This window comes from Prionailurus viverrinus, unplaced genomic scaffold (genome assembly GCF_022837055.1).
Source record: "Prionailurus viverrinus isolate Anna unplaced genomic scaffold, UM_Priviv_1.0 scaffold_42, whole genome shotgun sequence".
Lineage (NCBI taxonomy): Eukaryota > Metazoa > Chordata > Mammalia > Carnivora > Felidae > Prionailurus > Prionailurus viverrinus.
Window position 1 is genome coordinate 1,879,349 of NW_025927609.1, and position 202,452 is coordinate 2,081,800.

Below are 202,452 nucleotides of genomic sequence, written 5' to 3' on the forward strand. Positions count from 1 at the left end.
CCCTCAGCTCGGAGAGGGAGTCCCGTGGCGGTCGCCCGCAGCGCCCCGTGCGACCCAGCCAGCCTCGTCTCCTGGACCCCAGGTGGGTGCCGGGCCCTCACCTCCACCTCCTCCCGCCCGCCAGCCCCCGCTGCCTCTGGCGAAGCTACTCGGAGTTTCTGCGGCCCCTCTCCCTCTGGCTCCTGCTTTTCCTGCTTCCGGGGGGGGGGGCCCGGGAGCCCTCACTGACCTGCCCCCCCCCCCCCCCCCCGGGCCTCCTCGCCTGAACCAGGAGATACTGATGTCTGGGGCTGGCGTGGGGGGCGGGGTCAACACCGGGACTCCGCGGAAGCGTGTGCATGTGGCAGGTGGCCGTGCTGGACGTGGGACACGTGTGGCAAGGCTCTTGTGCCCTCACCTTCCCTTTCGCCTGGACTGTGTCATCTCACACTGGGACACTGTAAGCGAAAGGAACCGGTGTTTAAACCACGAAGGGCGCGAAACGCACAGATTCCCAGTGGAGTCGGGTCTCCTGGCACGGTGAGGGGGGCTGGGCCTGGGGACCCTCGTGGGCAGCAGCCCCGCGTGCCCCCCCCCCCCCCCGCCCAGTGGATGCACAGGTCATGGAACCCCTGCCTTAGCCGCACACGAGGGGGCCTCTGTAGTTCTGGCTTCTCCCCTGGAGTCCCAGGGCATTGGGTCCTGCTCAGAAGGGGCTCAGTGCTTGGGGCTGGGAGAGGCCGGGCCACGGCCTGGCGAGGGCGGGGGTCTCAGTTGGTGGGAGATGGCGGGACCGTGCTGTCTCTCTTGAGGCGGCTGCTGCTGCCGTAGCCGCCGACCTGCGTGCTGGCCACGGGAGGTGCTGAGCCCCTGTGTCGCGCCGGCCCCGCCGTGGGCAGGCAGTTCGAGCAGCTGTGGGGCCGCCTGCCTTGTTAAGGCCGGGAGCCGGGCCAGCGGGTCTCAGAGGGGCTGGGCCCTGCCGGCTGGGGGTCGTGGCCCTGAAAGCTGCCAGGGTGACGGCGCAGGCTCGCCCGCGCGGGGCAGAGGGGAACGGTCTCCCACGCTCCAGCGGCGGGTGCTCGGGGCCTGCCCCTCCGGCCCCCGTGGTGAGCTGTGTGTGCCCGCCGTGGTCCCCGGACTCCTGCTTGCCGCAGGCAGGCAGTGCTGACAGGTTCCTTCCGTGGCGTGCGTGTGCACGGGTTCACCTTTCTGGCAGCGGACCTGCTGTTGGAACCCATTGCGTTGGAAACCAGAGACCGAGGGCCCGTCCCCTGCTGACGGCTCTTGAAACCCTGGGTAATGCGCGAACGGACTGGAGCACAGCCCACTCGGGGACTCTCCCGGGTTTCTCCCTTGGACCAGTTCCCGCCCGCTGGGCCCTGGGCACCTCCTCCCCGAGCGTGCCCCTGTCTCCATCAAGACCTCCATCAAGACTCGTTCCTGCACACGTGCTCTCCCACCGCTCCTGCACGGCAAGCAGCCCCTGGAGCTGTGGGGGCTGGTTCCCAGCCATTTCCCAGGAAGCACGGTCCCCGGAGGGATGGCAGAGGCCGCGCCTGCCCGGGGGGTCCCGCCGGGGGTCCGCGCATCTGGGACCCCAGAGCAGCAGAACCCAGCGCCCGATGCCGGCCCGTGGTGCTGTCCTGTTTCCTGCCGCGGCGGCAGCTGGGACGCAGCTGTGGCAAGAACACCACCCCTGTGACCGGCGGGGCTGGGTCATGACGACTCGTGCCCTTAGTCTTTCCTCATCGCGAGCCTGCCTGCAGAGGCCTGGGGAGCTGTGTTCCTGGCTCCAGCAAGGGGGCAGGGGTGGTCATGTCTCTGCGTTGGGCCGGCCCCCCCACCTGTGGCACGGGTCCTGACCGTCTGTCGGCACCCGGCAGGCTCAGCAGAACCACTAGAGGTGGGCTCTGTCCGGGTCGACGTGCCGCGCCCTGGGAGCAGGACGGGGCGTCACAGCCAGCGGCCTCCCGGCCAGAGACCCTGCAGTCAGCCCACCTTCCCGGGGCTTCTGGCGAGAGACTGGCAGGCACAACCCCCATTCGGTGTGATCGGGGAGCCTGGCCCCCGGCACCCGCTGGACACGGCCCGCGGACGTGGCTGGCTGTCACAACGGGCAGGTGTGTGTGCCGCGGATTCCAGCGGCAGAGGTAGGGGTGCGGCTCAACCGCCTCAGGCACGGCCCCTCCCTCCCCCTGCTGTGGAACAGATGAGGGAGGGGCAGTGGGCCATGAGGGGGGCGGGGCGGGCAGAGACAGGGCTGTGCTTGACAGGTGGGCCCCGGGCCCAGGGGGCTTCGCATGCACACATGCACCGAGCACACACACGCACACCCCCTCACACGTGCACACTCACAGCTGCACGCTCACACACGTGCAGACCTGGTTGTGTAGCTACGTGCATCTGGCGTTGGGTCACAGCAGACACGCAGCAGGACCCTGTCCCAGTGCTGCAGGGAGCGTGGCCACCGCGTTCTTTACGCTGCTGCCCCTCAGGGAGTGGCCGGGGCTGCCCGGGGCTGAGGGGACACGTGCAGAGGGGGCTGTAGGCAATCTAAGTGGCCCCATAAAGCACAAGCCTCCCTGCCTCACCCCACCCTCCCAGGAGCCACAGGGAGCCGCCTCGCTCACCCCCGGGCGAGTCCCGGGTACCCCCGCTCCTGGTCGTTCCTGGGGTGCGGCTGAGACGTGGCTCTGTGACGCGTGCCGTCCTGCCAGCCTCCCCCGCCTGCGTCCCGCAGCCCCTCGTCCTCCCGGTTAACTTAACCTACCAGTGGGTTGGCTACACCTGCGGGTGTTCTGTGTGCAAGCCGTCCTCCTGTTTCTGGGGCCGTCCAGCTTGCTTGGGGTGCGTCCTCCCTGGAGCACGCGGCCCACGTGGGCCGGCTCGTGTCCTGTCGCGTGGCTGTGTCTGTCCGCGCCGGTGAGTGGGGACTCGGCTCTTCCCGGCTTGTCGTGTCTTAGTTTTGGCATCGGAGTGGCACGGGCCTCGGGGAGGGACCGTTCATTCTTTGCTCCTGCAGGACAACCCGTTCCTGGAGAGTTTATAGGATTCAGGTGTGAACCCTCTCGGCTCTGCTCTCTTTGGGGAAAACTCCTTAACATTTAAAGCATCTATAGCCTTATAGTTGAAGTGGATTTCTTATAGATAGCGTAAATTTGGGTCTTTTAAACTCTTTTGTTTTGGGACACCTGGGGGGCTCGGTTGAGCGTCCGACTTCAGCTCAGGTCATGATCTCATGGTTCGTGGGTTCAAGCCCTGCGTCGGGCTCTGTGCTGACAGCTCAGAGCTTGGAGCCTGCTTCCGATTCTGTGTCTCCCTCTCTCTCTGACCCTCCCCTGCTCACGCTCTGTCTCTTCCTCTCTCTCTCTCGAAAATAAACATTAAAAAGTACTAAAAATCTTTCATTTTTTTCTTTGAATTTTTAAGACGTATTTTTTAAGTAAAATCCATACTCAACGTGGGTCTCGAACTCACAGCCCTGAGATCAGGAGTCACAGGCTCCACCGACTGAGCCAGCGGGGCACCAGTTTTCATTATTTTTTTGCAATCTGACAATCTCCATCTTGTAACTAGTGTAATTATGTTTAACGTAATTATTGAGATGTTTGGGTTTGGTCTACTGTTTCATTCTTTGCTTTCTGTTTGTTACTTTGTTCTGGCTTTCTTATTCTCTTTTGGATTACTTGAATAATTGTTAGTATTCCATTTAGCTTATTTGTTTTTTAAATGTAACTTATTTGTGTTAGTAAATAGTGTTTTATTGGGTGTTGTATTAATCTTGTAGTGGTTGCTGGAGGGATTAGAGAAATTTTTCACAGTCCACATAGAGTCTCTATTTTACCAGTTTAAGTAGAACCTAGAACCCTTCCAGCCACACAGGACCCGTTCCTGCCTTTGGATTTGTCACATCTGCGCCCACCGGGCCACCCCAGAGGATGCGCTGGCTTTCCCTTTCTGTGATTATTTTAAAGAATCTGAGGGAGGAAGGAGCATATTACACCCACTGAGATATTTGTGATTTGTTTTCTTCATGTGTGTCCGAAGGCCAACACTCCAGCGGTGCTGGAGTCACCGTGCCGGGGTCCCTGTCCTGGGATCCCTGTGTTGGGGTCACTGTGCCGGGGTCCCTGTGCTGGGATCTCTATGCTGGGGTCTCTGTGCCAAGGTCCCTGTGCTGGGATCCTTGTGCTGGGGTCATCGTGCCGGGGTCCCTGTGCCGGGGTCGCTGTGCTGGGCCCCCCGCGCTGGGCCTGCCGAGCGCCTTCAGCATGGGAGCAAGCTGCCAGCGCAGATTCTCTGTGCTTCGTCGACTGGGACGGGGCTCGTTTGCCTTTCTTCCTGAAGGTGTCTCCCTCCGGGACTGGGGCTGCCCGCCTTCATACCGCGGTGCTGCAGCCCGCTGCCCGCACTCAGCTGGTTTCGGATGAGAGATGCCCGCGGACTCCGGCGGCTGCCCCCTCGGTGTAATCACCCTGCCCGCCGACCGCTTGCAGGCCGCCTTCCTTGCTTTGGTTTTCAGGAGTTGGATGAGGTTTCTGGTCGTGGCTTTCGGTGACTTTGTCCTCTTGAGGTTCCGCTGGGCTGTGTCAGTACATAGGCTTCTGTGTTTGCCAAGTCTGGGGAGTGTTCAGCCATGGTTTCTTCAACGGTTGTTTCCGCACAGATCTTTTCTGTCCGCCTGGGGCCCCTGTGCGTGGACGCCAGGCCTGTCGCCTGGAAGCCTCTTCTCCTCTTTCAGGACGGATGCTTCATCCCGACGGTCTTGAGTCCGCCGACGCTCCTCTGTGCGGTCTCCACTCAGCCGTCGAGTCCTCAGGGTAAAATCTTTGTTTCACGTGTTGTGTTCTCTTTTGCTCTAGCATTAGGGGTGTGTGTGTGTGTGTGTGTGTGTGTGTGTGTGTGTGTGTGTGGCGAGAACGTCTCTCTCGGCCCCGCTCAGCGTGTCCCCTTGAGTGGCCGGAACGTGGAGCATTACGTGTCCTGCTGGCGGGCAGGTTTCAGTCGTATGAGGATGTTCTGAGCGTCGTGTTTGCTGACTCTGGTTCGGTCAGGGTGTCTGGGGATCTGCTGCTCCAAGGTGGGGAGTCGGCCCCGCAGGTGCGCCCTGGTCCCCCCTGCCTCTGGGCACTGGCTCCGGGGCCAGCCCGGGTCCCACGGCCTTGGTCGTGTCGGGGGCAGAAGGGGCCTGGGGGGGGCTGGCATCCCACGTTAGGGCTCGCAAGATTTTCTGTGCTTCAGGCCCGCTCTGTGCGTGGCGTCGGGGTGAGGGGGCAGGGCCTGGTTCAGCAGACCCCCTGCTCCGGCGCCCTCTCTGCCGTCCCCACACCCTCCACGGGCCCCCCCACGCCCTTCTGGCACAATCCGAAGTTCCGGGCGGCCAGCTTGCTGGAGCGGCCGTCAGGCCAGGGAGTGGAGGGGGCGAGGGAAACAGCAGCTCCCTCACAAGCGTGGGCAGCCGCAGCCCTTTCTCCTAGTCCCCGTGGCCAGAGATGTGGGTGTTCTCCTGGGTTCTGGGCTGCGGGGGTGGGGCGCCCCGGGGCAGGGTGGGGTGGGACGAGGAGGGAGAGGAGAGGAGAGGGTTCCCCTCGTTCCTTGGCCCGTGGCCGACTTTGCCTGGACCTCTGCCTGGAAAGAGGGTCTGTCCTGGGGGATTTGCTGACCTGCCCACCCCGCCCCGCAGTCCTGCTGGGCCGTACCTGGGGCCGGGGGAGCGGGAGGGAGCCGGGCCCGTGAGTGAGTGGGTCCCGGCTGAGCCTGACTCTGTCCTGGTCCGCCCACCCTGCTGTGCTTCGTGGGTCCAGGGCCGCTTCTCCCGTTCTGTCTGTGTGAGGTTGGGGTCGTCATCGGGGGAGAGGCCGTGGCGGCTCCGTGCGGGCGCCTCCCGTGTGCACCCTCCCGGCCTGCGGCTTCTGAGCGGCGCCCTCGCTCCACCAGTCAGCCTTGCTGCGGGACCCGCGCTGTGCCCGCCAGTTGTCAGCACCTCCTCAGGGTCTCCCCGTGCCCCCCTCTCTCCTGGTGCCTTCATTAAGTTCTCCATCAAACTGGGGAGGTTTTGTTCACGATCTCAGTATTTCTCTGTCCCGTTCGTATTCCCTTCTCCTTCGGGCACACCGGCCACACGAGGGATGGGACGTTCGGGATCGTCTGGGTCCCCAGGCTGCTTACTTGTCACCGGCCTGGTTTCCTCTTCTTCTGTTGGCTCATTTGTGTTCACCTGGGTGCTGGTCAGGCCCACCCCGTGAGTTCTTCATTTCAGGTGTTCCGGACCTGAGAAGTGGAATTTACGATGATTTAGCTTCTCCTTCTCTGCCGAGATTGCTCGCCTTTGTATTCATGCTTCTCCTTTCCGTTCGTTATCTGGCCATCCTCAACACCTGCTTCCGGTCTTCCTGCACCTGTGCCGTCTGGGGGTGCTTCTCGCCCACCCCTCCGTCGCCGGGACGCTCCCTCCACACGCGTGCCCTGAACTTGCTGCTGAGACGGTGCCGGCCCGGGGATCTCCTCCCCTGACGGGCGCTGACGCTCCGTCACGCGTGTCCCGTTGGCCGGAACTCGTCCTCAGCCGAGGACCTGGGGCCCCGTCGCCCTGCAGCTCGTTCTCCAGTGCCCTCCGCACTCACTCTGCCCTGACCCCTGCCTGCCGCGCTCAGCCTGGAGTCCAGCTCCCTGGGAAGGGACCCGGGCACCCGCAGCCTCACGCTCCCGTCTCTGGGGCTCACGGCCTCCAGCCCTCGTCCGCTGTGCCCGGGGCCCCCGTGCCCGGTGCCCGCCCCGTGTGCCGGCGGTTTGGGGCACAGGCACTGGCCCGGGACCGGTCGCCGTCACAACCGTGGTGGGAACCCCGGGGACGGTCGTCTTGGCTTGTCGTGGCTGATGCGTGTTGTCTTCATAGTTGGACAGACACGAAGATCCAGGCCTTGGTGGAGCTGGTGCGTCTCTGCCCGGGTTCCAGGCTGCTGGGCCGGCTCACACGCCTCCTCGCAGACTGGGTCTGGGAAGGGGGTACCGAAGTAAATGCAGCTTTGTTTTCTTACTTGTTTTTAAATTTAAAATCTTTATTTTGAGAGAGAGGGCATGTGAGTGGGGGAGAGGGGCAGAGGACGAGAGAGAGAGCGAGAACCCCAACAGGCTCTTCACTCTGTGTGGAGCCCGAACAGGGGTTGATCCCATGACCCTGGGGTTATGACCTGAGCCGAAATCAAGAGGCAGATGCTCAGCTGTCTGAGCACCCCCCCACCTCCCCAGCGCCTTAAATACGGTTTTGATTCCAGTTTTTCACCCTTTAGAGATCACTTTTTTTGTTAAATATTTATTTTTGAGAGAGAGACAGAGACAGAGCACAAGCGGGGGAGGGGCAGAGAGAGAGGGAGACACAGAATCCGAAGCGGGCTCCAGGCCCCGAGCTGTCAGCACAGAGCCCGACACGGGGCTCGAACCCACAGACGGAGAGGTCATGACCTGAGCCAAAGTCGGATGCTCAACTGACTGAGCCACCCAGGTGCCCCTGAGATCAGTTTTGAAGTATATTTCACACAAATTTTTGGCTTAGACTGTCGTCTCTATGAACTCACACTGTTCTGGGGCCTCACACAGACGTATTCAAAGAGGCAAAGAGGACCCGAGCCCCAACATGGCAAGGCCACTGAGCACCTGTGCCTGGCCCGCTGGACCATGGGGGCGTGGTTAGTGGACCGCACAAAGGGGTTGTCCACCATCTGGGCCAGGCCCCCCAGGAGGTGCGGTCCCTGGGGAGCGGCACGGGGTTTCCAGCCACTCTGCGGGCATGGCTGGGGGAGGGGATAGATTGGATCGCAGAGGGCGTGCAGGCCCTGGCTGTGTGTGCCCCTCAGAGCTGCTCTGCAGGGAGCTGGGCTGAGCCAGTGTGGGGTGGGGGTGGGGGAGCAGGGGGAGGGGTGGTGCTGAAGCCTCCTCACAGGGGCCAGGTGAGGGGCTGGGGTGCAGAAGGGGTTGGGAGACTGCGCTGGCCGTGCAGGGTCGGTGTGCCCTGTCCCAGCGTTCCCAGATCCACCTTCTGGAAAGTTCCCTCGTGCTGCTGAGTGGAAGGGTGGGTGGGAGGAGGAGACCGGAGAGAGGGAGCTGGGAGAGCACCCGGGCAGGGGCGAGGGGGCCCAGGGGCCAGCTGGTGCCATGGGAGAGGCCATCCCAGGTGTCCGTGTCCGGGCTGAACAAGCAGGCAAGCTCCCCGTGCACGGATTCACGTCTGAGCGTCCGAAAGGCCCTCGCGGAGGCCGCCACTTTGCACGCTGGACAAGAGACGCACGATGGAGGCTGCCTCCAGCCGGCCGGCCAGCCGCGCCCTGTCCCCGCCACCACCGCGCCCGGCTTGGTGTCCAGTCCCCCAGATAGGGCCTGACCGCCTTCAGGTGTTTCCACGTACCCTTGAGAGAATGATTACAAAGTAATTAACCTAAATTTAGCCTGCTCGTCGTAATAAATCAGCCACATGAATCATGTGCAGCATGCCAGCCTGCACACGCTCGGCTTCCAGGGGAATGTCACCGCAGGGGAGGGGCCCTGCCGCCTCCATCGGGGGAGGCGGACCCCTGCGCACACCTGCCTGCATCTCGGCAGTCCGCGGGCGGCACAGGGGTCACACCCGAGGCTCCTGCTCGGAGCTCCCACACAACAGGGGGTCTGCCTTGGGCACGGGCCGGCCCCCCGCCCGGCCAGTGTGGCCCAAGGAGCCTGCATTCCAGGAAGGGGATCCTCTGGTGTAGAACCCGGTGGGGGGGTGAGGGTGTCTCAGGGCCCAGCCTCGGTGGCCACTCGTCCTGCCGTTGGGTGTCCCCAGACTGCGTGTGACTCGGTGGGGCGTCCACAGCGGGAGCTGCTTCTGTCAGCCAGGGTGGCCTGGTGCTGTGCGGAGGCACCCCCAAACCTCAGGGCTTTGTGCTGGTGCAGGGGTCCCACAGGACCACGTGGACCGGCCGGTGGAGCCCCTTGCTCCACGTGGCCCTCCAGGGAGACAGCAGAGGGCTCAGAGGCAGCGCACAAGGGGGCTACCGCAGGGGCACGTGGGGAGACCAAAACGCTGGGCTAACAAACTATGAAATAAGTTCCCGTCCCCCATCTTTTTTTTTTTAATTTTTTTTAATGTTTATTTATTTTTGAGACAGAGAGAGAGTATGAGCAGGGAAGGGGCAGAGAGAGAGGGAGACCCAGAATCAGAAGCAGGCTCCAGGCTCTGAGCTGTCAGCACAGAGCCCGACGCGGGGCTCAAACTCACGGACCGTGAGCTCATGACCTGAGCCGAAGTCAGAGGCTTAACCAACTGAGCCACCCAGGCGCCCCCCCATCCCCCATCTTGACGGAGATACTCCCGGGCCTGACAGCAAAAACACACGGAGTTTAACTGTTACCGTGCGGGTCTGGTTTTCTGCGTATAGACAAACGTTATTTATGTGTTATATATTTATCCCATAAAATTTATATTCCTTACCCTTATTTCAACACAATCATTAATTATATTATTTAAGAATTTCATTAAATATCTATTAACAGTGTTGGTCTAAAATATCTTGGGGCTCCTGGGCGGCTCAGTCGGATGAGCGTCCCCCTTTGGCTCAGGTCACGATCTCGCAGTTTGTGAGTTCGAGCACCGCGTCGGGCTCTGTGCTGACAGCGTGGAGCCTGCTTCAGGTCCTCTGTCCCCTTCTCTTTGCTCCTCCCCACCTTTGTTCTCTCTCTTTCTCTCTCTCTCTCTCAAAACAAATAAAAAATTAAAATATGTTTAAAAACTATAATTATGCCCAAAGTATACCAAATGTGAATACGTTTCCATGTACTATGTAAATTAAAGTTAGATATAAAAATTAAAAAGTATTTTCCAGTGTTTTCAAAGTTATTTTCTGCTAACGCATTTAAATGTATATCCTGAGATTAAAAATGCAAATTACAATTTTTAAAACACAGATTACATGAATGAATATAAAACATAAATAAAAATTATTAAATGTAACCTTTTGATACTCTTAAGTTTTTGAAAATGACTTGGAGGTGCTTTAAAGAGACCACATGTGATCTGAATGTTCTGCGTGAGGGTGTCACCGGCTGTCGTGCAAGCCCATCTCGGGGGTTTCAGGATGTGAGTGCCCCCAGGGTGACCTGAGGTCCGCCCCTGAGGACCCTCGAGGCCACGGGCTAGAATGCTAAGTGGAGCCCAGATACGGTGGCCCCCCACTGATTCGTCACCTACACACAACTCCGCAGGACCCTCCATCAAGCGGCTCCGACGTGGCCTGTGGCCCCGGGACCTGGGCGGTAGCCGTGTAGAGAATGCCGCACGGGCCTCGGGGCGGGTGCGGCAGCCGGTCCCCGTGATGGGTCCCCGTCCTGCCCTGCAGTAGGCGTGTTGTTTGTGACCTGCAGTGTGATGTGTGGGCTTCTGGGATGGGGGTCACTTTGAGCACGGCCTGCGGCCAGGAGCAGTCGCACTGGAGCTTGGTGCCAGGGCGTAGCCTCCCTGGGCCTGGAAGGCTTGGGGACCAGTGGTGCCCACACGGGTCTTAGACCGGGGCTCACCTCTCGGGGCCCCCCTCGCCTGGCTGTGACACCCCTACTCGCGGGGTGCGGGCGCATCTGCAATCGGGGTGTCTTCCGGCTCGGAGTCCGCCAGCCAGGATTTTGCTCAGCTGTACTTAAAAACCAAACGGGGGCGCCTGGGGGGCTCAGTCGGTTGGGCGTCCGACTTTGGCTCAGGTCATGATCTCACGGTCCGTGGGTTCGAGCCCCGCGTCGGGCTCTGGGCTGACAGCTCAGAGCCTAGAGCCTGTTTTGGATTCTGTGTCTCCCTCTCTCTCTGCCCCTCCCCCGTTCATGCTCTGCCACTCTTTCTCTGAAAAATAAAATAAACATTTAGGGGCGCCTGGGTGGCTCAGTCGGTTAAGCGTCCGACTTCAGCTCAGGTCACCATCTCGCGGTCCAGGAGTTCGAGCCCCGCGTCGGGCTCTGGGCTGATGGCTCAGAGCCTGGAGCCTGCTTCCGAATCTGTGTCTCCCTCTCTCTCTGCCCCTCCCCCGTTCATGCTCTGTCTCTCTCTGTCTCAAAAATAAATAAACGTTAAAAAAATAAAAAAAAAACCAACCCTATCGTTGCCTTTTAAATTTTGCAAACGCACGTGAGAAACGTGGCTCTTCGGACCACTCCCATGTCCCCTCCCCCTGCCCAGGAGGTCAGAGGTGCATGTGGAAGAGGCCTGGGCCGCCCTCCCTGGGGGCCGTCAGGAAGTGAAGAGTGGTTTCCCACCCACTTTTCGAACACAGCAAGCCTGGCGGGTTACAGGGTGAGTCCGGCGGTTCTGTGTCCCAGGTCTACGCCGGTCGGCCTCTGCCCCGACGGCCGTCGTCTCTGCGGGTCCTGGTACGTGGTGTCCCGAGTGCTCCCCGGAGGCCTGTCCCTCCAGCCCGTGCTCGCCTTCGCTTCTGTGGGTGCGGGCACACCACTGGCTCTGTTCCGCCTCAGACGAGCCTCGGTGCCCCTGCTGGCCCGTTTTGGCTTGGACAGGTTTGGTTCTGATCACCCAGAGGATGCGTGTGTGGCACACCCGCTCTGCTGGCTGCTCCCCCAGGCTTCCCTGGCTCTGCTCAGCTCAGGGGCCGCTTTCCCAGGCGCCCCCCCGGCAGTCGGGGCTGTGGCCATGAAGAGGCGTCGCCCTTGGGGCATCCCAGCTCGCCGGGCGTGGGATCTAGGGGACATCCCGTCGCGGGGGCCCTGGGACCCGCCTTCTGTCTGGTGGGCTCGGCCAGGCCCGGAGCCCAGAAACCCTCAGGAGCCAGCGGGGTTTCGCCTCCTCTCCCTGACGGCCTGGGGCTCCCGCCCAGGGGTCGGCCTCAGACGCACAGAGGAGGCCGATTGGTTTTGCAGCCGCCCTGCCCTCCTGGACATCGGGCCTTCTCAGACTCCCCCCCCCCCCCACCGCCGCCCCGGGTCCAGCCTGGCTCCCGTGGCCACCTGCTCCCCGGGCACCTGCCCTCCAGCTGCCCTCCTCCAGCTCTTCTGCCCCAAGCCTGCGAGCCAGGAGCAGCCCCTGCCGCCTTGGAGCCTGCCACCTCTCACACGCGCCCTGTGCACTCAGACCACTCCACTCCCTCCCTACCTCGCCCTCCCTCTGCTGGACCGTGACCGTGGCCTCTAGAAAAAAAAAAAAGTGAAAAAAGTTTAAAATGCTTAATGCAAAATCAGTTTGTGTTCATTTTGGAAACCCAGTTTGAGCGACTGGGAAAGGTGAAGGTTAGCACAGAGCGGGAGCTGCAGTAGACCCACCCCCCGTCCAGGCTCTCGCCTCCTGGCCTGCCCTGCGCTGGTCCCTGCACTCACACTTCGGTTCAGGCAAGAGCACGGTCCCCCTCCAGGGGAGCCCCGTCTGCAGCAAGTGGGGGCACTGCCCTCAGGGCGCTGCACCCGCGCCCTTCCAAGAGCGCCCTCCCGCCCCAGAGACACCACCGCCGCTCGGCCAGGCCTCCCTGTGGAGCCCGGCCTCTGCTCCCACAAAATCCGGGGGGAAATGGCACCTTTGTTCGCAGTTCTGATCATACCTAGGGTGAATGGGCCATGCCGCGGGCAGCTCGGAGGCCGAGGCCCCTGAGACCTCGTCTAGACGCCCTGGTGGGAAACGGGTCTTGAGGCCCTGGGGAGACGATCGTGGGTGCCTGGGCCTTGGCTGGCATCCAGGACCTCCCAACTCGTCCAGGGGCTTGCATACTCCGGCCATTGGCCATCTGGAACTTTCCCACACTTCTGAGCTGCAGTAGGAATGCCCACCCCTCTTCTCGGTCACTCCAGTCCTGCTCATTTAAACGTGAAGTTTGAGGGGCGCCTGGGGGGCTGTTGGTTAAAGCGCCTGACTCTTGGTTTCGGCTCAGGTCACGATCTCACGGTTCATGAGTTCAAGCCCTGCGTCAGGCTCTGCACTGGCAGCATGGAGCCTGCTTGGGATTCTCTCTCTCTCCACTCCCCCCCCCCGCCCGCGCCCCCCCGCCCCGCTCTCTGCCCCTCCCCCACTCATGTGCACATGTGCATGCTCGCTCTCTCTCTCTCTCTCACAAAAAGCTTTGAAAAAACAGTAAAGTTTAAAAATTAAAAAAGTAACTTGTATTTTGGTTGGGGAATCTCAAAGAAACGACGGGAAAGTCAACATGGTAGTTCTAATCCATTGCAAAATACTGAAAACCATCCTGCCTCTTCCTCGGGAGCCTGGCTGATTTTCAGGACGCAGCGCACCCCAGGGCCTTTGCTCTTTCCCCGCTGAGCCTGTCTTCTCTGCACACCCAGTGGTCGCTCCCTCGCCTCCTTCCCTCCAGTGTCGTTGCGGCTGTCTGACCTCACCACCCCTAGATCGGACCCTCCCCAGCGGCCCCCATTTGTCTTGTTTGTCTGACTCAGCTACGTGAACAGGGGGCACGTGTCTTAGCTCAGGCTACGTACGGAGCTCACAGACCGGCGGCAGCAAGGCCGAGATCAGGACGCGGCACGGTTGGCTTCTGGTGAGGCCTCCGTCCCGGGCTCGCCGGCGGCCGCCTGCTCTCTGTGTCCTCACGCGGCACGGAGAGAAGCAGACCCAGAATCTCTTCCTTCCTGTAAGGACACTAGTCCCATCACGGGGCCCCCTCCTTCATGACTGCATCTAAACCCACGTGCCGGGTGTGGGGCTTCGGGGGACACGAGCATTCGGGCCCCACGGCGCCTCACCCGCCTTGACACAGGTGCCCGGCTTGGAGCCGCTGCTGTGTGCGGGTTCGTGGAGGGAGTGGTGCCCTCGGGTGACGGCATCTCGGGGTCCCCGCTTTCTGAGCCAGCTGCCTCACGAGGGAGGAAGTCGTCCAGGGCACCAGCGGCGTGCGGGCGGGAGCTCAGCCCCCGGGACCCGTGCTCCCAGCTGTGCGTTTCTGGGGCTTGTGGATGAGTGCGCCTCTCCCTTTTTCCTCCTGGACTCTACAGAAGCCGCCGCACGGCGCCCTCTGTCTCTTTCTGCCTGGTGCCTTCCGTCCCTTCTTCGTCCGCACGTCTTTCTGGATGTTTTTCTTCTCATCTATTTCCTACTCTGCTACTTGTCTTTTCAGCTGTGATTTAAACTCGCTGTCAGACCCATCCGTCAAGTCCTTGTCCTGTGACCGAGTGAGGGGGAAACTGAGGCGGTCAGGGCAACGGCTCCGAAAGATGTCCACGCCCCAGCCGAGCCCTGTTGAACGTGCCGCCTCCCCCATCTTCACGTCTCACACGGGTGCCATTCACTTAGGGGTCTCAAGCTGGGAGGTGACCCTGGATTATCCAGGTGGGTCCCATGCATCACCGGGTCCTCATAAGAGCAGGCGGAGGGTCCGCGTCAGAGGAGACGTGACGGGGGCCGGGGAGCTGCTACGAGGGATGTGGCGCCTCTAGAAGCCTCTAGAAGGAGACGGAAGTCTCCTGGGGCTCCTTGGCTTTAGCCCCGGCATCTCCTCCAGAGCCCAGAGCTCGAGTCCTGTGACGGCTCGTGTGCTTCTGTGGGAAGCTAAGAGAGTCCCTGTGTTTTGGGTCGTGTGGCTCCCACGTGGCTCCCGTGTGGGGGTTTCGAACATGCACATTTCACGTTCCACGGTTTCTGCTTTCTGGCAGGACCTCCGAGCCGGTCCCGGCCTTCACGTCTACCCACTGCTCCCACGGCGGCGTCTCTGAGGGCCCGTCTCCGCTTTTTGTTGATTTGGCCGGTTTTGTTCACGTGGCGGTGTGGCCTTGCGTGTCTGTTCCCTTCGTCTGTTGGGCACTTTGTTTTAAGATGTGTTTGGAATGAGAGTTTGAGGCCCGGGACGTTACCCTGCGGGCAGGGTTTTGGACGGCCGTGCTGGGCCCCTGCGGACAGTAGCTCTGGGGGTGCTGAGCTCTGGGCCGAGGCCAGATGGGGGGGTGCTCCCCTGGGGCCCCTTGTGGGGCGGGCCTGCCTGCCGTCGTCAGAGCCGGGGCTCCCAGCCGCCCCCCCCACCCCCGCAGAGCACAGCAGCTCTGAGCCCCGGCCTCTCTCTCTCTCGTTTGGTGGCCCCCACGGGTCTCGGCCTCGTGCTGCCCTGTACTTGTTGGCTCTGCGGTCGCGTCAGCGAGGCGTTCGTCCCGTTTTCCTAGCCGTGAGCCACCCCCGGCGTGCGGAGAGAGCAGGCCACCTGGCTGTGGTGCGGAGGCGGACGCGTCCCCTCCCTGCAGCCCCGCGTCTGGTCCCCGGCCCGCCGCGTCCCGCCTCGCCTCCCTCACACCCTTGGCAGCCTTGGGCTTGCGTCCTGTGTCGAGGTCGCCCCGAGGAGCCGGCCTGTCGGGGGCGCCGGGTGACCAGAGAAGACTTGATGGAGGCTCACCCGACGGCCGTCATTCCGAGGTCAGACCACGGCGTTCGCGGGGCGGCCCGGGGCCGGTCAGGAACTTGGCCGGGGGACCGGCGGACCTGGGTCTGGTTCTGGCCCCACCGCCAAAAGGCTGCGTGCGCGACAGATGGAACTCGTTATTGCTGTTTCTCTTGTCTGCCACGCTGCCCCCGCGGCGCCCAGAGCGGGACCCCCTGAGTCCTCGAGGGCCCGGTGCGTGGACAGTCGACTTCCCACTAAGCTGCTCCCTCGTGCTGCCCACCCCGCCGCGGGAGCAGCCCGCCGCCGGGGACGCCGGGACGGGCCCGGGCCTCCGAGTGGCGCTGGGGTGACGTGTGAGCCCCGGGGCTCCTCTCTCCTCCTGTGGGGGAGACGCGAGCCCGGACCAGTCGTGAGCTGCCTCATTAGCGACGGCACACGGCGGTGTCGCTCCCGGTGCTTTACCCTCGGAGCCAGAGCCGCACTCGGAACGTGTCCAGCCTCCTCCCATTCAGCCACCTGGAGATGCGATCATCCACCGTCTGCCTAGATCCTATCTTCCTGCCCCCAGCTTGCGTTCCCTGCGGCAGGAGGTGACTCAGACGCAGCCTCGGAATCTAGCGGGGCCGCTGTCCCTGCTGGCTAGACGGCCACGCACACGCACATGCACGCACACACACACACTCGCACACACGCATGGGCGCGGGCATGCGCCCCCATGCGCACACACATCACATACACACAGCCGTGAGCGGCGGCTTCCCTGGGCGCGGCTGGGCGGGGACAGGCCACCCCATCGCATTGGCTGTCACTCTGTAGGCAGTGGGCCCACGGGAGGTTTAGGGGTGGGGTGGGGCGGGGCGGGGGGTCAGCTGGGAGCTGTGGGGGTGGAGGCGGTGGGCGCATCCGAGAGGCTTTGAGGGCAGAAGCGACAGGGTTTGCCCAGGGGTCAGGAGCAGAAGACAGGGCAGGGGCCCGCTGTCTGAAGCCGTGGTCGGTGCTGGGGCCGTGCGGTCCGCAAGGGGCCTTGCTTCCCCAGGGCCTCCCCCAGTTCCCTCGTGGAGTTGCCTGTCTCCACAGCGTGCGGTCGGGCAGGACACCGGAGTGTGGTGTGCGAGCCTGGAGCCGAGGGTCCCGGGGACAGTCTGCCCCGAGCACGTTCCCGTCTTGGGATGGACGTCCCCGAGGCTCTGTGACCCTGAGCCTTCCACACACCTCGGTCTCCCCACAGGAGACCCCAGAGCGCCCACCCCACGCGGTTGTAAACGCACATGTCCCGAGTTCAAAGGACAGCGGGTGAGAGGCGCAGGTCCCCTTCAGCGAAACTGCCCGGAAAGTGTTCAGAGTTGCTGCTGGAGGGGCCTGGGCTCTGCCTGGACGTTCCTCGTTCAGTGCTTACCCCAGTCGGCCCTGCGGAGTTCTGGCGAACTCCATGGGAACGCTGCCTGCCACGCGCTGCTCCCTCGGGGACGTTCCCTGCCCCACGCGTCCGGCCCTGGGAAGAACGTCACCGGCACGGGCAGGTGGACTCCAGGGAACAGTGGCCAGGCCATCCGTCATACGCGGTGCCCTCGCCGCAGCTCGGCTTGCCCGGCGTTTGCTTCTGGACGCGGCTCCGTCCAGCCAGGCCGAGGGGTGACGCTGCTCCGGAGCTCAGCCGCTCTGGTGAGGCCAGATGAAATGCATGTGACAGTAACCGTTTTACTGGGCGCCTGGCTCAGTCGCTAAGCATCTGACCTCAGCTCGGGTTGTGATCTCACGGATCGGATCGCGACTTTGAGTCCTGCTCCGGGTGACCCCGCTTCTCCCTCCGCTTCCCCTCCCCCTCCTTCCCCCTCCCCCGCCCAGGAGTCTCTCTGCCACTTGCTCACTTGCGCCCTTTCTCTCGCTCAAAAAAATTAACCGTCTTATTGTGAACGGCTCAGCAGCATTCAGTACATTCACACTTTTGTGCAGCCGTGGCTTCTATCAGTTCCAGAACATTTCCGTCACCCAGAGGAAGCCCCGAGCCCGCTAGCGGTCCCCGCATCCCCTCCCCAACCCTGGCACCCCCCAGTCCACCTTCCCCCCGCCCCCCCCCCCACGGCTTCGCCTGTCCTGGGTGTTTCATGGGAGCCAAGCCCCGCGCTCTCTGCTCTTTGGGGTCTGGCTTCTCTCGCTGCTGTGGCTTTGACCCCGGGACGGCCTGGTTGTCCCGAGCGTGGGTTTGTGAACAACTAAGCGTTTTGTGGGAAATGTGGGTGCAGTGTGGCCCCCGGGCAGGGGCTGCATGTTGGGGAAATGGTTCTTGACCTTATTTTGTGACGTCTGCTCCCTGACGTCATGTGGAGCACGGCGTTGTCCTGTCCGTGCACTGCGGGCCTGTGGGTCTGGGGGCTCTGACTTTGTGTGGAAGTTTCCACATCCTCCTTCCCCTCTGCATCACCCCGGCTCCCGGGACCCTCCTCACCACGGGCTCCCCTTCCTAAGCCCCCCTCACCGCTGAGTTTCCTTTCAACCCTCCGCGGTTCCCAGCCCTCACCCAGCACCAGAACCACCCAGAGGGCCTCCAGGGTCTGGCGGGGACTGAGAATTTGCCTTCTAAGGAGCTCCCAGCCGATGCCCATGTGGCGCAAGGAGGACCACATGCTGGCAGGAGCCGCGGGGACCGGCCCCAGTGATCTGACGTGGTCCCACCAGGGCGGGGACTTCCCGTGGCCCCGCAGAGAGCAGCCTTGTCTAATGTGAGAGACCCAGAGACGAGCAGACGCCGGGGGGCTGGTGTCCCAAAGACGTGCTCGTGTGTGTTTACTCCTGCACAGACGGGAGGCTGTGGGGAGGGGCAGCGGGGGTGGGGATGGGAGGCCTCTCGCTGCCTGGAACAGGGATGACGCCAGGTGCACTTCGCACGCATGGGTCTCCTAGCTCTGAGATGGACGGGTGGCCAGTGGTTGGGCGAGGGGCGGGCACAGCGACCCCCGTGGCCACACCTTGGGGTTCTTCTTGGCATTGTCCTCACTCACACAGGACCGTCCCTGAGCCATACAGCCTCCCCCTGCAGCCCCAGCGCCCCCGTTCTCACACTATACTCTCGCTTGATGGTTCCCAGGGATGAGTCTGTCCCTTGAAGCTCCAGGACACTTGAGGACGTTGCTCCAAGGCTTCATCTCTTGTCCAGCTGTGCTGTCCCCATCTCCTCTGCTGCTCTCTCCCTGGGGTCACTGCTGCCTTCTCTGCAGGACTGTGTATGGCCTTGGCCCCTCACCTGTGCCCTGCTAGCTGCTGCCTGCTGGCCTCGGGCCCCACGCCAACTAGGGGGGTCAGGTCCAGCCTCCTGGCCCCAGGACAGGAGAAATCTCAGCTGCAGGATGGGTCCTCCTTCTTTCTTGTGGGCCGAGTGGGTCTTCCAGATGACAGGCTGGCCTTTGTGGAGGGACATTGGGCAGCTGCACTCAGGGGTCTCTGCAGGAGGGCCACTGGTGCCTCACCTGGTGCCTGTTAGGCTCAAGGCAGTACATGCACACGGCCTGAAGTTGCACAACACTGAGTTGTCCCTACCAGCGTCTGCCAGCTGCCCGCTTTGTGCATTCACCGGGTGGCTGGTTGGGACGTCCACTGCCCCTGTTCCTGTTGAGGACCTGTCTGGGCTCCTGTGCCATGGACAACTTGCAGATGTACCTCTCTTCTCTTAGCATCTGTAGTGTGTCCCTCACATGGACGTCCCAACCTTTCTCAAGACCCTTGATTGACAGTCACCTTGTTTCTATCTTCTGCTCTCGGACACAACACCACCATCACAGCCTTGTTCGTGCATCGCTGTGCAGATGTGAGAGTAAATATGTGACCGTGTCCTAAACGGGATTTGCTGGGTCAGAAGGGATTGCTGCTGTAAATACTGAGAGACTAGCCGTGGGCCTCGCTCCCGCCAGATAAAAGAGCACCAGCGCCCCCTGGTGGAAACAACAGTATCGCTTGGGACCGCCCCCCCCCCCCCCCCCGCTTCCCCACAGTTGGTGGTGAGCTCTTAAGGCCTCTACTGGACTTTCTGGTGAGAGGCGGTTTTTTGGTGAGCATGTCTGGATGGGACACTCCTGCATGTTCTCCACCTAGACTTTCTGTCCCCTCCTCTCTCCACCCGCACACACCTTCTCATCCTTCGAGGCCTGGCTCATGTGCCTTCTCTTCCAGAAAGCCTCCAACCTTGTGCACAGACTCTGTTCCAGCGTGCCATTCGGCAGAAGGGGGCTGCCTCTGCTTCTCAGGTCGGGGAGCCATGCAGGACTGGGGGTCATTTATTTCCCACATCCTTCTAGAAACATCTTCCTTTATTGTTCAAAATGCTTTATCTGGAATATGACCCCTTTTAAACTTATTTCTCCCCAGATCACTCTTTTTTTTTTTTTTTCAATATATGAAGTTTATTGTCAAATTGGTTTCCATACAACACCCAGTGCTCATCCCAGAAGGTGCCCTCCTCACTACCCATCACCCACCCTCCCCTCCCTCCCACCCCCCCATCAACCCTCAATTTGTTCTCAGTTTTTAAGAGTCTCTTATGCTTTGGCTCTCTCCCACTCTAACCTCTTTTTTTTTTTTTTCCTTCCCCTCCTCCATGGGTTTCTGTTAAGTTTATCAGGATCCACATAAGAGTGAAAACATATGGTATCTGTCTTTCTCTGTATGGCTTATTTCACTTAGCATAACACTCTCCAGTTCCATCCACGTTGCTACAAAGGGCCATATTTCATTCTTTCTCATTGCCACGTAGTACTTCATTGTGTATATAAACCATGATTTTTTTATCCATTCATCAGTTGATGGACACTTAGGCTCTTTCCATAGTTTGGCTATTGTTGAGAGTGCTGCTATAAACATTGGGGTACAAGTGCCCCTATGCATCAGTACTCCTGTATCCCTTGGGTAAATTCCTAGCAGTGCTATTGCTGGGTCATAGGGTAGGTCTATTTTTCATTTCCCCAGATCACTCTTGACACAGTTTTTGACCAAAGTGAGAAAGATACAGAGGCCATGTGGTGTCACCGTGTTGTCCGCAGTCGGGCTGAGCAGAGGTGTGCAGGGGAGGGCCCTCTCTTGGTTGCCTCCCACACCCCTGCATTCTGCCTGCTTGGCCTTCAGAGGGTGTCTGTCTTATGTGGCCTCTGCTTCTGTCATCCCAAATCCTCCTCACGGGCTTCTGTCCCTGCCCCCAAGTCTCAGATCGTGCCCCGAGCTCTGCTCAAAGCCCCCCTGGCTCCCTGTTGCCCTGGACTGAGACCTCACCCCTTTCCCTGGCCCACAAGGATGAAGGCCCTGCAGACTCCTGCCCCCCTGCCCCTCCCCCCCTCCCCCAGCCCCTCCCCCTCTGCCACTCCTCTGCCCCCGCCCCTCACCTCCTTCTCTTATTTTGCCCCTGCCCCTCCCCCTCTGCCCCTCTCCCAGCCCCTCCTCCTTTCATCCTGCCCTTCTTCCTCTCCCTGGCCCCTCCCCTCCCCCTTCCCCCACCACCGGCCCCTCCCCGTTTCTCCCCCTTTCCAGCTGTTTTCTGGAAACTCGAGCCTTGTTCCTCTTGTTTCACGGACGACTCTGTCAAGTCACTTCTCTAACCCAGCCCATCCATCACTCTCTGCTCCCCAAGTGCAGCCCTCCCCTCCCCTTCCCTCTGGGACACTGGTTTCCATCACCCAGCGGGACAGGGACCCTGTCCTGGGGCTGTGCAGGTGGGGCAGCCCAGAGAAGGCTTGCAGGCAGAGGGGTGACATACACCCAGGTGCGGGTTCCTGCAGGCCACCTGTGCATGCAGTGGCCCTGACCTTGCCGGCTCCTCCCCCTGGGCCTCCAGAGGTACGGCCTCCTGCGTGTTCCTCATGTTTGCTCCTTGTGCAGGCACTTGGTGGGTGGTGAGGCGAGGGGTTTGCTCTTCACGGAGGGCCAGCGTCTCTGGGCTGGTACCCAGGGGCAGCCCTGCAGGGAGGGCCATGTGCCCAGGGCCTCACGGTGGCTCCAGAGGATAGAGTTGGGATGTTGGTGGGCCCAGGGACCCAGGGGCGTGGAAACGGGGTGACACACAGCTTCAAGGTGACGCTTTCCTAGAGAGCCTAGGAGACTCAGGGATGAGGCCCCCGCTCCCTTGGAGAAGCCCCTGGCTCTCTGCCTAAGCTGCCTAGGCTGGACCTCATGACCTCTCAGGTCAGCCTGTAAAAGCACCCATGGTTCTTGGTGGTCACCTACTGCGGTCGGATGGTGTCCCCCAAAGAGATGCGTCGGAGTCCTGAGCTCTGTACCTGTGACTGTGACCTTAGCTAGAACCTGGGTCACTGCAGGTGTGATTAGTTAAGAAGATTTCACACTGGGGCGGGGTGGGCCCTAATCCAATGGCTCGGGTGGAGGCCGAGTGATGACCCAGAAACAGGGAGAAGCCACGCGATGATGGAGGCAGAGCAGGGTGACGTGACACAAGCCAGGGGGCCCTGGGGCCACCAGAGCTAGACGAGGCAGGACGGATCCTCCCGGAGCCTTCAGAAGGGGCCCCGCCCCTGCAATGCCTTGATCCCTGGACTTCCTGACTCCGGAATGTGAGAAAATAAATCCATGTTGTTCTAAACTGCCCCATTGTGTGCATGTAGTGGCCCCACGAAGGAAGTTATACACCTGTCATCCCGAGCCACCCAGGCCCACCTGGCCATCACGTGGACAGAGCTGGCACCTCTCTCCCCTGGGGTGCCTGCCTGTGGTATGCCCGATGACCCGTGGGGGACAGAGACCCTGAGAATTCCGAGGGCACGTGACACGCCCAACAGAGAGAGCCTGTCACCCTTCCCCTCTCGGCAGGCGAGCTGCAAGTTTGGAGCTCAGCCAACGGCAGCAGTGGGGGTGTCTCAAGAGAGTCCCCGCTGTCTGCTGTGGGCCGGAGCCAGAGAACGCAACGTCTTTTTCTTGCCTCTCGATGTTAAGTTGCCGTCAGAAGGCAGGGCCTCTGTTGGGTAAAGGTGTCCAGGGAGCACGGGGTGGGGGGCGCCCAGAGTGGGTGCTGGCTGGGCAGGCTGGCCGGGTGGGCTGCAGGCGGCTGGACAAGGGAGCCCTGGCACCCCTGGCAGTCCCCAGAAGCAGGCCCCGGCCCGTCACTCGTTCTCCGGCTCAGAGCGCCTAGTGCCTCTTCACCTGCCGCGTGTGCTTACAGCTCCGGCCCCACAGCTCCCGGGCCGCCCGTCCCAGCGCTGCTGGGTCTGAGGGCAGCAGAGGGAGGTCCCGTGAGCGGCAACGTCCTGGCTTCCGTTAGAGTGAGGGGCTCGGAGAGGGTCAGCACTGCCCGGCCCCACGGAGCAGGAGTGGGCCGGGCACCCCGGGGGCAGCTCCCCTCCTGTTACTGAGCTGTATTGACGAGGCTGGCCGCCTGAGAAGGCAGACTCTTGTCCCAAAGCCGTCTCCGAGCTTTGCGCCTGGCCCAGGGGTCAGGCCGGCCCAGAGGGCGCCACGGCTGTGATTCCTCATCACCCGCAGACTCCATGGTGCCGGCCCTGGAGTTATCTCAGTGCTCGGGGGTGTGCGGGGTTCCCGTTCTCATGTCGTGAGGCGCAGAAAGGCTCTGTTCTCGCTACAAAGGGGAACCAGGTCCTCAGATGTGCAAAGAGAGGTCCGTAGAGCCATCTGTGTGCCCTGAAAAAGAAGACGTTTTGCTAGAAGATTGCCAGGCTCATCAGAAAGCTGAAGCCTGGCACAGGAATGGACAGGCACCTCAGTGGACGGAACAGAGGACGCAGAGATGGGCCCACACACGTATGGGCAGCTAATCTTAGAACAGGAAAGAGTATCTGATGGAATAAAGATAGTCTCTTCAGCAAGTGGTGCTGGGAAAACTGGACAGCGACACGCAGAAGAATGAACCTGGACCACTTTCTTCCACCAGACACAAAAAGAAACTCAAAATGGATGAAAGACCTCAATGTAAGACAGGAAGCCATCACAATCCTTGAGGAGAAAGCAGGCAAAAACCTCTTTGATCTTGGCCACAGCAACTTCTTACTCAACACGTTTCTCCAGGAACAAAAGCAACAATGAACTATTGGGACCTCATCAAAATAAAAATCTTCTGCACAGTGAAGGAAACAATCAGCAAAACTAAAAGGCAACCGATAGAATGGGAGAAGATACTTGCAAACGACATATCAGATAAAGGGTTAGTATCCAAAATCTATAAAGAACTTATCAAACTCAACACTCAAAAAACAAATAATCCAGTGAAGACATGGGCAAAAGACATGAAGAGACACTTCTCCAAAGAAGACATCCAGATGGCCAACTGACACATGAAAAAATGCTCAACATCACTCATCATCCGGGAAATACAAATCAAAACCACAATGAGATACCACCTCCCAGCTGTCAGAATGACCAACATTAACAACTCAAACAACAGACATTGGCGAGGATGTGGAGAAAGAGGGTCTCTTTTGCATTGTTGGTGGGAATGCAAGCTGGTGCAGCCGCTCTGGGAAACAAAACGGAGGTGCCTCAAAAAACTAAAAACAGAACTACCCTACGACCCAGCAATTGCACTACTAGGCATTTACCCAAGCGATATAGGTGTGCTGTTTCAAAGGGACACATGCACCCCCATGTTTATAGCAGCACTATCAACAATAGCCAAAGTATGGAAAGAGCCCAAATGTCCATCGATCGATGGATGAATGGATAAAGAAGATGTGTTGTGTGTGTGTGTGTGTATATATATATATATATACACACACACACGCACACAATGAAGTGGATGGAACTGGAGGGTATTATGCTAAGTGAAATTAGTCAGAGAAAGACAAAAATCATATGACTTCACCCATATGAGGACTTTAAGATCCAAAAGAAATGAACATAAGGGAAGGGAAGCAAAAATAAGATAAAAACAGGGAGGGGGACAAAACAGAAGAGACTCTTAAACATGGAGAACAAACAGAGGGTTCCTGGAGGGGTTGTGGGAGGGGGGATGGGCTAGATGGGGAAGGGCCATTAGGGAATCTACTCCTGAAATCGCTGTTGCACTAGATGCTAACTAACTTGGAGGTAAATTAAAAAAAGAAAAAAGCCAAGCAGCTTCAGCAGGCGTGGTGGCCTCTGTGGCCTGGGAACGTTCCTCGGGGCCGTGGTCAGCAGATGTCAAAGAGAGTAAGTTCTGTGACAGGTCAGGGGCCTCAGGTCAGCGAGGCGTGTGTCAGTGTGAAGCAAGTTCACCCTAACGACAGGCCGGAGCACTAACACGCTCCATGTCCCCTCGGGGAAGGGGCACGGCGGCGCCTCCTTCGGTGAGGGTGGGCCAGGGCGGCTGTGCCGGCAGAGGGGCCCATACGGTCAGCTGCAGCACCAGCTCCGAAGAGAGGGCGGAAGAGACGTGTGTGTGTCCACGTGTAGCTGCCTCGTATGTTGTGTGTGTGTGTGTGCGAGAGCATGTGTGGTGTGGGGGGGTATGTGGTGCATGTGTGTGCATTTGTGTGTGGGTGTGGTGTGTGTGTGCGTATGCATGCGTGTGCAGGTGTGTGTGCACATGCATGAATGCACGTGTGCGTGGTGTGCACGTTTGTGCGTGTGTGAATGTGCATTGCATGTGCAGGTGTGTGCACATGCATGAGTGCACGCGTGTGTGGTGTGTGCGTGTGCGCGCGCGCATGAATGTGCATGTGCAGGTGTGTGTGCACATGCATGAGTGCACGCGTGCGTGGTGTGCACGTGTGTGCGTGTGTGTGAATGTGCAGTGCGTGTGCAGGTGTGTGCACATGCATGAGTGCACGCGTGTGTGGTGTGTGCGCGTGTGTGAATGTGCGTGTGCAGGTGTGTGTGCACATGCGTGAGTGCACGCGTGTGTGGTGTGTGCGCGTGTGTGAATGTGCGTGTGCAGGTGTGTGTGCACATGCATGAATGCACGCGTGCGTGGTGTGCACGTGTGTGCGTGTGTGTGAATGTGCAGTGCGTGTGCAGGTGTGTGCACATGCATGAGTGCACGCGTGCGTGGTGTGCACGTGTGTGCGCGTGTGAATGTGCAGTGCGTGTGCAGGTGTGTGCACATGCATGAGTGCACGCGTGCGTGGTGTGCACGTGTGTGCGCGTGTGTGAATGTGCAGTGCGTGTGCAGGTGTGTGCACATGCATGAGTGCACGCGTGCGTGGTGTGCACGTGTGTGCGCGTGTGTGAATGTGCATTGCGTGTGCAGGTGTGTGCACATGCATGAATGCACGCGTGCGTGGTGTGCACATGTGCGCGCGCGTGTGTGAATGTGCATTGCGTGTGCAGGTGTGTGCACATGCATGAGTGCACGTGTGTGTGGTGTGTGCGCGTGTGTGAATGTGCGTGTGCAGGTGTGTGTGCACATGCATGAATGCACGCGTGTGTGGTGTGCACGTGTGTGCGTGTGTGAATGTGCTACGTTCCTGCTGCAGCATATACCAAGGTGCCAGGTGATTCTCCCTGACCGTAGGGTTATGGATACTTTTTATTTCCTCCTTTTTGTCACCACGTGATACGAAGTTTCAACAATGACCCCATTTTTCCTTGTGTAACAAAACTACAGTCATTTTTAAAAGCAAATATGTGTCTAAGTGATGTAACTTGTTTGCTGGGGATAATGGCCCGTCAGGTCTGTCCGCGGAGAATAATGCTGAAGCGTGCGGTGGCCCTTCTGTCACTGTTGTTTTCACAGAGCACACAACACACGAGCCCGTTCCCGTCAGCACGAGGGGCGTTGTCTGGCGAGGTCGGGCCCGGGCCGCGGACGTGCGGATTCCCGAATTCTGCCTGAAGAAATGCAGGTGTGCGAGTCCCGTGCGACCAGTGCCGCGACGCGCTCGGACGCCAGCCAGCGCCCCGCCAGGTGTGAGGCCGAGGCCGGCGCGGGGCCGGCGCGCCCACTCGCCCAGCCCGCGTGCCAGCCCGGTCCCCACGCGGAGGGGCGCGCCGGCCCCGCGTGTGCTTCCTGGGTCTACTTGGATTTTCAGTAAATGGCACCTTGTGTCTCGTAGGAGGGGCTGTGTCCCCCGGAGTCTTACGTTGGGGTCCTGACCCCCAGGACCCAGGGGGTGTTTGGAGTCGCGGCCTCGGAGAGGCGACTGAGGCCCAGGGGAGGCGCGGCTGGGCCTGACCCCCAGGGCTGGCATCCTCCTAGGAGAGGAGGTGAGGACCCAGACTCGGGGAGAAGCCGTTTTCCTCGTGGCTCACACCCCTGCACCGTTCGCCCATGGCCTCCCGCCCCCTTCCTGGGCCCGGCCCCGCTCCTCCTCCTGTCCTCAAGCGTGTGCCCCCCAGACGGCGGGCTGCCCGCGAGCCTGTCCCGGCATCAGCGCATCCCCACCTGGGGGCGGGTGGGCGCTCACACACTGCGGGGTGTGCCCATCACCGCGCCTCTTGCGGGCCCCACCCCCACCCCCCGGCCCTCCCTCAGCCCCCAGCTCGGTGCCACCTGCCCGCGGTGGCTGCGGCCCAGCCCCTCGCCTGGCACCATGCAGACCCTCCATCGAGATGTACAGAGCGCGTGACGGACGCCAGTTTCAGGCTATTGGCAACCTTGCTGGAAAGCCTGGTACCTGAGGGGCCCCCGGGTCTTGGGACAGGCGCGCCTGGTCCCAGAGGACCGCAGTCAGGCCTCACCGCACAGCCTGGCAGGCGTGTCCACACACTCGGCACCTCCTTGGGACAGCGAGGGGCTCCCAGTCCTGAGACACAGCAGGAGGAGAGGAGGGGCGTGGAGGGGGCACAGGCACAGGGCTCGGGCAGGAGAGGTGCCAGCTGGAGGCAGAGGAGAGGGCTGAGCTGGAGCAGCTCCCCCAGCGGGGTCAGGACACTGGTGGCGTTTCTGGGCCGCAGACGGACAGCAGGGTTGCCCCGGAGAAGTCCCTGAGCGCAGGGAAGAGGTGGCCGGCTGGGGAGGCGGGCGGACCACGCCTGGGTGGCTGTGTTGAGCACGGCCTGGGCAGGGGGCGCAGCCTCGTCCACAGGACCAGGGGGCCGTGCAGGATGGCAGGTGTGTGGCCGTGTGGGGGAGGCAGCAGACGCCCACCTCCTGTCGGACGGGGGACCAGAGGGGACAGTTCTGCGAGCCGCCTAGGAGAGCACAGGGGCCTCTGCTCACTGGGCCTCACAGGCCAGCAGCAGGCGGGGGTCCGGGAGAGGCAGGCGCCTGGCATGGTGTTGGTGACTGCACGAGGCTCCGGTCCCGGCAGCAGAGAGACTCGCCTGGGGCCACAGGCAAGGAGGGGGACGTTGCCGTAGAAAATCTGGGCTCAGGACTAAGAAAATTCCCCAATGCCCCCAACTCTCTTTCTATTGGAGCTAACAAATTATGCCCGAACTAATTATAGAGCCCCGCCGCCACCGCCGGCCACAAAACAGTTTTCCATTGGACGCCTGGGTGCCTCAGTGACAGCATTCACACACCCTGAGTCCTTGCAAACGTGGTTTTACAGATGTCTTAAGATAACAAGGACAGGACCCCAACACGGAGGCCAAAGTGGCCATTGGGAATCCCACACTTCCTTCTCTCTGGGGGTGGGTCCTTCTGGGGGCTTCCCTCCCCAGCAACCAAGGTCCCCTGCTCTGCAGGCACCCACGGGCATACCCAGCCCCGGACGGGTGCTGTGCAGACTGGGCCCCGTCCACGAGGGTCCCCTGGTCCCACACGTGTGGGCGCTCGGGCCGCGCGCGTCTCGCTCCTGCCCGGGGCGCTCAGGGCGGGGACGCACGCGGGCCGTGGGTCTCCGCAAAGCCGGGCCTCCGGGTTGCGTCCCTGCGTCTGCAAAGGGAGGGCGGCCCGCGGGGTCTCCGGTGCAGGGTGAGGCCCTCGCCTCTCTCTGCCCGACTCCGGGTGATTCACATCAAACAGTGGGCGCCTTTGTTCCCGCCGGCTCTGCGTGCGCGGGGCTCCCGGTGCTAATTATAGCCCTGCCCGCGCCCGCCCGCGCGCCTTTGAAGCGGCCGCCGCTGCCCGTCGGCCTCGCACCCCGGTAATTGCAGCTTCCCTCCGGGCCGAGGCTGGTTGCTAAGTTTCCCTGGGTCTTTTCAGCAGGTTGTTGGGGAAATTACAATGCAGCTCTGAGGAGAAGGTAAAACCTATGCTTTTATCGGGGTTAGATTAACGTAGGTTAATCTGCAAAGAATTTTAAGAACATGCTTTGCCCGGAGGTGGCACCTGGTGCCGTGGGCAAGCTGGAGATGACAGGCTCGGTGAGGGGAGGAGGCCGGGGCTGTGCGGTGGCCCCGGAGCAAACGTGCCCCCTGCCTCCTGCCCCTGGAGAGCGGAGCCCGAGGCGGAGCCTCGCCGGCCGGCCCCTTTTGCGTCCCCTCTCCTTATAACCAGTTAATAAAACTAACTTGAGTGATGACAACGGATACGAGTGCTTTTGGTATTTGAAACAAGCCCAAAGCAACTTGGTGGGGAGGGAGGGAAACGTTTCCTCCTCCTTCTTTTTTTTTAAAATGCTTCTTTCTGAGACAGAGAGAGACAGAGCATGAGCGGGGGAGGGGCAGAGAGAGAGAGGGAGACAAAATCGGAAGCAGGCTCCGGGCTGTCGGCACAGAGCCCGACGCGGGGCTCGAACTCACAAACCGCGAGATGGTGACCTGAGCCAAAGTCGGACGCTCAACCGACCGAGCCACCCAGGCGCCCCGGGAAACGTTTCCTTCTTGCCCCCCTCTGTTCGCTTCTCCGTAGGAAACAAAGCAGGTGGGGCCCCTTGGAGCGGGCCATGCCAGCAGTAAATGTGCCCCTGGACGTCCTCACAGGGTTTGGTGTTCACGAGGTCAGAAAGCCGACGTGCCCCGGGACGGCCCGCGTTTGCTCTCCAAACAGCGCGTCGAGACCCACAGTGAGCAAACCTGGCCGAGCCCAGCGCCTTCGGAGGGAAACTCCAGGGCCCTCCTGGCACCACAAATACGGCAGTTTCCTGAGCCCGTGGACACCCAGCTTCGTCTGGGTGGGGTCCAGGCCGAGAGTCTCATGGGACGTTATTACAGGGCAGGATTGTGTAGAAAACAGTAAATAAATGCCTAAGGCATGTCGCAACCTACTCGGGGAGCGGAGGGGCCCAAGGAGACAGATCCTCCCTGAATCCACAGAAAGGGAGCACGGCCAAAGTCCCGGGAGCGGTGCTGGCACTTCGAGTTTAATTGAAGAGAACCTTTCCCGCTAAAGCGAAGTTCCGTGGAACCCTGGGTTACAAGAATAATAAAAGCAGAACTCCTGTTTGCAGAGATCAGCATCCAGAGCCTCGCTTCCCCAGCACAACTTCCCGCTCTCCTTCCTCCCCCCTCCCCAACTTCCTGCCCCCTCCTCCCCCCCTCCCTCCTCCAGCTGGGTTTCCTGCCCCTCCCCTTCCTCCTCTTCCTCCCCCCCCCCCAGCTTCCTGTCCCCGTCCTCCTCCTCCAGTTCCATTTCCTGCTCCCTTCCTCTTCTTCTTCCTCCTCCAGCTCCACTGCCTGCCCCCCTTCTTCCTCCTTCCCTTCCAGCTCTACTTCCTGCCCTCCCCCTCCTCCCCCCTCTCAACTTCCTGCCCCCTCCTCCTCCTCTTCCTCCTCCAGCTGTACTCCCTGTCTGCCTTCTTCCTCCTCCTCCTCCAGCTCCGTTTCCTGCCCCTCCTTCTCCTACTCCCCTTCCTGTCCTCCTCCCCAGTTCCTGAACCCCCCCCCCTTCCTCCTCCCACTCCCCTCTGCACTTCCTGCCTCTCCCCACCCTGGTGTGCCTGGAAGGTAATTTCAGAGGCACCGTCCTCACTTTAGAAGGGAGTTGTCCGGAGGAGGCACATACACACTCACAGAGACAGACAGAGGCTCAGGCGTCGGCTCACGTGATTGTGGGGCCCGCAGGTCCCCAGCATCTGAGATCTGCAGATCCCGCAGGCAGGCGGACCCCCCGGGGGGAGCTGGTGTCGCAGATGGAGTCTGAAGACAAAGTTCTGGCAGAATTCCTTCCTTGAAGGAACCTCGGTCTTTCCCGTAAGGCCTTTCACAGATGGGGCGAGGCCCTCGCGTGTTTCGGCGAATAGTAGATGGTAATCTCACAGAAGAGCAGGCCTCCAGCAGCACCCGGATTCTCCTGACTGCGGTCCCGACAAGTTGACGCACAGAATTAACCGTCACGCTGGCAGATTTCAGAGCATTGTTCATTTCCCGGATGAAGGCACTCTCTCCAGGGGTGCTTCCGGTGGGCTCTCCGAGCAGGGAGGCCTGAGCCCCGGCCGACGGGCACCCCGCGGACTCGGTTGGGGTCGCGGTGAGGCTTTGCAGGACTGCCCCCACCGTCTCCTTTCTGTGACTCTCTCGCCACCTCCCCGAGGGGAGGGCCCTCCGGCCGGCTGTCCCGGTACTTTCCTGGCCAGGCGGCAACCCGTGTGGCCGTGGCCATCAAGCACCCACCCGGGTGTTGGTGTGGAGCGAGGGAGGGCCCCTGCTGAGAGGGCCCCCGAGGAGCTTTGAGGGACACCCTGGGCTTCGCCCGTCCCTACCGTCCCTCCCGACTGGATGGCTCCACAGGCCAGAGCAGAGACAGGAGGGAGAGCTGCCTGGAGGAGGAGGCAGGGGAGTTTGTTGTGGATAGGGTCCTGGGGCCCGCGTGTGCTCCCTACCAGCCTCGTTTGGCTCACGCCAGAGTGAAATCACTCAGTACCTAAAGAGCTTTGTGTCTGGGGGCCTGAAGGGCAGCGCTTTGGCCCCAGTTGCAAACTCATGGGTCCTCCTGCCACAGTTTTGTGGGTTCTGACACGAGACTCCCGGGTCAGGGGCAAAGGACTGTCCCTCCAGGGTCTCAAGCCCCATTTCTACAGGGGACAAGAAGAGGGCCGGTGATGCGGCTACCCAAGTAGCAAAACCCGCTCAACAGACTTCTAGAAATGTAAGCACTTGTGGTGGAGAGGACCGTTAAATACCAACCGGGGAGAGGCATGCTGAGAGCACACAGTGGCCACAGACACGGACGTGCCGACGAGCTCAGGTGTGTGTCGGGGGGACAGGTGGAGTCACGGGGACCGATGGGGCAGAGCTCACGAGCCAGCACACACACCACAGGAGAACCAGCTTCTTTACACGTCATGTTGGTAAAACCGTCTGCCAAATAGCGGGGAGAAGCGTTCTCATATGCTTGAAAATGTATAAATGAATTAAAGCCCCAAACTGGAAGGAAGTCTTATAAATCTAATAAAACGTCAGGTCCGTGAAAAAAAAGAAAGAAAGAGAAAACGAAAGGCCTGGTGAAACAGTGTTAATGAGATTCTGTTGTACGTGCAGAATAAAGTTTGGGTGTTCAAAAGACCAGCGAGTTGCATGACTTTGTGGCAAACCTTCAGAGAGAGGTACAGAGTGCCGAAATACACAACGTGGAGACGAGAAAGAAATACACTTGCAGCTACAGAAGAGATTGATTTTAAGAGAATATTATGTTAATTCTTTGCCAGTAAATACGAAAACTTGGAGGAAGTGGGTGATTTCCCAGTAAGATGTAAGTCATCAGGGCACCCAGCAGTCTCAGTCGGAAGAGCATGTGACTCGTGATCTCAGGGTCGTGAGTTTGAGCCCCACCCACGTTGGGTGTAGAGATTACCTGAAAGAAAAAATAGAAGCCATCAATATTAAGCTACGAAGGAGAAGGAAAACAGAACAAAGAGAAGAAATGGAAGTCTGTTTGAAACATTTACCATCAAAAGAGGCTCGTCTGGAGCTTAAATACTTATTGGAGTTAACTATCCTTATTGGATTAACGGTGTTTTTCTTGGATGCGGTGATCTTCTTGTGGAAGTGTGGGAACGTGTCTTTATTTTAGGAAACACACGCAGAGATGGCTGGAGTGAAGGTCATGTTAACAATTTATGTCCAAACGGCTCAGCAGAAGAAACGTTTGCACAGGCGCCTACAGATGTCTCACAGAAGCCCATGGGATAAGCTGTCACCAGCAGGTGCATTAAGGCAAAACAAATGTTTGGTTAAATTTTCTGTAGAGTTGAAAAGGTTTTTTAAAATTTTTTAAAAAGATGTTCATTTATTTTTGAGAGAGAGACAGAGTGCAAGCAGGGGAGGAGAAGAGACAGAGGGGGACACGGAATCCGAAGCAGGCTCCAGGCTCTGAGCTGTCAGCACAGAGCCTCATGTGGGGCTCGAACCCACGAGCTGCGAGATCATGACCTGAGCTGAAGTCGGACCCTTAACCGACTGAACCGCGCAGGAACCCCGAAAAGTTTTTTTTTAATGTTTTTTTTTTCAATGTTGCGAGAAGGCTCGGATGTTCTTATAAGCGGAGCCCAGTGTGTCTGCAGAAAACAAATTGTTAGGATAGTTGAAGTGTTCTTGAGCCTGGGAACGAATGGAAAGGACTTGAGCTCATTTCATAAAGCCAGCATCACCTTGACATCACCCCACACTCAGGGGAGTGAGCTCACTAATAGATTACACGTTACTGAATGCCAGGATACGAGGCTGAGCCCAGACGGGCATAGTCTGGGCGCCCGGAGTTTCCACCCTGGGAAGGAAGACAGATGTCATTCAAAGGATCACCTGAACTGCGATCTAACGGGCCCTGAAGGAGACGCGGAGGAGGTGTGCTGAGAGGCCCTAACAAGGAGGCTTTCCCCAGAGGAGTTAATTAGGAGAGAGGAGGGTGCTGGGGAGAGGGCCCGGCCTGGGAGCAGCCCCGGTGGAAGGAGGGACCTGCTGGATGTGGGCCCGAGAGAGGCGTGCTGGAGCCTGGAGGGAGGGTGTGTGTGCGCGTGGGGGGGTGACACTGCAGCTGGGTGTGGGGCAGGGTCGAACCCAATGCCTTCTTGGCCACAAGGCCAACGTTGTCTTTATTCCAGGAGAAACTGGGAGCGGCTGAAGGGGGGCCGGTCTGGCCAGGTTTGGGTTCTGCAGAGACCGCTCCAATCAGGAGGAGGCCCAGAGGGGTGCAGGAGACAGTCGGGCAGTGACAGTGCAGAAGGCAGGCGGCCGGGGCCAGGAAGGCGGTAGGGTGCAGGTGGCAGGGATGATTGGGGGTAAACTCAAAGGGACTTCCGAGGGAGGTGCCAAGGACGAGCTCTGGGTTTCTGGCCTGTCGCCCTGGGTGGGGCCTTTTCTGAGTGGGGGGGTGGGGTGGATAATGCGTTTGCAGCACCCAGGAGCGTGTCGGGTGGGTGGCCTGGTGCTCAGCGCCCTCGGCGGGGGCCACGACACACACTTTTCAGCCTTCTACATCCAGGGGAAGACGGGCCTGAGGGGCTGCCTGGAGGGAGAGTGAGACGATCGTGAGCAGGAGAGCAGCCTCCTGGACGAAATGTTGGTCTGAGTCCCACCGCGCAGTACCAGGAAAATGCACATGACCCCCGTGCTCTACAGCAGGGGAGTAAGGATGGCTCAGCACCGGGAACAGAGCACCGTAGTGAATTCCACCGACAAGGTGAACATCCCATCAACCGACGTGCACAAGCCTTTGAGAAGAGACAGTGGTCATTCCTACTCTAAGTAAAAGCGAAGACAAGCTTTTCAGGGTGGTGATGCTCCCAGCTGTTCCCACGGAAATCAGGGGTGAGAAGCCCACTCTCCTCACTGTTGCCAACATTGCTCTGAAGGCTCCAGTCCCTTCTACGAGGACACAAATTGGTACACACACTAAGACAGAAGAGCCAGAAGTATTCTTTTTTAAAGTTTATTTCTTTTTGAGAGAGAGACCAAGCATGAACTGGGGAGGGGCAGAGAGAGACACACATACACAGAATCCGAAGTGGGCTCCAGGCTCCGAGCTGTCAGCACGGGGCCCGACACGGGGCTCGAACCCATGAACTGTGAGATCATGACCTGAGCCAAAGTCGGACGCTTAACTGACGGAGCCACCCAGGCGCCCCAAGCCAAAAGTATTCTTTTTTTTTTTTTCAACGTTTATTTATTTTTTGGGGACAGAGAGAGACAGAGCATGAACGGGGGAGGGGCAGAGAGAGAGGGAGACACAGAATCAGAAACAGGCTCCAGGCTCTGAGCCGTCAGCCCAGAGCCCGACGCGGGGCTCGAACTCACGGACCGCGAGATCGTGACCTGGCTGAAGTCGGACGCTTAACCGACTGAGCCACCCAGGCGCCCCAAGCCAAAAGTATTCTTTTTTTTTTTTTTTTTTTTTTTATTTTTTATTTATTTATTTATTTATTTTTTTTTTTTTTTTTATGAAATTTATTGACAAATTGGTTTCCATACAACACCCAGTGCTCATCCCAAAAGTATTCTTATTGGCAATGTTTGTTTATCTAGAAAAACGGGAGATTCCAAAATCACTTAGTGAATCTGAGGTTGAGAGATACAAGATAGTTTTCTTTCTTATACCACCAATAACTAATTCAAGTTACTACCAATAACTAATAACCTGTGGAAATAGGGGGGTTGTGTTCATAAAGGCATCAGTAAGTGTATGGACGTTTACGGGGATAATTTTACCGAACACGTGTTGGGCCTCGGCAGTCACACTTTTTTGATGAACTTAATTCAAGGTTGAAATAAACAGAGGGACATCCATGTTTCTGAGTGGGGAGGACTTCATATCATAGAAATGTCCATTATTCTGAAATTAATCAATAAACTCGTTGCCATTCCAATAGGTATCCCTATAACATTTTTGCTCGTTTGATTTTGGTTTTGGAGATGGAAATGAGAACCGATAATTTTTGAAGTTCACATGAAAGAGAAAATATGAAAGAGAAAAAAAAGAACAATTAATATGTTTTTGAAGTGAGAAAACTAGTGAGTTTGCCCTTGATCTGTAGGTATGAACACTTACTCCAAACATTCACCCAAATGACGTGCTGGTAAAGGAAACAGACAAAGAGATTAGTAGAACAGAGACTGATGGAATAGTTCAAGTATGCGTGAGGCCTAATCCATTATAAATGTGACATTTTAAGGTGGGGGGGGAGAGGTGAGGTATTTAATAAATGGTGCGTGCATAACAGCTTTCTGGAAACACAGCAACTCGCTGCATTCCAGATATCCAAGATCACACCCCAGATGGCATGGAGAGCCAAATATAAACAGACGATATAACAGCAGAGAAATTTAAGAGTTGTATTTGAAGACGCATAAGGAAAATGCTGCTGACTAGATAATAAATTTAAATGCCTGGCAGAAGACAAAAACATCACAAAATTATTTAAACTAAGGATCAAAAAAGAGGCGATCGGGGGAGAAATACTTGCGGACAAAGAATGAATTAAAAGCGCTGCTGTCCAAAGGGGTCATCACACGACGAGGCAAACTCTCATTCTCTCATTCAATAACAGGCCCTCTCCTATGAGATCACTCTCGGAACGGAATTCTAGCCTGCGTTTCTGGAGACGGTGGGCCAGTGGCCGACAGGCGAGCGCTGGGTGCTGGGCGGGGGCCAGCTTGCCAGGTGCTCCCGAGTCTGTCTGGACTGCGGTGAGCCAGGCGCTCTCTTCAAACATCCTTAGAACCGTGTTCATTACGAGTCAAATTGTGGCATACGTTCTGGAGGAATTTTCGAGTCTGTATTGAAAGCCCCTGTGGTTCAATAGTCCTCCCCCCCCCCAGGTGACAGGCTGGTCTCCCCCACAGGTGACAGGTTAGGTGGCAGGTTAAGTGACAGGCTAGTCTCCCCCACGGTGACAGGCTAGTCTCCCCCGTGGTGACAGGCTAGTCTCCCCCACAGGTGACAGGTTAGTCTCCCCCATGGTGACAGGCTAGTCTCCCCCACAGGTGACAGGTTAGGTGACAGGCTAGTCTCCCCCACGGGTGACAGGCTAGTCTCCCCCATAGGTGACAGGTTAGTCTCCCCCGCAGGTGACAGGTTAGGTGACAGGCTAGTCTCCCCCACGGTGACAGGCTAGTCTCCCCCGTGGTGACAGGCTAGTCTCCCCCACAGGTGACAGGTTAGTCTCCCCCATGGTGACAGGCTGGTCTCCCCCACAGGTGACAGGTTAGGTGGCAGGTTAGGTGACAAGCTAGTCTCCCCCACAAGTGACAGGTTAGTCTCCCCCATAGGTGACAGACTAGTCTCCCCCGCAGGTGACAGGTTAGGTGACAGGCTAGTCTCCCCCACGGGTGACAGGCTAGTCTCCCCCATAGGTGACAGGTTAGTCTCCCCCGCAGGTGACAGGTTAGGTGACAGGCTAGTCTCCCCCACGGTGACAGGCTAGTCTCCCCCGTGGTGACAGGCTAGTCTCCCCCACAGGTGACAGGTTAGTCTCCCCCATGGTGACAGGCTGGTCTCCCCCACAGGTGACAGGTTAGGTGGCAGGTTAGGTGACAAGCTAGTCTCCCCCACAAGTGACAGGTTAGTCTCCCCCATAGGTGACAGACTAGTCTCCCCCGCAGGTGACAGGTTAGGTGACAGGCTAGTCTCCCCCACGGGTGACAGGCTAGTCTCCCCCATAGGTGACAGGTTAGTCTCCCCCGCAGGTGACAGGTTAGGTGACAGGCTAGTCTCCCCCATAGGTGACAGGTTAGGTGACAGGCTAATCTCCCCCATAGGTGACAGGCTAGTCTCCCCCACAGGTGACAGGTTAGTCTCCCCCACGGTGACAGGCTAGTCTCCCCCACGGTGACAGGCTAGTCTCCCCCACAGGTGACAGGCTAGTCTCCCCCACGGGTGACAGGTTAGTCTCCCCCATGGGTGACAGGCTAGTCTCCCCCACAGGTGACAGGTTAGGTGACAAGCTAGTCTCCCCCACAGGTGACAGGCTAGTCTCCCCCATGGGTGACAGGTTAGGTGACAGGCTAGTCTCCCCCACAGGTGACAGGTTAGTCTCCCCCATAGGTGACAGACTAGTCTCCCCCACAGGTGACAGGTTAGGTGACAGGCTAATCTCCCCCATAGGTGACAGGCTAGTCCCCCATGGGTGACAGGTTAGTCTCCCCCACGGGTGACAGGCTGGTCTCCCCCATGGGTGACAGGCTGGTCTCCCCCGCAGGTGACAGGCTAGTCTAATAGAACCAGCTGGGTGATCGGCTGATATCGATGTTTTACTTCTCTAACCTGGAGTTTTTGTTTCACGTTGCTCCCACTGTGACTCCTCGTCTTCCTGGAGAAAGCCCAGTTCCCTACTGGGACATGTGGCCCAGCCCCTGGAGAGAGGCAGACACGCTGCGGCCACGCTGGGATGCTCCAGGGCTATTGCTGCCGCTTGAGGAGGCCCGTGTCCCCAGCCGAGCGAATGAGGCCCTCCTCTGTCACCACAGTGGACAAGGGGCATGAGGGTGTGCCCAGAGTTAAGGAGATGTCCCGGGGACCTCCCGAGGCAGTCAGCAGACCGGTAGGTAGAGCGGCCTTCCGGCTAGTTCCAGGCTGGCGGGGCCCGCGTCTCCATAGAGATCAGGGACCTACCTGGCCTCCCCCAGGTGAAAACCCGACTCTGGGAGGCTCGGACACGTCCCCAGCAATCGCGGAGCGGCCCTGGTCTGTGATGTGGTGGCGGGGACCTCTCTCTCACACACGGGTTGTACGTCAGCGTGGCTTCTGGGCCGGTGGTGAGGCGTTTCTGAGGCCAGGGAGCCCTTTCTGGCCCTGGCGGGCTTGGGGTCCGAGGGAGGGGAGGGAGGGACGTGGGCCCCGGGGCCTGTGCGTCTCCTGCTTGCTGAGCGTCTCAGAGCCCGTGTGCAGCTGCGGCCTGACGTAAACGACACCCGGCACCTGATGTCTAGGCTCCCACCATGAGGGTCTCACCGAGCGCGTTTAGGCGGCTTGTCCGGGGTGACCTGGGAACCGGTCCGGAGGAGGAAGTTCTGAGCTTTGTTTTCTGCGTTCAGGCACGTGTTTTTGCAGTTGTAAATGTGAACAGGATTTCCACTAACGAGCCCTTGTGTGTCGAGGGAGTGTTGCTAGTGTTAGTGGGTCAAAGGTAATAGAAAGAGACTTCCCCGGAAGCCTCAAGGTAGCAGCGTATCGATTCTTCAGATCTGCTTGTTAAAGAATGATACATACATGATCATTTACCAACCAGCCAGAGACTCGGGGTCAGAGGTCGGTGTCAGGTGGGAGGGGTCAGCAGGAGTCACAGTGATGCTGCCTGGGTCTGTGTCCCCTGTCCTCCTGACCCGTGACCACCCAGGGCCACCGAGACCCACAAAGTTCTCATCAACTGGGAAAGAAGAGAGGGCGACTGTTGGGTTCAAACCGCTGTCCTTCCTCCCACGGTGAGTTCCTCTCTCGCTTCTGGGGGGGCGCCTGCACCGGTGGGGTCAGGAAGGCTGCGTCCCTGCGCTGTGTGCCGCGGGCCTGGGCTGGCGGGGGACCCGGAGCAGGGGTGCGGGAGGCCACCCCGGGGCCCACTGAGGCTGCTGTACGTAGTCATGTGCCTAACGAGCTTTTCCAGGCTTTCCTCCTGTGACCTCAGTCACAGGGTGGCGGCCGTCTGTTAACATCTGTTGGAGATGTCTGTCTAGAGACAGAGACAGAGGGGCAGATGTCTGTCTAGAGACAGAGGCGGGGGAGATGTCTGTCTGTCTCTGACTGTCTAGAGCCAGAGACGGTGGGGGAACAAAATCTCTCCAGTCACATGGTTAGTTTCATGCAGAGAGGCTTCAACATCCTCTTTCCCTCCCATCCTCTGTCTCTCTCTCTCTGTCTCTCTCCCCTCCCCCCTGCCGGCCCCCCTCCCCCCAGCAAGCCCTACCCCAGGGGCTGGGCCCCGTGGTCGCAAGCACCTGTGTCCCCCGCAGCCTCTGCCCAGACCCGGGGGCGGGGCTTCCCTGGAGGGAGTGTGGTGTTTGCAGCCACGGCAGAGTCATTCTGCGGCGAGGAAAAAGGTCACCGGCGGCCTACGAAAGGGTCCTGTGGATCCCGGGAAAGGGCCCAGGACGCAGTGTGTCCGCACACAGGCCATCGCCCCCCGCCGGCCCTGGGTGCTCTGGAGAGGGGCGGGCCGGGCAGGGCGTCATAAACAACAATAATCGCGCTTAGGAGCTGTCCTGCCTGGAGCAGCCTTTCCCGTCTGCTACCCTGCCCGCTGCGGTTTGGAGAGGTCAGACCCAAGTGACCCTCGGCCTCGGTGAAGGACAGCTCCTGCCGCCGTGAGCTGGGCCTCGGCGCTCCCCGCCCCCGGGCCGTCTTCCCGTGTCTTCTCATTAGCTGTTCCCGCGGACTGGCTTCCCTCCGGAGGGGAATTCCTGAAACCCACACACCCTCGGGAGGGCTGGGCACCAGATAAAAGCCGTCCTCAAAGCCCGGCCCCTCCTGGGACCCGGTGGCTGTGCTCGCCGCGAAGCTTGTCCTCCTAAGGCAGGGGTCTGCACCCACGGAAAACAGGTTCTTGGAGTTTTTCTGGTCTGCTCCCAGCTCTCCACCGGCACATCTATTTCTGTCTTTCCTTCGGGAGAAATGTGCTTTGCCAATGACTAACCGCAGTTGTGCTGAGATGCTATCACCTGTCACCTGCACGGCAGGACCCGAGCCCATGCGGAAATGAGATAGGCCCGCGCCACCTGCCTCCTCCCCTGGCAGAGCCCTGAGAAGGTCTGTACCACCCGGGGCCGCCTCTGTCCTGTCTCAGGACTCGGGCATGGGGCCATCACAGTGACTGCCCCAGGGCCCCCTGCTGCCATCCTGAAAGGGCCCACCCGGGTGTCTGACGAGCAGCTCCCTCCCTGCGGGCCGAGGGCGGAGCCCCTGGATGGAGCTTGGGACCTATACTCCTCATGTCTGTCCTGCTGATGCTGTGTGTCCCGCTCCTGGCCCTGGCGACCCCGGGCCGAGGCACCCGGCGATGGGAACCCTGCACAGGTAAGGGGGGTATTGAGCTGGGGGCCGGGAGGGGGGCAGCTGCGTGGATCAGGGCCACTTCCCATCCCCCGGTCAAGGTCACTGCGAGCCGGGTTGGCTTCGGGGGCACCGGCAGGTAGAGGGGGACGGGCAGAAGCAGAGATGAAAGGGGTGGGGGGGGGCCGGCACAGTAGAAAGCTGCTGACAGGGTGGGGACTCGGTTCAAAGCCTTAACCAGCCTCCATCCAAGGGCTTCACAAGTATTTTCCTGTGCATCCTGGGGAAAGGCCTTGCACCTGCTTCAGGAATGAGCCAGCCCCCCCCTCCGCCCGCCCCCCTCAGGCCGCAAGCTCAGAGAGCCCCAGGTCTGCGCTTAGTAAAGCACAGCCCCAGACACCCACGCCAGCGCTGGGGAGAGTGCCACCGGCTGGCTCCTGGCGGGGGCGCGGTTCTGCTCCCCCTCGTTCGGAAAGGTTGACTAGCTAACGGCCATGACATCACTCTGTCTTTCTGGAGTCGCTACCAAGAGATTTTACTTATCAGAGCTAACATTAAACACAAAGTAGCCGGAGGAGGAGGCCTAGCAGCTGGAGACCCGCCGCAGGTGGGTGAGTGGGGTCCGCGGCGCGGGGCTGGGCGGGGGGCAGGTGCCAGGGGATTGGCAGGGCGCTTCCAGCTTCATGTGCAAATTACTCAGCCGGGGTCCCTTCCATGTGAGGGCTCTTTGCTCTGATGGCCCCTGGTTCCAGTGACAGGACCGGCAGATGACTGATGCTGACCCAAGTTTGGAATGCTGACCCACAGGGTGGACGGGTGCCCCGTGAAGGGGAGCAGCCAAAGCCCTGGGGCGGGGGCAGGACTGAAGCCCCCCTTCCCCCCCGCCCCGCACTCTGGGCTCCTGTCCCCAGCGACTGCCTTGGGACTTGTGGTTTGCGAGCAGTGCAGGATTTGAAGGTCACCTGTTGCAGGCAAAACCCCCTGCACGGAAGCCACCGCGCGGTCCCGGGGGGCCCCAGAAGGACCCCCAGGCAGCACTGCTGTAGCCGCTGTCCTGAGTGCGGCAGTCTCCCCGGTGGGGAATGAATCACTGACGTGTACCTTCACGTTCCCTTCAGCCCTGGGAACAGAGTCAGCCTGCATAGTAATAATAAAGGTTATTTATAAAGCCCGCCCCCTGTGCCCTAAAGGCTTGTTGCAGATAGTTAAAAGGTGACCCAGTTATAAACACCGGGACTCAGGAGGAAAGATAAAAGTCGGGTGCGTTTGGAGTGCTCCCAAGGCACTCGTGCTCGGCGGTTCGGGACTTCAAATGGTTAAAACAATCACTTTGATTCCTCTCTGTTTTGGAAGGCACCTGAGTTTACACCGCAGGGTTGTGTGAGTGTGCGGGGGGGGGGGGGGGGAGTGCATTTCGCCCGCCTGGGGGCCTTGTTCCTGGTCTGTGCCACTGTGTGCACGCCAGGTGCCAGGAGCCTTGGCCGCCGCAGCCCTGGGCTGTCATGTCCTGCCCCGAGTCTGGGAGCACAGATGATACCAGCCTGGGGTGGTGACTGTGGGTGCCGTGCTGTCTGCGAGGGCCTTAGTGCCCCTGGGCGTCCCATCCCACTCTGTGGAGGGTGCCGTGCTGGGGAGATGGGGCGGCTTTGGCTCCCAGTGCTGCCGTCGTCTGCCTCTGCTGCGAGGCTGTTGGGGGACTATGGGCTGGATTTGGGGGTACCCTCACCCCAGCGGGGCAGTAAAGGTACCCTTACACCTGCACTTTGGGAAGAGGTAACTCAGTGCTGGCGATGGCAGGGCGGCCAGAGGGGCCCAGGAGTCGGCAGAACTGGGAAGTGGAGTCTGGAGGACTCTGAGTTCGCCGTTGGGGAGGTGTGGGCAGGACGGTCCAGGAGGCTGGGGGCGTGGGGGGAGGGCCTCGTCTGGACGGTAAGCGGGCCACTTCTGTGCGGCTTTTGTGGGAACGAGATGGCAGGGCCGTGTGCCGGACTGCCAGGGCGGGCACGGGGTCCGGGCGGGAAAGCTGGCAGGGTCGCGTGGGTGCTCACGTTGGTGAGCAGCTCACTAGTGCTCTTTGGAGGGGGGGGCTCACCACTCCCAGACACCTTACGGATAGGTGTTTTAGTGGTAGGGCAGTTAGGTCACGTGTCTGCCCAGGAGACCACCTGCCGAGGGGCGGGGCCTGGGGCCTGGCCTTTCTGCACAGGTGTGGGTGCAGGTGCGTCTGAGGTTGGGGCAAGTCTCAGAAAGCCTTGGCCAAGCGGGACAGAGGGGCCGGTGGGCAGGCCGCATGCACGAGGCCACCAGGGGGCAGGTGGGAGGTGCAGGCTGGGGAAACCTGTGTGGTGGCCCTCGGACAGGTTTCAGGGCTCAGGGGCGCAGGGTGTGCACGTGGTGTTGGCGTGGCCTCCCGGGGGGTGAGTGTGGCCAGCAGGATTCCGGGGCGACATGCCTCTTATAAGCCGTTGGCCTCCCTGGCTCCAGGAGCCAGCCCGCGTCTCCTGACCCCTGACCCCCCGGCCGCTCCGCCAAGCGGGGCCAGCTGCTTTGGGACCAAAAGGTTGAGGTTCGGGTCCCTAAGGTCCTTCCTGGGTCCTGTAGGACATCCGTGGTTCTGGGCTGCGTGGCGTGCATGGTGCCGGGAAAGTGGCTGGGGCCGTCCTGGGGTAGACGCCTTGATGGGCTGTGCTGTGGACAGTGGGGTGGGGGGGACACTGGGGAGAAGTCCCTGGCATCCGTCACACCCAGCTCACGTCCACGGGGACGGGAGGCCGAGGTGGAGGGACGCAGCTGGACCCTCCCGGGCTGGCCCGCTGGGGGGCTCCAAGGGGCTGGGTACGGAGAAGGGGTGGGGGGCACGATTGTCAGCTGCTGCCGGACGTCAGGGTCACGGTGTCTCCCCTTCCATTTCTTCCCCTCCTGCTGCCCCCAGAGCATCCGGGGGTGGGCTCCTCGCCAGGGCTCAGCCTTGGCGTCACTCGGAACGTAGTCTGAGTGAATCCCTTCACTCACCCCTTCTTACCCCTCCTTCCCTCCTTCATTCACTCCATACCCAGGCAAGGGCGGTGCTGTGCCCACCCCTGGGGACGCTAGAATCACAGAGCCACCAGCAGCTGTGGCATCCTCCAGAGTGGGAGGGGCCCGGGGAGGGGGGCTCAAGAAGGAAACTTGAGGGTGGCAGTGGGGGACCCAGGGTGCCAGGGACCCCAGGCTGCCAGTTGCAGGAGCAGGTGGGGTGGTCAGACCTGGGCTCTGGGTGCCTGCGGGGGCCCTTCATCCCTAGAGCTAGAGAAAGTACTCACGAAATGACAGAACAGATCCGCATTTTATTTTATTTTTTTATTTTATTATTTTATTTTATTTTATTTTATTTTTTTTTTTTTAATTTTTTTCTTAACGTTTATTTTTGAGACAGAGAGACAGAGCATGAACGGGGGAGGGTCAGAGAGAGAGGGAGACACAGAATGGGAAGCAGGCTCCAGGCTCTGAGCTGTCAGCACAGAGCCCGATGTGGGGCCCGAACTCACGGACCGCGAGATCATGACCTGAGCCGAAGTCGGCCGCTTAACCGACTGAGCCACCCAGGCGCCCCTTATTTTATTTTTTTAAAACGTTTGTTTATTTTGAGACAGAGACAGAGAGAGAGTGCGAGCATGAGCAGGGGAGGGGCAGAGGGAGGGCGAGAGTCCCAAGTGGTTTCCCCGTTGTCAGCGCAGGGCCTGCCTCCAGTCTGGAACTCACAAACCCGTGAGATCGTGACCTGAGCCGAGCTCGAAAGTTGGGTGCTTACCCGACAGCCCCCAGACCTGCATTTTAAAAGCTACCTGGCAGTAAGGAGGCCGGGGAGCTGGCCCAGCGGGCAGCATCTGGCCTCTTGCGCGTTTGGGGGGCAGGAGGCCTGGATGGCTCTCTCGGCCACCAACTTTGTCCTCGCACTTGTTCAGCCAGAAGCTTGCAGGAGAGTGGTGCTTTCCAGCTTGAGTTCTGGGGAATCCTGGCCCCTGGGAGAGGCCCTCAAATCGGTTCCTGGAGACCCTGTGTGGGCACGACGCCCCCTCCTGGCGGCTCACGGAGCATCCTCCCGCAGGAAGAAGAGGCTTCTGTACCGTCTTTGTCCAGGGGGGGCTTCCCACTGGGGCTGGGGGCCTCCCGGTGGAGCGCAAGCAGCCAGAGCCCCAGGTCTCATCTGAGTGCCACGCCCCCAGGAGACCCCTCCACACCCCTCACCTTTGTCTCCCCAAAATCACACCTCAGAGAGAACCACCCCACTCACTCCCCAGTGCAGAGGAGGTGAGATGCCAGCCAGGGCCCCGCACTGCCACCAGGGGAGGCTGACTCTGTCACCCTGACGTCGTCCTCTTTAAAAATTCTCACCCATTAGGCCAGGGCACTTTTTGTTTGCACGAAAGTTAGGAAGCAAAGAATATTAATTAAAAAAAATTTTTTTTAGTGTTTATTTTTGAGAGAGAGAGAGAGAGAGAGAGAGAGAGAGAAAGAGACAGCACGAGCAGGGGAGGGGCAGAGAGAGAGGGAGACACAGAATCCCAAGCAGGCTCCAGGCTCCGAGCTGTCAGCACAGAGCCCGACGCGGGGCTCGCACTCACGGACCTTGAGGAAGTGACCCTGTCTGGAACTGAGGCCTGCTATGGGGAGCCCTGGGAAACATGGGGGCCCCGTCCAGACAGCCTCGAGGGAAGTGCCCTGGAAGGCAGCACCCCTGGGCCTCAGATGTCAGGGTGTTGGAACTCAAAGTGGCTTAGCCTCTGGGGTCTTCCTCTTGACCTCTGTCACACCGGGCAGGGTCTGCAGCCGGGGACGGCATGGCACATTGGCATGTGCAGGCAGAGGCGGGGGGATGTTTGAATAAAACACTGAAGTTCAAGGGCAGATGGAGAGAGAGAGACTCAGAAGGCAATGCCCCCTTTAGCTGTCTCCCTGGAAGGCCCGGCCCCGCCTGCCTCCCGGCCCAGAAACCACCTTGGGCCCTGCATCCTGGTGCTGGACTGACCGGGGAGAGCGAGGCCTGGGGCAATGGGGCCTTCTTGCCAAGGGGCCCGCTGTCCGGGTGGCTGTGGCCACCCGAGGCCCGAACATTCTGTCCAGCCACCCGGAGCCGCCTGGAGGTGCAGTTGGTCACCACCAGGGTGGGCCTCAGAACTCACTGCCATTGGAAGTGTTCCCAAGATGTGGCTCGTCAGCAGGATTGCTAAAGCCAGGGTTCCATTAGCCCGGAGGCTGGGAGAGAGGGCCAGTGGAGGCCAGGACTGCAGGTTTATTCGCTCAGCTCCAGATGTGTGCTTGGGAGGAGGCAGACAGCTTCTAGGGCCAGGAGCCCCAGTAAGACTACAGAGCTGGGGGCCGTGGCTGCCAGAAACAGCTTGGGGGCCTTTCAGTAACGGGAGGGCTGGCTCTGGTTCATCTGGTCATGATGTGAGGCTGCGCACCGGCTCGGCCCTGGTTATTAGGGTCCAAAGATGGTGAACATTCACGCTGACCTGTGTGCCCAAGATTGCGCTGGGTTAGATCGTGAAAGAGGCAGGGAAGAGCCGGGGGTCCCCAGAGTGCTCAGCTGGCCCTGGGGGGACGTGCTCATCAGAATGGTGGCCTCAGCAGGCAGGGCGGGGGCACACGGGGCGGCAGAGCAGGGACACGCTGGAGGCCGGGCGGCAGCAGGAGGAGGCAGGGGCGCAGCAGGCGGGGCGGGGGCACACGGGGCGGCAGAGCAGGGACACGCAGGAGGAGGGTCTGCAGCAGGGGCTGGGCTGGCAGCAGGAGGAGGCTGAGCAGGGGGAGTCCTCGCAGCAGACAGGGGTGCAGCAGATGGGCTTGCAGCACACAGGGGTGCAGCAGACGGGCTTGCAGCACACAGGGGTGCAGCAGTCTTCCTGGCAGGGGGAGGAGGTGCAGCAGGAAGGCTGGCAGCATGAAGAGGTTGTGCAGGGGGAGTCCTCACAGCAGACAGGGGTGCAGCAGACGGGCTTGCAGCACACAGAAGTGCAGCACACGGGCTTGCACACGGGGCGGCAGAGCAGGGACACGCAGGAGGAGGGTCTGCAGCAGGGGCTGGGTTGGCAGCAGGACGGGGCTGAGCAGGGGGAGTCCTCGCAGCAGACAGGGGTGCAGCAGATGGGTTTGCAGCAGACAGGGGTGCAGCAGACAGGCTTGCAGCAGACAGGGGTGCAGCACACAGGCTTGCAGCACACAGGGGTGCAGCAGTCTCCCTGGCAGGGGGAGGAGGTGCAGCAGGACGGCTGGCAGTATGAAGAAGTTGTGCAGGGGGAGTCCTGGCAGCAGACAGGGGTGCAGCAGGCGGGCCTGCACACGGGGCGGCAGAGCAGGGACACGCAGGAGGAGGGTCTGCAGCAGGGGCTGGGCTGGCAGCAGGAGGGGGCTGAGCAGGGGGAGTCCTCGCAGCAGACAGGGGTGCAGCAGACGGGCTTGCAGCACACAGGGGTGCAGCACACGGGCTTGCAGCACGCAGGGGTGCAGCAGTCTCCCTGGCAGGGGGAGGAGGGGCCACACAGGAGGGTCAGGCAGGGGGCCGGGGCGCAGCACGGGGGCTCGCAGCAGCTCTCTGGGCAGTCGTCCACCTGCCAGGAGGAGTCGGGACAGGAGTCCGAGGATCCGGGCAGGCAGACGCGGCTGCCATAGCTCAGGTCGCTGGAGCAGACGGACAGGGTGGACGCGGCCATGGCGGGGCGGTGAGGCTGGAGGAGGGAGTGGGTGTGGGTGTGGGTGTGTGAGTGTGTGTGTGAGTGCGGGTGTGCGCGCCAGCTGTTCGGGCTCACTTTTATAGCCCTCTGTGTTGTGTGTTTCGCCAGCAGAGGCTCAGGACATTTCCCCTTCCTTGTTGGTGTTTAGAGCTAGTTTTCAGGGACCCCTCATTACGGCTTGTTTATTTTCCCGGAAGATGCCACCCAGCTCGTAAAAGTCCCCCTGTGTGTTGGGTCCTGAGCGAGTCTGCTGAGTGGGCGTGGGGCCATCCGGCCAGGCTGGAGCTGAGTCAGGTGGATGTGGTGTGTGGGGGGGATGGGCTCTCAGCCAGTGGACAGTCGTCTTAGGGACGTGGTAACAGGGGAGGTGACTCGGATTCTGGCCTCAGGAATAGCTCCTGATGTGGGTGCCCGTCTCTGGGGCACGTGGTCCCCATTCTCTTGCATTTGTCACCAAGTGCAAAGAGATGAAGGGAGGATAGAAATGCCTGAGAGGGCTCTGGCCGTGGTGCGGGCTGTCTCTGCCTGACCACTGCCTGGGTGGAAGGCTGTGGCCTGGGGACGAACGGGCTGTGTGCTGTGGGGTCAAGTTCGTGGGCAGGGGGAGGGGTGGGCCTGTGCCTGGCCAGGCAGCCGCCATAATTCTCCGGGCCTGTCTCCTTTCCAACCTCTGGGCTCCCAGGGCCCCTGTGGCTCTGGCCACAAGGTGGGCGTGGTGGGGCAGGGCATGTGGCGCCCCTCGCCTCCCCCCGCTGGGCTGTGGACCGGTTTCGCACCCCCCCCCCCCCCCCCCCCCCCCGCTTGCTTGCCGAGCAGCTGGTTGCATTTCCTTCTGCCTCTTCTTCCCCCTCCCTCCCCGTGCCATTGTATCTTTCCTGGGGCTGAGCCTGGAGTCCCCTCTGTGGGCCCCCGGGACGCCCCTGCGGGATATTCAGGGTCCCGGAAACAGTCACCGAAAGCTCTTGTGCCAGGCACAGCCAGGGGCCGGGGCAGCAGGGGGTGTGGGCGTGGGGGGTGGGGGTGGGCGAGCAGATGTAGATCAGCCCTGGGCCAGGGCCTCTGCCGGAGGAGGGGGAGGGGAGACACAGGCAGGTGGGTAACCGGAGGCAGGGTGCCTGTGGGGGCTCAGGGAGCCAGCGAGGCCGGCACGCGGAGGTTCTGTGATATCTCAGTCACTGTGCAGGGGTGTGGTGGCCCTGCGAGGGGTCTGGGGTGGTGGGAGGGCAGCCGGCTCTCAGAGGCCATGCACACGCGACTGGGTTAGCGTATCTGCCAGGTTTGGGGGTGGCTGGACCAGACTCCTTAGAAGGCTGAGGGTTTATTTTATTTTTTAAATTATTACTGCTGTTTTACATTGTCTCGGCGACATTTCAAACCAGAATCCTTAGAAACGATGAAAGCTACGTTCATCACACAAACTTGACCGTGCGCGTGTGTATTTGCTTCCTGGGATTGGGTGTAACAAACCACCACACTCCCGATGCTTTAAAACAACAGAAATTTATTCTCTCAGTTCTGGGGACCAGAGTTCTGAAAGCAGGTCTCTCAAGCGGAGATTGGGGTGTGGGCAGGGCTCCTGCCCCTCGGGAGGCTCTGGAGGAGGGTCTCTCCTGCCCTTTCCAGCTTGGTGACTCCCCCTGGCTTGTGGCCACAGCGTCCCGAGCTCTGCCTCCCATCACATCGCCTCCTCCTTGTCTGCCTCTCTGGTGTAAGGACCCCAGACGGCCCCTGGATGTCTAGGGCCCACGTGGCTGGCCCGGGTCACCTGCCCACCGTGGGATTCTGCATTTAGTCAGCCATCCACAGGTACCCTTCGAAGTCCTTTTTTCCATGCAAGGGCACAGGTGCCGTTTGGGGTTCTGGTGAAGCTGTCTTTGGGTGCGTTATGTGACCTATCGCCGTGTCCCTGCAAACATACCTGCACTGCCACTGCCCACCACTGCTGGGGCTTGAACCACATCAGCTGGGCCCTCTGGGGGCCTCTGTCCCCTCTGTGGCAAGATGGGCTCATAGGGTTATCTGAGGATGGTGTGATTTAGACACGGCAGGTGCCTGGAGCTTACTAAATGCTTCACACAAGTCGGCCGCTCTCACTGGGGTTTTATCAGCCATGTGGCGGCATCATGCTTAACAATGCGACCTGAGTATCCTCTAAGCTTAGAAAAGTCATGATGCAATCAGCTAGAAGGTTCTCAGCGGCTGTCAGGCACGTGAGTATGCCCGGAAGGTGCACAGCAGGGCCCGAGGTTTCAGGTCCCGGAGGGCGGTCACCGTCTGGCCCTGTGGTAAGGTTCAAAGCGCGGATTTCTGGGACATAGGTCCTGGCGAACTGACGGCCTTGTCCTGCACCCGCTGGGGCTTCCCTTTACAGGAGACCACGTGCAGGCCCTCACTCCCTAGATGCTTTGGATCGAAAGGGGGGCTCCAGGAGGTCCGTGCTGGCTCTTCGCGCTCAAACTTAGCAGTTCCGCAGGCACAGAGCTGCAGGGCGAGGACAGGACCACACGGGGACGGGCGAACGCTCTGCCGTGTGACCTCAGTGCCGGCGCTCCCCGGCCTGCCCTGGCCATCGGCGTGAGGGCGCGGGGCCCCGGAAGGCGGGCTCCTCTCGCAGTCGTTGAGTTCCCATCATCTTTCTGCAAGGGCGGCATCTCCTACCGGACCTTCTGTACAGGGATGTGCACGAGCCGCGGGGGGCCTCCAAGCAGCGGGCCTGTCATCTTCTGGCCTGGCCCCGTTGCAGCTCTCGGTCCCCGTCTTATCTGCCCGGCGTTGTTTAGCAAACGAGGGACCCCTGTTGCCAGAACCAGGGAAATGGAGGCAGGCACAGACCCTGAAGGCCTCTCCCTGGAAGAACCACCAGCCGGGCAGGGGGTGGGGGTGGGGATGGGAGGGCCACGGCAGGAGCCCCATTCCCCTGGAGGGGGGGCCAGTTCAGCTCAGATGAGCCTAAGCTCAACTTCTGCAGGTCCTGGGGGGTGCACATGTGGCCTGGAGCCCAGGAGAAGCCGGACGTGTCCGGGGAGAGAGCCAAGGTGCAGGGGGAGGGAGGTCAGGGTGGGGCCCTGAAAAAGTCAAGAGCTGTGTCCTAGAGGCCGGAGCCAGCTCTGCAGGGACAGATGCATAGGAGAGGGAGCAGGAGTGACACTAACGGGAGCACGGGGGCCTTTGGGGGCTGTGCCAGGCTGGGTCAGGGGCTGGGGTGTGGGAGGGTGGGGGGAAGGGTGTCTCGGTGGAGGGTGTGCAGAAGGAGGTCACTGAGAGCCGAGGCTCTGCTCTGAAGGGGACAGACACAGGCTGCTCTGGGCCGGGAGCGGGTGGGCGCTGTGCTCTAATCATCACTACAGAGGGAAAGGCGTTCGGCCCTGTGTGTGTGGTCTGAGGACGCAGCTCCGGAGACAGGAGGGTGTTAGGTGCTGGAGAAGGAAGGAGGGGCAGGAGGGCTCTGGCGGCCAAGGGGGTGCTTGCTGGACCCCTGCACCCCCCCTTCGTCCCCAGGGTATGCCAAACCCTGCGTCCTGCCGGGCTCCCTGCAGAGGGGAGAGATGCCAGGGTTGCTGTGCCCGGGATGGCTGCCACTGAGTCCCTGAGGGTCTGCCCGCCAGGGCCACGGCCACGGCCACCACGCCTGTGACTGGCCCAGATCTTGCGGGACGGGAGCCCCGTGCCAGGCCAGTGAGAGGCGGGGCCCTGAGGAAGGGCCGGTGTGGCCGAGGACCACAGGGCAGCCAGTCCTCACTTCTGCGGGGACCGGCTGGGTGTTCAACTAGGATTGGCCCCAAGAGAACCAGGTGACATGGGGTTAATGCAAGCACGTTTATTAGGTTTTCCCAAGCAGCTTCCGAGGAGGGGACACCATTGTGGCCTGTGCTTAGGACGTGGTCGCAAGTCATGACCATTGGGACCCCGGGAGGAGTGTGGCAGGGGGGTGGGAAGAGTCATCCTGAGTTGGGTGGGAACCCCCTCCCACCCAGGCCTGAGAGGAGGGGGTGCTGTCTATACTTGGCAGGGGCCTAAGAGACAGACCCCAAAGCAGCTGGGAGGCTGGTAGGTGGGAGCGCTGGGGGTCCCCACAGTGACGGCTGGCCACGTCACTGGCAGCAGGACTTCTGGGCCGAGGCAGGGCAGGAGTAGGCAGGGCGGGGGCACACGGGGCGGCAGAGCAGGGATACACTGGAGGAGGGTCTGCAGCAGGGGCTGGGCTGGCAGCAGGAGGGGGCTGAGCAGGGGGAGTCCTCGCAGCAGACAGGGGTGCAGCACACGGGCTTGCAGCAGACAGGGGTGCAGCAGACAGGCTTGCAGCACACAGGGGTGCAGCACACGGGCTTGCAGCAGACAGGGGTGCAGCAGGTGGGCCTGCACACGGGACGGCAGAGCAGGGACACGCAGGAGGAGGGTCTGCAGCAGGGGCTGGGCTGGCAGCAGGAGGAGGCTGAGCAGGGGGAGTCCTCGCAGCAGACAGGGGTGCAGCACACGGGCTTGCAGCAGACAGGGGTGCAGCAGACAGGCTTGCAGCAGACAGGGGTGCAGCAGACGGGCTTGCAGCATGCAGGGGTGCAGCAGTCTCCCTGGCAGGGGGAGGAGGTGCAGCAGGACGGCTGGCAGCATGAAGAGGTTGTGCAGGGGGAGTCCTCACAGCAGACAGGGGTGCAGCAGACGGGCTTGCAGCACACAGGCTTGCAGCAGACAGGGGTGCAGCACACGGGCTTGCAGCACGCAGGGGTGCAGCAGTCTCCCTGGCAGGGGTAGGAGGGGCCGCACAGGAGGGTCAGGCAGGGGGCCGGGGCGCAGCACGGGGGCTCGCAGCAGCTCTCTGGGCAGTCGTCCACCTGCCAGGAGGAGTCGGGGCAGGAGTCCGAGGCCCCGGGCAGGCAGACGCGGCTGCCATAGCTCAGGTCGCTGGAGCAGACGGACAGGGTGGACGCGGCCATGGCGGGGGCGGTGGGGCTGGAGGAGGGAGTGGGTGTGGGTGTGGGTGTGGTGGGTGCTCGGGGTGTTTGGGGCTTATATACACCTTGGGGCTGTGTGCTGTTCATCACGAGGCCTGAAAAGCCTGTCCGCTTGTTGCTGGAGCACGTCCCTGAGGAAGCTGGTCACGGGCCCGCGGCGGTTAGCTTAGCCCATTAATGACGCGGGAGGGTCAGTCACCCCTGATACCCGCCCTCCGCTCCCAGCATCCCTCTGCGGCTCCTTACTGTCACTTCCCGTGCCTCTCAGCACTCAGAGAAATCATGGGCCTATTTTTTCATGTTGTCTTTATTTGGGGAAATAATTCTGTTCCGAGTCCATCAACCAACGGATAGCTTGGGAGCTGTTTTTATTTTTGGTGTATGTGCAAACACGCGTGTGTAATAGCTCTTCTGTGCCCGCAGCTATTCGGAACAAGTTTGTGTACATTTTTTTAAAGGTTTATATTTGAGAGGGACAGAGCACAATTGGGGGAGGGGCAGAGAGAGAGAGGGAGACCCAGAATCCGAAGCAGGCTCCAGGCTCGGAGCTGTCAGCACAGAGCCCGACACGGGGCTCGAGCTCACAGACCGTGAGATCGCGACCCGAGCGGAAGTCGGCCGCTCCACCGACGGAGCCACGCAGGCGCCCTGGAAGCCTGTGCATGTTAACTCCGTGACCCTGAACCTTGTGAAGTAGGAACTGTTGCTCCCCATTTTGCAGATGGGGAAACCGAGGCACGAGTGAACACCAACACCCATACAAAGTGAGCAGAAGGGCCCGGATCAGAAGCGGGGGGCCCGTGTTCTCAGGCCAAGACTCCTGCTGCCCCAGAGGGCAGAGAGCAGGCTGGCTTCTGGGAGACGCGAGGGCACAGGATGAAGGCACATTTAGAAATGGCAGCGAGAGGTGTCCGGGAAGGTGTGCGGTGGGTGCGGCCGGCGGGCAGCACCTGGTAAGGCGGTGCTTCTGGAACCTGGGAGAACGTGTGCTCAGTGGCCTCAGGATCGCGTGCACGGACTGTGGGGCGAGGTTGCGGGAGGCAGGTGGTCGGTAAGAGCGGGACCTTGCCCGGCTGAGAGCAGGGAGCGTGGGACAGGGCGAGTGTCCCACGCGGGCTGAGGCACTGGCCTGCAGGAGCCCGGCAGGTGGCGCTGGTGAGCCATCACCTGGCGCAGGCGGGGATGGGGACTGGGGGACGGAGCCATCGCAGGTGACCCTGAGGGAGTCCGAACCTAGTTGGGGCGCGGCCAGGGGAGGCCCTGCGCACGGCCTGACTGGGACTGCCAGCTTGGTGATCGCCCCCCGACTGTCCACACTCGCAGCGGGAGGGACCACTGCCCTCTGTGCGGGGAGGCCGGCCTGCAGTGGCCGCTTGGGCTCTGAGCGGGAGCCTGGTGTCATCAGGAGAGCAGGGATGCAAGGGTGGGGGGGTGGGGTAGAGCCCCTGAGCTCCCAGAAGCCTCAGGAGTGGAGGGAGAGCAGGTGGGTCCCCAGGGTTTGGGGGGCCCCTTCTGGAGGTGATGCGGGGCATTTCTGGGGAGCGTGGGGGCTCCGGGGAAGCAGGCTAGAGGGCTGTGGTGGGTGTGGCTGGTGCCGGCCAGACGGGCCGCCCTTCCTGAGCCGAGGCAGGTGCAGGCGCCGAGGTCTCTGCTCCCTCGGGCACGGACGGGCCACACGCGGCCAGACGCCAGTGCCCCGCAGGGAAGACAGACTTGATTGAGGATGACGCGGCGGGGCCGAACTTGGGCATGGAGCTGAACGGGGTGCCCCGCGCAGGCAGCAGGGTGGTTGGCCAGAGGGGAGCAAACGCTGACGTGCAGAGGGTCTTGGCTGGGGCGGGGGGCATCCGGGTTTGGGACTGGCAGTGTGGGGTGGGGCCCCTGCCTCCCAAAGAGACGGGCAGGCCCACCTTTCCTGATGACGCTTCAAAGGGATGGCGCCCTGCTTTCCGCGAAGCTGCGCTTGTGCCAGGCGCGCCTCCGGGGGCTGGGGTCTGTAGCTGCTTTGCGGGGACGCCTCTCAAGCGGGGGGCTGGGGCTGGGGCTGGGGTCGGGGGCGGCCAGGCTTTCCGGGCACGTGCTTCTCCAAATGCTCGTGCGCTGAGAGTGAAGGCAGTGCCCGCCTCGCTCACGGCCGCCCACCCCTCTGACGCCTGCCCGGACGCACACTCGGTCCCCTGGGACGCTGGCGCCGCTCACGTTCGTGGCCGCCCAACAGGCCAGTGCTCTGTGGGCCAGCGGGGAGCCGTCCCCCCCTTGTGGCGGGAGCAGATGCCACAAGGTTATCTCGAGTCTCCCCGACCCGGTGCTGCGCCCACTGGCGGGGGCTCTGCCCATGTTCCCTCCGCTCACCGCCTCCCTGAGACGGCCACCCGCGGCCTCCTGTGCGCGGGTGCAATTATGAGCACGCAGGGGACCACTGGGTGGCTCAGTCGGGTGGGTGTTTGACTCTGGATTTTGGCTCAGGTCGTGACCTAACTGTTCGCGAGTTCGAGCCCTGTGTCAGGCTCTGTGCCGACGGCAAGGAACCTGCTTGGGGTTTTCTCTCTCTCTCTCTGACCCTCCCCCACGTGTGCTCTCTCTCTACATAAATTAAAAAAGACTAAAATTATGAGCATGCAGTGGTTGTTATGTGTTATTATTGCAGCTACCGTTACAAGTATGACAAAGCCATATTCTTCTGTTTGACTTTCTTTAAAAAAGCTTTTTAATTGCAGTAAAACAAATAACAGAAAATCTGCCATTTTCAAATGTACAGTGTCGGGGCACTAAGTGCATTCGCGATTGTGCAGCCGTCTCCACCGTCCAGCTTCAGGACTTTTGCCATCATCCCGAACTGAAACTCTGTCCCCATGGGACACTGCCTCCCGTCCCGCAGTCCCCCCAGCACCCCCCTCCCCCCCATCCTACTGTTTCTGAGACTGGCTGCTCTGGTACGTCATACGAGCGGGGTCAGACCATCGCTGTCCTTTTGTGGCTGGCTGACTTCACACAGCATCATGTCCCCAAGGCTCATTCATGTCGCAGCGGGTGTCAGAACGTCTTTCATGTCGTGAATGAAGAGTATTCCACTCTGTGGACGGACCACATTTTGCTTAGCCATCCGTCAGTGGACCCCTGGGTCGTTTTTACCTTCTTGCTGTTGTGAACCATGCTGCAAAGAACATCTGACTGCCTTCTTTACTTTTTGGGGGTATATTCTTAGGAGTGGAGTTTCTGGGGGCGTGTGGTAAGTGCCAGAATGTTTCCAGGCTGGTGCACGACTTGATAGTCCCAGTGATGATGTTTGAGGGCTCCAATTTCTCCACATCCTTACCAACACTGGTTCTTTCTTTCTTTTCTTTCTTTCTTTCTTTTTTTCTTCCTTCCTTCCTCCCTCCCTATCTCCCTTTCTTTCTTTCTTTCCTCCCTCCCTCCCTTCCTTCCTTCCTTCCTCCCTTCCTCCCTCCCTCCCTATCTTCCTCCTTCCCTTTCTTTCTTTCCTTCATCCCTTTCTTTCTTTCTTTCTTTCTTTCTTTCTTTCTTTCTTTCCTTCATCCCTCCCTCCCCCTCTTTCTTCTTTCTTTCTTTCTTCTTTTCTTTCTTTCTTTCTTTCTTTCTCTCTCTCTTTCTTCTTTCTTTCTTTCTTTCTTTCTTTCTTCTTTCTTCTTTCTTTCAATTTTAGCCATCCTAGCGCATATGAAGTAGTGTTTCATTGTGGTTGTGATTTGCATTTCCCTGATGACCAATAATGTGGGGCATCTTTTTGTGTGCATGTTGGCCCTCTGTACAGCTTTGTTGGAGAAATGTCCGTTCAAGTTCTTTTCCCATTAAAAAAAAAGTGTATTTATTTTGAGAGAGGCAGAGAGAGTGTGAGTGGGAAAGGGGCAGGGAGAGGGAAAGAGAATCCCAAGTAGACTCTGCGTGCCATCAGCGTGGAGCCTGACACGGGGCTCGAACCCATGAGCTGTGAAACCAGGACCTGAGCCGAAATCAATTTGGACGCTTAACTGATTGAGCTACCCAGGTGCCCCTCACTGCCCATTTTTAAATTGGGTTACTTATCTTTTTGTTGCTGAGTTGTATGGGTTCTTTGTGTTTTCTGGTTATAAACTCTTATCAGACATACGATTTGCAAATATTTTCTCCCATTCTGTAGATTGTCCTGTCACTTTCTTGATGGTGTCTTTTGAATCACTAGAGTTTTTAATTTTGATGATGTCCAATTAATTTTTTTCTTTTGATCTTCATGCTTTTGGTGTCATAGCTAAGAACCTGTTGTGAAATCCAAGGTCACGAAGTGATTCCCCTAAGTTTTCCTCTAATACAGTTTGGTTTTAGCTCTTACATTTAGGATGTTTATGACTTTTTTTTTTTTTTAATTTTTTTTCAACGTTTATTTATTTTTGGGACAGAGAGAGACAGAGCATGAACGGGGGAGGGGCAGAGAGAGGGAGACACAGAATCGGAAACAGGCTCCAGGCTCCGAGCCATCAGCCCAGAGCCCGACGCAGGGCTCGAACTCCCGGACCGCGAGATCGTGGCCTGGCTGAAGTCGGACGCTTAACCGACTGCACCACCCAGGCGCCCCTGTTTATGACTTTTAGTTAATTTTTGTATATGGGGTGAGGTAGGGGTCCAACTACATTATTTTGCATGTAGAAATCTGGCTTTTCTGGCACCATTTGTTGAAAAGATGATTTCTTTCTCCACTGAACAGTCTTGAAATCCTTGTCAAAAATCAGTTGGCCATAAATATATGGGTTTATCTCTGGACTCTCAGCTTTACTCCGTCAGTGTGTATGTCTGTCCTATATGCCAGATACCACACTGACTCAATCACTGTACCCTCGTAGTAAGTTTTGAAATCAGGAATTGTGAATCCTTCAACGTTCTTCATCGTTTTCAAGTTTATTCTATTCTAGACTCTTACCAGTTCCATATGATTTTGAAGCTCAGCCTTTTCATTTCTAGAGAAAGAGGCTTTAGGATTTTGATAAGGATCACACTGGGGAGTACTGTCACTTTCACGTTAAGCGTTCCCATCCATGAACATGGGATGTCCTTGCTCTTATCCTTGTCTCCTTCAGTTCTTCCAGCAGTGTTTTAGAGCGATCGGTGTACAGGTCTTTCACCCCCTTGGCTAAATTTATTGCTAGGTGTTTTATTCTTTTGGATATGATTTTCACTGCCTGAAAAAGTGTTGAAAAGCAGATGACCACGTACACACAAAATACAGCCACTTAGTTTTAGAAAAACACTCCTGCTTATTTAATACATCTATTGCCAAAAATGTGTTGTCGTGTTTATTACTCACTTAAGCATCGTTTACGTAGTTTTCTACTCATCTGTTTACTTATAGCACACCCATGTTTGGAAGCACAGGTTGGATTGTCGCCAGGACTTTGTGAGCACTGCTCCTGAAGTTTGCTAAAGCGTGCGGTGCTGTTGATGGCAAGTCTGATGCCAGTCTGATTTTTACTTTTCCGCAGGTGACTTTTTTTGGCTTGTTTTGTTCTCCGGAGATGCTGTGTCTGGGTTTTCCCCGTTCCTTTTCTTGGTGTTGCCTAGTCCTTTAACCTGGGGACTGTGTTTTCCACTGTGGGAAGTGCTCCTCCCCGGGGATGCATTTCCTTATCCTCCCTGTGTCCTGACTGCCTCTCCTCCCGGAATCCCACACACCAGAGGCTGCAGCCCCCAGATGGGTCCCCAGGCTGGTTTCTTTCCTTTCATACTTCCTACCTCTTTGATGTTTTGTTCTAAGTCCGAGAGACTTCTCAGCCTCACCTGCAAGGCCCTTTGTTTAATTTCAAATACCAACAATAGACCTTTTTTGGGTACGTTTTCTAACCTTTTCGTTTTCTACAATAGACCTTTTTTGGGTACGTTTTCTAACATTCCTTTTCAAAGCCTCTCCCCCCTTGCTCTATGGCTGTGACATCTTCTTGAATGTCTTTGAGTGTATTTAAGATTTGTTAAAAGGTGATTTCTGCTTCATGAGCTGTCTGCCTGCTCTGGGGTGTGTTTTCTGTTTGCTACCCCAGGCTGGCCTTCTCACACCACTGGCTTTGCTCATACGCTGGGGTGAGTGTGGGAGTGGTCATGGCGGCCGGGCTCCCTTTCCGCTGCGTGTCTGTGCTGAGTTAGAGAAACCTCACCCGTGTAGGGAAGTTGACATGGTGCTCCGGGATCGGGGGTGGGGCCCTGCCAGGTGGCGGGCTTACCTGGGAATAAGAAAGTTGGGAGCCCAGAAGCCAGGATGAGACTTATGTACATGGGGTGTCAACAGCCCCCCAGGAGCCTTAGCCTTTCCCGGGTGAGGTGTTAAATTGTCCTAGAGATACACATTGGTGGCGTTCTGGGGAGGTGCAGAGCCTCTGGGCACTCTGGAGGTGCAGAGCCTCTGGGCACTCTGCCTCCGATGGCCCCGGGTGCCCCCTCCCCTGTGGACACACCTTCCTCCACCGGGCCTGCCCATGGGGACCAGATGCTGTCGTGCTCCAGGGCCCAGGGCTTCCCACCTGCTCCACCCTGCCTGGAGGTCGGCACATCTCTGCTTCCCGTTGGCTTTGTTGCGTCCCTCACCCGTTGTAGGCTGACTTCTCCCCATGGCGGGTCTTGGGAGGGTTGAGATGGGGACAGTAGGCCCAGCCCGCCATCTTGAATGGAAGCATCAGCTCTCTTGGAGTGCTGGCTTTCCCACAGCCCCCTGGCGCTCTGGTTTGGCTGACCCACAGTTCTCCTTATTTCATTTGAATGCTGGGTCCCCAAATTCTCTTTGCACCCCAGTTCACGTGGAATATTAGGCTGCCACGGCATGAAAGCTCTTGGTTAAATTTCCCATCCAAAGCAGGAATCCCATTTGTGCCTTCTGTTTTCTTTTTCTTTTTTTTATTTTTTTAAATTTTATTTAAAAAAAATTTTTTTTTCAACGTTTATTTATTTTTGGGACAGAGAGAGACAGAGCATGAACGGGAGAGGGGCAGAGAGAGAGGGAGACACAGAATCCGAAGCAGGCTCCAGGCTCCGAGCTGTCAGCACAGAGCCCGACGCGGGGCTCGAACCCATGATCCGTGAGGTCGTGACCTGAGCTGAAGTCGGAGGTTCAACAGACTGAGCCCCAGCCCCCGCCCCCAGGCGCCCCTGGTGTCTTTTTTTAAAACCAGGTTTTGGAAGCTTGTCCATCGTGTGTTCAGCGCATTGTTGTGCTTCGATTTCATCCCTCCTCCCCAGGGTGACCTTACCTGTGTGTTAGACTGTCAGATACCGGCTCACAGGCTCTTCTCATTCTTTCCTCACTCTCGCTTCTCCTGCAGGTTAGATAATTTCCCTCGACGTGGATTCACTTTCACACGCTGTTACTTCCGTCGCCGTCGGGGCCTCCCAGCGGATATTTCATTTCCAAGTGCTGTGCTTCTTGGTTCGAATTCCTGGTTTTTAAAGCAGTTTCCATTTACCTGCTAACATTCCGTGTCCATTCACTCACAAAAGTAATATTTTCCTTTTATTCTTCGAACATCTGTTCCTTGGATTCTTGAAACATCTACAGTCGCTGCTCCACAGTCATTGCCCAGCCACTGTCCGGGCCATCTCGGGTTTCACGACTATTGATTGATTTTGTTTCCTTAACTGGTGGATTGCATTTTCTCTGCCTCTTGTGGCCAGTGGTTTTGTTGTTGTATATTGCAATTAATTATGGTGAAACATTTAGAAGGCCTGCATTCTCTTTTCCTGCCTATTCACTTTGGTTCTGGGTGATCGCCAGTTATTAATTGATCATGTTGAACTTGAGCGGGTTTTACGCCTGCTCAGGGTGGATCTGCGGGAAGCCCAGGGGGATTACTAAGCTCCTTGTCTTGGTGGGGGTCGAATTCCAACCGTCTTCTCTGGAAATGTTGCCACCGGTTGGCTTTGTTGGGGCAGGCCCAGAGTAGGGCTTCCCGTGGGGTCTGGTCGCTGCTCCGGACGCCTGACTGTGTGGGGTCCTAGCAGCATGTGGGGGCTCCCCCTCCGTCCTGCTGTACACGCTCAATGTTAAGCCTCCGGTGGTGTTGCCCCGAGCACAGACAGCCCTGCCACCTTGGACACATTTACAGCAGCGTCTCACGCAGACTCACGCACGTTCCCTCCCTCCTGATGCCCCACTCCTGGGATTCTAGCTGCTTCTGCTGCCCGAGCGCGGGGGGCCTTCCTCCTCGGCAAGCGGGCCGTCGTGTTCTGCAAAAACCCCAGCCCACTGAACGGCCTTCGGGATGCTGGCCTGGGCAGAGCCGGGCGAAGGCCGAGCGTCTCTCGTGTGCACTCTTCCTCTCAGCAGCCGGTCTGTGCCGGTCGGACCGGCCGAGGCCCGAAGACGGAAGGCTCGTGGCTGTTCTTGGGTCGTGTCGTTGAGGGAGCGCTAGACTACCAGCGCTCCGCGGGTTTCCCCGGTATCGTTCCGTTCTCCAGACTCAACACTTGTCTGTTCTGGGAGGTTCCTGGTCCACACAGCAAAGGCTGTGGCTTGAGGAGCCCTGCAGGTGTCATTCCTGTCTGCCTCGGTGTGGGCCCCACGGAGACAGGCAGCTACCAGGCTCTCTTACCCACCTATCGCTGCTAGAATGGTTGGAGGACGTGGCTAGGTGTGTGGCTGCTGAGACAGAACCAGGCAGACTCCTGTCAGGGACAGCCTGTCCTGGAAAACCGTAGATGACACCCCCCGCCCAAAAGAGGTCACGGTTTTACGCTGAGATTGCCCCGTCCAGGCAGACCCCTGCCGGTGCTCTCTGCAGGCGGGCGGGCCCCAGAGTCTGCAAGCAGAAAGGAGTGGGGGGGTGGGGGGGGTGGGGGGAGGGGGGGTGGGGAGCGGGGGGGGTGGGGGGAGGGGGGGTGGGAACACTGACGGACGTCTGTCCTCACGGAGGAGACCTCGGAGTGGGGAGCGGTGTCTCCCTAACAAACAGGGAGGCCCACGAGTGTTTGTCTGGGCCCGGATGTGTGTGCCTCTGTGGGGGTGCCTGCACCTCCCTGAGCTGCGTGTCCATCTTTGGGGCCGTGCGCCAGAAAATTCTCGTAAACCGGTCCTGAGTCTTGTGATGCAGCAGCCTCCTGCAGAAGCGTTTTCAGAAACGCCATCAAGTTCTCGGGGTGTTCTCACTGTCGGCGGGGCGGGGGGCATGCAGGTGGCAGGAGAGACCTCGGATTCTTTGTAGGAAAGGCATGGAGGTCATCCAAAGGCGCTCTCTGGAGTTCACAGGCCAGAGCCCCGAGGAGGGTGGGGAGTGCTCCTCCAGGCCGGCTTTCAGGCCCGAGATGTCAGGCGAGAGCCCCAGGGAGGAGAGGAAGACCCACTGCTGACTCAGCCCATCACCCGGGTCCCAAGTGACCCTGTGTGTCCATCCACGGCCCCCCGGCCCTCACGCGCTTCCCGGGGACGCCCCGGCTTCCTGTAGGGCCGCACCCCTGTGCAGCAGATGCCCTGGCTTTGTGCAGCCTGCTTCTCTAATGATGAGGTTTTTCTCACGACGAGGATCAGAGGTCACTGCCCTCCAGGAGTTCTCCGTGACCCGTGCCCTCAGTCCACACCCGTGCTGTGGGCCAGTAGTCACCGTGTCCTTCCCGCGTACCGGCCGCCGTGTGACCTCCAGCTTCTGGGACACTCGGACGTGAGCCCGACACTCTCGATCTCCCCGTGTCTGCCCCGGAGCCTTCCTGACGGGCAGAGGCTGTTCGGGGACGTCATCGCGCACAGAGGGAGGTCGGGAGGTCTGCGTTTTCAGATTCACGCAAACGTAGCTCGTGTGAAATGGTGAGGAACGAGGCGCCAGTAACACACTCGGGCAGGTTTCCAAGTGCAACACGAGCGTGGGGAGGGGCAGTTAGTCACGCGGGCGAGCGCCAAACAAACAAAACACGTGCAATAGAAAACTAAGTTCTGGGAGACGGCCTGGAAGCAGCACAAACCAGGAAGACAACTGTTGTGTCCCGTGTTGCCAGGACGCCCACGGCCCGGTATAAAGGCGGCCCAGGCAAGGAGCCTCCAGACATCCCCGCCCTCCTCCCTCCCGGACACCGGCCGAGCCCCACGCCAACATGTGCCACACCAGCTGCTCCGTGGGCTGCCAGGCTTCCTGCGGCTCCTCCGGCCCCTGCCAGGCGTCCTGCTGTGTGCCCTTGAGCTGCAAGCCCGTGTGCGTGCCCGTGAGCTGCAGACTCGCCGTGTGCGTGCCCGTGAGCTGCAGGCCCGCGTGTGTGCCCTCCTGCCAGTCCTCCGTGTGTGTGCCCGTGAGCTGCAGACCCGAGTGTGTGCCCTCCTGCCGGCCCTCCTGCCCCACCCTGGTCTTCAGACCCGTGTGCTGTAGCTCCCCGTGCTGCTTCTGACCAGGGGTCTCCTAACACCTGCTCCGGGGGCAGAGGGGGCCCCACCCGTGCCCCTCCGGTGAGGACCAAGTCTTCGCCGGGCCTCCGGTTCTGCGTGTGGCAGGTCAAACATTCCCGATGAATCGTCTGAACCCTGGGGCGAGGACGGAGCAGGACGAGCCGGATCCCCCTGTGACCCTGCGTGTCTCCGCCAGGGTCCTTCTCTGTCTCCGGCAGGGAACCCAGCCCGTGTGAGCCCAATAAATCGTGCCTTCCTGAGGCAGCTTTCTACTCCTGTCTCTCTGTTTCTACGTTTCCTGCCCACTGAGTCGGCGCTACGGAGCAGGGAGGGCTAATCCCCTCCTCAAGGCGGCTCGTCCGCGCTGGGGGCTGGAGGGAGTGGCCGCCGGCCTCAGGCCCCCGTGATCCATGGCCCAGTGCGTGTGGCCGCGGCCAGCGACTCGCCCTTTTCCAAGGCTGCTCTTGCTTCCCCTGGCTGTCAGTTCCGGCCCTCAGTTCATGATTCACTTGTGTCGCTGGTCCACGTGCGGCCCAGTGTTAATTGATCGATGATCAGTTATTATTATAATAAACCCCATGAACCCGCTACCCAACGTGGAAGCTAGAGCACCGTCGGTAATTCACCCCGGGCTTCTCAGGGAAACCGCTGTTAGAATCGTGTGCTACCTTCTAAAAAAGAGAGCGGAGTCACCTCTGCGTGGCCCTGAAGCGCGCGTTTTCTCATGCAGGGCCCTGAGGGGCGTCGGAAGGTATTGTCCTGCACTTCTGGCCTCGGACTCGCTTTCTTCACTCCGAGCACTGTTGCTAGGATTTCTCTCGGGTCCCGCGTCGTGTCGTGTGTCCTCTTGACCCTTCCCGCCTGCTCCATGCTGGGGCTGTTTCGGCTGAAACCTGCTCCCGTAGATGGGCAGGTGTGGGTGCCGAGGGAACGGGGGACCAGAGGGCCTGGCCGTGGACTGTCCACGCTCTCCTTTGGCACCTGTGACCTTTCAGTTTGGGGCAGCCGACCGCCCGTCCCCTGGCAAGGCTCGCTGTCTGTCTGGCAGTGTCTCAGGCTGGTGGGCAGGTGCATGGGAGCCTGCTCCACCCCCCCGGGAACACGCACCTGCCGCAAGCCCCGGGTGACGGTGGAGAGGCAGGGACACCGGCTTCTCACCCACCTTGTCTCCAAAGCCACTACACCTCCATGCCTGGTTTCTGGGGGTTGTTTTGTAATGAATTTTCTGAGTCGGAGAAGTGGGTGCGTTTGAGACCCATCGGCAGTGTAGTCTGCCGCCACCTCCCCCCACCCCCGTCACCCCCCGGCGTTGCTCCCAGCTGAGGTCGAGAGGCCTGCACTGCGGACAGGAGCCTGGCTGCCCTCCCACCCCAGGGATGGCCTCCGGAGCCTCAGTCCTTCCTCCTCACCCAGCTCTGCGGTGACTAGATGTCACAGTACCTGGATCCTGCCCGACCCCACCCCCAGGCCCCGTTGTCCCTGAGCTCCCGAGGAGGCCAGTGGGGGCCGGGAGGCAGGTCAGCTCTCTGGATGTGGCTTTTTTTTTTTTAATTTAAATTTTAGTTAACATGCAGTGCAATATTGGTTTCAGGAGTAGAATTCTTTGATTCATCCCTTACATACAACACCCAATGCTCATCACAAGTGTCCTCCTCAGTGCCCATCACCCACTTAGCTCCTCCCCCACCCACCTCCCTCCATTCCCCCCCAGCTCATTCTCTGTCATTGAGAGTCTCTTGTGGGGGTGCCTGGGGGGCTCAGTTGGTTGTCTGACTTCAGTTTAGGTCACGATCTCCTGGTTCATGGGTTTGAGCCCCTTGTCGGGCTCTGTGTTGACAGCTCAGAGCCTGGAGCCTGCTTCGGATCCTGTGTCTCCCTCTCTCTCTCTCTGCCCCTCCCCTGCTCATGTTCTGTCTCTCTCTGTCTCTCAAAAATGAATAAATGGTAAAAAAAATTTTTTAAAGAGTCTCTGTGGTTTGTTTCCCTCTCTTCTCTTCACCCCCTTCATATGTGTTCATCTGTTTTGTTTCTACATATGAGTGAAATCATACAGTATGTGTCTTTCTCTGACTGACTTATTTCACTTTGCAAAATACACTTTAGCTCCATCCATGTAGTTGCAAATGGCAAGATTTCATTCTTCTTCATTGCTGAGTAGTATTATATATATATATATATATATATATATATATATATAATGGAATACTATATCCATGTGAGATATATATATATATATATATATATATATATATATATCTCACATCTTCTTTATCCATTCGTCACTGGATGGACATTTGGACTCTTTCCATAATTTGGCTGTTGTCAATAGTGCTGGTATAAATATCGGGATGTGTGTGCTCCTTTGAATCAGCATTTTTTGTATCCTTCGGGTAAATACTCAGTAGTGTGATTACTGGGTCGTAGGGTAGGTCTATTTTCAACTTTTTGAGGAACCTCCATACTGTTTCCAGAGTGGCTGCACAAGTTTGCGTTCCCACCAGCAGTGCAAGAGGGTTCCCCTTTCTCCACATCCTCGCCAACACCTGTTGTTTCCTGAGTGGTTAATGTTGGTCGTTCTGACAGGTGCGAGGTGGTATCTCACTGTGGTTTTGATTTCTATTTCCCTGATGATGAGTGATGTGGAGCATTTTTTCATGTATCTGTTGGCCATCTGGATGTCTTCTTTGGAGAAGTGTCTGTTCATGTCTTTTGCCCATGTCTTCACTGGATTATTTGTTTTTTGAGTGTTGAGTTTGATAAGTTCTTTATAGATTTTGGATACTAATCCTTTATCTGACATGTCGTTTGCAAATATCTTCTCCCATTTTGTCGGTTGCCTTTTAGTTTTGCTGATTGTTTCCTTCACTGTGCAGAAGCTTTTTATCTTGATGAGGTCCTGATAGTTCATTTCTGCTTTTGTTTCCCTTGTCTCTGGAGACATGTCAAGTAAGAAATTGCTGAGGCCGGGGTCAAAGAGGTTGCTGCCTATTTTCTCCTCTAGCATTTTGATGGTTTCCTGTCTCATATTTAAGTCTTTCATCCATTTTGAGTTTATGTTTGTATATTTTTATTTTTGTGTAAGAAAGCGGTCCAGGTTCATTCTTCTGCATGTCGCTGTCCAGTTTTCCCAGCACCACTTGCTGAAGAGACTGTCTTTATTCCATTGGATATTTGTTCCTGCTTTGTCAAAGATTAGTTGGCCATACGTTTGTGGGTCCATGTCTGGGTTCTCTATTCTGTTCCATCGGTCGGAGTGTCTGTTTTGGTGCCAGTACCGTACTGTCTTGATGATGACAGCTTTGTAATACAGCTTGAAGTCTGGGATTGTGATGCCTCCAGCTTTGGTTTTCTTTGTTAGGATTCCTTTGTCTATTTGGGGTCTTTTCTGGTTCTGTGGATGTGGCTTTTGCGTCCTGGAGGCACCAGTACTTCCAAGGGCAGTCTCACTACTGGCCGTCTGAGATTTCCAGCCCCTTTAGTCTTCCTTAGGGACAGGTGATAAACTTAGAGCTGCAGAACTGCTTTTATGACCTTTTAGCTGCACGGACTGGAACCTATTACATTGTTTGAATTTGGGGGACTTTGGTAAACTGAGCCAGTTGACTCGGATGTATGTAGACATGCACCCACGTACTTGCATATGATGTATGTATGCACACACACACACAGTATATATGTATGCACCGTGCACACACCAGTGTATATCCCTCCTACACACACGCACACACATGCACGAGGCATCTGGTTTCCCCAGCCAGCAGTGGGAGGTGAAACCCACAGAGTAGAGATGGGGTGCAGACAGTGACATAATAGCACCCCCTGAAGCTCCTCCCCAGAGGCCCCACTCAGCCTGCTCAGAGCCTATGGGACCCTCAGGCCACTCGGAGCCTCTGTTCTCTGGTGCTGCTTTTCCACATCGGGCATGTTTTAGGAATGAGGTTTTAGAACATGAGAAACCAAAGAGGAGAATGGAAACCTGACAAATGTATGAATTAGGAAAAGGTCCTCCAGGAAAGTGCGATTTTCTTCAAAGCCACGATAAAGGGAAGAAAATGAGCAAGTCCGAAACGGGGCCTGTGGGCTGTGTTTCCACCCGCCCCGGGAAGGAGGTCTGTGGAGAGGGGAGGCTGGTGTGGGTTGGGACGGGACAGATCTCGCTGGGCTCCTTGATGTGACCGGAGTGGTTCCTCCAGGACTTGGAGGCCGGGAACGGATGTCCTGCAGCAGGTGGGGGCACCAAAGGGGACAGGCGTGCAGGCGAGGGCAGGGCAGGAGGACTGTCATACACAGGGCCACCCGCACCTCACAGGGCACGCACGTGTGTGTACACATGTGCACACACACCCAGCTGCACACAAGGGCACACACACATACGCGTGTGGGCACACACAGGGCACACATGTACGCACAGGTGCACACAAGGGCACACACACGCATGCACATGCACACACACACACACACGGCACTCACACACTGTGCTGTGCTTATTGGGTCCCTTGTCACACTGGCTGATGGGAATTCCTGTGAAGCTCACAGTGTAGGCGGGACACAGGACACAGGATGCCGGTTTGGGAACCTTTGGCTACTTTGCCGTGTGAGAGGCACATGGTGAGAAAAGGCTGCTGGCAGAGTCCAGAGAAGGGAAAAGAGTTTTACTGGGTTAGAAAGGCCTCCCTAGCGCCCCCCACAGGAACCCTACTTGAGGCTGGGGTGGTCACCGCAGGGTGTTTCTTCACCCATGTTCTGGGACAATGTGTTATATTCCTTAGTGTTTTTTAACATTTACAAGGCATCATAAACTGTGCACACTTTTAAACATTAAAAAAATTTTTAATGTTTATTTATATTTGAGAGAGAGACAGAATGTGAGCGGGGGAGGAGCAGAGAGAGGGAGACACAGACTCCGAAGCAGGCTCCAGGCTCTGAGCTGTCAGCACAGAGCCCAACGTGGGGCTCAAACTCACAAATCACGAGATCATGACCTGAGCTGAAGTTGGACACTTAGCTGACTGAGCCACCCAGGCGCCCCCTGAGTCAATTTCTTTAATGGTTCAAAGTTATTCAAGTTTTAAATGGCTAATTTGGGAAAGTTACATATTTTTAGAGATTTTATTGGGATTAAGTTGTTCATAATAGTCATTATTAAAAAAAATCTCCATTATATCTGTAGTCCTGTTGCATTTTTTATCCCTAATTTCCTAGTAGTCTTTATTTGTGCTTTCTTGTTTATTCCACTGGCCAGTCTTGTCACATAGTTGTTTTTTCATAGAATCATCCTTGGCTTTGTTGATCTGTGTGGTGTGATTATTTTCTATTCCATTAATTTCTGCCCATGATTTTGCTATTTCTATACCGAGTAACTTTAACAACGTTTCCGTGACACTCTCCATAGAAAATCTTCGGAAAACCGAGTACAGATGCTTTCAGTATGTCGTAGAGTGGAAGGAAGCCAACAGGGAAATCCCGGTGCCTTGTTTTACAGCGACGATAAATTCATATTTCTGACCTGCTGTGGCTGAGCCTCATTCATTGTGGCAGAAACCAGTGTTTTTTCAGTCTCATTGAAATTCTTTGTTGACAGGTATAAAGGAGTCAGTGTATATACACCATGAGCTCAGATTTTTAGGCCACAATGAAATACATGAATATAATGTTTAACCTGAAAATAAAATACACGCTATCTTACCGTGTACTGGGAGGTTTTTGAGACAAAATACTGTGTCTCATCTATAGCTAAAGAAGAGTATTTGCCACTTGTCGAATTCTGAATATGTTGACCATCGATGTCCTTTTTCTGCTTGCCCCTGTCATGTTTGAGGACAGTGTGTCACAGTCTCCCTGTGACAGGAGCTGTCACTCCTCCTTGGAATGCACCAGACATTGATATTTGAGGCTATACTTTGTGGTACATAGAAGGTCAGGATCATTCTGTCTTTCTGGGGAGTTGGATTTTATCATCACCAATGAGACATTCTCTTCATCAGTAACGGTGCTTTCTACCCTCAAGTACGTGTTGTCTATTAAAATAGTTGTACTAGATGTTTTGGGTTAGTGTTTGCTAGGTGTCCCTTTTTCTCTGTTCACTTTCAACCTTTCTGTCTGCGTGCTCTGGACCAGGGGTTGGTCTGTCTGCGTGCTCTGGACCAGGGGTTGGCACCCTTTTTAGGTAAAGGACCAGGCAGCAGCTGTCTGCAGCCTGCGGGCCTCCCGGTTGCTGCTGCAACCACGAAGCCCTGCTGTTGCAGCACAAGTTGCCATAGACGGGGCGCAAGCAAGGAGCGTGGCCATGTCCAGTGAGCCTCTTGGACACCTGGGCAGAGGCCCAGTGCTGCCCCGAGGGAGGGGTCCAGCCTGTACCCTGACTCAGACCACAATAGCACAGAGCTGAATTTCGTTTCTAAAAGATTCGGTCTCTGTTTTTTAACTGGAGAGTTTAGTCTATTTATATTTATTATGATCACTAATATATTTGAATATATTTCTATCATCTTATTTTGTGATCGTCTTTGCCCCCCACCTTTCCGTGCTGCTTCTCAAAGTCCCTTTCTACCTGCCGTCACGTTGACATTTTACAAGTTTCCTTTTGTTTTCTGTCTTCTCTGGTTCTGAAGTTCCTATGCTTTCAGTTCTTTGATTGGCGGTCCTTAGGATTTCCGTGAGCATCCCTCATGTGGTCTGGCATCAGTCATGGCCCTTCTCACCTGTACATAAAGCAGATTCCCTCCAGCTTACCGGCATCGTCTGTCCAGGGCTCTGGTTTGCCTTTAAATTTTTTCTAACCCCACTAATTAGCATTGCTGCTATTCTCCTCAGTTAATATTTGTTTATCCACATATCTACCAGCTTCTTAAGTCACTGCCCCGCTCCGCCTCCCTGATGGTTCCCCCTGGGTCTGGTCCTCCTCCCTGGGGGCGTCCTGCGGGTGCTCCTGTGTGTGCACTGCTGATGAGTGAGCTTGCCCGGGAACGTGCATGGAGGTGGAGGGAGGCACGCGGACCTTTCTGTCTGCCTCACTGCCTCCTCGTGTGCAGCTATGGAGCCCACTGCAGCCGCGCCCCGTGGGCAAGCTGGGCCGTTCTCTGGCTGCTTCCAGCACATTCTGTCCTGAGAACTCCCGGTGCTCGTCATGTGGGGGGGACTTGGGTCTCTCGCACTTGCCTGTGCTGCTCTTTGGGACCTGAGGCTGTCCTTCGTCATCCCTAGAAGACAGCTTCTGCCCCTAGTTCTCTCTGGTCTCTTCCTCTGGAAGAGCAATTCATCGACTACCGGGCCTTCTCCGTCTATCTTCCAAGTCTCCGGGCCACGCTTTGTCCTCACGGGGTCCCTGCAGCTCAGCGCTGTGGCTCGTGGCAGCCCGTGACAGTGCACCCGCCCCGCCGTCTCTCCACGCAGAGGGCTTTCACTTCAGTGGTTTTACCCATTTTAGCTTTAGAGGTTACATTTGGTTCTCCCGAGTGCACGGATCTTAAAAAAAAATGGAACCTTCTTCCTCTTTCGTGTTTCTTGTTTCATCTCTTAGTTTCACCCGTTTGAAGCTCACGTATTCAACGTCTGTGGTGGGATTTCTACGGCATGAGGTTCTCGGGCGGCTGCTGTCTCTGTGGCACTTTGCCCGCACGGACGTGTGCGCTCACACGTTTCGCGTCTGCGTCGCGAGGTCACGCTTCTGCTTCTGTAGTTGTGCCGACTCTGAAAAGCCCGGACTGCAGGTGTGTGCCTCTGGAGAGGTGCGCCAGGACTGGCGTTGAGCTCACGGCGCACGGCGTCTTGCTGAGCACCCACGACGGCGGCCTCCGGAGCCGGGCACTGGCAAGCACCCCCGTCACAGATGGGGACGCAGAGGCTGCAGAGGGGCTGTCCCAGGTGACAGTCTGTAGATGGCAGGGCTGCCGCTCAAACCCAGCTCCGGCCACCCGTGCAGCGGGGCTCTTGAAGCCACCGCGCCTCATGGATGGGGGCGCTGGGCCGCCCTGCGAGTGAGGGGAAGGGGAAGGAGGCCCGGCCCGCCGGGAGAAGCTGAGAACAGGGAGCGGCCGTGAGTGCACAGCACACGTCCCTGCTCCTGGCACACGTCCCTCCATGGCCTCCTGTGTTCTGTCTGCAGCGGCACCTTCACCCGGCCTGATGGCACACAGCCGTCCACCCCGGGCCCCGGGGCGGATGTGGTGTCAGGGCCAGGGAAGGGCCCCATGGCGTGTCCTGCTCCTCTCCGTCCCCAAGGGAAACGCGCCAGGAGCACCACAGCCCCGAGGTGCTGATGGCCACAGGCGCTGCTCAGGACACTGGCCAAGGAGCCTGTGGGCGCCGCGCTCAGACGAGAAGGCCGCGCTGCTCTCGGCCAAGGGCAGATCGGTGGCAGAAAGCGCCGGCCTGGGGAGCCGAGGGGAACGGCCCAGCCAGGCTCTGCCGTACCCCGTGCCAGCTTGGTGCTGGTCTCCCCGCTGTGGCGCTGACCCAGGAGTGCTCCCTCATGGCTCTGGCCCAACATCCCGGGTGCAGCAGTGAGGGCAGCGCGGCAGCCAGCCCCGTGTGCTCGGCCTCGCAGGCTGCAAACAGTCTCATTTGTCAGTGCAGAGCCCAACGTGGGGCTCGAACTCACGAACCGTGAGATCATGACCTGAGCTGAAGTCAGATGCTTAACTGACTGAGCCACCCAGGCGCCCCTGAAAAGTATTCTCTATACAAAAAAGTCCAACTAACTAACAAGCAATGCCTCCACGTACAGAAGCACATAAGAGGTAGTAATGTTCTGCTCACATGAATGCAGTGTTCCTACTGGTCTTCCTAATTGGGTTTTATTTACATATTTTGTTTATTTTTATTCATTTTTAAATTTATATCCAAATTAGTTAGCATCTAGTGCAACAATGATTTCAGAAGTAGATTCCAGTGATTCCTCCCCTATGTATAACACCCAGTGCTCATCCCAACAAGTGTCTTCCTTAATGCCCTTTACCCATTTAGCCATCCCCCCCTACAGCCCCTCCAGCAACCCTCTCTGTTCTCTATATTTAAGAGTCTCTTATGTTTTGTCCCCCTCCCTGTTTTTATATTATTTTTGCTTCCCTTTCCTTATGTTCATCTGTTTAGTATCTTAAATTTCTCATATGGGTGAAGTCATATGATATTTGCCTTTCTCTAATTTCACTTAGCATAATACACTCTAGTTCCATCCACGTTGTGGCAAATGGAAGGATTTCATTTTTTTTTTTTTTGATTGCCGAGTATATCTCATTGTGGTTTTGATTTCTATTTCCCTGATGATGAGTGATGTGGAGCATTTTTTCATGTGTCTATTGGCCATCTGGATGTCTTCTTTGGAAAAGTGTCTGTTCATGTCTTTTGCCCATTTCTTCACTGGATCATTTGTTTTTTGGGTGTTGAGTTTGATAAGTTCTTTATAGATTTTTGGATACTAATCTGTTTTCTGATATGTTGTTTGCAAATATCTTCTCTCATTCTGTCGGTTGCCTTTTAGTTTTGCTGATTGTTTCCTTCACTGTGCAAAAGCTTTTTATTTTGATGAGGTCCCAATAATTCTATTTTGCCTTTGTTTCCCTTGCCTCCAGAGATGTAAGAAGTTGCTACGGCTGAGGTCAAAGAGGTTGCTGCCTGTTTTCTCCTCTAGGATTTAAAAAAAATTTTTTTTTAACATTTATTTATTTTTGAGACAGAGAGACAGAGCATGAATGGGGGAGGGTCAGAGAGAGAGGGAGACACAGAACCAGAAGCAGGCTCCAGGCTCTGAGCGGTCAGCACAGAGCCCGACGCGGGGCTCGAACTCACGGACCGCGAGATCATGACCTGAGCCAAAGTCGGACGCTTAACCGACTGAGCCACCCAGGTGCCCCTCTCCTCTAGGATTTTGATGGCTTCCTGTCTTATGTTTAGGTCTTTCATCCATTTTGAGTTTGTTTTTATGTATGGTGTAAGAAAGTATCCAGGTTCATTCTTCTGCATGAAGAGACTGTCTTTATTCCATTGGATATTCTTTCCGGCTTTGTCAAAGAATAGTTGGCCATACGTTTGTGGGTCCATTTCTGGGTTCTCTAGTCTGTTCCATTGATCTGAGTGTCTGTTTTTGTGCCAGTACCATACTGTCTTAATGATTACAGATTTGTGATACAGCTTGAAGTCCGGGATTGTGTTGCCTCCTGCTTTGGTTTTCTTTTTCAAGATTGCTTTGGCTATTCGGGGTCTTTTCTGGTTCCATACAAATTTTAGGATTGTTTGTTCTAGCTCTATGAAGAATGCTGGTGTTATTTTGATAAGGATTGCATTGCATGTGTAGATTGCTTTGGGTAGTATTGACATTTTAACAATATTTGTTAATCCATCAACATGGAATATTTTTCCATTTTTTTGTGTCTTCAATTTCTTTCATAAGCTTTCTATAGTTTTCAGTGTATAGATTTCTCACCTCTTTGGTTAGGTTTATTCCTAGTATTTTATGGTTTTTGGTGTAATTGTAAATGGGATTGATTCCTTAATTTCTCTTTTTGTTGCTACATTATTGGTGTGTAGGAATGCAACCAATTTCTGGGCATTGATTTTATATACTGCAACTTTGCTGAATTCATGGATCAGTTCTAGGAGTGTTTTGGTGGAATCTTTTGGGTTTTCCATCTGATCTTTTTTATATTGTGATATGGTGAGCGTGGAGGGCATGGAAGCTCCACGTGCTCTCCTCACGCCTTACCCTCCACATCCTTCCGTGAGCTGCCCTAAACAAATCAGTTGAACCCAAGGACCTCTGATCTGGAGCTGGTTGGTCAGAAACACGGGTGACAAGCTCAGCTTGCTGCAGCCATCTGAAGTGGTGCGGGGGTCAGTCTCTAGGACTGAGCCATTAACCTGTGGGATCTGATGCTGTCTCCAAGTAGGTAGTGTCAGAACTGAGTTGAATTCCAAGACACCCTGGGAGGGTGTCCCAGAGCACTGTTTGTTGGAGGTGTGGGGAAGCCTTCTCACACCTATATGAAAATTGGGTCCAAGAACCCAATTTATGTATTATTCACAGTTAGTTAATTAATTAGAAGCCTTCTTTGCACCACACAATTCAGTGCTTCACTCCACCCCACAGGTAATTATCATCCTAAATTTAATATTCGTCATTCTCATGCTTTTATTTATGGATTTACCACACGTGTCCTCCATAAATATTTGCATCTCTTAACATCTCTTACCTATTTGCCACTTTGACTCTCTTTTGCTGCATGCTGGATGCTTTCTTTGGACCTGCCTTCTGATTTTTCTAATTCTCTCTTTAACTGTGTCTAATATTCTGTTTTAAGTTGTCCACGGAGTTTTTAATTTCCATCACTTGACTTTTTTGATTTCTCGAAGTTCTCTTTGTTTCCATCAAGTCTATTTCTTCTAGTTTAATACATTTACTCTGTTTTCATATTTACATTTCTCTCCCTAATTTCTTTAAATATAAACACTTTTTTTATAGTCACCATGCTATACATTACATCCTGAAGACTTTTTAATTTTGCAACTTGAAATTTGTATCTTTTGACCCCATACCCATTTCACCCCCCACCCCTGGAAAACATCAGTATCTTCTCTGTATTTATCACCTCGTTTTGTTTTGTTTTCTTTCCTTTGGTTTGTGTTTTAGAATTCACATATAAGTGAGATCATACAGTATTTGTCTTTCTCCAACTCATTTTGCTCAACATCATTATTTTAATGTTTCTGTCTGATAGCTCCAACATCTGTGTCATTTTTGAGTCTAGTTTTGTTGATTGCTTTGTTCTTAGAAAATGGATTGAGTTTTTTCCTTGCTTTTTAAAAATATGTCTTCTAATGTTTGATTGAATATCAGATATCTTGTATTAATTGAAAGGGACATACCCAGTGTTTCTTCCTGGAAACGGGTCAGTCTCTTCTGTCAGGTCACCAAGGTGGTGGGGGGTAAGTTTCGATCAGCCTGCTCAGATGTTGACCTTGGCTTGGGCGTTGCTGTTCTTGCGATGACCTTCAAGGTACCTAAGACTTCGGATTCCTTCGTGCTGGGCTTCCAGTGCCGTGTGCCCAGGGCGAGGGCTGGAGGCGCAGAATTCTTGCTCTGCCCTAAGTTTCCAGCAGCCCCTGTGTGCCCTGCCCACGGAGGGGACCCTCCACGTGCCTGCCTCCCCCCAGTGACCGCTGCTGCTCCTGCGGCCGTGCCGGCCAGGCCGAGTCAGGGCAAGAGGGCTCTGTTGTCCTGGCCCTGGGTCAGTCCTGAGCAGGCCCGTGGGCCTGGGTCTTGGAGGGCGAGTCTTCCTCACTTCCGGCTGCTCCTCCCCGGGATGGCCAGACTCCGCTTCGTAGTGGGGGTGGGTTTGTGCGAGCTTCCCCGCCCTCCCTGTTGTAGCGATCCTCGAAGGCACCACGTCAGGCCCGGCGCCCGGCCTGATTCCCGGCCCCTGTTCAGCGGGGCGGGTTACCCCTACACTTCCCCTCCTGCAGTGTGAGTCTCCGTGGTGGGTGTGTGGATGGCACCGCGCCCCTGCGGCCTCCGAGGAGCCCCCACCTCCAGCTGAGCTGTTGGAAAGGGGGCTCTTTGAGGAGGGGCGGCCACGCTTATGGTTTGTATATGCCGTCGAGGAAAGAACTTCAAAGTCTGTGAAAATAAGACAGGGGCAAGCTGCCTCAGGAAGGCACGATTTATTGGGCTCACACGGGCTGGGTTCCCTGCCGGAGACAGAGAAGGACCCTGGCGGAGACACGCAGGGTCACAGGGGGATCCGGCTCGTCCTGCTCCGTCCTCGCCCCAGGGTTCAGACGATTCATCGGGAATGTTTGACCCGCCACGCGCAGAACCGGAGGCCGGGCGAAGACTTGGTCCTCACCGGAGGGGCACAGGTGGGGCCCCCTCTGCCGCCAGAGCAGGTGTTAGGAGACCCCTGGTCAGAAGCAGCATGGGGAGCTACAGCACACGGGTCTGCAGACCAGGGTGGGGCAAGAGGGCCGGCAGGAGGGCACACACGCGGGCTTGCAGCTCACGGGCACGCACACGGTGGGTGTGCAGCTCACGGGCACGCACACGGAGGACTGGCAGGAGGGCACACACTCGGGCTTGCAGCTCACGGGCACGCACACGGAGGACTGGCAGGAGGGCACACACGCGGGCCTGCAGCTCACGGGCACGCACACAGTGGGTGTGCAGCTCACGGGCACGCACACGGAGGACTGGCAGGAGGGCACACACTCGGGCTTGCAGCTCACGGGCACGCACACGGAGGACTGGCAGGAGGGCACACACGCGGGCCTGCAGCTCACGGGCACGCACACGGCGAGTCTGCAGCTCACGGGCACGCACACGGGCTTGCAGCTCACGGGCACACAGCAGGACGCCTGGCAGGGGCCGGAGGAGCCGCAGGAAGCCTGGCAGCCCGTGGAGCAGCTGGTGTGGCACATGTTGGCGTGGGGCTCGGCCGGTGTCCGGGAGGGAGGAGGGCGGGGACGTCTGGAGGCTCCTTGCCTGGGCCGCCTTTATACCGGGCCGTGGGCGTCCTGGCCACCCAGAGGCACAGCTGTGGACTTCCTCATGGCTGTTTCCGCCACGTTTCCCCAACACCCTCTTGTCCTGAGACGCCCTCCCCCGTGTGATGCTCCGCTGTAAATTAAATTTAGCTTAGAGGCAGTTTCTTCTTCTGTAAACAGGACGTCCTGGTTCGACTTTACTTGGGGTCCGTGTCACTTCTCCAGGCCGATACTGTGCCCGGAGCGCCACCGGTTCGACTCAGCGCCGAGCCTTTATTCCTTTTTGCCGTCAGTGGAGGCTGTGGGGCAATAATGTGTTTTGAGCTTTTATTTTGCAGGGGAAAACATTAAAGTAGGGATCTGCAAACTGGGGAGCAGAGAAGTCTGTGGGACAAAGGTGGCCTGCCGCCTGTTTGGCAAATAAAGTTTTATTGGAAACGGCCATGCTCGTTTGCTTACGTGCCATCTAGGGCTCGCGCTGTAATGTGAAGTGGTTACGAGACCGACCACGTCACTGCAGAGGCTGAAACATTTACTGTCTTCCATTTATAGAAAGGTGACCGACTTCTGCCTTATAGCCATCTATGTAATCATCGATTTGTTCGTGCAACAGACATATACTTTGTGCTGGCTATAGAGATGTCCTAGCCTCACGGGCCTTCTGGGGCAATGGATACATGAGTGCGTACAAATCAACGCCTGAAATAATTACAGAGAGGGCCGAGTCCCAGAAAGGAAAGCAGGCTCAGCAGGTAGAGAGTAATGGGGTGTTGGTGGGTGGTTGGGGGCCTCTGTGTGGAGGCGATGCTGAGCTGGCTCCTGGGAGATGCAGAGGGGTCGGGAGGCGGTGTTCCAAGCAGAGGCAGCCGTGGGAGTGTTAACGACACTGCTGCAGGATGGGCATGATCCAGGAGCAGTGGGAAGCGTGGATGAGTGCAGCGTGGATGCTCGTCTTTAGGTGTGGGCGGACGGGTTCAGACCGTGCAGCTGGGGGTCCAGGCATCCCAGTCCTGGGCCGACAGAAGAAGAAAGACAATGTCAACTTGAAGACACGTCGGGAGGAATCATCCAATCCGAAGAGAGAACAGAATTACGAAAAACGAAGAGGGTCCCTGGGACAATATCAGGAAGTCGAACAACAAGCAAGTTCAACACAAGAAGGAGAAGAGAATGATACTGAAGCACAAGAATGTTTTGAATAATGGACAAAGCACCCAAATTTGATCTATTAAAAAAAATTCTACCTAACAGCTCCAAGAATCTCAGAAACCCCCCCAAAGCCCCAGCATAATTTGGCCCAATGGTGAGGACCACGGACTCCAGAGTGAAACCCAGCAGCTTCCAATTCCTGCTGCTTGGCTGCCCCGGTGAGAACGTGCACACAGCACGGAATTCTTCCGAACCTAATTGCACATCCGTGTAAGTGGGGCACACTTGCCCCTCGAATGGTGGCAGGAACCGATAACTAATCAGTTATGAGACGATCCACGTGAGATGCTTAGCACAACACCCGGCACAAAGCTGGGACTCCCTCATTGTTATTCTTGCAATAATATGGTGGCCACAGCTCTCCCCGATGAGGAGCCCAGCCGCTTGGCCCTGGCCAGGGGGGAAGGCCTTGTAGATCACTGAGTTTCCAAATCAAAACGGGGGGACCGCCCCCGCCCCCCCACCCCGGGTCTGGTGACTAGGATGGTACTTGTGTGGACAGGGGGCAGGGTGTATAAACTTGGGGAGGACCTTGAACGTCCTGATGTGGAGTCCCCTGTCCCTGCTGGTGGTCCTTGGCCATCCAACCTGGGGTCTGAATCCAGAAATCGCAGGGCCGCTGGGTCACAGGGAGCCTGGGGGCTGAGACAGAGTTTCCTGAACTGAGTCACTTCCCGCAGAACCTCCAGGAAGAGACGCACACAGGAGGAAGAGGAAGAAAACAAGCAGGCAACCAGGAGGAGGGCACCTATGTGGCTTGTTGCCAGGACGCCACAGCCTGGGTATAAAAGCCACCTGGGGAAGGAGGCTCCAGACCAGCCCCGTTTTCCACCCTGACTCCACTCCAGCCCTACATCGCCATGTGCCACACCAGCGGCTCCACTGGCTGCCAGCCGGCCTGCTGTGTGCCCAGCTCCTGCCAGGCATCCTGCCACGTGCCCAGCTCCTGCCAGACAGCCTGCTATGTGCCCAGCTCCTGCCAGGAGTCCTGCTATGTGCCCAGCTCCTGCCAGGCGTCCTGCTATGTGCCCAGCTCCTGCCAGACGTCCTGCCGCGTGCCCGTGAGCTGCAAGCCTGTTGTGTACCTGCCTGTGAGCTGCAAGCCCATTGTGTGTGTGACCTCCTCCTGCCAGTCCTCCGGGTGCTGCCGGCCCTCCTGCCCCACCCTGGTCCTCAGGCCTGTTCCCTGCGGCACCCCTAACTGCGGCTAGCCTGTGGCCTCCTAGGACCCCTCCTCCGTGGGGCCAGAAGTAGCTGCTGTCTGAACTCTTGGCAGGAAGACCTCGTCCACCTGAGACCTTCTGACCTGACTAGACCATCTTACAGCAAAGCCGCCTGATCCCCACTAACCAAGCGGACAGAGTCACCCCCGGCGTCCCCCGACCCCAGCCCGGGTCGTCCACACGGCACCCACCCTGGCTGGTGCAAGTGCCCAGGCTCTGCAGCCGCCAGCACTGAGCTCTAATAAATCCCAGAGCGTATGTGAAGCCCACCCGAGCGTGTGCTGTCTCTCTTTAGTGCTTTCCCCAAACTGCTTCCTCCAGGGCTCGCTCCCAGGCTTCTGGAAAGCTCCTTCTGCAGAGAAGCCACAGGGGACCAGATGGCTGTGCCCGGGGGACTGACCACTCAGAGGCAGCCCCTTGGGCGTGTGGGCAGTCCTAGCTCAGCCCGACGGGCCCCCAGGGCTTCCTGTGTCCCTTGAACGTGAGGTCAGTTCTCACTCAGCTCTGGGCGGGACCCAGGGTGACCCTCTGACTTTGTGAGGTTAAAAGTCCCCTGCTCGGCAATTACTACGCGAGCCCACCCCGGTCTAACCATTAAAACTGTCCGCTCCATACAGAGTACAGGTCCTCCTGCAAACGTCAGGGTGCACAGGGCTTTGTGGGTAACTTCCGTGCGCCCCGGAGATGTCCGTGTCCCCATGCCCGGAATCAGCGGCTGCAGCCCTACAGGCGAGGCGGCTTCCCAGACGGGGTGCACGGAGGGTCTCGCAACGGGAGATGCCCTGGAGTAGCCGGGCGGGCCCGTGTCATCCCAGGGACAGGCGGGAGATGCGCAGAGAGGGCGTGGTCGTCGGCACAAGGAAGCCGAGGCACACCGGGGTGCCGGGGGGGGGAAGCTGTTTGGGAACCGAGAAATAGTGTAAGAGGAACACCATCAGGGGGGGGTCCTTCCTGCAACGGACACATATCTGGAAACTTCCCTTATCGTGAGGTCACGGGATAATAGAGGATGTGAAATTCAGGAGCGGCTCTCAGAGCACTGGCCGTTCGCAGCCCTTCCTCGTCCTTGGTCCCGTTTGGACCCCACCGCCAGCCACTGTCTCACCGTCATAGGTGCTCAGTCGTTGCGTCAGGCCCTCGTCTTGCACACACCCTCCCTCCAGGACCCCGGGGCCACGGGCCCACCCACCAGGCAGCGGGGAGGCCCTCCCAGTCTCCTCAGTGACGTCTCAGAGGGGGTGACCGTCCTAGTCTCAGGCCCGACGGGTGACGGGGTGTCTGGGTCGGGAGTTGCCCACAGACGGGCTCCCCCGAGATCTGGAGGGTCCCAGAACATGCTGCACCGTGAACAGCGTTCAAGAAGCTTCCAACGGTAACGACAATCATCACCTCCGACTCGTTCTCTCCTGGGCAGCGGTCCCCGCTGACGGTGTAGACGCTCTAGCTGGGAGTCATCCCGCTGACGGTGTAGACGTTTCTGTCTGAGAGCTGTCTGGCTGACCGTGTAGATGCCCCATCTGGGAGCAGTCTAGTCTGGCTGACCGTGTAGATACCCCGAATGTGAGCAGTCCAGTCTGATTGACCATGTAGATGTCTATCTGGGAGCAGTCTGGCTATGTAGACACCCTGTCTGGGAGCAGTCCACTGACCATGTAGATGTTCCAGCTGGGACTAGTCCTACTGACTGTGTAGACGCCCCTCTGTGAGCAGTCTGGCTGACCATGTAGATGCCCCATCTGTGAGTAATCTGGCTGACCGTGTAGACACCCCATCTGGGAGCAGTCCAGCTGGCCATGTAGACGCCCCAGCCAGGAGCACCTTGGCTTCAGGGTGGCCGGCCCCGCCTTCTGCAGCTGTGACCGACTTTCCCGGGGAGCCATCAGGAAGTCCTGGATGTTCTTGTGCCACGGGGCAGGGGTGGGGGCGGGGGCACGTCCTGCAGGGGCCCTGCCCCTCCCTCCCATGCACTATCCTGGCACCGTTGTGGGTTGTGGGTTGCTGGTTTCCACGTGAGTCAACATCCATGCACTGCGCCCTTTTTGGTTCCCGATGAGGCGGAACTTCCTCACGTCTCTCACTCTGTGCTGTGAGGAATCCAATCTGCCCGTCTATCTGTGCAGACGGTGGAATTTTTCTTAAAATTAGAATGGACGAGGTTTTGAATAAATGTGGGGAGACTGAGGGATTTAGGAGTCAAGGCAGGTAACAGTCCAGCCCCTTTCTCTTCACAGGCCCCTGGGGATTTTGCTCTGTCTCTGCTTCCCTGGGAGGGGGGTGGGGAGAGCCAGCCTCTGCGAGGAGGTACCCCCCGCTCCCGGCTGCTGGCCTCTGCTGTTCTGCTCCCGAGGGCCTCTTCCGTCTGTCCCTGGCACCAGGGACAAATAGGGAGCCTGATGCTGACCTGGTGGGTCTGGCCGGTGCTCGCTGACCCTCTCTGGTGCTAGGTCCACTGAGACTGCAGGCTCGTCCTCTTCCACTGTCCTGAGGATTTGTTCACAAGGCAGCATTTTGCTCCCTGTCTCCTCAATCAGTCCTTGAAACCTCGAGCAGAATGCGTGATGCCTGAACCGACCCCTGCACCCCTCCTGGGGCCCGCGGGAATCTGCTGGTGCTTCAGAGCGTCAGCCCTCGTGCCCAGACCAGCACGCAGGCGTTCCTGTGTGTGGACGCCTCTCTCCAAGGGCGTCAGCGTGGTGTTACTGGGCCCTCGGGTTCCCACCAGGTAGGGTCGTGCTGCCTCCAGCTCACCTTTAACCTGCACGGGCAGGGCGCCAGGCGTGGGCAGGGCCCAAGGCCCACTCAGGGTGCGAGGCTTCTGCAGCCGCACTCACGTGTCGGGCCCAGCCCGGGGAAGGCCTGGCTCTTCCCCGGGAGGAGGGTGGGGCCGCGGGGTGGGAAGGGAAGTGGAGTATGCGGACGGCGTCCGCGTGCAGATCTCCTCTTTCCGGGGCTTTGAACTTGGACTTGGAGGCTACGTCTTTGTCGCTTGCTTCCACCAGGCAGAGCAAACGCTGCCCGCGTTGGCGTGGTCTCTGGGCTCAGAGGAGAGGGAACAACACAGCCATCTCTGTTTCATGATCCAGACATTTTATTGATGATAGCAGTGGCCTTTGTCACCCGGAATGAGAGCAACCAGCCCTGCAGGGAGGGCTCCAGGGTGCAGCAGCCCCCCCACCCCCCACCCCGTTGAGGGACCTGTCTTTGCAGAAAGGGAAGCCAGGCATGTCCGGATCCCCGGGAGGCAGCAGCTGTGCGTCCACCGAGGGGCAGGGGCGTCCTGGCGCCCCCAGAGGGGTTCCGGGGCTCCTGAGAGAGGACATCTGTGCTCTGGAGCAAAGATAGCAGCTCTAGAGGCAGAAGCTGGAGCCGGTCAGCAGCAGGGCTGGCCCGAGACAGGGCCGCAGCAGGCAGGGCGGGGGCACGCGGGGCGGCAGAGCAGGGACACGCAGGAGGCCGGGCGGCAGCAGGAGGAGGCAGGGGCGCAGCAGGCGGGGCGGGGGCACACGGGGCGGCAGAGCAGGGATACACTGGAGGAGGGTCTGCAGCAGGGGCTGGGCTGGCAGCAGGAGGGGGCTGAGCAGGGGGAATCCTCGCAGCACACAGGGGTGCAGCACACGGGCTTGCAGCAGACAGGGGTGCAGCAGATGGGCTTACAGCACACAGGGGTGCAGCACACAGGCTTGCAGCACACAGGGGTGCAGCAGTCTTCCTGGCAGGGGGAGGAGGTGCAGCAGGACGGCTGGCAGCATGAAGAGGTTGTGCAGGGGGAGTCCTCACAGCAGACAGGGGTGCAGCAGACGGGCTTGCAGCACACAGAAGTGCAGCACACGGGCTTGCACACGGGGCGGCAGAGCAGGGACACGCAGGAGGAGGGTCTGCAGCAGGGGCTGGGCTGGCAGCAGGAGGGGGCTGAGCAGGGGGAGTCCTTGCAGCACACAAGGGTGCAGCAGACAGGCTTGCAGCAGTCTTCCTGGCAGGGGGAGGAGGTGCAGCAGGACGGCTGGCAGCATGAAGAGGTTGTGCAGGGGGAGTCCTCGCAGCAGACAGGGGTGCAGCAGACGGGTTTGCAGCAGACAGGGGTGCAGCAGACAGGCTTGCAGCACACAGGGGTGCAGCACACATGCTTGCAGCACACAGGGGTGCAGCAGTCTTCCTGGCAGGGGGAGGAGGTGCAGCAGGATGGCTGGCAGCATGAAGAGGTTGTGCAGGGGGAGTCCTCACAGCAGACAGTGGTGCAGCAGACGGGCTTGCAGCACACGGGGGTGCAGCAGACGGGCTTGCAGCACACGGGGGTGCAGCAGACGGGCTTGCAGCACGCAGGGGTGCAGCAGTCTCCCTGGCAGGGGGAGGAGGGGCCGCACAGGAGGGTCAGGCAGGGGGCCGGGGCGCAGCACGGGGGCTCGCAGCAGCTCTCTGGGCAGTCGTCCACCTGCCAGGAGGAGTCGGGGCAAGAGTCCGAGGATCCGGGCAGGCAGACGCGGCTGTCATAGCTCAGGTCGCTGGAGCAGATGGACAGGGTGGACACGGCCATGGTGGGGGCGGTGGGGCTGGAGGAGGGAGTGTGTGTGAGTGTGTGTGTGAGAGTGTGTGTGTGTGTGTGTGTGTGTGTGTGTGTGTAACTCCGGCTTTTATACCTCCTGGCTGCATGTTGTGCCAGCCGATGGCTCACACGCCTCCTTCCTTGTTGGTCTGAGAGCTGCTTGCAGGGTAAGCCCTCATTAGCACTGCTTTATTTTCTACGATTGGAGTTTACTCAGTTGTCTTGTGAGTCTGTTGCAGGACTCTGTTTTCCCACATGTTCATTGTTTGGTTCCAGAAAACTTGTGGAAAATATTTGAGGCAGGTTTTGCTGAGTGAGGTTAGAGGGGAGCCCTTCTCCAAAGTGATAAATTCTGGTTACAGCTCCCCTGTTTGGAACTGCTTTAAATATTTTAAAATTCCTTTGAAGTCTGATAAAGTGCAACTCACCTTATAAAATGCAGAGGACTGGCTCATAGAAAGCTAAGTAACCACCCTGTGCCTGTGTCAGGAGCAGTGTTTCCATGCCCCCAGACAGGCTCAGTCTCAGCTCCTCTTCGTCCTCCATGACTCAGAGGCCCCTTGTTATATTTCAAGATACATTCTGGACTTCTTTTTTCCATTTTCATTTGGCTATGTTAGAAGATCAAAAACATTTTTACATGTGGTGGTCGGTTTTATATTTTAGGACTTTTTTCATGTCTGAAATGCAGCAATTTATGATAGTTTGGCTGGGTATAGAATTCAGATTTTTAACTGCTTGTTTCCTGAAAGCCTCAAAGGTACGTTTCCATTCTCTTGTGCTGTCATTGTTTATTCACCTTTTATCTCTCTCTTTTGTTTTATACTTGAGGAACACTTGGTTTTCTTTTTATTGTAGTTCTGAACTTTGTATGGTTGGAACTCATCGAGCATTTCAGTGCGAAGGCTCACTTCAGGAAATGTTTGTGTACAACTCAAAAAAATATCTCATCTTTGTCTAATGTGCTCCAGTTAGACATCAGAACTTCTGGAACCAGCCATTTAAAAAAAAATGTAGGGGCGCCTGGGTGGCGCAGTCGGTTAAGCGTCCGACTTCAGCCAGGTCACGATCTCGCGGTCCGGGAGTTCGAGCCCCACGTCAGGCTCTGGGCTGATGGCTCAGAGCCTGGAGCCTGTTTCCGATTCTGTGTCTCCCTCTCTCTGCCCCTCCCCCGTTCATGCTCTGGCTCTCTCTGTCCCAAAAATAAATAAACGTTGAAAAAAAAATTAAAAAAAAAATTAAAAAACAAAATAAAAAAAATGTAATGTTTATTTATTTTTGAGAGAGATAGAGACAGAAAATGAGCAGGGGAGGGAAAGAGAGAGAGACACACACACACACACACACACACAATCCAAAATACGCTCCAGGCTCTCAGTTGTCAACGCAGAGCCTGACACAGGCTCAAACTTGTGAACCAGGAGATCGTGACCTGAGCCGAAGTTGGACGCTTAACTGACTGAGCCACACAGGCACCCCTGGAACCAGCCTTTCTATCTCTCAACTTTTCTCTCATTTTCCTTATGTTTGTCATTTGCCCTCTTGACTCTCTTGGTTTTATGTTTTGGACCACGTTTCAGTCTTTAGCCATTTCTAGCCTATTATTTGGCATTATTTACAAGCTTACAGTTTTCAAACATCATCACCTGATGATTTCTTGTTCATAGCAGCTTGATTTCATCTTGTGATGTGAAGGAGATGTGTTCTCCGCAACTCTGATTATGGTACAGGTGTCTCCATGCTTTCCACCGAGTCTCACACGTCTATTTCATTGGACATCAGGCAAGGCCTGCTCAATGGTGTCAGTTCATTTGATTTTATGAATGAAAAACTTCTGGGGCATTGAGGTCCTGTTCCAATTTATATACAAATCTGTTTCCATCTGCGTCTCTTTTCTACAAACATAAAAAAAATCCCGAGCTTCCTTCCTGCTTTTATACTATTTTGATTTAGTTTTCCTTATAATGTTTGAGATATCCTTTCTGTAGGCCTTCTAGGGGTTGTGGGAGAACCATGCATTTAATCCACTCCCCTGAACGGAAGAATGCAGTGTTGCTATGGGAAATACGAATAACCACCTGGTACTACAGGGTGTTCTGGTGCTTTCCTGTGTAGACACACACAGTCACGGCGGGCAGCTTCTGAGGTCAGCCACTGTGTGAGGCACCCCTCGGGGACCCACTTTCACAGATGCAAAAATGCTGGAGAAGTGAACCACTCAATGGTGGGTGGGAAGTTCAAGAGCCCACAATTCCAGATACATCTCTCATGCCCCGTGGTCAAGCCCCCAGGCCTGGCCCCCAAAGCCTGGGGTTTTGTGAGTGGGAAGGGGAGGGAACGCGGGCTTGAGGCCAGTGGGGTCAGGGGAGGCTGTCGCTGGCTTTGGGGACAGGCCCTGGTGCCGGTTTGATGACTTCCTCTACTCTGCCCACAGCTGCTTCTGGGGTCCAGCTCAGTCTAACAGGTGTTGGGGCTCATCCTCCTCTTCTGCTTCTGATTTGTGGCCCACGTCCCTGTGTGTGATGCCCTTTCCCTTGGCCCACACACTGCCTGCTTCTCCCTTCTCTGGACGGTCACAGCATCATTCAACTGCCCCTGCTTCAACCACACCTCCTCCTCCTGCCGGCGCCCTGACCCAGGTCCGGACCCCTCTCTGAGACAGGCCACTGTGGGTTGGGGGCCTCAGGCTGGTGCCGGCAGGCCAGGGTCAGTGGGAGATCCGACGATCACATGATTTCTGAAAACAGGAAGAAAAGCTCTGGGCATCTGAGTGGGGACAGAAGGGCAGCGAGCTGGGTCCTGGCTCGCAGGCACGGAGGTGCCAGCAGTGAGCGAGAGTCCGGAAGGCTGTGTCGCAGGCAGCCACGTCAGTGGCAAGGCATTCACGTTTCGTGTCTTCCTTTCCAAGCGCATGCGTTCTGTTTATTTTGCTGTCATGGCACCAGCTGGGATGCCTGGTACAGCCCGAGCCCCTGACAGCAGAGCCTCCTGCCTCACTCCAGGGGGGACCCAGAGTGCGTGATGGAGCGTGTGGCCAGGCCGACGTTCATGGCTTTGTGGTGGAATTTGGTTGAACTTACGTGGTTTCTTTGTCTTCCCAGTTTGCCAAGAGTTTTGCTTTGGGCTTTTGAGTAAAGAATGAGTCAGATTGTGTGTGTGTGTGTATGTGTTCATCTGTTGGGGGGAATTCTAACGGCTTTTCTGCTCCCACTCTCCAGCATCATTGATCATATTTCTAACCTGCATTCGGACATTGACTCGACTTTTCACTCTTGGCGGGCAGCTCCGTGTTGGATGAGCTAACGCTTTGGAATTTCTTACTTTGTATTCTTAAGTGAGCCTGGGTTACAGTCCGTTTCTCTGTCTCCTTCCCTCTAGAGAGAGGTTTTGGCATCAGAGTTTTACCAGGCGTGTTAAATCAACCCAGAAGACTTCTGGCTTTTTCTAAGCTCTGCAATGTTGTGAATGTAACAGGAAAGGCCTCTGTGTTGAAGGCTGGCGGTAGGCAACCTTACCGAGTCTATGCCTTTTGAAGATGAGACCTTTACATATCTTTTCAAGATCTTCTTTGGATATCGTTGTATTACAATTTTCATCTTGTTAGTCAATACAGGCAACTTATAATTTCTAGAACTTGGTACATTTCATTTACATTTTCTTTTTTTAATGTTTGTTTATTTTTGAGAGAGAGGGAGAGAGAAAGGGGAGGAGGGGCAGAGAGTGAGGGAGACACAGAATCTGAAGTGGCTCCAGGCTCTGAGCTGTCAGCACAGAGCCCAACATGGGGCTTCAACTTACGAATCATGAGATCCTGACCTGAGCCAAAGTCGGACGCTTAACTAACTGAGCCCTCCAGGCACCCCTTCATTTACATTTTCTAATTTTAGGATAAATATACTCATATACTACTTTTTTTATGCTTAGAAACAAATATCTCTGAATCGGTGAGCGTATTCTTCTGTCCATTTTAAAGTTTATTGTTAGTAAACTTGCCAGAACTTGTAACATTTTACTGATACTTTTATTAAAATTTTTTTTCATGTTTATTTTAAAGATTTTTTTTTTCCAACGTTTATTTATTTTTGGGACAGAGAGAGACAGAGCATGAACGGGGGAGGGGCAGAGAGAGAGGGAGACACAGAATCGGAAACAGGCTCCAGGCTCTGAGCCATCAGCCCAGAGCCTGACGTGGGGCTCGAACCCACGGACCGCGAGATCGTGACCTGGCTGAAGTCGGATGCTTAACCGACTGCGCCACCCAGGCGCCCCTTTCATGTTTATTTTAGAGAGAGAGAGAGAGAGCAAGGGCACAAGCAGGGGAGGGACAGTGAGAGAGGGAGAGAGAACCTCAAGCAGGCTCTGTGCTGTCAGTGCAGAGCCTGACATGGGCTCGATCTCACGACCCTGGGATGATGACCTGAGCCCAAATCAAGAGTCGGACACTCAACCGACTGAGCCACTCCTACTCTTTCTTAATTTGTTTTTTGAGGGACACCTGTGTGGCTCAGTTGGTTAAGTGTCAGCTCAGGTCCGATCTCACTGTTTGTGAGTTCAAGCCCCGCGTACGGGCTCTGTGCTGACAGCTCAGAGCCTGGAGCCCACTCAAGACTCTGTGTCTCCCTCTCTCTCCGTCCCCCACGCACACTCACATACTCTCTCTCTCTCTCTCAAAAATAAATAAACATTAAAAAATAAATTTAAAAAAATTTTGTTTTTTCAAGTATTTTTTTCTAGAGTGTTGAGGGGAACACTTAACCTCTGTCCCGGAAGCCACGCACCAGGGGAGGTGAGGCTTTGTCGGTAATACTGTTCCACACGCTCTTGTTTAGGCTACCGTGTTTTCGGGACTGTCCTACCACCACCATAAGGCCAGGCCTCCCTAGGAAAGGCTTGACAGACTGCAGGTGGGTGAGTTTCTGCTTCAGAGGTGACGGATGGTGGTGTCACGGTAGGTGCCTCGGGATTCCCGCTGGGTCCAGGCACGGATAGTATCCGTGAACGTTCTGTGGACACGTGAAGAGCCCGGGCCATTTCTGTCTTGCCGGAGATCGCCGAGCAGAAGTTTAGGAGGTTCATGGGCAGTGAACTTTCTGGGCTCCTGTTGTTTAAAAGCCATCCTCTGTGGTGAGTGGGGCAGGGCCAGAGGTTCCTCTATTTTCTAGTCTTTTCTCTTGTTAGAACCTTGTAGAAACGTCCCCCTCCTGGCCCCTGCCACCTCGGATTACCGTAATGCTTTCATCGCCTCGTTTCATCTTGCTCCTCACAGGGTCTTCTGGCTCCAGGCGCGTTTGTGCAACTTTTATGCCATGACTTTCTTCCGTGACTGGGGTTCGATCCTTCCCCTTCCACTCTACTCGGGGCCACGGATGCTGGCCGGCTGCGTTTGCCCTCCTCGTGTCCTGAGCTCTTCGGACCTTCCTCGCTCTGTCCTTCTGTATCGCGTTCTGTGCAGATCCTTCCAGAATTAGCTTTTACCCACACGCTCTACTGCACACACTCTTATGTCTCCTTTTATCTGGAGTGTCGTGCTTTTAGCTTCCAAGAAGTCCCAAGTATTTCCGTCCTTCTTCCCTCCCTCCCTCCGTCTGTCAGTCTGTCTGTCTGTCTTTCTGTCTTTCATAAGCATCCTGTTCTTACTTTAGGAAGTGGTAGCCTCTCCCTTCAGTGTCCGCTTGACCGTTAGTTCAGAGATTTGCTTCTCTTCCACACTTACGCTTTCCTTACGTGTTTGGAGACCTTCGGTGTTCCCGTGTTTACGCGAGGCTCTGGAGAGCTGGGTATTCCTTGGCGGTATGTGCTCTGCACAAGCAAACGTATCCTTCTTCGTGCAGAGCTGACGGCTGGGGCTCTGAGGAGCGGAGGGAGTGTCCTATCTTCCGGAAGTTTCTAAGAGTGCTGCGTGTTTCTCTCCAACCCTCAACCGGGATGGGAGCCTCCAGGCCACCCCGCCCCGTGTGGTTCCTCTCCCGCCACTGCTCTGCGTCAGCCAGATGCACCGGGGCCGCGCGATGCAGTACTGCAATCCAGGAGTCCCTGGCCCAGGGGTCACACACAGTCTGTCCTCAGGTCAGCCCCTGACGCCCCCACCTCGGGCCACTCCAGGTCCTCGGAGGAAAGCCACCGCGACAGTCTGCTGACACCTGCCGTACTTCCTGTCGAGGTTTAGAGTCAACCTGCGCTTTCCGCTCAGACTTTCCCAGAAGACCTTTTAAGGGTTTGGTCCCTGGGTGGCCCTCCTCGGTTTTCTCTCCCTGCCCGGGACTCACCGATTCTTGTTTGGAGGCAGGGGAAATGGCAGCGTTTGTCAGCAAACCGGTCCAAACTGGAAATGGAATGAGGTTTTGTGCGTGTGTGTTTTAAGTTTGTTTATTTACTTTGAGAGAGAGAGTGAGCACATGTGAGGAGGGGAGAAAGAGAGAGAGAGGGAGAGAGAGAATCCCAAGCAGGCTCCGCACTGCCAGTGCAGATCTCCACGTGGGGCTTGAACTCACGAACCGTGGGATTGTGACCTGAGCCGCAATCAAGAGTCTGACCCTTAACTGACTGAGCCCCCAGGCACCCTGAGGCTTTGTGTTTTTGACAGACTTCTTCTATATATATGGCTCACCTGCCGCCGTGTTGACCTACTCCGGGTGCACGGTCCGTGGTTTTATTGTGTTCGCAGACTTGTGCCGCCACCTCCACGCCTTAATTTTGGGGCCTTTTCACCACCCCTCCCCCTCAAATGTAGGGACTGTGATGGTTACCAGTCGCTACCCTCTGCCTTCCCCAGCCCCCAGCCCCCCGCAACCTCCAGTCGCTTTCCGTCCCTGGATTGTCCTACTCTGGACGTTTCTGATGAATGGGAACCCACGACATGTGGCCTTTTGCGTCTGGCTCTCGCACTCAGGCCCAGCCGTGCTGGGGTGGACGGTGCTTCCCTCCTGATGAGACTCCGTCGCGTGGCCCGGCCACATTTTGTGTGACCTCTTCGGCTGGTGGACATTCGGGTCGTTTCCACTTTTTGGTTACTGTGCGTCAGGCTGCCGCGAACACCGTGTCTGGATTTTGCTGGCACACCTGTTCCCCGTCTTCAGGGAAGGCGCTGGGAGGTGGGCCTGCTGGGTCACGTTGTGACTCTCGGGAACACGTTTGGAACTTTCTTTCTCCGGCCTGTGCCTGGGACCCGGGTTCAGATGGGGCAGAAGGACACTGCAGTGGGGCCTCCCCGAGGGCGGCCGACACTTCCCCCCGGCGCGCTCCCGGGGGACCAGGGCAGGCTGGGCCACGCTGGCTGTGACAGCGGCGCAGGACCAAGTAGAAGAGGAGGGGGAGGGAGCCCCGGACCCTCTGCTGCCACCCGCTCCCCCTGCGGTGGCCAGAGGACACAGAGCCCGGAGGCTCAGGCCGTGTGGGAGCAGGAAAGCCACACTCTCTGCTGCCTCAGGCCCTCACTGTGTCCCTCCCTAGGGAACTGGCCGCACTACCAGGAAGGCGGGCCAGCCTGTGTCACCTTGGCCTCTAGCTCTGGGGGTGCCTGCCCTAGGGGGCGGCCTCAGGGAGGAGCAGGGGGGCAGCCGAATGAGATGGGACAGCTCAGCCCGCTGTGCGTGCCTAGCCACCTGGCCGGCTGTGCTCCGTGCCGACTTGCTCGGTCCGTGTGCTTGGGATCCCGGACCGCGTGTCCCGTGGGGTGCCCTGGAGGGGGCCTGACCCCCAGCCCGAGGGGCGGTGGGCAGAAGCCAAGCGGCCATTTGGAGAGGCCGGGCAGACCTCGGGGTGTGGGAAGGGCAGCCTGGGGGGCAGTACGCATGAGTCCTGCTTTCCCCCCCCCCGCCCCATCACCAGAGACGTGGGCATCTTCCCACTCACCTGGGACGTGGGCCTCAGGGGCCCGGTGCAGTGGGGGTGGGGGGGTGAGGGGCCAGGGCTTAAGGAACAGCGGATGTGGGAGCATCAGACCAGGTGTCGGGATCCAGGAAATGGTCAGGAGGCAACCGGGAGGAGGCCGCACAGGGGCTGGCGTCCTCAGTCGGTGAACACCGTACCCCCGCCAGCCGTGCCTGAAAGCCACGGTGGGGGCTTCTCCATCCTGGTGTGGGGTGGGGACAGGCCGGAGGAGAGGCTGCTGGGTGTGGGCAGCCAGCGAGCTGGAAGGGGGAGTGTGGCTCAGGCGCCCGTGGCTGCTGACGGCGTGGGGGTGGGCGTCCACTGTGTCCCACGAACCTCAGTCTTGGTTAGAGAGACAGCTTTTCTGAGATGGACCCGGGGGCCACGTGCTGGGGCTGGGGGTCCCCTAGGGCCCACGGGGGCCTGGCCTGTGGGGGTCCCAGAAGCCAGCACCAAGTGTCCACCATCACCCTGACCCTAGTGTGTCCACAGAAAGACAGGAGGTCGGCACGAGTCAGAGGCGGCTTTATTAGGACTCAGAGGTGATGTCACTGCTGGGGTGGGGCCAGGTCTGCTTGGGGACAAGGAACACCCCAGAGCTCATGGGGCTGGTGCCGCTGGGTGCCCTTGTGCAACTGGGGTCAGGGCAGATGTGGTGAGCATCCCAGGTCCCTGAATAAGCGGCCAGGCCAGGAGGAGGGCTCTCCTTCCCCTGGCACTTGTGCCAGCCACAGGGGGCACAGCTGGCTTGAGGTCAGCGTCCTGCCCGGAGAGGACCCTGGGTGATGTCTAGGAAGGCTCAGCAGCAGGACTGGCCCGAGGCAGGGCCACAGCAGGCAGGGCGGGGGCACACAGGGCGGCAGAGCAGGGACACGCAGGAGGCAGGGCGGCAGCAGCTGGACCGGCAGGAGGAGGCAGGGGCGCAGCAGGCGGGCCTGCACACGGGGCGGCAGAGCAGGGACACGCAGGAGGAGGGTCTACAGCAGGGGCTGGGCTGGCAGCATGAAGAGGTTGTGCAGGGGGAGTCCTCGCAGCACACAGGGGTGCAGCACACAGGCTTGCAGCAGACAGGGGTGCAGCAGACGGGCTTGCAGCAGTCTTCCTGGCAGGGGGAGGAGGTGCAGCAGGATGGCTGGCAACATGAAGAGGTTGTGCAGGGGGAGTCCTCACAGCACACAGGGGTGCAGGAGAACAGCTTGCAGCAGACAGGGGTGCAGCAGGCGGGCCTGCACACGGGGCGGCAGAGCAGGGACACGCAGGAGGAGGGTCTGCAGCAGGGGCTGGGCTGGCAGCAGGAGGGGGCTGAGCAGGGGGAGTCCTCGCAGCAGACAGGGGTGCAGCACACGGGCTTGCAGCAGACAGGGGTGCAGCAGACGGGCTTGCAGCACGCAGGGGTGCAGCAGTCTCCCTGGCAGGGGGAGGAGGGGCCGCACAGGAGGGTCAGGCAGGGCGCCGGGGCGCAGCACGGGGGCTCGCAGCAGCTCTCTGGGCAGTCGTCCACCTGCCAGGAGGAGTCGGGGCAGGAGTCCGAGGCCCTGGGCAGGCAGACGCGGCTGCCATAGCTCAGGTCGCTGGAGCAGACGGACAGGGTGGACGCGGCCATGGCGAGGGTGGTGGGGCTGCAGGAGGGAGTGTGTGTGAGTGTGTGTGTGTGAGTGTGTGAGGAGCTCCGGCTGTCTGTTGGCTTTTATACCTCTCAGGTGTATGTTGTCCCAGCCGACGGCTCACATGTCTCCTTCCTTGTTTGTGTTTTGGGCTGTGAGGACTGTCATTAGGGCCTATTCTGTTGTGGCATGATCTTGCCTCAGCTTGTAAACATAGGACAGCGCTCGTCAGGGCTGGTTGTCCCTGGCATGAGCCTGGTTCCCCTGGGACACCTGCAGGGAAGGCAAAGTCTCTCTGCGGCTGACTCCGCGGCTCCCACCTGGCCGGTCATGTGCCGGGGCCCCAGGTGATGGCTCTGGGCTCATGTGCTGTGCTCCTGTGGACCCAGCCTGGACCTGACCTGGAGCAGCTGGCCTGGCCCATGATGGGGAGAAAAGAGGACAGAAGTGCATGTTGTAGGGCACAGGCAATGTGGGACTGATCCTTCTGAGTGGGCTTATGAACTTCTGTGGTCCCAATGTCAGCCATGGCCAGCAAGGAGGGGGACGTCCTCAGACAGGACTGGATCTCCCTTCCCCAAGGAGGAGCTGGAATGTCCCAGGAGGCCTACACTCCCTAGGTCATTAGGAGGAGCAGATTCAGGGACTGACCTTTGGTTCCGAAATCTCGTTCCCCCGAGCCTGTGGTCAGTGGTCCTGGCAGAGGCAGGTCCCCGCTTGGGGCCTGAGGGTGGGGTGAGATTTAATCTGGAGGAGTGGGCGTGGAGCAAGGGTGATATGGGGACCGTCCATCCAGGACCCTCCATCATTGCTGTATTTCAAAATTCAAAGGGAATCTTTTTGGAATACAAATTAAGGATGTTGAACTATAAAAAATGTTGACAATGTGCCTGATGGATGAAGGTCAATGAAATTGATAAAGTCCTCACAATGAAAGCAGGAGAGGGTACGAAAGAGTCACACACAACGTTCAAGACATTCAAATTTCCACTAAGCACATGGCAACTACTTGAGTTTAGTAATAATCAAATGTTCTCAAAGTAAAACAAAATGTCCTACCTGTGAGCTCAACAAGATTTACGACGTTGATCACTTCCAGTGCTGCTGAGTGTGGGGGCTCACTCCCAGAAGCCCCTAGCAGGCATGATTTTTACAAACAGAACCCATAATATATAAAATTTATGATCATATCCATTTTATTATTTTTTTTAAATTTTTTTAATGTTTTTTATTTTATTTTTGAGACAGAGAGAGACAGAGCATGAATGGGGGAGGGTCAGAGAGAGGGAGACACAGAATCCGAAACAGGCTCCAGGCTCTGAGCTGTCAGCACAGAGCCCGACGCGGGGCTCGAACTCACGGACTGCGGGATCACGACCTGAGCTGAAGTCGGCCGCTTAACCGACTGAGCCACCCAGGCGCCTCAGATCATATCCATTTTAAAGTGCACAAGTCAGTGGCATTTACAGGAGTCACAATGTTGTGCAGCCACGACCACTGTCTACTTCCAGAACATTCTCATCAATCCAGAAGAAAATCTTGCACTATCTCGGAGCCCCTCTCCCAGCCCCCGTCAGTCACTAATCTGCTCTTGTCTCTATGGATTTGCCCGTTCCACACATTTCACAAACAAGGAATCCCACAGCACGTGGCCTCTTGTGTCTGGCTACTTTCACTGAAAATCATGTTCTCCAGGTTTGTCCGCGTTGTAGCAGGTGTCCGTGCTCCGCTCCTGTTCATGGCTGAGTAATATTCCACCAAACAGGGAGACCGCATTGTACTTACCCGTTCGCCAGTCAGTGGACATTTGGTTGTTTCCACCTCTTGGCTGTTGTGAAAAGTGATGCTGTGGACATTTTTGTGCAAGTTTTTGTTGGAATAGCTCTTTTCGGTTCTCTTGGGCGTATATACCTAGCAGAGGGATTGCTGGGGCAGATGGTCACTCTGTGTCTACGTTTTGATGAACCGCCAGACCACTTTCCACTGCAGCTGCGCCATTTTACATTCCCAGCAGTGAGGTGCAAGACCCCAGTTCCTCCATGGGCTCCCCAACACCGGTTCCATTGTGTTCGGCCTGAAAAACATTGGAGCCATCCTAGTGGGCGTGAAGTGGCATCTTCTTGTGGTTTGGGCGCGCATTTCCGATGACCAATGACACAGGGCTTCCTTTTGAGTGCTTGTTGGCCATTTGAATATTTTCTGTGGAGAAATGTCTAGTGCTTTGCCCATTTTTAATTGGGTTATTGTAGAGTTATAGGAGTTTGGTATGTATTCTGGATATTAAACCCTTATCAGAATTATGATTTGCAAATATTTTCTCTCATTCTGTGGGCTGCCTTTCACTCTCTTGATAGTGTCCTTCAATGTACAAAACTTTAACTTTTGATGAAATCCAATCTATCTATGTGTTCATTTGTTTGGTGTCATAACCCGAAAAACCATTGCCAAATCTAAGGTCAGGCAGATTTACCCCTATGTTTCCTTCCAAGAGTTTCATGATGTCAGCTCTTATATTTAGGTCTTTGATGCTCGAGTTACTTTTTATATATGGTGTGAGGTAGGGTTCAACTTTATTCTTTTGCATGTGGATGTCCAGTTGTCCCAGCACCATTTGAAGAGACTATTCTTTCCCTACTAAATGATACTGATACCCTTGTTGAAAATAAATTGACCATAGAAATCCATTTATTTCTAGACTTTCAATTTTATTCCCTTAACCTATATATGTAAATCATTATGCCAGTACCACTGTTTTGATTACCGTAGCTTTGTAGTAAGTTTTATTTCTCCTTTCTAATTCGGATATATTTTATCTTGTTTTCTTACCGAATTGTTCTGGCCAGAACTTCCAGTAGTATTGAATAGAAGTGGTGAAAGTGGGCCTCCTTGCCTGCTCCTGGCTTAGGGGAAGGCTTTCAGTCTTTTGCCATGGTGGCTGATGTTTGCTGTGGGTTTTTCATCTGCCCTCTTATTATTTTGAGGAAGTTATTTTCTCACAGTCTGTTGAGGGTTTTATTATGAGAGGGTGTTGCCTTTTGTCAAATGCCTTTTCTGTATCAGTGGAGATGATCGACTAATGTCGTTTTGCTAATGTCGTGCATTACTCTGGTTTTCATGCGTTGCATCACTCTTGCGTTCCTGGGATAAACCCACTTGGTTATGGTGTATGATTCTCTTAAAATGCTGCCAGATTTTGTTTGATTGTATTTTGTGAAGTTTTTAAAATCTTTATCTGTAAAGATTATTGATCTGTAGGTTTATTTTGTTGTCTTTGTCTGGCTTTGATATCAGGACCTCACAGAATGATTTAGAAAGTGTTCCCTCATTTTCTGTTTTTTGGAGGAATTTGAGAAAGTTTAGTGTTAATTGTTTTATAACTGTTTAGCACAACTCATCACGAAATCATCTGGTCCTGGGCTTTACTTGTAGGGGAGGTTTTCAATGACAGTGTTATCTTGTTACTTGTTTTATGTCTGTTCCAGTTTGTCTATTTCTTCTTAAGTCAGTTCACTCACTTGAGATTCAAAGATACAAATACATTGAAAAGAAAGGATGGAAAAAGATATTTCATGCAAATAGTAACCAAAAGAGAGCTGGATGGCTATAATAAAATCAGACAAAATATACTTTCAGTCAAATATTGTTGTAAGAGACAAAAGGACATCAAATATTGATAGGGGCACCTGGGTGGCTCAGTCGGTTAAGCATCCAACTTCAGCTCTGGTCATGATCTCTCAGTTCATGGGTTCAAGCCCCACACTGGGCTCTGTGCTGGCAGCTTGGAGCCTGGATCCTGCTTCAGATTTTGTGTCTCCCTCTCTCTCTGCCCCTCCCCAGCTTATACTCTGTCTCTGTTTCTCAAAAATAAATAAAGCATTAAAAAATATTGATAAAAGTGTCAATATATCAAGAAGATATGACAATTATAAACACATATTCACCCAGTAGCAGGCCCCTAAAATGTACGAAGCAAAAATTACAGAATTGAAGAAATAGTTTCAGGTCTACAACAATAGTTGGAGACTTCAATAAGTCATATCCACTAATAAAAAAATGACATAATAGAACAACTAGATCAAAGATCAATAATGAAACAAAGGCTATAAACCAACTAAATCCATGGCATATACAAGACATTTAACTCAACAACAGCAGAATGCGTGTTCTTCTCAAGTGCCCATGGAACATTTTCCAGATTAGACCATATGTTAAGACACAGAAAAAATCTTAGTAAATTTTAAAAGACTGAAATCATACAAAGCATCTTCTCTGACCACAGTGGAAAGAAACCAATAACAGAAGAAAGATAGGAAAATTCACAAATATATGGAAATTAAACAACACACAGTGAAACAATTAATGGGTCAAAGAAGAAATCACAGAAGTTAGAACGTACCTTGGGATGAAAACACAATGAACCGGTACTTACAGGATGCAGCAAAAACAGTGCTCAGAGGCAGATTCATAGCCATCAACACTTAATTTAAAAAGAAGAAGCATTTAAATCCATAACCTGACTTTACATCTTAAGGAACTAGAAAAAGAAGAGCAGACTAAACCCAAAGCTGGCAGAGGAAGGAAACAAAGCACAGATTAATGAAAGAGAGGGGTAGGAAAACCACAGAAAGAATCCATGAACCCAAAAGTCGGTTCTTTGAAAAGAGCAACAGCATGAACAAACCTTTAGTTAGACTAAGAAAAAAAGAGAGAAGACTCAGATTAAAGAAAAATGGGGACATCACTGCTGACCTTACAAAAAGATAGAAGAGTATTGTGAACCACTGGACACCAAGGAATTAGATGCAACACACAAACCCTTATAAACACACACACTACCCAGTCCGACACCCTTGCTAGAGTTCTTCATCCCTAACTATGTCTCCAAGTTTAGTGCCCTTTTATTTCTGCCCAAATGGTCATTTCTTGTGGGGCAGATATATCCACTAATAATGAGCTCTTTTAACTTTCATTTACCTGGAAGTGTCTTAATCTGTCCTTCATTTGGAAAGCGTATGTCTAACATGGACTTCTTGGTTGGTGGTCTTTTCGGGACTTTAAACACATCGTCCCACTGCCGCCTCGCCTCGCATTTCTGACGAGGAATTGGCTACTATTATTCCCACTTGCTGCTTTTAAGATTCTCTTTGCCTTTGCCTTTGGATAGTTTGGTGATAATGCATCTTGGTGTGGATGTCTCTGAATGTATTCTACTTGGAGTCCTTTGAGCTTCCTGTATGTGTAGCTTCCTATGTTTCTTTAAATTTGGGAACGTTTTGGCCATTATTTCTTCAGAATTTTTCCTGCTCCTTTCTCTCTCTTCTTTCTTTTGGAGATTCCTGTCAAGTGTATGTTGGTCTACTTGAAGGTGTCCCCACAGATCTTGTAGTCTCTGTTCATTTATCTTTATTCCTTTTCCCCATCTACTTCTTGTACAGGAGTATTTCAACTGGACTGTCTTCATATTTACTAATCCTTTCTTCTCCTGATCACATGTGTAACTGAGCCCTGCTGGTGAAGCTATCGGTTCAGTTATTGTGACTCATTCAGTGACCCTAGAATTACTTTTTGGTTCCTTTTTATACTTCTGTCTCTTTATTGACATTCTCAGTTTGATGAACATTATTCTCTTGGTTTCTCTTAGTTCTTTGTCCACGGTTTTCTTGAACTCCTAGAGTATATTAAGAGTTTATTTAAAGGCTTTGTCCAAAAAGTTCAATCCCTGGGCTTTTTCAGGGACATTTTCTGCTAATTGCTTTTTTCCCCTGTCAATGAGCCGCCCTTTCTTCCTTCTTTGCACACTTCATAGTTTTTGTTGAAAACCAGAGATTTCCAATATTATAATGTAATCATTCCAGATATCAGATTCTCTCCTTCCCTATAGTTTGTTGTTGCTGATTGTTGTGACCTGTCATTGTGTTTTGTTTAGTGAACCTTCTAAACCATTTTGTAAAAACTATACTCTTTGTCAGGTGTGGTCGCTGTTCCATTAGCTTAGTGGTCAGATAGTGGTTTGGCAGAGAGTTCCTTGAACACCTGGAACCAAACAGTATTTTTGTCCAGTCTTTGTGGCTGGGCTCTGCTTGTGTGTTGGGCCATGCCCACAACCCTGGGCTGGGGAGTTTACAGCTCTTCACCTCCACTTCCTGCCTTTCAGAGCGGGATGTGCAGCCAGCAGTGAGTGCGTGGGGCCTTCTCAGGTCCTTTCTGAGCACGGGCCCCTCGTGGGCATGGGTGGGGTCTTCTGGACTCGCGGCCATCTGTAGAAGCATTGAAAGCCCTATTCCCCCAAGAATTTCATCCCCCAGGCTTTCTGTCCTCAGTGTTTTGGGGTGTCTTCTGTTTGCCACAACTGATACCCTTTCCCCAGGCGGCAAGGGGTTAAGTTGACAGACATTCTGTGTAGCTGCTTCTCTGCCTTGAAAGAGTTCCGAGTTAGGAGAAAGAAAGCCAAACCTTTGGTGTGGGTGCCTCCAGAGGCCACTGCACAGACAACCACCCTTCTGGTAGAACAGGGGAATGGGCCCGCTCTCTCCCTCCAGCACCAGGCCCCTCACCGGGACCAAGTCCACCAGGCTGCAGTCGCTTTTGTCTTGATGACACATTCCCTTGGTTGTTGTAAACCTTCGGCCATTTCCCACAATTCAGATGAAATTGACTCCCACAGCTTTGCCAGTTTCTTCAGTGTCTGGGGCTGGGGAGCGGGCCCTTAGAGTTCCCTATTCCCGGTCTTTTCTGACATCACTCTCAGTAGGCACACTCTTCAAAAGTCCTTTTGAGGGCACTTGTTGACATCTCTCAGGATTTAAAATTGGCAAACGCTCTGACCTGGAAGTCACTTTGGAATTTAGGTGTGGTGAAAACGCACGCCAGTGCACACAGGCAAGTGGTGAGGACCTCACAGTGCGCTGTTTGTGATAATCAAAAGGAGAGAGACTTTAGATGCCTGTTCTCCTGTTTCTGCAAAAATAACAGACTCTTTTGAGAGAGAGAGAGAGAGAGCAGGAGAGAGGGGCAGAGGCAGAGAGAGAATCCCAAGCAGTCTCCATGCTCAGTGTGGAGACTGATGTGGGGCTTGATCCCACAGCCCTGAGATCATGACCTGAGTTGAAATCCAGAGTCGGATGCCCAACCGACTGAGCCCCCGAGGCGCCCCTGTTTCTGCATAAGTAAAATGGCATATCCACACTTTGGGAGGCTATATGTCTAGGCAAAAAGGAACAGCAAGAAGGTATTATTCTCTATCAAGTTGGCAAAGATAGAAGAACGTGGGCTCCCCCCTCCCCTGTGGGACAGCCCGCACCTGTGCCCACCCCCTGTGGGACGGAGCTGCTTCTACCCACGGGGGGTGGTGGTGTCTTTGTTCCCAGCCCAGGTGGTGCCCACAGCTTTCCCCAAGAGCAAATCTTCATACCTGTGATGGTGGCCGGACAGCAGAGCGATGGCCCGAGGTAGACACGGCTGCCGAGTGTCATGTGCAAGAGCCCCCGGTCCCCCAGAGGTGGCGATCTAAGCCCCAGAGAAGAGTGGCAGAGGCCCTTGGGCACTGGCTGATGGTCAGGTGCCTCCCCTGAGCCCCCATTCCCAGATGAGCTGTGGGTCTCTTCGTCAGCAGAACAGCCACAGGACACAGAGGGAGAGGGTGTCGGACATGTGAGGATTCGCTGGGGGTTATTCTTCAGACGGGGAGTTGCATGGCCTGCCTGACCCTGGGGTTGTGTGGGGCTGAGGGAGTCAGCTCCTTGCCTGTCAGGCCCCGAATGCCCAGGAGGGTCCATGGTGTCTGCCTTTCAGGGCATCCTGGGGACACTTTGGGGGCATTTTCTGGGGGGGCTGCAGGTGTGGCTGGGTCAGGCCTGTTCACGATGATGGATTCACTGGCTGTGAAAGGGAAAGGCTGGCGTGGCTTCTTCCTGAGTCGAGGGTGGCCTTGGGGGTCAGCAGTAAGCAGGGTCCTACAAGTGACTGCTTAAGTGAGATGGGCAGGACCCTGAGGGGAAGCTCATGGGCGCGTGGCCGGCTGGGCTGCAGGAGCTCCCACGACCCCGGGGAGAGGGCGGCGAGCAGGGACACAGCCCAAGGTCTTGGGGGGAGCTGGCTGGCAGCCTGTGGAGCCGCTGGTGTGGCACGTGGGAGCTGGGGGCTGGAGGGAGGTCAGCATGGAGGTCGGGGCCGGTCTGGAGGCCCCTTCCTTGGGCGGCCCTTAAATGGTGTCATGGCAGCCAGCCACACGGGTGCCTCTCTGCTGTGTTTTCCCAACTTTGTCCCGGGAGCATCTCTCTGTGGGACGCTCCTCTGGCTGTTATGAACATGTCTGCTTGGAGACCGGTTCTCCAAGTAGGAGAGCTCTTCTGGCTTTGGATAGAAGCTGCAGGCTTCTAGAGCATTCTGTGCCTACTATGTGGAGAGCCTCAAGTTTAGCCACGGCTCAGGGGGTGGGTCAGAAACTGCCCTCAGCACTACCTTCGGGCCTGGCCCCAGTTCCAGGGGACCCTGCTCAGCTCCCCTCCAGCTGTCTCAACCCCCTGCCTCCGGGGTGAGGGGTCCCGGGGCCAGTAGCAGTGTCTGGCCAGAGCCAGTGACCCCCTTCTAGACCACGCTCACTTCAGTGCCAACCCCCCAGATGCCCACCCAGGTGTCCCCAGGCCTGCCAAGGTCACACATGGGTCCTTCCATGGTGTGCCCTGGGTGCACTCCCCAAGGCCCCAGGGGCCCGAGGGCTGGTGGACGGGGCTTGTGAGGAGCAGTGCGGGGCTGGGAAGAGGAGGGCAAGGCTGCGTTTGCACCCTCACCCAGGGCCCTGACCCTGAGTGTGGGAGCAGTCTGGTCTGTTTTGGGCTGTTGGGCATATGCTTCTCAGTCCCCCTCTACCAGCGGGGCCCCCGACACCCTGTTTAGCCTGTAGCCTTCTGGTACCTTCCCAGCCACCATGACCACTCTTTGTCTCAGGACTGTCCCAGCTGCAGCACAAAGCACATGACAGAGGCCACCTGGTGGTCGGTGGGGACAGCCACCCCTGCTCAGGTGTGGGCCAGGCTTGGACCTGCCGTGGCAGCCAGGAACTGCCCCGTGGGCAAAGACTGGCAGGCGCCCTCGGGTGATCGGAGAGCGGGCCCTATGAGAGCCGGTGGCAGGGTGGCCCTTTGGGCGTGCACCATCCACGCCACTTGGGCCACGTCACTCAGACCCAGAATCCCATGTCTCCCGTGACGTGTAAACGTGCAGACAAACATCATCCTGGGGCCAAGAGACGCTTCTGTCACAGAAAAGAAGTTCTGCCGCAGGGCAAAGTTCACGTCTACGAAGTTCTCCCACAAAGGCAGCAGCCGGAGCACCGCCTGGACGGGGCTGGCCGTCCCGTGTGTGGCCTCAGCTTCCTCGTCGTGAGGGGCGTGAAGAGGTCTGAGAGCAGGGACCACAGTGAGATTAGCTCCCGAGGCCTCCTGGTGCCTACAGCTGTGAGGCCCAGAGAAGGGCTGGGCCAGGCCACTGCTTCTTGTGAATACATCCATGGAATGGCAGGTGGGCTCAGAGCGTTCAAGACCGTGCGCCTTACGGAAGCGACAGGAGAGACCAGAGGGCCCGGGCAGGAGACGCATACCAGATGGGATCAGCAAACTGGGGCATGGGAGTTTATTAGCACACCTGCAAGGGGTCTACATGGCTGGATGGACGGAGGCAAGGGGCCTGAGCCAGAAACACAAGACCCTGGTTGGTGTGGACAGATACTGGAAGGGTTTTCACCAGCTGGGCTGGCACGGCTCCAGAGACTGGAGAGAAGCCCGCAGAATCGCAGGTCACGTGTGCAAACCACTCAGGACAAGTGTTCCTAGGGTGGGGGCAGGGGCCGGGGCGGGACGATCCCGGCCACCGTGGTGGGTGACCTCACTACATATCCCCGCCCTTGACAGCAGGTGCCCTCATGTGCAGCCAATGTCACCCTGAGGTCAGAGTGCACTGTCACCTACAGCACTCGGTACATCGTGGCCTGACGGGGTCCTCAGTTCACAGGGAGGGCCCTGCACCATGACTCCGTGTCCCTCATAGCCCCCCGGGCGGAGCCTAGCCTACCAGATGGTGGCCCCCAGAGTCTGGCCCCGGACCACCTGGGGGCCCTGCCACCCACCCTCATACTTTGTTTCAAACCTAGTCGATTTCCATGAGAGGTTGGAGCACCGTCTGCCCCTCTCCATCACCTTTCTGCTAAATGGGTAGAGCCCGCGGGAGGACCACAGGGCGACCCCAGGCCCGTAGAGGCTGTGAGCCTGGAGCCCCCAGGCCTGCTTGTCTGGGCCCGGTTTGCCCGGATGGGGCAGTGGGTGGAAACGGGCCAGGCCACGACCCGTGTGCAGGTGACCAGCCTGGGAAGCCCTGGGCACTGGGCCCACAGGCACGGAGCTTCCTGGGCCAGGGCATGAGTCCCACCCGTGGCCCTGCCCACACGAGGTAGGCCCGCCTCTGGGACTGCTCAGTCCCTCGTTCCTAGAAATGTTTGTGGCTGGAAGAGACCGTGTCTGGGCAAAACTCTGGGGTCCCCACACCCCCATGAGGGTCAGATGAAAGGAAGCAGATCAGCTGGCGAAGTGAGTTTATTGGGGTACCCAAGGAGGTACTGACAGGTTAGGAGTCAAGGTCAAGTGACCTGAGCAGAGAAAGGAGGAGGGAAGGACAGGTGATCCAGAACAGGTGCAGGTGCCCCCTGGGAGCAGACGCTCCAGGAAGCCACGGGGTCAGCGTTCCTGGGAGGCAGGAGGTCAAGGTCAGGTCAGGAGAGTAGACACATGGAGGACCTCGTCCTGGGTGGGGGCAGCCACCTAACACAGGTCAGGACTGACTGAAGGGTGGCCGGGAGGACCACAGTCACCAGGTGGGACCTGAGCCCAGCTGGCCCTGGGGGGACGTGCCCATCAGCAGCAGGACTGGCCTGAGGCGGGGCCGCAGCAGGCAGGATGGGGGCACGCGGGGCGGCAGAGCAGGGACACGCAGGAGGCCGGACAGCAGCAGCTGGGCCGGCAGGGGGAGGCAGGGGTGCAGCAGGAGGAGGCAGGGGCGCAGCAGGCAGGCCTGCACATGGGGCGGCAGAGCAGGGACACGCAAGAGGAGGGTCTGCAGCAGGGGCTGGGCTGGCAGCAGGAGGGGGGTGAGCAGGGGGAGTCCTCGCAACAGACAGGGGTGCAGCACACGGGCTTGCAACAGACAGGGGTGTAGCAGACGGGCTTGCAGCACACAGGGGTGCAGCAGGTGGGCTTGCAGCAGACAGGGGTGCAGCAGGCGGGCCTGCACACGGGGCGGCAGAGCAGGGACACGCAGGAGGAGGGTCTGCAGCAGGGGCTGGGCTGGCAGCAGGAGGGGGCTGAGCAGGGGGAGTCCTCGCAGCACACAGGGGTGCAGCAGACGGGCTTGCAGCAGACAGGGGTGCAGCACACGGGCTTGCAGTGCACGGGGGTGCAGCAGTCTTCCTGGCAGGGGGAGGAGGTGCAGCAGACGGGCTGGCAGCATGAAGAGGTTGTGCAGGGGGAGTCCTCGCAGCACACAGGGGTGCAGCAGACAGGCTTGCAGCACACAGGGGTGCAGCAGGCGGGCCTGCACACAGGGCGGCAGAGCAGGGACACGCAGGAAGAGGGTCTGCAGCAGGGGCTGGGCTGGCAGCAGGAGGGGGGTGAGCAGGGGGAGTCCTCGCAACAGACAGGGGTGCAGCACACGGGCTTGCAACAGACAGGGGTGTAGCAGACGGGCTTGCAGCACACAGGGGTGCAGCAGGTGGGCTTGCAGCAGACAGGGGTGCAGCAGGCGGGCCTGCACACGGGGCGGCAGAGCAGGGACACGCAGGAGGAGGGTCTGCAGCAGGGGCTGGGCTGGCAGCAGGAGGGGGCTGAGCAAGGGGAGTCCTCGCAGCACACAGGGGTGCAGCAGACGGGCTTGCAGCACGCAGGGGTGCAGCAGTCTCCCTGGCAGGGGGAGGAGGGGCCGCACAGGAGGGTCAGGCAGGGGGCTGGGGCACAGCACGGGGGCTCACAGCAGCTCTCTTGGCAACTGTCCACCTGCCAGGAGGATCCAGTGCAAGCACTGGGTGAGCAGACGAGGCTGCCACGGCTCAGGTCGCTGGAGCAGACAGACAGGGTGGACGCGGCAATAACACAAGTCGTAGAGCAGCAGGGGTCAGCCATGCTGGAGTTTTGTGCTGGGCGCCGAGCTGGACGGGGGTGTGTGTGGCAGGTGCGAGAGTGAGGTGCTCCGGGCCAAGGGCTTTTATATCCCTCCCTGGGGTGCTGTGCGTCGCCGGAGTCCCGACCGGACTTCCTTTTCCTTGTTGTTGCCGGCGTGTTTGCTGACGATGCTGATTGGTTTACCTCCTGTGAGGTGTTTGCGGCACCATCTCCAAGACCCTGAGTGTGTCTGGTGGTGGCTGGTGGCTCGTGTCCAGAAAGCAAAGCCTGGGATGCAGAGTTTCCGTTGGCTGAGAGGCCGGTGGTTGGGTGTGTCCACTCCATTTTTGCCTGTGTGTCTTTGGTGTGAATTCCGGGTCTGCAGGTGCTCCGCACATGGCCCAGACCCTCCTCGTTGAACGAGGCTGTGTTGGCCGGAGGGGTGTCCCCTTGCCGGCTCCACCTGCAGACTCCGGCAGGTGCGCCCAGCCCTGCCGAGTGCGTGTGACTCCCGTGGTCCGTTCCAGACCCTGTTCTTAATTCCCTGCTTACCAAACCATTCACAGCTACCAAACCATGTGCGTTATTCTGTTCTCTCCCGAGTTTGCAGTTTCATTATTTTCTTTTAATTTTTGACTTTTTTCCAGTTTTTATGTTTCTCACCTGGTGCTCATCCCAAGTGCCCTCCTTGATCCCCATCACCTGTTTCCCCCATCCCCCCACCCACCTCCCCTCTGGTGACCGTAAGTTAGTTCTCTGTAGTTAAGGGTCTGTTTCTTGGTTTGCCTCTCTCTCTCTTTTTTCCCCTTTACTCGTTTGTTTTAGTTTTTAAATTCTGCATGTGAGTAAAGCCGTATGGTATTTGTCTTTGACTAATTTTACTTAGCATAATACTCTCTAGTTCCATCCATGTCTTTATAAGATTTCAGTCTTTTCAAAGGCTGAGTAATATTCCGTTATATGCATATATCTATCTGTCTATCTCTGTATCTACACACACACACACACACACACACACACACACACACCCCTTCTTGATCAATCGATGGACGTTTGGGCTCTTTCCAAAATTTGCTGTTTTAAGTAATGCTGCTATAAACATTGGGGTGCACATATTCCTTTGAATTAGTATTTTTATATCCTTTGGGTAAGTATCTAACAATGCAATAGCTGGATCGTAGGGTAGTTCTATTTTTAACTTTTTGAGGAACCTCCACACTGTTTTTCAGAGTGGCTACACCAGTTTGCATTGCCACCAACAATGCAAAAGAGATCCTCTTCCTCCGCATCCTCACCAACATCTGTTGTTGCCTGAGTTATTAATGTGAGCCATTCTGACAGGTATAAGGTGGTATCTCATTGTGGTTTTGATTTGCATTTCCCTGATGATGAGTGATGTGAGCATTTTTTCATGTGTCGGTTGGCCATCTGGATGTCTTCTTTGGAGAAGTGTCTGTTCATGTCTTTTGCCCATTTCTTCACTGGATTATTTGTTTTTTGGGTGTTGAGTTTGAGAATTCTTTACAGATTTTGGATACTAACCCTTTATCAGATATATGATTTGCAAATACCTTCTCCTATTCTGTAGGTTGCCTTTTAGTTTTGTTGGTTGTTTCCTTCTCTCTGCAGAAGCTTTTTATTTTGATGTAGTCCCAGGAGTTAGTTTATTTTTGCTTTTGTTTCCCCTGCCTTGGGGAATAAATATAGAAAAATGTTGTTATGGTGGATGTAAGAGCAATCACTGCCTGTGTTCTCTTCCAGGATTTTTATGGTTTCAGGTCTCATATTTAGGTCTTTATTTTGAGTTAATTTTTGTGCATGGTGTAAGAAAGTGGTCTGGTTTCATTCTTTTGCACATTGTCGTCCGATTTTCCCAACACCATTTGTTGAAGAGACTGTCTTTTTCCCTTTGGATATCCTCCCTTGTTTTGTCGAAGATTAATTAACCATATAACTCTAGGTTTATTTCTGGAATTTTCTATTCTGTCCTATTGATCTATTTGTCTATTTTTGTGCCAGTACCATACTCTCTGGATGACTATGGCTTTGTAATATAACCTGAACTCTAGAATTATTATGCCTCCAGCTTCGCTTTGCTTTTTCAAGGTTGCTTTGGCTATTCAGGATCTTTTGTGGTTCCATACAAATTTTAGGACTGTTTGTTCTAGTTCTGTGAAAAATGCTGTTGGTATTCTGATAAGGATTTCATTACATGTGTAGATTGTTTGGGGTAGTATAGACACTTTAACAATATTTGGTTTTTCAATCCATGAGCATGGAATCTCTTTCCATTTCTTTGTGTCCTCTTCAGTTCCTTTCATCAGTGTTCTGTAGTTTTCAGAGTGCAGATCTTTACCTCTTTGGTTAGGTTTATTCTTAGGTATCTTATTATTTTTGGTTCAATTGTAAATGGGATTTTTTTCTTAATTTCTCTGTCGACTTCTTCATTATTGGTGTGTAGAAATGCAACAGATTTCTGTACATTGGTTTTGTATCCTGTGCCTTTACTGAATTTATTTATCAGGTCTAGCAGTTTTTTGGTAGAGTGTTTCGGGTTTCTTATCTATAGTATCATGTCATCTGCAAACGGTGAAAGTTTGACTTTCTTCTTACTCACTTGGATGCCTTTGTTGTTGCTGTCTGTTGCTAAGACTTCTAGTACTATGTTGAATACAGTGGTGAGAGTGGACATCCCTGTCTTGTTTCAGACCTTAGGGGAAAGGCTGTCAGGATGATGTTAGCTGTGAGGTTTTTATATATTGCCTTTGTTTTATTGAGGTATGTTTCCTCTAAATCTACTCTGTTGAGGTTTTTTTTTTATCATGAATGGATGTTGTACTTTGTCAAATGTTTTTTCTGCATCTATTGAAATGATCATATGGTTCTTATCCTTTTATTAATGTGGTATATCACATCAATTGCTTTGCAAATATTGAACCATTCTTTATATTGAATAAATCCCAATTGATTGTGGTGAATAAGTCTTTTTAAAGTATTGTTGGATTCAGTTTGCTAATATTTTGTTGAGGATTTTGCATCTGTGTTAATCAGGGACATTGGCCTGTAGTTCTGTGTGTGTGTGTGTGTGTGTGTGTGTGTGTGTGTGTGATTTCTTTATGTGGTTTTGGTATCAGGGTAATGCTGGCCTCATAGAATGAATTTGGAAGTTTTTCTTCCTTTACTAGTTTTTGGAATAGTTTGAGAAGAATATGTATTAACTCTCCTTTAAATGTTTGATAGAATTCCCCTGTGAAGCCATCTGGCCCTGGACATTTTTTTGTTGTTGGGATTTTCTTGATTATGGATTCAAATTCTTTGCTGGTAACTGGTCTGTTCAAATTTTCTATTTCTTGCTGTTTCAGTTTTGGTAGGTTATATGTTTCTAGGAATTTATCCTTCTCGGTTGTTAATTTGTTAGTATATAGTTTTTTATAATGTTCTCTTATGATTATTTGTATATCTGTGGGGTTTATTGCTATTTCTTTTCTCTCATTTGTAATTTTATTTTTGGGTGTCCTTTCTCTTTTTGTCTTGATTATTCTGGCTAGAGGTTTATAAATTTTATTGAATTTTTTTTCAAATAACTAGCTCTTGGTTTCATTGATCTGTTTTACTGTTTGTTTTGTTGTTGTTTGATTGTTTTAGTTTCTATATCATTAATTTCTGCTCTGATCTTTATTATTTCCCATCTTCTTCTCGTTTTAGGCTTTATTTGCTATTCCGTTTTTAGATCCTTGAGGTGTAAGGTTAGGTTGTATATTTGAGTCTTTTCTTGCTTCTTGAGGTAGAGCTGTATTGCTATAGACTTCTTTCTTAGAACTGCCTTTGCTGCATCCCAAAGGTTTTGGACCCACTTGTTTTCATTTTCACTTGTTTCTATGTATTTTTTAAAAATTTCTTTAATGTTCTGGTTGACCCATTCATTCTTTAGTAGGATGTTCCCTAACCTCCATGTATTCGTGTTCTTTCCAGAGTTTTTCTTGTGGTTGACTTCAAGTTTCATAGTGTTGTGGTCAGAAAAGGTGCATGATATGACTCCAGTCTCTTTAGATTTGTTGAGGCTTAATTTTGACCTGATATATGATTTATTCTGTAGAATGTTCCATGTGCCCTTGAAAAGAATGTGTATTCTGCTGCTTTAGAATGGAATGTTCTGAATATAGCTGTTAAGTCCAGTGTGTCATTCAAAGCCACTGTTCCTTGTTGATTTTCTGCTTAGATGATCTGTCCATTGTTGTAAGTGGGGTGTTAAAGCCCTTTACTATTATTGTATTTTTATAAATTAGTTTCTTTGAGTTTGTTATTAACAAATTAGTTTCTTTGTGTTTATATATTTGGGTGCTTCTCTGTTGGCTGTGTAAGTGTTTACAGTTGTTATATCTTGTTGGATTGTCCCCTTTATTATTATATTGTGTCCTTCTTTGCCTCCTGCTACAATCTTTGTTTTTAAATCTAGTTTGTCCTATATAAGTGTGGCTATTCTAGCTTTCTTTTGACCTCCATTTATACAATAAATATTTCTCCATCCCCTCACTTTCAATTAGCAGGTGTCTTTAGGTCTAAAATGAGCCTCCTGTAGGCAGAATATAGATGGGTCTTGTTTTTTTTTTTAATCTATTCTGTCACCCTCTGTATTTTGATTGAAGAGTTTAGTCCATTTACATTCAAAGTAATTAATTGATAGATATGTATTTATTGCCATTTTATTGTTTTGTGGTTGTCTCTGAAGATTTTCTCTGATCCCTTTTTGTCTTTCTTTCATGGTTGAGACTTGCTGGTTTTCTTTAGTGATGTATTTGGAATTCTCTTTATTCTTTTCATATTTATTAGTAGGTTTTGACATATGGTTACCATTAAGTTTCTATATAACCTCTTCTGCATATAGCAGTTCATCTTAAGTTGATGTTCATTTAATTTTGAACCCATTCTTCTTCTTCTTCTTCTTTTTTTAATTTTTGAGAGAGAGAGAGAGAGAGAGAGAGAGAGAGAGAGAGAGAGAGAGAGTCTGTGAGTGAGGAAAGGGCAGAGAGGGAAGGAGAGAAAGAATCCCAGGCAGACTCCATGCTGTCAGCGCAGAGCCCAGTGTAGGGCTCAATCTCATGAACCATGAGATCATGATCTGAGCCAAAATCAAGAGTCAGATGCTTAACTGACTAAGCCACCCAGACACCCCATGAACCCATTCTTTACTCCTCCCCATATTTTAGGTATATGTTGTTATATTTTACATCCTTTTATTTTGTGAGTTCCTGGACTGACTTTTTACAGAAATATTCATTTTTTACAGAAACATTCATTTCTTACCTTCATACTGCCACTTTTGGTCATTCTTTCCACTCAAATAATCCTCATTAGTATTTCTTGCAGGGCTGGTTTAGTGGTCATGAACTCCTTTCATTTTTGTTTGTCTGGGAAACTATATCTCCTTCTATTCTGAATATTAGCCTTGCTGGATAGAGTATTCTTGGCTGAAATTCTCCCTTTCAGCACTTTGAATATACCATGCACCTCCCTTCTGGCCTGGAAAGTTTCTGCTGGAAAATCTCCTGCTCGCCTTAGATGTTTTCCCTTTTAATATAATTCTTCTTTTATCTTGCTGCTTCTCATATTTGTTCTTTATCACTGTATTTTGCAATTTTAAATACAATATGTCTTGGTGTGGATCTGTTTTTGTGGATTTTGTTGGTGGTTTTCTGTGCCTCCTGCATCTAGATATCTGTTTCCTTTCCCAGACTAGAGAAGTTTTCAGTTATTATTTCTCTGCCCTTTTTTCTCTCTCTTCTTCTTCTGGGATCCATATAATATGAATTTTATTACATTTTGTTACATTTCATGGATTCACTGATTTCCCTAAGTCTATTTTCATGTTCCATAATTCTTTTTTTTTCCTCTTTATTCACCTTCGTTGCTTTCCATTACTCTGTCTTCTAGGTCATTGACTCATTCCTCTGCTTCTTCCAACCTGCTGTTGATCCTATCCAGCATGTTTGTCATTTCATTTATTGAAACTTTTATCTCTGCTCTTATACTTTATCTCTGTGTTAATGGTCTCACTGATGTCCTCCACTCTTTTCTCAAGTCCAATGAGTATCCTTACGATCATTGGTTTAAATTTTCCATCAGGCACGTTACTGATATCTATTCCTCTTAAATCTCTTGCCGTGACCTTGTCCTGTTCTTTCATTTGGGACAAATTTCTCTGTCTTCTATTTTGCCTAAGTCTGTGTGCCTGCTTCTGTGTGTTAGGAGTCACTCTCCTGTTCTTAAAGGTAATGGCCTTATGAGGAAGAGGTCCATTAGGGCCCCTAATGTAGTGTTCCCTGTTCCCCAGAATCTGATGCTTCCAGGAGTGTCTCTGGTGTGTTCTGTGTGTACTCTGCTGTTATGTCCTGGCCACTTTATCTTTCAAGCCAGTCATCTCTAGCCTCTCTTTGCCTGTTGTGGGAAGTGTTTGGTTCCTGGCCTGAATGTGGCACATTTTAACGAGTTGTGCTCTGGCCTGCTTGTGAAATGAGACCTGTTGCCACCACCACTGGAACCAAGGTCTTGCAAAACTCCTGTGTTGGGAAGTGCAGTGTGAGCAGGGGTTTGGGCTGGTCTTCTAGGGGAGGGGAAATGTCATGCTGGGACTGTGGTGAGCATGACTGGGAAGGGTGGTTCTTCTGGAACACGGGGGAATGAGGCTTGGTGTAAGCAAGGTAGATAGCCAGTGTCAGCACTGGGCTGGTTCCTGCAGGTGGCCCTGTGCTTTTGATGGAGGTTGTAGGAGGGAGATGGCATTGGCCAGTTCCTTTGTTCACAGAGCAGTCTCTCCGTGAATGCTGCCTCTCTTGGATATGCTTCTAGATGAGCGAATAATATCCCCACTGTGTGCCCCAGGTGCTCTTCAGATTGCTGTTTCCATGCTGTATGTCTGTGGACTGTTTGCCTGTCTTTTCTCCAAGAGCAACCCAGTGTCCTCTGCGCTCTCCCAGAGACAAGCACACTGATCTTTCAAACTCCAGGCTCTGAGCCCCACTGGTTGTAAGAATTCATGAAACTTGGGCCACTTGCAGTGGGGCTTTGTTTCCCCCGTGTGCTTCCCTGTGTGTTAGTCTGTCTCTCCCCCTTCTCCACGACCACTGTTCCTTTCCCTCTGCAATGGCCACGATCTGTGTCTCTTTCAAGCCACATCTCTGCACATCCTACCTTCTTTGATGTGACCTTTTCTCTCCCATTAGTTGTGGGGTTTGTTCTGCCAGTCTTCAGATCAATTTCTGGGGTATTTAGGATGACTTGATGGTTGTCTAGTTGTATTCATGGGACAAGGCCAGCCTGGGGCCCTCCTACTCCAGTACCATCTTCCCCCCTTCTTGAGTCTTCAGTTTTAGATACGATGTGAGTTTCTGTTGTGGAGGAAGGCCCTTTCTCATATTTTCCACCAGCTCCATAAAAAGTTCCTTTTCCTAGAAGGCAGCAAAAGTTGGTCAAATCGGTGTCAAATCTGTATCATTTTAACCAGGGTGTATTGCTCATAGCCAGGTCTGTGTAGTGGAGCCAGACTTAATTTCCTCATTTCTACATGTTTTGCTTTTGCTTGTGTTTTTCTGTTCTTAGAGTTAACAATTGCTTCTTATGTTTATTTGCTTATTTCTTTGTGTACCTATCATTAAATCATCCCCAAATCCTCTGACTAATGTATCCCCAAGGTCCACTCAAGAAGGTTGAACATATTGGGTAGTCTGCCAGCTCCATTTATTTTGTGGAAACATCTCTCCAAGAACTCTTTCTATTTGTGGGCTGTTGTCTGCTGTCTATTCCCTCAGCTGCACGTGTGTACAGGTGTCATCCAGGGATCTCCCCTCACCATTGTCTTTGGATTTTCCTCCATATCTCTCCTACCATGAATCTCTTATTTCCTGAATGTGGTGTTCTTTTCTTTCTGGATTTATGCCTTTTTTTGAGGAAGCACACCCTCTGGTAGCTTTCTGAAAATGGGTGCATGGGAGGTAAATTTTTGAGTGTGACATAACTAAAAATTATTTTATTTATTCTCCACTTATTCTTGATTAATAATTTAGCTGGGTATAGTCCTCTGGATTGGAAAGGTTTTCCCTTAGAATATTTTTTTATGTATATTTATTTTTGAGAGAGAGAGAGGCAGAATGAGAGAGGGGAGGGGCAGAGAGAGAGGGAGACACAGAATCCAAAGCAGGCTCCAGGCTCCAAGCTGTCAGCACAGAGCTTGATGTGGGGTTTGAACTCAAGAATTGCGAGATCATGGCCTGAACCGAAGATGGACGCCTAATCAACTGAGCCACCAAGGCGCCCTTCCCTTACAATATTTTGTTGAAGACAGAATGTTTCCAGAATCCCAAGTGTTCCCTTGTGCTGTTTCTCCATTAACCCACCTCCTCCAAGGAGTCGCTATTCCACCTTATCTCTGCCTGTATTGGTTTCGCCTCTTCTGCCTACTCCTTGGTTTATGGCTCCTTTTGTTCAACACAGTGTCTGTGATAAGCATCCATGTTGCTGCAGATTCAGTAGTTCGTTCTTTTTTTGCTGTGCCATAAAAGTTGTTACATTAAACCTACTATGTGTTATTGATTCACTCTCTTTCCCAGTGATGGAGTTTGGATTGTTTCCAGATTTTGGCTAATATTAATAATGCTGCTATAAAAATTCCTGTGCATTTTGTTTTTGGTGGACATATCTGTCAATATCTCTTTAATGAGATTCCATGAGTGGGATTTCCAGATCAAATGTTAGGCACAGGTGCAGTTGAGCAGATATATTTTTTTGTCCAATGGCTTTCTAAAAACATTTACATTCCCACTGACCAATCTTACGACTTCTAGTCACTCTGAATCTTTTATAAAAGAGGTATTGTCAGTCTTTTAAAATTTTTACCCATTTTGGAAAGGGTGTAGGAATACCACATCATTACATTAATTTGCATTCCCTGATGAGTAAAGCTGCTCATTAAACATTTGGATGTCTTTTCTTGTGAGGTGCCAGTTCAAGTCATTTGCTTGTCTTTTTGTTAAAAGTAGGATTATTTGTATTTCTCATTGGCTTATAAAAATTTATTATATATTCCAAATATGAGTTAGTTGTATGTATGCAGTGGTGTGTGATAAATGTTTAATAATTGGCTCTCTATAAAACAAAACAAAACAAAACAAAACAAGCCCTGATTTGTTGCATGTCCCTGCTTCTGTGCTGTAAACACACCACAGCTACCACCATGATGTTCTGAGCACAGACCTGGGAAGAGCTGATACACGTGTGCTTCAGCACTCCATTGGATATGGGCATTACACAGGACTCTTCCTAGAGGGGGTTTCATTTCCTCATCCTCTTGATGGCGTCCTTTTAAAAGAGTCAACTTCAGGGGCACCTGCGTGGCTCACGATCTCACAGTTCGTGGGTTCGAGCCCCACGTCGGGCTCTGTGCTGTCAGCTCGGAGCCTGGAGCCTGCTTCCGATTCTGTGTCTCCCTCTCTCTCTGCCCCTCCCCCGCTCATGCTCTGTCTTTCTCTCTCTCAAAAATAAATAAACATTAAAAAATTTTTTTAAATAAAAAAGTCAACTTTATTGAGGTATGATTACATACTGGAATGTGTATCCATCTAAAGTTTCCATTTGTTGAGTTTTGGGAAAATCTGCCCCGGCATGCCCACTGCCATGAGCAAGATAGAGAACTTTTCCATCATCCCCCAAATTTCTCATGTGTTCTTAATCCCACCTCCTTTTAACCTTGACCTGGGAAATTCCAGATCTCCTTCCCATCTAGGTTAGTTTTGTCTTCTCTACAGTTTCACATAAATTAAATTACATTGCACCAACTCTTTGGGTTTGACTTCCTCCCCTGAGTATATTGAGATGTATAAACATGTATGTGATTGCCTTCTTTCTGTGCTGAGTAGCATTCCATTGTGTGGATATAACACAATTTGTTTATCCACTCAGCTGGATGCACATATGGCTAGTATGAACATTCGTGAGCAATTCTTCATGTGGACTTGTGTTATCTTTGTTCTTGGGTAAACAGCCAGGGGTGGAATGTCTGGGCCACATGGTTGGCATATGATTAAGAGACTGCCAAACCAGTTCCAAAGTGACTGTACCCGTCCACGTTCCCACAGGCACACGCGTACGCTCTGGTTCTTCCACATCCTCCCTGACAGTCGGGGTAGTTAGACTTTCTGACGTGCGGCGTAGACTACCCCAAGTTAGTCTAGTTAGTTAGGTGTCCTAATGGATGTGTTGTGGTTCATGGTGTCCTTTGACGAATAGGAGTTCCTAATTTTAATGAAGTCCAACACAGTGATTCTCTCCTTTTATGTTTAGTGTTTTTTTAATGTACTATTTCCAGTCTTTGCCTACCACACATGGTGAGAATATCCTCCTATGTGTCCTTCTGGACCTCCACTATTTCACCTTCCACATGAAGCCCTAAGATTCCTGCCTCCCCTCCATTAATTGTGTGTGTGGTGTGAGGTAAAAGGCAGTTTGTTTTGCTCGTACGGAGAGCCGGTGGGCTGGTCTCACCACTACCCCGCTGAACCGCAGTGACATCCTGATTGGGGATCAAGTGGCACTGGGGGTGAGGCTCGTTACCGGGCCCCTGGGGAGCCCCTTGGTCTGTAAGTCAGATCCACATCTGGATCTTTGTGCTTTGTGTGACAGATAGTGTCGCCTGTCCTTTCAAGTTCGCCTCGGATCCCTACCTTTTCAAGTGTCTTAGCTTTCCTGACACTGATTTCAGGGATGATCTTTTCCTAGACAGTTACCCCTTTGCCTAAAAAGTTTGATTGTGTTGACTTAAAGATGTATATTTTTCTATAATTTCACATTTTCTCCATTGCCTGTCGTGTGCCTGTTTTCATATTCAATACCCATTATCTCTCTTTCAGGTTTCCAACATTTTTATTCTTTTATAGACCTTTTAAAAACACTCCGTTTTCTTGATTAGATCTACTATTGCTTTTTCTGTTTTTAACTCATTAATTTTATTAATTTGTTTCTTTTTTTTCCTTTGGAAGTTTTTTTTTTTAACTTTCTGAATTGAAATCTTACTTATTGTAAACTTTGCTTATTTTCTGCTGTATGTCCTTAAGGATTTGGTTGCCCCCTGAATCCTGCTTCACTCAAACCCCCAGGCTCTGAGATGTAGGACTTGGCTTCCTTTATGTCCTGGGAACTTGCAATTGCGTTTCTGTTTCCTTTCCAGTTTGAGAAAGCAACTTTAAATTTTCCCAATGAAACTTCTATTTATTGCTCTAAGTTTGTCTTACTGAATCTGGCTCAGGAATTGGTCTATGTAACATGTCTTTACTTTTCTGCTAGTATTTTGATTATAAAATATTTCAAAAAGCATAGAAAATAATATAATAGACATCCACGTACCTAGGAATTAACAGAAATCTTAACCTTTTGCCATACTTACAGAATATTCCAGATGCCGTCAACACCCTCATGTGCCCACCACACTCCTTCCCTTGGGGTAGCCAGCCCCTGTTTTGAGACTGGTGTTCACACCCCCCACACACACACCTTTGTAGTTTTAGAAGAGTTGTTTACAGTCGTGAAGACAAGATACTCCTCTGTGCTTTTAACCTTCCGATGTGTGCTCTTCTGCATGGATCGGTTGCAACGTGATTCTTGTTCTCACTCCATGTTATGTTTTTGAGACCCATTCACGTCGATGTGTTTCTCCGGTTCAGTCCTTTTAACCGCTACATGCACTTCCTTTGTGTGCACACGTGCACTCTAGCTGTCCATTCTCCCACCGAGGAGTGCCCGCTGGTTTTTAACATTGACGCCTTTTGAGCTCCGTGAAATAACCCACGTGGGGGTCAGGTGCAGCCTGTGAGGTCTTCTCCAGGAGAGCCACCTTGGGGTGTGCACGGACTCGGCCTCTCCGGGTTGTTACCACTTTGCCCCGAAACAGGAGGACTGTCACCGGCAGCACTGAACAGAGAGCCGTGCTTGTTGTCAGACTTGGACATTTCCGCCAATCTGACGGGGGGGGGGTCCCCAGGATTTGGTGATTTGCCGGGGGACCTCGCACGACTCAGCACACACAGCACAAAGGCGCACGGGGAAAAGTCGAGGGGCACCAGGCACACGTTTCCAGAGCCCCTCCCAGTGGAGTCATACAGGATGCGCTTCACTCCCCAGCTAGGAGCTGTGACAACACATGTGATGTGTCGCCCCCCACTCCCGCCCCCACCCAGGGACCCATCAGAGATCACGGTTTCTATCAGGGCCCGGTCACATGGGCACCCTCTGCCTGGCTCGTACCCAAATTCCAGACCCCCAGGCAGAGCAGGTATTCAGCACAAGCCATAGTATTTGCACAGTGTACGCCCATTGGGGCCCTCCTATCACCTGGGTGGGAACCCCAAAATCCACATTCCCAGACAACAGCCAAGGGCTCATGCTGTGAGCAGGCCTAAGGGCGGCCGTGCCGGGCCTGCGGTGCTAACTCCCAACTACACAGGGCCCGTGGCATCCATCCTTCTGGAGTGTGGGGGCTGGAGACAGTCTGGGTCCAGGGAAGTCGCCCCGAAAGGTGGCTCTTCCCCGGGGTGGATCACTCAGCCCTTTTGTCCTTGACACTGTGCTCTGTTTTGGACACACACGTAGCCAGAGGCACCGCCTCGACCGCCGAAGGCCAGGAACATGCGGGCCTGGGGAAAACCACAGGCCGCGCTCATGGGGGATGTCAGGCAGGGGTCTTTGTTGGAAAGCACAGAAATGCATCCTGGTTAAGTTGATAAAGAAAAGAATTTATTGGAGGAACCGATAGCTCGTGGGATGAGGGACGATAAAGAAACCAGCTCGGGAATCAGTGGGGGAGCAGGGGCCACACAGGGTCCAGGGGTGATGCTGCGGGTACTGTATCTTCTCTCCCTCCGCTCCACATACGGTCCGAAGGCTGCGGGAGGCCCGGCTGGGGTCACTGCCAACCCAGGCTGAGGAGGCAGGGCACGCTGATTTGGGAAGTCAGCACTTGAGCAAACGAGTGAGCTGTTTGTAGGAGGACAGATGCAAAATGGGGTTGGTGACCGGTGTCCACTGCAGGGACCCAGGAAAGGGGACCTGACACCTGTCTCGGTGCTTTGTAAAGAACCCACAGTGTGTGGAGGGGCTCTCGAGATTCAGGACGCCCTTAAAAAGATCGCTCAGTGGCAACACTCCTGGCCCGAGGCAGGGGTGCAGCAGGCAGGGCGGGGGCACACAGGGCGGCAGAGCAGGGACACGCAGGAGGCCGGGCGGCAGCAGGAGGAGGCAGGGGCGCAGCAGGCGGGCCTGCACACGGGGCGGCAGAGCAGGGACACGCAGGAGGCCGGACGGCAGCAGCTGGGCCGGCAGGGGGAGGCAGGGGTGCAGCAGGAGGAGGCAGGGGCACAGCAGGCAGGGCGGGGGCACACGGGGCGGCAGAGCAGGGATACACTGGAGGAGGGTCTGCAGCAGGGGCTGGGCTGGCAGCAGGAGGAGGCTGAGCAGGGAGAGTCCTCGCAGCACACAGGGGTGCAGCAAACAGGCTTGCAGCACACAGGAGTACAGCAGTCTTCCTGGCAGGGGGAGGAGGTGCAGCAGGACGGCTGGCAACATGAAGAGGTTGTGCAGGGGGAGTCCTCGCAGCACGCAGGGGTGCAGGAGAAGAGCTTGCAGCAGACAGGGGTGCAGCAGACGGGCTTGCACACAGGGCGGCAGAGCAAGGACACGCAGGAGGAGGGTCTGCAGCAGGGGCTGGGCTGGCAGCAGGAGGGGGCTGAGCAGGGGGAGTCCTCGCAGCACACAGGGGTGCAGCAGACGGGCTTGCAGCAGACAGGGGTGCAGCAGACGGGCTTGCAGCAGTCTTCCTGGCAGGGGGAGGAGGTGCAACAGGACGGCTGGCAGCATGAAGAGGTTGTGCAGGGGGAGTCCTCACAGCAGACAGTGGTGCAGCAGACGGGCTTGCAGCACACAGGGGTGCAGCACACGGGCTTACAGCACACAGGGGTGCAGCACACGGGCTTGCAGCACACAGGGGTGCAGCAGACAGGCTTGCAGCACACAGGGGTGCAGCAGACGGGCTTGCAGCACGCAGGGGTGCAGCAGTCTCCCTGGCAGGGGGAGGAGGGGCCGCACAGGAGGGTCAGGCAGGGGGCCGGGGCGCAGCACGGGGGCTCGCAGCAGCTCTCTGGGCAGTCGTCCACCTGCCAGGAGGAGTCGGGGCAGGAGTCCGAGGATCCGGGCAGGCAGACGCGGCTGCCATAGCTCAGGTCGCTGGAGCAGACGGACAGGGTGGACGCGGCCATGGCGGGGGCGGTGGGGCTGTAAGAGGGAGTGTGTGTGAGTGTGGAGTGTGTGTGTGTGAGTGTGTGAGGAGTTCCAGCTGTCTGTCGGCTTTTATACCTCCCGGCTGCGTGTTGTCCCAGCCGACGGCTCACACACCTCCTTCCTTGTTGGTGTTTGCAGCCCAGGGGACTCTCATTAGTTCCAGGTTTATGTTTGGTTCTATGAGATGTTGCTTAGCTATAAAACTCCTAGTACATTTTTGAGTCTGTTGACGCACCCTGAGCATCCAGAACGTGCGTTGAGCTAGAAAAGGTGTGAGTGTGCAAATACCATGTTCTGTGGCTGCGTAAGAAATCCAGATATTCTAATTCCTTCTGCCCTTTTGAGGCATGTGGATGGGTTTTGCGCTCACGGGGGGGATCCGCTTGTCAGGGTGGGACAGCTTCCAGAGTGCCAGGCTAGAGGAACCAGGGTCAACGGGGGCGTGCGGCCAGAACTTTCCTGGTCGTGACCCCCTGGAACTCTGTGTGGTGCCTGAGGGCACTGGTCAGGTGGCAGGCAGGGAAAGGTGGGACAGTCAGGTGTCCTTGGGTGGCCGTGCATGCCCCTGTCCTCTGCCTGAGCACTCACTGAGGCCGGAGATGCCATCTGTCCGTGGCCTTCTGATTCCCACTTGCATTTACCCCAAATGCTGTGAAGCGTGAGTACAAACGGACCCCCTGTTTTCTCCCTGAAGAAAGCGTAGCCTCAGCTGAGCCTCTGTGTGGAAAACAGTGACTGCTTTTGTGCTGATCAAATCCTGTTGATTTTCTTGATTGTGAACTGAAAAATTCCTCGGGTGACTGCAGCCAGGAACGTCATGCGGGCCCCTTCCTTCCTTCTGCAGATTCTATCCAAGTGGCCACCACGTGCTTTGGGGGTCCTCTGCTGGATGAGTTTCCATCCTCTCCGGTCCTGGAACCTTCCAAGCATGAGTTTATTCACTGTGGAGCCACGGCCTCCCCACCGTGTGCTGGAAATGTGGGCTAGCACCAGAATTGAACCTTCAGTGGGCCCTGCTGGCCGGGCACAGGGAGCCTTGTGGGCCAAGGAGGCAGGCTCTCGGTGCCCTGTGATACCAGAGAGAAGCCAACTCAGCAGCAGGGCAGGAGAGGCACCCCGGTGGGAGGGCCTGTGATGCCCCCGCCCCGGGAAGTCCCTGGGCTCAAATTCTCACCTTTCCCTCCGCCCTTCTCTTTCCAGCAATGGTTCTTACCCCGGTGAGAGGGGTTCATGACAGTCCAGGAAGGGGTTGTGAGAATGCAGTTAAACTGCGGGCCGAGTCGTCTTTCTGTATGTCTCGAGCTATAAAAATAGGATAGAGTCGAGCCTGGCATCCTGTGCTCAGGCCCCTCTGGAGGTACAGGAACTGATCCATAAGCTGGACGCGCGTGGCCGGGCAAGGGAGCGGAGGGGGGGGGGGGTGTTTGCCTTCCAATATGCTCCTGCCGAGGACAGCATAAAATACAAAAACGTCTGCGTAAAGCCTTTGATGGCTGCTGATGACACTCAGCATTGAGAGTCAACAGGTGGAGATGGGGTGACTTCCGAGAGGCGAGCTGGCATCTCTGAATGGCTTTTCCTGAGGTACCACTGATGAACCTTGGTGTGGGGTTCGAGGGGAAGTAACTAGCACATAGTGAGGCCGGCAGAGCTTCTAGAAACCTTGGGGGGGGGGTGGAGAGAACTGTGGCAGCAGAGGCAGCGTGGACTCTAGGGGACAAGCCTAGATCAGTGGCAGGCACCAGGGGGAGCCCCAAAGCTGCAGGTTAAATGTCCAGGCATTTGGCATGCTTTCATGCCATGCGGGAAAGATGCTGAGGAAGCCAGCAGAAAGCCAGGACAGCCTGAGCAGAGCCTTTACAGCCTCAACCAAGGAGGCAACGACTCTGATGACTGGCCAAGGCGGAGTGGCTCTGGGTGGACCCCTGGACAGCTAAATCCCAGGAGCAGCCTCACGTCAGTGAGTCCCTTGCCCCCACTCAGGCCACCAGCCAGAGCAAGAGGTGAAACTCTTCGGAAGGAGACAAACTCATCCACAGCGGCCAGAATTTTTCATAGACGATGTCAAACATTCAATCAAGAATTACAGTCACGCCAACAGAAAAAACGGATGATAGAAACAAACCTGAGATGACAGGGGTGGAGTCCTCGGACAGAGACTTGCAAAACAATGGTGGCGAATGTGCTCAGGGAAACGGGTGTGACACCGTAAAACTGAAACACGCGTGAAGAGACAAGTAGACATTCTAGACTGAAGAGAACAGGAGCGGCGTTTATCGACTCTTAGGTGGGTGTTGCGGTAGCACAGGTGGCGGAAGGGCCAGACAGCGGGAATGGAACAGTGGGGCGGCGTGTTTAAGGGCAAAGGAAAGGGCTGCGCAAGTGGAATATTGCTCCCCAAGAGCGCCACCCAGAGGTGAAGGTGCCCCAACACATCGCCAGACCAACAGAAATGGAGCACGGGCCACACCAGAAGATCCACTTTAAAGTAACTCCCAAGGGAGGGTTTCGGGTAGGACGGTGAAGGACAGAAATGCAGGAAGGTTGAAGAGAGCCTGGAAGGGGAAACAGAAGCACAGTTGAAGTGACAAATGGCCCACGTTTCCATTCACAACGTTACAATATGTATTATATTTACAATTTCCCGTGGGCTCTAAACCGTAAGTGGAAATGAAACCACCGCATCATGAGAAGGACGAGGCCCTTAGGCTGTTGCTCTGGAAGCAGCCCAAGCGCCCAGGTCCCTCAGACTTGAATGTCCCAGGAAGGTACGCTGTGGCCTCTGGGGCAGCCGCCGAGACAATCCCCAAACCGCGTACAACTAGTATTGAGTGAAAGACGGGAGATAAGTGATAAAAAATACCCAAAGCAGTCAGGAAATGAGTTTTAAATTTTTTTCCATGTGTATTTATTTTTTGAGAGAGAGAGAGAGACAGAGCATGAGTGGGGGAGGGGCAGAGAGGGAGACACGGAACCCGAAGCAGGCCCCAGGCTCCGAGCAGTCAGCACAGAGTCCGATGTGGGGCTCGAACTTACGAACCGCGAGATCATGACCTGAGCCAAAGTCGGACGCTGAACCGACTGAGCTACCCAGGCACCCCGGGAAATGATTTTTAAAAGGAACATAAAAATTTGAGAGAAATAGAAGACATGCACTCAGATAGTAGACATAAACCCAATTATCAATAATGAAATTAAATGTAAAGTATTAAACAGTTCGATTTACAAAGAAGGACCGTTAGTCTGCATGGAAATCACGGAAAACCTGTGTGCTGATTCCAAGAGCTAGATCCTAAATATAAGGGCACGAGAATGATGGAAGGGCAAAGATGGGAAAGAATACAAGTCAATACACAGGACAGTGTGAAGTTCTACGCAGCTGCAAACTAGAAAGAGAAATCGTTACATATTCACGGGAGCTGCATGTTGTATTAAGTTACGAAAAAGCCAAGTGGGTAGAACACGATACAGTCTGTATTTTGAAAACGGGTACACACAAATCCATTCTATGCTTATGTACATATGTAGAGAGAGAAGAGATGTAGGGAGGAGGATGAGGTGGATAGAGTCGATCTCATTGTTCATGGATTCTTTATTTGTGGTTCACCTACTCGCGAAAATTTACTCGTAACCCCAAATCACTGCTTGTGACATGTGCACGGTCACGCGAGGACATGTGCAGAAAGCCCCGACCTTGAGATGCCGCCACACACCCCCGGCTGACGTGGAACGAGGCGGCGCCTGCCTTCTGGTTTCAGCCCCCAGATGTGAGCGTGTCCTTTCCACCGTGTCCTGACCTCTAGCGCCTAATCCCCAGGGGAAGAGGCGCTTGAACCACAGAGAAACCCCCTAACGCGGTCCTCCCGCCAAGTGAGCACTGCCCTGGGGCTGCCCCGGCTGGTGCCCCCAGGAGGTCTCAACATACTTACCCGACACCCTCCACCCCTGCTTGGAGACCCAGGGCTGGGGCCTTGTCCATCCCACTCCCGCTCCCCTGGGACACAATGGGACCCGCTCTGAGTCAGATGCTCTGGGAGATTTACGAGCTGCAGACAACATCCAGGCAAATAAACATCCCTAATGCAGCCTGGGAGCCGGAACTAGAGGCTTGTGGGGCCAGGGACACAAGAGCCAGGAGGGTATAAAAGTCGTCAGCCTAAGGCACCTCACACACTCTCACACACACTCACACACCCACACCCACTCCCTCCTCCAGCCCCACCGCCCCGCCATGGCCATGTCCACCCTGTCCGCCTGCTCCAGCGACCTGAGCTATGGCAGCCGCGTCTGCCTGCCCGGATCCTCGGACTCCTGCCCCGACTCCTCCTGGCAGGTGGACGACTGCCCAGAGAGCTGCTGCGAGCCCCCGTGCTGCGCCCCGGCCCCCTGCCTGACCCTCCTGTGCGGCCCCTCCTCCCCCTGCCAGGGAGACTGCTGCAAGCCCGTGTGCTGCACCCCTGTGTGCTGCAAGCCCGTGTGCTGCACCCCTGTGTGCTGCAAGCCCGTCTGCTGCACCCCTGTCTGCTGCGAGGACTCCCCCTGCTCAGCCCCCTCCTGCTGCCAGCCCAGCCCCTGCTGCAGACCCTCCTCCTGCGTGTCCCTGCTCTGCCGCCCCGTGTGCAGGCCCGCCTGCTGCACCCCTGTCTGCTGCAAGCCCGCCTGCTGCACCCCTGTCTGCTGCAAGCCCGTCTGCTGCACCCCTGTCTGCTGCAAGCCTGTCTGCTGCACCCCTGTGTGCTGTGAGGATTCCTCCTGCTCAGCCCCCTCCTGCTGCCAGCCCAGCCCCTGCTGCAGACCCTCCTCCTGCGTGTCCCTGCTCTGCCGCCCCGTGTGCAGGCCCGCCTGCTGTGCCCCTGCCTCTTCCTGCTGCCGTCCGGCCTCCTGCGTGTCCCTGCTCTGCCGCCCCGTGTGCCCCCGCCCTGCCTGCTGCGGCCCTTCCTCAGGCCAGTCCTGCTGCTGATGGGCATGTCCCCCCAGGGCCAGCTGGGCTCAGGTCCCACCTGGTGACTGTGGTCCTCCCGGCCACCCTTCAGTCAGTCCTGACCTGTGTTAGGTGGCTGCCCCCACCCAGGACGGGGTCCCCCATGTGTCCACTCTCCTGACCTGACCTTGACTTCCTGCCTCCCAGGAACACTGACCCCGTGGCTTCCCGGGACTTCTGCTCCCAGGAGGCACCTGCACCTGTTCTGGGTCACCTGTCCTTCCCTCCCCCTTTCTCTGCTCAGGTCACTTGACCTCGACTCCTAACCTGTCAGTACCTCCTTGGGTACCCCAATAAACTCACTTCGCCAGCTGATCTGCTTCCTTTCATCTGACCCTCATGGGGGTGTGGGGACCCCAGAGTTTTGCCCAGACATGGTCTCTTCCAGCCACAAACGTTTCTAGGAACGAGGGACTGAGCAGTCCCAGAGGCGGGCCTACCTCGTGTGGGCAGGGCCACGGGTGGGACTCATGCCCTGGCCCAGGAAGCTCCGTGCCTGTGGACCCAGTGCCCAGGGCTTCCCAGGCTGGTCACCTGCACACGGGTCGTGTCCTGGCCCGTTTCCACCCACTGCCCCATCCGGGCAAACCGGCCCCAGACAAGCAGGCCTGGGGGCTCCAGGCTCACAGCCTCTACGGGCCTGGGGTCGCCCTGTGGTCCTCCCGAGGGCTCTACCCATTTAGCAGAAAGGTGATGGAGCAGGGCAGACGGTGCTCCAACCTCTCAAAGAAATCGACTAGGTTTGAAACAAAGTATGAGGGTGGGTGGCAGGGCCCCCAGGTGGTCCCGGGCCAGACTCTGGGGGCCACCATCTGGTAGGCTAGGCTCCGCCCGGGGGGCTATGAGGCACACGGAGTCCTCCCTGTGAACTGAGGACCCCATCAGGCCACGATGTACCGAGTGCTGTAGGTGACAGTCCACTCTGATGTCAGGATGACATTGGCCGCACGTGAGGGCACCTGCTGACAAGGGTGGAGATATGCAGGAAGTCACCCACCAGGGTTCCAGAGCTGTTGCAAACCCGGGACCAGCGTCCCCTACCGGTGAAGGATCAGATGGACTTCCACCCTTCCTGAACCCCCCACGGGGACTGGGTGTCGGCCCCCTGCCCCCGCGCTGCTTCCTCTCCCCGCGGCTGTGGCCATGGCCAGAACCCACGAAAGGAGCCGCTGCTGTCCCCAGGACCTCAATCTCCTTCCCTGAAACCCTGCCACCTTCCACCCCATGCCTCCTGCCCTGCTTGCTGCATTTTCCTTGCCCAAACCCTTCTCCCCACTTACCAGTGTTTTGCTAATACTTCCATTAAAATTGTCTTTTTGAGGTGCAATTTACATGTAATCAGATGCACCCTATTTCATTGTTCAGTTTGACGAGTTTTGAGAAAGGTCTTCATCTTGCAGCCTCCACTTGTGTCAAGATTTCCCTCCAAAGGTTTCTTTGTGGCCCTTCCCAGCCACCACCGCTGGCCACAGCCGGGCACCACTGCTCTGCTGTGTTACTAAAGGAGTGCCTTGAGAAGAGGCAACACTATGCGTGCCCGGGGTCTGGCTTCCTTTACTTGTCCCTTTGTTGTGGATACTCGCCGCGAATTCCTTTTTAATTGCAGGGTCATGTTTTATTGAATGGATCCGTCACAGTTTGTTTACCCATCGAAGTACATTCGGGGTGTCTCCAGGTGTTTATGATTATGGGTGATCCCACTGTAAACACCTGGACTCTGTGTGCTCTCACCTCTCTTGGGTCAATACCTAGGGGTAGGCTTACTGGGTCCGTGGCCAGGGCAGTGGGCACAGTGATATTTGCATCTCCTGCTGACTGATCTGTGGGGGTCGGTCAGTGGCTCACCTGCCTCTTTCCCATTCGGCGAAGCATCTGTTCAAATCCTCTGCCCATTTTCCATAATTGGATTGTTCGAGTTCTTATTCACTGTTCAACTTAAAAATTTTTTAAAATGTTTACTTATTCTTTTTTTGAGAGAGAGAGAGTGCGAGTGGGGGAGGAGGGGGAGGGAAGGAGAGACGATCTGAAGCAAGCTCGTGCACTGTCAGCAGAAAGCCCAACGCGGGTCTGGAACTCACGAACTGAGAGATCATGACCTGAGCTGAAGTCAGACGCTCGTCTGACTGAATCGCCCAGGCGACCCTTATTAATTGTTAAGTGTTCTTTGTGTATTCCTGGTACGATGCATTTGTCATACATGTGTATTGCAAATTCCTCCACCTGTGGCTAGACTTTGCATGTTCTTGACCATGGTTTTGGAGAGGCTGGCATCTTTAATTTTGATGAAATTCAATGAATTCCCTTTCTTCGGTGGTGCTGAGAAATCTTTGTCTACATGCAGGGTCACGCCGGTTTTGTCCTGTGCGTATATTTCTAGAAACTCCATGGCTTTAACTTTTATGTCAAGTTCTATAATCCCTTTCTAGTTAATTTTTGAATGTGCTGTTGGTTGGTGAGCATCATTTGTCGAGAGGACTATCCTTTCGCCATTGAAGTGTCCTTGCCAAAAAATCCATTGGCCGTGTGTATGTGTGCGTGTATTTCTGGACGCTGTTCTCTCATCTTCTTCTGCATTTGTCCTTGCACCAACAACACGCTGTCTCCATCAATGGAGCTTCAAATTAAGTCTTGAATTCCAGCACTTAGTCGACCAATTCCTCTTTCCGTTTTCAAAATTGGTTGGCTATCCTAGGTCCGTTACATTTCTGTATTGATTTTAGAATATATTTTAGAATCAGCTCATTGCTTTCTAAGGAAGAAGTTGCTGGGATTTTTATTGGAATTGCATTAAACTTGTAGGTGAATTTGGAAGGAAGTGATATTTTAACAAAACCAAGTCTTTCAGTTTATAAACATAGTATATATTTCCAGTCACTTAGGATGACTTTTTTCCACAATATTTTGTCATTTTAGTAGATAGATGTTGTACATATGTTAAGTTTCTCTATCACTTCACTTTGCAAAGTTTTAGATAATGGTTTATTTATTACATTTCCAGGTATTCATAGCTAACATGTAGAAATTTAATTAATTTGTGTGTATTTACCTTGTATCCTGTAACCTTGGTAACTACACTTATGAATTCTAATAGCTTTTTTGTATATTCCTTAGGACTGGGCTTGGTATTTTCTTGGTGGGAAGGATCTTAACTATAATTCAGTTACTTCAACTGATAGAGGGCTATTTTGTTTTTCTGTATCTTCTTGTATTCGTATTTATAATTTATATCTCTCCAGTTATTTGTCCATTTCACCTCAGTTGTTGAATGTATCAGCAAAAAATTGCCTTCTTCTTTTATTGTTGTTTTTAAAAATTCTAATGTTTATTTATTTTTGAGAGAGAGAGAGAGATACACACAGAGCATGAGCAGGGAAGGGACAGAGAGAGAGGGAGACACAGAATCCGAAGCAGGCTCCAGGCTCTGAGCTGTCAGCACAGAGTCTGACGTGGGGCTCGAACTCATGAACCACAAGATCATGACCTGAGCTGAAGTGGGACGCTCAACCGACTGGGCCACCCAGGCACCCCTTTTATCATTCTTTTAGTGGCTATAGAATCTCTAGTGATAACCCTTTCTTTATTCCTGATATTGTTAATTTATTTCCTTTTCTTTCTTTCTTTTCTTTTTCTTGAGTGGTCAAGGTAGAAATTTATCAATTTTGGTGATCTTTCAAAAAATTAGACTTAGGTTTATTAATTTTGTCTCTTGTTTGTCCATTTTCTATTTGGTAGATTTCTACACTTCTCAATTATTTCCTTCCCTCTACTTATTTTGGGTTCAAATTGTGCTTCTTTTGTAGCTTCTTAAGGTAGAAGTTTAGATAATTATAGACCTTCCTTATTTTCTAATATAAATAAAGCCTACACATTTCCTTCTATATATTGTGTGAGTTGCATTCCATAAAGCTTATTTTTATTTTATTTAAAATATTTCCAATTTTCCATTGTGATTTCTTCTTTGACTCATGGGCTATTTTGAAGTTTGTTATTTAATATCCAAATATTTTTCAGTTTTCCAGATATCTTTCTGTTCATGATTTCTGATTTTGTTGTGGTCAAACAGCATTCTCGGTATGATTTCAATCCTATTAAATATACTAAGACTTGTTTTATGGCCCAGCATACGATTTATTTTGGTGAATGTTCTATATACACTTGAAAAAATGTGAACTCTACTATTGTTGGATGGAATAAATGTCAACAAGGTCATGTTAGTATATATTGTTTCTCAAGTTTTCCATATATTTCTCAATTTCATCAAATTTGGAAGAGTTTTTTGGCCATTATCTCTTTAAATATTTTTTGTCTCCCACCACCTGAACTTTTTCTCAGGTACTCTAATTATATGTATGTTAGACCACTTAATATTGTTCCTCAGATCACTGAGGCTCTGTTAATTTAATTTTTTTTTCTTACTGTCTTTTGTTTTGGGTAATTTCTCTGATTATGTCTTCTAGGTCAGTAATCCTTATACTGAGTGTAAACTCATCCTTTAAATTTTTTATTGTTAATATTATGTTTTCCAGCTCTTGGAGCTCCATTCAGTTCTCTTTTGTACCTTACATTTATCTCCTCATTGTGTTCATTTTTTCCTTGAAATCCTCGAACATATTTATCATAGTTGTTTTTACTACCTTGTCTGCTAATTCCATCAACTGTTATTTCTGGGTTTATTTCTATAAACTGTTTTGTCTCTTGATTATGAGTTAGATTTTCCTCTTCTTAATGTTTCTAGCAATTTTTATTGGTTTCTGGATTTCAATTAAATAATGTTGTCATACTGTTGACTGTCGTACTTTGTTTCCTTCTTTTAAGGAGTGCTGGGCTTTGTTCTGTCTGGCAGTTACCACCTGTGGGACGGCTTGATAATTGTGATGCTTCTATGCTTGTTTCTACATTTTGTTACGGCAGATCTAGAGAGGCCTTTATTCTCAGGCGGGTTTAGCACAACTATTATGTGATTTCTGGGATCTGTACTGAATGTCTCTGGTACTCAATGAAGCCTCTCCACTCTGGTTTTTTGGAACTCCAGTGTCTCCCAGCCTTGCATAAGCTCTGGGAATTGTTCACCTTCGAGCTCCGTGGTTATTACTATCCAGCCTCATGGGGTTCTGAGCTCTGAATGAATGGCTTGGTATCAACAGTGGTCTCAGGGGGTTCCCATGGAGCCTTTTGCTGTATGTTTGCCTCTTCTCCTGTGTCTGCCCTCATAAATTCCCAGTGCCTCAACCTCCTTGACCCTGATTTCCCCCTCTTTAGCTCTACAAAACACAATGCTGATAGCATTCCCCTCCATGTACTGTGGCCTAGAGACTCTCTTGGCCCTTGAGCCTGGGCAATTGTAGGGTTCACCCCCTCTGCTTTTCTTCTCCCAGGGATCCAAGTTCTGCACTGTCAGTTGTCCAATGTCTGAAAATGGGTTTCTTGTATCCTTTGTCCCATCTTCTACTTATTTAAGGTGGGAGGACAAGTCAGGTCCATCGTGACCCAAAGCAAAGCCCCACTCCTTGTTTTTGAGACTGCTGTTTCTTTTCTAGTCAATCCCTTGCTTCCCTCTTTGACTATTCAAGATCTTTCCTGACTCTGAAACTGAGTCTGCCTTTTTCACTCTGGGAAATGCTCCAGCTAGACTCAATTCCAAACTGACACATACCTGCTGCCCAGAACTGGAGCATGCAACCAACAGTCTCCCTGTAGAACTCTCATAATGGGTGCCGGAGCCTCAGCCTAACTTTTCTGGGGTTCCAAGCTCCATGAGAAACATCACCAACCCCACATCCCAACCAAGGTTCAGTGGAGTCCTGTTTGCACATACCCCAGGGTAAGTATATCAAGCCCCAACTGAGGGCCCCATATGTGGAGGCAAAATCCAGATTCACAGCTAAGAATCTTGTGGGTGAGAGTGGTCAAGGGAGGCGCTTGGACTTTCGTCCTGGCATTGCTGATGGTTTCTAGTGAGTAAATGAACAGAGGGCATTTCTAGGAAGAAATGGGACATGTGTAAAGAGTCTGAAGCCAGTCTGAGAGGCAGAAGCATGTGCTTATTTATGGGCCTTACAAATTCTCCAGGTTAAAAAAAATCAATCAGACTGGTCTGTAAGGGTCCAAAACAAGCTAAGGAAGTGCTTCATCTGGTGATAATGAATTTCACAGATCAGGGTCCATTCAAGGGCATGGGAACACTAGGTCTTTGTTCCAGGCTCTGAGGATGCAGACAGGGGGCATCCCAAAGGTGCTGGTCTCTGTGCCTAGTGAGAAGCACCAGTTATTCAAGGGGGTAGATATGACCTCTAGTCACGGTCTTTGTCTCTTGAGTCATCAACATTTGTATTGTCGCTAAGTTAGAAATTGAAATAATATCTCTTAGTGAATGAAAGACCAATGAAGAGAGTTTTGTTTTTTGTAAACTAATTCTTCATGAGATGAGGCCCCACCCAAATGGCCAATGGAAATGGGTAACAGCGTTGGATATCTTGGTGAGGTTTGCTCCCTGCCTAGCAAATTACTTTCTGCACTCAGAGTTGACTTTGGTAAGCACACTGATGGCCTTGATCACGAATGGCCATCTCTGCTGGGCCACAGCAGTGGAGCAGCACTTTATTTTAAAGAAGACTCTCCCCCAGAATTCTCAATCTTTGGATGATCTTTACTCTCTTGTCCCATGTATTACAGTTGGCACACTGAGCTGGTGGCTGAAAACCTGTGTGATGAACATTCTCATCCATCCTGGAACCAGGCTTTCGACATGGCGGGTACTCTGGCATCCTGGACAATCTCTGCCTCTTCTGCGGTCAAGTTGTAGGCAACTCTCAGACACCTTCACTTAAAATCCTTTTTGATTTTATAATCGTTGGGAGAGAATCAGTACTTCCTGCAAGGACTCCAACACATCAGTATTCCAAACATAATTTTTAAAATACTGCTAAAATACCCAGAAATCATGACAGTGTCTTTATGTTCTGACCAATCCACCTGTGCCCCACACATTCAGTGATCAGAATGTGCTTTGCCCTTCGCCATTATTACCAGTCCTTGTAAATATCGTAGGCATGAGTCCTATTAATCTGACCATGGGGAGGACGCAAAAGCCCAGAGAGGGTGAGGAAAATATCTCTGCTCACACAGGATGTAAGCAACAGATTACACCCCTGGGCGGCGATATCAGTGGGGCATGTGAGAGGATTTCAGGCAATACAGAGATGAAAACCCCTAATGCGAGTGTGTGCCAGGTTCTCTGGTTTTCTCTTCACATCCTCCTGGCTTGTGCTGTCCTAGCAGCAGGCTCCCTACACCCTCCCACCCTGGGTGCCAAGATTTTTGAATGTTGGTTCCTTGCAGAACCAGCCACAGCTGTTTTCCTTCCAGAGGTCTTGCTCCGTTCATAGAACTCAGGAAATTGGCTTGGGAGTCTTTCCCTGTGTTTAGTTTGAGAAAGAAAACTTGGGGGCAGAGTGTGGTTTCTTGTTGTTTTAGCAGGGGTCACCGGGGGCCAAGGTAGAATCCCTGTGTGTTGGGTGCTGGGTCCTAGGTCCTGGTCTGGGGCGAGTGCTTCCGCGGAGTGCCCTGCTGGCTGAGCACAGTCATGTGCCTCTGTGCTTGGCAGGTTATTTGGTTTCTAAATAGCAATGAGTCATGGTTTGTATGTGGCGCTCAGTCGGTCACAGTAACGAAGCACCACAGACCGTGGCTTAAACAACAGATTCGTTCTCTCACCGTTTGGAGGCTGGGGGTCTGAGATCAAGGATCGGCAGGGTTGATTCTTCCTGAGGCCACGAGGGAGAACCTGTCCCGTGCTTTCCCACCTTCTGGTGTTTGCTGGTAACCTGGGGGTTCCTCGGCTTGTAGAAGCATCTGCCGATTTCTGCCTGCATCTGCACACGGCACCCTCCCTGGGTGCCTGTCTGCATCCACATTCACTCATTTTACAAGGACACCAGGTCGTATTGGATTAGGATCCCTCTCCCCCAGTGACCTCAATGTATCTCGATCCTCTACGAAGACCGCCTTTCCAACTAAGGTCACATCCGCGGGTACCGGAGGTTAGGGCTTCAGCACCCTCCTGGGGACACATTTCCACCCAGAGCGAGCACCTGCTTTGAAGCAGATCCAGAGCCAGAACCTGGGAGGGAAGAAAATGTCGAGCGGGTCTCCTCTCTCGGGGACTCCAGGCTGCAGCAAGTGAAGGACGGGGTGCAGGTAGCACGTGGCATGACATGACAGGCCAGCAGCACACACACATCTGCTTGTCCAGGCGTGGCTGAGCTCACGGGACAATTTTTGGTTTTATGCAGTTGGCAGAATACTTGTAAAGAGAGGACAGAAGATTTACGGATGCCCCTCACCCAGCTTCCTCTAGTAACATCTCACATACCCATAGATCGATGACGAGTCTTAGAAGTCAATGTTGGCACGTTACTAGTCACTAGAGGACAGACCCACTTCCCACAAATGTCCACTCTCTGGTCCGGGACCCCACGCTGCATTTGTAAGGTCTCCCTAGTCTTGTAGGGAAGACTCAGTCTGAGAGTTTCTTGGTCTTTCCTTATCCTTTCTGTCTTGACAGTTTTGAAGAGCCCTGACCAGGTGTCTTGTAGAAATTTAGGGTCGTCCGAGGTTTTGTCACAACTAGACCAAGGTTATTATATTTGGGGAAAGAATCCCACAGTGAAAAAAGGGCACATGATGCTGATGTGTCTTGTCACGGGGGATATGGTTACATTTCCCTTTGTAATTGATAAATATTTGTGGTGGGGGAGGTTCTATGAAACTTTGCAGATATCGCGTTTGTCCAATGATTTTAGCGTCCCTCTGGGGACTGTGCCTGCAACAAGGTCCCTGTGGTGTTCTGATGGTGAGTTTCCACTTCCCCATCCCACCTCCACTTATTAACTGAAATCCTTCTATAAGGAGGAGTTGCCCCTTCTCCTCCACTTATTTACATGTTTTTATTTATTTCAATGTGACTTAGAGAGTATTTGTTGTATTATTTGAGTTATAATCCAGTATCATCATTATTTATTTTGTTGTCCGAATTGTCCCAGCTTTGACCATTGGGACCTCCTTCATTTGGCTCTTGTACCTTTCAGCACACCTGCAGCTTTCCAACATCTCACTTCTGGTCCCAGCTCATCTCGAATTCTCCCCGTCCCCTCCCTACAACCCACCCCATCTCCAGGGAGTCCTGCTTCTTTCAGCGGATGATGGCATTTAGAAGCCAAGATCCGGAGCTAGATGGGCTCGTTGATGCTGGGCTCCAGTGGGCCAAGCGAGGAGGTGTGGGTGTGCACACTAGCACATCCCTGGTCTTGGGGGGAGGCGTTCAATATTCATGCCAGTTGGACCGTGGTCGTGGTGGTTTTGTCTAGATTAGCTTTCTCAGGCTATAAAGCTCCCTCTTATCACTGAGAGATTTTATCCTGAATGGATGTTGGGTTTCATGGAATGCTTTTCATGTACCTGTTGAGATGATTGCGTCATTTTCTTTTTTAGTCTCTTAATACAGTGAATTACATTAATTGGTTATTAATGCTTTTTATTTTGATATTTACAGGAAATTGCAAAGCCAGTACAGAGAGGTTCCGTGTCCTCACATTAATTGACTTTTGAATTTTGAGCCAGTCTTGAATTCCTAGGTAAACCTCACTTGGTTGTGATGATTGTCCTCTTTATATGTTGCTGGATTTGATGTGCTAACATTTTATCCAGGATTCTCATGTCTGCTGTGATGAAGATATAGGTCTGTAGTTTTCTTTTATTGCAAGGTCTTCAATTTTGATAGTGCTGCCCTCGCAAAAGGAGTGGGCAAGGGTTCCTCCTCTTCTACTTTCTAGAAAAGATTGTGTAGAGTCAGTGTTTGGTCTTCTTTAAATATCTGGGAGAATTTCCTAACAAACTGGAGTTTTCTTTAACAGATACAGGACTTTCTGGTCATCTTTCTTCTTTAATGAGTTTCAGGAATTTGTGCCTACTCGGGAATTGGTCCATTTCACCCAGGGTGAAAATGGTTGGTAATATCCCTCTTTTGCTCCCGATATTGGTAAGTTATTTCTTCTTGTTTTTTCCCCCTTGTCAGTCTGGCTGGAAGCTTATCAATTTTATTCATCTTCTCAAAGAAGCAGCTTTGATTTCAATTGATTTCCTCTATTTGTCTTGTTTTCACTTCCTCTGAGTTACATTACATACAATTACATTAACGTACCCTTCTGCATTCAAGTTTCTTAAATCCAAATTAGTTGGTCGGTCTGATACCCGTCTTCTCGTCTAATGGAGCACTTAGTTCCATAAACTGCCTTCTCCTCTAGCCGCACACTACCAGTCCTCCCTGTGCCAATAGCCCTGATATGTCAGCCCTTTCCGGCTCCGATTCCAGAATCCCTGGGCCCAGTGCACACGTTTGAAGGCTAATAGAATCAAGGAGGAGTCGCACACAACGGGATCGGAAGGCAGGTGAAGCTCCAGGTGCTGAGCGGTTTGGACTTTCCACATCCTGCAGCCTGGGGCCACTGCAGCCGGATTCATCCTCTCATCCTGTTCTCACTTGCCAGAAGGACGTGAGATAAGGGAACAAGGGAAGCTGGCTCGATCGCAGAGATAATCTTGCCTGGCGGGGGAGAGCAGTGTTTTTATTATAAAGGTCCCCGGGGGGCAGGGACTGCCCCTTCATGTTCGCCTCTCCCACCTCTCAGCTCCTGGCAGAGGAGATTAGAGGTGGCATCTTGGATCAATAGGGACAAGTTCTGTGGGTGGGGCCCTGCGGGCAGCTGAGCATCCTGTCTTGGGAAGAGCTCAGATCAAACCCGCTTGTCCCCATGCCAACCTTGCGGTCTGTGTGATACGTGACCCGTGTTTCGCCTCCTGAATGTCCATGTGTCCGCTGAGACCGGGCAGTTGCTATACCTAATGGACAACACTGGAGAAAGGAGGGAAGAGAAGGTTCCGGGTTGGGGCTGGCAAGTGTGGGTCCAGCAGGTGGACTTGTTCCAGCTGTGTGTGTATTTTTCTGTGTCAGCTGATTAAGGCACCCCCGGATACCCTATTGCCGATTTATGCAAAGCGGATGTAACACCACGCTGTGTCCTAGCCACGTGGGTCTTACTCGGCTCCTGCTTAGCCAGCCCTGGGAGCCTGCCTTCCTGCAGGCGGCTACATCCTCCCACAGAACCCTCCTTGGGTTCAAGGGTACTCAGTGTGCACATTGCCCAGAGGGTCAAGCAGACGGTACAGCAGGGACCGGGGCCTTTGTGCCCAGCTCTCCTGAGACCTGTGTGTCCCAGAGCCTCTGTCATTGGCCCAGCACAGGGCTGACTGCCTCGTGAGGGACAGGCAGTCCGTTTCCAGATCAGTCACTGTGAGGCTGTCCATTTCTGGGGAGCGACTTCTACCTGCCAGACAGTATTTCCAATCCTTCCTACAGCCCTGCAAGGAAGGGGGATACCCTTCCCTATTACTAATGAGGAGACTGAGCCTCTGAAAGGCCAACGACAGAGGCTCTGGGACACACAGGTCTCAGGAGAGCTGGACGCAAAGGCCCCAGTCCCTGCTGTACCGTCTGCTTGACCCTTTGGGCAATGTGCACACTGAGTACCCTTGAACCCAAGGAGTTAAAGCAGACTTTGGCGGGAGACTGAAGCGGATGAATATGGATTGAAAAGTGTCGATGTGTGTAAGAGGGGTTAGCTCTGGCCGGCCACGGGCACTCTTGTTATGCCTTTTCGAGGTTATTCTTGGTGTCATTGCTATTTTGGCGCCTCCCTGAAAGTGCAGTGGTCCAACTGCCACGCTGCTTTTGCCTTCGCCGGTTTTGGATGTGTCCGTGCTGCAGCCCCAGAGAGCCTCAGGGTCCCGCTCAAAGCCCAGTGTGTCAACCTCTTCCGTATCCCTTGACTTCCTTTAAAACAAGTTAAGAAAAGCAGGTTTGAACACACAAAAGGGACATGAGTTATTTTCCTATTCCTGCTCCGTCTTTACATTGTTTTCCTATTTCCTTTTTTAACCAGTATAACAGGAGAAAAGTGGTCTTTTATCAGGGTTAATTTGCATTAATCTGACTCCTTATTGACTTGAGTATTTCGTCATATGTGAGCCCTTTGGGTTTCTTCTTTTTTAGGTTGCCTACCTTTGTTTCTGTTGCTGTTGTTGGGGTTTTTTTGGTGAAGATTGTTCCTATGTTTTCCTTGTTGGTCTTCAGGGGCTTACTGTTCCTTCTGTACCTTTCTTGGTGTGACAGACACCTTTCTTGTTCCGTGCTGGGACTATTGGCTTTGCCCGTGGTGTGGTGTCTTTCCTGAGCAGAAGTTCTTGTTCTGACATGAGCAAATGTACCGGCTTCTTTCTAATGGCTTGTGTTTATTGAGCTTGTTTGGGGAATCATCTGTACCCCAAAGTCACAGAGATAGCCACCAATCCTCCAACTTGGAACGTTCACCGTCCACCCTCCTGGGAGGAGGAGGGAGGGACGTCCTGGGAGGGACAACTACATGTCCTGTTCAGGGAGGAGTTCAGCCTGGTTTTCTCCCCACAGACACCCAGCCTTGCCATCACCCTCTCTTGAATGCCCTTCCCTCCCCGCTGATCCACGCAGACTACTGACCCATGGGCATTTGAATTCTCCATCTCTTGTCTGCATGGGTCCACCTGCCTCTTCTTAGGCCCAAACTGGCCTGATTTGTGATGATGGCTATACAGTCAGTCTTACTGTCCCACAGAGCAACACTTATAATACCCCAACCTAAATTCCTGGAAATAAACTTCTCCTGGGCTCTGGGCACACAATTTAAATCAATGAAATCCCCAGAGTAAGGGGGACTTTCTTGGCCATTGAGTTCTGCCTCCTTTCCCGCCGCAGTGGGGGAGCCCCCCTTCTTGGAGGCCATCTAGAGTGTCAGGGTCCAGCTGGCTGAGGAGCTGTGGCCCACACCTGCACTGCCAGCCGACACAGGTGGCCTCTCCCGAATAACCCGGGTCTTGACGGGCTCCAGTATAGAGAGCCCTCCCAGGACACAGTTCTGGAGCGTGAACAGCCTGGCTCCGGGCCAGAAATCCTATGCGTGACCTATCAGCCCAGCCGCAGTCAATCACGAAGGCTTCACCCGGCGGGCGGCACGAGAAAACCCGGCCACACACCGGGGTTGGGACACAGCCAGGGCACTGCCATCCCGGGGAAACTGCAGCAGGGACCCAGGCCGGCCAGCCATGCTCCGACTGCATGTGCATTTCTAGCCCTGGCGCCGCCATCAGAGGCCTCCTCGTGGGATGCCTGGAAGCCCCTCCCCCCGACTCAGTACCCGGTGCTTCATGCCCAACCCTCCCTCGCGCTCCTCCCCACTCCAGGACTCCTCGAACCACAGGAGGCTTTCATCCTGGGCTCCTGGGCATGACCCCCACCACATGCCTTTCCCTGGGGGGGGGGGGGGAGGCGGGGGGCAGTCCGTGCTTCCTCTGGTTTTAGCCTCTTGCTCAGACTACCGCAGTGAGTGATGACAGCCTTCACTGTTTCCTCCGCTTTGCCTTGCTGCTGTTACCGGCTCACCCACCCAGCGGCTCAGCTGGGTCCCTGACGGGGGACGCCCCCACCTTCCCATCTTACAGATGAGAAAACCGAGGCTCTGAGAGTTTCAGTTTCAGTGAGTTAGTTGTGGGACGGCTCTTAAGATCTAGAGGCTCGTTTAGGACCTACGTGTGGCCGGTTTTGAGTTCATGTTTTCATGGCTACCACCGCTAAATTGTAAGTACCCTGAGGACAAGTACCCCTGAAGCTGCGCTTTCAAGAAGCCTCTGTAGAGTAAAGGAAGACCCCCTAAATGAGAAGAAGCAGGGGCTGTTTCTTCCAAGCTGGCTGTGACAGGGGGCCCCCCACCGGCACCGGCTTTGGCAGACTCCGAGCCGGGGAGGGAGGGAAGTCATAGGGGTCGAAGAGAGGCTCTGGGCAGCCCCGAGACCGTGGGGTGGGGAAGCTGCAGGCAGCCAAGGCGAAGCCCGGCCTCCGACGTGAGCGGTTAGGGGTTGAGGGAGGGGGTCAGTCGTCCGCCAAGTCCCGGCTCCTTTGGGCCCACGGCTTCGGGGCCGGCTGCTGTGGAGGCCGGGAGTCGGGGTCCTGTGGCCATGGACACGTAGCGTGGTCACATTCTGCACGAGATGTGGTCACGGTCGGCACGCGGCGGGGTCGCGGCCCGCACGCGTACGCAGCCTCCGGGCGGAGGAGGGCGCTGCGGTGCGTGTGTGTCCAGCTGGTTAGAACGAACTTGCCGAGCGTCTCCGTGTGCGTCTGAGTGTCCTGCGGTGGTTCTGCCTCTTGTAGACTCGGTCACTCCTCCTCCCTGCCTCCAGCGGGAACACCTCCAGGGAGGCAGGAACTCCCCGCCCACGCGTGCAGACGGCACGCGGGGCGGGGGTGGAGACCCGGAGGCCACGGACCGAGCGTGTGTCGCGGCGGAGCCTGCGCGTCTGCATGGCAGTGGGGGGAGGGGGCCCAGGAAGAGGCTCTTTAGCCAAACGACGGAGGGAGGGAAGGGCTCGCGGGGGGATCAGCCAGATTCGGGGCTCCCTGTGCTGCTGACGCACCCTGATTGCCTGTGTCCGGGGCGCAGCCGGGCCGAGGCCCGTCCTGGGTGCTGGCGGCCTGCCTGGTGGCGCGCGTGTCCTGAACGAGGGGCCAGAGCCTGGTGGGGCCTCGGCCTAAACCGTCTGGCCGGGCCGTGCACCCAGCGTCTCTCGGCGTTTTGGGGGGTGAATGTGGGGCACAGTGTTTCCTTAGAGCCTCACACCCCCCAGGGGCCCCACCCCGACACAACCCCAGGGGACTCGGAGTCCGACCCTGGTGCCCCTCCCGCCCCAGGCGTCGTCAGGGTTAGGTCCCGGAGCCCAGGCTCGCCCCCACCCCTGAGATGCCAGTCTCCTCCCTACAGTCGGTCTGGGACCCTGCCCCCCCCCCCCCACAGCTGCCTCAGGGGTGACTCCTGCCCTTGGCGTGCAGACCCTTGAGGGACGCAGACCCTTCTCCAGGAGGGAGGTCTAGCGCAGCTCTTTCCAAGAAGCCCACGGGTCTCCTGGCTCTCCACGTGCCATTTGTAACATGGGAACAATAGTGACAATGCTGATATACCTGCCCCTCCTCACAGCGCCCCCCAGAGTCAGTCGTCGTTGTCCTCCTGACCCAGTTCAGGCCCCTCTCGCGCCCCACTGGCCCCCACGCGCCGTGCACAGCTCCCTCCTGACCAGCGACCGGCAGGGATCTGAGGGTGAAACCCATGGCGGGGTGGGGGGCGTGGAGGGGGTGGAGGGGGCAGGTGTGATCTGGGTCGTGCTCCATGCTCCTGGGCAGCGTGGGCAGGTCCATGGTCCCCACTGCAATGGCTGCTCCGGGCTCCCCTCCTGTGAGCCCCGGGGGCACAGCCCTGCTCGGTGTCCTGCTGGGGGCATCAGGGAGCTGGAGTATCCATACTGGGGTGCCCATCGTTCTGCCCCCTCCGCCTGGCCCCCAAGTCCTGATGGCACTCAGTGCTGCAACCCAGCAGCGCTTGGGACCCGTCTTCCCCGACTCCAGACCACAGGCCTGCGGCTCGCTGTCTTTTCTTCTTTGCACCTGGTGCCTGTCCTCTGAACTCCTGTTTCAGACTTTCCTTGTTACGTCCCTCTGATCCGAGGGGGGGAAATGTGCCCTGTCCTCACGGGTCCTGGTCCCAGGCCACCTGGCTGCTCAGCCCTGAGGGGGTGGCCTCTGGGGGCTGCTGGCCCAGGGCGGGGGCAGGGTTTGCGAGCTCAGCCTGCCCTGTCCTCAGAAGGGGGTCCAACTAGGGAACAGCAAAGCCCCTCTCAGATGCATCAGTCGCCACCCACCATTCTCGCTGGTGCTGCCTCCAGACTCTGCTTCTCACAGAAATGGGGAGTCGTGATCATGTCGTCCCCCAACAGGCTGGAAGTGACCCCAGACCCCCACTCCCCCTGAGCCACAGCCCTTGCTTCAAGGAGGATCACTGGTTCAACCCTTAAGGGAGGGTGTCCCTGGGTTTTCTGGATTATTCTGTGGGCTGCCTGAGAACTGTAGGTGTACGTCTGCCCCGGCTGCTGGGGTCTGGTCCGGTGTGACTGCGGTGGGTGGCCATGTGACTCAGGAGAGGGAGTGATGTTCCCCAGCCTCGCTGGGAAGGAGCTCTCCACTCTGACTGGTCACCTGGTGTCCTCACGTTCAGAGAGCAGACAGAGGGCTGGGTGCCCTTCCTCTGCACCCTGATCAAGGCCTTCGAGGTTTTTCCAGGCACAGGGAATCGGTCACGTCCTCTGTGCAACACCAGCCTGGGCCAGTTGTGCATGAGGTGGACGTAGCCCGCAGGGGCGCCTAGAAGCTGGCAACCGTCCCCAAATATTAGCCATCTGTCCCTTCCAGCGGGGACTGGGCTTGGAACCCATACAACAGGAAAGGTGTGCCGAGCGCCCGTGAGGACAGAGCCAGCCAGAGGGGCGGCAGTCACTGCTGAAGTTTTCTGGGTTTTGTTGGTGACGGCGACCCTGCTCTGAAGAGCTGTTCCCCTGGTAAACCAGAGGACCGGTCAGTGACGGCCGAACGTCCATCTACTTGGAGCCAGCCACGAACCCAAAGTGGCGCTGTGTGCTCACGGGAGGCGGTCCGGGTTCCTGTGTCCCAGCACCTGCTACAAACTACTCTTGCCGCTGTTTCTCTGCCCACGTCCTCACCATGAGCGGCGGACACAGCCTGTGTCCCTCGAGGCTCTCAGCCTGTGGCGGCAGGCACAACCCATGTTCAAGACCCTCTGCAGGGTACCCCGCTTTCCCTGCCCAGTTCACATCAGTGTGGCAGACATTTATCCAGCGACGATGATAGGCCAGGGGCCGGCCACACACTTCTGGGGAAATGGAGGTACCACAGTGTCCGTCCTGGACAGGCCTTGCACTTGGGAGGGGACACAGGCCACTATGTCCCAGACCAATGCAAGCGGGTATGTGCCATGGGCCTCGCCAGGCTGCGACGGCACAGAAAGCCCTTTAAGACCCCGGTCATGGGGCCTCCTGTCCCAGGGAAGCTTCTCCCTCCTGGAAGGACACTGAATCAAGGGACCATGGCTCCTGTAGGGACGGAGGGAGGGACACCTGTGACAGACCACACTGGACCTCAGGTCAGCCTCCACTGTCATTGCCCGCTGACCTCGCGTGGCCGGGTCGGGAAGGGTCCGGACGGCAGCCATGGGCTCTACTCCAAGCCGGCACCTCCCTTCTGGAGGCCGGGCCCTGTGAGCTGGTCCAGAAACAGCCTCTCTGGGCACAGGTGCCCCCCTCCGGGCTCCCCATTTTCCTTTCCCATCATCTGGCCTCAGCTGAGGCAGGCCAGCCCCTCAGCTGTGTTTCTGATGACCTTGAACTGTAGGACAGAGGCTCTCCGGGAGCATGTCTGCCCCTCTGCAGGCTGTGTGAGGAGCAGTGCCCGTCCCACGACGGCCCTACCTTCCACAGCACGCGGGGACACGAGTCACGGAGCCCCGCTGAGGCCACAGGAAATGCCATGCTCCATGTTCCAGGGTCCCTGAACTCCTGAAGCCCAGCCCCCGAGGGGACTCATCCGTCCTCTGTCCCCTGGCTCGCCCAGCACAGGGCTCGGCTATCAACTGGGAAACAGTGGCGCCACGGGATGTGCTCCAGGGTTTGGCGGAGGGGGAAGGGGTCGCCACAGACTCAACTGCCGTCTTAACCCTCGGGCCTCAGTTTCCCCACTGGTTCAAGGGGAAACTCGTAGGGGCCCCATGAGGGTTCAGAGCCTGCCGCGCCAGGCACCCCGTAAGCACCCGCATAACCCACGTGTGGTTTCCCTGACACAGACCTGCGCCCCCTGGACATCCTGGCAGAGGCCCTCCCTCCAAATGGCGCTGCGGGCGGAATCAGGGTGACACAGGCGAATGGCGTGCGAGGACTCCAGCTCTCGGCCGCCGCCCCCCACGCCATGAGCTTCCCCGCATCGAGGATTTTCTTCCAATGCGACCTCTTCCCTGAAGAATTTTCGATCGTCATAACCTTGAAAGTTCCCAGTCTTCCCCCTAAGGTCAGTGATGCTTTTTACTCATGTTCCTTTGTGATGTCCTCACTGCCCCCATGTACAGCGGGCACGGCCGCTCCAGACTGTGGCCAGGCTCCAGCCAGAGGCTCCTACGGTATCTGTAGGGTCAAGAGTGGCCGGACTCGGTAGGTAGTGAGGTCCCCATCACAGTGTGTGTGCAAGAAGAACCTGAGACACCGTTTGCTGGGAATTCGTACTGGTAATTCCTGCAATGGAAATTTTTCTGGTGGGCTGAACCGTCGAAGGCTAGGGATGATGCTTAGAGTTTTTACTTTGCCGTCTCTTCATTGGAAATGTAAACAATAAAACGGTAAGAACAGGCCCTTTTGGACGTGGTTACCTGCGATCTGGGGTTTCATCCACCTCAGATCCAGCTAATATTCCCATCCCCCCACCAGGCTGGAAGCCCCCCAAGGTGAGGCCCCCGGGGGCCCGTTGCTGCTTCCCCGTGGGGCCCAGGACAGTGCATTTCATAGGTGTGTGACCAGGTCAGAGTCCTCAGTTAGGAAAGGAGGGCCCTTCCACCCCCGGTCACGGTCCTGGTTGGCTTGTGCTGTGGAAGGCGACACTCCCCGATGCGTCAGTGATGTCTGCTCACGAAAGCCCCTCTCTTTCCTGCCGTCAAGCCTGCCGAGTTTTCTACTCCATTCGCTGCATTTTCCCCTTTCTATAATTTCTGTTTTCTTCTGCTTTACATAAATTCCACTTCTCAGCGTAAAGCCTCTGTCTTGTCAGCTACTGTCCTGAACACGACTCCAATAGTTGGACGCAAGGACTCTACTCTGGACGACTCTGATGTGTGTACCACCCACGGACTGGCTGTGCTGTCCGCTTCATCTCTTACTTTCTGCTCTGCTCAGTGATTATTTCTTGGGGCAAAACTTGTGTTGCAGAAATGTCTTTTATCCTAGTGCTTGTACGTAGGGGATTAAGTACAGCATGTGGTGAACACGTCCTGTCACCGAGATCGCGCTACCCGGGGGACTCAAATTAAATCACTCCGGGAAGCAGCTTTTATACAAGTGGCTTTCTTTATGTTGTATTTAAAGCTTATTTATGTATTTTGAGAGAGGGAGGGAGGGAGCAAGGGAGGGGCAGGGAGAGAGAGGGAGAGAGAATCCCAAGCAGGCTCCACAGGCTAGAACCCACAAACCTGTGAGATTATGACCCGAACACGGGTCGAAATCAAGAGTTGGACGCTTAACCGACTGAGCCACCCAGGCGCCCCAGGTCTTCTCATCCTTAAACGGGGGTGTTTTCCCACGGATTTATATTTTCTTTAATGCAACAAAATGATGTTCTACAGCCTCTAGAGTACCAGTCTGACAGTTATTTTGTTCCTAAGGATTTGTTCATCTAACGTATATAATTTCTCGGCACACAGTTGTTCATAGCATTTCTCTGTAATCCTCTTTGTTTCTGTAAAGGCTGACAGCACTGTTCTCTCTTTCATTTCTGATTCTCACCATCTGAGTCTTCTCTCTCTCTGTCTCTCCGTCTGTCTCTCTCTCCCTGATCAATGTAGCTGAAGGATTGTCAATTTTATTGATCTTTTCAAAGAACCAGTTTTATTGGCTTTATTGACGTTTCTGTATTATTTTTCCATTCTCTGTTTAACTTATTTATGGTCTGATCTTTATCATTTCCTTCCTTCTGCTTGTCTGCCATGTCTTAAAGTGGAATATAGCAACTTACAGCTGTAAATCTCTAAGAAGCTGCATCCTGTAAGTTCTAGTATTTCAATCTTCACTTTCATTCATTTAAAAGTATTTTTTTAATTTAAAAAAATTTTTTAATTTATTTTTGAAAAAGAGAGTGAGAGATCACAAACAGGGAGGGGGGAGAAAGAGGGAGACACAGAATCCGAAGCAGGCTCCAGACTCTGAGCTATCAGCACAGAGCCTGATGCAGGACTCGAACCCACAAACCATGAGATCATGACCTGAACTGAAGTCAGACGCTCAACCTTCTGAGCCACCCAGGTGCCCCTAAAAGTATTTTATGATTTCCCTTTTGAATTCTTCTTTGACGTTTTGGTTATTCAGGAGTGTGTTGTTTAGTGTCCACATATTTATGAATTCCCCCAATTTCTTTTCTGTTACTAATTTCTAATTTCATTCCCCTGTGGTCAGAGAACATACTTTGCATTTTTGTATCCATTTTAACGTACTGGCGTTTGTTTATGGCCTAGCCTATGCTCTGTCCTATTGGATGTGCCATGTGCGTTACTGAAGGACGTACATTCTGCTGTTGTTGGTTGGGGTGTCCTACAGATGTCCATTAGGTCTTGCTAGTTTACAGTACTCTTCATGTCCTTGGTGATCTTCTCTCCATTGTTGAAATTGGGATATTGAGGTCTTCAACTAATGTTATTGAATGGTCTATTTTTTTCCTTTATGTGTGTCAGCTTTTGCCTTGTCTATTTTGGTACTCAGTTATTATTTGCATATGTGTTTATAATTGTTACATGTTCCTCATGGATTGACCTTTTTATCATTATAAAATATCCCTCTTTGTCTCTAGTAACAATTTTTGTTTTAAAGTCTACTTTATCTGATGTTAGTAAATATTAATATTTTCTTGTGGCTGCTGTTTGCATATGTTTTTCCTATCCTTTTACTTCCAGTCTAGCTGTATCTTTGACTCTAAAGTGTGTCTCCTATAATGAGTATAATTGAATCTCAATTTTATCCAGTCTAACAATCTTCCCCTTGATTGTATTATTTAATTCATTCACAATTGATGTTATTATTGATCCTCATTATTCATGGATTTGGCATTCAGCTACTCACTAAAATTGATCTGTAATCTCAAAGTCAATACTCACAGTGCTTTCACAGTGTTTCATGGATGTGCACAGAGCAGCAAAACATTGGGTGTCCCCACACACAGGTTCCCAGTGGAGGCCAAACAGGTGTCTTGTGCTGTCTATTTAGTGCCACATTTTCCATGATCCTGTGCTTCTTTTGGTGATGTCACTGCTTGACATGGCCTCATAAGTGCAAGAAGGCTGCGATATGCCTCATGGAGAAAATACATGCGTTAAATAAGCTTCCTTCAGGCGTGAGTTATGTTGCAATTGGAGGTGAGTTCAGAGAATCAGCAATGAATGCTAGATATTCACTGTGAAATAATAATGTATGTTGAGATATATAATATGATATATATAGAGAGAATATGTGTATAATAAAATATATGTGTCTCTGTCCCTGGTTCTTGCTAATATTTGGTCTTTGACCCCAGTTCCTGACACAGAGCTCCTAAATGCCTTGGGACTTCCTGGTTGGTAGGAATGATTTCTGTTCTAATGAGGTGATTGACTCTGGGTTAACTTCAGGATGGGGGCTACTCACCAGAACGACCAAGCTTTGGTTAGAAGCTTCATGCTGTAGGCTCCATTCCCATCCTCAGGAAAGGGGAGAGTGGCTAGAAACTTAGTTAATGACAGACCGTGCCTGCATGAGGAAGCCTCCGTAGAAACCCCAACATGCAGAATTCTGAGAACTTCCAGTCTGGTGAATGTGTCCATGTGCCGAGGAGGGTGGCGCACCCCAACTCCACAGGGAGAGAAGCTCCTGTACTTGCTGCCCCCCGCCACAGGCCTCGCCTTGGGCATCCCTCCATGCGGCTGTTTATCTGTATCCTTTAAAATAACCTTTGTAACAAATCAGCAATAGAGCTCATCTATTTCCCTAGCAAAGTAATAACCCCAAGGGGGAGGTCACAGGAACCTCCGTTCCCTAGCCAAGTCAGGCAGACGTTGTGGGTAACTGGGCACCTACTACCGGTGGCTGGCCTCTGAAGTGGGGGCAGTCTCGTGGCCCGCACCCTTAACCTGGGGTCTGCGCTAGCGCTGGGGAGTGTGGGAATGGAACTCAATCATGGGGCACCCACGCAGCTGGCGTCAGGAGCGTTATGTGCGGGTGAAGGGAGATGCTGTGTTTTTTCCTGGACACACATGAAACGGGGTTCTGTATTGATCGGTTGATGAAAATGAGACCAGGGGCTCACAGGAACCTGACTCTAGTCCCCCAGGAGCCAAGTGTCAACATTTGCTAATCCAGCGTGAGCGGTGATTTTCCATCACGTGACCGCTGCTCGTGGGGAGAACCAGCCACAGCTGGAGGGAGCACCTGCTACCACTGGTTCCTCTCCCTCTGCGTCTCGTGTCGCCCGCCTGCGTTCCTCTCGTCCTCCGTTGGCGCGTTCCTGTGCACCTAGTGAATGTTTTCTCAGGCGGCTTTTTTTTTTAATTTTTTTTTTCAACGTTTATTTATTTTTGGGACAGAGAGAGACAGAGCATGAACGGGGGAGGGGCAGAGAGAGAGGGAGACACAGAATCGGAAACAGGCTCCAGGCTCTGAGCCGTCAGCCCAGAGCCTGACGCGGGGCTCGAACTCCCGGACCGCGAGATCGTGACCTGGCTGAAGTCGGACGCCTAACCGACTGCGCCACCCAGGCGCCCCTCAGGCGGCTTTTTTATTTAATGATTTTTCACTTTAATTTTTTTTTTGGACGTTTATTTATTTTTGGGACAGAGAGAGACAGAGCATGAATGGGGGAGGGGCAGAGAGAGAGGGAGACACAGAATCGGAAACAGGCTCCAGGCTCCGAGCCATCAGCCCAGAGCCCGACGCGGGGCTCGAACTCATGGACCGCGAGATCGTGACCTGGCTGAAGTCGGACGCTCAACCGACTGCGCCACCCAGACGCCCCAATGATTTTTCACTTTAAAGAAAAGTTTTTCCTAGTGTTTGCTCTCTAGGGCTTACGCGTGTTTATTTTACCTTAGCCGAATTAGCTTCTGATTTATACCAGCTCCACTCCCGTGACATAAAAACATTCTCCTTTTCATACAGGACGCTGTCCCTTCTTGTCCCTTTCGTATGGGATGCTGTCCCTTCTTGTCCCCTTTCATGGTCTTGCTGTTAACACACACTCCATCGGTCCATGTAAAAAACCCAATAATGTATTGTAATTATTACCTAATGCCTTTTATGACTTCGAAGAAGCTGAGAGAAGAAAGGAAAACAAGGATGAAATGCAAGGCTTTTGCTCTCCTGGCCTTTTCATCATTTCTGGTTCTCTTCCCATTTTCCTGTGGGTCCACGTTGCCATCGGCACCCTCACCGCGACGTGTCTGTCTGCGGGTCTTTTGTGCGTAACTTATTTAAGTGCGTTGAGCCTCCTGGATGTGTAGATTAAAGTTTTTCAATAGATTCGGTAAGTTTTAAGCCACTATTTCTTTGAGATAATAACATTTGTCCACTGAGGGCTGACTGGCAGAGCCCCCAGTCCCATCCATCAGGGGTCAGTGAGGCTTTAAACCCTGAAGCCCCCTGGGCCCCAACAAGCCCCCGCCGGAGGCCTGCAGCTTGGAGTACCATGGCCGAGTGTCCACGAGGACGTGAGGGGCCACGTGGGGTGTTACGTGCTCACTAGGTCTCAGGTGTGGAAGCAAGCATGGGGCATGAAGCGGTGAAGCAGACACGTCGCCCCTCACGGTCATTCGTACGGTGCTAGCCCACGCCTGTGACCCTGGCCCCTTCTGTGAGCCAGTCTCTGCCCCCAGGACACTTTGTCCTCACACCTGCCCCAGGACTTCCTCCCGGGAGAGCGAGTCCAATCTACGCCCACTGCAACCAGCGGCATCACCCCACACGGTGCATCCTGTCCCGTGGCCAGGCCGGCCGAGCATCGTCAGACCTGTCCTCAGCTGGGCCTCCCTCCCTTGGCTCAGAGCCCAGATTCCAGGACTGCCCCCCTCCTCGTCCCTGCCCTTGGAGACAAGGTCTATTTACACGGGCAGTCCCCCACGGGATGGAGCCCAGGCTGTCGCTTCCAGAAAATCTCCTGATTGCTACGGTCTCCACAAAAGCATCAAAGCATCTCTGCTGTCTCTCCTCTGGGACGAACGCAGGTCAGGATGGCCTGAGGTCCACTCAAGAGCCTCACAAGCCAGCAGCTTTTGGACTGGGAAGCAGCATAGTGAGCACTCAGCAGAACACCAAACACCAACAAGGAAGGGGAGCTTCACTCAGCCTGCTGATGAGACAACACACAGCCGGGAGGTATAAAAGCCGACAGACAGCCAGAGCTCCTCACACACACACACAAACACACACACACACACACTCACACACACACACACCGCCTCCTGCAGCCCCACCGCCCTCACCATGGCCGCGTCCACCCTGTCTGTTTGCTCCAGCGACCTGAGCTATGGCAGCCGCGTCTGCCTGCCCGGGGCCTCGGACTCCTTCCCCGACTCCTCCTGGCAGGTGGACGACTGCCCAGAGAGCTGCTGTGAGCCCCCGTGCTGCGCCCCGGCCCCCTGCCTGACCCTCCTGTGCGGCCCCTCCTCCCCCTGCCAGGGAGACTGCTGCACCCCTGCGTGCTGCAAGCCCATGTGCTGCACCCCTGTGTGCTGCAAGCCCGTGTGCTGCACCCCTGTGTGCTGCAAGCCCGTCTGCTGCACCCCTGCGTGCTGTAAGCCCGTCTGCTGCACCCCTGTCTGCTGCAAGCCCGTCTGCTACACCCCTGTCTGCTGCCAGGACTCCCCCTGCACAACCTCTTCATGCTGCCAGCTGTCCTGCGGCCCCTCCTCCCCCTGCCAGGGAGACTGCTGCACCCCTGCATGCTGCAAGCCCGTGTGCTGCACCCCTGCATGCTGTAAACCCGTCTGCTGCACCCCTGTCTGCTGCAAGCCCGTCTGCTGCACCCCTGCATGCTGTAAGCCCGTCTGCTGCACCCCTGCATGCTGTAAGCCCGTCTGCTGCACCCCTGTCTGCTGCCAGGACTCCCCCTGCACAACCTCTTCATGCTGCCAGCTGTCCTGCGGCCCCTCCTCCCCCTGCCAGGGAGACTGCTGCACCCCTGTGTGCTGCAAGCCCGTGTGCTGCACCCCTGTCTGCTGCGAGGACTCCCCCTGCTCACCCCCCTCCTGCTGCCAGCCCAGCCCCTGCTGCAGACCCTCCTCCTGCGTGTCCCTGCTCTGCCGCCCCGTGTGCCCCCGCCCTGCCTGCTGCGTGCTCGCCTCGGGCCAGTCCTGCTGCTGATGGGCACGTCCCCCCACTGCTACTAGGACTCCCACCCAAAGTATTCGGAGCCTCGAGCCCAGTCTGGGGTCTCCTTCTGCCCCCAGATGCCCACCGCAGCAGACAAGGCTGAGCCCTCACTGTCGGGCTGGCTCCCTAGGGCAGCTGCAGCTTCCCGAGGGCCCTGTGTGTCACCCGGTGTCCTCCTCTCTATCATAGCCGGATTGAGGTCACTTTGTCCTGTCCTACGTGAGCAACCTGTTAACCAATAAAGTCACCGTCAGCCCCTCCGAAGGCCTCGAATGCGCGTCTCGGCCAGCAGGGAAGGGCTGCGATGTTGCACGCGGGCGGGGCTGCTCTGAGAGGCCTGGAGTCGCGTCCGTCACAACAGCACCGTCGGGCAGGGCGGCCACCCGCACCCCCTGCTGGGCCTCTTGCGCTGGCTGTCCCCCAACAGCCCCACAAGCCGACCCACCTGGGAGGCCCCTAGAGCCCTTCACCAGTGAGGGACGGAGGGCCATCTGTCGGGCCCTGAGCCTTTGCCAGGGACAAAGGAGGCCCGGTTAATAGAGCTTCCGCCTTGGGGGCATGCATGGTGCCAGCCACTCTCCCGTGGCCCTCGGCACAGGGGCGAGCGCGTCCCTCTGTGTGAAGACGCCAGGAACATGAGTGCTGTGCGCGGTGATGACGGGAGCCCGTGTCGGTCAGGATTCTCCACAGACACAGCCAATAGGATGTGTGCATAAACATGCGGCTGTTTTGAGGCATAGGTTCACGTGAGTGCGGGGGCCGGCAAGTCCAAAATCTGCAGGGCAGGCTTCCCAGGGATGAGCTGATGTTGGAGCCTGAGCCCAGAGATGGTCTGCTGATAGACTCCGGCTACCTCTTGGGGGACCTCTGTCTGTGCTCCGAGTCCTTCAACTGATTGGGTGAGGCCCACCCACCATATGGCAGATAATCTGCTTCACTCAGAGCCGACCGATGTAAATACCAGTCTGGGCCTTCACAGCAATGTTTGTATGTGTTTGACCAAACAACTGAGCATGATGGCCTGGCCAAGACGACGCATAAAATTAACCATCTCCCCGGACCAACAGCCCAGGGTCTGGGGTACTGAAAATGGTGGGTCTCATTGGGCTGTCCCCTCAGGATTTCAAGTGTTCAGGCAGGTCACCTTGGAAGAAACGGGGAGGAGGGATTCCCACCGGCCCTACAGGCACGGTGCCCAGCAGGCACGTGCCCTGGGCCACGGATGATCCCCAGTGAGGAGGGGCCACATCTGGGAGGCCTCACAAGCCCTCGGGCCACATTCGAGGGAAACCATGCCTGGCAACATTGTGATGTACCAACCTGCGGTCAGAAGGAAGCAGGTGTCCCTTGGGGAGCGTTTCCTGGCACAAAACATTGTGACTCCTGGATGGCTGGCCGGCCAGTCACCCGGGATCCCTGTGGATGCCAACATGCCCCCCCACTGTGGTGCAGGGCGTGTCCTGTCCCTCGTCCCCGGTCCCCAAGTCGCTCGGTGAACAGCCACACCCACCCACCCAGCAGCCTGGCCTCTCCCTGGGCGCCGCCCCTCCCCTCCTCTGCCCCATCTCACTGAGCTTCAGCTTCTGGCCCCCACCCCACCCTCCCTGCCAGGACGGCCCAGGCACCCGGCCCCATCCTGCTTCTCCCTGAAGACCCCTCCTCCCCTTCTTCCTCTGCCCTCCCCGGCGGGCGCCTGCCGTTGACTTGCGGTCCCTTCGACCCCCAGAACCGCTCACTCCCGAGTCCCAGTCGGCCAGACTGGCACGTGCCCTGGGGACCAAAGTGACTCTGGGTTCTGCTAAGTGCTGTGGATCAGAGCAGGGGTGCTTCCCTGGGCTCTGACCCAGGATAAGAAGAGAGGAATGGCATCTTTAGTCTCACCAACTGTACCCGAAATCCAGCACTTCAAGTGGTTGTGAACAGCCAGCAGCCCCGAGTGGATCAGCAGGGCCCGAGCCTTCGCGGCCGCGGACGTCAGGTGTGCGGGCCTCACGGGGACAGCTGGCCCCACACTCACCGATGGCCGGGCGGCCGGCACCCACCCCGCAGGACATCACCTGGGGCTCACTGGAGGAGTGTGCTAAATCACTCGCTTGTTTTCAAGTTTCAGCGTGCCTTCCTGTAATCGGTGCCCTTTGATTTCCATCAGGTTTTTTCTTTCTTCATTTAGAACCAGCTGAAGGCTTCTCAAGCTGGTGGGGAGGGGGGGGCAGGCACAGAAAGGGTCGGGGCGCCCGGCACCCTCTGGCCGTGAGCAGCTCTCTGTCTGTGGCTCTGACCACCAGCAGGACGGTGGTCAGCCCCGCTCGCCCACGGGTTCCCGGAGGTGAGGCACAGCCCCCGTGACGCCCCGACTCTCAGGAAGGATCGTGTGTGTCCCCCTGTCGTTTGTGGACCCTTAATTCTCGAGGGGCCCTTCCCTGTCAGCCACGGTGTCTTCATTTGTCCCTCGTGGTTTTCACGGCGGGTGTGTACAAACCTGACCGGAGAGTCGGAGGGCCCCCGAGGGAGGGCGGGCGGCGGGGAGAGCTGCCCAGTGAGCCCCCGACGTGCAGGAGGCGGGCGGTCCCCACTCCGGGTCAGCGGCACCTCAGCAGGAGGCGGGAGGCAGCTGAGTGCGGCACCCGGCCAAGCACTCCTCAAGGCCCTGTTGGCTCCTTGGGTCGTGATGGTACCACCGCCTTTCTGGGTTTAGATATGACGAACCGTTTCGAGAGTTTTGTTGCCTAATAAAAAATAGTAGATGAAATGTACTTTGGGTGTTTTTTTTTAGTTTATTTATCTTAGAGAGAGAGAGAGAGAACATGAGTGGGGGAAGGGCAGAGAAAGGCAGAGAGAGAGAGAGAATCCCAAGCAGATTCTGAGCTGTCACCGCAGAGCCCGACTCAGGGCTCAGACCCACAACCCGTGAGCTCATGACCTGAACGGAAGTCGAGAGTTGGACGCTTAACTGACTGAGCCCCCCAGGCGCCCTGCCCTGACAGATGCAATGGCCTTCGAAACCCACGGCTGAGCCCCGCCTGCTGGCATTTTCTTTTTGTTTCTGCTGCTTCTTGTCCTTAAAATACCCACCACGGATGTTTTCTTCTACTTTCCCTGCTGTTTTGAAAGACACACATCCTGTTTTCAGTCACACTCGTGAATGTCTAAGTCTCCCTTCACATTTGTGTTTCAACTGGTCGAGTCACGAATCGATGATACGGCGAGAGAAATTCCTCCTTGAGACGGAACTGGGTGTTTCTCCCACCATCTGGCCGCGCCCCACGCCTTTCCGCTTTCTGGGATCATCTGAAGGGCCACCGTCTGACAGAAACATGGTACGAGCCACATATGTATTACAGCCATCCCAGCAGCCGCATTTAAAAGTGAAAAAGAGGGGGCGCCTGGGGGGCTCAGTCGGTTAAGCGTCCGACTTCGTTCGGCTCGGGTCATGATCTCACGGTCCATGAGTTTGAGCCCCATGTCGGGCTGTGTGCCGACAGCTCGGAGCCTGGAGCCTGCTTCCGATTCTGTGTCTCCCTCTCTCTCTGCCCCTCCCCTGTTCGTGCTCTGTCTCTCCGTGTCTCAAAATAAACATAAAAAAAAATAAACTTGTAAAAACTCAGCAATATGTGTGCAGGGTTGACTCAAAGTGCGTGATGCTCTTGAAACTCACAAGTCCTTCCAGCCCACACGCACACGTCTTGTCCATTCAGCTCCGGGCAGCACACGCTCTGTTACTTCTTTGACTGTTTTTTTTTTAACTTTTTTTTAATGTTTATTTATTTTTGAGAGACAGAGAGAGAGAGAGAGAGAGCATGAGCAGGAGGGGGGTGCAGAGAGGGCGGGGGGACACAGAATCCAAAGCAGGCTCCAGGCTCTGAGCTGTCAGCACAGAGCTTGACGCGGGGCTCAAACTCACAAGCCAAGAGATCATGACCTGACCTAAGTTGGACGCTTAACCGACTGAGCCACCCAGGCACCCCCCCCAACCCTTTTTAAATTTCTTTGACTGTTGTTTTGATCTTAGCTGCTCCTCTCCCTCTCTGGCCACTGGGTTATCGTGTTTGGTCTCTGCTGAACACCCCGTCCGTGCGTTACATGCTGTCTGACCACATCTGTGGGTGTTCTCTTGTGTTTTGGGGGTACCACCAGCATTTGTCCTTCCGACTGCTGACATGATTGCTGTTTCCTGCCTCTGTTGTGAGTCTTTAATCCAGCTGCTTGGTGTTCAATTTCCTTGAACACTTGCTGTCTTCCACCATTTTGTTAGGAATGAGGAAGTCCCGGTTAGAGCGTAGATCCCGTATGCGCTGGCTTCAGTCCCGCTTCAGCCACGTTGGGCTGCGTGACCTTGAGTAGGTTGCTTAACCTCTCTGTGCCCAGGCTCCCTCCTCTGTTCATTCGCAGTATGGAATGACGTGTCACTTAGTTGATGTGAAAATTAAGTGGGTTACCAGATGTGAAATGCTCAGAGCCCCCACTGACTCAGAAAATGGTAGCTAATGTCACCAACATCGTCATTAGTGCTATTTGGGGGGTCTTCTCCTAAGACGTTGAATTCCCGCCCCCCCCCCCCATCACCTGCACACGATGACTTTCTGTTCTGGGTTCACTGGGACCATACCTTCTTGCATCCCACGTTGCCTGACGTCTTCTTTTGAGCGTTGCTGTGGATCCATGAGTGTCCATCACTCTCGCGCAGTCTTCAGGAGATGTGCTCTCTCTGTCCACACTGTGTGCTCTGGGGCATCGTCCTGGGGTGAGCGGGTGCTGTGCTCAGCCGTGGGCGTGGAGGGCACGGGCACCTGCTGAAGGCCACCTGTGCGTGAGTGGAATATCGATGGAGACCGAATGGCCAAGCAGCGTACCGGTCCTGCGCCCTGGGACCCCCACGGTTGCATCTCAGCCCCTCCACGAACCCAGACCCGTCGTGGAGTTTCACAGCGTCCCGCTCTAGTCCCTTAATGCTCCTTGCAGAGAGAGAAGGAAGGGAGAGGCAAAGAAGGTACTGGTAGAGAAGCTGTCGATCGCTGACACGGACAGTGAGGGGAGCAGCGTCACTGGAGGCCCCCGGACCCCCCAGGAAGTGTGATGAGGGGACATCATGAGCCACGTGACGTGCGTGGATTCGACAACCCCAGTGAAATGGACAAGAACGTATTTCTCCACTCAAGAGGAAATACATAACCCGAACAGCCCCGTTCTATTAAAGACATTGGATGTGGCCGTAAGAACCTTCCCGCAGCCCACCCGTCCTTCAGCAGGCGAACCGTAAAGCGGCACGGAACATCGGACCACAGAACCGTGCCTGCGTCTCAAAGGAGCCAAGTACGAGAAAACCTCCGACAGTGGCCTGCTGCGTGATTCCCCTTCGGCAACGGCCTCGGTACAGCCAAGGAGGAGAGGTGGAGAGGCGGGCGTGCGCGGCCAGGGATGCATGTGCTGGGTGTGGCCGTCAGGGGCGCCGGAGGGGGCCTCCGGTCGCGCCCACACTGACCGCGGTGGCCGTATGATCCACAAATACGAACACTGCAGAGAGGCACATGCGTGCCCACACAGAGACACACGCACACGGAGATGCACACACACACACACCGATGTGGGTAAATGTGGTGGGATCTTGGGTGGCCGATCTCCTGGTTGTGACTTGTGCTAACGTTACACAAGTGGCTGTCACTGAGGGAAGTGCGTAAAGGGCGACAGGAGCACCCAGTATAATTTTTTATAACTTCTGGTGAATCTATAATTTCAAACAGATCCACGTAGAAACCCCCAGGCCCACGTGGCTTCACTGCTGGGTTCTATCAGGGGGACACCGACGCCAGGGCAGGATCCTGCAGACCCGCCGTCCGCCTCCTGGCTGGCACAAGACGCTGTCCCCTGCTGTGGCCCCGTCACCCCTCGAGCTTACACCAGGGCACTGCCCAGATCCCCGTCAATGCCACGGAATCACCAAAATCTCTGAGAGTTGTCCTGTGCTGTCATCACTGCTTCCGTGACACCCACACCGCCTCCCCCATGGGAGCACCGCGCACCCATGGGCGTAAGAGACAGACCCGCCCCGGCTGCCTGCCTCCCTCCTGGGGCTGCTGTCTGTGTGCTGGGACCCTCGCGCCCCGCGGCCACACTCCCGCACCTCGGCCGCGGGTGTGCATGTGACAGACCAATGACCCCAGGCTCCCGGTGGCACCAGGTGCCTGCGACGCTGCCCTCTGCTCCCGCCCAGCACGTGGCCCCCCCAGGGGACCTGATGTCCTCCTGGGCCCGCTGGGGCAGTGGGAGCAGGTCTGCACCTTTCTCCCACGTAACCCGCGGAACCCGGTGCAGCCACAAGCAGCCCCATGGGGGGCTGTCACGGCCGTCTGCCACAGGGAAGCACAGACACCCACTTCCCTGACTCCCCACAGGGACCCCGGCTTCCCCGAGGGCCAGACCCCAGTCAGGCGGTCATCAGAACCTCCTGGGCAACTGACTCATCTAATGTGGCTTCCCTGACCTGGCACCACACCAACAAGGAAGGGGGTGAGGCTCCTGTGGGGACAACACAAGCCCAGGGCAGATATAAAAGCCATGGCCTCCCAGGGTACCCGGCACACATTCGCACTCACGCACACACCCACACTCACGCACACACCCACACCCACACCCACTCCCTCCTCCAGCCCCACCGCCCCCGCCATGGCCGCGTCCACCCTGTCCGTCTGCTCCAGCGACCTGAGCTATGGCAGCCGCGTCTGCCTGCCCGGATCCTCGGACTCCTGCCCCGACTCCTCCTGGCAGGTGGACGACTGCCCAGAGAGCTGCTGCGAGCCCCCGTGCTGCGCCCCGGCCCCCTGCCTGACCCTCCTGTGCGGCCCCTCTTCCCCCTGCCAGGGAGACTGCTGCACCCCTGCGTGCTGCAAGCCCGTCTGCTGCACCCCTGTCTGCTGCAAACCCATCTGCTGCACCCCTGTGTGCTGCAAGCCCGTGTGCTGCACCCCTGTCTGCTGTGAGGACTCCCCCTGCACAACCTCTTCATGCTGCCAGCCGTCCTGCTGCACCTCCTCCCCCTGCCAGGGAGACTGCTGCACCCCTGTGTGCTGCAAGCCTGTGTGCTGCACCCCTGTCTGCTGCCAGGACTCCCCCTGCACAACCTCTTCATGCTGCCAGCCGTCCTGCTGCACCTCCTCCCCCTGCCAGGGAGACTGCTGCACCCCTGCGTGCTGCAAGCCCGTGTGCTGCACCCCTGTCTGCTGCCAGGACTCCCCCTGCACAACCTCTTCATGCTGCCAGCCGTCCTGCTGCACCTCCTCCCCCTGCCAGGGAGACTGCTGCACCCCTGTGTGCTGCAAGCCTGTGTGCTGCACCCCTGTCTGCTGCAAACCCGTCTGCTGCACCCCTGTGTGCTGCGAGGACTCCCCCTGCTCAGCCCCGTCCTGCTGCCAACCCAGCCCCTGCTGCAGGCCCTCCTCCTGCGTGTCCCTGCTCTGCCGCCCCGTGTGCAGGCCCACCTGCTGCACCCCTGTCTTCTGCAAGCCCGTCTGCTGCACCCCTGTGTGCTGTGAGGATTCCCCCTGCTCAGCCCCCTCCTGCTGCCAGCCCAGCCCCTGCTGCAGACCCTCCTCCAGTGTATCCCTGCTCTGCCGCCCCGTGTGCCCCCGCCCCGCCTGCTGCGCCCCTGCCTCCTCCTGCTGCCGCCCAGCCTCCTGCGTGTCCCTGCTCTGCCGCCCCGTGTGCCCCCGCCCTGCCTGCTGCGGCCCCGCCTCAGGCCAGTCCTGCTGCTGATGGGCATGTCCCCCCGGGGCCAGCTGGGCTCAGGTCCCACCTGGTGACTGTGGTCTTCCTGGCCACCCATCAGCCCTGACCTTGACCTCCTGCCTCCCAGGAATGCTGACCCCGAAGCTTCCTGGGGCTTCTGCTCCCAGGAGGCACCTGCACCTGTTCTGGGTCACCTGTCCTTCCCTCCCCCTTTCTCTGCTTGGGTCACTTGGCTTTGACTCCTAACCTGTCAGCACCTCTTCAGGAAGCCCAATAAACTCACTTCACCGGCCGATTTGTTTCCTTTCATCTGACCTTCATGGGGGTGCGGGGACCCCAGGGTTTTGCCCAGACACGGTCTCCTCCAGCCACGAACATTTCTAGGAATGAGGGACTGAGCAGTCCCAGAGGCGGGCCTACCTCGTGTGGGCAGGGCCACTGGTGGGACTCACGCCCTGGCCCAGGAAGCTCCGTGCCGGTGGGCCCAGTGCTCAGGGCTTCCCAGGCTGGTCACCTGCACACGGGTCATGGTCTGGGGGTCCTCAGCCCCTGGCCCGTTTCCACCCACAGCCCCATCTGGGCAAACCGGCCCCAGACAAGTGGGTCTGGGTGCTCCAGGGAGTTCTCCCATAGGGAGAACATCCTCTATGGGCCTGGGGTCGTCCTGTGTTCCTCCCACGGGCTCTCCCCATTTAGCAGAAAGGTGATGGAGCGGGGGAGGCAGTGCTCCAGCCAAGATGGGGTAACAGGGATGGGATTCCTTCCCACCTGGGCCAACTCTGAAAGTTGACAAGATCATGAAGCAAGGGTGTCAGATCCCGGGCCCAAGATGCACAGAACCAGTGCACTTGTGAGGGAGATAAGCAAGGTTCCTGTCACTGTTGGTGCCCTCACCACCTGGACAGGATCTCCAGCCCCCGTGCAGGAGGGCGAACCGCACGGAACTCCAAGGACCCCGAGTTCCATAGATGGCCTTGGGAAAAGCCCGGGCAGACAGTGTTGGGGTCAGAGTGCTGGAGAAGAGGCCCCGTCCCAGCGGTCTCCCCACCTGAGACCCTCTGTGCTCTGCCGTGTCCCCTCCCCGGCCCTGGTGCCCACGCTTCTGCTTTCTGTCTCTGAAGCTCCTCACATAAGTGGAATCACATTTCACTCGGCCCAACGTCCTCATGCCTCATCCGTGTTCTAGTCCGACTTGCTTCCCTTTACGGCTGAATAACGTTCCACGGTGTGGACGGGCCACGTCTGCACATCCATCTATCTGCTGAGGGCACCGGGGTCACTGTGAACATGTGTGTCCAAGCCTCTCTTCGAATCCCTACTTGCAGTTCTTCTGAGCATACTCCCAGTATAATCCCCAGACCACAGAGTAAGTCCGTTGCTACTCCTTCAAGAACCACCACACAAGCTTCCACGGTAGCTGGGCCTTTTCTCTCTCCCACTAACGACACGCGAGGACTTCGGTTTGTCCACGTCCTCATCAACACTTGTATTTTCTCCTTGTTACGTATGTAGATTACGTGTTATCTCCTCGTTGTGTTTCTATTTGCGTGAATATTCTATATAATATATGTGGTTAACTCCTTGTATTTACATTTATATAAATATTATGTTATATATTGTATATATATATATTTACCCTAATGGACGTAAGGTGGCTTCTCATGGTAGTTTTGATTTGTGTTTCTCTAGTGATCAGTAACGTGGAGCCTCTTTCACATGCTTATAGGTCACGTAATTTGTACTTCTTCTTTGGAAAAATGTCTATTCAAGTCCTTTGCTCATTTTGGAATTGGGTTGTTTTGTTTTTTGTTGTTGAGTTTCGGGAATTCTCTACACGTGTTATATATAATTTCTTATCACACGATTTTCAGATATTTTCTCTCATTGTATTTAGGTTACCTTTTCTTCTCCATTGGCATTGCCTTCTGATGCAAAATATTTACAATTTTTGTGAAGGCCACTTTTTGTATTTTTCGTATGTTGCCTGTGCCTCTGGTGTCACATCCAGGAAATCACCGCGAAATCCAATGTTGCAAAGCTTTTGCCCTGTGTTTTCTTCTAAGAGTTTTATAGTTTTAGGTCTTCCTTTTAGGTCATGGGTCTATTTTGAGTTCATTTTTGTGTATGGTGTGAGGTAAGAGTCCACTTACCTTCTTGTCCCTGGGGATAGTCAGTTTTGCCTGCACCGCTTGCTGAAGAGACTGTCATTTCCCCATTGAATGGACTCGGTGCTCTTTCAAAAATGATTTCACCTAATATGTTTATTTCCGGACTCTATTCCATTGGTCTGTATGTCTGTTTTTATGCCAGTATCACCCTGTGTTCATTATTGTAGCTTTGTAGTGGTTTCTTTTTCCATATAATTTATTGTCAAGTTAGCTAACATACAGCGCGTACAGGGTGCTCTTGGCTTTGGGAGTAGATTCCCATGATTCATCGCTTACATACGACACCCAGGGCTCATCCCAACAAGTGCCCTCCTCAGTGCCCATCACCCGTTCCCCTCCCCCATCAACCCTCAGTTTGTTCTCTGTATTTAAGAGTCTCTTATGGTTTGCCTTCCTATAGATTTGTAGTTTTGAAATCAAGGAGTGGGAGTCCTCTAGCTTTGTTTTTGTTTTTGTTTTTTTTCAGGATTGTTTTGGCTATGCAGGATCCCTTGATTCCACATGAATTTAAGGATGGGGTTTTAGGTTTCAGTAAAACACCTCACTGAGATTTCACTAGTGATTGTGTTACATCTGTAGATTGCTTGAGATGACAGTGATGTCGTAACGATATTGAGTGTTCCAATCCTTGAACATGGAATGCCTTTCCATTTATTTGTCTTCCTTACTGTGTTTCAGCAATGTTTTGTAGTTTTCGTAGGACAGCTCTTTCACCTCCATGGTTGTTAATTCGTTTTACTTTATTCTTTTTTGGTGCAATTGTAAATGGAATTGTTTTATAAATTCCTTTTGGGGTTGTTCATTAGCAATGTATGGAAACGCAACTGAATTTTGACTTTGTATCCTGCTGTCTTTCTGAATTCATTTGCTAGTGCTAACGGGTCCTTAGGGTTTTTCACAAATAAGATCACAGCGTCTGTGAACAGAGATGACTTGACTTCTTCCGGTCCAATTTGGGCTACTGTATTTTATTCTCTAACTATTCTCCTAGAACTTCCAGTCCTGTGGTGAATAGAGGCAGTGAAAGTGGGCATCTCTGTCTGTCCTGATCTTACAGGAGAAGCTCTCAGTCTTTCACTGTTGAGTATGATGTTTGTTGTGGGATTTTCACATATATATTTTATTTTGTTGAGGTAGTTCCTTCTACTCCTAATTTGTTGAGTGTTTTATCGTGAGAGGGTGTTGAACTTTTTCAAATGCTTTTTCCGCATCAATTGAGATGATCGTGTACTTTTTTCTTTATTCTGGTAATGTTGGCTATTATATTGACTGGTTTTCATATGTGGAACCACCCTTAAATTCGAGAAATAGGTCCTCCTTGGTTGTGGTGCATAATTCCTTTACTCTGCTGCTGAATTCAATTTGCTAGTGTTTTATTGAAGATTTTTGCATCAATGTTCATAAGGGATATTGTTTTGTAGTTTTCTGTTCCTGTAGTGTCTTTGCCTGGCTTTGTTGTCACAGGATTATAAATCTCATAAGATGAGTTGGGGAGCATTCCCTCCTGTTTAACTTTTTTAAAGTTTATAGTGAACTAGGAATGATTGAACAAACTCTGAACCTGATATAAGGCATCTATGAAAAACTTACAGCCAACATCATACTTAATTGTAAAAGACTGAATGCTTTCTGCTAAAGATCAGGAAGAAGATACAGATGTCCTCTCTCACTGTTCCTGTTCAACATCACACTGAAGACTTACCTGTGCAACAAGTGAGGAAAAGAAATAAAACGCATACGTATTGAAAATGAAGAAATGCAGTTGTCTCCATTCCCAGAGGACATGATCATCCACATAGAAAACCCCCAAGAATATACAAAAAACTCCCAGAAATATAAGAGAGTTTGGCAAAGTTGAAGTATGTAAGCCTAAAATAATAAAAATTAATTCATCTATTTTTTTTATTAAAATTTTTTTTGACGTTTATTTATTTTTGAGAGAAAGAGACAGAGCACAAGCAGAGGAGTTTCAGAGAGAGAGAAAGATGAAGCAGGCTCCAGGCTCTGAGCTGTCAGCACAGACCCTGATGTGGGGCTGAACTCACAAACTGCGAGATCATGACCCGAGCCAAAGTTGGATGCTTAATTGAGACACCAGGTGCCCCCAAATTAATTCATTTCTTTTTTTTAATATTTTTAAAAATGTTTTACTTATTTTTGAGAGAGAGAGACAGAGTGTGAGCAGGGGAGGGGCAGACAGAGAGGGAGACACAGAATCCGAAGAAGCCGGATTCGGGGCTGGAACTCACAAACCACAAGATCACGACCTGAGCTGAAGTCGGATACTCAACCGACTGAGCCACCCAGGAGCCCCAATTCATTTGTATATAATAGCAATAAAGAATTGAAACTGAACATTTTTGTTTAAAAGTTTGATTTACAACAGAGTGAAAAATGAAAGCTTAAGTATAAATCTCACAGAATGTGTGCATGAGAATGATAAAAAAAATACCGATGGGAGTAATTTAACAAGACGTAAATAAACGGAGAGCTCGTCTATGTTCTAGGTTACAGTCGGGTAATTGTCGTGACGTCAGTTACCTCCAGACTGATCCACAGATTCAAGGCAATCCCAGCAAGAGATTTTTGTCACTGTGAACAAGCTAATTCTAAACTTATTTGGAAAGGCAAAGAAGCTCCACTACCCAAACCATGTGAAGATGGTGAGCAGGGTTGGTGGACTTCACTACCTGATTCCAGATCTGCTTTAAAACTATAGCAATCAAGACAATGTGATGTCGGCAAAGGGACAGAAGCGTGCAGATTAATGAAACAGGATAGACACACACACCCACATGAAAACAGGCAACTGATTTCTGACACATCAGTGACACAGTGTGTTTGGAATATCTAGATGTCCATATGCAAAAAAAAAAAAGTGAATCTTGACCCATACCTTACACTTAGTGTAAAAATGTAATCAAAATTGATCCTAGGCCTAAATGTAAAATGTGAACGTTTTAAACTTGCAGAAGAAAACACAGGAGAACATTGTGACCGTGTGTTGGGCGGAGTTCTTAGGTTTAATACCAAAGACATGGTCTGAAAAAGAAGGAAATTGATAAGTTGGACTTTACCCATATTAACTCTGATTGCTCCTCAAAAAAGCCGGTAAGAGATACACAACATACAGATCCGTGTCCATCGACCGTGTGCATGACCAGTAGGGCTTCCGGTCAACAGCAGGCAAGAAACAGTTAAGGTCTTGGGGAGTCACAGTTATACACAAATGTTTGACGGTAACTCCCGTGTTAGCTGGAGGTCCACCGTATGCATCCGCGGTGCTTAAAGGACTCTCAAAATTCAATGTCAAGAAAACCTACAGAAGGGAGGGGCCTGAACCCTTGCAGAAATACCAAAAAGACGCATGGATGGCAAATAAACACTCGACACCGTTAGTCATCAGGGCAATGCAGAGGCAAATACAGGAAGATACCCCTGCTCACCGATTAGAATGGCTACTGTTTAACAGAAAGCCGGCAGCCTCAAGTGCTGGCAATGATACACGGCGACTAGAGCTCTACTAGAGCTCTCCGTGCTGTTGGGGAGGGAGGGAACGCAAAAAGGCACAGCCACGGTGCAAAACAGTTTGGCTGGTATTTATTTATTTATTTAGAGAGCACGTGCACAAGCAGGGGAGGGGCAGAGAGAGAGGGAGGGAGAGAAGCCCAAGCAGGCTCGGTGCTATCAGCACAGGGTCCGAGGCAGGGCTTGGAGCCACGAACTGTGAGATCATGACTTGAGCTGAGATCGAGAGATGCGTAACCACCCAGGTGCCCTGTAGTTTGGTGGTTTTTTATCACGTTAAACAGGCTCTTGCCCTGTGACCCAGCGACGCCACTCCTAGGTGCTTACCCTGGAGAAATAAAGACTCGCTGCATTGCAAAAACCTGCACATGATGTTTGTGGCAGCATGTTCATAACCCTCAAAAGCAGGAAGCAATGAAAATGTCCTTCACCGGGAGGGCCTGGGTGGCTCAGTCGGTTAAGCAGCCGACTTCGGCTCAGGCCATGATCTCGCGGTCCGTGAGTTCGAGCCCCGCGTCGGGCTCTGTGCTGACAGCTCAGAGCCTCAAGCCTGTTTCAGCTTCTGTGTCTCCCTCTCTCTGACCCTTCCCCGTTCATGCTCTGTCTCTCCCTGTCTCAAAAATAAATAAAACGTTAAAAAAAATTTTTTTTTAAAAGAAGAAAAAAAAAAGAAAATGTCCTTCACCCGTCGACGGAATAATCAAGTTGTGGTACGTCCATACAGTGGAGTCCACTCAGCAGTAAAGAGAAGAGAACTGTCAGTTCACGACATGCGTGAAGCCCAGTGCATTCTGCTCAATGAAAGAAGCCAGACCCGAAAGGCTGCATACTGTATGCATAGGACATTCTAGAAGAGACACAACTGTAGTGACTGAGAGTCAGTGGTGGCAGGGGTTTGGGATGGGGAACACAAGGGGCTTCCGCATGGTGCCGCCACAGAACGAGTGAAACGTAGAGGGACGCGGGGTGGGACAGCGAACAGTTGCTCTATAGATTCTGTAAGGCCAAGCGGCCAAAATTCTTCCCCCTGAAGACGTCGAGGACTGCAATCTGCTCTTTGCTGATTTTTTTTCTTTTTTGCTCTTGATTATTTGTTATGTTCTGCTTCCCTTTGTTTCTGCACCGAGTTTTGCTGGCCCACGGAGTCCCGTCTGCGTTCATAGACGGTGCGTGAGTAGCAGGGTCTCGGAGCAGCCGCGAACCTTCCCGTCCCGTGCACCAGAGGGCTCAGTGCTGCCGCGTAATCAATCCCATCTCCCTCCAGCTTTGCAGATGTGGTTCCAGGTCTTTAGGCATCTCGGTTCGCTGAGTGGCTTCCAATCACTTCCGATCTCTCTGGAAGCTTCCAGGATGCTTCTTTAGGTTTGGTGTAAGACAACTCACCAGTGTGTCCCGACGTGCAGCATTCTCTGTGTATCTCATCCCACGTTTGGTCAGATTCCACCTCCGAAGACCACATCTCCCTCTGTCTGAGAAATGTTGCCTTTTGTCAATCGGTCTTCCTGGAAAGCTTCATCTGATGAACGTTGGATGCTGTGCACATCATTTCTCTTAGGTTTTGCACAGTCCATCTCTGTCGTTCTGCGCTGAGACACTCTGTCCCCTTCCCGTTCGCTCCTGACTGCCTGGCCTCCACTCAGCACTCGGTGTGCGGACGTCCTGCAGCCGATGGGCAGACCTGTCCCGGCGTTCCGGTCCTTCTGCTCGCTGACCCGGGGATGCATGGTGCTCACCTGGACCGCCGCAAACCCCCGGGCATCAGGGCCACACTGGGCAGTGAGCAGGCTGCATGCCCGTGGGCTCCAGGACTCTAGAGTTTTCCTGTGGTGTTTGCTTAGAGAACCAAAAGTAGTCAGGGGCCAAGCCAGTCCTTAACCATGACAGGCATTTTCCAAGCAGCAAACTCTTTAGTGTAAATAAACCAGAAGTAATAAACACTCTCAGGACTCAGTCAAAACACCAACAAGGAAAGGGAAGTCTTGGTGACAACACACAGCTGGGAGGTATAAAAGCCGACAGACAGCTGGAGCTCCTCACACACTCACACACACACACACACACACTCACACACACTCCCTCCTGCAGCTACACCGCCCCCGCCATGGCCGCGTCCACCCTGTCCGTCAGCTCCAGCGACCTGAGCTATGGCAGCCGCGTCTGCCTGCCCGGGGCCTCGGACTCCTGCCCCGACTCTTCCTGGCAGGTGGACGACTGCCCAGAGAGCTGCTGCGAGCCCCCGTGCTGCGCCCCGGCCCCCTGCCTGACCCTCCTGTGCGGCCCCTCTTCCCCCTGCCAGGGAGACTGCTGCACCCCTGCGTGCTGCAAGCCCGTCTGCTGCACCCCTGTCTGCTGCAAACCCATCTGCTGCACCCCTGTGTGCTGCAAGCCCGTGTGCTGCACCCCTGTCTGCTGTGAGGACTCCCCCTGCACAACCTCTTCATGCTGCCAGCCGTCCTGCTGCACCTCCTCCCCCTGCCAGGGAGACTGCTGCACCCCTGCATGCTGCAAGCCCGTCTGCTGCACCCCTGTCTGCTGCAAGCCCGTGTGCTGCACCCCTGTCTGCTGTGAGGACTCCCCCTGCACAACCTCTTCATGCTGCCAGCCGTCCTGCTGCACCTCCTCCCCCTGCCAGGAAGACTGCTGCACCCCTGTGTGCTGCAAGCCCGTGTGCTGCACCCCTGTCTGCTGCAAGCCTGTCTGCTGCACCCCTGTCTGCTGCAAACCCGTCTGCTGCACCCCTGTGTGCTGCGAGGACTCCCCTTGCTCAGCCCCTTCCTGCTGCCAGCCCAGCCCCTGCTGCAGACCCTCCTCCTGCGTGTCCCTGCTCTGCCGTCCCGTGTGCAGGCCCACCTGCTGCTCCCCTGTCTGCTGCAAGCCCGTCTGTTGCACCCCTGTCTGCTGCAAGCCTGTCTGCTGCACCCCTGTCTGCTGCAAGCCTGTCTGCTGCACCCCTGTGTGCTGTGAGGATTCCCCCTGCTCAGCCCCCTCCTGCTGCCAGCCCAGCCCCTGCTGCAGACCCTCCTCCAGTGTATCCCTGCTCTGCCGCCCCGTGTGCCCCCGCCCTGCCTGCTGCGTCCCCGCCTCAGGCCAGTCCTGCTGCTGATGGGCATGTCCCCTTAGCGCCAGCTGGGCTCAGGTCCCACCTGGTTACTGTGGTCCTCCTGGCCACCCCTCAGTCAGTCCTACCTGTGTTAGGTGGCTGCCTCCACCCAGGACGGGGTCCCCCATGTGTCCACTCTCCTGACCTGACCTTGACCTCCTGCCTCCCAGGAACGCTAACCCCGTGGCTTCCTGGGGCTTCTGCTCCCAGGAGGCACCTGCACCTGTTCTGGGTCACCTGTCCTTCCCTCCCCCTTTCTCTGCTTGGGTCACTTGGCTTTGACTCCTAACCTGTCAGCACCTCTTCAGGAAGCCCAATAAACTCACTGCACTGGCCGATTTGTTTTCCTTTCATCTGACCTTCATGGGGGTGCGGGGACCCCAGGGTTTTGCCCAGACACGGTCTCCTCCAGCCACGAACATTTCTAGGAACGAAGGTCTGAGCAGTCCCAGAGGCAGGCCTACCTCGTGTGGGCAGGGCCACGGGTGGGACTCACGCCCTGGCCCAGGAAGCTCCGTGCTGCTGGGCCCAGTGCCCAAAGGCAGAACAGGGGGACGTGGGGATTCGGTCCCAGCAGGTGCCATAGCTGCGAGGTCAGTGCTCCTTCCCGGCCACCTGCCCAGGTCCCAACCGTCACCATGTGAGGATTCTGTCCTGACTTAGTGGGTTTGGCTTCCACGCCTCACCCCCACTCCCTCCCCTGTGGAAGGTAAGTGCAGGCGGGGCATCCCACCGTGGAAACTAACGGGGCCACGCGTGTCCCTCAGCACACAGGCCACATAACCCAGGCCACGCTAAGTGTATTTTACTGGCTTAGGTGTTAAGTTAAATACGAGGGCCAGGGAGGCTTTAATTTCTTCAGCGGAACGGTTGCACGGGTTTGGTCACAGTGCCCCTGGCCGAGGCTCGCTGCAGAAACCACAGTGCAGAGTTTCCCCCGGCCCTGGCACCCGGCCGGTCACTTTCATGCCGTGGCCCCTTTCCCTGTGTTAGGCTGGGAAGCAGTAGACCCTAAGCCGCAACGACGGATAATCAAGGATGCGTCTACCACGTGCGGCTGGCCTTAGCGTTCCGTGTCCATTTCAGCGCAGCCATCCCGCTGTCCTTGTGCAGACTTTTCTGTCTTCCCCGACCGGCCCCCTTCCCCGCCTCCCCAGGCCTGGCGCCCCCGTTCCAGGCTCCGCCCCTGAACGTGACTGGACTAGGTCTCTCACAGAAGTGGGCCGTGCGGTATTTGTCCTTGGTGATGGCTTACTTCACTCAGCGTGACGTCCCCCGGGTTCGTGCGTGTGGACGCTGAAGCCTCTTTGTAAGGCTGGGTGATATTCACTGTATGGCTAGAGCACATCTCACCGCACTTACCTTTGCCGACGTGGGTGCCTCTCTCGGGGACCCTGCTGTCAGTCCTGTCGGGCGTCGGAGGTGGGCTTGCGGGGACACGTAACAGTCCTATACTAACTTTTCCGGGACCACGGGCTGTGTTCTAGAACAGCTATGCCGTTTGGCAATCCCACCACCAGGGCGGACGGCTTCCGATCTCTCCACATCCTCAGCGGCACTAGTTTCTGGTATTCTGATAGCGGCCATCCTGACAGGTTGGAGCAGGGATCTGGTGGATCACAGACCTTGGTCACCGCAGTAGGCCCTGCCCTGGGAGCCCTGTCCTCCCGCCACACCTCCCCTCCCACACCTCCCCTGCCTATCCTCCCTCACCCATCCTGCCTCCCACGCCCCGCCCTCCCCTGCCCGCCCCCCCCACCTGTCAATGCCTCCCCTGCCCCGCCCTCCCCTGTCCCACCCTCCCCTGCCCCACCCTCACCTGCCCCGCCCTCCTCCCCTGAGCCCTCCCCCACCCTCACCTGCCCCGCCCTGCCTCACCTGCCCCCTCCCCTGTCCCGCCTGCCAGCCCCCCTCCTGTGCACTATTCTCCCCTGCCCCACCCTCCCCTGTCCTCCTCCCCTGCCCCGCCCTCACCTGTCCATCCTCCCCTGCCCCACCCTCTCCTCTCCCCCTCCCCTATCCCGCCCTGCACTGCCCCGCCCTCCCCTGCCCCGCCCTCACCTGCCCCGTCCCCTGCCCCGCTCTCTCTTGCAGAAGAACGAATACCTGTTCACTGTGGTGACGGAGGAGTCTGACGGGCTGTTGCTGGGTCTGCGGTACTCGCCCACCAGGCTGCACTTCCTGTTCCTCAGCCAGGACGCGGCGGGGGCCTGGCAAACCCGCGTGACCTTCCTCAGTCCCGCTCTGATGGACAACCAATGGCACACGCTGGTCTTGGCCGTGTCCGAAGGATCCTTTTCCCTCACCGCGGACTGCGGCGTCCCCGCGGACATGTAGGTAGCGGGGCGCCAGGGGAGGGCCGGGTGCTGCCGGACACGGCGGGTCCAGGGCCGCGGGGCGGGCCGGCTGGCCGGGTGCTGCGGGCACCGTGCGCCCTGGGCTCGTGCCCGTGGGCGAACAATCTTTAGGGACCATCCCCTGAAGCGGGAGCGCAGGGTCATCAGCAGGGTCGGCCACCAAACCCGTCCTCCAGAGCGGCCGCAGTGGGTGGGGGCAAGTGCAGGCGCCCAGGCCGGGTAGGTTGGACTTGGCTGGGGGGGGGGGGGGGGACTGTGCCTTGCAGAGCGGGGTCACCATCAGGAAACACGCAGAGGAAGGTCACAGAGAGCTCAGGCACCAGAGCCAAACTGAACCTGCAGCCTGACTGGGCCTTGTGATTTTCAACACATCGTTTGGCCCAAGACCCGGTTTGCCCGTCGGGACGAGTGAATAGTCACTCTGACCCCAAATAAACATGCAGAGTAGCCCTTCTGGCAGCTTCGGCACAGCCCCAGGCACCAGCAGACTGAGTTCCCTCCCTGCCCTCGCCGTCGCCTGGTCACTAGGCTGGACCAGGGAGCGTCGGTCCCCATAGTCCCACCGGCTCGTGACGACCATCCTGGCTCAGTGGGGCTGGTGACTCTCTTAAATCACAAATTGTCCGGTTTACATTAAAATCCATCATTATTCCAGATACTCCTTTCAGAGGTAGAATCTCACTGTGCTCTGTTACTATGAAACTTATTGCATAATAAAAAGAGTCTTTGCCATTCGGACACTTTGTTTAAACCCGTCTCTACCACAAGGGCTCCCTCTGCTCCCAAGCGCGTCAGGGCCTTTACCAGGGTGATGACGGTGGGGACCCAGCAGTGGGAGCAGCTCTGTGATGGGGAGGGGGAGGGGGCCAAGGAAGGGGAGGGAAGGAGCCGCGGCTACAGCCAGTGGCAGCCAAGGAGGACTCCGGGGCCTGGGGGTCGGGCATCACAGGCCTCGTGGGCACCACGGAGGGCGCGGTGTGATCAGAGCACGGGGGATTCTGGGACGGCGCTCAGAAAGTGGCCTCACCACGGCCAGCTGCAGCCCGATGCAGGCCTGGAAGGAGCAGGTTCTTACAGGGGGAGATGCCTGGCTCATCCACCCCCGAGGCTCCAGTCAGGCCCTCCCCTCCAGCAGGCACCCACCTTCTCCCCCACCCTCGGGGTGCAGCATCCACTTCCGCGTCAAGACCCAGCTCTGGCCACATCTGCCAACGCCTCCCAGGCCATCAGCGAGGACCCTTCCCGCCCGGACACCATCTGTTTCCCCATAGGCGTGGTGGAGGGTGGGCAGGCTGGGGACTCAGTGCCGCTGGGAGCCACTAGAGTTTCCAGAGAGATGGGAGAACCCCTGAACGGACACCTCTGTGGCCACGCTTTTGCAGAAGACTCTTGTCCTGGGGAAAAGAGCGCTCCTCAAATTCACGTCCACCAGAACCCTGCAATGCAAACTTGCTTAGAGACAGAGTCTTTGCAGGTGTAATCAAGTTAAGTTGAGGTCGTGACTGCAGTCGGGCGGGCCCTGACCCAGAGCCTGGTGTCCTTATAAGGAGAGGCACAGACAAGGCCATGTGAAGACAGGCAGAGGGGGTGACGTAGCTACAAGCCAGGGAATACCAGAAAGCCCAGAGCTAGATGAGCCTCCAGAGGGAGCGGGACCCTGCAACGCCCTGACGTCAGACTCCCGGCCTCCAGAACTGTGGATAATCTGCCACCTAAGCCCCCAGTATGGGGTGTTCATTACAGCCACCCTGGGAAACTGATACCCCCGTGCACTGCTTCCCCTGTCCTTTTCTGCATAAACGGGCTGTGACGCTGCTCTCCCATGGCCCTAAAGCCACCCTCAAATGTTTTCAGAATGGCTGACGTGCCCTTCCCGGCCACCCTCTCGGTGCGAGGAGCCCGATTCTTCATCGGCAGCCGGAAGAGGACCAAAGGCCTGTTCACGGTAAGCACGGGAGGGGCTGCCTGTCTGGCCTCCCAACAGCAGTGCTCACAGAGGGGCCGTCACTACAGGCCCCGTGTCCTCACACTCTGATCCGACAGATCGGTGTGTGCCGCACGGGAGCAGGGAGCCCTGGGGTACATGGGGCTCCACACTTGCGAGGCACAATTTACCACAGGGCCTTTTCACTCGCCGTTCCCTCTTCCTGGCACACTCATCCCCACTGTCACCACAGATCACACCCTGTACCCTCAGGACCTCGCCCCATGTCATCCTCCTTGGAGACCTTCCCCTACCACTTGGAGAAGATGAGCCTTGCACCCAACCCCTTCTCCTGGTTGTCTTTCCTCCATAGCCCTGACCACTCTCAGACCAGCTGTGTGTTTGCTCATTGGCTGTCTCTCCCATAGAGGGCAGGTGAGGGACCCTGTTCCATACTGTGTCCAGTTTCTAGACCCATGCGTGATATATAATAGGTGCTTGGTGAATATTTGTGGATGGCATGTTTGGATGGATGGATGGACAGATGGATAATTGTATGGGTGGTGGGTGGACATATGGATGGATGGATCAGTGATGGACGGATAGATGGGTGAACATAAGGCTGAGTGACAGATGGGTAGATAGATGGATGAGTGATTGATGGACATATGGGTGAATGGATGGGTGGATGGATGGGTGATGGATGGAGATATGGGTGAATGGATGAGTGGATGGATGGATGGGTGGATGGATGGGTGATGGATGGACATATGGGTGAATGGATGAGTGGATGGATGGATGGGTGGATGGATGGGTGATGGATGGACATATGGGTGAATGGATGGGGGGATGGATGGATGGATGGGTGGGTGGGTGGATGGATAGATGGGTGGGTGGATGGAAGGGTGGATGGATGGTTGGCTGGATGGATGGGTGATGGATGGACATATGGGTGAATGGATGGGGGATGGATGGATAGATGGGTGGATAGATGGATGGATGGGTGGATGGATGGGTGATGGATGGACATATGGGTGAATGGATGGGTGGATGGGGGATGGATGGATGGATGGATAAGTGGATGGATGGGTGGATGGATGGATGATGGATGGACATATGGGTGAATGGATGGGTGGATGGGTGGATGGGTGGATGGATGGATGGATGGACAGATGGGTGATGGATGGACATATGGGTGAATGGATGGGGGGATGGAGGGATGGGGGGATGGATGGATGGGTGGGTGGGTGGATGGATGGATGGGTGGGTGGATGGAAGGGTTGATGGCTGGCTGGCTGGATGGATGGGTGATGGATGGACATATGGGTGAATGGATGGGGGATTGATGGATGGGTGGGGGGATGGGGGGATGGATGGATGGGTGATGGATGGACAGACAGATGGACAGATGGATGGATGAACAATGCAGCCCAGTCACTCTAGGCTGGTTCACAGGAAAAACCCCTTCCATGGCTGTTGCCTTAGAATGGTGTAGAATTATCCACCATTGCTCCCAGTGCTCCCCACACTCCCAACCTATTAGCAGATTCTTGTCACCTGGCTCTTGAGGTGGCCAGACCTTCAGTCCTCATTCTCACCCCTCCACCAGGGTCTGGCCAGGCTGAGCCCAGGGGTGGGTCCAAGCACTCTCTAGCAACGATGTTCTGAGCATGCTCTCCGTCTCTCTGCAGGGCCTGGTGAGGCAGCTGGTCTTACTGCCTGGCTCGGATGCCACCCCAAGGCTCTGTCCCTGCAGGAGTCCCGAGCTGGCTGTGCTGTCCATCCCCCCAGTCCTGCAGGGCCCCCCGGGGAAGCCAGAAGATAATGAGGTGCTAAAATATCCCTATGGTTAGTAGGTCAAAGCCACCCACTCCCCCTCACTTATGGCAGACCCTGAGAGCCTTGTCACTTGGTAACAGAGAAAGGAAGGTGACTATTAAGTTGACAGAGGGACTGGCCTGATGCAGATGGGCAGGGGTCCTGCCTAATGGCCACCGGAGAGCCTGGTTCTTCCTGGACCCCAGTGCTTTCCCTGACCTCGTCTTCCTTCTCTTGAGCCTCTGACTTCCATCTGCTGCCTGTTTTGTCCCCAGAGAAGTATTTGGGGTCTTTACCCCCATCCCTCTCTGATAGGCATCTAAGCCTCAGCCCCCACCCCAGCGGGGACCCCAAACTGTGAGAGGCACATTCCAATTGTCCGTGACCCCCCAGCCCAGAGGGTCCCCAGCATTTAGCCCATGCTTGTGTCTCCTGGGGCTGAAGTCACCATGCTGCGTATAAGCCACACACCCCGCCCCGGCGAAGCCGGATCCCGCCCCCACTGCAGCCCCCACCACTCAGCGAGGCGGGGGAGACAGCCCCAGCCCCTCCTCAGCCTCACGGTCATGCCTCACCAGTCAGGGGACGCCCCTTAAGCACATCCGCCTTTACACTCCCCTCCTGGGATGGGGTTTCCAAACTCCCAGAAGCACCAGCTGTAGCTTTTTCTATCGTGCTGGAGAGAGCTTTAATGGTCTATAAACTGATGCAGTTTGTTGTCATGCTATGTTGAATAATTTTGTAGGAACGGTACAACTTGGAATGATTTTTATAGTAAAAGAAGAGACACAGAGGAAAATAATTTCCCTGCACAGTGATATTTTCATATGCTACACGGGAAGTTTGCACATGTGTCCCGTCATCTCAGAATAGGCGGGAGGCAGGACTGCCCCCTTGGGGCTCTGCTGGGCGCTACGTCAGGTCGAGGTGCCCCGGGTCACAGTCGAGGTGCGGGTGTCGGCTTGGCGGCGACAACGATGTCGCTGTGAATCCGCCACGCGGCATCACCGGGACGTGCGGGCCTGGCTCGAAATGAGGTGTAACCACCAGCAGCGATGGGGTCAAACGCCGCGGAATAGGCAAAACTCAAGCTTAGATAAACTGATGCCAGGGAGAGAGGTCTGAGCGGCGAGCAGGGCAGTGGGTGTGCGATCACCAAGGCTTTTCCAAGGGGGGAGGGCCGCCCTCTGGAGTGGGCAGTGAGGCTGGCAGGAAGCCGGACGGCGTGCATCCCGCCCCACGGACACCCGGGGGGGAGCAGGCCACAATGGAGACCCCTGTGTCCTCATGGTCCCCACACGCAGAGGCAAAGGTGGGACCGCCTGGGTCAGGGGTCCTCCTCCAGGGAGCATGTTCTCTGGACACTCCCCTTCCTTGTTCCCCCCAGAAACCGACCTGAAGGTGACTCTGGGGTCCCGGCCTCCGTGCACCAAAATGGAGGATGCCCAGTTCTGGTTTGATGCTAGCCGGAAGGGGCTGTTCCTGTGTGTGGGCAGCCAGTGGGTCTCCGTGTTAGCAGGTGAGGAGGGCGGCGCGCCTCCTGGGGCTCTGGGGACTCGGGGGTTCTTCTTGGAGCCAGCATGACTTGGGAATAGGGAGGACCCCCCCGGACAGCAGGCTGCATATTCAACCTGGAGACGCGTGTCCTCCTGGGCGGGACACGAGGGGGGCAGGGCTCGCCACCCCTCCCCTCGTGCACGTCCAGTCCCCGTCGAGGGGACACCCTCCTCGTGCCATGTCTGCCCCCGTCACACATGCTGGGGGTGACACCAGGAGCCTGGATGTATGTTGTTCCCCTGGGACCTTCCGGCAGAGCCTTCCGCATGGGGACAGGGGGGTCGAGGTCACCCAGCGCGCTCTGGACAGTCACCCACGGGAAACGGGAGCTGGCTGCGGCCGCCGCCCTCGGCCGCTGACCCCGCTGCTCATGGGCACAGCTTTGTGTAGAGCAGCGGGCGTGGGAAATGTCTAGTGAGGACGCGACACGTCAGTTCCGTCCCTTCAGCGTCCCTGGACACCGCATAGACCCTAAAACCCGCACAGCCTCCCCTGATGGCCTCTCCATGAGGGTGAAATGCCCCCAGGCGAACCACCCTGGCAATCGCTGATGCTGTGGGGTCACGGCTCGGGGCCCTGGGGTCACACTCCCAAGCCGGCCTATCGGCTTCCATGCGGGGAGGCATTAAGTGGGTCTCCACGTTTCTACCGCCAGCCAAGGAGAAACTGGACTACGTGGAAGAACATCAAAGCCTGTTCACCGACTCGGAGACGCTGGGCATCGAGGTCTTTGCCATCCCCGAGGCCGGGCTCTTCGTGGCAGCCGCCAACCGCAAAGCCACGTCCGCCATCTACAAGTGGACCGATGGGAAGTTCGCCTCCTACCAGAACATTCCCACGCACCAGGCACAGTCCTGGAGACACTTCACCATTGGGAAGAAGGCAAGTCTGCGTTCGGAGACTTTCTCAATCCCTCTTATCTTGGAGAAACCCGGAGTCCAAAGGTTGGGACCCCTTCCGTAGGAAATACGGGAAGAGTATTCCTCGTGGTTTCAAAGTCTTACTTAGGTTCTGAGGGGCTTTCGAGATCAGACACTTGGTGGGGTCTCTAAGTCCAAAGTGTGACGTGCCTTTGGCTTCCTACAAAATAAAGACAAGACCATTCCTAAGATGCTGTCAAGTCCGTGTAGACCCATTGTGACTAAATTGAGAGCTTGTTGGCTCACTTGATGAGCTGGTCAACAGCGTAGAAAGCATCTCAGAATGCGGACGACCACGGTCCTGTCTCCTTGACTCACTCCAGGTCCCGAGGACATGCGGTGTCCAAACGGAGAGGGACAGGCCCTTAGGTGAGGGTGTGAGACCCTCATGGACAGCCCCCTCCCAGCCGGGGCTGGATGGACCAGAGGGCATGGGGGGGGGGTGGTCTGAGCCGCGCCCCCAGGACGATGCACTCTCTCCCCAGCCCCGACACCCTCTGCTGCAGTGTCAGTGGCCGAGGCCCTCCCCCCACGACCCCGTGCCCGTCCTCCAAAGCGCTCACTCGCCAACACGAGTGTGCCCCGTGCGGCCCTGCCCTCACTAGGTGCACCCTGACGAGGAAACAGCCAGCAGGTCAGACAGACCTTTAGGCCACCGCCCACCATGGCCCAGCCGTGCTCCCAGTCCAGCATGGCGGATGAGCGACTGGTGCTCTGGCCTTTTGGTTGATGACATTTTCATTATAAAAAATGCAAACTTTTCTTTTTTTATTTTAGAGAGAGTGCGAGAGCACAAACAGGGAGGGGCAGAGAGAGAGAGAGAGAGAGGGAGAGAGAGAGAATCCCAAACAGGCACCATACTGTCAGCTCAGAACCCAGTGCAGGGCTCGATCCCCCAACCATGAGATCATGGCCTGAGCCGAAATCAAAAGTCAGACGCTTAACCAACTGAGCCACCCATGGGCCCCTAAGAAATGTTAACTTCACGTCAAGAAATATTAGGAAATTCAGAAAAACATTTCACCAAAGCAGGTGCCGGGCTCACTAAGCGCACGCTCGCTTCCGGGCTCAGTAGACACACCCCACACGCCGAGCCGGCTTGCCTCCTGGTCCCATCCCATGTTGGGCACCTGCGTGTCCTACTCAGCTATGTGACAACACGTGCGTCTGTGCGGGAGGAGGACGTGATCGTGTGTTTCTGCTCGTCCGGGTGATGAGAGAGTTCTGTGCACAGAGCCGTTCCTGATTTTGGAGACAAAAATGGAGACAACAGACTGATGAACTTGACTGACAGATCCGGAGAGACAGTGGCCATCGGACAGAGACGCAGGCGCTCAGAAGATCAGCCCCAGGCCCCTCACACAGGTGACAAGAACCAAGTGTCCCGGGTCCTGTCTTTCAGGTCTTCCTGGCTGTGGCTAATTTTGAACCGAATGAGAAGGGCCAGGAGTTCTCTGTCATTTACAAATGGAGCCACAGGAAACTGAGGTTCACACCGTACCAGAGGGTCCCCACCCACAGCGCCCGGGACTGGGAAGCTTTCGAGATGGCCGGGGAGCACTTCCTGGCCGTGGCCAACCACAGGGAAGGTAGGCTGTGGCCTCCCACCTGGAAGGGAGCCACGGAGCGGGGGGGCTGACTCACCCGAACCCTCACCTCATGACCACGTTATAATAAGCCACACCCAGCCTGATTCTTCGGGCTTGGCCATCTGACAGTGACGTCTGAGGGTGAACACACCTGAGCACCCTGTCAGCGTCCGGGCAGGCGGACAGGCAGGCACAGTCCGTGCGGGTGCCTGCCCTTGGGAGAGCGGTTATGGAAACGCGGGCCGCCTGGCTGCACAGACTGCCACATTCGAAACTGACCACCCGACTGACTAACCAACCAAGTGACTAACCTTCCCGGAGGAGGTGACTGAGGCAGGTGTGAAGGCCAGCTGTTCGCCCGGCATGCCCGTGTCCCCTGGAGGGACGTCGGCGTGGACTCCGGCTGGCAGAACAGACTCGCTGGAAGGATGGGGAGGCTTGTTTGCCCCAGAACATGCCTTCTGCACACAGACCCTGTGACACAGCGGGTGCGGTGGGGGGGACAGGCCTGGCAGAGGCCGGGAAGCCTGGTTTCTGGGTCAGTGACGGCCTGAGTGACCGCAGCAGGCCCTTCCTGGGTGTGTAACTCTCAAGGGCAGGGTTCAAGGCAGCTGTGCCCACAACCCGCGGGGGAAGAGCCCTGCCTCCCGGCTCATGGGCAGGGGGACCCCAGGGCCCGCTCCCCAGTGCTCCCCAGGGAGATGAGTGTTCCGGGAGAGGCTGGCCCAGCCAGGGGGGCTCCTGGGAGCATGTTGCGGGGAGGGGCCTTCCGGGCAGAGGGTCAGGAAGTGCAAAGGCCTGACCCGTGGGGGACAGTGAGAGCAGGGGGCTCTCAGAGGGAGAGAACAGGGGGCAGTGTGAGCAGTCAGGCTAGGGAGGGGTGGGGGCCCCATCTCCAAGACAGAGGGCCGCGGGGCAACGGGTCTGGAGCCCTCAAAGGCGGGGACCCAGGGAGGGCCTTCCTCTGGGCGCAGGGACAGGGAGTGCGGGGTGAGCAGGGAAGGTGTCCGGTGGCCAGAGGCCTCGGTGCACAGGACAGACCCCTCCCTCCGGCCTGGGGCAGGGCCAGGGCGGGCCAGGGCTCCACCACGGCTGCCGTGAGGCCTCGGAAGTCTGCCTCCCCCCCCCCCCCCGCCCGCCAACGCGGCTGCTTGGTGGCAGGTGATAACCACAACATCGACAGCGTCATCTACAAGTGGAACCCGAGGACCCGACTCTTCGAGGCCAACCAGACCATTGCCACCTCGGGCGCCTACGACTGGGAGTTCTTCACTGTGGGGCCCTACTCCTTCCTGGCGGTGGCCAACGCCTTCAACGGCACGTCCACCAAGGTGCACTCCCACCTGTACGTCTGGCTCCTTGGCTCCTTCCAGCTGTTCCAGGCCTTCCTGGTAAGGAGCCGGCGGGAGGCCCGCGTCTCACCCCTGCCGGGCCGCGTGGCACCTGCGGCGTGGCGGCCGGAGCCGGGACCCCCACCCCAGACCCTCCTCACCCAGGCACCTCCCCCACAGGGCTCAGGCTGAGCCCGTGTTGCCTGCAGCAGCCTGTTACCCCGAGTAGGGCCTGGGGGGCCCTAACGTGTGGCGGGAGGGCCCCTGGCCTGCCCTCCCTCCGGCACGGGGCTCCCCCGGGCAGCACCGGGTGCTCGGGGGCCCTCATGCTCCCCGACTCGCCTTTGTGGGGGCGTCAGGCTCCTGTCCTGGGGCAGCTGAGCAGCGGCCCCGGGCCCGCCCAGGGGTGAGGGACGGGGCAGCACTGCCCACTTCTCCGTCAGACCATGAGTGTCCCGTAGCTGGTTCCAGGCTCCTGGGCTACCCGCTCGTGAGCAGAGGATTATGAAGAGGAAGCACAGGTGCTGGTGGGGGGCGGGGAGTGGGGGGCCACTGTCTCAGTCTCAGGGCTGGAACTGGCTGCCCATCTGTTTTCCTGGTGGAGCCGTGGGGACTCCCTGTCTACCTCTGGGAATGGTGGAGAGGATGCAGCACCAGTGTGACTCCTTCCTCCCTGGATCCTTCTGGAACATTCCTTTTCTGGTTTATCTGTCCCCTCATCTGCCCAGGAGAAATGCTTCAAAGGCCCTCTGAGCCTCGGGGTGGTGGCTCCTTTGGCATTGGACATCCCAGCGAGGCATCCTGTGCGGGCAGTGCCCACAGCTTGAGGCCGGTGGTCACAGGACAGAGGAGGGAACACGGGAACACACGGAACCCACCCTCCCTTCGGCTCTGCGGGGAACTGGGAAGGGCAGGCGGGCTTTGCTAAGCAGCGCCTACCTTGAGACCAGCAGCCGTGCAGAGAGGCTGTAGTGACCGAAGGCAGTCTAGAACATTCCACACGTGCCGTCCCATCTAGGACAAGCCTGGAGGTAGCACGTGGGGTGGGCCTCAAACGCAAGGGAGGAAAGATGAAGTTCAATGTTTCGGGCTCGCTCCTCTGCGGGGCGGTGGAGGGGTAGCATAGGGAGGTGGAGCGCTCAGAGGAGCCCGCGGCGAGGACACGGACGGGCTCGCGGACAGCAGCTCGAGCCAGTTCCTGTTTGTTCCTGCCACCAGACTGGGCTTGCACCGGTCACGGCCGGCCGGCTGGAGGCCGAGGCGCTGTCCGCCGCCCGCTTGGGGGGCTCACGCCGCAGCCCCCCCAAATCCCAGCCAGGGCACCGCGTCCCAGCGACGTTAGGACAAGCCCCAGAGGGCGAGGACAGCTGCAGGAGGGGCAGCCGGGTCCCCGAGCGCTGACATTGCCCCAGAGGGTGTGGGCGTGAGCGGGGAGCCGGCCCGACCCCGAGTTTCCCGGCAGGGGGGCGGTCATTGCTAGGGCTGCTGGTTCCTGAGATGGGGAGCCCCGGGGAGAAGTGGGACCGGGGTGGGCACGATTCCTTTGCAGCCACGCGCCTTCGTAACGGCCAGAAGGGCTGAGCGGGCCGAGCCGCGTCGGCGGCTGCTGCTGGCCGAGCAGTAACCACACAAAGCACCCGGACCAGGAGCTTCGCCCGCCTCCTCCCACTCAGTCCTCACAGCCACACTGTGAGCTAAGTGCTGCCCCAGTCTCCCTGTACAGCTGGGGAAACTGAGGCACGGGGGTCCCAGGACTCGCCCCTGCCGGAGCCGCAGCTCTGGATGGGAACCCGGGCGGTGCGGTGCTTGCTCTTACTCCATTCGGCGTAAGACAGGGTCCTCGAGCACGCGCTCCTTACGCGGCATCCGCCATCGCTGTGATGCCTTGTGAACGCCAGGACCCGGAAAACAGCTCGGACGGCCTGGGGTGGGGCGGTCCCCAGCAACGGGCCTGGGTGTGTGCACGCCGGTTTGAAGAGCATCCCGCAGCGGGCTGGCCTGGGGTCTGCCTGTCAGGGCCCACGTGGACCTAGACGCCAGGCCTTTGAGACTAAAGACCCGGGAGCGTCTGGGGCCTCCGCTGGGGCGTCTGGGGCCAGACGGCCTGGGAAGCGGGCCTCCACGGTGGCAAAATCAGGAATCCCCAGGAGGCCCGGACACGCGGGGACGGTGGCTGGGAACGAGCTTGTGGCACTGAGCAGCTGTGAAAGGCGACAGGCTGACGCAGCTCGTGTGGAAAGTCCGTGGGCTCTACACTTACCCCGCGTCACCGGGTCGCGTGGATGTCCTACCGTGAGCGCGCCCAGCCTGAGGTGGGGTTCCGGGTGCTCGCACATCTGTAGCCCACACGAGGGGCGACCACAGGAACTGAAGGCTTTATTCTGGAGGAAGATTCAGGAAGCTTGTTTCCAGGTTCCTGCCTGGCTTGGGGGTGCAGTTTGGAGATTTTCACCAATGCCCACCGACGCCTTGACCCTAAACTTCCTGCATCTGAAAAAAGGCCAAGTTAGAGGGTGTTCGTCGTCTTGGCTCCTCATCCGGGGCCACGACCAGGGGGCCTGGCTCCCGGAGCACAGCCCAGCACCGACCAACCTCACCATCACCTCCAAGCCGACGGCTGGGGCCTCCCGGGGTTTGAGCCGATCACACGAGCTGGTAGCTAAAACAGCACGTACGTCCATGCTGGAGACCAGGCTGGCTCTGGGACACAAGGGGGTTTTAAAAATTATACTGATCTGCAGAGGTGTTCAAGGAGGTATTACATTTATAAAGTCAGCACAGAGCTCTGAGGAATCACAAGTATGTTGCTGGCATCACATTGTTAACGTGACTGGAAAATCAAGGCCGGGGAAACTTCTAGAATGCAGAACCAGAAGCTGAGACAGAGAGGATCAAGCCGGGAAATCCAGAAGAAGTGATGCTGGGGAAGAGAGCAACGGGGCCATCAGAGGGGATCCCCGAGACCCGGGAACACCCCCTCGGAGGGGGCGCTGGCCCCGGAGACCGGATCACGCGGGTCTGACTGTGTGAGGAAATTCGCAGGCATCGCAGGAAAGCTCTTAGGACGCTTTCCCAGTTTCTCACCCGTAGCCGTGCGCCCTGGCCCAGAGTCTGCCCTCCGTGATCCTGGGGAGACCACTCAGCCTGGATTCTGTTTGCTGTGCTTTGTGTAGGAGGAGGGACACAGGGTGCCACAAATGTCAGTGGCTTCCTGCCACCGAAGGTTAGTCCTCACCAGGTGAAGCACTGTGAGGTTCCCGGCTCTCCCCTGCCACGTGTCTGCACCGTCGGAGCCTCGACCACGGCCAGGAGAGGCAGGAAGGCCCCACTGGCCGGCACTGGTCACATGAGCTGGCGTAGCTGCATGGGACACTGGGAGAAGTAGGGGAAGGTGCTGTCCTGGAGGTGTGCCCCGTGGGAGTCACGCCCGACACAGGAGATCAGAATCAGAACTGGTGGCTCCAACCAAAGATGGTGGTGAAAGAAAGTTCCAGAATGGGAACCAGTGCCCAGATGGCACAGGTGGGAGGTTAGGGAAGCAGGACTCCGTGCAGGTGGGCTGAACGGGATGCAGGAGTGACCACGCGGGTAGATTCCCCGGGACGGCGTCGCAGGTGCGGCATCCGCAGGGCAGGAGGGAGCGGCTCCCAAGGTGGGGGGCTGGGGGGGGGGGTGCGGCGAGAGGCTGGAAGACATGGTCGTGTGCAGAGATGGGGTCTCCTTCCCCAAGAAGGAAAAAGAGGGAAGCAGGGGTGGATTCCGGAAGAAGCAGCAACGAGCATCTTGTTGAACAGCCACGATGGGCAGCCCTCCGGGGCACGTGTGCGGGAAGCCACAGACAGAGCCGTCACTGTTCAGACTGCACGTGGGGACGGTCCCCAGGGCTGGCCCGGAGCTCCTCCCACCACTGAAACCCCCGGGCAGGGCGTGAGCTCAGCCTGGCCCCAGGCTCTGCCAGAGTGACTTTGGGGCATGGCCAGCGCGCTAGAAATGCGAACAGTGATGTCTGGATTCTAGAGCCATCCTGTGGACAAAGTCTGGGGTCCGACACTGAGTGCATCTCTTGGGGCTCGTCAGTAGAGGGCCAAGGGCAAGGGGAGGTGGAAGGAGGGTGGGGCCCCCTGTCTTCATCCTAGAGCTGCAGTGCGGTGTGAAGAGCCCATGCCCGCACTGCTGGCAGGAATCGGAGGGGTCTCCGCAGGACCCCCTAAGGGGGACAGGCAGCCGCAGCCCCCAGGCAGGGGCAGCTCTGTCTCCAGGTGCCCAGGCCGGGCGCGGGCAGCCTGGGGCTCCCCAACAGGCAGGACCAGGTGGCGCGGAGGCCCGCCCTGTGCTTGGGACACGGTTTTCCCCCTTGCTGGCAGCCACTCTGGGATTTCTGCTGAGGGCCACCTTTCTTGCTTCCCCTTTTGAAAAGCCTTTCTGCCATTTACAGAGATAATTGAAGGGAGGTCTGCGGCTGCATTTACTGGCTCCTGATTCCACCTCAGACCCATTTCACAGCTGAGAAAACGGAGGCTGGGAAGTGAGGGGACCCAGTTGGGGACACGGCTGGTACGTGCAAGAGCCAGTGCATGCAAACGAGGCCCCATCGCTGGTGTGGAGCCTGGAAGGGGCCCCTGGGGATGCGTGTCTCCTCGCCCTGCCTGTGTGTGTGCCCCGTCCCCCTATCACAACAGGGTCGGGACAGGTGCTGAATTCCGCCGAGCAGACTCACCAGGGTCTTAGAAGGCAGGTGGGAGGCACTCCCGGGCTGGGGTTGCAGGAGTCTGTCCTCAGCGACACGGGCGGCGGTGGACAAGCCGGCCTGGGAGGTGGAGGGCGGCCACGCTGCATTTTCGGGCGGCATCTGAGAGCCAGCACCAGCCTGTGCCCAGGCTGGAGCTGTCCCAGCAGCCAGAGCTCTGGGGGCACCGCCACCACCCGGCCCGACGGGCGACAGCAGCCCCGCGCCCGGCCCGGAGGCCTTCTCCCGCATGCCACACCGCCTCATGCCTCGACCACACCTCAAACCCACAAAATCCCACTTTCATGTTTTGCCAACATTTTTCACATCACGTTTAAGTCCTTTTAGGTCCTGGTGATGCCTTCGTGTGTTTACGATTTGGTTTGCAGTTTGTAACGTCTTTTGTGACCGTGAGCTTTGAAGCAGGCAAGGTTGGGTGCTTTGAAGGCGTGCGCACGTGGAGAGGTGCTGACCTCGAGGAGGCCCTTTCTGGAGGCACCAGCCAGACATGGGGTGCAGTGGGGGCAGGGGGGCGTTTGAGCAGTGGCTGTGCACACAGATGTGCTGGGAGGGAGCCGGGGGCATCCCAGGGCTGCAGGGTTTGTGGCTCACCTGGGGCGCATTCCTCAGCCTCACCCCCTACGTCTCCCCACCTCTCCCACCAGGAGTTCTAGAACCTTCCTTCAGCTGGCAGAGTCCAAAGCTCCAATGACTTTGGCCCATCGGCTTAGATCAAAGAAGGCCGGAGCTGGGGGTGTCCGGGAAGGAACGAACCCCACCCACGGGAAACCCCGCCTCTAGCTGTGGGGCCTGGGCCCGGGTCACGCGGTGTGGACCCAGAATGGAGGGGAGAGGCGAGCGGCTGACCAAGTCAGGGTGTGGATGTGGGAGGCGGGACTGATGCATGTGCCGCTGGCAGAAATGAGGTCCAAGAGCCAGAGGGGCCAGCTGAGCGCCCAAGGGAGCCCTGGGAGAAAGGGTGTGAAGTGTGGGGAAACAGGTTGTCGGGGGGGGGGGGGGCAGGCAGGCTGGTTATCAGCGGGTGTGCGGGGCCGGGGGCTTGAAGCTGAAGTTTGTCAGAAACGTAGCTTCCACCGGGAATGTAAAGGGCCAGGAAGGAACTGGAAGACAGGCCAGAACGTTGGGTTCAGAGCCCTACCGAGGGGAGGGTCGCGTAAGAGTGCCCCTCGGTGGTCGGTGCGCCGGACAGCCCTGGGAGGGGGCTTCCTCCTGGTGACTTCTGCGGCCAGGCAGCCTGGGGGATGGGACCCTCGCCCACTTCGGCCACCTGCATGCCACGAGGACAGCAGCGTCCCCCCGGGACCCTTTGGGGGAGCTGCCTGCGTGCCCCTGGCAGCTCATCCCGCCTCCCGTCCTGCACCCCAGGCACCCCCTGACCTCGATTCTTTGCTCCCCGAAGCCAGAACCCAAGGGCCTCCTGGCCCAGCAGCTGATCCTCTCCTTCCCGGGAGCCCACCCACCCTGGAGGGAGGTTGTCAGGGGCTCCAGGTACACCTGGCTGCCAAGTCCCCCAGAAGTGCCATTATCCCCGTGAGGTGCGTGGGCAGCCCGCCAGGCCGCGTGCTGGGGGCTGTTGGGACAGGGCACCGGGGGATTTCCACTCAGAAGGAGGGAGGGAGGGGCCCGCCCAGCCCAGCAGGTGCCTGGCTACCTTGCTGGGTGCCAGGCAGGGTTTGGCAGAGCTGTTTGATGTGGGAAGTTCTTCTTCTCTCTCTGATGAGTCCCTAACGTGCCTAGAATCCAGGAGCCGCCTGACATCGAGCCCCAGGCCCATACACCCCGTGCCCAGGCTGGTGCAGCCCCAGGTAGAGACTCTCCCCACTCTCACTTCTGAGCCACGGGAGCCCGGCCTCCGGCCCAGGGCGAGGGTGTTGGCCCTGTTCTGTGAGGGCCGCTGGCAGCCCCGTGCGGGGAGGAGGGGTCGCTGACGGCCAACGGCCATGATCGGGGAGACCTCGTGTGGGCCTCTGCCACCCTCTGCCCAGATGAAATACAGGATGCCTCGTTCAGTTTGAATTCCAGGTAAACAATGAATCATTTCTTGTAAAATCATGTCCCAAGTCGTGCATGGGATACACATAGACTGAAAACTCATTGTTTATCCGAAATGCAGATTGGATGAGGCACCCCCATACTGGCCGTGGCAGGCGCCCCAGGGCAGTGGGCGTGCGGACGAGAGCCTCGAAACCACACACACCTGAGTGCTCCCCCCTGCCTTACTGCCACCAGACACACCTCGTCCTTCCTCCTCCCCCGGGACCTCTTCTCCCTGTGCTCCCAGAGCCTCCCGCAGCCCCTCCGTGCTGGGACTGAAGACAGGTGAGCAGGCCGAGGGTCACTTGGAGCTGGAAGGAAGCCGTGGCGACTGGGGAGATCCCGTCCTCAGAGCAGCTCCTGGCCGCTTGTACTGCAAGGGTGGGCCCAAGCGCATGTGTGCGTGCAGATATGCACACGTGTGTGCATGGGTGCGCGTGCATGTCTTGTGTATGTGAGTGTGCGCGGGTGTGTATGTGCCTACACACGTGTGTGCATCCGCATGCACGCAGGCACGTGCATGTGTGTATACAGGTGCGTGTGTGTGCGTGTTTGTACAAGGTGCATGTGTGTGCACAGGTGCAGGTCTGTGTGTGCAGGTGTGTGTGCAAGCATGTGCGTTTGCAAGTGTTAGTTTCCCAGTGACGTGGCTTCTTCAGCACAAGGCTGGGGGAGCATGTGACATTCTGACGACTCCCGTTCGGTTTCTGGGAAGTCACAGAACCGCAGGCGGAACTCTGCATCCGTGGGTCCTGAGCAGGTGTCACAGAGAGGACAGGGCTGAAGACTCCATGAGCCCCAAGTGTCTCAGAGCCTCCTCAGATGGTGTGAGGTGGCCCCAGGGGACGGAAATCGTGCCACCTCGTGGAGCCACAGCCACGACAGGACAAGCTCATCCAAGAAAGCTTTAGCCCGGCTCCTGGCCCCCGCGTGGAGGCAGTGAGTGCCAGGTGTCCTGGCCCCTTGTCCTTGTCCTTGTGGCTCTTATTCTTTTAGCCGAAACTCGCCTGTTTCTGCTCCTCAGGACAGGTCCGGACCCGTTTCTAGAGCAGCAGAACTGGGAGCCCAAGCGGGGCGAGGCCTGTCCTCCGTCAGGGCCCTGTTGGCTGGGTCACGGCAGGCAATGGCGCCCTCTGCTGGGCGTGGAGAGAATGCCGCCACGTCAGGCCAGAGTTTGTTCTTTGTCCCGCGGCCAGGGTTGGCTCGGCTCTGAGGCTGACGGGGGACGGGGCAGCACATCCCGAATCTGCACGTGGGCAAAGTGACAGACGTGCCGAGAAGGGGCAGGCACGTGAGGCCTCGCTGGGCATTGTGTAGCCAGGGAGGGACGCGGTGGCGGGTCACAGGCACGCTCCTGCCGTACGGCCAGCTCCGGCCCAGCCAGGACAATCTGGGACCCGCCCCCCGGCCGGACGCAGTGTCCCCAGGGGAGCAGCCCGGTCCCCAGCCTGCCCGCTGCGTGGCTTTGGGCATCCCCTCGCCCCTGGGCTCGGTCCTAGTCCACACAAAGGAATCCCCCTAGACCCCGGCCCTGAGCACGGCCCCAAAATGTGCAGGGCGGGGACCGTGTTAAGAGCCAACTGTTGCCCAAACACGAGGAGTATCCCTGTGTCCGGGGCCGCGGCGGCCGGCAGGATGTGTGGAAATGACCTCCTGTCCTTAGCACGCTGCAGGGGTTCCCCAGCAACGTGCCTCAGACACTGACCCAAAGCACCAAAGACAAATCTTTTTCTTGCCTCTGAGGTGCCTGTGGACACAGATCCTGGATCTATTGTCCTGTTCCAGCTTTCTCGGTGGCCGGAAAAGCTGAAAGTTAGCCTTGGAAAGAAGGAACGGACCCTCTGCCTTCCACCACGCTTCATTCTCACAGGCCCCACCCCCACGCTTTCTGCCCCCCCACACACACACAGCTCCCCACTACCCCCTGCCACCGGGCAGGTGCACCCAGAACACGCCGAGCGCCTCCTCTGGGCTCCACCACGGCCCCACGGAAGATTCCAGATGAGGAGAAAACGTTTGCTTTTGTCAGCATTTTTACACATTGGGTGCGAAGTGATGTCTCTGTGTGGTTTCAAGTTGTTAATTCCCTGAGGACTCAAGATAGGGGGCGTGTGTCCATGCATTTATTGGCTTTCTGTACTTTCATTTGGGAAATGTCTTTTGTCCTTATTTTAATTTTTTTTTTTTGCCTTTTCATTATTGAAAGACAGCTGTGCTCACCACTATGCCACCAACACGCCTTTTCACTATTGACAACGTAGGAGTAATAGCCTTGTGACAATATAATGTTATCCCTACCTGTGTGTCGGGCTGCTGTGCAACGTGTGTGCGCACGTGTGTGTACATGTGTGCAAGCGCGTGCATGCATGTGTGTGCGTGCACGTGTGTGTGCATGTGTACATGTGTGTGCTGTGTGTGCTTGCTTTAGACGCCCGGGATCTGTCAGTATTTTGCTGTGAACGCTCAGCTGTCTGTATACGCCCAGAGCTCACCTTCCAGCGCCCTTGAGCATCTGTGCGGCAGACCCTGGCTCGGCCCGGCGGGGTCTGCCCTCAGCCCTGGCAGTGGCCTCCAGCTTTCCTGCAAAGCAGGGCTGCTGGCAATCATTCTGTCACTTCTGTCTGAAAAGGGCTTCATTTCACTTTCATTTGTGAAGGATAATCTCACCAGTTTTAGAATTCAGAGCTCACACACTTTGAGGATGTTTCTCTGTTGACGCTGGTCTCCCGTGAGAAGTCTGGGGTCACAGGCACGGCCGTCCCTGCACTGATGTAGCGAATGTGTCTTCTCCCGCTGCCTTTGAGGTTCTCGCCTTGTCTTCTGTTTCAGTGATTTGAGCACCACGTGTCTGGGCGTGGATTTTTGTGTTTATTCTGCGTTGGGTCTCTGATCTCGGATCTGTGGTTTGGTGTTTTTAATCAAATGTGGGAAGATTTTGATTTAAAGGTTTTCTTCTGCCTCGTTCTCTTTTCCTTCTGGAAGGTCCAGCTGTATGTGCGTTGGATCGCGTTGCATTATCCCCGTTCTGTTCATGTTTGTTACCATCCCCTTTGTGTGTTTCAGTTTGGGTAACCGCCAGGGGTCTCCCTTCTGGCTCCCTGACGCCCTCTGGACGGCCGGCCGGGTGGCTCCCCGTCCCAGCCCTTTTCCCTACACTCTCATCAGAGTCATCGTGGCTTCTGCAGCTTCAGTATTGGCACCGTTGGTACATTTCTGTCCAGTATTTTCTCTTGATCAGGGGTCACGCTTGCCTTCTGCTTACGCTTCTGGCCTCTCGCCTGTTGTTTGTCTGTGGGTCCCGGGAAGCTCGCCCCATGTGTGCAGTTCGGGAGCCAGACAAGGACTTGAGAGAGGTTAACGGGGAGACATCGGGGCTCCCCCTTCTGAGCCTCCCTCCTCTCTCGGATATTCCCCTTCTGTCTCTAGACACTCTGGAACTCCAGACTCTCCCCTCAAGACCCCCAGCCAGTCAGCCTGCTGCACCCACCCGAGCGCAATGCCCACGTGCGGTGGGACAAGGACAGTCTGGGACAGTCCTCAGAGGAAAAGTCAGACAAGCACACACCTTGTGCATGTGATTCCCTTTGTTCAAGGGTCACGGCCCCTCCGGTTCTGCCTGCCCTTGGCCACTCTCCAGAACCTTCCGATAGTTGCATGCACAGTCGTGTTTACAGTTGCTTTCGGCAGGGGTCAGTCTAGCAGGCAGCCCTCTGCCACCATCAGAAGCCGAAAGTCAGGAGGCAAACTTCAAAAAAAAATTTTTTTTTAATGTTTATTTTTGAGAGAGAGAAACAGAGCACAAGCAGGGGAGGGGCAAAGAGAGAGAGAGAGAGACAGAATCCAAAGCAGGCTCCAGGCTCTGAGCTGTCAGCCCTGACGTGGGGCTTGAACCCATGAACCATGAGATCGTGACCTGAGCTGAAGTCGGACACTTAACCAACTGAGCCCCCCAGGTGCCCCTGGAGGCAAACTTTTAAAGACAACCTCAATGCAAAGTGTGCCACTGGAGAGTTTCTGCAGCTCTCACCAGCCCGTGGGGACAGATGGGGTCAACAGAACCCCCTTCCTGCGGACATGGGAACTGAAGGCCCGGCAGCCTGCACTTGCCGTGGTTCAGGCTCCCCTGGGCGTTGACATGCTCTCCCATCGGCCACAGACCCCGCCCCGGGGAGCGACCACGTTCTCCCTCTCCTCGGCCCCTACCATTTGCTGTCGCCCAAAGGGCCTCTCCCTGTGCCCTTCCCTGGTTTTCCTGGGAAAATGTCTCCGTTTATTTCCGCCCCCGCCCTCTCCCTCCAGGGCTCAGACCCAGGGCCCGGACCCGGACCCCTTGGGTCCTCTCCTTCCCTGCACCACCTGCGTCACCACAATCCCTGAGATGCTGGCCATAAACCGGACATGAACTTCCTCCTCGTGGGCCCCACGTGCAAATCAGCGCGTGCAGCTGGAGGTCGGGGCAAAGGCTCCATGGCTCGCCACTCGTGTCCAAGTCCGGCCCCGTTGCGCCACGTGTGTCTCACCCCCGAGGGCTGTAAGTGATTTGTGGACAAGCAGTCTGCATGGGAGCCCAGAGACGGGGCTGCCGACAGGGTCCGAAGAAAGCCTCAGGCCAGGGAGAGCGTGTGGTGAGGAACACAAGTATCTAGAGGCTGCTCCCGAGTTCAGAGCCAGGACTGGAGGAAGCAGGGAGGGCTCGCTCCCTGGAAGAGGTGTCATAGCAGCTGGAGGGGCAGCATCGCGCATGGGGGAGTGGGGGACTCAGAAGGCTAAGGGGCACTTTGCACAGATGACCTCTTCGGGCGTGGGTGCAGCTGGGCACCCACCCTCGGGACAGGAGTGGTGGCGACGAGGCCGGGAAAGCGAGCGAAGCCAGACAGGGACGCCACCCGACTGGTGCGTGCAGCGCTGCGGGGCCCCAGCCGCGTCTGCGGGTTAGGGGTGTCTCCCCCGCGGCCGCGCCGGGACCCTTCCGAGGGCCTCTCTTCACGCCCGCCCCCCCCCCCCCCGCACTCCTCTTTCTGTCCCAGACGTTCGGCGCCGCGGACTGGGAGGTGTTTCACATCGGAGAGAGGGTCTTCCTGGCCGTCGCCAACAGTCACAGCTACGACGTGGAAATGGAAGCACGCAACGACTCCTACGTCATCAACTCGGTCATCTACGAGCTGAATGTCACCGCGCAGACCTTCGTCAGGTTCCAGGAGATCACCACCTGCAGGTGCGCCTCGAGGCCGGGGGCCGGCTAGAAGGGCAGGGCACGGCGTCCCAGGGGCTCTGGGGCGTCGGCTGCCTGCGCTGCCCGCTGGGGCCCACCCGGCGGAGGCGGCAGGGCTCTGAGCCCCGCGCCAGACTCCCAGGGCACACGCGGCGGCCGCCTGAGGCGCGGTGCGCGGCCGCTGGGGGCGTGACGTGGCCTCACTCCTCAACACGTTGCGAACCTCCCGCTGGGCCCGCTGACGGACTCCGTGGCCTCTGGATTGCGAGTCTGCACGACGAGCAACCGTCTCGAATAAGCTTCGACTTGGCAAACGCGCGACGTCTTGCCGCACGCCCAGCGTCACGTGACCCCAGCTGAGCCAGCGGTTCTTGAAATGTGCTTTGAGATACGAGTGCTTTGGATGACGAGCCTGTTTCCAGGGCGAACTGCGCTCGCAGACCAAGGTTTTACTGTATTTGTGGGCTCGGCTCTCACCGCTTTCCAACACTGTGGCTGGTTGGTTGGCTGCGATTCAGTGATTTTTACTAAATTCACAGAGATGTGCAACCACCACCAGGTAACTTGGAACGTTTCCATCACCCCAAGAAGAACCCCTACCATTCAGCTGCCCCTCCTGCCCCCACCCCAACCCTGGCAACCAGGCTCTACTTTCTGTCTCCACGGGGTTCCCCATTCTGGATGTTTTCAAGACATGGAGTCATATGGGAGGTGGCCTTTGGTGCCTGGCCGCTGTCACTCAGCGTGGTCCTCAAGGTTCACGCACGCTCCCGTGTGTGTCAGCACTCGCCGAAGAATACTCCATTATGCGTGGGCGGATCCGTTTTGTGTACCCCCTAGATGATGGACATGTGGGTCTCTCCACCTTGACCAAACGGTGTGGCTCTGGAGGACAGAGATATACCCGTTCTGGGGGCTCGGCAGGGACTCACGGCTGGACACCTCCGTTTCTACCGCGTTAAAGCAAAGCTGGCCTCTGCTAGGAGTCTGGTGCAGACAGCGTGAGTCCCACGCGCCTTGACTCGAGAACCCGCCGCCTCTGGACGACTACCTCCCGGGGCACGACCCTGCCCGTCACCCGCGGCCACACCGCACAGGTGAAGGCGTGGCCGGCCTCTCCTCGGGGAGCACTTTGGAACCGAATCATAACTGGCCGTCACTGGAGGCGGCCCTAGACACGAACCTGGTGGTGGAAGAGAAGAGGCAATGACCCCGAGTGTGCCAGGGGCCACGTGAGCCCCCTGCTCTAGGCCAGCGCCTCGGCCCCCACAAGGAAGGAGCCCAGAGGCAAGTCCGCAGTAACACGGGTGGCCCTCCACCCCCTGAACAGGCCACGGCTCTGAGCTGCTGGACGCAGACACAGTGGCCTGGCCTTGGGCGCCCGGCCGCATCCCGCCTGCCGCACAGCGGTGGCCTCGGCTTCCCCATCCAAGAGGAGTGCGGCGGCAGAGGGTGGGGCGTGGGATGAGAAACAGAGCTTCTGAACGCAGGAGGAAGTTTCTGTGTCGGCACCTGAGCAGGTACCAAGCAGGGAGCCGAGGGGCAAGCCCGCGTCCTCACTCCTGCCTCCAGGGGCTCTGCACGCCCCCGCGGAGTGACCGCAAGCTGGGGACCTCTTCTCCGCTGGCTCCCCGCTCTTCACAGTGACGGAGTTTTGCCTTCGTTCCGCGGCAGCACCCGTGGACGGACGGAGGGATAAGCAAACCGTCCTTCCACACGGTGGAGGGTCATCCGGCCTTGAAAGGGCTGTGACGCAGGCCACCACACGGCGGACCTCGAGGACGTCATAGCGAGTGAGATAGGCCAGTCACCAAAGGACAAAAACAGTGTGATTCCACTCGTATGAGGCCCCTCGAGCTTGCAATTCAGAGACGGGGAGCGGGGTGGGGGCCAGGGCTGGGGGCGCGGGGCTCAGTTTGGGGACCCGAGAAGTTTCCGGAGACGGACAGTGGCGACGTTAGACAGTGTTATTAATGTACTTAACACTGCTCGACTGTATGCTTGAAAATGGACGGGATGAAAATTTGATGCCATTTTATGATTTAAATTCAAAAAACGTTTTTAAAGTGAACGACCAGTTCGCACCTCCCCGGAACGGACCCATGCACCGTGTCACGAAATCGCTCTGGATCTTGGGTGGGCAGTGGGCCCGGGGTTCTGCGCCTGGGGGAACGGGCTGGAAGCCAGAGCGCCGGCTGCCGCTGATGCCTGCTCACCTGTCTCCGCAGCGCTCTGGACTGGGAGTTTTTCTCGGTGGGAGAAGATTATTTCCTGGTGGTCGCAAACTCCTTCGACGGAAACACCTTCCTGGTAAACAGTATTATTTACAGGTAAGGAGACTCCGAGGGGCACCCCCTTCCACACAGCCTGGGTTTGTCGGCAGTGGGGTGAGCGCCGGCCACAGCCAGGCACAGGCGGGCAGTCTGTGGGTCCCCTCAGAGCAGGCCGAGTCTGGGTCATGCCCCGGGGTCAGCCGGGTGGCCCGCTGGTCACGCAGACGCCCCCACCGTCGGATCCTGGCCGCAGGCACGGTATTCCGACACCGTGCCTTGAGATTTCGCGATATTTCATCCTATGAAATGTTCCCGTCCAGGACTGTGGCAGCTCTGTCCCCATGTCAGATGTCCTGCCTTTCCTCACACACGCACCGGGGCGCTGTCTTGAAGTCGCCTCTGGGAGGTCTTCGAGTTGTGTGAGCCCAACACCTGGGACGTTTCCCTTTCTATCTCCAGCTGTTGATCATGACGTTTTCCACCTGCCCCCCCCAGACTGGGATGGTTCAAATAGTAAGATGTATCTACTTCCTTTGTGGTTAGCTTAAATTCTTTTATTTTATTATTATTTTTTTTTTACATTTTTATTTATTTTTGAGAGACAGAGCACAAGCAGGGGAGGGACAGAGAGAGAGGGAGACACAGAATCCGAAGCAGGCTCCGGGCTCCGAGCCGTCAGCACAGAGCCTGACGCGGGGCTCGAACCCGCAGACGGTCAGATCATGACCTGAGCCGAAGTCAGACACTTAACTGACTGAGCCATCCAGGCAGTCCTGGCTTAAATTCTCTTATAAAGCCACTGGGACTTTGTTCGCATTCAATAGCATCTCTTGAACAACTTGCCCAATTTCTCCCAGGGTTATCAGTGAAGTCAGTTTTTTCTTTTACCTGTTCTCCAATTTTGGTCATCTATATCTTACTAGAAAAATCGCCAAGTTTCTTTAGCCAGTTTGATTTACTAGAAAGTAGAATTTTTAACATGCCAAAGTAGTTTTGAAATTCATGTGGAAGAATAAGTTTTCAAATGTGGCCAAGATTTTGAAAAAACACAGTAGGGGAGGAGGCCCTCAGACAATGGAAACACAGCAGGTGGTTTCTGCGAAAACTAAACACGCAGGCGGGAAGGCATATAGTCCAGAAGAGAAGCCAGCAATTTATGAACATTTAATGTGATAAATGTGTTTCAAGTCAATGAGGAAAGCATGTGCTATGTGTTACTTAATAAGTAATTGTGTATAATTTCCTATCCGTCCGGAGGAAAACACAGCCATACCCTGCTGCATATTATACACAGAAATAAACTTTACAGGGATTAAAAATCTAACTGTAAGCAAGTAAACAACAGAAATTTTAGCAGAAAAGCTAAGACAACTTTGACCGCAAGCTTACCCAGGAGGGCGCGACGCCTCCGTAAACAAGGCCTGTGCAAGGTTGCTGGGAAGATATCCTAAACTTCAGGGTTCTGGGGGAAAAGGCATCCTATTCACAAAGAAAACTATTGGGACGCCTGGGTGGCTCAGTTAAGTGTCTGACTTAGGCTCGGATCATGATCTCACGGTCTGTGGGTTCGAGCCCCGTGTCGGGCTCTGTGCTGACAGCTCAGAGCCTGGAGCCTGTTTCGGATTCTGTGTCTCCCTCTCTCTCTCTCTCTCTCTCAAAAAAAAAAAAAAAAAAAAAAAAAATTAAAAACAAAACTTATGACCACACATTTAATGGAAGAGGAACCCCTACAGGTTAATCAAAGCTAATTTTAATTTGGAAAAATGGGCAAGGGCACGAACAGGAATCACGGGAAGAAAATCAGAAACCTGAGTAGAGTACACATTAGGAGCTGTTCTCTCAAAGCCTGAGGACGGTGCCTCCCCAGCCTTAAAGGCTGTTTGAAGGCCCCGCCCCTTGCGGAACAGCCCCGCCCTTCCTTCCCCGTCAGAACAGGACCTGCCCAGGCCTTTCTGGGAAGTTTCTGGGCAAATACCCAATGAAAACCATGGTGCCCTTTGACCCAGGTGCCCGCTGTGGGAACCCCACCCTAGAAAGTGAAGCCACCGCCAGTGAACCCCTTTTGGGTGGCAAACCCTAGAACGACTGATGGCCACACATGGTGGGCAGGTGTGGGGGCCCAAAGTGGGGAGGGGGCCGGGCTGCAGAGCCCCCTGTAAACAGACGGCACGATGGTGATGCCCTTGTGGTGACAGGTATGTGTTTGAGGGCACGTGCTCACTGTCAACACCGACCCCAGGAGTAGGGGAGGCCCTGGCTCAGCCCCTACAATGAACCTTCTGGAACCGCCGGGATCCCGTCCACGTCCCCCCTGCCTGTTGAGGGGGGGTGCCTGCCGCACGGCACTCTGGACCAGGGGCAGAATCTGGGATGGATGCGAGGAGCTGTGGGGTCTGGGACAGGGCAGTGTCCCCCTTCCTGCCTCAGTTTCCCTCTCTGCAGGCTGACTGTGGTGCGGAGAGCTTGTGCAGTCCGGGGGGGGGGGGGGGGGCAGATGGGGGCAGAGGGGCAGGAGCAGGCCCGGAGAGGGTCCCGGAGGGTCCCGCTCGGACGCCCAGCGCACCTCGCCCCGCCCCCGCCTGTGGCCGGCCAGGCTGACGGTATGTCTCCGGCAGGTGGCAGGGGTATGAAGGGTTCGTGGCCGTGCACAACCTCCCGACCTTCGGCTGCAGAGACTGGGAGACCTTCCGCACCGCGGCGGGTTCCTACCTCGTCTACTCCAGCGCGAAGGAGCCCCGCTCCCGGGTGCTGAAGCTGAGGACGGGGTGAGGGCACCGGCGCCCCTCCCGGAGCCCTGGGAGAAGCCGGCCCTTTCTGGGCCCTGGCCCTCGTCCGGGGGGCCGTCCGTCCACCTCTCTGCCCCGGTGACCGTCGCGGCGGATTTGGGGGCTCCGCGGGCGGTCGGGCCGGAGTCGGGTGCTGCCCTGCGAGCCCGGGCGGGCTGCCCGGGGTTCGCCTCAAGGGAGAAGTTCATACAAAATTTTACCTCAGAACCAGCGGGACCTCCCCACGGTCCTCCCGGCCCACCCGGGCGCGGGCACAGGCTTCACACGGATTCACGTATCTCACACCGGCTATTTATTGTATACTGTCTGTACAGAAATATATTTATGATGCTCTTTACCAAAGGCCTGAAGGCGTCTGCGTGTTTGTGGGGGGGACGGTTCACTCGGCCAGCGCGGTGGGATGTGCCCTCGGGTCCCGGGTCGCCGAGCCGGAGGGCGCCCCTCCTCTGCAGGGACCCGCTGCCTCTTCTGGCCTCGGTTTAGCCAGGAATGCGGCGGGGGTCGGTTTCGGGGAGGAACCAGCGGTGCGGGGACTGGGTCCCACCCCGTCCCACCCCGTGCGAAGCCACGCAGGCCGGCGCCCTGGTCACTGCACTGGCCTCGTGGACGTGCGGGGTGCACTGGGGACACCTCCTCGGGGCCCGCGCTCACTCAGCTCCCGTGTCTAGAGCCCCAGCCCTGCCCGGCGGGGGCCTCCTGCCTCCCTGGGCGCCACAGGACACACGCCCTCGCAATCTGCGTGTAAAACGATGGCCACGTGCTGCAGCCTTTGCTGGGAAGGCCTGTGGGGTGAGCGCCAGGCCAGGCCTATTGCGTCACCCATGGCCACGGGCTCCAGGAGAGCGAGGGCCGGGGAGGGACGTGGAGCCGGGCCACTGCCCGAGCTCAGGGGCCCACCCTTGGTTTGGTACTCTGCTGCTTCTGTCTTTCATGTTTCAACTCTCGGTGATCTTTGCCCAAGATCACAGAGCAGGGGGCACGGTGCAGCCCCAGCTGTCGCCGGGGTCTGGCTCCCCACGGCCACGTGCATGTGAGAACGGGGTGCCCTTCCCGCTCCCAGGAAGGAAACCTGCCCCACGCCTCCTCCGGCCAGGCCAGATTTGGGATTTCAATACGGATTTCCAAAAGCTGAGATTTTTCTGAGCCCCCTTCAGGCCAGTAAGCGGACCGTGTGCCTCGGGGAGGGCTGGAGCTGACCCCGGACGAGGATGTCCCTCCCCAGGGAGAGCCACAGAGGGCAGGGGGGCCTGGGGCTCGAGGGAGGTCTGGGCCAGGTGGTGATGGCGACAGCCGGTCCAGGGACAGCCGGCTGAGGGTGCCACATAAAAATGCAGGCTCTCCAGCTAAATCTGAATCACAGGTGAACCACGGATGCTGTTTTTAGTATATGTGAACCCCAAATACTGCACGGAACATACACTAAAGGGGTATTTGTCGTTCCCCTGAAATTCAGATTCAAAGCGGTGTCCTGCACTCCCAGAGAGGGGTCGTGGGGAGACGAGACCTTCTTAGGGCCAACGGGGGGGCGGGGCCTCTGATTTTATCTGAGCTTTGACATAAGGAAGAAAGAGACCCCACGGGCTGGGGTGGCCTGCCGGGGGGCGGGCAGCCCTCGGGCAGGGTCGGCAGAGGGCACTGGTGGGTGGTCATCTTGGGGGCTTATTCCACAGGTGCCTCCACACAGGAGAGGGGAGGCCGGCCCGGGATGGTTACTTTTTTGTGTCAACCGGGAGGATGTTTCTGGATGAGATTAACACACATCACAGGAGTCTGGATAAAGCAGGTGGCCTTCCGCAATGCAGGGGCCTCACCCAATCAGGTGAAGGGAGGAATGGAACAAAAGACCAGCCTCCCCGGCAAGGGGGATTCTCCCGCCTTCAGACCGGAATGCACCTTCGGCCCTGCCAGGTCTCCCCCCGGCCGGTGGCCCTCAGCAGCCGCTGAAATCCTCCGCACCCGGTCCCTGTGACAAAGCTCTTGTTTCTACACATCCCGTCCTGGCGGTTTTGATGCTCTGGAGAGGCCTGGTGAACACAAGAGGCTAACAGGCAACGGCCCGCAGGAGTCCCACTTGCCACTTCCTGACCACCGAGCCTCAGTTTACCCATGGGGGAGGGGCCAGCCGGGCGCCACCCCACGCAGCTTCTCTCCCCCTGGAGTGACCCAGACGTACACCAGTGGCCTCTCTGCCAGGCTGGTGTTGCTGTGTGTCTGGCTCGCCATGGGGGATGCGGTGGTCCCCAGGGAGGAAGGAGGCAGGTGACAGCGGCACATACAGTGGGAGCCACCTCATCCTGCCCGGGACTTTGCAAGCAAACGGTGCCCCCGCGTCCTTGGCACAGAATCTGATCTCCGTTCTACTGGGTGGAAACACAAAAGTGTAAATCAAGATCTGTTTAAATTACAAACGCAAGCAAGAGGGGAAGTGGAGAGAACACTAAAATATTTACATCTTTTCAAGTAAGCTCTCCTGGTTTTTGTCCGTTGATGAGCATTTGCAAGGCGGCCTGCTCTTTCCCATGAATTCGCACGTGGTTTGACGTGGCCACCTGCTTGTCACTTTGGCAGCTGAGCCGCATTTCACCGAGGCGGTATTCCGGAGCGTGCCGGGCTGGGCGTCTTTTGTTAACCCGTCGGACTCTCAACCGTCTTTACGGCGGTAAATAACTTGAAGGACGTGTTGGTACAGCTGCAGTTCTCTTGGGGTCATTTCTCCGAAGTCGCGATTTCCGGGAGAAACATCCGTGAAAACTTCTGCACAGACTTCTCACTCCCAGGGCTCCCTCCTGAAGCCCGGACGAGGCTCGGCACGACCAGGGTGCGGGATCACACCTGCCCCGTCAGCCCGGCCAACGCGGGGCTTCGCCCATTTCACCATCCACCAGGTCAGTACGTGGAGCGCCCTGGCAAGGTTGCGTGTTCACCGCGGTCGACACTGGACACTTCTGGCACGATGGGCTCCTCTTCCGGGCACCTCTTAACCTCGGCACCACCAACATCCCCCTCACCCTCTGCCACACATGCACATGTATACCTCACATACATGCATGTCCCCCCCAGGCACACATGCCTGCACACACGCACACACACAGACATACGCACCTGCACACACACACCCATGCACATCCCCCTCACAGACACACCCACTCATGTACACACACATAACCACCCCATGCACACACGTGCACATGTATGCACACACACACACCTCATATACATGCACACCCACACGCACCCACACACGTGCACACACCCCCACATACTCCCTTCACATACCCACTGATGCACATGCACATGTGCACCCCATGCACACATATGCACATATACGCACATACCACTTCACATGCACGCACACCTACACACACCCACACACATGCACATCCCCCACACATACATAGACACCCACTCACGCACACACACATGCACACACATGCACATACACATACATTCCACTCAAACACATATTCACTCATCCACACATGCCTACACACACGTACACGCACCCATGCATATACACCTGCATGTGAACACACACCCATGCACATGTGCATATACACTCTTACATGTGTGCAAATGCACATATACCCCACAGCTGTGCACACACACACGCACACAGGTGTGTACAAACCTTCCAGGCCCTTCTAGCCAGGGACCGTGTCTTGGGCATGTCCCCAAGGTGCCCTGGGAGATCCCAACCTTCCCCAGGGTGTAGGTGCTCCAGGTGCTCCCTGACCTTCCCCAGGGTGTATGTGCTCCAGGTGCTCCCCACTTTCTCCAGGGTGCACATGTTCTAAGTGCTCCCCAACCTTCCCCAGGGCAGGTGCCCCAAGTGCTCCCCAACCTTCCCAGGGTTCACGTGCTCCAGATGCTCCCCAACCTTCCCCAGGGTGCAGGTGCTCCAGATGCTCCCCACCTTCCCAGGGTTCACATGCTCCAGGTGCTCCCCGACCTTCCCCAGGGTGCAGGTGCCCCAAGTGCTCCACACCGTCCCCAGGGCAGGTGCCCGGAGTGCTCCCCAGCGTCCCCTTCTCTAGTTGTATGTTGCTGAGAAGACCGTCCAGCGGGACCGTGGAGTGCACACACTTCCTGTCAGATGGAGCGGGGTCAAGCCCTGTTTCTTCTCTTTACTGTTTGAACTCGAGCAAGTAACCGAACCCCTCAACCTTGGTCTCCTGGGGTCCCTCACATCTAAAATAGGGGACCCCTCATCCCCGGGGCTGCAGCATGAGGACGTGGTATGGCTGCTGCGTGGCCCGGGGCACCATTCCTGGACACACGAGTAGGCAACGGTTGGACCGGCCTCGTGGCCACTTACCTGCCCAGGTGTGTTTTCCTAAACAAACTTGGATCACGTAAAATCACTTTTGAAAGAGAAAGACAGGCTGTCCTACTTCTGAACATAGATTCCTTGCCTTAAACCACATGCTAGCAAATCGGCAACACACAACGCCCAAGGGGGTTTCCCCGCTCCTGGGAGGACCGTTTCGTACTGGGACAGCCTCTAAAATGATCTGTTATGATTAGCAGCTCGTAAGCGAGCCTGGAGTGAAAGGGCATCTCAACAAGGCGCGTGGCTCCGTGACTCCGAAGCCGCTCCTTAATTTTGCCCTCGTTTTTCATTTTCTTTTGATTTAATTTTATTTAACTAAGACGCACGGACCGTAAGTGTCCCGTTCAGTGAGTTTTGCCAATTATGCAAATCCAGACAACCAGCCCCGGATAAGGTCTAGAGTCTTTCCCGGGGGGCCCCGTTCCGGCCAATCCCCGCCGCGCCACCTCCCGCCTCTGTCGCTGGCAAGCTTTGTCACCCCCGGGTTCCCTTCAGCGGGGTGCACACTCGCACTCCCGTGTGCCTCTGTCACTCTGCTACGTGGTGGCCACGCCTGCACTTTGCTCATTCTTATTACCGACCTTATTGTTCACTTTGTCGCTTTCTCCCCTGGCAGGACTAGCTCGTCGCTTGTGCACCCGTTGATGGGCCTCTGGGTGCTTTCCCGAGTGCGACTGCTGCGAACGTCACGGGGCGCTTGCGTGCGGCACGTGATTTCCCCTCTCTGGCTGCGTATCTAGTGGTGGAGCTGTCCCAGGACAGGCAACAGCTGGGCTTTCGGAGCCAGCCGTCCTCCAAAGGCCGGGCGCATGCGTGGTAACCAGGTAAACCGCGGTGACACCGTGCGTGCGCGGGAGTCCAGGCGGCCCGGCCTCTGGCTGAGAGCACAGGACGAGGAGGCGCCGTGTGGGGAGAGGACAGCGCGGGGACGCCTTGCAGACGGCCTCTCTGCCCGGTGGGAAAGTGCTAGAGGGTCAGTGGAAACCTGCCCGAAGCCGTCAGAGAACCTTGTGGGCTCGGCTGCCCATAGGCACATATAAGGACCCGAGCCTGACTGGTCCTGCCTCGTCCCCAGGGAGGGAGGGCAGCAGATGCCGGGGAGGGGAACACCGCCCACCACCTCCACCCAACAACAGGCTGGGCCCCGTGTGTCAGTCTCCTGTGGCCGCTGTCACAAATTGTCACACACTCAGTGGCCGAAAGCAACAGAAATGTATTGTCTTATAATTCCGGGGCTCGGAAGTCCCACCTGGGTCTCACTGAACCAAAGTCAAGGTGTGGGCGGGGCTGCACGCCCCCTGGAAGCTCCGGGGGAGAACCCCTTCCCTGTCTCTTCCAGCTTCCGGAAGCGAACCTCTCCTTGACTCGAGGTCCCTTCTCCATCTTCGCAGCCAGGAGTGGCAGGCCGGATGCCCTCTCTCTGGATTGCTTTACTCTGGCTCCTCCTCCCACCTCGTCCACCAGCAACAATCTCGGGGACTGCAAGATGCCCACAGGGATGACACAGGATAGCGTCCCTTTCCCAAGGCCAGCTGGCCAGCACCCCTAATCCCACCTTGCTGTGAGACCTGATGCATTTACAGGTTCTGGGGACTGGAGGAGGGCGTCCTTGAGGCCGAGCACTCCCAGGGGCTTTGACCCCTCCCCCCCCCCTCCTGCCTGGGCCCCAGACCCCCTTCTGTGCCCCCAGCACTGGCAGAAGTCGGGTACCGTCCTGTGCGGGCAGAGGGGCAGAGCTGCGTTCAGTCATGACCCTCAAGGTCTCACCCAACAGAGTGTGGTGTTTGCAAAGGCTGACGGTCGCCCTGTGCACAAACACAAACAGTGCCTGGTTAAAACTGCCCAGCTCCTTAGATGAACTCTAAGGAGACCCCAAAACTCACACTCCTAGAGATAAGATTCGGACAAACCCTCCAATGACACCTCACACTGTCACGATTTCCTACATGTGTGGTTTTTGTGCATGTTGACCAAAAGCTCAGCGCTGTCCCTTTTAATGATGAACAGAGAAATCCACAGAACACTTCAAAGAATTAACACAAAAAAAAATACCTTGAAAAATAAGGGAAATCCTGGCCTCCAGGTATTCAATTATATAAAAACAATTCAATTTGGTCTTGCCATAAATTTGGAGAAGTTAAAGTTCCAGGTGTCAGAAAAAAAAAGATTCTGAAATGGAATTTTTTCTATTTGGAGGGAAACTTTTTTTTAATGTTTATTTTTGAGAGACAGAGCATGAGCAGGGTCCGAGGAGCAGAGAGAGAGAGGGAGACACAGAATCCGAAGCAGGCTCCAGGCTCTGAGCCGTCAGCACAGAGCCCGATGCGGGCCTCGAACTCACAAACTGCAGGATCGTGACCTGAGCCAAAGTCGGATGCTCAACTGACTGAGCCACCCAGGCGCCCCTGGAGAGAAACTTTTTAAAGGTAAACACAAGAGCAGTAAATGAAAAGGGAAGACTATATATTTGTCAAATAGATATTTATATATTTTTAAAAATATCAATAAAGTTGAAATACCAGCACACTGGTACATCCAAGGCTTGACTGGTGCAAATGGCCGACGCCCGAGGTCCGAGGCCGTGAGGCCCGCAGCCAAGCGGGAGCAGAGCACGGGAACCAGAGCAAAGAGCGCGAGCAAACATCCACAGCAGAGGAAATCCGAACGGTGGAAAACGGGCTTAAATTCTGATGACTTAAACACACTTGGAATGGAATGGATGTCACAACGGCAGGTGCTCCTGGGCCCGCCGCGGTGACAGGACCGGCCCGGCCTTCCCGTGGGGCCACATAGTTAAAACCTGAGCAGAGCGGCTCCTGTCTGTCAACAAAGCAAGTCACTGGCTCGGAAAACCTCACGCTTGGTGTCCTAATTATTGTGACATCTGACTGACAGGCTGTGATTCTCGGCCCAGGGCAAGGACAGGAGGTCTGGTGTCCGTCCCGAGCCCTCGCTCCAGCAACTCCAGCGGGCAGCTCTGGAGAGACCAGAGAGCAGGGGAGGCTGGGGCGGGGCAGGGGGGCCTGGCCCCGGCTGACCACACGCAGGGCATGTCAGCACCACCAACCCCGGGAGACGGCAGGACCCAGCCCTCTGGCCGAGCGAGGCCCACCCTGGTGGTGCCCAGGAGTGGGCGCAGAGGGGGTGCTGGCAGATGTGAGACAGCAGGAGTGCTGAGAGCCCTGGAGGGCAGGAGAGCGTGTGCCCATCCAAGGGGGCCACGGCCAGCTCACCGTGTGGATGGAGGGCACGGTGGGGGCCAGGCAGTGGTGCGGGGGCCCCGGGGGGCTCACCCTGTGCGTGGGCTCCGACAGCCGGCCCTCGGGGGAGTCCAGCACTGAGGTGGCCGCTGTTCAGGGATGTCCCAGGGGCCTCCTCCCTTTGGAAGGAATCTCCCTGCCCTTCCGGAAGCCTGTGGGGAGGGACAGGGTGAGGAGGGGAGGGGCAGGTTCTCGGTGAGCGGCCCCAGCCTCCTCGGGCTGGCTGCGAGCTGGCGGCCGGGTGGGCTTCACGAGGTAAGAGGCTTTCCACAGGTGACCTCCGGGCTGCAGACTCCGTTCTGGAGCCATGCCTTCCACAGTCACCAGCTGGGCGGACACACAGTCCCCACACCTCCACACAAACGCACTCTTCCCGCTCCGGGGTTTTTGCCACACCTCAACTGCTCAGATGCCTCTGCCAGCTGCTGAGGTTTCAGAGACGGTCCGATGTCCGTCTGCCCCGACGTCTGTCTGCCGTCCACAACCAGCGGGGCATTCACCAGCCCACAGGACCTCGGGGAAGTCATCGAGTGTCCCTGCCCCCTGCCACTGCCTGCGGCCACACGCCACACCGCCCCCCACCCCCACCCCCAGGCTGTTTCTCCCTCCCTTCGCAGGCCCAGCGTCTCCAAGAGGGTCAGGAGAGCTCAGCCCAGTGGGCCTCTCGCTCTGGGACGCGGTCTCCCCACCTCCGTCGCACAGGTACCCAGCAGGCGCTAGGTGCCCGACCTGGCAGCCAGCCCCGTGCCCGCTCCCTCCAGGTCAGTGTCGGTGCCAGGGTGACAGAGGCAGACCCCGCACTCCTGGCCTTGCCGGGCCAGGCCGTGGACGGGCTCTGCTCCTCCTGGCTCCCCTGGCGCTTCGACCTGGGGTGAAACCGAGGCCTGCCTCTGCTCTCTGACAGCCCTCGGGCCCGTCCTTCCTAGAGTGAGAACTTCCAGGCCTGGGCATCAGAAGGCCCAGATTCCTGCCCAGCCCAGCCCCACACAGCTGCCTCCCAAGTTGGGCATCTGTCCCCTCCAGACCTCAGAGTCTCGGCTTCTCGTCTGAAAATGGAAATATTCCCGACAGCGGCCAGGCCCCGGGGGAGTTCGCCAAGGCTGGCTGGAGAGCAGGCCGTCCCACCTGGGGCCTGGGTCTGCTGCAGGCCTCCCCGCCCACTTGCCGCAGGGCCCTACACCCTCCTGACTCTGGTCCTGAGCTTGGGAAGAAAGCGCACACTGAGATCACAGGAACTCGTGCCCAGCAGGCGCATTTACTGCGGGTTACGGTGATCTCGGTGACCCTCCCGCCAGCCTCCTGCCCCCACCGCCCTGTCCCCAGCAGCGGTTCGCTCCCACATG

At 55.9% G+C, this 202,452-nt stretch overlaps 14 protein-coding genes and 1 long non-coding RNA gene across 17 annotated transcripts; 7 read left to right on the forward strand and 8 right to left on the reverse strand.

Annotated features, from left to right (window-relative positions):
* The first annotated feature begins 39,494 nt into the window (after nucleotides 1–39,494).
* Nucleotides 39,495–193,841, forward strand: TSPEAR (thrombospondin type laminin G domain and EAR repeats). Its single transcript, XM_047847038.1, has 12 exons — nucleotides 39,495–39,996; nucleotides 141,154–141,374; nucleotides 167,066–167,304; nucleotides 169,183–169,273; nucleotides 170,944–171,100; nucleotides 172,458–172,589; nucleotides 173,283–173,509; nucleotides 174,950–175,136; nucleotides 176,298–176,527; nucleotides 188,276–188,463; nucleotides 190,689–190,790; nucleotides 193,349–193,841. The coding sequence occupies exons 1-12, from the start codon at nucleotides 39,912–39,914 to the stop codon at nucleotides 193,500–193,502; spliced, it is 2,013 nt and encodes a 670-aa protein (XP_047702994.1). The 5' UTR covers nucleotides 39,495–39,911; the 3' UTR covers nucleotides 193,503–193,841.
* On the reverse strand, nucleotides 45,579–46,664 carry LOC125159105 (keratin-associated protein 10-1-like). Its single transcript, XM_047847026.1, has one exon. It carries the CDS (start codon nucleotides 46,662–46,664, stop codon nucleotides 45,579–45,581), a length of 1,086 nt encoding a protein of 361 aa, XP_047702982.1.
* Nucleotides 50,777–51,616, reverse strand: LOC125159141 (keratin-associated protein 10-8-like). The gene has a single exon (XM_047847098.1). It carries the CDS (start codon nucleotides 51,614–51,616, stop codon nucleotides 50,777–50,779), a length of 840 nt encoding a protein of 279 aa, XP_047703054.1.
* Nucleotides 61,685–62,157, forward strand: LOC125159114 (keratin-associated protein 12-1-like). The gene has a single exon (XM_047847037.1). It carries the CDS (start codon nucleotides 61,685–61,687, stop codon nucleotides 61,970–61,972), a length of 288 nt encoding a protein of 95 aa, XP_047702993.1. The 3' UTR covers nucleotides 61,973–62,157.
* LOC125159112 (keratin-associated protein 12-1-like) lies at nucleotides 74,868–75,377 on the reverse strand. The gene has a single exon (XM_047847035.1). The coding sequence runs from the start codon at nucleotides 75,375–75,377 to the stop codon at nucleotides 74,868–74,870; it is 510 nt and encodes a 169-aa protein (XP_047702991.1).
* LOC125159113 (keratin-associated protein 12-1-like) lies at nucleotides 77,513–77,863 on the forward strand. Its single transcript, XM_047847036.1, has one exon. It carries the CDS (start codon nucleotides 77,513–77,515, stop codon nucleotides 77,861–77,863), a length of 351 nt encoding a protein of 116 aa, XP_047702992.1.
* On the reverse strand, nucleotides 81,246–82,406 carry LOC125159106 (keratin-associated protein 10-7-like). Its single transcript, XM_047847027.1, has 3 exons — nucleotides 82,119–82,406; nucleotides 81,552–81,998; nucleotides 81,246–81,494 (listed from the first exon to the last, which is right to left on the reverse strand). The coding sequence occupies exons 1-3, from the start codon at nucleotides 82,404–82,406 to the stop codon at nucleotides 81,246–81,248; spliced, it is 984 nt and encodes a 327-aa protein (XP_047702983.1).
* LOC125159110 (keratin-associated protein 10-7-like) lies at nucleotides 91,084–91,887 on the reverse strand. The gene has a single exon (XM_047847033.1). The coding sequence runs from the start codon at nucleotides 91,885–91,887 to the stop codon at nucleotides 91,084–91,086; it is 804 nt and encodes a 267-aa protein (XP_047702989.1).
* On the reverse strand, nucleotides 102,793–104,052 carry LOC125159142 (keratin-associated protein 10-8-like). Its single transcript, XM_047847099.1, has 2 exons — nucleotides 103,267–104,052; nucleotides 102,793–103,221 (listed from the first exon to the last, which is right to left on the reverse strand). The coding sequence occupies exons 1-2, from the start codon at nucleotides 104,050–104,052 to the stop codon at nucleotides 102,793–102,795; spliced, it is 1,215 nt and encodes a 404-aa protein (XP_047703055.1).
* Nucleotides 117,204–118,325, reverse strand: LOC125159143 (keratin-associated protein 10-7-like). The gene is made up of 2 exons (XM_047847100.1): nucleotides 117,750–118,325; nucleotides 117,204–117,626 (listed from the first exon to the last, which is right to left on the reverse strand). The coding sequence occupies exons 1-2, from the start codon at nucleotides 118,323–118,325 to the stop codon at nucleotides 117,204–117,206; spliced, it is 999 nt and encodes a 332-aa protein (XP_047703056.1).
* LOC125159111 (keratin-associated protein 10-7-like) lies at nucleotides 122,579–123,307 on the forward strand. The gene has a single exon (XM_047847034.1). The coding sequence runs from the start codon at nucleotides 122,579–122,581 to the stop codon at nucleotides 123,305–123,307; it is 729 nt and encodes a 242-aa protein (XP_047702990.1).
* On the forward strand, nucleotides 147,569–148,447 carry LOC125159109 (keratin-associated protein 10-8-like). Of its 2 annotated transcripts, XM_047847031.1 has the most exons (2): nucleotides 147,569–147,752; nucleotides 147,951–148,447. In XM_047847031.1, exons 1-2 carry the CDS (start codon nucleotides 147,569–147,571, stop codon nucleotides 148,445–148,447), a joined length of 681 nt encoding a protein of 226 aa, XP_047702987.1. The 2 variants fall into 2 exon arrangements, with proteins under 2 accessions (XP_047702987.1, XP_047702986.1); XM_047847030.1 differs by having other exon boundaries at nucleotides 147,569–148,447.
* LOC125159104 (keratin-associated protein 10-7-like) lies at nucleotides 155,117–156,202 on the forward strand. The gene is made up of 2 exons (XM_047847025.1): nucleotides 155,117–155,945; nucleotides 156,081–156,202. The coding sequence occupies exons 1-2, from the start codon at nucleotides 155,117–155,119 to the stop codon at nucleotides 156,200–156,202; spliced, it is 951 nt and encodes a 316-aa protein (XP_047702981.1).
* On the forward strand, nucleotides 163,973–164,974 carry LOC125159108 (keratin-associated protein 10-9-like). 2 transcript variants are annotated; one of them, XM_047847028.1, is made up of 2 exons: nucleotides 163,973–164,824; nucleotides 164,870–164,974. In XM_047847028.1, exons 1-2 carry the CDS (start codon nucleotides 163,973–163,975, stop codon nucleotides 164,972–164,974), a joined length of 957 nt encoding a protein of 318 aa, XP_047702984.1. The 2 variants fall into 2 exon arrangements, with proteins under 2 accessions (XP_047702984.1, XP_047702985.1); XM_047847029.1 differs by having other exon boundaries at nucleotides 163,973–164,764; nucleotides 164,837–164,974.
* Nucleotides 193,842–193,844: 3 nt separating the features above from the next.
* On the reverse strand, nucleotides 193,845–198,529 carry LOC125159116 (uncharacterized). Its single transcript, XR_007149700.1, has 4 exons — nucleotides 198,431–198,529; nucleotides 197,433–197,605; nucleotides 195,970–196,501; nucleotides 193,845–195,879 (listed from the first exon to the last, which is right to left on the reverse strand). It is a non-coding gene; the product is annotated as an uncharacterized LOC125159116 (long non-coding RNA).
* Nucleotides 198,530–202,452: the final 3,923 nt, after the last annotated feature.

What these genes read in the sequence shown, in the direction of transcription:
- TSPEAR (XM_047847038.1), top strand. Translation starts at nt 39,912, where the DNA reads ATGTCTGTCCTGCTGATGCTGTGTGTCCCGCTCCTGGCCCTGGCGACC. An exon ending in GGTGCTAAAATATCCCTATG is followed by an intron (nt 171,101 to 172,457) that starts GTTAGTAGGTCA and finishes TGTTCCCCCCAG; the next exon opens with AAACCGACCTGAAGGTGACT. An exon ending in ACTTCACCATTGGGAAGAAG is followed by an intron (nt 173,510 to 174,949) that starts GCAAGTCTGCGT and finishes CCTGTCTTTCAG; the next exon opens with GTCTTCCTGGCTGTGGCTAA.
- LOC125159105 (XM_047847026.1), bottom strand. Translation starts at nt 46,664, where the DNA reads ATGGCCGCGTCCACCCTGTCCGTCTGCTCCAGCGACCTGAGCTATGGC.
- LOC125159141 (XM_047847098.1), bottom strand. Translation starts at nt 51,616, where the DNA reads ATGGCCGCGTCCACCCTGTCCGTCTGCTCCAGCGACCTGAGCTATGGC.
- LOC125159114 (XM_047847037.1), top strand. Translation starts at nt 61,685, where the DNA reads ATGTGCCACACCAGCTGCTCCGTGGGCTGCCAGGCTTCCTGCGGCTCC.
- LOC125159112 (XM_047847035.1), bottom strand. Translation starts at nt 75,377, where the DNA reads ATGTGCCACACCAGCTGCTCCACGGGCTGCCAGGCTTCCTGCGGCTCC.
- LOC125159113 (XM_047847036.1), top strand. Translation starts at nt 77,513, where the DNA reads ATGTGCCACACCAGCGGCTCCACTGGCTGCCAGCCGGCCTGCTGTGTG.
- LOC125159106 (XM_047847027.1), bottom strand. Translation starts at nt 82,406, where the DNA reads ATGGCCGTGTCCACCCTGTCCATCTGCTCCAGCGACCTGAGCTATGAC. An exon ending in CCCCCGTGTGCTGCAAGCCC is followed by an intron (nt 81,999 to 82,118) that starts GTCTGCTGCACC and finishes GTGTGCTGCAAG; the next exon opens with CATGTGTGCTGCACCCCTGT. An exon ending in CCCCTGTGTGCTGCAAGCCT is followed by an intron (nt 81,495 to 81,551) that starts GTGTGCTGCACC and finishes GTCTGCTGCAAG; the next exon opens with CCCGTGTGCTGCACCCCTGT.
- LOC125159110 (XM_047847033.1), bottom strand. Translation starts at nt 91,887, where the DNA reads ATGGCCGCGTCCACCCTGTCCGTCTGCTCCAGCGACCTGAGCTATGGC.
- LOC125159142 (XM_047847099.1), bottom strand. Translation starts at nt 104,052, where the DNA reads ATGGCTGACCCCTGCTGCTCTACGACTTGTGTTATTGCCGCGTCCACC. An exon ending in AGCCCGTCTGCTGCACCCCT is followed by an intron (nt 103,222 to 103,266) that starts GTGTGCTGCGAG and finishes TCCTGCTGCCAG; the next exon opens with CCCAGCCCCTGCTGCAGACC.
- LOC125159143 (XM_047847100.1), bottom strand. Translation starts at nt 118,325, where the DNA reads ATGGCCGCGTCCACCCTGTCCGTCTGCTCCAGCGACCTGAGCTATGGC. An exon ending in GCTGCAGACCCTCCTCCTGC is followed by an intron (nt 117,627 to 117,749) that starts GTGTCCTTGCTC and finishes TCATGTTGCCAG; the next exon opens with CCGTCCTGCTGCACCTCCTC.
- LOC125159111 (XM_047847034.1), top strand. Translation starts at nt 122,579, where the DNA reads ATGGCCATGTCCACCCTGTCCGCCTGCTCCAGCGACCTGAGCTATGGC.
- LOC125159109 (XM_047847030.1), top strand. Translation starts at nt 147,569, where the DNA reads ATGGCCGCGTCCACCCTGTCTGTTTGCTCCAGCGACCTGAGCTATGGC.
- LOC125159104 (XM_047847025.1), top strand. Translation starts at nt 155,117, where the DNA reads ATGGCCGCGTCCACCCTGTCCGTCTGCTCCAGCGACCTGAGCTATGGC. An exon ending in CACCTGCTGCACCCCTGTCT is followed by an intron (nt 155,946 to 156,080) that starts TCTGCAAGCCCG and finishes TGTGCCCCCGCC; the next exon opens with CCGCCTGCTGCGCCCCTGCC.
- LOC125159108 (XM_047847028.1), top strand. Translation starts at nt 163,973, where the DNA reads ATGGCCGCGTCCACCCTGTCCGTCAGCTCCAGCGACCTGAGCTATGGC. An exon ending in AGCCTGTCTGCTGCACCCCT is followed by an intron (nt 164,825 to 164,869) that starts GTGTGCTGTGAG and finishes TCCTGCTGCCAG; the next exon opens with CCCAGCCCCTGCTGCAGACC.